The 213,560-nt window shown below is 38.4% G+C and overlaps 1 protein-coding gene, 3 non-coding genes and 2 pseudogenes across 7 annotated transcripts; 3 read left to right on the forward strand and 3 right to left on the reverse strand.

Moving 5' to 3' along the window:
• Window positions 1–9,895: 9,895 nt before the first annotated feature.
• LOC123633728 lies at window positions 9,896–9,956 on the reverse strand. The gene has a single exon (XR_006733742.1). It is a non-coding gene; the product is annotated as a U7 small nuclear RNA (small nuclear RNA).
• Window positions 9,957–18,553: 8,597 nt separating this feature from the next.
• LOC123633611 lies at window positions 18,554–18,694 on the forward strand. Its single transcript, XR_006733643.1, has one exon. It is a non-coding gene; the product is annotated as a U4 spliceosomal RNA (small nuclear RNA).
• Window positions 18,695–20,305: 1,611 nt separating this feature from the next.
• On the forward strand, window positions 20,306–186,828 carry AFG1L (AFG1 like ATPase). Of its 4 annotated transcripts, XM_045544129.1 has the most exons (14): window positions 20,306–20,614; window positions 42,073–42,296; window positions 65,356–65,407; window positions 70,762–70,863; window positions 71,801–71,931; window positions 81,259–81,358; window positions 97,271–97,329; window positions 127,490–127,572; window positions 149,656–149,726; window positions 149,983–150,083; window positions 179,029–179,169; window positions 182,625–182,738; window positions 184,952–185,076; window positions 185,642–186,828. In XM_045544129.1, exons 1-14 carry the CDS (start codon window positions 20,476–20,478, stop codon window positions 185,703–185,705), a joined length of 1,506 nt encoding a protein of 501 aa, XP_045400085.1. In that variant the 5' UTR covers window positions 20,306–20,475; the 3' UTR covers window positions 185,706–186,828. The 4 variants fall into 4 exon arrangements, with proteins under 4 accessions (XP_045400085.1, XP_045400086.1, XP_045400087.1 ...); XM_045544130.1 differs by lacking the exon at window positions 185,642–186,828 and having other exon boundaries at window positions 184,952–185,121; XM_045544131.1 differs by lacking the exon at window positions 179,029–179,169 and having other exon boundaries at window positions 20,355–20,614.
• LOC123633739 lies at window positions 31,724–31,786 on the reverse strand. The gene has a single exon (XR_006733748.1). It is a non-coding gene; the product is annotated as a U7 small nuclear RNA (small nuclear RNA).
• Window positions 34,694–35,005, forward strand: LOC123633135 (annotated as a pseudogene).
• LOC123633136 lies at window positions 94,712–95,491 on the reverse strand (annotated as a pseudogene).
• Window positions 186,829–213,560: the final 26,732 nt, after the last annotated feature.

The raw sequence follows: 213,560 nt of genomic DNA on the forward strand, positions 1-213,560 counted from the left end.
CTGATCATCTGTGAGGAAAACAATAATGAAACCAAGTACCTGGACCTCTGAAGAATCAGGCTCTGGAATTGTGGCAAACACAGTAAGACCTGTTAACTTCTCAAGTGCCAGCCTGGCTTCTTGATTATTTTTCCAATTCAAAGCATTTCAATTCTCACATGCTGACCTACTGCCAAACTTCTGTTCCCAGGCTACTGAGCAATCCTGAAGAAAGTCCCAGACCAAATGACACCTTTGCAAGTGTATGGTTTCCAACATCAGTTGACCGTTCAACATATTTCAGGAATTCCTTGTTTTATCCTCTGCTCTCTCTTTCTCTCCTTTTTTCCTTTTTATTTTTTTAAGAGGTGAGGTCTTACTCTGTCACCTAGGCCAGAGTACAGTGGCACAATCATAGGTCACTGTTTTGAACTCCTGGGTTCAAGTGATCATTCCTCTCCAGCCATCTAGTTCCCTTTTCTATTTACAGCTACTGTTACCAGTTTTTTATTTATCTTTGTATCCTTCCAGAAATATTCTAGCACATACAACATATATGTGTGTGAACATATATATATTAAACAGAAATAGTACCATAGGATACACGCACTTTTGTACCTTACCTCACATAATGATGTATCCACAGATAGTTCTGATGCAGGGGATGTCCCAATGAAGGGAGGACAGCCCCCTGAACTCTCCAGGTGGGTTCTTGGCTTCTCGAGGGAGTGAATTCCAGAGTGATCCAACTAGCAACAGAAAGTTTATTGAGAGAGACAGACTACAGATCCTACTCCACAGACAGAGTAGGGGTCCTTGCCCCCAGCAGGAAGGGACCCTTTATGGAACAATGGTAACACTTTTAAATGTTCAGAAACTCCTTTAGGGAACAGCTGTACCTGACGAGCATTGTCTTATGGTCAGGCCATAAAGATTAATCATAAACTGTTGTCACAGAAAGGTAAGTGCATACAGTTTGTAAGGCATCTAGCTTAGTAATTTATCCATCCTTGAGTGGTCCCAGGCCAGGGACTTGCTTGTGACTTCTTTGTTCAGGGTGGTTAGGGTCTGCTATCAGCCAAAATGGCTGTACTCAGGCTCTTTCAACCTTTCTTTTCTGCCTTATCCCTACATTAGTTACACATCTGTACATGCCGTATTTATTTAACTTGTCCTCTGCTGACAAATATATATGTTGATCCAAGACTTTCATTGTTATAATGCCACAAGGAATAACCTTGAGTATGCCAATCATTACAATTTATCCTCTTTGTAGGATGCAGTTTATCCTATTTGTAAGATAAATTGCTGTGAATGAAATTACTGAATCAAAGGATGTATTCATTTATAATTTTGAGGGAGAGTACAAAAATTTCCTTCTGTATAAGTGAGCAAAGAAAAATAGCTCAGAGAGGTCTGATCTATCTGAGGTATGCAAAACTTATCAGGCCCAGAGAGACAGAACAGTATGGGATGTCAGTCATTCCCCTTGCATCCATGCCTGGGGCAATTGTTTAAAGGCATTTTGTTCATGACTAGCTACTTTACCCCTTATCTTCACGTTCCTGAAATTTCTTTCTTTTTTTAGCCAAAGAAATTTCTTTTTTCTTTTTTCCTTTAACACAACACTAATTTTCTTATAGTTTTGGAGGTCAGAAGTCTGAAATGGGTCTTCTGGGGTTAAAATCGAAGTGTCTGCAGGGCTGTGTTCCTTCTGGAGGCTCTCAGGAAGAATTCACTCCTTGTCTTTTCCAGCTTCCAGATAAAGCCCACATTCCATTGCTCATGGCCCCTTCACCTTCAAGCCAGCCACTGCCTCACTCTGACCTCTGCTTCCATCATCACATCTCTTCTCCTGACTCTCAGGAATTTCTTATACAAAGAACGGTGTATAGGCAATCAATAGCTTATACTATTTTAATGTAAATTCATGGTAAACAACTTAGGAACTGCCTCTTCATGTTTCCTTTAAAAACACATTGTGTTAAAAGAAAAACCTTAAATAAGTTAAATTTAATAGAGTTTAATTGACCAAAGAATGACTCAGGGATCAGGCTACCCAAAACTGGAATAGGTTCAGAGACACTCCTGTGCTACCACATGGTTGAAGATTTATGGACAGAAAAAAGGAAAGTGACATACAGAAAATGGAAATGAGATACAGAAACAGCTGAATTGGTTACAGCTCAGTGTTTGCCTTATTTGAACACAGTTTGGACAATTGGCTGCCTTTGGCGAAAACTCAGTGATTGGCACAAGAGTAGGTTACAGTTCTCTATGTACAGAGAAACCTTTGGGCCAAGCTGAAAATACGGAGGGAGGCAACTTTAGGCTAAGCTTAACACTTATAATTGCTCCTAATTGAAGTGTATGTTGATGACAACTTGAATTTGTCTATCCTCCTGGGTGGCCATCTTCAAGCTTTGGGCTAGAATAAACTCTATACTTACATTTTCTAAATTTTGTTTTTTTAAAGTTGACATAGGTTTTAATGAATTTATTCCCCGTTCAACAATGTATGCAAGTGCCTGTTTGTCCACAGCCTCACCAATACTGTGTGTTATCAAACATTTAAATCTTTACTAGTCTGAGTGGTATCCTTTTTTTTTTTTTTTTTTTGAGGCAGAGTCTCGCTAGAGACTAGAGTCCCCGGGCTAGAGTGCTAGAGTGCCATGGCGTCAGCCTAGCTCACAAGCAACCTCAAACTCCTGGGCTCAAGCGATCCTCCTGCCTCAGCCTCCCGAGTAGCTGAGACTACACGCATGTGCCACCATGCCTGGCTAATTTTTTTTTTCTATATATTTTTAGCTGTCCAAATCATTTCTTTCTATTTTTAGTAGAGACAGGGTCTCACTCTTGCTCAGGCTGGTCTCGAACTCCTGATCTCAAGTGATCCTCCTGCCTCGGCCTCCCAGAGTGCTAGGATTACAGGCATGAGCCACCATGCCCGGCCTGAGTGGTATCCTTATTTGAATTTTCCTTATTATGAGTGCAGTTGAGCATCTTTTCAAATGTTTGAGAACCATTCATATTTTCTTTTTTTTACCTTTTTTTCAAATCCTTTGTCCACTGATTATTGCTCTTTTTCTTGATATATTAGAGCTTATTAAATATAAAGGATAAGCCTTTTGTGTGATATAAATTGCAAACAATTTCCCCAGTTTAACTTTTGACTTTGCTAATGGTTTTTACCAAGTATATTGTAATTCAGTTTATGTAGTTGAAATTATCAATCTTTTGTGGCTTCTGAGTTTTGAATTGTTAAAGAAAAAGTTATTCTGATACTTGTTAAAATGATAACGAAGATTTTAGTTACTATTATCACAATATGGGTCATGACTGTTGCCATAGGGGAGAGATATTAGGATCAAATGCTAATACAGCAAAGACAAGTAGGGATTTATAGTCAAGGAGCAGGGTGAGGGGGTCAGTGGATGGAAAATTACTGAGAGGAGAAGACAGCAAGTGTATGGGGATTCTGGCTAAAGGCAGGCCAAGGACTTAGCCATCAAAGGTGGGGGGTAAAAAACTTGATTAGATATAAAGGGTCCAAGAGTCAGAGAGGGAATTCTCCCTAAACTAATTCTGGGGGTATATAGCTTCAGTATAGGGGTTGGTCATCAGAAAATCCAAACTCTTTTGAATAGAGGGTGGAAACTTTCAATTGTAACCCCTTACCTCCCCGGAGAGGAAGAGGGATGGAGACTGAGTTATAAGAACTCTTGAACAAGGAGATTCAGAAAGCTTCCAGATTTGTAAACACACCGATGTGCAAGGAAGGTGTCATTCCTGGGGAGTTGGCCTGAAAGCTCTGTGCCACCCCCTACCTCATACCTTGCCCTATGAACTATGAATCTCTTCCATTTGGCTGTTGCTGAGTTGTATTCTTTATAATAAACTGGTAGACATGAGTAAAGTGTTTTCTTGAGTTCTATGAGTTGAATTATCAAATCAGGGAAGGTTTATGAGAATCCCCAGATTTGTAGTGGGCCAGCCAGAAGTATGGGTAGCCTGGATATCCCATTTGCAACTTGCGTCTGATGTCGATGTGGAGGCAGTCTTGTGGGACTGGGCCTTAACCTGTGGGATCTGCACTGACTTGGGATAGTTAAGTGTCAGAATTAAATTGAATCATTGGATACCCGGTATTAACAGAAAAAACCCAAACTCTGTAAAATAATTTAAAGAGATTTATTCTGAGCTGAATGTGTATGACTGGCCTGGTGTACATGGCCTCAAGAGATCATGGGAAAATGTGCCTGTGGTAACTGGGTTATAGTTTGGTTTTCTATATTCATGGAGGCAGGAAATACACATAAGTTCCTAAGTCAGTACGAGGAGGGTCGACATTGGTTTGGCCCCAAAAAGCAGGACATCTGGGGGGGGGGGGGTGACTTACAGGGTTTAAAGATTCTTTGATTTATAATTGGTTAAAGAAAAGAAGCTTTGTCTAAAGGCTTGGAATGCTTTAACTTAAGGATGTTGGTCTGTAGGTACAGTTTAAGCTTTGTCTTGCATAGCCTTAGGCTTATTAATGATTTAGTATCTTATTATTACAAAGAATATCTCCAAAAGGGAAGGGGCATGATAAGGCATGTCTGACCTCCCTTCTCATGGCTGGCAACTCAGCCTTAAGGGTTTTCTGGGGTCCCCTTGACCAACAGGGAGTCCATTCAGTCTGCTGGGGGGCTTAAGATTTTATTTTAGTTGACACCAGTTGGTGTCACGAGAATCAGAGATTACATATGTTAATATAACAATGGAGATGATGTTAAGGTTGCTTGAGATCCTTTTGTGACTGGACCTTTGTGACCTGGACCTTTGTGATGTTACTGAAAGCTTCGCCACTTACCCTCTTATCCTCGAGGCCACATCAGAAGAATGAGAATAAGTGGTCTGAGGGGCAGGAAAGAAAAGTTCTATTACTTTGCCAGCAAAGCTGGAAAAATGGTAGACCTTCTTGTCTGAAAATTCAGATTTCCCTGCACATAAGCAGAAATGCAGAGGTTTTAAAGTTCTAAGCTATTATGGTTAACTATTCTAATGGTCCCATCTCTGCCAAAGACAAAGCCTGTGAACTCCACCATCCACCCACCTGGGGGGCTGGCGCAGCTTGGGATGGCTGAGTTATCTCTTTTAACAAAGGACTTAACCTGCCTCAGGGATGCAGGCCAGACTGCAGTTCCCAAAAAGAGTGGGGAAAGTTTGAAAGAGACAGAAAATATATATATATTTTTTCTTCAGACACTTCCCTCTGTTACAGTGATGGTCCTCCCGGAAAGTCCCTACTGACCCCATGAAGGGGCCTTATCATCTCCATCTGCTCTAGTAGTGTATCAAATAGTCTCTCTTCTCTCAAAGACTACCTCTACTTCCACAGTCAGGGAGAGATCACCACATAAGTTGCTCCCTGAACAGTCTAAGAGTTAGGTGTTTGTGGGAGACTCTGGGAGTTGAATGTAGCTTCACACTAACTTTCTTGAATCATTGTTCAGTTTTATTTAAAGAAGAGGCTAGGGGGAAGAGCTGGAAAGAACCAGGCCTCTGCTTACATGTCTTGCTCAGTAACATAAGCCTGCTAGTAACTTGACCCTTACTGTTAGTAGTTAGGGAGATTAGTGACCATCTATTGTGTTTTGGGCATGCCCTTTGAGAGGTCTTACACCCCCTCGTTGGAGAGTCTTTACAAAGTATCTCTTTCAAAACACCCACAATTCTCTATTTTTGTTGTATTTTTTGTGATTTAGCACCTCTTACATGTTGGTAAATCTGGCAGGACCCAGCTGGTTGCATCAATATCAGAACCATCCTTTCTTGCTTTTTCCAAGTTCTTCTCTATTAATTATCCTTTTTTTCTCTGTCTTCCTCTTACCCTCTGTGGTAGCTATGAGACTATGCTTCTCAGATCTCCAACTGCAGGAAGCATAATTAACCTATGGCCTCAGCTGCTGTGCTCTGAAATTCATTACTGCATTTGCTCAGAGGCCACACTTCCTGCGGGCTGCTCCCAACAGGTGGCTGAGCACATCAGGAATAGTATAAGGCAGGCCCATTCCTGGGAGAGGAAGAATTCTGCTGATAGATAACATTGGATCCAATGTCTGAAAGAGTCAAAGGCAGCCATGACAATGTGCAATTCCTTGTCCCCAGTCAAATGGTTAGTGTCTGTTGGGTCAGCTTTTGAAAAAAATAGGCACATTACTCCTGTTGAGAGATAGGAGAGCCCTTAACATCATGCAGAGTGAATGATTTCAACCATATAAGGCCAGACAAGTTTAATGTAAATATGAGTCAAGATGGAAATAAAAAGATCCTTAGCTGCAGTTATACTGGGAACCAAGCATTTTGTTCCTTCTCTTAAGAAGAGGAATTACCAACTTTCTGAGTAAAGAACCACCAGGATTACGTAGAGCAGTGTTTTTCAAACACTAATATGCATACAAATGACTGGGGACCTTGTAAAAATATAGATTCTGATTCAGGAGTTCTGGGATGAGGCCTGAGATTTCTAACAAATTCCAGCTAATGCTAATGCTGGTCCCCAGATAACACTGAGTAGCAAGGATGTAGAGAATCTCACGAATACCAGATATATTTGATTAATTGATGGAGTGTTGGGAGGGTCCCATTCCAGAACCAATGGCATATATGATTTCTTTGTCTGAACAGATATAGCTCCCTCAGGACTCTTGGGCCCTTCTGGCGATTCATGTAACAAAGATGTGCTGAGCACCTGCAATAAACCAGGCACTGTGCTAGGTGCTGAGGTAGGGGTTGGGGAATATAGGGAGGAGGGAAGGTAGTAAACAAGATACAGTTTTTGCTTCCAGGATCTTTCAGTCTGGTCATAGGGACATAAAAACAAGCAAGCCATATCAGTAAAGTATTCCCTTCCCTTCCCCGGTCTTGGGGGAGGTTAGTAGAGGAGGGATTCCAGAAGGAAGCAACAACAAAACTGAGACATGAAGGTGGTGTCTGACAAGCAAATTGTATGTGATTTGGGTGTGCCTGTGTATGGGAGGTGCATTCCGGAGACAGGGATAAATACATGAAGAGGCCCAGAGAAAAAAAAAAGAACAGGGTACAGCTAGGGAACTAACATAGTTCAGGACTACTGGAATGAAAAGGAAATGCAATGAGGACTCAGGCCAGAGAGACAAGGCCATGAAGAGCATTACATTCAATGTTTATGGTTTTGGACAGTATCAATATGTCAGGTTTTAGTCTGAAATGTCATGGTGAAAGAATGACCAGACATGCCAAAGTTAGGCAAGCACGGAAATGAGGTTTATTGAGGAGAGAAAGATAGGATTATAGGGCAAGAGCAAGATACAGGTTTACAGAGCATGATACATACACCACGGATGACAACTGGACCCACTGTCGCAGCAGAGGGAGAGCAAAAGGAAGGGCACAAAAAGGAAAAGGGACTTAGTTATGGCCTGCGTCTTGTTTTATGGTGCCTGGATTGGGACCTCCCTTGTGGTTCAGAGGTCACCATGGAACCACTTTTTTTTTTTTTTTTGAGACAAAGTCTCACTCTCTTGCCTGGGCTAGAGTGCCATGGTGTCAGCCTAGCTAACAGCAACCTAAAACTCGTAGGCTCAAGCGATCCTCCTGCCTCAGCCTCCTGGGTAGCTGGGACTACAGGCACGTGCCAACATGCCCGGCTAATTTTTTCTATTTTTAGTTGTTTGGCTAATTTCTTTCTATTTTTAGTAGAGATGGAGTCTCGCTCTTGCTCAGGCTGATCTCGAACTCCTGACCCCAAGCAATCCTCCTACCTTGGCCTCCCAGAGTGCTAGGATTACGTGAGCCACCGTGCCCGGCCCATGGAACCACTTTCATTGGACAGTTGGGAGCTGCATGACCTGAGTCTTACTGTGCATGTGGGTTCAAGGTCACTTCCGGAGTTTATGGTACCTATGCTGCTTGGCCCATAGGCTGAAGAGTCCTCTGCATTCTTTTGCAGCTGGTGCGCCAGGTTCTGATTGGCAGATTTGTAGGATATTCCCTCCCCGCCCCAGGTATGGACAGAATTAGGGTAGGCCAATTACACCAAGGCAAAGCACCCACTTTCGTCTCTAGGAGACCTGGAATCCCTTGCTAACCTACCTAACATAAAAATATTCTAAAGGAAACCATTGAATGGGAGTGACTTGATTTTTATTGTTTTTTTTTTTTTGAGACAGAGTCTCGCTGTGTTGCCCGGGCTAGAGTGAGTGCCGTGGCGTCAGCCTAGCTCACAGCAACCTCAAACTCCTGGGCTTCAGCAATCCTCCTGCCTCAGCCTCCCCAGTAGCTGGGACTACAGGCATGTGCCACCATGCCCGGCTAATTTTTTCTATATATATATGTTTTAGTTGGCCAAATAATTTCTTTCTATTTTTTTTAGTAGAGATGGGGTCTCACTCTTGCTGAGGCTGGTCTCGAACTCCTGATCTCGAGCGATCCACCTGCTTCGGCCTCCCAGAGTGCTAGGATTACAGGCGTGAGCCACCGCGCCCGGCCATGACTTGATTTTTAGCTTAGATCATTCTGGCAGAACTAAAATAGTAGCAGTGTTAATGTAGAAAAGTGAATGGACTTGAGAAATATTTTTCTGTTTTGACCCAAAGAAGTTACAACTGAGGACCACTCAGACCAGAAATCTGTGAGATGAAAGGTCAGAGGAAGATGTGGTGGGACTTAGAAACTGATACCCCAAAATGTGCTTTGATATCCTAAACTGAGGAAGCAGCCTCAAGGTCTCTCTGACTGCCCCTTTCCCCCACCAACTGTCCCCAAACCAGGATGAAGTTGTTTTCTGAAGTTCGTTTATCTGCCTAAAGGTCTAGACTCACCAAAAAGAGTAACTGTTTCTGTTCTTCCCCTCCCTGTAAGACCATGAATGTAATCACACCATAACAGACCCTTTCACAAGATAATATCTGTCTCTCAGGATAATTCAAATTCCAGAGAGAACTATTTACAAATGAATCTCTATTCCTTAACCCATTCATTCTCCCTAGTAATTTCCTCAACAGAATTCCTCTTCTCCCCCTTCCCCAGGATGGTATATAAACTTATAAATTCCATTGAGGGGTGGGCAATCACTCTGTGGTTTTCCTGTGTACATGTTAATAAAATTTGTATGTCTTTTCTCCAGTTAATATGCCTTTTGTGAGTTGATTTTTCAGGAAACCTTCAGAGGGCAAAGAGAAGTTTTCCCATGGCCCATCCAGATGTCAGGATGCAAAGAGTACCATAACTCCTACTGGGAGGTAGAAGGCCTAGCAAATCTCTGGATTGTTGTCACTGTTCTAGTGAAGGGCCTCAGCCATAGGGACATGTACTCCCAGACATCCCAGATTTGATTCTCAGTTGTTAGTTCTTCTAACTTTTCGTTTGGGAACATACCCTCATAAGGGGTGTATTTGTTCATAACCTATGGTTTGGTCTTTGTAGAGAGCCTGACCAGGCCTGCTAAACAAGATTTGGTCCACTAAGCTGTCCGATGCTCCCAAACCTATAATTACCTCAACCTGGAGTATATCACTACGAAGTATGCCACCCATCTCACCACACACTCACACAGGCACCCATAAGCTATTTCTCTTTGTTGTCTTACTGACTAAAACTCAGCTTATCTAAAATCAGTCTCATCTCATTTACCCCCAAGCAATTCCCAATATTTACATCCTTTTTTGCTGCAAATATTATATCATTATTTTTCTAATTACAACTCTGAGTCAGCTTTTTACCTTCTCTCTCATCTACCTTTCACCCCCCTGCCATACTTAGGTTAATGTTAGACTACAGAGCCCACCATGCTTCTTTGCTGTATCTAATCTCTCCAGTCCATTGTGAATAACACTAGCATGATATTATTCTAGTATATGTTGTTTTTTTTAAAAAAGTTATTTTTATTGGGGGTGGGGATCTTCCGGTGAGAACCAGAAAACCTGCTAGACAATTCTAAAAGAGCTGTAACACTTGTTGCTTTTATATTATAAATATTTCTTAGTTAGAATTTTATATTTTATATAAATCTGGCTTGAAGATAATACTGTGAGCAAATCAATTCTATTTAATCAGGGCTTGGTAGAGGAGATAGACAAAATCCTTAGTAGCTGTATAATCTTATACAAATTATTTCACATGTCTGTGCTTCCATTTCTTCATGTATAAAATGGGGACAAGAATAGTACCTAATTCATGGGGTGGTTATAAGGATTGGAAGAGTTAATATTTGTAAACCATTTGAACAGTGCCAGACACATGGTAATCCCTGAAACACTTGGAATCTGTGCAGAAGTCAATAAGGAAATGGGCTTACCAAGGAAGAAAGAATATGATTGGAAGATGAGGCCTTGGATGCCATGATAAGGAGTAACTCTGATGATGTTTAGCCTGAGGATAATGAATGCATGTTATATCTAGGTGCATCTAATAATGGAGGTGATGATCCTCTCAGCCAAAAACCTGAGCTTAAATCTATTGATAGAATGTTTGAATGTCTTGATTTATTTACTGTTGTTTTAGATTCAAAACATTGGTTTTCATAGGCATTTGTCTAATGCAATGTCAATTAATCAGGTCTGAAGTGTAACAGTTGCCAGGAGAGGTTTATATTACCTTATCTTGCATATGAGAAAGTCAAAAATTTCAAAATATGGTTAGTTCCAAAGTATATTTTTTGATAAATCAGCTTGAATACTGCATTGTAGATAACAAGGTTAAATAAAGGTTCTAATACGACAAACAGTGACAATTTAAATAAATCAGATGTTTTTGTCGAAGATTACTCTGTGATTTTCTCCAATTATTCATGACATTTCACCCATTCATATTGTGATCTGCTTTAATAGTGGAAGAAAAAAAAACCCTTGTCTCCTTGTTTATTCTTTGTTCTCAAGGAGATAAGCTGTTTATAAAGATACGTTATTTGTTATTTAAATCACTTTTACTGAAGTTGTTTATTTCCTTGTTTCAGTTTCTAAAAATATTGCAACAATTGTAATGCTTCTTAGAGATGTCTATTCAATTCAGAATGATTTGTACTGAAAGTCTTTGCTAAATGGGCACAGGTGCTGATGTGTGTAACATGCTAGAGTGAGTCAAAACTAATAAATGCTAAAAAAAACCAAAATAATAGGGATATGCTTGTGTCAACTTTTAAAATCTGTGATTAAAAACATTGTAGACCTAAAGTCTTAGATATCTGTAAAGGTCTACCTCTATACATGCTATTTCATAAGTATTTAATAATAGTAATAATAATAATGATATTAATAAATTAGGTATAATACCAAGGCCATAAGCAGAAAAATTACATAATTTAAATCCAGAAATCTATTTCTTAGAAAATGCCCTCTAATCACTTTGCAGACTTTCAAGATCATAATTATTATATAAAAGTAATTACATTAAAAGATAATTTACTTGGTAGTAAAGTATCAAATTAGAGCTCAGAAACAGTACTTGTAAACAGAATTATATATTTAAAAATTGTTGAACAGCAAACATGTGAAATTATATCTCCTGCTTCTCTCTTTGCTAAACATAAAATTACTTCCAGAATAAATTTGGGTGATTTGATACTATAAAGCTACATGGTAGTAAAGTATATAGCTACATTAGATGTCTTTTATATCAATCTACAAACCTACACTGTGGCTCATTCTAGGTAATCAACAGGATTGACATATGAAATAAAGCCAAGTGGATTTAATATTTTAAGGGACAGCTGATTATTTCCAAGAACTAAATAAAGGTTCAAAATCCAGCTGGGTTGATTTGGCTAAAAAAAAATGAAGCTTGGTACCATAATTCATAGTATGTATTCCTGCTGAGAAAGGCCTGGATACAGCAAACTCATGTCTGTGGATGCACATCTCTCCCTTTGAAGTTGATGAGAATTGCTTGGGCTAAGTGAGATACATGCTGAGAAAATTGGCCCCTTACAATTGGTGTGTGTAGACATTAGAGGTCTTATGACACTTTCCTCATCTGGTCCCTCAGTTTTCTCCAGTTCTGGTTTTGGCAGAAGAAACTCAGCTTTGGAAGGAACACTCCTTGAATTAGATATGTCCCTGACTAAAAGGTATTTGGGTTTTATCATCTAGAGAGCCTTGAAAACTTCTCCACTATTAGTAAAGTTGGGTAAACAAAACTTACCTTGATTTAAATCTTATCCAAGTAATCTCCCCAAGAAGTCCATTTGAAAAACAAAACAAAAACAGCTGATTTCTTTGAAGTCTAGGCCAAATCATGGCTAATTCTGAGTGTAGTCACTTGGAGAAAGTAAATAAACAAATGAGTTCATGTAATTCTATTATGGCATCTTTGAGTTTTAAAGATTGGCTGCATTTTAGACCAACTGTAGTTTCTCTGAATAAGTGATCTATAAAACTGAAAAACACTCAGTCCTTTTGATTGCCTGGTTGCATAGCATCAAATCCAACTAACAAATCAACAAACTATTAATAGATTAGTCATGACTATCAATGAGCAGCAAAGTCTTTTTTTTTTGAGACAGAGCCTCACTCTGTTGCCCTGGCTAGAATGCTGTGGCATCAGCCTAGCTCACAGCAACCTCAAACTCCTGGGCTCAAGCAATCCTTCTGCCTCAGCCTCCCAAGTAGCTAGGATTACAGGTGTGCGCCACCATGTCCAGCTAATTTTTTCTATATATTTTTAGTTGTCCAGCTAATTTCTTTCTATTTTTTTTTTTAGTAGAGACAGGGTGCGGGGGGTCTCACTCTTGCTCAGGCTGGTCTTGAACTCCTGACCTTGAGCGATCCTCCCGCCTTGGCCTCCTAGAGTGCTAGGATTACAGGCTGAGCCACCGTGCCTAGCTGACTTTATTTCTTATAAAGAGTTGCAGCCTAGGATCTGTTCAATTTTGTGTGACCAGTGTGCCTTTTAGTTCTTGGCCAGGTAAGAGCCAATTATAATATTTTATTTAAAAGAAGTGTGTTCTATTTTTAAGCATTGAGATATCACATCTTCCAGTGTAATAACAGTATACTGTGTAGTAAATAGTAAGAATGAGGTAATTTCAAAATGCTGATATGGAAAGATTTCCAAAGTATTATTAGGAAATGCAAAAACCACTCTTTACCTGAATCCCAAACACAAAGCAATTTGTTCATATTCATGTCAAGTGACTATAGGTATATAGTTAGGGTGTGGAAGGAATAATCATATTAACTGTATTAAAATTAATTTATAAAATCAGTTCATTGTTACCCAAAATAGAATTGTTTTCCTCTATTAAAAAAAAAAAAAAAGGATTGCAGCCTGCAAGCTAGGAAATGTGGCCTCCAGCAGAAACTAAAGGAGGCAATACAAAGGAGGAAGGGTGAGAAAGGAATTTATGCCGACAGGTTGGCTAAGCAAACACGTTTGTCAGGTTATAGGAAGAGCTATGAATATTCACAAAGGCGGGATACTTGAGTACATCATAAGCAAGCATGTGTGTTACATATGTCCAGTGTTCATTTTGGGGTGGAGACTTAATGTTTAAATACATTAAAATTAGGCTTTATGTGTCAAAAAGTGAAATGGAGGGCACAGAGGCATCCTGTGTGCAGCCTATGTAAACTGGCCAGAACCAGGCCATATTCAGTGGTCTCTTATCAAGAGGAATGCTGGTCAGTTGTTATGTGGAAAATACAGAGAGGCAAGCTGCAGCATCAGGCAGTTGGTTGAAATCAGCAGTGGAGCACATCTTTCTAAAGGGCTGGTTTCTGTTTAATTTTTAGGAAAGAAAGTCTAATGGATGTGAGTTGGGGGTGGGAGGGAATATAATGAGGCTTGCCAGACCTCCTATCCAGTCATGGCTGGGAACTCAGTTTTTAAGATTTATTTGGGTCCCCTTGGCCAAGAAAGGGTCCATTCAGTCAGTAGGGGAGCTTAGGATTTTATTTTTATTTCTGACTTCAAATGAACCATTTTTGTTTTTGTAGGTCTAAAGTGTTTCTTTGTTGAATTAGGAGAATCTGCATGTATGAAGAACCATGTGTTATGGCAAATAAATAAATGGAAAACAAAGTCTCTTGGGTTGTGTTTTAACTACTTTTGTGATATTAAATTTGGCAGTATTTTAAAAATTAATCTTTACAATAGGCTGAACAGTATGGAAGTTCCTAACAAAGTTAAAAACAGAACTACCACATGACCCAGCAATCTCTCTTCTGGATATATAACCAAAAGAGATGAAATCACCATTTCGTAAAGATATCTGCACTCTCATGTTCATTGCAGCATTTTCACAATATCCAAGATACAGAAACAACCTGTGTCCATAGACAGATGAATGGATAAAGAAAATGTGCCATATATATATCACAATGAATTATTATTCAGCTTTAAAAAAGGAGAAGCTTTGCACAGTGGTATCATGGTTGATGGAGTTTATCCAAGGCACAAGTATCACTACGTGAAAACTTTTCTCAGTACCCCACTGTGATGACTTGCAATATAATTGGTGTTGGCAATTTTTTTTTTTTTTTGAGACAAAGTCTTGCTCTATTGCCCGGACTAGAGTGCCGTGGCATCAGCCTAGCTCACAGCAACCTCAGACTCCTGGGCTTAAGCAATCCTGCCTCAGCCTCCCGAGTAGCTGGGACTACAGGCATGTGCCACCATGCCTGGCTAATTTTTTCTGTATATATTTTTAGTTGTCCATATAATTTCTTTCAGTAGAGACGGGGTCTTGCTCTTGCTCAGGCTGGTCTCAAACTCCTGAGCTCAAAGGATCCACCCGCCTCGGCCTCCCAGAGTGCTAGGATAACAGGCGTGAGCCACCGCGCCCGGCCGGCATTGGCAATTTTTGGTAGTCTCTATGGAGACTGAATTAAAAAAAAAAAAAGGAGATCCTGCTATTTGCCACAACATGGATGGATCTGGACAACATTATGTTAAGTGAAATAAACCAGATACAGAAAGAAAAATATTGCATGATCTCACTTATATATGGAATCTTTTTTTTTAAAAGTCAAATATACAGGCATAGAGATTAAAACAGTGGGTACTGTAAGGAGGGGTGCAGAGTGGGGGAGGGAAATGGGGAGATCTAGATCCAAGGATACAAAGTAGCAGATATGTAGGATGAACAAGTCTAGAGATCTAATGTACAACATGAGGACTTTAGTTGATAAAATTGATATTTGGGATTTTTGTTAAATAAGTAGATTTTAGTTGCTCTTGTCACAAAAAAAGGTAACTGCAGTGAGTGATATGTTAATTCCATTCACTATAGTAACCATTTACTATCTATGTGTATTACATAACACTATGTTGTAAACCTCAAATATACACAATAAATTTTATTTTTAAAAATTAGCTCAAAATATTAGAAGCATCACTGATTCCATTAAGAAGGTAGTCTGCTTTTTTTCAGAAAGGCAATGATAAACTTTGTATTTTTACTAAGACTACTTATTCATTCATTTGATAAATATTTATTGAGTCCCTTATAACCTAGGCACTATTCTAGGTCCTGGGATACAGCAGTGAACAAAACAGACATAAATTCCTGCCCACATGGAACTAAAATTCTAGGAAAAGTAATAAGAACAGATAATAATCTAATAAATTATTAAAGTATGTATTATGCCAGATAATGTTAACTGTTGTGGAGAAAATAAAACTGGGAAGTAAGAAAAGGAGCACTGGGTAAGACTGTATTTTATATAGGTAGTAGTTAGGGATAGACTTAGCTGAAAAGGTGTTATAAGAAGGTAAGGACATGAGGAAGTGAACTGAGTATGTACCTTGGAGGAGACTATTCCAAGCAGAAAGAAAAGACATGCAAAAGCTTTGAGTGTAAATAGGGGTTTGTGAGTTCTAGGAACATGAAGAAAGCCAATGCAGGCCGGACGCGATGGCTCATGCCTGTAATCCTAGCACTCTGGGAGGCCGAGGTGGGTGGATTGTTTAACTCAGGAGTTCGAGACCAGCCTGAGCAAAAGCGAGACCCCGTCTCTACTAAAAATAGAAAGAAATGATTTGGACAGCTAAAAATATATATATAGAAAAAAATTAGCTGAGCATGGTGGCACATGCCTGCAGTCCCAGCTACTGGGGAGGCTGAGGCAGGAGGATTGCTTAAGCCCAGGAGTTTGAGGTTGCTGTGAGCTAGGCTGACGCCACGGCACTCTAGCCAGGGCAAAAGATTGAGACTCTGTCTCAAAAAAAAAAAAAAGAAAGCCAATGTAGATGGCCAGGAAGGGGAAGGCAGAATGGTCTGAGATGAAATCAGAAAGCTGGTTGAGTCTCAGATCATGAGGCCTTCTAGGCTGTTTTGTTAAATGAGTGACAGGGGAAGGCACTAGTGGGTGTTAAACACAGGAATGGCCTGATTCATTTTGGAATTTCAGAAAACATATCTGGTTGCTGTGTGGATAATAGACTGTAGGGGTCAAGAGTGGAAGTCAGGAGACTGGTTAGAAGGCAATTGCACAAATCCAGCAGGGAGGTGATGGTGACTTGGACCAGGGTTAGTGGCAGCAACATACTGGTGGTGAAAAGTGATTGGATTCTGGATAATCTTAAGGTGGAGCCAACAAAATTCACTGAAGGACTGGATGTGCAGTGTGAGAGAAAGAGGAAAGCAGAGGATGGTTCCTGTGATAAGTGGCCTCAGCGACTGGAAGGCTGCAGTTGCCATTCACTGTGATGGAGGAGGCTACAGATGGGGTAGTGGAAGTGGGAATCAGGTATTAGGGCACCCTTTCCTCCTTAAGGTAATGTTTTAAGAAGAGGAACAAAAACAACAGTATGAGGAAATGGTATTTAGACTGGTTTATGCCAATGGCATATTCCATCTACCATCTGTCTCTGTCAGTGGCCCTAAAAGGACCCTCTAAAATGGTAATCTCAGCTGGACGTGGTGGCTCACGCCTGTAACCCTAGCACTCTGGGAGGCCGAGGCGGGCGGATCGTTTGAGCTCGGGAGTTCGACACCAGCCTGAGCAAGAGTGAGACCCCCGTTTCTACTAAAAATAGAAATAAATTATATGGACAGCTAAAAAATATATATAGAAAAATGAGCCGGGCATGGTGGCGCATGCCTGTAGTCCCAGCTACTCGGGAGGCTGAGGCAGGAGGATTGCTTGAGCCCAGGAGTTTGAGGTTGCTGTGAGCTAGGCTGACGCCAGGGCACTCTAGCCTGGGCAACAGAGTGAGACTCTATCTCAAAAAACAAACAAACAAACAAAAAAACAAAAAAACAAAATAAAAATATCTCCTCACAACTTCTTGCAGGCTGCCCAGTAAAAAAAATAACTAAAAAAAAAAAAAATAAAATCTCTCCCTACTTTTTTCAAGCTTTAGAGTGCATTCCTTATTTCTACAATTCTTGGATATCATGAGTTCATGTTGTCCTAGGCATACCCTTCCTTGTTAGACTTTGACCTTATCCTCTCTGAATTTCTATTTACAATCATATCTGATTAACTCTTTGTGTTTACTATATATATTATCCCCTTCGATTCTTATATAACTTCTTTGAAGTAGCTAGGACATACACTACCCTAATTTTTTTTTTAACTTGCTCTCCAGGAAAGTAAAACACAGATTTTTTTTTTTTTTGGAGAGAGGGTCTTTCTGGGTTGCCTGGGGCTAGAGTACAGTGGTGTCATCATAGCTCTCACTACAACCCCAGACCCCTGGGCTCAACTGATTCTCTTGCCTCAGCCTCCAGAGTAGCTGGGACTATAAGTGTGTGCAAAATTTTCTTTGTAGAGGTGGGGTCTGGCCATGTTGCCTAGCCAGGATTAACATTTTAATAAAAGTTTCAATGGCTACTTAGTCTTATGGTCATAATGAATTCTCTTGAATACAACAAATGTAATTTATTTCCCTCTAAATTACCTTAAACTTGTACACAGTTTATTTGCTACGTTTCTGTCTACTTGCACAGCAATGTGAAAATTTCACGTAGCTCTTCCTGCCAATTTGGCATTCAACTATCTAGGAGAGCTTATTTCACTTCCACAATTTTTAAGCTGTTGGAATCTCTCATAAATGATAATTTCATTGACGAAGGCAAGCAATTGTTTTTTCAGAGCAAACATAATGATATCTAAATACTCTTTGGGCTGGATGTGGTGGCTTATGCCTGTAATCCTAGCAGTTTGGGAGGCTGAGGAGGGAGGATTGCTTGAACTCAGGAGTTTGAGATGCGCCTGAGCAAGAGTGAGACCCTGTCTCTACCAAGAAAATAGAAAAATTAGCCAGGCATGGTCGTGCATGCTTGTAGTCTCAGCTACTTGGGAGGCTGAGGCAAGAGGATCCTTTGAGCCCAGGATTTGAAGGTTGTAGTGAGCTATGATGATGCCTCTTCACACTAGCCTGGGTGACAGAGTGAGACTTTGTCTCAAAACAAAACCAAACCAAAAATACTCTCTGACAGTCTTTTGAGCGTGATAAATAAATATGTAAGTCAAAGGAGAAACAATCTGATTTTCAAAAGGCCTTTCAGAAAGTGTCACACCCAAATGTTTGTAATATGAAAAGAAAAAAAAATTTGCCATAATATGGAGGAACAGTTTATGTTAGACAACAGAATTAAAGATAGAAAATAAGCTTTTCCCAGTGGCAGTATAATAGCCAATGAGGTTTATCTGAGGTACGATTATTGCTAATTGAAAACTTTTCCCAATACCCTGCTATGATGACTTGAAATATAGTTGGCATTGGCAATTTTTTTTTTTTTTTGAGACAGAGTCTCACTCTGTTGCCCAGGCTAGAGTGCCGTGGCGTCAGCCTCGCTCACAGCAACCTCAAACTCCTGGGCTCAAGCAATCCTACTGTCTCAGCCTCCCAAGTAGCTGGGACTACAGGCATTCGCCACCATGCCTGGCTAATTTTTTCTATCTATATTTTTAGTTGTCCAGATCATTTCTTTCTGTTTTTAGTAGAGACGAGGTCTCGCTCTTGCTCAGGCTGGTCTTGAACTCCTGACCTTGAGTGATCCTCCCACCTCGGCCTCCCAGAGTGCTAGGATTATAGGTGTGAGCCACTGTGCCGGCTGGCATTGGCAATTTTTTGACAGTCTCTACAGAGACTCAATAAAAAAAAAGAAAAAAAAGAAAACAAATAGTGTACATTGGCTCATTTTTAAAATTAACTTATTTTGACAGATACAGTCTAAATAGTTTTTCCCATAGATGACTTGATGAAGTTGGTAGAAACATCTCCAAATTATTACGCCATGCTATACTTTTCCTGTTTCTTTGGAATCCCTCTTGGAGTGGGGACCAGCTACTTGACTTTCTGGAACTCTTCCTTGTGTAGTCTTTTCATTTGTTTTCACACAACTGAAACTTGGTTCTCCTTCCTATACTCCTGGCTTTCTTGTTTGCCTAAGTTGCCTCTATTCCCTGTTCTTGGAAGGTCTTCACCTGTTACTAAAAGTTAAGCTTCTAGAAAGCCTTCCTGATTTACCAGCCCAAATGCTCTCTCATTGATTCTACAGCACTGTGTATTATCTTTTCTCACATTCTTGATCTCCCCTACTGGATTGCCAGCTTCTTGTGGACAGCAGTTTGTGTTCTCAATACACTTAATCATAGTGCCTCAAAACATTTTTTGTTTAATTACATTAGGGAAGATCAATTAGAAGTTACCCTTCTGATACACTGTCCCATGACTAACTCCCTCGAACAATCGTCTATCTTGGGCCATTGCCTTTCCCATGCTACTTATAAATTCTTTCAAAACATTTGAGTGTGTGAGATATTAAAAGTGATTTATGTTATTCAAACACGGAAGGGAAAAGTACTAGGAACACATTTCAGGTATTCTGCTAAAGATGAGTCGGACGCTGGAGGCAAAAAAAAACTGGGACTACGATTTCGGGAGGTGTGTTGAGGTCACATCAATATTTCGTTAAAACATGATGGCCTATTGGGCCACCTACATTTTATTTACATATAGGTTTCGGAATGTTGGTCATGTGAACTAAAAAGGCTGAGGAGTAGTGACGTTGACTACTCGTTATAGTCACCTCCTAATTCTTTTTTTCAGCCTCCGAGTAGCTAGGGGTATAAGGTGCGCGCCACCAGGCCTAGCTAATTTTTAAAACAAGTTTTTGTAGACACGAGGGTCGTGTCATGCTGTCCAGGCTGGCCTCAGGCCATCCTCCGGCCTCAGCCGCCCAAATCGGGGGGATCAGAGGCGTGAGCCACCGCGCCGGCCCCGCTTCCCAATTCATGGAAGAGTTCGGGTTCCTGGGCAGCAGGCGCCGGGTGGAGAATTGCCTCCCTCCGGCCCCAGACGGCAGTTGCCCGCCCCGCCCCCGGCGGCGCACTGAATGCTGGGAGTCGTAGTCCCAGCTGGGGACTCAAGCCCGCCCCGCTGGCTCCTGGAGGTCACATTCTCTAACTGCTCCCTTTCGTTTTCTCGGGTGGAGCCTTCAGCGAGCACGGCTGGATTTGACTTTGCCACCGTCTCTCATCTAGGTTTCAATAGTTCTCCTCTTCCTACCCTTGTACGGAGCTCAAGATGGCGGCCTCCTGGTCGCTCGTGGTTACCCTGCGTTCTTTAGCTCAGAGCCCGCTGAGAGGGAGATGTGTTGGGTGCGGGGCCTGGGCTGCCGCTCTCGCTCCTCTGGCCACCGCGCCTGGGAAGCCCCTATGGAAAGGTCAGTGACTGTGCCATTAGCCGGCCAAGCCGACTGCGCATTTGACTGCAGGAGCTTCTGGGGTCACCTTCCCTCTGTGATCTCCTCCAGGTGCTTCCTGGTTTCACGGTTTTTCGGAGCTAAGGGCCGCTCAAAAGGAGTGTTAGTTTTTCTTGCCTTGTATACTGCCTGTTCACGAGGGAACACTGAGGGAACTGGCCCAAAGTGACTTTCATTTTGAGGGTCAAAGGTTGACCCAGCGTTTGTTACCTCCCGGACGTTAAGAGAGCTGAGACCTGGTGAGCCCAGGTGTAGGAGTGCCCGGCTTGAAGGGAGGCAAATGTGGGGTTTGAGTCCAGGGGACCCTTACATTCTTCCCTTCCCAAGCTCTCGGGTCGGAGGAAGGAGCGGAGGATGAAGAGCCACGCCTCAGACCCCTGCAGGCTCCTCTGGCTCTTGGGATTCTGGGAACGCAGGTCCACAGCATTGTCAGATTCAGGGATCAGTTCTTGGTGTTCTTTCCAAGTTACTAGAGGCTTCGGGGGTGTGTGTTTTGTCACCAGGCTTGCTTTCTTCCTGCCTTCATTCATTTAATTGTTGTGTGTTCATTATTGAATGAATGTATATTTTGAGTAACCCAGCCCACAAGAGCGCCAGTTTTACTGCTCTATTTGTATATTCCCACTAAATTGCAAGTTACTTATGTCATTGTTTCCTCAGCATTTAGCACAATGATTGGTACCATATGAGCAGATATGATTTTTGAATGAATGAATGAAGTTATTCTCATTGTGTGCCCCATCCACATACTTATGTTTTTCCTTTTTCTCATCTCTAGGCATCCCCTCTTATATACGTTAATAAATTGATATGCCTTAATAAAGTATATGCCTTAACAGATTGATTCTTATTGGCTAATTTAGCTAAAAATGTAACAACCTTTGGCCATTATCATCAATGCAGTTGAAATTGTTAATAATACTAGAACTATGATTAGGTCACCTTAGGTTTTTCTGCAAAGATCAGCATAATGCATTTAATACATAATGAAATACTTAGGTAGTATAAGCTGTGGATTATAATATAAAGTTTATTTTCTTTTTTCTTTTTAGAATGATCGGCAAAAGCAAATGATAAAAATTTCATACTATATACCAGTTTTAAGGAAAAAAAAATCAAAAGGTACAAGAGGCCGGGCATGGTGGCTCATGCCTGTAATCCCAGCACTTTAGGTGGGGAGGATCACTTGATGCCTGGGCATCACAGCAAGACCCTGGTCTCTACAAAATATTAAAAAATTAGCCTGGCGGGGTGGCACTTGCCTGTAGTCCTAGCTGTTTGGGAGGCCAAGACAGGAGGATTGCTTGAGTCCAGGAGTTCGAGGTTACAATGAGCTATGGTAAGGCCACTGCACTCCAGCTTGGGCAACAGAGTGAGACCTTATCTCTTTTTCTAGAAAAAAAAAAGGTACAAGAAAGAACATGGCAAAATGTGAGACTTTTCTATCCCTATCTCTTAGCTGCTTAGTTTTCCTCCTCAGAGGCAACCTCTAATACTAGTTTATGTATTCTTTTTTTTTTTTTGACAGCATCTCTTGTCGTTCCAGGTAGAGTGCAGTGGTGTCATCATAGCTCACTGCAACCTCAAACTCTTGAGCTCAAGCAATCCTCCTGTCTCAGCCTCCTGAGTAGCTGGGACTACAGGCAGGGGCCACTGTACCTGGCTAATTTTTCTATTTTTAGTAGAGATGGGGGTCTCACTCTTGCTCAGGCTGGTTTTGAACTCCTGACCTCAGCAGTCCTCCCACCTAGGCTTCCCAGAGTGCTAGGATTACAGGCATGAGCCACAAGCCTATTTTTTTGTTGTTGTTGAGACAGGGTCTCGGCTTGTTGCCACAGCTAGAGTGCTATGACATCATCATAGCCTACTGCAACCTCAGATTCCTGGGCTCAAGTGGTCCTCCTGCATTGACCTCCCAAGTAGCTAGAGTTACAGGCATGAGCCACCACATCCAACTCTTATATATTCTTCATGAGACATTCTGTATATGTATGTACAAGCACATATGTATATAAATATCTGTATTAAAAAAAGAGAAGTGGGGATGGGTGTAGGGTACACCTGTGGTTCCAGCCACTTGGGAGACCAAGGAGGGGAGGATCATTTGAGCCCGAGTTTGAGGTTGCAGTGAGCTATGATGACCCCACTGCACTCTAGCCCAGGCAACAGAGCAAGACTCTGCCTCAAAAAAATAACCAAAAAAACCCCCCCAAAACACACCAAAAAAACAAAAACCCTGCCTCATTTTAAATTTTTAAAATAGTATTCCATTTTATGCATGTACCATAATTTATGAAAATTAAGATTAAAGGAGCATGATTACAATATCATAGAGATTTAGTGAATACTTATTCTGTGTCATGCAATATATTAAGTCCTTTCTGCATACATTATCTTATTTAATCTTTATCTTCTTTTTGGTGATCATGAATCCAAGGTTGTACAAGTTATATGGCTAGTGAGTGGCAGAACTTGTGAGTTCAAGTAAAGGCTATACCTGGACTTATATCTGACCCTAAAGCCTATGCTATTAATCTATACTCATACTTCCTCCTATATGCTAAATTTAGCCAGTTCTGGGTGTGGAGATTTGACGAAAATGCAGTTAAGAGTAGAGGTCACTTTAATTGTAACTAAAGATGGTCTTTCCTCTTCTTTAAATAAAAGGAAAATTTAAGTTGAAATTTTCTTCAGTATTTACAGTCTTATTTACAAATTTGTTTTCTGTCTCTTTCTGGATTTTGGGGGATTATTTACTGTTTACATTTCTTTTCTTTTTCTTTTTTTTTTTTTTTGAGACAGAGTCTCACTCTGTTGCCCGGGCTAGAATGCCATGGCGTCAGCCTAGCTCACAGCAACCTCAAACTCCTGGGCTCAAGCGATCCTCCTGCCTCAGCCTCCCAAGTAGCTAGGACTACAGGCATGTGCCACCATGCCCGGCTAATTTTTTATATATATTTTTTCAGTTGTCCATATAATTTCTTTCTATTTTTAGTAGAGATGGAGTCTTGCTCTTGCTCAGGCTGGTCTCGAACTCCTGAGCTCAAACAATCCTCCTGCCTCGGCCTCCCAGAGTGCTAGGATTACAGGCGTGAGCCACCGTGCCAGGCCTTACTGTTTACATTTCTATTTTATCTTCATTTTTTCTTCTTTTCAAGTCTATTTAGTACAGTGTAATGTGAGTGAAATATTGGCTTAAAGTTAAAAGAATGAAACAGATAAAGGAAAGGAATGAATAAGAAAGGAAGAGCATGTTCTTACCTTTATTTTTATACCCCATCTTAGCTTTAATGCCTAAGTTCTAAGACACTTTAGAAACTATCAAAACTTTAGGAGACCTAAAGTGCTGTTCATCCAAATCACCTATGTGATTACCTAACTTTAAGCATCTTAGGAAGTACAACGTTACAAATTCCATTTTGGGGTTGGGCGTGGTGGTTCACGCCTGTAATCCCAGCACTTTGGGAGGCCAAGGCGGAAGATCACTTGAGCCAAGAGTTAGAGACCAGTCTGGACAACATAATGAGACCTGGTCTCTAAAAAAAAAGAAAAAAAAATTAGGTGGGCATGGTGGGGCATGCCTGTAGTCCCAGTTACTCAGGAGGCTGAGGTAGGGGGATCCCTTGAATCCAGGAATTCAAGGTTACACTGAGCACTCCAGCCTGGGTGACAGAGTGAGACCTTGTCTTTTGTTTTTCCTGAGACAAAGCTAGACTCTGTCACCTGTGCTAGAGTGCTGTCAGCGTAGCTCACAGGAACCTCAAACTCCTGGGCTCAAGTGATTCTCCTGCCTCAGCCTCCTGAGTAGCTGGGACTACAACACGTGCCACCACGCCTGGCTAATTTTTCCTATTTTTAGTAGAGATGAGGTTTCATTCTTGCTCAGGCTGGTCTCGAACTCTTGACTTCAAGTGATCCTCCTGCTTTGGCCTCACCAGAGTGCTAGGATTACAGGCCTGAGCCACCGTGCTTTGCCCTGAGACCTTGTCTTAAAAAAAAAAAAAACAGAATTCCATTTTGAGATACATTTATTTCCATTGAATAAGATTATTAAACAATTGAAAATGAAATTTTATATTTTATGCAATTTAAGTATACATGATCTCTTTTGATTTCACTGATTGTTTTCTTTTGGGTCTAACTGTATCTCCATTTAATGTAACAATTATTCAACCTCCTGATAGTTAAGGGGAAGGGTTTTATTACAAATCAGAGTGGCCATGGTGTGGGTGGAAAATGCCTCAAAATTGCTAATTCAGTTGCGGTCTTGTACTAAGTGTGATGGGGGAAAAGTGAGTGAAACTGTGTTCCAGCTCACAGTTTTGGAAGGGAGATGGAATTATGATAAACATTTGATAAGCCCCTTTTATGTTCTAGGCAGTCTGCTAGCAGTTTCTGTGTCTCATTAATTTTCTTTTTTTTTGAGACAGAGTCTCACTCGGTCACCTAGGCTGGAGTGTAGTGGCGTGATCATAGCTCACTGTAGCCTCAAACTCCTCAAACTCCCTGCCCCAGCCTCCTGAGTAGCTGGGAATACAGGTGCGGGCCACTCAGCCCGGCTAATTTTTTCTATGTTTTTGGTAGAGATGGGTCTCGCTCTTGCTTAGGCTGGTCTCAAACTGCTGACCTCAAGTGATCCTCGCACCTTGGCCTCCCAGAGTGCTAGGATTACAGGCGTGAGCCACTGTGCTTAGCCTGTCTCATTAATTTAATCTTCATTAAAACGCTATACATTTGTTTTTCTTTATTTTATAGATGAATAAACAGGTGTGGCCACCCAATTGGGATTTGAACCCAGGCATTTTTGCTTCATGGCCACAAAGGTAGCCATTATGTTATACTAGCTCCTTAAAGTGATAATGCTTATTAATAGCATACTACAATATTACTGTGATCTGGGCCCATCTGAAATGTGGGACTACAGAGGGGAAGCAGCTCTGCTTGGAGAGAGGAAGGTTTTGTATTTTTAGCAAAAATGTGGAAGTGAGCATACACGCCCTTGTTGGTTTATTGTCCCTGAGGGAGAGCAGCTAGAGATGAAGGTGGCAAGGTGGGCTGTGATCTGGTTGAGAAGAGTCCTTATACTATGTGAAGAAGTAGGACACTGGTGGAGGTTTGTTAGCAAGAGAAGTGATCAGATCTGTTTTGGCATAATTATTGTTTTGGTCGCCTGAAAAAGAGATCAGAAATGCCTGGATGGGGAATATTGGGAGCTGGGTGATTCTTTTTTTTTTTTTTGAGACCGAGTCTCACTCTGTTGCCAGGGCTAGAGTGCCGTGGCATCAGCCTAGCTCACAGTAACCTCAAACTCCTGGGCACAAGCAATCCCACTGCCTTAGCCTCCCAAGTAGCTGAGACTACAGGCATGCGCCACCATGCCCGGCTAATTTTTTCTATATATTTTTAGTTGTCTAGCTAATTTCTTTCTATTTTTAGTAGAGACGGAGGTCTCACTCTTGCTCAGGCTGGTCTTGAACTCCTGAGCTCAAACTATCCACCCGCCTCAGCCTCCCAGAGTACTAGGATTACAGGCGTGAGTGGGTGATTCTTTAGGAGGAAGTTGAAGTAGTGGTTTAGAGCCTGAAGTACTGCTGTAGTGGAGAGCAGGGCGGTGGAGGGAGGGAATTCAGAGACATGTCTTTGGTATTCCAGAATTGATTGACTTGGGAGAAACAGGGAAAGGGAGGAGTTAAGATCAGTTTAGGTCTCCTAGTTTGGGTAATTTAATCAAGGAAAACAAAAAGATAGAGCCGGAGGTATTTTACAGGGAGTTTCAATTTTGGGCTTGTTAAATTTGAGGTTTTTATGATAGTTCCAAGTAAATAAGTCTAGTTGGTTGTAGGACACATGGGGATCTGATACTAAGAAAGGAAATATGCAGTATTGAGAGCCATGAGACTGGAAGAATGAGCCTGGGAACATTTGAAGAGTAAAAAACAAACAGCTGAGTGAGTCCTTGAGTAAAACTGACATTGTTTGAGCAGAAGGGAACCTCGTAGGAGAGCAGTTAGAGAGGTCATAGGAGAAATAGGCGAGAAGCCAAGGAGGGGAATGTTTTTAGGTTTTCTAAAACCTAAAAAATTAGCATTTCTGAAATTCTATTTTATTTAAGCTAGCCTTAGAAATTAAGTTTATTTCTTGAAAGCAAGGTAGTGTGAGGGTCACTTATTGTGATTTCTTTTTATTATAGTGTCCTTCTGTATCTCAGTGTTATATTTTTAGGTGTCTCTATTAAATGATGACTTATATTTACCTTTAACTCCACAATCTTTTCTTTAGCACATGTACATAGGAGATTATTCCCGATTAGATATTAATGTGAGTAGAACTAACCCCCCTCAGCTATATGATTTGGTATAGTTTATTAGTAGTACAGATTTGTGGTTAAGAAAATAATCTTTAGACTTACTTACTTTTTATTACCTAATTAGATGAATACCCTTATGTGAAACTTCATGTTTCTTGGATTTCCATTAATATTTATTATATTAGAAAAGAATGTTCATGCCTATTCCTGAGATTGATTAACGTTATGATGATAGAGGATATTTTTTAAAAGTAATTTTTTTAAAAGCAAAGCATAGCTTATTGGTATAGCTAGTACCCTAAATGTAGTTCTGAGGTGGAGGGAAGGATGGGTGTAGTAGAGTGGTTAAGTTTATTGGGTCACTTCCATTTATGGCACTCACTCTGCCGTAAAGAGCATCTGTGATGAGGTATTACCTAGCATCCTCTAAACTTCTTTTTGTGCTTTTGAATTAATTTTCCTGGCTGCCAAGTCAAGGTCTTATTTTCTTAGCAAGGTTGAAATAAGGCAAACTTCACTTACTGTAAGTCAAAATTTACAAAAGTAATTTCTCAGCTGGGCATGGTAGCTCATGCCTATAATCCCAGCACTTTGGGAGGCCGAGGCTGGAGGATCGCTTGAGGCCAAGAGTTCAAGACCAGCCTGGGTGACATAGTGAGACCCTCTCTCTACAAAAAAAAAGGCCAGTGTCATGGCTTATGCCTATAGTCCTAGCTACTCAGGAGGCTGATACAGTAGGATTGCTTGAGTCTAGGAGTTTGAGGTTGCAGTGAGCTATGATTGTGCCTATGAATAACCACTGTACTCTAGCCTGGGTGACAGAGAAAGATGCTGTCCCTAAACAAACCACAAAAAAAGTATTTTGGATGCTATTCTTTCTGCAGTGTTTTATCTCCCCAAGGTGCTTTAGTTATGCCCCATTTCTGCTCTTACGCTACTAGAGGTACCTGATACTTAAATCTCCAGAATCTCTTTAGTAACATCCTTTCACTGTCCTGTACCCTTCCTTTTTATTTCTTCTCTTTATTTCTCCCATCCCAGAAGCTACTGTATCAACATATTATCTATCCATACTCTTGACCAGATGGCAGTTTTCAACAATCTTTAAAGCTTGAACATGTAATTTTTGTTGTGGTTCCTTCACAGTTTCATAATGTAATTTATATCTTAAATGTAGCTCCTGTGGATTCCATTTAAAAATTCTCATTTATATATGTGTGTGAGTGTATAAAATTTAAAATAAACTAACATAACAAATAGATCAGTTATTTTTCTTCATCTTTTGAAAGAAAATAGATCCCCTAGATCTTGTTATTAAATAGTGTGTGAACAGGGTGAATATTAAGGAGTTACTCAGTATGCTGGGCCATGCCTATAATTACTTCAGAATAGCTTTATTCAGAATTTTAGGCAGTATTTTACTGATTTGTTATCATGAAATTTAAAGTACTATTTTTTTCCTTTTGTAAAGTTATACACGTTGGCACATTTAAGATTAGCTTCTAAAGGAAAAGAATGATAACCAGCAAGCATTTAGTTTTAATTTTCATAATTTTTCTATTTAAATCAAAAACACTCTCTTAAAGCCCCTAAATCAGCCTTTTATAAATAAAGTAAATCATCTTGTGATGCATTCCTTGATGATGGCTTATGTTGTTTTTCTAAAGAAAGAGTTTAATTAAGATTTGATTTTCTTCTGTTCTGCACTTTGTTTATTCATCACTGTATCAAACATAGGTCTTTAATGTCACTGATAAAGTCTAACTTTTTGGGTCATTGATGACCATTGCAGTTTTCAGAAAAGCAGCTGAATATTTATCATTTGGGCATGATTAGAACATAATAGAGCATAAATGGGCTGCCTATGACCTTAGCATGGACTTCTGTCATGGCAGGAGAACATTTCTGGTCAGTGGCCACTGTTTACAGTGTGTTAAAATCAACACAAATGTACAAATAACTCATGAATAATTGTGAACACAGTATTTGAATGGATGTTTAATAAATATGCATTAAAAATCTAATTACAGTAATGAAGTTTAGAGCTGAAATTTTAATCCAGCCCTTTAGAAATATTAAACGTGCTTTTCCTGATTGTGCATTTTTCTCACAGCAGTTGGGTAAACATTTTAAACTGGAAATCTAAAATTCCTTATATAGTTTTGATTTCATTTAACTAAGCATGTGTTCTTTTTGGCAACAATCTTCTTTCTCTTTGTGAAGAAGTGAAGCTTTATTCCATAACTGTTACTTTGAAGAATTTTGATCAGTTCTGTTTTAGAACTGGTGAACATAACATGTGGGATACCAGATGACTAATAAAACCTGACCTGGAAAGACTAGATTGTGGTTTTGGTTTCATTCTATAGTACTGGATCAATCATTTAATTTGGTATTTCCATTCCTTATGTGTAAAATGGGATTAGTTATCCTAACTCTACCTTCCTCGCAGATCATTTATGAGGCTCAAATAAGTTACTATAGGAGAAGGTCCTTTGAAAACTGTAAGAAATGTTACATATGTGGCTATGCTAGGAATAATTGAAATATTAGTGCTGACATGCCAGAGGTGGTGGAATCCAGTCAGTGAATAGAAATGGAATGAACTCAACTGTATACAGAATTACTAAAGTCATTTTAATTCTGGAGAGACTTACTTATATTAACAATGGCTCTCATATTATCCTGGATGGAGCTGGAGCCCATTTCACTTAAGTGAAGTATCACAAGAATGGAAAAACAAGCACCACATGGACTCACCATCAAATCAGTGCTAATTGATCAACACTTATGTGCACATATGGTAGTAACATTCATCAGGTGTTGGGCAGGTGGGAGGGAGGAGAAGGGAATGGGAATATTCATACCTATTGGGTGTGCTGCGAAATGTCAGGGGATGGCCACGCTTGTAACTCTGACTTGGATGGGGCAAAAGCAATATATGTGACCTAAACATTTGTACCCCTGTAATATTCTGAGATTTAAAAAAATCCAATTAAAAAAAAAAACAATGGCAAAGGGCCTGATCTGATTTCAGTGCTTTGAATTCTAGAAAATGCACTTTCAGTTTTTCTAAGATTGTGCAAAGGGCTTCTGTAGATAACCAGGGGTGGTTTTGTTCTCCTGGACTTAACCATCTTTTCTCTGGATACTCTGAACACCTATAGGTTCTTAGAAATTATGAATTATTTCTTTCGTTCTGATATTTGAAAGAAAGCTGCTGAATTTGATTTATAGGATGCAGGTAAATCACTAAGGTAAATTGTCTTCATTTAGTAAGAAGTGGATACTGTTTTCAAAAGGAACTGGAGTAGTGAATTACTTGCTATGCAACAAGATATAAAAATAGCATTTCATAGAATCATAGAATATTAGAGCTGAAGAGGACCTCTGGGTTATGTAGTCAGACAATGTTAGATAAGTATGTAGTTTCTGCCTTAACTGTTTCTCTTTGAGGCATCCTATTAATTTTTGTATAGCCCTAATTGTGAGAAAACTTTAAGTAGGCCGAAATTCGAGCTTTTCTCTAACTTCTCTCCATTCATCTTGCATCTTTCCCCAGGAGCAACATATATAACTCTATTCCTGATTCCACATATGGCAGCTCTTTTAACATATTAAGACTGATAGTGGGCCGGGCGCGGTGGCTCATGCCTGTCATCCTAGCACTCAGAGGCTGAGGAAGGAGGATTGGTTGAGCTCAGGATATCGAGACCAGCCTAAACAAGAGTGAGATCCCCCTGCTTTCCGGCCCCATCTCTACTAAAAATAGAAAAAAAAATTAGCTGGGCAGCTAAAAATAGAAAAAGTTAGCCGGGTGTGGTGGTACATGCCTGTAGTCCCAGCTACTCGGGAGGCTGAGGCAGGAGGATTGCCTGAGCTCAGGAGTTTGAGGTTGCTGTGAGCTAGGCTGACGCCACCGCACTCTAGCCCGGGCAACAGAGTGAGACTCTGTCTCAAAAAAAAAAAAAAAAATTTTGTGTATGATGTTAGGTTGGGGTTAATATTCCTTTCCTCTCCTCTCCTCTCCTCTCCTCTCCTCTCCTCTCCTCTCCTCTCCTCTCCTCTCCTCTCCTCTCCTCTCTTTTCTTTTCTAAGATAGGGTCTTCCTCTGTTGCCCAGGCTAGCAATGGCATCCTCATACTGCACTACAACCTCACACTCCCAAACTCCTGGGCTCAAGTGATCCCCCTGCCTCAGCCTACCACGTAGCTAGGACTAATGGCTCATGCCTAAATTTTCTGTTTTTTTTGTTTTTTGTTTTTTCTGTAGAGAGGGGGGTCTTGCTGTATTGCTCAGGCTGGTCTCAAACTCCTGGGCTCAAGCGATCCTCCCCCTTCAGCCTGGCAAGAGCTAGGGTTACAGGTGTGCACTACGGCTCCATGTTTCATTTTTTTCTTTACCTCACATTGATATCCAGGTGAGTCCAGAACATTTTTTGAATAGAGTATCTCTTTTTTTTTCTGGGCTACTGCAGTGCCACTTTTGACATAAATCAAGTGACCATATATATGTGGGCTTCTATTTTGTTACATTTGTCCATTCTTTTACCAGTATCACACTGTCCTAATTCTGTAGCTTTAAAATACATCTTAATATCTGGCTATGTAAGTCCTCCAACTTTGTTCTTTTTCAAGATTGACTAGACCTGAGCTGTCTGATACCATAGCCATTTATCACATGTGGACACTGAGTACTTGAAATGTGTAATATGACTGGGGAACTAAATTTTTAATTTAAGTTTAGTTAACTTAAATATTAAATTTTTTCTACCAGTGAAAACCAAAAAACCTGCTAGATAAATTCTAAAAGAGCTGTAACTATTAAATATAAATTTTTAAAAGTTGGTTGGGTTCAATGGGTCACACCTGTAATCCCAGCACTCTGGGAGGTGGAGGCGGGAAGGTGGCTTGAGGCCAGGAGTTTGAAGACCAGCCTGACCAAGAATGACCTTGTCCCTACAAAAAAACCAGAAAAATTAGCTCGGCATGGTGGCACACACCTGTTGTCCCAGCTACTTGAGAGGCTGAGGCAGGAGGATTGCTTGAGGCCAGGAGCCTGAGGCTGCAGTGAGCTATGATGATGGCACTGCACTCTAGCCCAGGCAACAGAGCGAGACCCTGTCTCAAAAAAAAAAACAAACCAAAAAACGGTTATCTATAGAGATACTGAATCCAGTCCAACCTAACACAGCAAAGAACACACTGCCCCCAATTTCCTCTTGCTATTATCACTCTGGCTGTATGGAAACAGTGTCAATACAATTAAGTGTTATGACATAAGTCAAGATTATGATTGTCTTCCTGTGTCAACAATATTTCCCCTCATGTTCTAAAGATGCCTGCAGCAGTCCAGGTATCCTGACTTCACAGGTAAAAGTATGAAAGCAGGCAAGAGTGAACCCCTGTCCTGGTCTTCTTTTGAAGAGCATGGGGTAGATTTTGCTATAGGCTGGCTTCTTCCCCTTAGGCATCATTGGCCAGAGTGGTGATCACATGCTCAGTCTGCCGTGGAGAACAACATTAGCACGATTGAGAAATGGTGGTCAGGAGGGGAACCCAGAGGGTGTTACTCCAGAGCCCATGTTCCTTCCACTGTAACATCCTGCATCCCTGCTATACTTGTGGGGACAAATGCTGACTCTGCTACTTCCTGGCTATGGAAACAGGTAAAGGTTACTTAGTTAGCCTCTTTGTGCTTTGTTTCATGATCTTTAAAGTAGAGATAATATTAATACTTATAGAGTAATCCTGAAGATCAAATGAGTTAATATATGTAAAGTACTTAGAAAAAGTATTAGTGTCAGATACTTGTAAGTACTCAGTAATGGTTAGCAGTTGTAGCTATGTGATCTTCGTCAATTAATTTCACCTGCAATGCTAACTCTTTGGTCCAAATCATAGACATCTCTTAACTATTTGAATAATCTCCTAACCTCTGCTTCCACTTTTTAAAAAAATATAATAGCTTTATTGAGATATAATTCACAGACTGTAAAATTCACCCATTCTGTTTCCACTTTGCATTCCTATACTCTTATTTTCTATAAACAGAGTAATCTTTGTGGTCCCAGGTACTCAGGAGTTTGAAGCGGGAGGATCGCTTGAACCCTGGAGTTTGAGTCCAGCCTGGGCAACATAACGAGACCCTGTATCTAAGTAAAAAAAAAAAAAAAAAAAATTATGTCATACCCTGAGCAAAACCTTCTACTTGTTCTCAATTGTACTTAAAAATCTTCATTATGTACCATGGCTTTCAAGGCCCTGTAGGATCTGGTCCTTATCTCCTTTCCAACCTCATCTTGTAGCACACTCCACATTGTTTATTTGCATCAGCCATATATACTTTATTTCTCTTCCTTAAAAATGCAAAGATTATTTCCACTTCCCATTTGCCCCAGCTGTTCTCTCAGCCGGGATATTCTCTGCGGTCTTCCTCAGGGCTTCTTTGTTGGCATTCAGGTGAAAGGCTTTTCCTGATAATCTATAGGAGTTTCTAGTCATTCCCTTGCACAGTGCTTCTTAAACTTTGTATATATGAAACACCTAGGTATTTTGTTAAAAAGGCAAATTTTGATTCAGAGGCCTGGGTTAGGGCCTCAGATCTGTATTTCCATTCAGCTCCCTGGGAATGCCTGTGCTGCGGGTCAGAGTTTCATCAATGTGCTATCACAACCTGATACTTTCTTGGTCATTTCTTGTTTAATTTTCTGTCTTCCCTCTGACTAGAATAAAGGCTCCACAAGGAAAGGAATTTGTTTTGTTTGGTGCTTTTTCACCCATGTCAAGAATAGTACCTTGACATACTGTTGGTTCTCAACAAATGAGAGTGAATGAACAAAATTGTCCATGGCTTTTTAAGTTATTTGTGTAATAGGATTATTGTGAGTATTAATAAAAAGAATGATGTCAAGTTACTTAACCTAGTCTCTCGCATACATTCCCATCTGTATTCTCATGCTCAGTAAAGGTGTTCCATAAATGTGAATTGCTATTAATAGACTTTCCTTCCAAAACTCTTAAATTTTGACAATTCCTTTTTAAAAAGTGTTACTTAACCTGTTTTTTTCCCACAGGCTTGTTTGAAAATCTGAAGGCCATATATATTTAAAGGTCTTGCCTCAGAAAAAACACACACACACAATTTTCTTTCTTTTAAAAAATTAATTAATGAATTAACAAATAATAATTGTATATATTTATGGGGTACACTCTGATGTTTTGATGAATGTATACATTCTAGAAAGAGTAAATCAAGCTAATTAACATATCCATCACTTCACTTCCTTATGTTTTTGTGGTGAGAATGTTTAAAATCTTTTAGTAATTAAAAAATATATAATACATAATTTTCTTTTAATTTCAGGAGCTTCCCAGATACCTCTCTTCCCTTATGTCTGTCATGGACCCTAAACTCCAGACCTTCTTCAAAGAAACCCCTGTGCTTATTCTATAACAATTCTTGTTAGGGCTATTAGTGACAATTTGGATTGCCTCTTCTTTTTACATTGTAGGCTACCATGTGCCATTAGAGCATAGTTATGATTTATTATATTATTTGTTAATGTAGTAAGGTTAGTTAAGTGGAGCATAGTAGCATAGACTTCGGGACTCCAGAACTTCAGGAGAATTTTATTCGTTCCAAACTTACATTTTAAGATGAAAACTTAAAAATTGGGGAAAATTGCTTCTTTCCCTGCAAATGGCACTCCTGCAGAAATGGGTAAAAAAGAAATGGTGAGAATTCTTAAAATCTGGTAGACTTTCCATAAGAAGTGTGGCAAGCACCAACCTTACAATACATTCTCTGTATGCCCCAGGAAAGAGGAATTACAGCAGCAGGCAGAGAGGCTATCATGGGCAGAATAAGCTGATTTTCCAGAAAAAAAGCTAAAAATACAAAGAAGATTGTGCTGAGGCATGAATGCCTTGAGCCCAACTGCAGATCTAAGAGAATGCTGGTCAGTAAGAGATGCAAGCATTTTGAACTGGGAGGATATAAGAAGAGAAAGGGCCATGTGATACAGTTCTAAGCTTCATCTTTTGTTTTATTATGAAGACAAAATCATGAGGTTACATTTACTTTAAAAAAATTGGGGGAAATAAAAGCAATTACAACTATACTCAAAGCCTGAAGAAAGTCATTTTTTTCCCCTAGGGAAGGAAAACTAAATAGAAGTAATTGTTAAAATATCTAGAAAGTTATAAGAGATTTTTCAGATCTAGGACACCAAGATATTTAATAAATCTTATAGCAAGTGGGCTATGGAGTATAGTAGGATCTTCCTGAAACTTAATTTAGGAGAAAGTAGTAAAATAAGGTACAAAATTGAAGTATTAGAATAGTATAGACTTTTTAGGCCTCTAAAATCTTCCATTTGTGTTTGTAGATCAGTGTGTGGAACTTCAGAATGGCATTTTCCCACTGTCCATTTGGAGTACAATAAGGCAAATTAATACAAATCAAAATAATATGGCAGCAGCATCACATAATTTGTGTACACTGATGTAGTAATAGATTTAATTTAGTGCAGCTTTTGAGAAGTCTTTTGTATTTCAATTTATACAGCTGCTATCCAGGGCTAAGCTGGCCAGTCTCTCAGTCTTGAGTGTCTTGCCTGACTGATTCTCATTTTGTCTCTGCCGACTAGCTGAATTTATGCCTCATCTTCAGTGCACCTTGGTTTTATTTTTTGAAAAATGGGAATGAAGTATACACTACTACGTAAAGATGTTAGGCTAGTAAAAATAAAAGAAGTGAAGGACTTTAAACCTCTTCAAAGGCAGATGCCAAGAGAAACATGCTTTGCCCACGATCCTAATATTTCCTATGAATAATTTTTAAAAGTTAGATATCTTACAGTTGTAAACAGGAAGAATATGACAACTGAGGAATAACTGGACTTGGCAACAATGGGCCATAGGTCACTTTGGAGAAGCCATCTAAGGTAGAAATCTGAGCACAGTGTGTTGGGAAGTGAGCTGGATGTGGGGAAGTGGCCACAAAAAGCAATGGTGACTCTTTTAAGTGGTTTGGCTGTGAAGGGAAGGAGGGAGGGCAGATATCCCATGACTGTGGGGCCAAGGAGGTTTTGTTGTTGTTTTTAAAGATGTGCAAGCGTTGGGACAATGGGAAGCGACCAATAGAGAGGGGAAGTTGCTGACATTGTACGGGGTGGTTAATGAGGAGAAGGAGATCTTTGAAAACCTTGGAAGGGAGGAGATTAAGAAATATTTAATAAGCGCCTACCATGTACCAGGCACTGTTTGCTGGGGAATACAGCATTGAACAGAGCAGACAAAAATCCCTGCCCTAAAGAGCATACATTTTAGTCTAGAAACAGAAAACAAAAAGGTAAGTTATATGACATTTAGCATAACTAAATCTAGTAGGTTTTTGTCTAGCATTTAAAAATATATGTGTGTATATATATTTTAAAGACTGTATCATGTGTGGAGAGATTATTTTTTCTTACTATTTCATACTTTTACTAAATCTCTTATTTCATGAAAGTTTTTTTCAGTTATATTTATGTACGTGTATATTAGGTCATAATATTAAAAAAGGGTCTAAAAAGCTCGAAAGCCACTGATTAGAGGAAAAGTAAAGGTATTAATAGTCTTTGATGGAAGGAGAAATAGCTCCTAAACTGTAAAGTAAGGGAAAGAGAAAAGGATGGGGGTAGATACAGTTGAGTTTGGAAGTTTGGCAGTGGGAAGCTGAGGGACCTTGAAGGATGAGTGGGAGTTTATGGAGCAGAAATTGGGCTGGCAGAGGGTTGGAGAATGACTAGGCAGGGCGATCTATTAATATATGAACAAAGGTGTGACTAAGAAATGAAAGAATGGAAAATGTTTGAGACATGGTAGGTAATCCAGTTTGGCCAGAAGGCAACCCACATTATTGAATCTATCTTTGCATTTTTAATCTTACCCAGCTCCCTAACATTTCTGTTATTGTCCATCCTAATTTGGGCCTGTGTCATTTCCCACTTAGAATAGTTTCATAACCAGTGTCTGTGCTAAAATTTATTATACCTGCCACTGCCAGATAATCTTTATCTATTAACAAACACTTCAATTTTTTGTCCCTCTACCCCCACTTAAAAAACAAAAAACAAAAAAACTTTGATATTCCCCATTATTCCATTACATGTGGCAGGTACTCAATCATTTCTTTTTTTTTTTTTTTTTTTTTTTGAGACAGAGTCTCACTTTGTTGCCCTGGCTAGGGTGAGTGCCGTGGCATCAGCCTAGCTCACAGCAACCTCAAACTCCTGGGTTTAAGGGATCCTACTGCGTCAGCCTCCTGAGTAGCTGGGACTACAGGCATGCGCCACCACGCCCGGCTAATTTTTTCTATATATATTTTTAGTTGTCCAGATAATTTTTATTTCTATTTTTAGTAGAGACGGGGTCTTGCTCAGGCTGGTCTCAAACTCCTGACCTCGAGTGATCCACCCGCCTTGGCCTCCCAGAGGGCTAGGATTACAGGCGTGAGCCACTGTGCCCGGCCACAATCATTTCTTGTATCAATGGAGAATAGAGGGAAAGTAGTCTGGAAAATGCAATCTGGGGCTGTTCCGTGGATTTCTTGAACCCCAGAATGAGGATACTATTGTGGTGTCAAGGGTGCCGAAGACTACCCTGACTACCCCCAGGTTTTGTAATTCTCTAGGAGGACTCACAAGACATAGTCATACCCACAGCTATGATTTATTGCAGTGAAAGGATACAGAGCACAGTCAGCAAAGTGAAAAGGTACATGTACATGGGACTCACGAAGTCCAGAGGAATCCAGGCACAATCTTCCAAGAGTTCTCTCTTGGTGGAGTCACACAGAATATGCTTAATTCCCCAGCAACTAATTAGACAACAGATATGAAATGTTGTGTACCAGGGAAGCTCATTAGAAATTCAGTGCCTAGGGGTCTTATCAGGGGGTAGTCACATAGGTACCCTCTGTCTAGCATGTACCAAAATTCCAGACTTACAGAAGGAAACTAGGTGTTCAGCATAAACCACATTGTTTGTACATTATACAAACAGTTTAGGCACAATGAGTCACTCGTATCACTTCTGGGAATGGTGGGAGCACTCTTGAAATTCAAGTTCCCAGACACCAGCTAGGGCCAATCTTGCAAACAGGCCTTTCTATCTATGGACAGCAGTCCCAGACCTGCTGTGATAACCCTTTCTGCACACTATTTGTACTTAGTGTGATCTTACAGGGTGGGGAAGTGGCCTCAGGGGCTGTTGGGAAATGGAAAGATGTGAGTGTAGGAATGAGTAGGATATGAAGAGGGTGGGATTTTCTGTCCCCCGCTTCTTTTTTTTTTTTTTTTTTTGAGACAGAGTCTCTGTTACCCTGGGCTAGAGTGCCGTGGCATCAGCCTAGCTCACAGCAACCTCAAACTCTTGGGCTCAAGCAATCCTACTGCCTCAGCCTCCCCAGTAGTTGGTGGGAGATATTTTAGAGATGGTGGTAGTGGTAAATTTGGGGCAGTGGAGGTGATGGGAGGCAGGGAGTCTACTGTGATAGTCCAAGGCAGGGATAATGAGAACCCGAACTGGGGTGGTAGGATAAGGAAGGAAAATAGGAAATGGATTAGAGGGTGTTTAGGATGTAAAACTGAGTAGCATTGATGATTGATTGGCTTGAGAACCTGTTGAGGAGTGGGGAACGGGGTTGTGGGATGAAGGGGAAGAAGTTAGTATTACTCTAAGGTTTCTACCTTGTTTGACTCCAGAAATAAAGGAGGGGGTGGAAAGAAGCATTTTTCTCTGGTTGTAAAAGTCTCAAATCCTCTGATACTATCTGGGTATCCAACAATTCTTCAGTTCTGACACCATCTATCTGAAGTGAGCATCCCCAGATATTCTTCTGGGAAGAGGCTTCTAACAAACAAACAAAAGAGATCCCCCAACTAAAGGGCTCAGTCCCACAAAATGCCTTCACTTTAGATGCCAGCTGCAAATGGAGTGCCCAGGCTACCCCCACATCTACCTGGCTAACTGCAAATTTGGGGATTCCCACATCCTCCCTCCCCTTCATCTTTGATAATTTGCTAGAATGGGCCACAGCACCTAGGAAAACACTTATGTTTACTGGTTTATTATAAATTACAAAACTCAGGAACAACTAAATGGAGAGTTGCATAGGGCAAGGTATGCCACCCTCCCAGGACCTAGATGTGTTCGCCAACCCAGAAGCTCTCCAGATTTTCTTCTTTATGAGCGTTTAGGCCGGGCTTGGTGGCTCATGCCTGTAATCCTAGCACTCTGGGAGGCCAGGGTGGGAGGATCGCTTGAGGTCAGGAGTTCGAGACCAGCCTGAGCAAGAGCGAGGCTAAAAATAGAAATACCCGTCTCTACTAAAAATAGAAATAAATGATCTGGACAGCTAAAAATATACATAGAAAAAAATTAGCCAGGCATGGTGGCACATGGCTGTAGTCCCAGCTACTCGGGAGGCTGAGGCAGAAGGATCGCTTGAGCCCAGGAGTTTGAGGTTGCTGTGAGCTAGGCTGATGCCATGGCACTCTAGCCCGGGCAACAGAGTGAGACTCTGTCTCAAAAAAAAAAAGAGTGTTTAAAGCCAGGTGCAGTTGCTTATGCTTGTAACCCCAGCAACTGGGGAGGCTAAGGCAGGAGGATCACTTGAGCCTAGGAGTTCTAGGCTGGTAAGCTATGATTGTGCCACTGCGCTCAGACTGGGTGACAGAGCAAGACCCTGTCCCCGCACCCCCCCCAAAAAAGAAAAAAAGATTGTTTATAGAGCCTAGTCTCCAGTCCCACCTTCCTTCCCGAGAAGTTGTTGGGTGGGGCTGAAAGTTCCAACCCTCTACTCACTTGGTCTTTCTGGCTACGGGCCCTGTCCGGAGGCTATCTAGGGGCTCCACCCTAGAGTCACCCATTAGCATGAACTCGGGAGAGATGGAAAGGGACTCATTGTGAATTACAAAGGATAGTCCTGTTACCCAAAATATCAAGATTGGAGTTTTTTCACTTGGCCAGTAGCAAACAACTCTCCATAAGGACTGGGTCTTGATCAGTAGGAGTTTTAATTGCAGTAAGTGAAGAGAGCACTGGGGACATTCTCCAAAGAAGTGTCTCCCCAGGGGAAAGTGGCATAGGGTTTTTATAGGGTAGTAGAGAAGGAAAAAGATGTGTCATCACAGGTAGGAGTGTAGTTCCCATTACGTATGCGTGGATCGTTTGTCATGCTAGACACAGGTCACATGTTATGTGATCAAGCTACAGCTCCTCCTGGGGTGGAGACTTCAGCCTGGTAATGAGGAAAGTTCACTTGAATTCATCTACAGGCTGCCTGGGTCTGTCATGAGCTAGTTTTAGCCAGCTGAGTAGCCTCATAAACAAAAGCTGCAGAACAGGTTGATCGCTCAAGTTGGTTGAATTCCTATAGTCCCTGGAGACCCTCCCTTCCTACTTACACCTCGGTTATTTTGGAATTAGGACCTCTATGCCAAGAACCAGGGACGAAGATCAAATATATTTTTTAGTATGCCACACTGGCAAATATCTCAAATTGCTGGGAACCTTTAGAGAACTCTAAAGCTATGTCTCCAGCTTCAACATTGAACCCAAGTCTTCTCCCTGATCCTATGAGGCCCAGTGTTCCAGGAAACCCTTAGATTCTCTTTTGTAGGCCTTAAGCACCCTGTATTAGTTAGGGTATGACTAAGGCTTGTGTAACAAGAGACCCCAAGATACACTGTTTTAAAAGCAATACAGAAGTTTATTATTGTTTTATATAAAAATCCAGGTAGGTGGTCCAGAGCTGGTTTGGCAGCTCAGCATTATTGGAGAACCAGGCTCCGTGTACCTTGATGCTCGCCTTTACTCAACATTCTGTGTGCATCCCGTTAGCTCTTCCAGCTGCAGTCATCACACTTTCATTCCAGGTAGAGGGAGAGTAGGAAAAAGGAAGCTGGAAAGATATGCCCCTTTTCTTTAATGGTGTATATGAGAACCACGTGTTTCCGCTCACATCCCATTGGTTAGAACCTGGTCACATGGGCAGGAAATATACTATGTACCTGGGCACCCCTGCCATCAGCTAAAACTTCTATTCCTATAGGGGGAACAGATAATAGACGACAGCCCTGCCTTATCCCCAACATTCATGGTATATTTAAGGCCTTTGCCCCCCCTCCTTTGGGAAAAATGTCGAATTAACATTGTGACTGTTAATTCATTTTGCTAAAGGAAGTAATTTTCATGTCATTGTAACAAAGAAAACATGATATTCAATGAAACTAATGAAATGCTGGCAAAGTACCTTTGAGAAATCTTGTTCTAAAAAATGTACCAGGTTGCTGCTGTTCATTGTTTATTGCTTCTAAAAAACAGGGAGTTACGTGCTCATTAAACTTAATCTTAGCCAAAAGGCCAAGAAGCGATTACCTGCTCATTAAACCTGCCCCAGATAATGAATGGAATTATGATTGCACCTCACCATGGCCAATCGTTTCTATTCCAGGACAGGCTAAAGAAAAGATCAGAACACCACTCTGCTTTGAAGCAGACACTCGTCTTCTGTCTCAGCTCTGTGTTCAACCCCCTAAAGGTTATGGAAACAGGGAAAAAAATTTATAAGCAGAGGGCTGAAATCAATGTAGTATTATCTGGCTGTTGTATTGTTTTGGGGTAGAGAATAAAGGTGCAGTAGAAAACCCTTGGGACTAAGCTCTAATTCTCTGCCTTGGTGCTTAAGAACCAGAATTGGGGCTAACTCAAAGAAAAGCAGCCCTCTTGCTTTTGGGAAGCAGTGATGAACCCAAGTGGCTTCTTTAGTGGATTGGTGGCAAAGTAGAGGCTCTGTGGCAGATTAGGCCTTCTAGAACAGAGGTTACAATTACAGTTTATTGTTTTGGGGTTTATGTCCTTTTATTAAAATAAAAATATTATAAATATATTTATTGTACAATCTGTTTTATATTATTTTTTAAAATCAAAATGACATTTACAAAAGCTGCTCAAATAGAAACACTTGTAACTAAAGTTTGAATGTGACCCTTAAGGAACATATGTAGAACACTATGAAATATCTTTAAGAAAGTCTAAAATTTTTTATATGTTTTTATTTATAGCCTATACAATTCAGACACCTGAGAGTGTGACCCCAACTGCTGCTTCAGAGACTTATTTGAAAGCTGTGGCTGTTTGCCACGGACCTCTGGACCACTATGACTTCCTGATCAAAGCTGACGAGCTAAAGGATGATGAACATCAAAGAAGAGTCATACAGTGTCTGCAGAAATTACATGAGGACCTTAAAGGATATAGTATAGAGGCAGAAGGCCTTTTTTCAAAGGTGAGGTTTGTGTGATATTAAAGATTGAACAGTTAAAGGTATAAGTGTTTTATGAAATGGACTCAATACAGTGGGGTACAATTGTGAGATAGCTTGAAAGTTTCCCACCAGTTTCTCTAAACAAATTCTGTTGGATTCTCACTCTTGGCCTCTTGATGTTCCATAGCTTTCTTTTACCTCTGGGGATTTGAACAGCTTCATATTTAGGTAATAAAAAATATAGTCCAATCTAAATGAAAACTTAGAAGTAATTCAGAGCTTTCACCTTACTTTAGCTCAGGCCTCACCCAGGGATCACTAGAGGCAAAGGAGGGGTGACCTGTTCTTCCCCTTCCTCTCCTCCTCCTTTCTCTGCTTACCTGGCTTCTTTAGGGTTAGAATGAGAAGAATAAGAGAGTCGAGCGAAACAGCAAGTTTTAAGTGACCAGTTACTTGTTGGGGCCTTTGTGTGGTGGATGCTGGCATACACGTGCTGTGCTGAGGGGCACATTGATGGGTTCTTCAAGACTCCCATGGGGACCTCCACACTGTTCCATTCTTTGACCTCTTATGACTCTGGGGAAGCATCTCACACCCCTGCATTCTCCTGGGACCCCCTTGCCCTTGTACTTAGCTTTCTTGGGTGGGGTTCTTTCAGGAAAGCTCTTGCTGGGTCACCTTTTATGGTGTCTGCTTAGGCCACAGGCAGCATAATATCTCCTTTCTCTAACCCCTGCTGCATGGGCATCTTCAGTTGGCATCCTGTCCTCAGACTTCTGCAGCAAGAAACAGGCACTAGTCTCTATCTTCATCCTGTACACCCCCCTTATCCTGGGGACACATGTCAAATTCTTCCATGAACTGTTCCACACTGTGCTTTGGTAGCTGCCTGTGCATTTCCATACCCAAGCAAACATCCAGCTGGGAGTGGGATGTTCATCTCTTCCTACACTCAACCCTAATCTCTTTGCATGCTTCTCTTGCAAACCTGTCGTACTTGGCATGAAGTATCTAGGGGAAATGCAGCAGCACTCCTTACCCAGCTAACAGCTCTCTACCTTGATCACTCTTTTCAGTTTCTGTTTGGCTTTAGGGTTGTTTTTGCCTTTTTTTTTTTTTTTAAAGTAATTCCTGCATGGATGTAACTAATACCTCTCTTCAGAGTGTGGAAGGAACTTGTCTTCCTGTGTCCTCAGCCTTGAGCTTTTACTGAAATTTTGTGACAACAGGAAAACTTCTATTCTTTATCCATTATAGAAGTCAGTGGGCTTATCTTTAAATTATGAGGAATATTAATAGTAATAAAAGTTAAAATGTGGTTCAACCTAAGGAACTAGTTTTCCTTTAATTGACTGCTCCCTCATCCTGCCAAATATTCTTTTTGTTTGTTTTTTTTTCTATTATTTTTTTTTTGAGACAGAGTCTCGCTCTGTCACCCAGGCTGGAGTGCAGTGGTGTCATCATAGATCATTGCAGCCTCAAACTCCTGGGCTCACACAATCCTCCTGCCTCAGCCTCCCATAGTAGTTGGGACCACTGGTGTACACCACCACGTCTAGCTATTTTTTTCTATTTTTATTAGAGACGGGGTCTCACTCTTGCTCAGGCTGATCTTGAACTCCTGACCTGAAGTGATGCTCCCGCCTCGGCCTCCCAGAGTGCTAGGATTACAGGTGTGAGCCACTGTGCCTGCCCCCAAATATTCTTTTATTGTAAGGTCTTTAGAAGAGAGGCACTGTATGGCCGGGTGCGGTGGCTCATGCCTGTAATCCTACCACTCTGGGAGGCCGAGGCGGGCGGATCGTTTGAGCTCAGGAGTTCGAGACCAGCCTGAGCAAGAGCGAGACCCCATCTCTACTAAAAATAGAAAGAAATTATCTGGCCAACTAAAATATATATAGAAAAAATTAGCCGGGCATGGTGGCACATGCCTGTAGTCCCAAGCTACCCGGGAGGCTGAGGGAGGCTGAGGCAGTAGGATCGCTTGAGCCCAGGAGTTTGAGGTTGCTGTGAGCTAGGTGGATGCCACGGCACTCACTCTAGCCCAGGCAACAAAGCGAGACTCTGTCTCAAAAAAAAAAAAGAAGAAAGACACTGTATAACATACATTAGTAGTACTTTATTTAAAAACTAATGAAAGTATTTTTACTTTTTAAAAAGCATCGAGATCTCTAGAGTAAGCTGGCTAAGAAAAGGAGGATAAAAAATAAAAATAAATAAATAAATAAAAAGCACTGAGAGAATAATTAAATAGTTTTGTTTTTTTTTTTTATAAAGAAAAAGGCTTCCGGACTGGGTGTGGTGGCTCACGCCTATAATCCTAGCACTCTGGGAGGCCAAGATGGGTGGATTGTTTGAGCTCAGCAGTTCGAGACCAGCCTGAGCAAGAGCGAGACTCCATGTCTACTAAAAATAGAAAGAAATTATCTGGCCAACTAAAAAATATATATAGAAAAAATTAGCCGGGCATGGTGGCACATGCCTGTAGTCCCAGCTACTCGGGAGGCTGAGGCAGAAGGATTGCTTAAGCCCAGGAGTTTGAGGTTGCTGTGAGCTAGGCTGACGCCACGGCACTCACTCTAGCCCGGGCAACAAAGCGAGACTGTGTCTCAAAAAAAAAAAAAAAAGAAAGAAAGAAATTATATGGACAACTAAAAACATATATAGAAAAAATTAGCCGGGCATGGTGGCACATGCCTGTAGTGCCAGCTACTTGGGAGGCTGAGGCAGGAGGATCTCTTGAGGTTGTTTAAGGTTGCTCAGTAGTTTGAGGTTGCTGTGAGCTAGGCTGACGCCACGGCACTCCAGCCTGGGCAACAGAGTGAGACTCTGTCTCAAAAAAAAAAAAAAAGAAAAAGAAAAAGGCTTCCATTGTGTTAACACATTTGGTTGAAAGGAACAGAGATTCATTTAGGTTACAGAAAGCAATGGAGATTTAGAATAAGATTCCACATGAACATTGCAATGAAGTGCATCTCCATTGCACAGCTAGGCCTCACGGTGGTCTTCCATGCATGTAATCCACTGTCCACTAGGTCCACTTGGTCCACTTAAGCTGCTATAACAAAATACCATAAACTGGGTAGCTTATAAACAACAAAAAATGGTTTCTCACAGTTCTGGAGGCTGGGAAACCCAAGATCAAGGTGCTGTTCCTGGCAAATTCAGTGTCTGGTGAGGGCCTGCTTAGCTGTTCATGGACAACTGTGTTTTCCCTGTGTCTTCATGTGGCTGAAGGACAAACGGTCTCCCTCAGGCCTCTTTTATGAAGGCACTAAACCCATTCATGAGGGCTCTGCTCTCATGACCTAATCACTGCCCCAAAGTCCTACCTTCTAATACCATCATCTTGGGGGTTAGAATTTGAATATATGAATTTTGGGGGGACTGGATGCAAACATTGAGACCATAGCATCCACTTACTCTGTTGTTCCTTTTCTCCTGTGTCTGTTTCTACTTTTGTTCATTCTACCAGCTTAATTCTTTCCTGTATCTGTGGTTTAAATTCCTGAGTGAACCTAACAGGCCAAGCAATCACTTCATCCCTGTGTGGGCAGAGCTTTCATACCATATTTCTCAGGGGCCACGAGCCACCATAACGATCAGATCTCTGCCCATGACACCACCCAGGGCTGCTCCCATAAGCATGGCAGTTTCCCTCAGAAAAGAACTGACTGTGTGTGGCCGGCACCACGATCGATCCGTCCAGCACACTGGTTAAAGGAAATATTGATGAACTATCATTTTTGATGACTAACATCTTTTCCACATATTTCCAAAAGTTTATAGGTGCCTAAAGGACTAAAAAGTTTAGCTGAGCTCAGTGGTGCACACCTATAGTCCCAACTACTTGGGAGGCTGAGGTAGGAGGATCGCTTGAGCCTGGGAGTTCTTGGCTTCAGGGCCTATGGTTGTGCCTGTGAATAGCCACTGTACTCTAGCCTGGGCAACATAGTGAGGCCACATCTCTAAAAAAAAAAATATATATATATATATATATTAAAAAAAAACAACCCAAAGAACTAAAAAGTTTGAATAAAACATAGACTGGTTATGTATTGCATATCTAATTATAGTTTGCAATAAAGGTGGGCTTTTAAATAAAATAACACCTTGGTTATGTGGCATAGCCAGGAAACAACATATTTTACTTAACTGGGTTTTTTGTTTATCTAAGAGTTAAATTGCCTTCGTGAATTTTATATCTTACTTCCTTCTTGGTCCTCTCCTTTTGGAAATACATTCCTTTTATCTCTCCTTACTCTGTGCCATCTCTAGGGCTCATCTTACTGAGGTTGGTGAACTTCCATCCAATCACAGGTATCATTTAATTATTAAGTTATCTGGTGGCCAATTCAATAACAGTGGTTTTTAAAAAATTGTTGGTGCTTCTTAGGGGTATTCTCCCGCACTCCACCTTTGAAATACGAGTTGTCTATGATGGGCCAGCCCAATGAATAACATTAGTTTCATTGTGTGGTTTACATCTAATGTAAATGGAAGGTTTGATACATTAGGTAGAGTTTCAGATGTGTCTAATGAAAGGCCGTATTTTTTAAATCCTAATGTATATGTAAATAAATGTTCAGTAGATAGCACAACCTCTCTTTGTAATAGTATTTGTCCTATAGTTCCTTAAGCCCACCTGATCTTTAAAACATTTAAAAAGATCCCAGAATTTAACATACTTTGAGACAAACACATATAAAACTTTAGTTTTTGAAAATTATAAAGATGACACAGATCTATTTCTTCTAAAAACAAACACTGATCTGCCAATTATCAGAGAAGGAAAATTTGGGCTATTAAGTTTTCCTGTGATAGAAGAACTTTATTTGTAGAGTTCTTCATCATGGTGCTATGGTTGGAATATTTGTTCCTCCAAAACTCATGTTGAAATTTACTTCCCTGTGTGGCAGTATTGAATAGGTGGGGCCTTTAAGAGGTGTTAGTCCATTCATAGGTTATCATGAGAGTACCACTGGTGGCTTTATAAGAAAAAGAAGAGAGACCTGAGCTAGCACATTCAGTCCCCTGGTCATGTCTGCAGTGTTCCCACCAGCAAGAAGGCCCTCACCTGGTACAGCCCCTCCACTGGGACTTCTCAGCCTCCATAATTATAAGAAATAAATTCCTTTTCTTTATAAATTATTCAGTTTCAGGTATTCTGTTATAGGCAACAGAAAATGGACTAAGACATCTAGTAAATAGGATAAATGATTTTATGGACTTTTGATTTTGTTTTCAATGCAGATGTTTAAACATTCATTATGATGAATTTATTTTTTTTCTCATTGTACTCCTAAGAAACTTCTTATAAGCTTATTCTATAATGTTAAAATAAAATGTACCTTCTAGGCTGGGCACAGTGGCTCATGGCTGTAATCCTAGCACTCTGGGAGGCTGAGGCGGGTGGATCATTTGAGCTCAGGAGTTCGAGACCAGCCTGAGCAAGAGCGAGACCCCCGTCTCTACTAAAAATACAAAGAAATTATATGGACAACTAAAAATAGATATAGAAAAAATTAGCTGGGCATGGTGGTGCATGCCTGTAGTCCCAGCTACTCGGGAGGCTGAGGCAGGAGGATTGCTTGTACCCAGGAGTTTGAGGTTGCTGTGAGCGAGGCTCATGCCACAGCACTGTAGCCTGGGCAACAGCATGAGACTCTGTTTCAAAAAAAAATGTACCTTCTTCACAAAATGCCAGATTTATTAATCAATATGAAAAAAATTGGTGGCAGACTATTAGACTATTTGACTATTTTTACCTACTTATGTAACAGTGTTTTCTGTAATAAACATTTGAAGAAGTTATGAGCAGATGACCATGCCATATGAGCAACAAACTATGAAGAATGAACACTTTACTTTTGTTATCCAATAAAACTTACAACCAGGTTAATCTGACACATTTAATGTATGCATAATTGTTATTGTGCTGTGAGGTAATTAGGCATAAATGGTAAGTAGTTCATGTAAATCACTATAATTAGAATTACTTTTACACAGCCAAATCAAGCATTTCTAGAGTCAGGGAGGGAAAGAATTAAATAGAGTATGGAGCTACTCTGAAAATCTCTGTTTCCATTAATCAGGGGTTTGCAGGCAGCCAGATTTTTTCCTCTCTTGCGAGGAGACAGCATAGCCCAAGAGACCTGGGAATTGGGAGCCATGAAACTCCTTTCTTTTTCCTCCTGCCTTCCCACCAGCTAATTTTCAGTTTTTCCCTTATGTGAAATTATTATTTCCCACTTCCTCTTATATTCTACGATCTTTTATTTGAACACCCCTCTCCCTACCCTCCCAAGAACAATGCACAGATGAAAAAGAGCTATTCAGTTCTACCATTGCAGTCAAAGCAGCCATAGGCAATACATATGTAAATGTATTCCAATAAGTCTTTACAAAAACAGGTGTCAGTCCAGATTTGGCCCATAGGCCATAATTTGCTGGCCCTACCTCTAGCTGATTGCTACCTGACTAGATTTGAGGGCTGGTAGGAGATTATTAATTATATTCAAAGTTCTACTTGAACTGTACCTGATCTAGCTTTCCAGTTTAATATTCCATTACTGCCTTGTATCCCTGCCTCTAGTCAACAGAGCTATTCATTCTTTCCATTATATAGACAAACAGACAAATAGAACAAAATACAAAGTCCAGAACATACATGGAAACTTGACATGTGATTGTATATCAGTGGAAAAAGGATGATCTATTCAATAAATGAGGGTGGGACCATCAGTTATATATATGAAGAGTGAAATATTAATGTAATTAGGTACCTACCTCTCCAGACACAAAAAATAAATTCCATGGAATTAATGTCCTAAACTTAAAGTGAAACTTTAGAACTTCTTAAAGGAAATACAGGGGAATAACTTTTAAGAACTTGGGAAAAGGAAGAATTTCTTATATAAGATGTGAAAGTCTAAATTATAAAGGTAAAGAGTGATATATTTGACTATATTAAAATTTAAAACCTTTAGTCAACAACAGGAACCATAGAAGGAGTGAAAAGGCAGACCATAGATCGGGAGAAAATATTTGCATAAAAATAATTAACTATGGATTGTTATCTAGAATATATAAAGAACTCCTACCAAATACTAGAAAAAAATTAAACAACCCAGTAGAAAAATGGAAAAAGTAGAGTCTGTTTTGTAGGAATAACAATCAGATGCCACAATGAATAAATAAATCAGGATGTGTTTATTATAAAATGGAATGTTACTTAGCATGGGGATGATAAACTTCAAATTCAGGTTGTTAATACTGAGGAGGGAGGGCACAAAAGGGGGCTTTAATTATATCTAATGCTTTATACTTAACTTTTGAAATAAGTATATGAAAATATAAAGATTTGATAAAGCTGGGTAATGAGTAACCAGGTGTTCCAAATATTCCATTATTTTTCCTGTTTATAATATTCCATTATAAAATATGTATTTATTTGAGATGGGGGTCTTACTATGTTGCCCAGGCTGGTCTCCTGGGCTTAAGTGGTCTTCCCGTCAGCCTCCCAGGTAGCTGGGATTACAGACGTATACCACTGTGCACAGCCATTTTTTAAGTGCAGTTGTGAGATATTATAACAGGTTAGTTGCCTTTATCATTTTGAGAAAATTACAACTTTTCTTGATAATGTAATTATAGAGTCTACTAGTCCAGCATTTTCTTCTTACAAGTAGACCAAGGAAGGGGAATTATTAGCACAGTGCTCAGAAAGCCATGTGAAATATCTTAGCAAGAGGTTTTTAGCAATGGGATTTTTTTCCTCTTTCTGAAATTCCATAAGCTGAATACATATAAATCTGATCACACTATTCTGCTGTTTAAGGCTTGCAGTGCCCTCAGGATAAAGTACAAAGCTGTTAACATGTTCTACGAGGTCCTGGAGAGCCTGATCCCTGCCCCTTGCAGCCTCATCTGCCATTGTTCTCTGCTGGCAATAAAAGCACCAGCTATGATGAGCTACTTGGACAAGACTGGGACCTTATTTTGTCTCTGGGTCTTTACTGTAGCTGCCCCCAATCCTTTGTTATGGCCCATCTCATATTGCCCACTTGGTGACCACAAACTTCTTTGGTAGATACTCTCTTTCTTTTCTTGGTCTTCCGGGCCTGAAGAACTCAGCTCCTTGCTTGGCACAGAGTAGGTGCTCAATGCTCAATTCATGTTTGTGGAATGAATGGAATATGAGTAAATAACAAAGCCATCACTGAAGACACAAAATAATTCTTTGCTGACTCTGAAGGCAGTTGTTCTGATGGCTGTGAGCCTATCCATGTGTCTATGTGTGAGTGTAGGTGTCTCTGTGAGTTCCTACATCCATGTGTCTCTCTGTGAATGTGTCTGTGTTCTCATTGCTCCTTAGCGTTAGTTCTTAGCAATTCCAGAAGATGCTTGGAAGTCTAGTTTAATTTATCAAATTCAGAACCTCAGTAGAGTTCAGAATGAGGGATATTTTCCACATCTTTTTTTTGATGAACTCCAGATTGGTTTGAGAATTATGCTTGTGTCCTGGACATCCTCCTGAAATAGTACTGGACTGGAGTAGACCAGGCCTAGCAGAGCTTCACCTAAGCTAGGCCAGGATCAGAATATTCAGGTAGGAGCCAGTAAACGTGGAAAGATTTGCTGGAGAAATTGCCTCCTGTCATTTGTCTTCCAGTGGCACATATAGGAAGTTATAAATGTCTGTTGCTTGAATGCCCAAGGCATGAGAAAATCATTTGCATTTTAAAATTCTATTATAATCAGAAATTGAGCCATTTCTTATGCTAGATGTTTTAGTTTTAAGCGCCCCCTCCAACACTAGTTATTTAGATACTTAAGTAGGCTTAATTATACTAGTAAACTGAACAAGTTGATATACATTAGGTTACTGGGGTTCTTTTGCAAATCAGGAAAGGCATTTAAAAAACATTTTCATTTAAAGAGAATTTATGGGTGCTAACATATAGTTCAGCTTTTTAGTTTTTAAAGATCTTCATTGAAACCTGAAATGATCTACTTTTATCAAAAAGGGGTCCATGTTGAGAATGATATAATGCCAGTTTTTAAAAGATGTAATTATGCTCAGCATTCCAGCTGGAATCATTGTTTCTGATTCTATCATTTTGGGAGATAATAATGCAATGGTGGGGGCAGTGGGGAGAAACAGGAAAAGTAGTATTCCTGCATTTTAAACAAATTGAAAACAACACTTTTAATTTTAACAGCACTACCCCTATTATCTTAATTGTCCTAATGGAAATTATTCCAGTGTAGCAGGTGGATAGTAATCCAGAAAGGCAGAGGACATGCTATTTTAATTTATAACTTTGGCGAGAATCACATTGGATTATTTTTTAATGCTAGAATTTTAATATTGTAGAGAACAATGGATAAAGTTAAAATCACTAAATCAAAATATTTATAATGATGGATGACAAATTTTTTTCTTTTTTAGTTTGCAGCAGTTAGAATAAAGGAGTAGTTTTGATAATAGTTTTGAAAGCAAATGTCTAGAATGCAAATATTTTTGATTAATTTTAGATTTAGTTCAAAAGTAAAAGTAATACAGTAATTAGTTACCTTACCAAATACTTTTTTTGCCAACTTTTTATTTTGAAAAATGCCAACAATGTATTTAGATTCACTAATGGTTAACATTTTGCCACATTTGTTTTATTTTCTCTCTAAATATCTCATTTTCTGGAATCATCTACAAGTCAGTTGCAACATCATAACACTTGACCCCTAAATATATCACATATATCTCCTAAGAAGGACATTTTCCTGTATAACTATATTACCATAATCACATTCAAAGAAATTTAACACTCATTTAATAATATTATCTAAAATATAGTTGTCAGATATAGCAAAAATACAGGATGCTCAGATAAATATGAGTTTTAAATAAATAACAGATAATTTTTTTAGTATATATATGTGCCATGCAGTATTTGAGACATATACTAAAAAAATTATTTGATGTTAATCTGAAATTCCAAGTATCTGAGCATCCTGTATTTTATCTAGCAATCCTAGATGTAAAGCCCACATTCAGATTTCTTCAACTGTCCCAAAAATGTCCTTGTGTATATGTGTGTATGTATGTGAGAACCAGGATCCGTACTTTGTATTTAATTTTGTCTCATACAATTTTGATAGAATAATTATTGGATATTTACTTGAAAAAATATAAACCTCACGTTCTAAAGATTCTTTGTGTGGTGAATGGGCTTTTACATATATAAGATTCAAAACATAAATTTTTACTAAATTTAGTGATTTGGAGAGCAGTCTGAGTGGCTTATTTCCAAGATCATAAATGCATAATAGCCAGAACCCCAAACACTCATAATGACATCAGTGCTTTTCCTTATTGGACATTTGGTGGTACAGTCATAATGCTTTTAAAATTTTTAATGCGTTTCTTTTGACACTTGCTTTTCTTAGCATCCTCGCTTTTGAGTCAGGTTATTATAAAAAGTCTGCTAAATTTGAGGACATTCTCTGACTAGATATTCGGTTGTAGTAAGATGGGAATTTCATATCCATCCTAAGTATACATTAAAAAAAAAAAGATGGGAATTTCAAAACCAATCAAAGCATTTAACATCCCTATCAAATTAGTGCTAAACTATATTCAGATATTTTCCGTATTGTTTCAGCCCTTTACTTTCATGGACTATGGTCACAATATGCTCTAATTTATAAGTTATTTTAAATTACATATATAACTGTATAAAGCATATATATATATATATATATATATTTTCTTTTACTCTTTATTCTCTGTCTCCTATCATTAGCCTCCTGTAAACTCCATGAAAGCAGGAACTATTTGTTCACTGATGTATACTCATCACTCTATACAATGTCATATACACATACACATACTTACTACATTAGAGATGAAGGTCAATATTTCTTTCCCTGATGTAAAATTAATTTGTTTGTTCATTCATGCCAGACAGAAATGCCCATGGATATGTGGCTTCAGCCTATCTTTTGAGCTTTAACTAGCTGTTTCTGCCCATGCTAAGAACATCATTACTTAGCTCATCCTCCTAATTAGAATGTCTTTGCTTTTTCTCCAGACTAGAATGACTTTTTCTATCATATATCTGGCAAATGTCTATTCAACCTGCAAATCACTGGGCTAACTCCCTTCTGTAATTTTTCCTTAATTGCCTGCATGCAAAGTTTATTGCTTCCCTTTTGGTTTCTCCAAGCCCTTATTCATGCTTCTCTAGCAGGGGTTTCTAACTTTTTTTAGCCTTTAGTGTCTTTTTCACAGTGCCCCTGGGCCAAAAGAAATACCTAACAGTTTTGTTTATTAAATAGGAACAAACCTAACTTATTAAGTATGAATAAGTATTAAATAATTTTTACATATTTTAAGTCCTGACAACTTAATAATTGTTAAAAAATTCACATACTATGAAAGAAAAATATTTGTTTCTTTTTTTTTTTTTTTTGAGATAAGGTCTCATTCTGTCACTCAGGTTAGAGTGCAGTGGCATCATCATAGCTCACTGCAACCTCAAACTCCTGGGCTCAAGCGATCCTCCTGCTTTAGCCTCTTGAGTAGCTGGGACTGTAGGCACACCTGGTCTCAAACTCCTGAGCTCAAGCAATCCGCCCACCTCAGCCTCCCAGAGTGCTAGAATGAACAGGCATGAACCACCTTGCCTGGCCTCAGTTTCATTCTTAAGTAACTACAATGGGATGTGTGCACCAGTGGGGCAGTACAGTTTTTCAAACCTTACAGTCAGATTAGACCCTGCCATCCTTGTTTTCTGTTGTACGGTGATTTTCACACAGTGTTTGCTTTTTTTTTTTTTGAGACAGAGTCTCACTCTGTTGCCCAGGCTAGAGTGCTGTGGCATCAGCCTAGCTCACAGCAACCTCAAACTCCTGGGCTCAAGCGATCCTCCTGCCTCAGCCTCCCAGAATGCTAGGATTATAGGCATGCACCACCATGCCCGGCTAATTTTTTTCTATATATATTTTTAGCTGTCCAGCTAATTTCTTTCTATTTTTAGTGGAGACGGGGTCTCACTCTTGCTCAGGCTGGTGTCGAACTCCTGAGCTCAAGCGATCCTCCCACCTCGGCCTCCCAGAGTGGTAGGATTACAGGCGTGAGCCACCGTGCCCGGCCAGTGCTTGCTTTTTAATAATGGTAACCATTGAAAACCTACCTTCACAAAGATATGACATTTTTGAAAGGACTGTAGTATGATCTAACATTGAAAATGTGAACCACTTTGAACTAAGAGTTTTCCTGGTACAAGAGCTGTTGCTGTGTTTCTTTCAGACATTTAAACTAGCCCTCAGTGCTCCTGCAAATTTGCAGCAGTGCCTTGGGTACCTCAGTTTGAGAACTTCCGTTCTTTACGTTATGTTGTATCGAACATTTAGTATGTGTCAGCATGTATGTTCACTATACATGCAGTATATATTATGTTATATGCTTTGTGTACTGTATTATTTATGTTTTGGCCTCCTTTCTATTCTGTGAGTTTCTTGAGAGCAGGGACTATTTTCAGCTCATCATTGTGCGCAGGGACTGTTTCAGCTCATCATAGAGTACATGCCCAATAGATGTTGGTTGAATTTTACAGGATTGAATCATCTAGGTTAATCTCCTAATTTTAGTAATGAGAAACAGAAGCCCAAGGTTAGCAACAATATCTCATGTTCTAAAATATTTGTTAGTGATAAGAAATCCTAGTTCTCAAATACAATCCTGACTTGAACCTCTGCGTTTCATTTAAGTAGAAACATAAATTGGACATGTGTCATATATTTTGCATAGTAGCAGTGAAATATATTGAAATAAGTAATAAAAAAATTCCAAAGCTAGAGATTATATCGTTCTTCAGGTTTGTGCCTGGTGGTGTTATATGAACGGGCTCTTTTACTAAAGCTTTTCTGATGTTTCCAGTAATAAGTCCTCAGGCAGATGGTGTAATGAAAACATTTTGGACTTTGGAGACATATTTGGAGCGCATTTCCATGTTGCCAAGAAGACAAGAACTTCTCTTTCTCCAATCATTGAGTAAGAGAACTTTGATTGAACTTGGGTCATAAGCCGAGCACTTTATCCTGTTGGGGGGATGAAGTTAGGAGTGGGATCATTCCCACTTAAAGTGCATGGCTGCTGCACAGCTGTGGAAAATGGAATGGAATGGATGCTAGGGAGGGAAAACAGTTACATTTAAAGATAATTTCCGTAAAGAAGACATGCATTTCAGATAATTTTTTAGTAGTATAGTATTTGTACTGAACCCTCCATATTTCACCAATCTCCTTATGATATATTTGAAAGACCTCTGACCAAAGTCAATATGGCCATGGAAAGATCTATTCTAATGCACTTAGAATTCTATGGTCCCCAAACTAAGTGACCATTATTAGTGTCACTGTCACCTCAGCCTTTATCAAGCCCCAGTTTGTGCATGGCTGTGGCTAAATTCATAATATAAAATGGCTCATTTATTTTAGAACTAATGGCTGTTTGAAAGTGTCTAAATTAATGCCTGAGTTAATTAACATATGGTACAACAAAATTTTCTAGTTGCCAACTTTGAACTTTATTTTTTCTATTTTTTTTGCTTTTAATTAATAAAAGGGGTTAAAACAATTTAAATAACTAGTGTTGATAGTAGAGAAGAACAGTCAATTAGCAAATGAATTATAAATCTGTTCAAATATTTGTTAAAGTAAGACCTTTTGATTTCAGAGTTTTGGACCCAAAAGTGGTAAAATGTTTGATGTGAAATTCAATCCTGATTGTCTGAATTAATTTTTCCATCTCATAGAAGAAACTACAATTCTTATCTCTAAATTTGGATATGTAAATGATTGTACAAGTGACTATTTTAGAATTTTTCTTTTTTGGATTATCGTGGGCTGATTTTTTTTTAACATTCAGGGATGGATCTCTATGGTCTCATTCCTATAAAATTATGTGATATATTAAATTAAATTTGTTCATAGGAGTGAAGCTAATTTCCATTTCCCAGTAATCTATAATCACAAGACAGAGGGGATGGCTTGGGGTTGTATATAAAAGTACTGACCCAGCATGCTGCTGATAGTCTCAGGAGACCCACTGTAGCTCCTATTGTATAAATAAACTAGAGGTTTACCCACCCACATTGCCTCAGCCGTTCTACCTGGTGGCCATTGCTACGTGCTGGGAAACAACAGTGCTTATTCTCCAGGAGTGAATTGGCTTTGGAAACTGGTGGTAGGGGCAATTTACTGTCTCCTTTGCTTTCGCTGGTTCTTCATGTTACTGGAAAGTTTAGGCTAAGGAGGCAGGAAACTAAACAGAAACCAATAGCAGGACTGAGGGAAGGAGATATTTATGACAACAGGGCAGCTCTCCAATTTCATTATTTCCTTTCATGAGTTTGTCCTAGAAAGTTGTGTATTTCTTCCCATCACTTGGAATTCTTTAAGGCATTGATTCAACACTCATTTTCGAGTATTGTAAGGGAGGCAAAACTTTACCTCTTTACCCTCTTAGGATCTCCAATTGGGCCTTAGAATTAAATTGACGTAAGACAGATTAACAGGAGAAAAGCATACAGATTTTTACATGCATGTGGGAGTCCCCAAAAAGCAGATAGACCCAAGTGCTTATATTGAACAAAGAGTAGCAACTGTGGAAAAATAACTAAAATATATGGGGGGACTAAAGGAAGATAAAAGTTATTTTAACAAGGTCTGTTTGTACAGATTTTCTTGCCCTTGACTGACTCCCTGTCTCTGGTGATAGGAATGTTTTTTTTCCTCCTGGTATGAGGAAGGCATCTTTTACTTGGGAGTTTTATCTCCTACTTTTCAGGAAGAAAAGGGGAGATGAGGGTGCCCTTCTTACACCGGCTGTTTTTCAAATATCTTTAGTTCAAAATAATCCTTATGCTGAAGTGGCGTATTTTGGGGTGGCCACCATTCAGTGTCTCCTGTGTGTGTTGTTTTATGTGTGCTAAGGTGATTGAGTCTCTATCCCTGCCTTGAGGTCCTGTTCTAGTGTAGAGTTCAAACTTTAATAGGAAATTTAAAAATATTTGGAAACTTTGAGGGCTGTGTTTTGTGTGGTCTATTGGCTCCATCAGGTAGGCCAGAAAGACACCTTGGTGGAATGGAACTCACATGCTTGGTGTTGGTCTGAGAAGAGGCTTCTGATATTTTGCCTGGGGGGTTAGAAGCCTGTGTTCCAGGGGTGCTGCGGGGGAGGTGTAGGAGGATGGGAGTGGCTGGATGTGACTATTCTACATCAGAATGTTCACTTCATCCTTCCCCTTCCCCCCATGCTCTCCACAGGACCCCTTGTTTCTAAGACCTTCAGCCTCTCTAATATCCATCCTTAGGGCACCTTTCTCCAGGGCCACTCTGTGCTCTGCCTTTCCCACTTGGTTTCTTTCATTAACCCTCCTTTGTCAGTGTTCCCTTCTTCCAAAAGTTTGTTAAAATCTCTTTTTTCCCCGCCACCCACTCTTGTGTTAAAAATCTCTGGTCAGCTGATGTCTCCTCTCCAGTCCTGTCGTCTTTTTATCAAATACTCTTGCCCTCTTCCCTAAATCGTCCTTTTTAATGAAAAGAAAAAAACAGGTATACTTGGTAACAAATTAAAACAGTATAAAGGAATGTACAATTAAGACCCTTTTATCACCACTCTTTCCTTTCCAGCTGTTCATTGTTGACAATTTCTTGTGGAGCCCTGCAGAAGTGTTCTAAGCCTTCACAAGTGTGTGTGTGGCCATATATCCTTACATCTTTCCTACATGGTGGGACCACAGCATACACAATGTTCTGTACTTTTTTTAAACAAAACTTTAACACTATATCTAAAAGAACATTCCCCATTGGACTTTCTACTTCTTATAATAGATCTCTCCTTCTTTTTAATTTCTTTATTTGAATGTTCCATAATCCAATAGCTTTTAACAGTGGCATACTATTCCATCATATGAATATATCAACATGTCTTGTTAATGGACTGTACATGCATCTTTGTGAACATATGTGGGTATTTCTGTAGGATAAATTTCTAGAAATGATTGTTTAGTTGAAGGGGATATGTACTTTATATTCTGATGGACAATGCCAAATTGCCTCAAAAGAGATCACAACAACTGGTATTCTTACCAGTTTATGAGCCTGTCCTTCTCCCTACATCTTTGATAATCCTGTGTCCTCTTTGACTTTTGGATTTTTTTCACGATGGCATTTCATTGTTATTTTAAATCATACCTCTTGGGGCTGGGGCACACTGGCTCACGCCTGTAATCCTAGCCCTCTGGGAGGCCGAGGTGGGAGGATTGGTTGAGCTCAGGAGTTCGAGACCAGCCTGAGCAAGAGCGAGACCCCTGTCTCTACTAAAAAAATAGAAATTGTCCGGACAACTAAAAAAAAAATATATAAAAAAATTAGCTGGGCATGGTGGCACATGCCCGTAGTCTCAGCTACTTGGGAGGTTGAGGCAGAAGGATTGCTTGAGCCCAGGAGTTTGAGGTTGCTGTGAGCTAGGCTGACGCCATGGCACTCAAGCCGGGGCAACAGAGTGAGACTCTGTCTCAAAAAAAAAAAAAACAAAAAAAAATTTGCTTGAGCTTACTAATTGTATTGTTGAGATCTTTGACAGATGTGTGTCAAAGAGTATGCTGTTTCTCTTTTCATGGACCACAGGTCTGGGCGTAAACAGGTATCAATCAGTAAGCACATGAGGTTTGCAGTGTTTAGCATCAGTGGTTCTTGTGATTAGGCAAGCTGATATGGGCTGTGGATGGGAACTCCCTTGTGCTGTGTTTTGCACCTAACAGATAAGGAAACAGCAGGTTGGAGAAATGATAGGACTTACCCAGGGTCACATAGCTAATAAATAGCAGAACTAGGATTTTTACCCAGATCTTTTGGATTCAACTCTAATGCTCTTCCGCCATACCTTTTATGCTTAGTGGAATAGGTGATAGGTTATTGCTATCTTCCAACATCACCCTTAAGCTTTCCATCTGCACAATCTAAAAGGCAGTGCCATTGATTCCTCATCAAAAACCCAATAGAGAAGGTCTCATCATCCTACTTTACAAATTCCCTAAGATACAGGTAACTTACGACAAATCTTACAATTGGTCTCTAGAGAAACATATTTATTTCAGATTTTTAAGTCTGAGTCTAGTGTTAAGTGTGTGTATTTTGGGAATTGGGGATGTATCAGAGTCCTGGCAGGAAATAATTCACAGCAGATGTTTCAAATAAAACCTAAATCTAGAGACCACTTAGAGAGGTGTGGGCAGGCTTAAGGCAGCACAGCAAACAAGGGATGGAGGAGTGAAGGAGGAGGCTGGTGAGAGCTGGAGCTGTGGTGTGAGGGGCCATCCACCTGATGGTCCAGGAGCGATGCAGCTCTGCTGAGACACAGCTCTGAAGAAGGGAGGCAGGAGACAGGAGAGAAAGACAGGATCCCTCTCTAGCCCCTTCCTCGTGTCTCCTGCAAGTAGTGCCTCCCCAGCCAGGCAAGGTCAATCTCCTGGGGTATGGAAGAGCAGGAGTGAGAAGAGCAGGAGTGAGAATGCATCGGGGAGGTGAGCACACAGAAAATAACCAGCACTGAGGAGCAATGGCAGGGTGGAGTTCGTGATCTGTGTTCTACTACCTGTGATTTCTGAGACACAAGAACAAATTATAGGAAATTAAATAGTTAAGAGTAAGTTGTGAGAAAATATAGGAGTATGAAAATGATATGGGTGTCTGAGTAAGTGACAGTCATTTTGAAGAAAACTGTGAATTTAACTCTCCCTGAAATCACTGCTATTAATAAAGAATTTAAAAAGTTCTTTAGGACCCATTTTACAGCCCAGTCTAAATAGTCTTACTGTTCTTCATTTGATCATCTGATTTTTCCCTTGAGATAGAGATTTTTAAATCTCTTAATCTCAATAATTATTAGAAAATAAATTTTATTAGAAGAAAATTAGCTTGCCTCCCCAAGTGAAAATATTGGGAGTATATAATACTGTTTAGATAAACTATGTCTAATGTTTATGGTTAGAAGGGTATCCATTTTGTTTATCAATTTGTTTAGATTAAAATCTGTCTCTTAAACAGTATTCATGTCACATTAGGTATTTGTGATCTCGGATGTTTGAGGATCTTCTCCTTTGGCACTTTATCATCTTCTAAATATTACTATAAAATATAATACAATGTAACAAATTATATATATAATATATTTGCCAAAGTGCCCTTTCTAAAATATATTGAGTTGAATGGGGAAAACAGGAGATAGGACCGACCCTGAGTGCTACTTTTTTTTTTTTTGAGACAGTCTCACTCTGTTGCTCAGGCTAGAGTGCCATGGCGTCAGCCTGGCTCATAGCAACCTCAAACTCCTGGGCTCAAGCAATCCTACTGCCTCAGCCTCCTGAGTAGCTGGGACTACAGGTGTGTGCCACCATGCCCAGCTAATTTTTTCTATATATATTTAGTTGTTTGGCTAATTTCTTTCGATTTTTTTTTTTAGTAGAGACGGGGTCTCGCTCTTGCTCAGGCTGATTGAGTGCTACTTTTTAAGAGCAGCATTGAGTTCTGTCCATGCCGTCTTTTTTCCACATCTTGATTCTTTTTTTTTTTTTGCCTAAACTTTATTTATTCAACATATATTGATTGTATCATATGAAAAGTATCAGAGTAGGCCTTAAACTATTCCTGCAAAATGTGTTGCAAAGAATTATGAATTGCTATGACATTCCCAGTTACCTAATACAGAATATTGCTTTTCAAAAGGTTTCTAATACATAGAATGTATTTGGAGATTACTAGGTTTTATGGAAGTTTTCCAATTTGAAGCTGTTCTAAAATTGTTTAAGGACATAATGCTTTTTCTGGCAAGTTGAAAATAGAATAACCAGTGAACGATAATGGTTCATAAAAAAAAAAAGAAAAATTAAGAGGTTTTGGCAGGAGTGGAAATCTGTTTTCAGTTGAGATTTAAGACTAGATGGAGAGTTAACATGCAGAGACACACAGGGAAGCCATCCAGATGGCACAGTCAAAGCAAAGAAGATCCTTTTGCCTGGCCTAAAGGTCTAGAAGGCACATGCTGGAATCAGGAGCTGAATTTAGTGGAGAAAGAAAGCCAAGAGGAATAGGAAAGCAAGGGAGGTTTCTGAAGCAGATTGGAATGAATCCATAGATTATAAAACAAAAAGCATTATAGACTAGATGCTGAAATCTAGCTTTTGAGAATGTTCTCTGCCAAATTATTTACTACTCTAATTGGTGCTAAGTGGCATGACCTTCCATCATTGTTTTCTACTTTTTACCCTCTTTGAATTCAACCTACCCTGGCTTACTTTTGTTTTTTTTTTGTTTGAGTGTAGGGGCGTCATCATAGTTCACTGCAAGCTCAAACTCCTTGGTTTAAGCCATCCGCCGGCCATAGTTGGGATTACAGGCACGCACTATCACGCCCGGCTAATTTTTTCTATTTTTAGTAGAGAGAGGGTCTCACTCTTGCTCAGCCTGGTCTTGAACTGAGCTCAAGTGATCCTCCCACCTTAGCCTCCCAGAGTGCTAGGATTATAGGCATGAGCCACCATGCTTGGCCAAGACCCTGTATGTATGAAAAGTCAATTTTCCATTTTCACACTTGATGGATAGATTGGATAGGAAATCATTTTCCCTCAAATTTCATTTAAGTCTTCACCTGTTGTTTGTGACCTGGTCCCTCCTTCCATCGCCACCTCAGAAGTTTGTAAGATCTTAATGTTCTCGGCGTTCTGAAATTTCCTTATTGTGATTTGGTGTGGGTATTATCTCCTTCATTGGGAGGGCACTTGGCCCTCCCAATCTAGAAATCAGGTCCTTCTCTTCTGAGAAAAATCTTTGCATTATTTCTGAGGTAACTGCCTCCTCTCTTTTTTCTCTATTCTCTCTTTCTGGAGTTCCTTTTTGTCAGATATTGGACCTCCTAAATTAATCCTCTAATTTCCTTGTATTTTTCATCTTTGATTGTTATTTATTTGTTGTATTTTCTGTAATGTTTTCTCAAACTTATCCTCTAATCCTTTTTCTGGAATTTTATTTCTGCTATCATATTCTGAACTTCTAAGTGCTCTTTTTATTCTTAATGTTTCTTTTTAAAAAAATTAGCGTTTCATTTTTGCTTTATAGTTTTATTTGCACAACTACAATTTTGTACCCTTTCCTCCACCCCCAACCATTCTTTTACTGTTTCTATGTATTTGATTTAAATTTTTTTAAAGATTTTACATATAAGGGAGATCATGCAGTATTTTTCTTTCTGTGTTGTTGAAAATGGCAGGATCTCATTTTTTTAGTAGGCTAAATAATATTCAATTGTATATATAGCATATACCACAGTTTCTTTAACCATTCATCCATCAATGGACATGTTGGTTGTTTCTTTATCTTGGCTGTCGTGAATAATGTTGCAATGAACATGAGAATGCAGATATCTTTACAAGGTGATGATTTCATTTCCTTTGAGTGTATTTCCAGAAGAAGGATTGCTGGGTCATATGGTAGTTCTCATTTCTTTAGGAATCTCCATACTGTTTTCCACAGTGGCTGCACTAACCTACATTCCCACCAACAGCATGCAAGTGTTCCTTTTTCTCTACATCCTCACCAACACTTATCACTTGTCTTTTTGACAAAAGCCTTCCTAACAGGTATGAAGTGATATCCCATGGTTGTTTTGATCTGCATTTCCCTGATGATTAGTGATGTTGGGTACCTTTTCATATACCTGTTGGCCATTCTTTTTTCCTTTCTGATATTCTGTTACAGCACATTTCTATGAATGTCTTCTTTGGAGAAATGTCTGTTCGGGTCCTTTGCTCATTTTTAAATCAAAGTTACTCTTTTTTTGCTGTTGAGTTGTGCAAGTTCCTTATACATTTTTGGATATTAACCTCTTATCAGATACATAGTTCATACATATTTTCTCCCAACCTGTAAGCTGCCTTTTCATTTTGTTGATTATTTCCTTTGCTGTGTAGAAGCTTTTTAGTTTGATGTAGTCCTAATTATTTACTTTTACTTTTTTAAAATTCCAAAATATTAAGGGGGTACAAATGTTTTTGTTATGTGGATAGCTTTTATAATGCTTGAGTCAGGGCTGTTAGTGTGCCCATCACCCGAATAGTCTTCATTGTACCTGTTAGGTTTTTGCTCCTCTTCTCCTCCCCCCTTCCTATTTTTACTTTTTTTGCCTGTGCTTTTGGTGTCTTATCCAAAAAATCATTCTAAGGCCAATGTCAGGGAGCTTTGCTTCTGTGTTTTCTTAGGAGTTTTATGGTTTCAGGTTTTATATTCAGGTTTTTAATCCATTTTGAGTTGATTTGCTCTTGGTATATGGTATAAGATCACGGTCCAATTTTATTCTTTTGCATGCAGATAATCGATTTCCCAACACCATTTATTGAAGACACTTTCCCCACTGTGCTTATATAGTTTTAATAGCTCCTCTTATTTTTATCAGTATATTAATTATGTTGATTTTATTTTTACTTTCGCAGTTTCCTTTTGCTCTCTGCATAGTCCTCTGTTTCCTCTGATTTTTTTCCCCCTCTGTATGTTTGCTCTGGTCTCCAACTTTCATCTTAGAATTTTTTTCAAATTTCTATTGATTCTTGACTGCCAACTCATTTTAGTTTTTTCAGGTACTAACAAGCTGATTGAAAGCTCCATCTTAGGAGGTTTGTTGACTAGTGTGCTTTACCAGAAGGTGATTTGGTCGGGATCCAGGTCTTTCCTTGGAGAAGCCCAGACATAAGTGCCTTTTGGGCTTTTGTTCTGGAAATCATTCAGCTTCTCCAGAAAAATTCCATTTAAAAAAAATTTTTTTTAGAGACAGGGTCTTGCTATGTTGCCCAGGCTGGCCTCAAACTGTTGGGCTCAAGCAATGCTCCTGTGTCTTAGCCTCCTGAGTAGCTGGGAGGCTATCCAGAAAAATTATTCTATTCTCGTACTTGCTGAGAATGAGTCTAGCTGTCATTGTTTGGGGAGCCCATCTGGGAACAAAGGGGAAGTTTACATGGTAGAGGGGATGTAAATTCAAGTTGTGTGACTTTGGAGCCCTTGCTCTGTGCTGCTACACTTATCGCCTCCTGTGTTAACCCTAAGTGGGGCTTCACAGCCTTTTATTTTTCCCAGTTTTTTACAGTAGTAAAATATACATTAAGATTTACCACCTTAACTATTTTAAGTGTACAGTTCAGTGGTATTAAATACGTTCATAATGTGCAACCATCACCACTATTTATCTCCAGAACTCTTTTCATCTTGAAAAACTGAAATGCTATAACCATTAAACAGTAACTCTCCATTCTTCCCGCCCCCAGCCCCTGGCAACCAGTTTTTCTACATTCTGTCTCTATAATTTTTGACTACTCTAAGTACCTTATATAAGTGGAATCATACAGTATTTGTATTTTTATGACCAGCTTATTTCACCTACCATAATGTCCTCAAGGTTAATTTATATTTTAGCATATGTCAGAATTTCGTTTTTAGGGCTACGTAATATTCTAGCTTTATAGTCTTTTACATCAAGTTTTTCCTTACTTTTTTTTTTTTTGAGACAGAGTCTCGCTTTGTTGCCTGGGCTAGAGTGAGTGCCGTGGCATCAGCCTAGCTCACAGCAACCTCAAACTCCTGGGCTTGAATGATCCTACTGCCTCAGCCTCCCGAGTAGCTGGGACTACAGGTATGCGCCACCATGCCCGGCTAATTTTTTCCATATATATATATTTTAGCTGGCCAGATAATTTCTTTCTATTTTTAGTAGAGACGGGGTCTCGCTCTTGCTCAGGCTGGTCTCGAACTCCTGAGCTCGAGCAATCCACCCGCCTCGGCCTCCCAGAGTGCTAGGATTACAGGCGTGAGCCACTGCATCCGGCCCAAGTTTTTCCTTACTTTTTATGTGTCATATGTATAATGTCCCCTTTTAGTCCTGTCTGCAGCACAGTTAGGAACACTCTGTATATGATTATATTTAAATTATTTGTATGGTAGAGATTTATAATTTGTTCTTAATTTGCAGCTTTTTTCAAGGAGCAAACCTCCAAGGGGCCTGTATGTTTACGGAGATGTTGGTAAGTGTGTTAAAATAAGTTTTGGGTGGGCCAAACATTAAGTTTCCCAGCTTTTGCTCAGGGATAACTTCCATTCCCATCCTCAGTCCACTGCCAGCCAGGGAATAGGACGAGGCTAGGTAAAGTATGGCAGAGGAAAGGAGGATGGAGGGCAGTTATCTCAGCCTTCACTTTTACTTCTAGAGTGTGGTTGTAGTTCAAGCGCAATTAATTACCATGTTAGGGTGCAAACATTATCCAATGCGTAAAGTGAGTTGATCTCAGGGAAGGACATAAGCTATAGACAGGTTGTTAGATACATCAGGATCTCATTACTCATTACTATTTGACTCAACTTAGTACTCTGAAAAATAAGCTGTTCATTTTAACTTTTAATTTCCACTAATATTTCTACTCATAATCTAAGCCCTTAGATTAATAACTTAGTTATTATTAGCTTTACTTAGTTGATAGTAGATATTCTTAATGCATGAGTGGTAGCATTTCCTTCGTCTCCCAGTTCTATGCATTCAACACAGAGACTCACATTTTGTTGGAAACCTTCTGAGCAGTCACTTACTTTCTAGATTTTCGTAATCATTTACTGTCTTGCTCATGAAGTCTTCTCTGACCTCATTCTTGGTGAAATCATCTGTTTTCTGATTTCTGTTTCCTTCCAACAAATCTTTTTCTCTTAGTCCTAAAACTCTCCCTGGTTACTCATATTCACTGGTGTTATGAAGGTGGCTTCCACTTCACTTGGCTTTATTATTGCCTTCTTGCTTGTCAATTATTTATTTTATTGGCACAAAGCTCACATTTGCACATAACGAGATCAGTTTTGAACCTAGACTAATATACATACTTTAGGCTTCCCTACAGCCATAACACATTTTTGTTATGAGAGAGTGGGAGCAGGGGATATTTTCTTAGTAAAATTCTTAGGACAAGAAAAAAGAAGAGGAGTTTTAAAGGTAACACTGTTCTTTTCTCCTTCTCCTTTTTCTGATTTGTTTACTAATGCCTTTAAACATCTGTTTTACATTTATAGATTTAAATAATCTAATAAAAAGCGAACAATAGAGATTGCCCCTTAAAATTCCTTAAGTTCTTGAAAATATGTTAAAGAAGCTCAAACTATTCTTTTCCTTAGTTCATTGACTGTTATTTTTCAGACCAATGTATACTTACTTTCTTCTTCTTTAAAATGTAATTTATACCAGATGCTTGTTCAATTTATTGTGCCTGCACCTTTGGACACCGCTAGCGGATCTCATCCCATTAGCTTTTATTCTTTGTCTCCTGAGAACACTTACTTGCAGTACCTTCACTTTTGTATTCAGTCATTGCTAAAATCAATGTCTTTGTTCCTCCTGTTATCTTAACCACTTAACCATAAATGAAGAAGGTTAATAAAGCACAACTACTTCTACTTCTGCAAAAGGACTTAAAAAAACCCAAACCTATGAAAGTTGTTGGATTTTAGTTTGGAAAATAACAGCTATATTCTAACTAATTAAAGGGAGGTACAATACAAGTTATTCATCTGAATGCTTGATAGAATTAGAAAAGATGTGATAATATGGGATGTTCATATAGGCTGGGTGTGTGGCAACCTTTGGTTGGAAAAATCTTTGTAATATAGAGAGGGGAAGAGAAAAGAATTCTGAAATGGGAAGTGAAACGAATGTTTTGATGGCTGTAATCAGTTTAGAATACTTACAAAACAGGTAAGAAAGATCAAGTTCTCATTTTGGGGGGCTCTCTGGGAGAATAGCCTCAAAATGCCATCATAAGCTCTTATTGATTACCATTTTCCCTTTTTTGGACTTGGAAAACATTAAATTTTAAGGAGACTTGATGGGAAAGAATATATAGTTTCACAGCACCCCCTTCCCACTCCTCATTCCTGCACACAGTTTGGGCTCTGCTGCACCCACTTCATCTCTTTCTTGATAAAGGTGTTGAGATGATTGACTCAGATGGACCCTAAATCCAGGGAACCCCCGCAGAGTTGCTATGTAAAATTGGAGGGATTATCATCATGGTTCAATCTTGAAGTGAAATGTTTTCATTAATAAAATGTTTAGCACATCTCATGCAGAAGCCAAAAGCTGTGGAAGTAGGATTTTGTGGCTTCATTCTTACCATACAGCTGACTTTTTTACAGCGTGGCTTCAGCTCTTTAGCGGCAGGTACAGCAGTAATTGCAGGGCTGATGATTTTTCTGATACATTAGAAGATAATAAAAGTACATTTTGTTTGTTTGTTTGTAAATTTTTCTGCTGCCTCCTGGTTTAATCTCACCTGTTTCACATTGACACTGGGCTCTCATTTTACCAGTGGAAAGGTAGGCTGGTTTTAAGGTTAGGAGTAGGGAAACATAGTTCTGCCAGCCTTGGATGCAGGGACAGAGGACACCACTTCCATCTTCTTCTGCAGGGAGAGAGCTGTGTAAAGGGACCGCTAGGGGGTTCTCTTGAGTAGTCATTTTTGGCTTCCTAATTAGAGACTTGAATGTGAGAACTTAAGGAGTTTTAGGTTTTACAAATTAATCCCCTGATAAGAATCCTCTCTTGAGAAAAATAAAATGTTTTATTTATTATTCTGGAGAGACCAAAGCAAAATTGTGAAGTAGGTAAAATTTAGTATTGATTTCTTCCTCACTTTTTTTCAATATGTCTTCTCCTGTTCTTCAATTCATTTGAGAAGTTTATTGAGCATATGCCTGGTACCAGGTAGTATGGTGTTTTTGGAGATGTGATGTTGAAAAAAAAAAAAAAACAGACACAGCCCTTGCTCACGCAAAGCTTACAAACTGGTTCAATGGCTTTGAAACATTTTTGAACATGACGCACGGTACAAAACTCACACCTGTGCTCCTAGCACTCTGGGAGGCTGAGGCAGAAGGGTTGTTTGAGGTCAGGAGTTCGAGACCAGCCTGAGCAAGAGCGAGACCCCATCTCTACTAAAAATAGAAAAATTAGCTGGGTTCCATGGTGTACACCTGTAGTCCCAGCTACTCAGGAGGCAGAGGCAGGAGGATCGCTTGAGCCCAGGAGTTTGAGGTTGCAGTGAGTTGTGATGATGCCACTGCACTCTAGCTGGGGCAACAGAGTGAGACTTTGCCTCAAAAAAAAAAAATTTGAATTTTAGAATTCCTGAATTTCCTGCTTTTTCTTATTTTTGGTTGTCTACTGGTTATTGTGAATATTAACTTGTTGAGGGTCTATATTCAGTTGTCTTCTTTAAACTATGTTGAATTGTATTTTGCCAAGGGTTACTTGCATGCCAGCTTGTTTCATTCCAATCCCTTCCCCTGCTCCATCATCTTTTAGTTCTGTTTTCTTTATCGTTGGCTTCATTCTTGGTCAGAATCTTAATGTTATAGGAAAGATGGCTCCTGGTGTCTTCTAGGTTGCTCTCTTAAAAGGAAAAGGAACTATTTTTATTCTCAGAATCCATATTAATCCCCCGTAGAGAATGCTGACCTAATGGAGTCACATGCTCACAACTGCTCCAACCACGGTGTCTAGGTTGATGGGGTATTTTGATGGACCCACTCTGTGATTGATACCCTCGTAGAATCACACTACCTAGAGAAGAGGCAGTTTTCAGAAGGAAGAGATTTAGGACAGGCAAAAAGGAAAAAGAAAAAGGAAATACAAATATATCCATTGTAGTTTCTAAGAGCTCTTTATATCTTAAAGATATGCAAGGTTAAGCTCTCAAGTTCCATGAGAGCAGGGATTTTTTTTTGTTCACAAGCCCACAGCTAACATCATAAAGACAGGGATTTTTGTCAGTTTTGTTTACCACCATATTCTAAGCACCTAGAACAGTGCTTCATATGTTGTAGGCATTTGGTAAAAATATATTGATTAAATGAATAAGGATATTGATGTTATTTATGATGATTTTGATATTCAGAAGGTTAAATTTCTTGTAGCCTAATCTATCAATCTGTTCCTTTATGAATTTTTTCCTTTTGCTTTTATCTCCAGAAACTTTTTTTTTTCCTAACTGCTAAACTATCAGGGACAGAGACTTTTTACATTATGGTTTTGTCATATTTTAAGCCCTTAAGAGAGTTAGCACAAAGATTAAATTCAAATATATATTATAACATATTATTAACATTTTTGGTAGGATAGTTCATGACTTTTTCCTGGGTCTATAAGTATACTATGCTGCATGCAACAGAATTTTAAACTTATTAATTTACTTTTCTGGGTAAATGTAATGATTTAAAATCTGCTGCTACTCTATCAAAGAGATACCATACTGAATATTTTTGCAGTGAATTATTTTTCATTCTAAATGGCCTCTTCTTTTTTTTTTTTTTTTGAGACAGAGGCTCGCTCTGTTGACTGGGCTAGAGTGCTATGGTGTCAGCCTAGCTCACAGTAACCTCAAACTCCTGGGTTCAAGTGATCCTTCTGCCTTAGACTCCTGAATAGCTGGGACTACAGACACACACCACCATGCCTGGATAATTTTTTCTATTTTTAGTAGAGATAGGATCTCACTCTTGCTTAGGCTGGTCTCGAACTCCTGAGCTCAAGTGATCCTCCGCCTTGGCCTCCCAGAGTGCTAGGTTTACAGGCATGAGCCACCGCGCCCGGCCCATTTAATATTTTTGGACTGTGGTTGACCATGAACCTTAGGTAACTGAAACCTTGGCTACTGAGGCGGGGGGGCGGTGATGGACACTACTGTACTAATGCAATTGTAGTGATGAAAAGTTTCAGTGTTGAAATTTAGATAATTTAATTATAGGGATTGGCTGTATCAGAATTTCATCAGGTAGGCCTCATTTTGAAAGACTTGCATTCTCAGCTTTTAAAAAAATGGAAGTGTTATAATCGGCAATTCTCCAGCTCTAATATGCATATATGATTCATTTTCAGTATTTGTGTTAGATACTAATCCTTATTTTTCACCGTTCTTCTCTTAATTTTTTTATTTATTATTTTTGAATTTTCCCATAGTGCCTAAGACAGTTCCTCATGCATAGTAATGACCCAGTACATATTTATTAATTATTTTATTTATGCTAGAGCCTTTTGGAAGACTAAAGAATAAATAATCTTGTAAATCTTACCAGTTTATGAACATAGTTCTCTGGGGGAAAATAGCCTCTGTAATGTTAACTAAATGTTGTATTTCCTAAAAAACAAGATTTTAACAAAAAAGAGTACTATCAACATTTTATTTTTAGCTAGTTTAACATATAAACACCCCTTTCTAAAAAAGTAACATAGTCTTCAGCTTTCCAGTGGGAGAGTGTGGTTTCATTATCTCAAAGCTAATGAACAATCATTACAGCAATCAGTACATACTATTTAATAGTATTCTTTTTTTTTACTTTTAAGGTACAGGAAAAACAATGGTGATGGACATGTTTTATGCTTATGTGGAAGTGAAGAGGAAAAAAAGGGTTCATTTTCATGGTTTCATGTTAGATGTGCACAAAAGTAAGTGAATGATCTGAAAGAAGTGATTTTTCAGTGGGCAAACACTATAAAATAGTTTTCTTCATTGAATGAATGTATAATTTTTTTATTCTTTTTCTTCAGTCGAGTTTAGGAGCAATATAATCTTTTTTAAAAATTAGATTTTTGCTTGACATAAAATTTTATTTGGTTTCATTTGTTTTGTGCTATAATGAAATAGTTAATAATGTATCCAGAGTTGGTCCTTAACAATTCAGTACTTCCAAATCTGAGAACAGAGATTACTATATGAAGGTCAGACATTTTCTGTTTCTACTAAGGGTTGATAAACAATGTTAAAAATGTACCTGTTTCGAGCAGTTATTCTTGATTAGGTCCTTTACTCTGTGTTATCTTAGCATGTAGGCATTCCGTTTGTATTTGTATGTAAGCTTTATTGCTTTGCTAGTGTTCTGTAATTTTACTTTTGCATGATTTGTCTACCAGCTATACTGAAACCTCCCTAGGGCAGGAACCTTGTGTTTTTCCTCTAATACTTGGAGCATTTAGTACACACATAATGAATGAAGTGGACTGACTTTAGTGTATTAGGCTAGAGACAAGGGAACATTATGATTGGATATGCTAGATATAACATGCACTACTTGGCCAGGATCTTATCTAGTTACCTGTCTAGTAGCTTGTTGTCTCTGAAGTGATTAAAGAGTGGAGATGGAATAACCTTGAAGGTTCCTTACAACTATAAGAATATAGTAATATTTGAACAACTTATTTTATGGTAGAAAAAATACAACCAATTTCAATAATCAAATTTCATTATACATGGAATTTAAACTTAATTTTTATAGCCACACTGAAGTTTTATTTAGAGATTTAAAAATATATTATAGTTGTGTAAAATATAATATAATATAATATAATATAATATTTGGTCTGTGTTCAATTTCATTCGTTTAAGGAATACATCGCCTTAAACAGAGTTTGCCAAAAAGGAAACCAGGATTAATGGCTAAATCATATGACCCGATAGCTCCCATAGCTGAAGAAATCAGCGAAGAAGCATGTCTCTTGTGTTTCGATGAATTTCAGGTGAAGTACAGATTTTTCATAAATGTAGAATGATATATTGAATGAAGTGTGAAGATTTAAATTTTGCTGATGGTTTTATCATTGTTTTATGAATTCATTTGACACATTGTCTCTTACTACTTCAATTTTACTATCTAGTTCAGGAGTTGGCAAACCATGACCTGCACAGGGCAAACCTGACTCATCTGCTTTTGTATGGTTAATAAGAAAAGAAGAGTTTTTATATTTTTAAAGGCAGCTGAAAGGAGAAGAAGAAGAAAAAAGTACAACAGAGACCCAATGTGGCTTGCAAAGCCTAATATGTTTACTATTCAGTCCTTTACAAGAAAAATTTATCCACCTCTAAATTCTGTTGATGACTCTACATTTCCCCTATACCACAGAGATAATGTAATCATTATAAAATGTCTTCAGAGATGTTTGAATATTTTTAAAAGTGTTATATAAAGAGCAAGTGAGTCATACATCTCATTTAAACTTCATAACATACATGTCTGTGATAAAGGGAGGGAATTGCCTTAGTTGAACTTTTAAAGTTTCTTCTAGTTTTAGGATTCTCTGAAATTAAGTATTTAAATTGGTAGTGAGTTATTTCTCGCTCTTATATGTTTTAAAACCTGGATTAGTAGGAAGATGATGTGGTCAGGATGCCTTTATCCCAAAACATGCATAATGAGTCTCCTTTAGCAACTGATACATAGAGCTAATGACAGTCTCGATTTATGATAGAGGGTAAAGAAGAATTTTCACCAGGAGTGCTGTTGTGTTAAACCATCTGGGGTGGAGGAGTCTTTGCTTCTTTCTCTCTTCAGTCGTATTAAAACAGCCTGACGTTCACCCTTTGTATTGTAGAGCTACAAAGGTCTTCCAAAGAAAGGGTTATGGAAAAGAACAGATGCTCTCCTGCCTCTGAAGGGGCATACTAAGTACACCAATGTATTGCCAAATGAGAAGGGCCTTATTTAGTTGTTCTGAAAATAGCACCAAGTTAACAGTTATGCTGCTGTCAAGAACAAAAGTCAGCAATGAATCAATAAGGCCCATTTCTCTTGATTTTTCCATTACTAGCCTTTTAACTAAAATATCTCTAAATAAAATTGAATTGGCATAGTTAAGTTTTTGATTAAGGAACTAAAATTACATTTTTAAAAAGGAATATTAATACCCAGGCTTTGTAAAATGATCCATGCTTTACAACATGTTTTTACATCCTTACTTCATTTAATTCTGTAAAACAGTTATTATCACCACATAGAGATGAGAAATCTAAGGGCATCAGAATTTCCTAGGTATTGTGTAAAAATCATTACCCTTAACTTTAAACATGTAAATTTCAAGATATTCAGAGAAATGATTGGCATGTTTTTATGGCGTGAAGGCCATTGAAAGGGCAGCCTAGGAAGGTTAGGAAGCTCTGAAAATCTGGCTGTGTAAAGCATGCGATCCTGAAGAAGATATCGAACAAGCAGGGCCAGCTTACCCATTAGGCACAGCAGGCACAGTGCCTAGGACTCGTGACACTTTTAGGGGCTCACAAAAATATTTAAAAAATTAAATGAATATATCATTAATGAATCCAGCCTGTATTTGTCTATTCTGCATTATACTTATCTTTGTACCAATGTAGTCATTAATTTTTTTTTTTAATTTAGGAAGAGGCTCATCAAAATAAAAATGCCTAGGGCTCACCAAAGTCATAATGCCACCTTGATAATGAAGTCCTAACAAAAACCTGTCTTGTTGTATTGAGCATACTCTACTGGGTTCAGGTTTCAAAAGGTTGATATATGAATGGGAAGGAGGAAATGAAAACAACTATCAAGATACTGATAGTCCAAATGGGCTGAGTCTCGCAAAAGAAACATAGGTTACAAAAAGGGCTTTTCAAGTTACATATTGAGGATGGGCGCAGTGGCTCATGCCTGTAATCCTAGCACTTTGGGAAGCTGAGGCGAGAGGATCACTTGAGGCCAGGAGTTCAAGACTAGCCTGTGCAACATAGCGAGACCCTGTCTTGACAAAAAATTAAAAAAAAAATTATATTGATCATAAGAGAGATCAAGTGTTTCTAGCTTGTAGCTACAAGGAAAAAGAAAAAAAAAAAGGAGAGAGATCAAGGGGAGATAGGCCCTTATAAAACGTCTCTTGCTAACAGAGAGAACACAGATGTGGTGGAGATATCTGTTATCACCTGCTCCATCCAGACTTGGTTTGATGTTTATTCATATATGTGCTCATTCATCCCTCTTGCCTTTAAGAGCTTTATTCCATATCATAGGACCCTGTCTGTCCCACAACTAAATACCCTATGCCTGGACATCTGATCTATGAGTAACTGGTCCATGAGTTTGTCAGTAACCTTGGATTTGTGTGGTGTGGCTTGGCGAATGGGCCAATCACATCCTCTGTCTCATGAATTTGAACTAAATGGCACAGAGGGAAGTTCCTGCTTAGTAATGAGACAGGAACAAAGAGACATAGAAAGTAACTGAATCCCTTTAAGGGGAGGAGTACTAGGGTGCTTCCTAGACAGCTGCTGAGTTCTCCAGAGCTACCTCCAATCCCTGGCTCCAGCTCCCATGAGGTGCCATCGTGCTGACCTCATGCTGGAGTCTCAAGTAAATCTCTTTTTTTGTAGCTGGATCTCCTGTGCTTATTTCTTGCCAACAGTCTTGACAAGAATGAAAGTATTCAACTTGTGTTTTGCTCCTATCTTCTTCATCAGGAGAGATTTCCCCATGACCTGTAAAAGATAGCATAAACATTGGTAAGAAGTACTGTGAGGGAATGACACCTTCCTTCATATAAAATCTGTTACCTCCAATGGAAGAAGAATTGATGAACTTAAGCCAAGAAGAGCAAAGATGAGGTATCTACTAGGAATGCTTTTGGCTTCGGGTAACAGGAAACCCAACTTAAAAGGGCTTGTGCTCTAAGGGGGAAATATAACAGTATGTAAGATAGTGTCATTTCCCTTGCTCAAACCCTTCTGCTTCCTCTCTGACCTCTACACATTCAGTCTTGCTCTTTGTTCCCTACCGTTCCTAATCCCATTTTCTTCATAGATTAGGGAACCACAGTTGGATGTTATACACATAATTCTTTCCCAGCAGGTCTCTGAAGAAAATATGTGCAGAGATGACAAAACAAGGACTGAATACCAAATTGATTGTTTTTATTTGATCCCAAATTTTAGTGTAGCATTCTTGTTTGTTAACATTGACAACATGGGCTGGGCACAGCAGCTCACACCTGTAATCCCAGCACTTTGGGAGGCTCAGGTGGGAGGATTGCTTGAGGCCAGAAGTTCGAGACCAGCCTAGGCCACATGGTGAGACCCCATCTCTACAAAAAACAAAAAGAAATACTAGCCAGGTATGGTGGCGTATAACTGTAGTTCAAGCTACTTGGGAGGCTGAGGTGGGAGGATCAATTGAGCCTAGGATTTCGAGGTTACAGTGAGCTGTGATCATGCCACTGCACTCCAGCTTCTGAAAAAACAAACAAACAAAAAAAAGAATTGACAACATGGGAGGCCCTATTCCCTTGAGCAGGGTTGGCCTGAATGTCCTAGAATGAAAAATGTTAATAATCTTGCTTTTTAAATTTCTTTACAAATTCCAAACTTGAATCTTGGAGCATACCACTGCGTGCAAGAAAAGGCCAATATCTGCATATATCCGGTGCTGAGAAGAGCCAGGAAAGTGGGAATTTATATTCACAAGAGTGTGTTCCCTAGGAAGGGGTGATCTTTGAGCAGAGCCTGGATTTCCTTGTTTCAGTGTCCTAACTGTCTCCTACTGGTCTTAGAGAAGCTCCTCCAGTACCCCTAAACTGGATTATCGTTAGTCCAAATCTCTATCCCCCTTCTCTAAAATTCAGTGGTATAAAAGGGTACCCTAAAATGTTACTATACCAGAACTCTGATCCCTAATATCCACACAATTTGGAACAAACAGGCAAAGCCTTTGCACTGGGCATACCTTCTGCACAGATCAGTCTCCTCTTGTTCTGAGAGCCCCCAGCTAAATTAGGATTTCATTATCATAGCAGCTACGACCCTGCCCTAACAGAAAATACTTGGGAGATGGACATGGGTGTTTACAGTGTGCTTTTCACGGGATACTTCTTTTACCTGGCTGATGACCTATTGCCTAGTTGTTGCCCCATGACCAGGGGGTCCCTTGCAGGGAACTTACTATACTGGCAGATGCCCTTGTGGCTCTTGTCTGACCCATGTCCAGTTTATGCCTCCCAGAACATCACTCTGGTACTGGGAACCCAGCCTAGGGCAGCCCCTGGTTCTTCAGATGGAAGGCGCAAATACACCACAACAATAGAAAATAAGTTCAGGCCCCACGTAGTGGCTCACGCCTGTAATCCTAGCACTCTGAGAAGCTGAGGTGGGATGATTGTTTGAGCTCAGGAGTTCCAGACCAGCCAGAGCAAGAGCGAGACCCCATCTCTAGTAGAAATGGAAAAATTAGCCAGGCGTGGTGGTGCACACCTGCACTTCCAGCTACTTGGAAGGCTTAGGCAGGAGAATCACTTGAGTCCTGGAGTTTGAGGTTGCAGTGAGCTATGACGATGCCACTGCACTCTACCTGGGGAGACAGAGTGAGACTCTGTCTTAAAAAAAAGAAAAAAGAATTTCAAAGATTTATTATTTACAGATGCTGGGCAAGCAGGGAGCAATGAATCACGAGGGCAGTCTCTCATCTCTGAGTCATGTGAGGCCAGAACGAAGAGTCAGGCAGAGAGAGAGCCTGGCAACTAGCAGTGTATATATATATTAATAAATATGTATAGGGGAGTAGGGTGTGGGTCACTTTAAGATGGTGGGCAAATGCCTGAATGTTCCCTTTCAGTGAAAGTGGGATGCCCAGTGTCCTAGGTGGGAGAGAGGCCTTTAAGTTCTTGTCTCTGGTCACAGGCTTGAGCCATTTGGGTGTGGTGTTCTGTTAATACTTCCAATACATAGGTAGCAACCTTTGCGGTGTCATTCCCACTGCGCCCGCATATGTCCATAAGAGTAACTCCCTCACGTCTTCAGATCTTTGCTCAATTATCTCCTTAACAAGGGCTATCCTAACACTTGATTTAAAATTGCAGTTTGCCATGGACCCCCCAACACTTACGATGCCCACACCCTCGTTTTTTCCATAACATATGCCACCTTCTAACACATTACATAATTTACTTATTTGTTATGTTTATTGTTTATTTATGTTCCTCCACAGAATGTAGACGAAGGCATGAATGTTTGTTAATTGATGTATCTCAAGTCTCCTAAACAGTGCCTGAGAATGAGTGAGTGAACGAATGAATGAATCCTAGTACCAAATGATAATTACTGAAGTAATTCCACTCTTAAGTCGCACTCCTTTTACATATAAAAGCATTTCTCAAGCAAAATCAGCATTTACAGAACCCAAGGTATATTATACCCACATCTTTTCCTGTTAACATTCTGAATTATCTAAATTTTTTGGTCTCATTTAATAGATGAAAAATGGTATTTTGTTTTAATTTGTTTTCCTTTGGGAAATAACATAGTTGATTTTTTCCTGTGTTTGTTTACTTACTAGTTAAATCCATCTTTTATGAACAGTCTGAGGTGCCTGTTTATCAGAATGTTTACATTCCATCTATTATGCATATTCTATAATATTAGCTACTGTTTATTGAGTACTCTTTTATGTACCTATGTTCTTAATTACTGTACAATGTTATATATCATTCCAGCTACAGCTTATATTCTATACACCTATACATTAATAATATGGAATTATCCTAGCATGCATACCATATGTAGGAAATAGTCATAGTTAACATTTCTTGTGAGTTTACTACATGTCTCATAACAATTCTTCAAGGTAGATATTATTACTGCTTTCATTATCCTGATGAAGAAATTGATAGTCAGTGAGCTTAAGTAACTTGACCAAGGTCACACAGCTGGTAACTTAACAGTTTAAATCCAGGATCAATTCTCTTATTTACTAGTCACAGCTATGTTATACTTTTTCCTTGGTGTACAAAGTCTTGTATTATGTGTTTAAATTTACAGCTCTAGAGCTGGATGGGATTTTGGTAGATGTTTTAATGATAGAACTTAAAAACTGTCCTTAGCCTATTAATTAATCCTAGTACAATACTTGCTGATTTATTGTAAAAGAATCTTTTAGGCACTTTATTCTTAACAACAGTATGTCTACAATCACCACTTCACTTTTAAAATTGAATTATGTTAGTAGCCTTGATTTTTAGCTAGTTATTATTGGCCTTTAGGTGGTGTTAATTAATATAATATTTATTTTACTAGGGAGATAAATGGAAATTATTGCTGCTTAAAAACAAGGATATGCTCTTTCTTTTTTGTGCTCTTGAATTTAAGGAATGTTTAAGATTATGTTTTAGTAATGTTCAGATTACACTTGCAGAATGTATTCTTCATTAGCTTGGTCATCTTTACTCAGTGTGGCATTTCAGCTTTACCTTAGGTATTAGGTACATTAGTCTTATTTTGGGTTGAGGAATTGGGTCTAGATAGGTTGCTTTTATGTGTTATAGTTGGTGAAATAAGAGAATAGCTTATCTTCAAAGTTTTCTTTAGGGCCTTCATTAGGTCCTCTTTGAATATTTATGTTACTTGTTAAGCTGTTTATGATTCTGAAGACATCAGAATACTGAGGAAAATGGATTTTTTTTTAAAATAGTAAATAGTATTTCTTCATGTCTCTTTTTAGGGACACTGAATAGATGTTTTACTAATATGATCCAAAAAAAAAAAAGAGAGAGAATTCTGACGAACAGAATATCATGTGAAATTCTCCTCCATAAGCTATTTAAAAAATAGTTTTAACCATTTTTATAAAGCAAGAAGGCTATTAAAAACTGCTAATAAAAAATAGATGCTTATTTTTGTGCTAATACTAATTACTCATAATGCATGCTTATGTTTGTCACTCATTATATGGCACTGTACCAATCAGTGGATGACTGAGACCCAAGCACTTACACATGTAAATTAACCATTAGATTTTTTTTTTCTTTTTTACTTAAGTGAGTCATAATGGAAAGCAACTCTAGGTCATAAAAAAATCTTTTCTCTTTAATGCTAATGAAATGTCTCCACTCTCTGTATTAGCAGACTACCCTTATTGGTAATCTGTACCCTTCTCTTTTGTTCCTGGTGGTAATGAAATGCTGGGTGCTGAAAAAGCCGCTCTCCAAGAATGTGTGGCCAATTGTCTTCTGTTCACTTATACTGTAAAATTACTGTTCCCCGGCAAAGCCGGACAAGTATGGGGACAAGATCAAAAGAGTATATGTTGGCACCCGGCTACACCAAGTGACTCCTGCTTTATTAATTAGTCATAGCTTCTCCAAGTTAATTTACTCTGATAGGGCAAAAACATTCTGCAATATAAAAACAACAAATTATAACTCAACCACAAGCCTTTACTGTTTGCTTTCTTCAACTTTCAGTTTAAACCTTTGCACTGTGTTGTAAGCTAAAGGTCCCCTCATTTTTCTAAACCTTAGGGCACAAAGCTGTTTTAAATTTTTTAAAACCCTTGGTGATATAGTCAAATGGCCATTTTTATTTTCTAAAATTGGGCAACTATTAATTGATATCCTTCTTTTAAAAAGTCAGTGTATTGGGAATCCAATTTAAAAGTGTAGTTGCTATTAAAATTTGCAAGCTTGTTCTGTCCTCTCATCAGAAATGCCACTGGTGTTTAAGCCTTTGAAAAGGACCTTCTCTGTGAGCGTTTTTGTGGAAGCAAAATTTGACAGTGATCCTAAGCTCCAAATTAAATAATATCAGCCTACTTTCCTTTTCATTTTAATCTCCATTTTTAATTTCCTGAGCCTTTTTAATTTAAGGAATCTTTAGTTGTTTTTTTAGTTAATATATTTTCAAGTTATAGCCTGAGATAACAACAAAAATCTGTACATCGCCATTTCGTGGTTGTGTTTTGCTTTGTTCAGGTGGGAAAGAAAGAATTAAACTTTTGAATGAGATAATCAGCTATAAAGAGAAAAGTAATTTAGACCTGTACAACCCAAGTGGTGGTTGTGCTATAACCATTTAGTTGGTAACTTTTAGTATTTTGATCTAATTAAAGAATTCCACTAGTTTCTGTGTCCTCTAGCATGGTTTAAAAATAACAATATGATGTATTTTGTGAATGTATATAAAGCAAAATTTATTGAGATTTGAAATGGGCTGTTAAGAAAGATCAAAACATTTTTACACTGTAAGTATCTAAAACCCTGTTATATACTTGAGGAAGTTACAATGATTAATATCAGTCTTCGCTATATATTTGTTTTTGAAGTCAAATTTCTTCCCTCCTTAATTGCTGTATTTCTTTGTGAATTGTAAAAGCTTTTTGAAAAAAGGTATCATTAAGCTTATTTTTAAATTGTGAATTTATAAAATAATTTTAGAAAAGATCAGTAGTTCTATTTCTCTGTAACCTAACTTAGATGGAATAGTTTTATCTGCATTATGCATTTCTAGTATTGTAAGAAGTTATTTTTTAAAGCATTGTATTAACCATTCTTGAAAGTTTTTTTTTTTTTTTTTGTGGAAGGAATATTTGTGTTTGCGAAGGTTAGCAGAGGCTGGCTGTGCTGGAAGTGACTGCAGTGCCTTTTGATTATTCATGGACAGTAATAGAAGGCACTTAAAAAGAACAATGAAATTGCTTATTTTTGTGATGGGCCATCTGTTGAATTGTTTTGTGCAACAATTGCACAATAGTATCTATGTCATATCGTTCTATTTTCAACAGCAGCTGATTATGTCTCACTGGCTACTTGTCCTTATTTCTAAAGGCCCATGACCATTTAAAGTCACCTTTCCAGGAACCTTTGCCAGAGAGGTATTAGAAATCTCGAACAGCCTGTGTATTTTATTATTATTTCTCTTTTTTTCTCTTTCTTTTTTTTTTGGGTGGGAGGAGTGGGTAGGAATAGGAGGAGGGAGTTGGTCATGTTAGTTCTAATTAATTAGACTTCCTAAATGTTTAGGACAATTATCTATGCTTTCCACCTGTAGTTCTATAAAAGAAGTTAACATAGAATCATTTGATAATTTGTGTAGAAATGATAGGCTTGCAAAAAAAAAAAAAGTCAAGTTTAAAAGACTGCTATACAGTGTTTCATGCTTTTAATTATCTACTCTTTTCTTCATGACGATAATTAGAATTTTTCTCTTCGAATTTACTTCCATCTTAAAAAAAGATGATTCATTAGCAAATTTGTTAGAGCAGAAGTGAAATTAAAATAAAACAAATGTGTTGTTGTCAATAGGTCACTGACATTGCTGATGCCATGATTCTGAAACAGCTTTTTGAAAATCTGTTCAAAAACGGGGTCGTCGTTGTGGCAACATCCAACAGGCCACCAGAAGGTAAAAACAAACATTGTGCTAGTCTCACCCAATTAGGTGGAAACTGACAGGCTTTTAAAAATCCATCATTTTGTACTAATTTTATTGTGTTAATAAATCTGATGACTTTGCTTATCATTAAGTTTGTAACTAACTTAGTCTGAAAAATCAGTTGGTATTTGTATTTGAAAAGTGTTTATGTTCTTAGCATGCTAAATCCTGTTGGTTCCCACGTTTGGTGCACTTGCTGTTTTTTCTTTTCTCCTGAATATTACATATGTCATGGGTGCATATCAAAAAATGCAGGCCTTTCTAACTTCTTTTTATGGGCCATAAAAGAAATTCAGGCTGGGCACAGTGGCTCACACCTGTAATCCTAGCACTCTGGGAGGCCGAGGTGGGAGGATCACTTGTACTCAGGAGTTCAAGACCAGCCTGAACAAGAGAGAGATCCTGTCTCTACAAAAAATAGAAAAAAAATATTAGCTGGGTGTGGCGGTACACACTGTAGTCCCAGCTACTCTGGAGGCTGAGGCAGGAGGATCACTTGAGCCTAGGAGTTTGAGGTTGCAGTGAGCTATCATGATGCCAGTGTACTCTAGCCTGGGCAACAGAGCAAGACTCTGTTTCAAAAAAAAGAAAGAAAGAAATTAATTCAATGAAGTGAAAGACAAATTCATTTAATAAAGACAGGAAACTCTAGAGATAAGAAGATAATGCCTGGTGGAGAACACATATATATTTTTTCCTCTCCAGTAATCCTTTAGCCTCTCTGTTTAATTTCTTCTGCTTTATTCATCTCATTCTCTCCAAATCTAGTTTTTTTTTTTTTTTTGAGACAGAGTCTCACTTTGTTGCCCGGGCTACAGTGAGTGCCGTGGCATCAGCCTAGCTCACAGCAACCTCAAACTCCTGGGCTTAAGCGATCCTACTGCCTCAGCCTCCCGAGTAGCTGGGACTACAGGCATGTGCCACCATGCCCGGCTAATTTTTTCTATATATATTTTTAGTTGTCCAGATAATTTATTTCTATTTTTAGTAGAGACGGGGTCTGGCTCAGGCTGGCCTCAAACTCCTGACCTCGAGCGATCCACCTGCCTCGGCCTCCCAGAGGGCTAGGATTACAGGCGTGAGCCACCGCGCCCGGCCAAAATCTAGTTTTAATATATCAATTTCCTGGGCAAGAATGGGGGTTGTTGGTGATGGTGGGGTTACAATCATATCCTAATTTTTTTACTGGCTAATAACTTAATTGTTAATTTATAGACACAGTATTAATTTTAACATAAAATGATAAAGAACATTTAATAAATATTTAATTAATTAATTGATTAATTAATTTTGAGACAGAGTCTTGCTCTGTTGCCCTAGGTAGAGTGCATTGGTGTCATCATAGCTTGCTGAAAGCTCAAACTCCTGGGCTCAAGCGATCCTCCTGCCTCAGCCTCCTGAGGGACTACAAATGTGCGCCATGATGCCTGGCTAATTTCTCTATTTTTTTAGTAGAGACGGGGTCTCGCTCTTGCTCAGGCTGGTTTCAAACTCCTGAGTTCGAGCAGTCCTCCCACCTGGCTCTCCCAGAGTGCTAGGATTACAAGTGTGAGCCACCACACCCAGCCTAATTATTAATTTTAATAGAAAATAATTAGTCAAGTAAAAGCAACACCAGAATTTTAGGAACCTAGGAGAGTAAATATCTGTGGAGTGATGTGGTCTGGGAAAGTCTTGTAGAAGAAAAGAAAGGGGAGCAATACTTAAGAGGGGTGGAGGGAATAAGTTACCAAAGACATTACCTGTATATCAATATCTTTTTGTAGTTCTAACTTCCAATTCCTACCTTGCTTGAGTCCAAGGCCTCATCCTCTGTATACCATGCAGCTGTTAAAACCCCAAACCAGTGTCAGCTTATGATTACTACTTTAGTTTTTAGCTTCTTGTTTGTTGCTGATCTCTAGGGATTTTCCTTTCTTGCAAGCTCAAAATATGTTTAGTATACTTTAGGCTGGGCATGGTGGCTCACGCCTGTAATCCTAGCACTCTGGGAGGCCAAGGTGGGGGCATTGTTTGAGCTCAGGAGTTTGAGACTAGCCTGAGCAAGAGCAAGACTCCACCTCTACTAAAAATAGAAAGAAATTATCTGGCCAACTAAAAATTTATATAGAAAAAATTAGCTGGGCATGGTGGTGCATGCCTGTAGTCCCAGCTACTTGGGAGGCTGAAGCAGAAGGATTGTTTAAGCCCAGGAGTTTGAGGTTGCTGTGAGCTAGGCTGATGCCACGGCACTCTAGCCCGGGCAACAGAGGGAGACTGTCTCAAAAAAAAAAAAAAAAAAAAGTGTTTTGTATACTTTAAACAACATTTCTAGTATCTTGTCATGGTACTGTTTTATATTTTACTAGTTAAGGCTCTTGAACCTGAGGTGGATTTTGGATCAGATATATAGGAATGAGAAATTAGAAAAGTTTCAGGTAAAATATATACAGAAAGAGTTTGTATTCAATTCTTATTTTTATAAAACCTCAAGTAAATTGTACACTCAGCAATTATGTCATTTAGGTAAATACTTTAATGCTCATATAAAAGTAGACATATTTTTACTTTTCAAAGATTATAGTGTCAGGTCATCAGAATAGCCAGAAACAAAAATCTACAATTTAAAATTTCACATTCATGATTCTCACTTTTTTGGTACTGAAATAAAATTTTGTTAATTTTATGGTACTCTAGTAGGGAAAAATAATAGGATTTAAGTACATGGAGACTCTGACAACAAATTAATAACAGACTAGTAGGTTAAATTAGTAAAACAGTTGAAATTAAATTAATAATTAAACTTGAGAAATCTATTCAATCAAAAATAGGAATAAATTTTTATGGGGAAATAGTCCACGTGAATTGAAATGACTGTGCTTCATTGACAGATTAACAAAAAGAACTAAAAAGGGCCCTTGTTGCCTGACCCTAGAACAGTGAACTCTGGAGTTTCTGGTTTTTATTTACTGTTTGTTATCATGAAAATACATTAGATAGGATGAGAATGTTAGGAACAATCCTGTTTTCCTTAGATTATCAGGTGACAACATTATGTGATTCCTACTCAGGCCACCATATTCATAGTAAATAGACTGGATATCACTGGAGAGTTGCCTAACAGTTATGCAAGTACACATGCGCACATCCACACACATTAATGTAATTTATCATTTTAATACTTCTAGGGAGAAAAAATATCCAATAGTCATCACCATAAAAGCTGAAAAAGAATTTGGCAAAGTTCAACATCCTTTCTTTATAGAATTCCTTTATAAAATATAAGTAGATGTATAGTTTCTTAATATAAATACCAAATATATGTATAAATTATTCTTAGCAAGGAAACTGTGGAGACATTTCCACTACAATTATGAACAAGTCAAAGATGACAACTCTTCCTTTTTAATATTGAACTACAGCTCAGACGGAAAGATTATGACAACAACTAGTGAGGGAAACCAAGTAAAAACTGCATATTTTTATTGCAGAGATTCACCAAAATTAGACATACCACTCCTTGTTCAAGATTATATGAACAGAAAATACCCTAATATGGGAACAATAAAGGATATTAAAGCACTAAATATAATTCTTAAAAGGCAGAAGGATGACATCCTTTTACAGATGATCTACTAGAGTAAAGAGAAGTATATTTTAGAAAAATTTTGTTTTTTATTCTTTAAAAATCAGGAAAACATCCGGGTACAATGGCATGCACCTATAGTCCCAACTACTTGGGAGCCTGGGGTGGGAAGATCACTTGAATCCAGGAGTTTGAGTTCAGCCTGGGCAGCATAGTGAGACCCTGTGTCTATTAAAAAAAACAGGAAAACATAGACTCTGTGATACAGAGAATCCAAGCTGAGAGAAGACAAAAGATTGAACTGAAAACCTGCTTACTGAGAGATCAGCTGATATAAAAGAAAGCTGAAAGAAATTAGAAGAGTCTAAATTAATTAAAATTAAATCAATTAAAATCAGCATTAGAAGTGCTAAACTATAGGATTGAAACCACAGAAAGTGAAATCAGCAATGTAGGAAACTAATTTAAGAAGCTCTGCCAGAATGCAGAACAGAATAAAGAATGATGAAAAAAGTGAGTAAGTCCCTTGGAGGAAAGAGGACTTACTGGGAACTTATTGAAGAGAAATGTTTGAAATAAGGAAAAAATGATCAAAACAATGATAATTTTGTTCCCTTTTGAGGGAGAGTTTACAGGGTAACAGTGTCATCATTTGTAGACTGATAATTAGGGACATATACAGTCAAGTATTTTAGAATTTAAAATATGCCTTCTACTTTTCAAATTACTAGAAAAGACAAAAGATCAAAGAAAAAATAGTTCTTAGAGCAAAAGCTAGAAAATAGCAAAAAAAGTATCAACAAAAAGCATGAAACAAGATCAGGCATTTCAATGACAGGAAATATAAGTGGGTTAAGTTCCTTTATTTAAAAACCAAAATCTCCTCTGGTATGTCTGAGTAAGGTACTAGCAAAATGATCTTTCTACAGATAACAATAATAAATTCTGAGCAAAATATACAACTATTTGAAGACTCTAGAAAGTGAAAAAAGGTTGGCAGATTCTAGAGGAGCTATTAACATTTTAAGGCTTTTGTTGAATACTGTAAAATACTTTCCAAAAAGTTTAAATCAAATGTTACTGTTATGAGGAGCATATGAGAATGCCTTTCACATTTTATCTTCATCACTGAAGTTTATTATTTTTAATTATTGAGAGAGACTCAGCTTTTCCTGAAGTTAATGTAATCTGACATTAATAAATGCATGTCAGCCTTTGCATCAGACTGTATGGTATATCTTTTTGCATCCAATTACTCTCAGTCTAGCTGTGCCTTTATGTTTAAAGTAAATCTTTTGGAATTTTTTCTATCCATTCTGGTAATCTCTACCTTTTAATTGGAATGTTTAGTTCATTAGCATTTAATATTTAGGTCTATGATTTTATTCTTTGTTTTATTTTTGTCCCTTCTGTTCCTTTTTTCCTGCCCCCCCCTTTTTGATTATTTGAATATATTCATAGTGAAGATGGATTCGAGGTAGATGGGGAGGTTAGGTGTCCAGGCTGGCTTCCCAAGGTGGTAGAAGCTGAGGCAAGCCCTGTGTGGCTGCCAGTGGGCAGGCCCTGGTGAGTGGAGATAAATAGGCAGCTGTCCCCTCTGCATATCCTGTACCTAGACCTGGGCCCTGGGCCCCAGCAGAGGATGCTTCTGCAGGGCTCAGCCTTTCCTTCCTCAGTTTATGGCAGCAGTAGGCTTGTGTCCCTGAGTCCTGGGCCATGGTGCTGAAGTTTGTCTGATAGGGATTATATTATAGGTAAATCAAGTATTTTATGGTGGTTTATGGAAGATAGTTTTGATCCTAATATCAGTTCAACAGGGCATCTTTTATCTAGTACCAAAATAAGCTACATAAGTTCCTAATCTGGACTACACCTGGACAAGAGTGATTTTTCTGCCTTACCACCAGTGTACTACTATAGTTAGTTTCATCTCTAATCATTTATGATATCAAAAAGAAGAAGTATTTTCAACATTAAGGAATTCATTAAAAGATCTTTGACAGCAAGCTTTACCTAATTTTGTTGTTGACAAGGCAGGAAAAGACTGTGCCATTATTGCAAAAGAGAAGTCACAAAGAAAGATGCTAAGGACTGCGCCAACTCATCCATACAATTTTTCTACAGATTGGGGCAAAACCCACAATGAATTTAAATGAACTATTTAAAGAAATTAGTTGAAGAATTCCAGCCATGCACACTAACACCCCATCTGGTTGTAAGGACTTTAGATTCCAAAGCAACCGTTGGAGTCAAAAGCTGTTGATGACTGAGCCTTAGCCACTCACACTTGGTAATGAAATAGATGGTTCTTAACATTAACGGGAGTGTTGTGGTCACTGCCATTAGTTTTTGCATGGCTGAGTTTGGGTCTTCTTCATGCATAAAGTATTCCCAGAAATGCATAAGTTCTATTCTCTGATTGAAGACTGAAGTCATGTGTTTTAAGTCCATTGACTTCCATTATATAATCTCTGGTGTGAAAAACTACATCATTGGTGTTTGACCTTACTGAAAATAAATATATAAGTATATAGATGGTAGTATTTTTGCAATCAAATTTTATGTAGGATTTATAAAGAGAAAATTAGCATTTTCATGATTCTTAAAAAAAAAGATCTTCTGGAGCCTATAATTTCCTTGGATTCCTATTACCACTGTTTATAGGGCATTGGACCCTTTAAAATGTGATAGGATATCTAAAGTGGAGAGTAGACAATTATTATTTGAATAAAAAAGGAATTCAATTTACAGGACTATTTGTAAGATTGATGGAAAGGATTTCATCTCTAAAGCAGTTTTCGTTGGAAACATTAGCCTTGCAATAAGTTAACAATAATAGATGGGTAGATCACTTTGACTTTTCTTTCTGCCTTTTGAATTTATATGTCAACAAACACATTATAGGTTGAGTATCTCTAATCTGAAAATCTTAAATCTAAAGTACTCCAAATTGGAAACTTTCTAAGTACTGACATGACACCACAAGTGAAAAATTCCACACCTGACCTCGTGTTTTGACAAGTTGCAGTCAAAACATGTGTGATGGGCTTATTGAAGGACCAGAGCAGTATGCATTCACAACAGAACAAAAAATCATGTCAGTTTATAAAATCAAAGAGAGACTTCTAAGACAAAGCTGTTGTTAATGAGGCAGATGACTCTGGGGGAAACATTTAGAAAATCTGTCCAGCAGAATGCCTGCTCATCCCTAGAGGACTCACTTCCTGGTCCCTCAACTACTTCTGATGTTACTTCTCACCTAAAAACATAAAATACAGTGTACAGCTTTTAATCAAAACCTGCCATGGTAGGTGGGGACTGAAAGTCTCCCACCATTTGTTGTTACTGTTATTTAACTGCTGTTACAGGTATTCTGGTGATGCTACTGTGCTGCTTACTTACCCTGAACATATTATTTTTTCACTCTATTAATGATATGTCATTTTTTTTTTTTTTTGAGACAGAGTCTCGCTCTGTTGCCCGGGCTAGAATACAGTGTCATCATTATAGCCCAGTGCAACCTCAAACTCCTGGGCTCAAGCGATCCTCCTGCCTCAGCCTCCCAAGTAGCTGGGACTACAGGCATGCACCACCACGCCTGGCTAATTTTGTATTTTTTGTAGAGATGGGGTTTTGCTCTTGCTCAGGCTAGTCTCGAACTCCTGGCCTCAAGCAATCCTGCCTCAGCCTCCCAGAGTGCCGGGATTAGAGGTATGAGCCACCGCTCTCAGCTGATATGTCATATTTTTTACTGTTAAGTACTTACATGTGAATAAGTATAAGAAAGTGATTGCTGTGTTGGTAGTATAGTGGTGAGCATAGCTGCCTTCCAAGGAAGTGATTGCTTATCAGTAGCATATAAATTCAGAGTCAGGAATGATTATGATGCCAAACCACTATAGATTGTCCACATGGGTAGCTGAGTTAGTGACACTTTTGCTTTCTGATTATTCAATATATACAAACTTTGTTTCATGTACAGAATTATTAAAAATGTTGTATATTGCTTGTCCTTAGGATTCTTCAGCAAAAAAATATTGTGTATAAGGTATATATGAAACAAATTAATTTAATGAATTTCTTTTTATACTTGGGTCCCATCCCCAAGATATCTCATTATGTATATGAAAATAATACAAAATCTGGAAAAATCCAAAATCCAAAATTACTTATGGTCCCAACCATTTTGGATGAGAGACACTCAACCTGTATTGGTATCTTTTAAAATAAGCCCCTATGCTCAAGACAGTGATGGTCGAGAACTTCTGTGGAATAAATTGAATTTCATTTATTGTTCTAAACTGACTGGAAGTTTAGGAGTTAGGGAGGAGAGAAGTATGGAAGGAAAGAAAGAACCAAGAAAATAAGAAAGAGAAAGGAAAGTGATGTAAATGCTGTTAATTTTCTATTTAACCCAAATATTTTTGGAGAAGAGACAGACATTGTCAAGCATATGTAAAGTCTATGTGAGATCTGTATTATGGTTTTATCAATTATGTAAATACATTAATAAATTCTGTTTCGGCTGGGCACAATGGCTCATGCCTGTAATCCTAGCACTCTGGGAGGCCGAGGCGGGTGGATCATTTGAGCTTAGGAGTTTGAGACCAGCCTGAGCAAGAGCCAGACCTCGTCTCTACTAAAAATAGAAAGAAATTATATGGACAACTAAAAATAGATATAGAAAAATTAGCTGGGCATGGTGGCGTATGCCTGTAGTCCCAGCTACTTGGGAGGCTGAGGCAGGAGGATTGCTTGAGCCCAGGAGTTTGAGGTTGCTGTGAGCTAGGCTGATGCCATGGCACTCTACCTGGGCAACAGAGTGAGACTCTGTCTCAAAAAAAAAAAAAAAATTCTGTTTCATTTGAAATTCCAAACATATAGACTTGAGACAAATATTACCAGAAATGGAGAACATTTCTTAATGATAATAGTGTCTATCAGAAAGCCATAACAATCATAAACATGTATGTAACTAATAACATCTTCAAATGACATAAAACAAACATAGACAGTTTTAATGAGAGAAGTATATAATTGACAATCATAGTTGGATCTTTGAACATCCCTCTTGAAATAGTTGATTGAACAAAAATTTGTGAAGATATAGACAATCCCATCTAGCTTGACCTAATTAGTAATTATTAAACATGAAACCTAATAGCTGTAGAATATAGTCCTTTCAAGTGCAAATTATATGTTCACCAAGATTGAACATATGCTCGCTATAAAATAAGTCTCAGTCAATTTACAGAGTTTAAAATCATACAGAAATGTTTTCTGACCACACTGGAATTAAATTAAATGTCAATAGCAATAAAATATCCAGGAAATTCCCAAATATTTACAAATTAAACAATACATTTAAATAACCAATGGATTAAATAAGAAATCACAAGGAAAATTAGAAAATATTTTGAAGCAAAATATAATGGAAATATAACATCAAAAATTGGGTGGTGCTTCTACATAGTTCTTAGAAGGAAATTTACAGTGTAAATGCCTTCTTAGAGAAAAAAATATCTAAAATCAGTGACCTAAGATTCAATCTTAAGAAGCTAGGAAAAGAAAGGTGAATTAAAACAAAACTAAGTTATTACAGAAGGAAGGAAGAAAAATATAAGCTAAGAGGAGAAACCAGTGAATTAGAAAACAAACAGTAGTAAAATTAACAAACCCCAAACTGAGTTTTTTTGAAATGAATAAAATTGCAAAATCCCTTAACTAGACTGATCAAGAAAAATGTAATATCAAATTATGAATACTTAAAATGAAAGAAAGGCTATCACAAATTCTACAGATATTAAAAGGATAAGGAGATTATTATCAACAACTTTATGACAACAAATATGGCAACTGAGATGAAATGGGCAAATGTATTGAAAATTACAATTTGCCAAAACTGGCACAAAATGAAACAGGTAATCTGAATACCTCTATAATTATTAAAGAAATTGAATTCATTATCAAAAACTTTTTCACCAAAAAGTCCAGGCCCAGATGATTTCACTGATGAGTTCTATCAAATATTTAAGGAAGAAATAACAGCAATCTTACATAAACTCTTCTAGAAAATAGAGTGGGGAATACTTCCCCACTCATGTTATGTGACCAGCATACCTTAACTCGAAAACTTGACTAAGGCATTCCAAATAAAGAAAATTACAGGAATAATATCTTTCAAAAATATAGACATAAAAATAATTAACAAGGCTGGGTGTGGTGATTCGTGTCTGTAATCCCAGCACTTTGGGAGGTTGAGGCAGGAGGATAGTTTGAGGTCAGGAGTTTGAGACCAGCCTGGGTCATATGGGGAGACCATGTCTCTATTAAAAAAAAAAAAAATTAAAGCTGGATGTCATGACACACTCCTATAGTCCCACCTACTTGGAAGGCTGAGGCAGAAGGATTGCTTGAGCCCAGGACTTTGAAGTTGCAGTGAGCTATGACAGAGTGAGTCTGACTCAAAAAAAAAAAAAAAAAAAAGAGATAGGGTCTCACTCTTGCTCAGGCTGGTCTCAAACTCCTGAGCTCAAGTGATCCTCCTGCCTGGGCTTCCCAGAGTGCTAGGATTACAGGCACTGTGCCCAGCTGTTTTTTTAAAAATGTATATTTTTCTTGTTGCTATTTAACATGTCAGTTTCTCCTCTAGCTGTTTGAACACATGGGATACAGCAATAACTGTTTTAATGTTCTTTGTCATTTCTAGATCTGTTTCTATTGATAAGGAATCATCATAGGTCATATTTTCTTGTTTCTTTACATGCCTGGTAATTTTTTACTGGATGTTAGACATGTAAATTTTACCTTGTTGGATGTTGGATATTTTTGTATTCCTATATATATCCTTGAGCTTTGTTCTCTTTCTTAAAAACAGTTTGATTTGTTGGGGGGTGGTAATGGCTTTTAAGCTTTGTGTGGCAAGATCAGAGCAGCATGTAATCTAAGACTAATTTTTCTCACTGCTGAGGCAAATCCTGTCTCTACCTAATGTCTCATGAATTATGAGGTTTTCCAGTCTGACTAGTGGGAACAGGTATTATTCCCAGCCATGTGTGAGCCTCTGTGACGGTTTCCTCCAATGCTTTGAGATGATACTTTCCCCAGCTTCAGGCAGTTTCCTCACATGTGTGCTGGTCAGTACTCAGCTGAGGACTCCACTGGGCCCCTCAGCTGGTCTCCAGGGTGCTCTCACCAGGCAGCTCTCTTCTCTCTGGGACTCTGTCCTGTGGACTCTAGCAGCCTTTTCCTCCATGGACTCCAGTGCCTCTCCTCACGTTAGGGAGACTGCCAGGCTCTGCCTGGATTCCCTCTTCTTGTGCAGCAGCCTATACACTTTTCCCAGGCACTAAGCTGGGGCAGTTGTAGCTCTTACTACATTTCTTTCCTATTTTGAGGGGTAATGGTCCTTTGTTCTTGGTGTCCAATGTTTACACAAAGGTATGAACACCAGCTGTGGGGATCATGGAAGGCCACTCTAAAAGTTTGTCTGCTATAGTGGATTTAAGGATGGCTTGATACAGAATGTGGCATTTGAGCAATACATTGTGTATTATTATAAAAGAAGGTACAGGAAGAGTCCCAAGCTCATTTTGATGCTTCACTGAAAATACCCTTCTATCTTCTCTGCTTGGTGGCACCTTGCTCATTTTCCAATGTAGTCCTGTTGTTGCCTCTACAAAGCTGCCCTGAACTCCTAGATAAAATGACTAGCTTCCTTCTCTGAGTATTGTTTATACATTGTGTCCTTTTAAACCTCCTATTATGATTATGGTCTGGTTGTGTCTGTCAGCTGTCATAAACCCACTGGTCACAGCATGGTTCTGAAAAGGTCTGTAAGTTTTTGTGTCATTAAAGTCCTTGGTTCTAATCCTAGGTCTACCAATTACTGCCTGGGAATTGAGCAAATTATTTTTAAAACCCTAAATGTCAGTTTCTTTATCTGTAAAATGGAGGTAAAAATATCAACTTTATAGGGTTACAATGATTTGTGTACAGTAGCTGGCAAATTGCCTGGCTCCTAAGAGGTATTCTGTAAGTTTGAGTTTCTCCTTTTATTTATGTTTTGTCTTTGGCACTGATTTCAGTGAAGATATAGTAGGAATTCATAAATGTAAGTTAAATTGAATATCCAACTATAATATACTATTATAGCTAGTAAAATATTGTTTGAACTTTAGTTTTTTTTTTAAAAGAAGCTAAATAGTTGTTGTTGCTTAAATAGTCTAAAGGTCTTCTTTTCTTTCAGTCTATAATACAATAGGAATCTGCTGGAAGAATAAATTGGTTCCGTAAAATCATATAATTATTTTGTCTTAATTTATTGGAAGACTTCTTTTAATGACTTGTCTTAAAAGTTTTTATTTTACTCTAAACCAGTATGTGTAGATGTAAGTAAGCATTATTCACCCGCTTGGATTTGATACTTAGATTTTTAAGGAAAAGATCAGCATATCCATGTATATCTTCAAAGTATTTATGTAGTTACTTGTAATTACTTTAAAAACCCTCTTTGCATGTATTTAATCTGTAAGTATTATTATAGCTATTCACTGTGAAGAATTTAGAGGTACTTACACCATTTTCTACAAAATAATGTCCCATAATTCCAGTATTCTATCTTATATGACCAAGTACTCATTTAGGTCTGTACAGAGATCACTGAGAAATCATAGGCAAAAACTGCTGAATTTTTAAATAGTTTTTAGTAAATAATGACAAATGTTGATATAAATGTATTATAAAATCTTTATGTCTAAGAAAAATAATATTAAACAACTAATATTAAAATTTTGGTGGCTAAAAAACATTTCAGAAGATGGATCTATTGCATTGATAATTAACATAATATTTGAATTGCAAAAAACTCTTCAATTTAATGAGTACGGTCCTTTTTTACTTAAGTATCCTATAAAAACCTAAAGGTTTTCAAGCTAAATGATTTCTGTTTAGAATTCTGTTTAGAAAATACTTGGAGCATAAAGTTTTGAATTATATATCCTTGTAACGTCTGTTTTTCAAAAAAGTTAACCCTTTAAAAAATTAAGTCTCCAAGACTTAAAGTCATTGTTATTCTACTTAACTTTGCTGATGAGTGGAAATCTTTTAATCAAGAGTATTACAAGTGGGCCTTTACATCTCTCATCGTCATTAACATACTAAGAGGTACTTGCTTGTTAAACTCTTCTCAGAGCCTTGTATGTCCATTAAAAAAAAGATGTGATTCTATAAGAAAGACCAAAAGGTTACCTTAGCATACACACACTTTCATTAGTGTAATATCTTAGTTTTAATTCTATAATATTGTGCTCTTTGATATTCACTAATATTATACATGGGATTTTTTCCATTAATTTCTTTTCTTCTTTTAAAAATTACTTTTTTTCCCTTTTTCCTTTTTTCTTTGTTCTACAGAAGTCTTCTCAGAACCAATAAATTTTTAAAAGACCTTATTGAGGTATAATTGACATATAATAAACAGCACATATTTAAAGGACACAATTTAAAAAATACTGGCATACGTATACATCTGTGAAACTATCACCCCAACCAATATAATGAACATTTCCATCACCCCTAAAAGTTTTAATGGGCCCCTTTTTCATCTTTCACTGCCAAACCTGCTCTTCCTTTCACCGGCAACCACTGATTTGCTTTCTGTTGTTATTATATGTTAGTTGGCATGTTCTAGAGTTGTTTCTTTTTTTTTAACCATCACAGATAGGACTTTGTATTTGTCATTATTCAAAGTCTGAATTTTAAACAGATTCTTGGACTGGTGGTTCACATCCATCAGCTCGTTCAACTTTAGCACCCATCTCATCCCCAGTAGCTTTTCCAGAACTACTACCACTATCGTGAAGCTCCATGAGTTTTCTCAGTTCAGACTTGGGCTTCTTCAGGATTTTTACTTTTCTCACGAAGACATCATGGAGAGGATAAATAGGTTGGCAAGCCTTTTCTATGTCTTTTCCAATGCTGTCTGGAATCAATTTCCTGACCACTTCTTCCAAGTCATTCATTCCTCTGTACCTCTTGGGTCATGATTTCCATCATCTTCTTCCGGATTTGGTGGACCTGTTGGTGATGAGTGTAAGAGGTCTTCTGTATCTGATTGTTGCATTTGTTAGTAAAACCAACACAGAACAGATAAAGCAAATAACCATTGGTAGTCTTGGCATCAACATGCACTTCAGTCACGGTCTGCAATTTTTTGACCATGAAACACATTTTGTCACAGGTAAGATCCATGCCATGAAGTTAGTAAGGCAGGCAGTTTTTGCCCTGAACATCTTCAGTAATCAGCTTGAGTTTTCTAAATGCAACTTCATCATTCTGCAAATTTGCAAGACTCACTTCAAATACACGAACTTGAGGCCATCAGATGTAATTTTGGTTCCTTGAGTCCTGGTGACTAGTGTTTTTCCAGTGCTTTTTATATGGAACATAGCTGGTGATTTCATGCCATACCAATCTTTCTTAGAAAATGGATCAGCCATTTTCTTCTTGGCTCCCTTTTTGCTGCCCTTTGTAAGGTGCTTGTCAACCACCATGGTGTTGCTCAGAGAGTCAGAAAGGCTCTAGAGTTTTATATAAATGGAAGCATGCAGTATATACACATTTTATTGGTGTGGGTTCTTTTACTCTACATAATTATTTTAAGATTCATCTATTTTTATGTGTGTGTATGAATAGTTTATCTTTTTTATTGCTGAGTAGTATTTCATTGTACAGATAAACCACAACTTATTTATCCATTCACATAATGATGGACATTATTAGGTGACATTATTGGATTGCTTCCAGTTTTCAGCTATTACGAATAATGCTGAAGTTTTTAGCTATTATGAATAAAGCTGCTGTAAACATTGAATGTGTTTTAAAAATTATCTTATTTTCAATTTTTACCACTTTCTGGCAATCAAGGCTGTCAACTCTTAATCATACAGCACTGTTTTTATGCACCTTCCCTAACAGCTTGGTAATTAGGAAGGCTATGAAAATACTTACTTTTAAACCCATTTCCTACATTTTAACCATCTTACTCAATAGAGGTATTCAGTATAGGAAAGAAAAGTTCTCATTTTGAATTTGAAATCCAAACAGCCTGGCCAGTGTTATCTTATCTTTTGTGATATCGTTAAATAAAAATTTTAAATGTAACTGAATTGAAACCTTTAGTCCTTAATTAACCAAAGTGCTTATGCAAATACTTTCCTTACTGTAATGATGTTGTGATGAATATTTTTCTAAAGAGAATAAATGTTTCCTAATGACCATATTTTATTTCCATAAGTAAATGTGGCATTTGAAGTCTTATCTTAGTCACCAAATTTTCTCTAAACAAGAAAACATAGAAAAGATACCATAATGCCATACTTAAAAAAAAAATAATCAAGACACATAATCTAATTTGCATCTTTTATTATTGAAAAACCTTTTTACTGTTCCTATTTTTATAATTAAAAAAAATCTCATGGCTTTATGGAGTGACTTTTAAAAGGAATGTTTTATATGTAATAAAATTTCAACCTTTTGAAAACATTTTCTAAGCAGTCTCCATTTTTAAAGGAAAATATGTGAAGCTTAAAATATGTTGCGCTGTTCCACTTGTGTGTTCTTGACAATAGGCATGTTTATGTATATGTATATGTGTGTGAACATACATATACTGTGACACATACATATATTTAAAACATCTTTCTATGGTGATAAATACTACCAGTTTATGATATAATAATATTACATTTATAGTTTATTAAGAATGGAATTTTAATTTTTAGACACTTTCATTTAAAGTATCATTTCTTTACCTTGATATCAAATATATAACCTTGATATATATACATGAACAATTCTATTGATGTGTTTTCTAAAAGGTTAATCTTATCACATAACTTTGAATTCTTTACTGAGAACTTTTATTATGGACTGAGAAAAGGTTTCCTTTCCTAGTAGAATCTTATATATTCAAGTATTAAGTACTTTAAAATATGTAATCTTCTTATGTTTGGTTATTGATTTATGATTTTGGAAGTGATATCTTCAAACTTCTATTATTGCTTCTTATTACAGTTTAAAGCTAATTTGATTGAATGCCTTTGATCTTTCTGTGACTGTTATTTTTTTTCTCTTATTAAAATTATAATGAATTTTGGTAGTATTTGAATAAAAACACTTTTGATGTTTTTTTGGTGGTGGTTCCTATATCTTTTTTTTTTTTTAAATCAGTAGAAAGCTTTATTTGCCAGGCTGAATCATAAACTAACATTATGATGTAGGCTAAGTAAAAAGCTAACACCAACTTTTTCTTTCAGATCTCTATAAAAATGGACTCCAAAGAGCTAACTTTGTACCATTCATAGCTGTCCTGAAGGTAAAAAAAAATCACTTACTTCTGTTCGCTAAGATCATATTGATTGATAATCAAGGGCTTCAAGCATAATTAATTTTGATTTTTAGATAGTAATAGTCAAATACACCAAAGGAGAAAAGAATCTTTTTTATATAATTCATCCATATGTACATTGGAAAAATTATAAAATATAGTCTAAATTATTCTTTAACTGAAACATTTGATAGTTTGCATTTTATAAATTGCTCATAAATATTATAGTGGAATGTTTAAACTTATACATTTATTTCTGAAAAAAATGTTTAATGTTCCCTGTTTCCTTCAGGTTAATGGCCATTATTAACATGTTTTCCCAGCTATTAAAGTTGCTATTCTAGAATAGCATTATTACAAAAATATTCTAATATATTTAAATGTGATTGCCATCAAGTTATCATGAAATTATGTCAAGTTGAGGCACATAAATAGTTTAAATATTTGTGTGTATCATCACTGCATAGAGTTTAAAATAGTCTTCATTACAATATGATTAAGAATAAAATAGTCTCCTTTTTTACTGTTAATTGTAAGTAATTTTTTGTGTGATTATTTAATAATTCCACATTCTACCAATATTTATTGAGAACCTACTATGTGTAAAGTGCCACATTAGGTGTAATGGATAATGTAATTATGAAATAACCTGTTTCTTGCTCACAAGTCATTTATAATCTAGTTGAGGATGTAAAATGTATACAAACACTTATAACAGAAAGCAAAATATATAGTAAGTACCAAAAAGAAGCATAATTATGTGCCAAAATATAATTTCCATATTTTCGGTACATAATTTATCCTAGTCCCTATCAACATATCTGAAGAAAGGATAAAGTTTTTTTTCTTTAAAACAGAACTTCAAAAATTCTTACCAAGAGGGAGGAATTAAAATATTTTATCTTCAGATATCCTAAAGACATAGTCAGACAATGTTTTAGACATGTATAATACTTTAGTTGGAATTATTGTTAGTGCCAAACTTTATTCCCTGTGCTATACTTAGGAGAATTCAAACATCTGTTTCCTTGACCAATTTTAGGTTCCCAAAGGATCTTAATTTCTCTGAGCTATTTATAGATGTAGGAAAATGTACTTTTGGAAGATTTATGCTGCTAGTAATTTTCTTCCCTTTATATTTATGTCTTGTATTTGGGGAGAAGGTAGGCTTGCAGTGTTTTCTCCATGCTAGGAATCCAAAGTAATATGGTATACATAGATACCAAAATATAAACAAGGAAGCTAAGAAAAATAGATGCTAAAAATGGTGACTTCATATAGCATAAATTCACAAAACATGAAAAGAGAAGGCTCACAGAATGAAACAAGGTAAGAAGTTCTTAGGGAACTTTGAGCTGTACTTCTTCCCCCCCCAACTTTTTTTATTTTTTGGCGAGTAATTTATCATATTTCAATATATAATATTAATAGCACTACTAATAGGCAACTAAATTGCCCAGACTGAATTTAATTTCCTTTTCCTTTTGCACTCTTAATTTTTTTTGAAGAGGAGGAAAAACCAGAGATAGTATAGAATTTGAAATTGAACATGAACTGAAAGAATAATATACAATTTGAAATTGAACAAAAACTGAAATTCCCGGGAAACTGAAAACCAGATTAGATGAGAAAAGATCTAAAATGTCTAACTTATTCAAGAGACTTTTCACATACAATAAAACATCAACTCAATGAAATGAAAACTAGAGTTGGTTTCCCTGGAGCTTTTCTGTTGGGCATATGAAATTTCCCTTGTAAAGAAAGGTTGTTTCTTTTTTTTCTTTTCTTTTTGAGAGTCTTGCTCTGTTGCCCAGGCTGGAGTACAGTGGCCCAATCATAGCTCATTGCAGCCTTGAACTCCTGGGCTCAAGCAACCCTCCTACCTTAGCCTCCCAAGTAGCTAAGACTATAGGTGTGTGCCACCATACACCTGGCTAATTTTGTTTTTTTATATTTTGTATTTTCAAAAATTGTTTTATAGAGACAAGGTCTCACTATGTTGCCCAGGCTGGTCTCAGACTCCTGGCCTCAAGAGATCCTTTTGCCTCAGCCTCGCAAAGCACTGGATTACAGGCGTGAACCAATGTGCCTGGCCCAGGTTGTTTCCTATTAACTTAAATGACATTTTGCCTATACACAGATGCTAGTGTTTTCTTTATTTTGGCCCAACTGAGAGAAATGTATAGGAGAAGTTTATCTTAAGACAAATAGAGAATCTCTAAATCTCTCTAAAAAGAGATTATTATGAACAAGATAGAAATTTATTGAGAAAAAAGTACATTGTAAAAACCCATTTTTTCCTTTATGTTACTCTCTATAAACCAAATGATAACAAATTTGTAATTCACCACAGAAGGTTGTGATTTGTTGCTTGGGGTATTTAAAGATAACAAAACTTATATAATCTCTTAATAAACAATGATATTTTCATAAGATAGCAGGAATGATGTGGAGTGCTAATATGCTATTCAAAGCCACAAGTCTATCAACACATGAATAAATAAAATGTTGGATATCCTTACAACAGAATATTATACTGCCTTAAAACAGAATGAAATTCTAACACATGCTGTAATGTGGATGAACCTTGAAAACATTATACTAAGTGAAATAAGCCGGGCACAAAAGGACAAATACTATATGATCCACTTACATGAGGTACCTAGAAAAGGTAAGTTCATAGAGTCAGACAGTAGAATCGGGGTTACAAGGGTTGAGAGGAAGGAGGAATGGGGAGTTATTGTTTAATGAGTACAGAGTTTCTGTTCTAGATGATATAGAAGTTCTGGAAATTGATAGTGGTGATGGTCGTACAACATCATGAATTAGCATAATGTCTTCAAGTTTTATCCATGTTGTAACGTGTCAGAATTCCATTCCTTTTTATGGCATAACAATATTCCATTGTATGTATATGCCACGTTTTGTTTCTCCATCCATCAATGGACTTTTGGGTTGTTTCCACCTTTCTGCTATTATGAATATTGCTGCTATGAACATGTATTTTCAAATATATTTTTGAGTCCCTGCTTTCAATCCTTGTGGGTATATACCCAGAATTGGAATTGCTGGTTCCAATAGTAATTGTATATTTAATTTTTTGAGGAACTGCCATGGTGTTTCCCATAGCTGCTGTACCATTTTACATTCCCATCAGCCATAAACAAGGGTTCTAATTTCTCCACATCCTTACCAATGCTTATTCCTCCCCCCCCCTTTTTTTGATAATAGCCATCCTAATGGGTGTGAAGTGGTGTCTCATTGTGGTTTTGATTTGCATTTCCCAAATGATTAGTGATGTTGAGCGTCTTTTCATGTGCTTATTTGCAATCTGTTTATCTTCTTTGTGGATCTTATTTAAGCTTTCTGTTTTAAGTAGATTTTTTTGGACATTATTCTGGAAGGAGAAGGGGAAGCACTGCTTCCCTTTACTACTAGATATAGGTGCCAATCCAGGTTACCTATTTGGCCTTTATTGACACCTGAGGTGGGACGTGGGGGGTGCTCCTTGTGACCTGTAACTGCTGACAAGGGTGTTCCAACTTCTCTTGTGATCTCCACTGATGTCATATGGGGAGGGGGATGCTCATTACCGTCAGGCTGGCTGGGATGAAAGTTCCAGCTCCTGCCTAGCCTTTCGACATCACCCTGGCAGTGGTGTTGGGATTCCTCATTACAGCCTTGTAAGGGTGGACTTCTAGGCTTCCCTCAGCCTTTGCTAGCATGGGTGATAGGTGGAGCCACGGTTTTTCTCTGTGGTGTTTGCTTCAGCAGAACAGTTATTGTCTAAAAGTTTTCTCTTTTGTTAGGTTGCCTTTTTCCTGGTCCTTTGGCTAAAGAGAGCAGACTTCTGTTGGGGCCTCATTTGTCTGTGTCCATTGGCATTTTTGGGTTGCTAGACTCCTCAGCTACAAGTTTGGGATACATGAGTCAAAACGAGCCCCCTTGGCTGGGCACAGTGGCTCATGCCTCTAATCCCAGCACTTTGGGATATAGGAGGATTGCTTAAGGCCAGGAGTTTGAGACTAGCCTGGGCAACGTAGTGAGACCACATCTCTACAAAAAGTTAAAAAATTAGCTGGGCATGGAGGCATGTGCCCTTGGCCCCAGCTATTCAGGAGGCTGAGCCAGGAGGAGGATCGTTTGAGCCCAGGAATTTGAGGTTACAGTGAGCTGTGATCACGCCACTGTATTCTAGCTCTAGTGACAGAGTGTGACTCTGTCTCTTAAAAAAAAAAAAAGTTGAGAAATCAGGAAAAAACAAAATGGATTGAAGATGTGTCCTATCTGTAGAGGCCCTTATAAAAAGAAACGAAATGGCAGGCATAGGAAGGAAGCAGCAGGAACAGGTAGGAGAGGCAGAGATGAACTAACAAGTAAAAGCATATGATGAATATACTTTGGAAGAACTACCTGAGGAAATGGGAGAATTTTTCAGATAAAACTTTTAGGAACTTTAAGAAAAATTAAAGAAGTCATAGTACTGATGAAATAATAGATCAGAGATGAAATAACTATAAGATTAGATGAAAAGTAAGCTGGCAGAACCAAGAAAATAGATTGAGGGTGGACACATTAAAAAAATAAAAAGCTTCTTAGAAAAAGCAAATTATAGAATCAACACTGCTGAAAATAAAATCAGTGATAAAGAGACCAGATTTATGAAATATCACACAAAAATGAGGCTGGAATAATGAGATGAAAATTATTACAGGCCAGGTGCAGTGGCTCACACTTGTAATCCTAGCACCCTGGGAGGCCAAGGTGGGAGAATCACTTGAGCTCAGGAGTTCAAGACCAGCCTAAGCAAGAGCAAGACATTGTCTCTACAAAAAAATAGAAAAATTAGCTGGGTGTGGTGGTGTGCACCTGTAGTCCCAGCTATTCAGGAGGCTGAGGCAGGAGGGTCTCTTGAGCCCAGGAGTTTGAGGTTGCATTGAGCTAGGATGATGCCACTGTACTCTAGCCAGGTGACAGAGCAAGACTCCATCTCAAAAAACTAAACCAAACCAAACAAACAACAAAAAAAAACTATTACAGAGAAGATGCTAGAAAGCAGACAGTAGAGATCTTATATTCACATAATTCATGTATCTAAAAAAGAGAACACAAAGGTGAAACAGAAGAAAACTTTCATGAAATAACATTGGATTGAAAGTCTAGATTAAAAATGCTCATTGTATATTTCCCAAACCTCATCAACAATAATACATTTTTTCTGAAGCATAACTGAACTAACTTCAAGGATAAAGAATCTTACAATCACATAGAAAAAAATCAATGTGGAAAGAAATCAAGTTGGTCTAAGATTTTTCTTCTACAGGTAGATACTATGGTAGAATTGAATAAAATAGTTTTTACTATATTCAATTTTTTAAAAAAAAATGTGACATCTGGTCAGCTAGGCTATCACGTACATCTAAGTCCACAGTTACATATTTTTGGATATATGATAATTTAGGAATTATAGTCCTCATGAAGCTTCCTGAACAAACTCCTTTAAGAGTTTATGCCACCAGTCAAAATGAATAACCTATAAATGGAGATATTGTGGTAAGAAAAGATTGGTGGTCATTGAATTTGATTAAACATTGTCTTATTCTGGTCTATTAAGTCAGACAATAAAATTTTTACCATATCACGTGAGAATGTCTATAATTGAGTTAACTACAGGATGCTAAAAAGTATAGAAAAGGGGCCCCAACCCACACTAGCAGTTTCCATGGAGGAGGTGGCACGTGTCGGGAGGAGTATTTCCAAAGAGCAGATGGTGCTCAGACTGAGACTTAAAAGACAAATAAGTTGTCAGCCCAAGTGGGAAAGGGCATTTGTCATGGAGGAACAAGCCCATGGAAAAGACATAGAAGCATGAGAATTGTAAATTAAAAATTGTGTGATTAGTAATCAGTTTATTGAGATTTCTATAAAATACTGTCACTATTCTGTTTACTTGAAGCTTGGAGATTTATTTAAAACTCAGCTTCTCATTTGTTTATGTATTGTCTATGGCTGTCCACAGTGTAGTGGCAGAATAGCTGCAGCACATACAGTCTTCAAAGCCTAAAATATTCATGCTCTGACCCTTTACAGAAAAAGTTTGCTGACCCTTTATCTGTACAATATACAAAGGACAAACAACTGTTTAAAATGACTTATGTAAATAGCACATGTTTTCCTATAAATTATGACTTGTTTTATGTGGTGGAAATCATGTGTCAGCATAGATTCATTAGCAGGTTTTGGAGAAATGGCATTTCAAGAGCTTGCTGGATAAATGGTTGATCGAAGGGAGAAAGCTTGGGTGAACCAAAAGCCAAAAGGGTGGTCCAGTATCAATTTCAAATAATTTAGTAACTTGAGAAAAAAATATCAGCTTTCTAAGATATGTCTTCAATTTTATACATTTAAAAAGAATAACCTGCCTTAAATGTACATTCATTGAATAATATTTATTAAGTATGATCTCATTGCATTGTAAACATTTAAAATTATTGTGGTTAAAAGGAAAAGAGTACTAGTTGATATTTTGATCAGAATGTTTCTTGGGTTAATTTCAATTAGACTATTATTATTGACCTTCTTGAAGATTAGATTGGCTGGCAAGCATTGCTATTCTCATCTGATCAAGTGCCAGCAATTCATAATATTTTATACAGGTGTTTTATATTTGGGTAAAAATCTGTTCACTTGCATCAGTGACACTTCCATAAACCATTTTGTTTGGTTCATCCCATAATGAACCCTAAAAGATAAATGCTATTCATAAGTTTTAAAGTTAAAAAAAGTTTCAATGTGAATTTCATTAACTTTCTTTTTATGATTTTCTTTTTTTTTTTTTTTGAGACAGAGTCTCACTCTGTTGCCCGGGCTAGGGTAAGTGCCGTGGCGTCAGCCTAGCTCACAGCAACCTCAAACTCCTGGGCTCGAGCAATCCTCCTGCCTCAGCCTCCCGAGTAGCTGGGACTACAAGCATGTACCACCATGCCCGGCTAATTTTTTCTCTATATATATGTTTTTAGCTGTCCGTATAATTTCTTTTTCTATTTTTAGTAGAGACGGGGTCTCGCTCTTGCTCAGGCTGGTCTCGAACTCCTGAGCTCAAACAATCCGCCCGCCTCGGCCTCCCAGAGTGCTAGGATTACAGGCGTGAGCCACCGCGCCTGGCCTTTTTATGATTTTCTTAATCCATTTAACAGTGTGAACAAATCTAAAATAATCCCCCCATTGGAAATATCCCTGTGCAAGATTTTGTGTAGTGTTTTTGCCACATGGTGATAGATTCTAATATCAGTAATTAAGCACTTTGATTCTCATTCACAATGACAGTTTTGCAAGCTTCTTTCTTTTTCATGTCTTCTTAAAATTAAATGTTAGGTGATTAGTATATTACTAAAATAATAACTGTAGGCTGGTAAAAAATAACTAACAAGGCATTCTACAATATAATTTTCTCTTTGATGAATTTCAGTTAGATAATGAAATTAGAGACAAATAAGATGATAGTATTAACTATTATAAATATGAATTTTCCTTTTCCTGATAAAGAATTGTCCATTTGGAAAGCATCTTAATCTGATTTAACATTTGTTTTGGATTTAAATATGCAACACATAAAGATACTTTATAATCTAAGATAGTGACAGTTTTGTTATTATTATTTCAATTTTTGTAATATTTGTTTAATGTTCAGGTAATGACTTCGTGTCTTCTACTTGATTGTTAATGTTTCTTGACTGTTGTGCATCCTTTAAAACTTTGAAAAAAAAATTAGCTATATACTAGCCCTTATGTTCTTGTTTTATTTTTTCCAAGGATTCTTATCGTGATAGTGAACTCCTTGAGAATATTTCCATGGTGTGATCTTTAGTTATAAACTTTAGAAAAATTGTTTATAACCCTTAGACGAAATGCTTCATTGTTCAGCCTTTGTCTAGCCACCTGAATTAGGATTTATAGACTTGCTAAATAAATGTATATTTGCCATTTTTTCCTGCCACAATTTTCATTTTATTGGTGAAATTGATTTGTCAGTTTGTTCTTTATAACTTTCAATACTAGAGCTTTCAGAGTGCTAAATAATCAGAATCAGCCTTTGAGGTCAGTGTCAGCCTCACTGACCTCCCCTGTGTTGTTACCTGAGTCAGGCTTGCAGGGATTAACCCTTTGTTAGTGTGATAATGTCTTTACTTATGAGTTGGCTTTTTAATACTTAAGATTGAAAAAAAACAAAAGACAGAACAAAAGTAGCGGACTGAACTCCTGAATTAAAGAGTTGTGACTTTCCCCCACAAACTATTAAAGTGTGAATTTGAAGTCTAGTATTTAATATTTTACAATACAAAATGACCATTTGATTATAAAATATTTCTATAAATACCAAATTTTAGGCTAAAAAATTTAAGGAAATCTACTGAAGATATTTGCATAAATTAACCTATTTCATATGTGTTTGAGAAAATATATTTAAGAAAATTGGTTAGAGTAACAGGCCCTAAACTTTATTTGTAATGAGATTTTTGTGCTGTGTCCTTGAAATTAATAAATATCTAGGATAAAAATTATTGTGATGTGAATTTAAAGTGTAATTCTTGTCCATCTTCCTAATAGAATATAGACCTTGTGTTAGTCAGAGCCTACCTATGGAAAAGTAATTTTGGGTGTATGCCTTTTAAAATATTTTCTCTAATTATCTTATATAAAATAAAAATAAGGATTTCTCATAAAATATATAAATTATATATTTATATTTAACTGGACTACAACAAGCTATTGCTTGCATATAAAATATATATACTGTTTAGGACTTGAATTCTCTTCTATCAGAATAAGTAGTTATTTTTGGTTAAATTATAAGATATCAATTCTTTGATAACAAAAATGGTTTAAAGGAAATGTGTCTTAAATATGAATTAGTTCTTTGAATCATGAGATAAATTAGTTTAATTACACGTGGCAATTTTCCTGGCTAGTGATGTAATGTGAAATAAAATTCTCCCTTTCCCCTCCCTGAAAACTCAAGCCAATTAATAGAACTTTTAAGCTCTTTGTCATAGGCCACCATGGAGGTCTGCAGAGAAGAACTTTAATCCAATAAACATTTCATTTAGATCATGAAAAGAAAGCATGAGGAGAAGCTCCTATAAGAGAGGGTGTTACTATGATTCCAACCATGAAGAGATGTGAGGAATTTGCCAAATTAACCAAGAGGTCCTCATATTGAACGCATAAATGTGTCAAAACTAACAGAATCATTATTTAATTTGCTTGAACTCTATATTGAGGAAACTCTAAAAAGCCACAACTGTTTTCTTCAAAGCCTTCACTGTTGGGCTGGATGGACAGGGCAAAGGGAGGTTGTGAGAAATCCAGATAGCAAATAACACTGGCCGAAGCTGGTCAGAAAAGGGAATAGATAATTAGGCGTAATTAGCGTGTATGAATCGTTGTCTCTCTGCCCTTAGCTTGAATAAATTTTGAAGAAAAAACCCTAGTGGTGCAAATCCTTTGATGTAGGAAGAGTCATTGTGGCTTGGCAGCATAAAGGCAGTGTTTTATACTTTTTACATAATGGTTGTGATACAGAAAGAGTGAATGGACCCTGCACCCCCCTGTCTGCTTTATACCAAGGACTTTTGGATTCTCTTGAAACAAAATGCATCACAAGTTTTCAGTTGTTCGTAATGAGGTAGCGGACCTCATCAGGGCTCAGAGGAAGCCATCTTTAGCTTTTGTTTAAATCTTAATCACAGTTTTTTTCTTTCTGGGAAATCTGTTTTCTTAAATCAACACTTCTTTTCCCTTCTTTGCTTGCACCTCCAATAGGAGAAAGGAATAATGCTCAGGAAAGCTAAATAGAAAAGTTAAACAAAAATTATCACATAAAAGACCTATGCATTTTTTGTGTTTTTAATCCCATAAGAAAAAGATGCTTGCTGTATTCCTTTTTGCCTTCAAATCAGTAAGATCCTAGTAAAGTTGTTTTATAATAAAATGTGTAAAAAAACAAATAGGGAATAATTTTAGATTGGTTTTTGGAAAGAACTTATTTTCAAATTGAAATTACAAAAAGTAAAATGTACGTATGTCAGTATTTCACAGTATTTAAGTTTTCAGTGAAAATCGGTTTGGTTAAAAATATTACACAGTAGATTTATTGTAAGCTTTATTTATTTGAGAGGCATAGTTGGAAATATAGGTTTGGGAACCTAACTCTTGTGTCCAAAATTGTCTATTTACCCCATGTCCACTATTGGAAAGTCAAGAAATTATTCTTGAGAAAACAATGCATTTATTTTGAAATTTTCTGAGAGAACTGAAACAATAAATCACCTAAAATGCAGTATCAGTTTATTCTGATAGTCAAATTATGTTCGCTTTGTCTATCTAAAATATTTTAAATAATTAGTTCTCAGCAAAAAGAGAAATTAGCTATTTCAAAACTCTAAAGTAAATCAGGTATTTTGCTGGGGGAGGAGGGCACTAAAACAATTTTCACTTTATCCTTAACATCAAAATAGTACCTCTAAGTGAGTTTTATTTTTCTGATAAATTTTCAACCTCTCCCATCAGCTATTTTGGAATTACATTTAAAAAAAATCTATCCTTCAGATACTGAAGTGCTCAGATTTCCTTCTAATTAATATTCTTCTTTTAACATATTTTAATTATAAGACTCTGCAGTAGTCATCAGTGATCCATTCCTCAATGTGTAATCTATGAATCTATTTTTATAAGTGTTGCTCTGCTTTAGAGTAGTTTTATTATGACGTTTTGATTCTGGATAGACTTCTTTCAAGCCACAATGCTCTGAGATGCTTTTGGCTACTTAACCCATTTTGCATATTGTGCCATTTGTAGAATAAAGTAGCCTTTTATACTCGAAGTTGATTTGAACTCTGAAAGGCAACACCTGAACATCTCACAAAACTGGATAATTATGGCTGATTGTGTTTTTCAGGTATAGGTCACAGGAAATTCATTTGGGGTAAAGTATGTACAAAGCTAAGAAATATGCAGATTTTCTGTTGTAGGATTGTGTAAAAATTATTTACAGTTAATACTTGCATAAAGGTTAGAAAGGTTGATGAAGTGATATTTAGTTTTGCTTTACTATTCACTGCATGTCAGAATGTAATTATGACTGATTCATGAAACTGTCTTAGAAACGAACCATCTTTATTAAAATGCTGATCAAGATAAGAGCTGACAGTAATAAAGAATAGAACATTTTAGTCTTGTTGCTTTTGAATGATTGCTAATTACCCCAGAGGTCATGTATAGTGCTTGGTAGGATTCATTGACATTATTTCTTTTAAGTCTGCTGTTTCAACAACATCTGAGAATGAAGACACAAACTGTGTGCACATTGAACAATAGTTTGGCCAAGTTTTTAAGGCTTCAAAATATCTAAGAAATCTTTTTTTACTATTAAAAATTTAGCTGTTCTCTATCAAAATTGTAGTATATTAGGGGTACATGGTCCAAAATACTTTGTACATTCATTTACTATTGACTGTATCTACACTTCCCATTTTTAAGTTGGTATTAAATAGGTTATTGAGACAGAATCATCTCTAAATATATACACTAGCATATAAAATCAGTAAGAACAAAATGTATTTTAGCACTAAAGTTAAAATACATATGAAGGACCCTTTAATGTATAATCATACTATACTTTTACTATCAGTAGAATTCAGATTGTTTTTGTTTTTATTAAATCTGAACTTTATAATTTGTCTCTAAAGATATGTGCAAGTCTTTATAGTATATTCCTGAGCCAGTAATGATTGATAGGATTAACATATTATAAAATATAGTTGAAGTTGATTAACTGGATAAGCTGTGACATGATATCCAAAATAACTGAAATCTTTAAAGTTCTTAACTGAAAGTAGAAGAATGTGGAACATATATATATATGTATATGTGCATGTATATATGTATGTGGATAAATGTATGTATACACAAACAAGACAATCATATCTCACTTTTTTTTGTGGTTTCTATGATTTAGCAGAAAAAAACAATGGGTTAAGAAGACAATCTTTGTGAGTCTGGCTCTGTCACTGACTTTGGGCAAGCCTCTTAAACCTGTTTGAGCTTAAATTTGTTTTCATCTGTAAATGATGGGATTGGACTACAAGATTGCTGAGGCCCTTATGATGATATGAATTTTCAAGAAGATTAAGTTTCAGAATTTTACTTGTAAAGTATTTCTTTAGAACTATGATGATTTTCCCCCAAACAGTATTCCAAATGTGGTGTTAGAGTCTTAGGCTAGCTAGCCTACAAAAGCCTAATTGCTCAAATATTATACCATTGTAAAATAAAGTACAAGAAAGCAACATTTAGATTTCAACATGTCTTTATGAAGTGCTTAGTCACTGAGAATACAATGATGAGTATGTTACTGAGTTGAATCTGCCATCAAGGAAATTAGTATGTTTTAGTAGGGGCAATAGATAAATAATTATAATATAGGAAAATATTACACTATAATATTAGAGATATACAATTGTTATATATATAATATAGAGTGAGGAGAAGGGATTAACTGTGTGTTGGGAGGTTATAATCCCAGTAATTACATAAAATAGCAATATATTAAATTAAAACCACACAGTTTAAATAAGTTTTCCACACTTTCTATGATGCTGGCAATTGTGGAGAGTGAATGAATGAATGGAAATTTATGTGAATTCTGAATGGATTCCTGTATGTGTTTACAAATTTCAGAGGTTGATGAAACTGGAGCTTTGTCATGTCTTTTGTTATCTTTATATGGATGTATCACTGTCATCACTCTTGGTTTAATAGTCATGTTTATGATTTTGTTTTTACTCCAGTTAGAATGAAGTGGAGATTTTCTTAAGAAAACTGGACAAGGCTCAGAAGGGAAAAGGGAGGGCAGAGGAAGAAAGCTAAAAATGGTTTCAGTGTATGTAGAAGTTACCTGACATGGAATTAAATAAGGTATAAATAGTGAGAACCAAGGAATATAGAACAAGGCACAAAAGAAATTCTTTTTGAGAGGGGCAGTAGGAAAGGGACAGTACTCCAGGTTGTAACCTGGAGAGCCTGTTTAACTTCTGGAGTGTCCTCATTGTGTGTGGAAAGCAAAATGCAAACAGAGGGTCACACATGGAAGGCATTTTATAATTGCCTTGCAAATTCTAGTTTTTCAACATCAAGTAAATTTACCCACAAGATTGGGTAAATTTGGGTAAATAAGGAGAGTGCCTATAAATAGCACAACCAACCATTCACACTTTTTAACAACTGGTGAAGCATTGACAGACTAATCATAACAAATGTTGGATTGTGATCAGTTGCACCATACTGGTGTATGCTAGCGAGTACCAGACTTGCCTGTCAATAAAAGTGTGTGTGTGTGTGTGTGTATACTCACACGGTGTCAGTGTTTGAAAGGATCTTAGAAACACTTATCCTACCATCTTATTATATAGTAGAGACAACTGAAGCTCATGTCTGAGATTATCTTACCTAAGATTGCCCAGCAAGTGGCAGACTGAGGTCTAGAACCCAGATATCTTGCTTTTTATTGAGAGTTCTTCCCACCAAACCATGTTGTACAACATGTGTGTGTGCATATATGTATGTACATGTATATACACGTGTACATACATACACATGTATTCATATTTACGTATTTCCGATCTTATGTCTTTGGTGTAGAATTAATATTCTCAGTTGCTTTTTATCAATAAGGAACTCTTTATTTTCTTTTATAAAATATAATCTTATTAATCTAGCTTTAGTTATACACAATGATAAATATAGTGATATCCAAGTCTTGTTTTTAGCTAATAACTTAAAATTTACTCTTTAGATCTTTTACCAGAGATAAGAATAAGTTGTAAAATTGACTAAATTTGTCTCCTTTTCATCTTCAGATAAAAGTGCTAATGAACAGTGAAATGACAAAAAGTTGAGCAAATACAATGAACAAAGAGCAGAATCAGAGTTTAGAATATTCATAAATGCTATCCTCAGTGCTGAAACTCTTAATAATGAAGTCTCTGAAATAGACAAGGGTCATTTTTTAAACTAAATATTTTATTGGGATTTAGCTTTTCTTCATTATTCCAGAGTTGTGATTATAGTGTAAATGAATCCTATGCATTATAGGCTTTGTGTATTTATAGCAGTTTTTTTATATATATATAAAAATATTTTCCAGCTATGATTATTTGTACAAAATAAGGAAAAATCTTGTGGGTAAATTTACTTGATGTTGAAAAACTAGATTTTGCAAGGCTGTATATAAAGTGAGAATTTCCTATGGCCTGAAGATGTATTGCACAGTTCCTTTCTGTGGGAGAAAATGAAAGCTTATAGGAGCTGTCATTGTGTGTTTGATAGCATGGTTATAAAAAAGATTCTCAAAATGTGTATGTATCCAACGACTTCTTTCCAGCATTTGGTATGTTACTCTTACATTTTTCTTCTTTTCTCTCAGGAATGAGGACTCTAGTTTTCTTGGCTAAAGTAAACAGGAGAAGAATGGAATATTAATTAAAATTCTGTTTGTTATGACAGAGCTGGAAATGTATAATGGTTGTGATTTCAATAAGGCAGCTATCAGCTTTTTCCAAGCACCACTCTTTTGGGACAATACATGGAGTTCTCTGAGATCTTTCCTTTTGTAAAATTTCATGAGATAAATGAATGCAAGTTGGGCTAAAAACTCCAAACATCGCATAAGTACAGATACACTAAATATTGAAAGCTCCCCCTTCACCACTCTTCCCTCTCCCTGTTTCTCTCCACCTTCTATCCTGTCTCATTCCTACTTCCCTCCCCGGGAGTAGCCACTGTTAAAAATTTTGTTTGTGTCTTTTCAAGCATTTTTCTGTACATTTGTATGTATACATATTTGTATATATGCCCAAAGGTATAGTTTTGTTTTGCTGTAAATTAATGGAGTAAGAGATATGTCTTAATCTGAGTTATGCTTTTATCCCTTGGAGATATCCTGGAGATCTTTTGATATTATATATAACTCCATCTCATTTTTAAAAATGGCTGTACTATTATTTTAACTGTCACGTGAGTTGTATTTAACTCATGCTGTTTTGAGCCCAGGGCCTCATGAGGCATATGTAACTCACATCTCTTCACCTTGGGAGCCACAAGAATTGTTTTGCAAGTTGCATACAACTCAAACACAGAAAGCAATAAAAAATAACAAACTTTCCATTAAATTAGAAAGGACTGTTTCAAAGTTTTTATTCTATTTTTGTAATAAAACACGTGGCCCCAAGGAAGAAAATTTTTTTCTAGCATGGCAGTCAGTGTGTTAAAACTAATCTGCTATTTTTGTATACTTAGGTTTATTCTATTTTAGTTTATACTACTTCTCAAGTAATGCTTTAAAAAACATGCTTACAAATGTATTTTTAGTGCCTATGAATCAATATTTCTGTAAGTTAGATTCCTAAAAATGGAATTTCTACTAGATCAAAGATTCTGTGCAATTAAAGTTTTGTTAGGTTTTTATCAAATTGCTCCTTGCTTGTGTATTAGCTAATATTAAAGATTAAATTGTGAAATTAAATTTGCAGATAGTTAAGAAGTTATTTTTTAAGAAGCCACATTAACCCTTCTAGAACATAGGGTATATAAATAAATGACAAGATACTATCTGGAATTGAGGTATGATGCTCTGGGAATTTTATTAGATGTTACTTGTACTTATTGAGTCAGTAACAGGCTACTGCAAAACTCTAATTACCAAATATTTAAGGGTGATGGAATTTTTGAACTTTTATTCCACGCTTTATTCTGAACATGGGAGATATGCATAGTGGTTCAGAGCACATAGACTGTAGACCTGAGTTCAGCTGCTGCTTTGAGATCAAAATATTTGATCTTTTTGAACCTCAGATACTATATTGGTAAATTGAGGCCAGTGATCATATCTTTAAAGTTGTAGAGTTAACTGTACAATAAATGATTATTCATGTTATTTTTATTCTTCTGTGACAGTGTTATAAAAATAACTATGACTAAATGTTTATCTTTTGGTTTAAATGACAGCGGGACATTTGTTGTGTAACAAATAAAAACACATAGGCTCTATGTAGTGTCCCTTAGCTCAAATTTTATCACTTTATGGATTGTTTTTGATGAACTGAAACAACTCTTCATACTCACATTAGGATTCTTTTTTTTTGTTTTTGCTTTCCACCCCTATGCCAAAATATTAATAATTTGAATAGTATTAGGACAAGACTTCATTAGTTCTTACTTGCTCACCATCCTGACACATAGCTATTTAAGATGCAGACTACCATCTTTTGAGATCATCCAAATTAACTAAGTCTCATCAGGAAACTGATATGCTAATGGCACCCAAGGTCTTGACCAAATTGACAAAGTTGGTATAGATTCTTATTCTCTACGATTTCTTACTGATATTCTAAAGATGATAAATATACTTTATAAGAGTCTGAATATTTTGTAGAAATCAGTATGTCTAAGATAGAGAATAAGGAAGAGGATGTAAGTCACTGGCATTCTGAACAAGGTCTCTGGGTTGCCATAGTCAGATTCTTCACCTTTCTTTTCATAGATGGTGAGAGTGCTGGTGCCTTTGGAGCACTGTGGTTCCCCTTAGAGTTCCAAACACTGACAGAGAGACCCTACAGCTGTTTGTGTTGGGCTTCAGTGCTACACTTGTAGTTTGATCAGGTATGCCATCAGATGCTGGCACTTGGCCTTATTTTATTTATTTATTTTTTGGATCCAGTTACTTTGAAAATATTTTTAGTGACATATCCAGAAATAATTTTTTTTTAAAGATTGGGATGTTCCAAATCACAGTGGTGCTCAAAAAAGATAAGGATGTAACCTCATTTACAATATTAGATGTGAATTGAGAACCTAACTCTATAAACTTAGGGTCATTCAGTTTAAGATGTGGAAATTTCTTACTGGACAATCTGTAGTATCTCATCACCCAGGTCTTCTTCTACCCGTTTTGTGCATTCTTATAGTTCTCTTTTTTTTTTTCAAGGGCCTCTTAATCTAGTCAAATGACAACAGTTTTAGAACATTTCTCCAGCTTTATCTGTCTTTTGTTTTCACAGTACTCTACCTTTCTCCTTTGTTTATTCAGATAGTTCTCGACAACTCATACACTCTTATGTCCTTTACTCCCATTGCAGAGTAATGGTGGTTTTCTTTTCATTTTATTTTATTTTATCCAAACATAGACCAGAGGGAAGTCAATGCCACCAATTCTTGCCTCGGTGATTCTATCATAAACATCAACCCTGGATAGTCCTAGGGCTTTAGTTGTCACCCATAGTGGACATTGTGGTTATTTCTCCAAAATCCATTCTACCTCTCTGCTATTGTGTAGTAGCCATTTGATTTTGAAGGAACTGATAAGAGGTAGGCCCTTATTAGGCTTAATAAGGGCCTAATGAGCCAGTCGTTCTCAATCCTGGCCCATTAGAATCACCTATGGAGCTTAAAACAGAAAAAAAAAAAAATCAGCTAACCAAACCCTCCTCTGCAAAGTGTCTGGGAGTGGGACCTGGGCATTGGTATTTTCTAAATATGTACCAAGTGAAGTGAATGTGCAGCCAGTGTTGGGAACCACTGTCCACCATCTTCCCTGCTACTTGCATTGGTTCAGGAAACTCAAACCTAAACCTGTTAGCTTGTGCCATTCCCCAGGCTACAGATGTCGGTTCTGGTGGTTACAATCGACATAATCAGGGTAGCTTAAGACTTTTGTTTCATGGATGTGGAAATGTTCTTAGTCTCATCTCTTGGTCATGAGGAAACCCTCTGGGGATGAAACTCTTACTTGAAGGAGGGTAGAACTGACAGATTTGAAGAGAAAAGAACTGGGACCCTGTTAAACTGTTCTTTACCCTTGGACTTTTCAGCCAATAAATCCACTTTATTATTTAATTGGTCTTCAATACATGTGACTAAAACACTAATACACTCTATTCTGGTGGCTCCTAACTCAGAATCTTTGTCTTGGCTCCATCTCCTAGAGCTCCAAGCCTAATATCTACACTGACACCTGCACTTGGAGAAGCCCAAGATCCTCAATTTCAGCATGCCACCAAACCGAACGATCCTCCTGCCCACTTGCTCTTCCTCAAGCTCGTTGAGGATGGCATGTTATAACCACGTGGTTGCCTAAGCCAGAAACCTGGCAGTTCTTGTGACTTCTTTCCCCTCATTCTTTTTTTTGAAACAAAATCTTGCTCTGTTGCCCAGGCTAGAGTGCCGTGGCGTCAGCCTAGCTCACAGCAACCTCAAACTCCTGGGCTTAAGCAATCCTCCTGCCTCAGCCTTCTGAGTAGCTGGGACTACAGGCATGTACCACCATGCCTGGCTAATTTTTCTCTATATATATTTTTAGCTGTCCATATAATTTCTTCCTATTTTTAGTAGAGGCGGGGTCTCACTCTTGCTCAGGTTGGTCTCAAACTCCTGACCTCAAGCGATCCTCCCTCCTCGGCCTCCCAGAATGCTAGGATTACAGGCGTGAGCCACCGCGCCCGGCCTCAGTCTTTACTTTTAAAGCAATCAAACTCTGTTGACTCCTCCTCTGAAATATCTCTTGGATCTACTCACTTCTGCCTACCCTTACTCTATTGCTTTTCTAGGCCACTTTCAGATCTTTCCTGGATTTTTCCAACACCTGCTAACTAGTCAACATTTATTCAGTTTTTTCCTCCTCCAGCCTCTTCCCCACACCGGATCAGTGATGTTTTAAAAAATTCAAATGTGTGCTTGTCACTCTCCTGCCTAAATCTTTAAATTATTTCCATTTTATGGATTTAGGGTATAACCCATACTACTTAAAGTAGCTTACAAAGCCCTTTACGACATGAGCTCTTGCCGGCTTCTATGTCCCCATTTTTTTTCTTTTTTGAGATGGGGGTTTCACTATGTTGCCCAGGCTGGACTTGAACTCCTTTGCTCAAGTGATCCTCTTGCCTCAGCCTCCTGAATAGCTAGGACTATAGGGGTATACCACTGCACCTGGCCCATGGCCCCATTTTTGTCTACTCTTGGAGTACATGCAGCTGAAAGCATCCTAACTCTTGTACTCTGCATTTTTGCTATAGTGAAATAATTTTAGATCCAAGTGAACCAAGCTTTTTCTTGCATCTATATATTCATAGGTGTTGTTTCCTGAGTTTAAAACATTCTTCCCTACCTCTTCTCCCTCACCTAGCTAACTCAGGTTAATTGCTACTTCCTTTGGGTTAATTGTTGCTGTTCAGTGTTCCATACCACACTGTTCTGATTCTTTTTTTTTTTTTTTTTTTTTTTGAGACAGAGTCTCGCTTTGTTGCCTGGGCTAGAGTGAGTGCCGTGGCGTCAGCCTTGCTAACAGCAACCTCAAACTCCTGGGCTTAAGGGATCCTACTGCCTCAGCCTCCCGAGTAGCTGGGACTACAGGCATGTGCCACCATGCCCGGCTAATTTTTTTTTTTCTGTATATATTTTAGTTGGCCAGATAATTTCTTTCTGTTTTTAGTAGAGATGGGGTCTCACTCTTGCTGGTCTCAAACTCCTGACCTCAAGCGATCCACCCGCCTCGGCCTCCCAGAGTGCTAGGATTACAGGCGTGAGCCACCGCACCCGGCCTGTTCTGATTCTTAATTATCTGTCTTCCTTCCTAGACAGATGTTCTTATCACATCCTGTTTACCCTGCTGTGAAGGAGGGATTCCACCCCTAAATAGTATGAAATGGCCAAGCACAAGATGCCCAACACTGGGCAGAGATTGGCAGTAGTATATTAGTCACATGTACTCACCACCTGGGGGAGGAGGACATAGTACACATAAGGGTTGTGTCCCAGAAGGAACCGTGGGAGGCAGGCTTTGTAGTTACAGGAGGGTGGAGTACAGCTGGTCTGGCTGGCAGGGATATTAGCCACATAGGGAGCCTTTACCTCTGGGCGTGGGAGCCACTGGGCATATCTGGCAAGAGCAGGGGATGGCTCTATGAGGCTTTAAAATGTCAAGATAGCACTTGAAAGTTTAGGTCTCACAATCCAACAGGAAACCATGAAAGAATTGACCAAAACTGTCTTATCTACCATTATATCCCTAGTCCTTTATACAGGGCCATGCTCATAGTAGGCATGCAACAAACAGTTGTTGAATGTCTCAGTAAATAAACAAGCAAAGAATCAATGATGTCTGAGGAGATTGGTTCAAAATAAGAACACCGCTCAAGAGATTGAATAGGAAGCAATGCCTCTTTGCAGTCATGAAGGTGCTCGCAGCTACTTAGTTAAGAGAGATTTCTCAATGATCTTTCAGTTTTAGAATAAAGGAGACAGATATTCTTAAGGATCTATACATTACAGTGTGGTAGCCCACCCTAATCTTTCTTCAGTAAGGGGCTAAATTTGCCTTGGTAGGTGTTAACAGAAATATTCTGTCCTCTGAGTGGGGAATCTCTCCTTGAGCAGTATGCAAGGAACATTCTTAATTTTCTGCCTTTCATTTTTCTAGATTCCATGTTGATCCAATCACCTTTTACATTTTCCATCTTCATTTTGACACATTCTATTGTATGCTATAATTTGTAAGTTAACAGATGATTTTGGTGAATTACATTGTTACAGAAATTGTTAGATGAATCGTCTTATTAGTAAGTAGTCTTCAGAGCACAATGTTGTGGGGTTACTTCCTACAAGCTGCTGATCTCATGCATCCTTTTCCTTAAAGAGATTTTACTGAGCACTTGCTGTGGTACAAAGGAAGGCATTTCCTGATCTTACCCTTAGATGTTGGGGTTTGGACCTATAGGCTACAACAGAGCATATGTTATAGGTACATCTTGCAAATAGTCATTGTTTACTTGTATATTTTCAAATGAATTTTAAAAAATATTTAAAATTTTTTCTCTTCTTATAGCCAGGGTCTTGTTCGGTCACCCAGGCTGGAGTGCAGTGGTGTCATCATAGCTCACTGCAGACTCAAACTCCTGGGCTCAAATGATCCTCCTGCCTCAGCCTCCCGAGCAGCTAGGACTACAGGAATGCACCACCATGCCCAGTTATTTTTTTTCTATTTTTAGCGATCATCAAAAGGGATCCATTTTTCATCATAGGGAACAATACAGTGTAGAAATGGTTTGCCTTTATGCTGTGTCAGCAAAGAAAGAGAAGCTTCGAAACAATTTCTCTTCTGATGCTTGTTTAATTCATGTGGTACCCACCTATCTAGCTTCTTTACCTTGCCCATTTGTTTCCAACAGTCCAGTATTGTTTGAATAGTAACACCAAACCTTGCTGCTAATTCACATGTAGGTAGAGCTGGATTCACTTCCACTACAGCTTTCAGTTCATCATTATACCCCTTGGTCTCAGGTCGTCCACATGGCTCATTTTCAAGATTAAAATAACCAGAACGAAACTTCTCAAACCATCGATGTACTGTACGTTTATTAGCCACATCCTTCCCAAACACTTCATTGATATTTTGAGCTGTCTGCACTGCATTGGTTCCACGATGGAACTCACATTTGAAAATAACATGAATTTTTTACTTATCCAGGGTTTCACAAAAATTGCTCTAAAAAAAAATTTGAAAGATAATCACAAGCCAAACACATGTTTTGAAGACTGAGGATGTACCCTCACAATAAAAATAAAATAAGTGGTATCAAAGTGAAATGTCAGAGATATCAACTGCCAAACTTAGTACTTAAGGAAATCGGACATTTCATACTTAATAATGTAAATGCATTAATAAGAATTTCCAAGGATACAAAGTCAGAATTTAAAAACCAACTGTATTTCTAGATAACACTTAGGAATGTTTACATACTGCTGTTGGGAGTGTAGATTGATAGAACCACCTTGAAAAACATGCAGTATCCACTAAAGCTGAGCATATTCTTACTCTATGGTCAGACGGTTCCTCTTCTAGGTATATATCCAACAAGAGCACATGCATGTGTGCACCAAAAATCATGTGCATGAGTTTTTGTGGCTGAATTGTTTGTAAGAGCAAATAACTAGAAACAACCCAGCTGTCCATCAACAGTGGGATGAATCCATAAACTGGGGCATATTCACACAGAGAACATGATACAGCAATCAATAAACTACAGCTATTCACAACATGTGGGTGGAGGAATCTCACCAACATGAAAGAACCGCATCACAAAATAATGCATACTGTAGGATTTCACTTATATAAAGCTCTAAAAACAGGCAAAATTCTCTGGTACTAGAATCAGGATAGTGAGTACTTTGGGGGAGGTAGAATGTGATATTAGGGGGGCTTCAGAGGTGCTGGCGATGTTCTATTTCTTGACTGAACTGAACACTTAAGATTTATATACTTATCTGTATTTATGTTACACTTAAATTATAAAAAGGTTAAAATAGGTAGAAGTTTATGTATTAAATGTTATATATCACTCCTTAGACTTGGAAGTAGTAACACATGATTATTTTAAATGACACTCAGTCAGCTTAGAATGCAGAGCTGCCTCAAAAAAAAAAAAATATAAAAAGACACCCTCCACTCAGTCTCCCACCTTTTTTGGGGGTGATTCAATATAGTTTTTATACTCTTACTTGTCATTTACTTATGGAATTGTATTCTTAACAAAGTAGTACAGTATGCAATATAGCTTTCCTGTATATAAATGTATAGTTATTTTCTCTCATAGAACTTTTAAGATACTGAAAAGAATTAAGCTTAGAACTTTGTATATAACATGATATCTGTCTGTCTCTATCATCTCTATATGCATAGGAAAAACTTGAAACATATAAGCTATATGCAAACTTTTTTCTGAAAAGAGGACTTTCATTTCTACTTTTATATGTTTAATATTGTTTGAAATTTTTACAATGAGTATGCATCACATTTTTAGCTCCAAAAGATACATTTAAAAAAACTAAATTAAAAGAAATAGCTTAGTTATTTAAAATTTTATTTCCTGGAACAAGAAAAAGTCTCAACCATTTTTTCTTTTTATTGCTTACTTACAGAAAATGTATAAAACCAATCAGTTGAATATTATCAAGAAAAACTCCAATAATTTTGATCTTTTAAATTTCTACTTAATATAGTCACTTAGGTAAGGCATAGAAGTTTGATTTATGTGGTTGGGTTTTTTTCTCTTGTTCCCAATTTTCTATATTAAGCAACATTACTTTTACAATGCAAAGTATTAAGGTAGGCAAGTCTTTATTATTTCAATCTTTGCTTAAGAGATTAATATGTTGTGGTTTTAAAGGATTTTCTCCACAATACTATTATTCTTTTGTTCCAACTGGGAATGGAATAGAGGCTACATAAAGTGTTTTTGTGAGATGACTAGTTTTCTAATAATATTATTCAGGATTGCTAAAAATACACACAGTAGATCTTAAGGACAATGTAAACTGCTGTAATACAGTTCTTTTAGTCATACATTTTTCTTTGCAAAGTCAGAGGCCTCTGACTCAGGAGTATACTCGCAAGGGTATGTTAACCTCCCTCCTTTTTCTCCCCCAATTTTCTTTCTTTCCTTTTTTTTTTTTTTTTGAGACAGAATCTCGCTCTGTTGCTTGGGCTAGAGTGCTGTAGCCTCAGCCCAGCTCACAGCAACCTCAAACTCCTGGGCTTAAGCGATCCTCCTGCCTCAGCCTCCCGAGTAGCTGGGACTACAGGCATGCGCCACCATGTCTGGCTAATTTTTTCTATATATTTTTAGTTGTCCATATAATTTCTTTCTATTTTTAGTAGAGACAGGGTCTTGCTCTTGCTCAGGCTGGTCTCGAACTCCTGACCTCGAGCTATCCTCTCGCCTTGGCCTCCCAGAGTGCTAGGATTACAAGCATGAGCCACCGAGCCTAGCCTCCCCCAATTTTCTAATTGCATTTTTTGATTGTGTAATTGTATTTGTCCTTTGTATACATAAATATACACAATATTTTAAAATAAATTTTGTTTGGTGGCTGATTAGTGTTATACATTAGCATTGGTAGTGATAAGAGGTCACAGGTCTTGTAAATATCACTGGAAATTAGGAAATTGCTTAAAGATCATGCCCGTTTGACTAGATTGACTGTCATCTTCAGCTTAGGTTTTGTCCTTCTCCACCCAGTGCTTTGAAGAATCTAGTGTAAATGAATGAAATCTGAATATTTGAGGGTTTGTTTTTTAAAATATATAAACGGAATGTTAGTATTTTTCAGACAATTAAGAGCTAACATCCACGGGCTTTGGTTATAGTTCTTTTGCTGCTGATTAGGTATTCCTCAGTGGTGATTAGTGAATGTACAAATGCAATCATTTGGTAGGGCTTAATCACTCATATGATAGAGAAGTTAGTTATCCAGAAAGAGAAATTGAAGCTTGTATAACTTTCATTAATCTTTTTTTTTGCTTGTTTTATTTTTATATATTTTTTGAGACAGTCTCGCTCTATTGCCTAGGCTCGAGTGCAGTGGCATCATCATAGCTCACTGCAAACACAAACTCCTGGGCTCAAGTGATCCTCCTGCCTCAGCCTTCCAAGTAGCTGGGACTACAGGTGCGTTCCACGATGCCCAGCTGATTTTTCTATTTTTAATAGAGATGGGATCTTGCTCTTGCTCAGGCTGGTCTCGAACTCCTGAGCTCAAGCGATCCTCCTGCCTCGGTCTCCCAGAATGCTAGGATTACAGGTATGAGCCACCACGCCTGGCCTTAATCTTATTTTTTTAACAGCGAAAAAATAAGGAAAATTTTTGACTAAATTAGGAATATTGAACAATACAAGATAAATTATAGTTTAAAAGAAACAGAGAAAGTGGAAAAATATATTTATATAACTATATTGCTGCATTGTGTATTATATGTCTGCAGTATAGGTAGTTTGTGAATAATTGGCCCCTGCTGACCATACCAGGGCAGGTTTTTCTCAGAGAGACAAAGACATGCTAAACAAGTACATTTCCTGCTCTTTTTTTTTTTTTTTGCACTCTTGTGTACCAGTCACAGAGGACATTTCCTTCTTTCTTTGTACTGGGTGGCTAAACTCCCACAATTATAGCAGGGGCAAGGGAGAGGAATATTTCTTTTTCCAGGTTTACTACATTACTCAAAAGTTAAGAGAATTATATGGCTATGCTCTTTTAAAACTCAGGTCACCTGACGCAAGGAGAGAGTAGAATGCATGTATTTGGCAATGCGGTATTTCCTTCTGGTAGGATAGGTTACAGGGCCCAGGTCCTGAAAGAGAGGCCTGGGAAGTGGGTTTGAGTGACTTGGAATGATGATCTAGGGATGTCTGTCTGGAGATGCCAACTGGCTGCTTAGGGCAAGCATCACAGGGAGCCCTGACTTTGGTTTAGGCGTTGTTCTTCAAATGTATAGTTTGAAAGCTTAGCTTTGTAGGCCTCCCCAGAGGTCCAGGTTCTTGGGTGTTATTTTATGCTAATCGAATTCACGATTGCTAATATATAAATCAAAATGCTGTACCTACACCAGCCTTCCAACCCAGTTGTCTGGGTCTTCACTCTCAGGGTGACCAACCATCCCAGATTGTCCAGGACTGTCTTAGTGTTACTGCTGAAAGTTATGTATCCAGAAAAACCCATCAGACTTAGGGAAACCCCTCAGTCCCAGGGAGATGGTTAGTCACCCTATTTCACTTCTCTGAGCCCCTTAGCGGCTGCAGCACAGGATGAGGGAGAAATGCATTCTCACTGCGGCTGTGTGCTGTCTCTGCCCTGAGTGTAGACGATGAACAGCCTTCAGCCCTTGTATAGTAGTGCAATAGCCCTCGCATAACAGTATGCAATTTCAGGGAGGAGGAATGTTCCTGCTTCTCAAGTCTGCCCAGATATTGCTGTTCTGATTATCTATTGCCTCATAACAAATGCCTGCAAAATTTAGAGGCTTAAAACAATATCACTTTATTATCTCTTCTGGTTTCTGTGGGCCAGAGGTTTAGGAAAGGCTCAGCTGGCAGTTCTGGCTCCCTCAGTAAGATAGTGGCTACAGCTGGAACATCTGGAGACAGGTCAATACCTTTGTCTTCATGTCATCCTGGGGCCTCTCTCTGTAAGGGCTAGTTTAAGCTTTTCTCACCACACAGCGGCCTCCAGGCTGTTTATGTTAACCTAGCACTTTAGGGTTCCAGAGCAAGCATTCCAGCCAACAGGTAAGAGCTGCCTCAAATGTCACATAAGATATATTACTGCATAGCAGTGTTTCCATCATAGTCTCAAGATTCAAGGAGCAAGACTAGACTCCACTTTTTGATGTTTGGAATATCAACATCGCATTGTAAGAAGATACGTTGGGATGGAGAGATTATTTCAACTATCTTAGGAAAATACATCTGCCACAATTACCTTGGACCCAAAGGTTTGAAAAATATAGTTTTCATTAATAAAATAATGACATTAAAATGCAATTTTTTTCATGAATTTTCTTAAAGCCATTTTCATTTTGAATGCAAACAAAAAGGTCAGTGTGTAAATGTTTCTCGACTTGTCCTGAAAACTCTTGGTCACCATTGTTCTAGTGGAATGAGTATCTATTTGTCTGCCTATCTAGATATCTATCCATCTATATCTACATAGGCATACTTTGGAGATACTGTAGGTTTGGTTCTAGGCCACCGCAATAGAGCAAATATCACAATAAAGCAAGTCACACAAATTTTTTGGTTTCCCAGTACATATAAAAGTTATTTTTACACTATATTGTAGTCTATTATGTGTGCATTATGTTTGAAAAAAGTACATATCTTAATTAAAAATGCTTTATTCTTGAAAAATGCTAACAATCATCTGAGCCTTCAGTGAGTCATAATCTTTTGGTTGGTGGAGGGTCTTGTCTTGATGGTTGCCGACTGATCAAGGTTGCTGAAAATTGGGGTGTCTGTGGCAATTTCTCAAAATAAGACAACACTGAAGTTTGCTGCATCAATGGACTCTTCCTTTCACAAAAGATTTCTTCGTAGCCTGCGTTGCTGTTTGATAGTATTTTACACACAGTAGAACTTCTTTCAAAATTAGACTCAGTCCTCTTAAACCCTGCTGCTGCTTTATCTACTCAGTTTATGTAATATTCTAAATACTTTCTTGAGTCATTTCAACACTGTTCACAGCATCCTCTCCAGGAGTAGATTCCACATCAAGAAACCACTCTCTTTGCTCATCCATAAGAGGCAACTCCTCAGCTGTTCAAGTTTTATCATGAATTTATAGCTATTCAGTCACATCACCAGGCTCACTTCCATTTTGCTATTTCTACCACATCTGCAGTTACTTCCTGCACTGATGTCTTGAACCCTTCAACGTCATCCAGGAGGGTTGGAATCAACTTCTTCCAAGCTCCTGTTATGGTTGATATTTTGACTTCCTCCCATGAATCACAAATGTTCATAATGGTATCTGGAATGGTGAATCCTTTCCAGAAGGTTTTTATTTACTTTGCTCAGATACATCAAAGGAATCATCATCTTTGGCAGCTATAGTCTTACTAGTAGTTTTTAAATAATGAAACTTGAAAATTGAAATTATTCCTTGATCCATGGGATGCAGAATGGATGTGTGCTATTGACATGAAAACAACATTCATCTCCTTCTACATCTCCATCAGAGCTCTTGAGAGACCAGGTGCATTGTCAATGAGCAGGAATCTTTTGAAAGGAATCTTTCTTTCTGAGCAGTAGGTCTCAACAATGGGCTTAAAATATTCAGTAAACTATCCTATAAACAGACGTGCTGTCATCGAGGCTTTGTTGTTTCATTTACAGAGCACAGGCAGAGTAGATTCAGCATAATTTTTAAGGGCCCTAGAATTTTCAGATTGATAAATGAGCATTGGCTTCAGCTTCAAGTCAACAGTTGCACTTAGCCCCTAAGAAGAGAGTCAGCCTGTCCTTTAAGCATTGAAGCCAGATTTTAACTTCTCTCTAGCTATGAAAGTCCTAGATGGTATCTTCTTTCAATAGAAGGCTGCTTTGTCTATATTGAAAATTTGTTTAGTGTAGCCACCTTCATCAGTGATCTTAGCTAGATGTTCTGGATAGCTTGCTGTAGCTTCTCCATCTGCACTTGCTGTTTCACCTTGCACTTTTATGTTATGGAAATGGCTTCTTTCCTTAAACCTTGTGAACCAACTTCTGCTGGCTTCAAACTTTTCTTTTGCAACTTCTTCACCTCTCTCAGCCTTCATAGACTTGAAGAGAATTAGAGCTTTGCTTTGGGTTAGGATTTGGCTTAAGGTAATGCTGTGGCTGGTTTGATCTATCCAGACCACTCAAACTTTCTCCACATCAGCAATAAGGCCAATTTGCTTTCTTATCATTCATGTGTTCACTAGAGTAGCACTTCTAATTTGCTTCAAGAACTTTTCCTTTGCATTCATAGCTTGGCTAAGTGTCTGGCACAAGAGGCCTAACTTCCTGGCTATTTTAGCTTTTGACTTACCTTCCTCACTAAGCTTAATCTTTTCTAGATATTTATTGAACGTGAGAGATGTGTGACTTTTTCACTTGAACACTTAGAGGCCATTGTGGGATTATTAGTTGGTCTTATTTCAATATTGTTGTATCTTAGGGAGTAGGAAGGCCTAAAGAGAAGGAGAGAGATGGGGGAATGGCTGATAGGTGGAACAGTCAGAACACACGCAACATGTTTTGATTAAATTCTTCATCTTACATGGGTGTGGTCCGTGGCACTCCAAAACATTTACAATAGTAACATCAAAGATCATTGATTACAGATCACCATAACAGATACAATAATAATGACAAAGTTTGAAATATTGTGGGAATTACCAAAATGTGACACAGGGACATGCTATGAGCAAATGCTGTTGGAAAAATGGCACCAATAGACTGGCTGAACACAGGATTGCAAAAACCTTCAATTTGTAAAAAACAAAAAACTGCAGTATCAGCCGGGCGTGGTGGCTCACGCCTGTAATCCTAGCACTCTGGAAGGCTGAGGCGGGTGGATTGCTTGAGGTCAGGAGTTCAAGACCAGCCTGAGCAAGAGCGAGACCCCATCTCTACTAAAAATAGAAAGAAATTATCTGGCCAACTAAAAATATATATAGAAAAAATTAGCCGGGCATGGTGGCGCATGCCTGCAGTCCCAGCTAGCTACTCAGGAGGCTGAGGCAGTAGGATCGCTTAAGCCCAGGAGTTTGAGGTTGCTGTGAGCTAGGCTGATGCCATGGCACTCACTCTAGCCGGGCAACAGAGCGAGACTCTGTCTCAAAAAACAAAACAAAACAAAACAAAAACAAACAAACAAACAAAAAACCCTGCAGTATCTGCAAAATGCAATAAAGTGAAGTGTAATAAAATGAGGTATGCCTGCATCTATGTAGGTATATATATACATCTTCATATAGATATATATTCCTTCTTCCTCCCCATTCAACTGGCCGAGATAGATACAGCAAACGTTCATTTGCTCTCATAGTAAGAGGTTTTTTTTTTGGGGGGGGGGGTTGTTTGTATGCACATATACACCCTGAGGAGATGGAAAGAAAGGAGTAATTGGGAGAAGAAAAAGACTTTAGTGTCACAGAATGACTTAGGCTGAAAGGAGGCATCCACAGGAAGAAAGGACACTGAAGACTTCGATGGCTAGAGGGAAATTAAGGGAGAAGGGCAGTGGCAGCCATTTAGAAGTGAAGGGCAGGTATACCTACAGCATCATTTTAGTCTGATCATTTGGTTTAAAACGTGAATACTAGTGTTCTGGCCCAGTTCGTATACTGCCTCTCTCCCATTGTATCGCTTAAGACCCGTAAGTTATTCTTCCTGGTAGCCTCCACCTTCTCATTCCAGGGTAGTAGAAACTGGGCTACTTAAAACACAAACAAACAAAAAATTAATGCTCTATTTGAGGAATTTGCTGATAGAACTATTTCGGAAAGTTTTAGGAAAGCATGATGTAAATCTTAATTTTTAAGCTGATATTTTATTGGCTTGATATATGTTTATTATTGCAAGTTCAGTTTTATGAATCTTACATGAGTTCTTTCTTTTCCCCTAATTTCATTTTGTTCCATTGAGGAAAAATTTCAAAAATTAAGAAACCATAGTATAACAGAAAGATTATAATTATGAGCCACTACTTGTTTAAAAAGATATTTTATATGTTTGGATTGTAGGAATATTGTAATACGGTCCAGCTAGATTCTGGGATAGATTACCGGAAAAGGGAACTCCCTGCTGCAGGAAAACTCTACTACCTGTAAGTTTTTGTTTGTTTTTATTTTAATTTTTAAAGTTTAATATCTAATAATTAGGAAAACAGAAAAATAATCAGTTTAATTATTAGAATGTGAAAGGCTAGTTCTGAAGATTGTGATTTTTAAACTATAAAGTGTTATAATGTCAACTTCTTTAAACTGTGTTTTTATCATTCATATTTGTATCATTTGTAATATGTGAGTGGATGAAACCCTAATTAGTTTTTTGAGGAGGAATGATGACAGATGGTTAGGATGTAATGAGTATCTTCTTATAAGAGCCTCTACTGTTAAGAGAATATCTTTAATGTGCTAAAGTAATTAATTATTTGTGGACATCTTCTGACAAGTGTTCCATTTTCATTCTCCAAAAACCGTTGTTTTATTCTGTCTGACAATCTGTTTGTATTTATCACTGTTGATTGACTTCCATACCTAACTGATGTTAAATATATATACACAAATACAACTGGATATATTTTTGTATTTTAAAAGCTAAGGTTCTCCTGAGTAGGAGCAATTTATAATAATAGATATGTTACGCACGTGCAGTTAATTCTGAAAAACAAATATAGTTTGCTTTAAAATGTCCTTTATGAGAACCTGAAAAGGGAAAAGTGCTTTACAAAAGCAAACTGTTGTTTAGTAAATGCCAACACTGTTTGGCACATAGTGGGTTCTCAGTAAATAGATCTGTCTAAGGGCTAATTGTAATTTAACTAAAAGGCATGTTTCTGGTAATTTAAATTTTGATGACAACGTGCATATGAGAGGTTGAGAAAAGTTCTTGTCTCTGCCACCTTGTAAGCAGAAGTACTTTACTGTTTTTGAAGCAGAAATTAGCTAGAAAAATCACATAATTAAAATTGCATACTTTACAGTGTACCAAGGGGACCATTTTAGTTTATTATTCATATTCTGATGATTATTATAGGAGGTTCTTCATCTATCTTTGAGTACTTTGTCTTTAAAGTACTTTCTAATTTAAAAACATTCTTATAGTACATTTTTCTGCCTTAACTTGGACTTTTTCTTCCTAGTTTCTTTTAGGTTTGTGTATATTGGTTATTTTATTTTTCTGATATTTGCAACGTTTCTCTGATTTTTTTGGTATCTATTTCTTGATATTCCAGATGTGTGATACCAATAAATCAATTTATTATTCTCTTTGTTCTTTTTTAAAGGAGGTAATTCTTGTTCCCTGTTTTTTCACAAGGTATATCTGGATGTGGAAGAATTAAAACAGTTTCCTAATGGGAGGTTCCTTAAATAAAGATGGTAGTCTGATTCTAAATCATGAAATTTGTTTCATAGTGCCAAAAAGGTTCTCAAATTTACTGCAGGTGAAAAGGCTGCTTTTGCTTGGAACATAGCCATTTTCTGTCTCTGACTTACCCTCTGTTACTCCTTCCTCTCCCTGATAAAAGTAATATAATTCTAACCCGATGAAATTCAGTTTTCATCTTGAAACATGTATAGGATACAAAACAGACTCTAACAATGTGCCAGAGGCCAGGAAACAGGAATCTACAAAGGATATCATGAAACTTTTTTGTTTTTCTGACACAAGTCTCGCTCTGTTGCCCTGGGCTAGAGTGCTGTGGCGTCAGCCTAGCTCACAGCAACCTCAAACTCCTGGGCTCAAGCGATCCTCCTACCTCAGCCTCCTGAGTAGCTGGGACTACAGGCATGCACTACCACACCCAGCTAATTTTTTTTTTCTATTTTTAGTCGCCCAGCTAATTTTCTTCTATTTTTAGTAGAGACAGAGTTTCGCTCTTACTCAGGCTGGTCTCAAACTCCTGACCTCAAGCCATCCTCCTGCCTCGGCCTCCCAGAGTGCTAGGATTACAGGCGTGAGCCACTGTGTCTGGCCAAAACTCTTAAAAATATATATACATTTATTTAATTCTCAAGGACGATAAATTTGTTCATGAATTTAACATCAAAAGAGCTTGGCCACAGTCCAAGAATAGAGTTATCCTAGAAGAGAGAGCCTGAGGGCACACCTCAGTCAGAGGATAAGGCAGATATATATGTATCCCTGAGGAGAATTAGGAACTAAAATCACCTCAGAAGTGTGAAAATAATATTGGATACCAAGACAAGATGCTAGGGGTGTATATTATATTGTTTCACATGAGCACTTAGGTAGAACTTCTTTCATGACAGAGTGAAAAAATGTCCCAAGGTCATGTTAATATTTGATTTTATTAGGATTCTTTTTATGTCACTCTTGTACAAAAACATTAAATTTCTCCCATAACAGACTTTAATGTGCTATGTTATATATATTGCCTTATTAAAACCTGTTCCTCTTTGTTACCCTCTGGTCAGACATCTGGAATTGCTTCCTGAATATACAAGTCCAGACTGCCCTCTTGTCAATTTCACTGAGGCCTGAAAAGAAAAACAAAATTCTAGCTTACCTTTGGGGGAATACCAAGCCCTATCTCAGAATTTCATATAAGTAGAATCCCACATATGATATTTAACTAAATAGAAATATTCATTAACTTAGTATTTTATTAGTCTAACTTTCCAAAACTAACTTAAAATGTCCAAAGAATATAATCTAAATAATATTAGGAATTACCAGAGATTTTAAAAACTACCCAAAAGGTTGACATGGAGCAATTTCTATAATTCCTAATATTGTACGGATTCCACAAGAACTGATTCATACAAGGCATTGCATGTTTGTATGTAATCTATTTCAGTTGTGGTTTTATATCACATTAAATATAGAAATCCTAAAGTACCTTTATAAGTAAGTTCCACATATTTTCAGCTCATCCCCAAAGTTTTTAATCTCACATACAACAAGCTCAGAGAATTTAAATTTAGCAAGTTACAAACAGAAAGCTTGAGTACAAATACCCAAACTTTTGCATAGATTAAAACACCCCAGGGTTGTCCAATTTTTCATTCTGGGCTAAATGTATGATCACACCAGAGATGAGCGCAGTCAGTTTCTTCCTGGTTGCTTGGTAGATAGGGCTCAATATATCCCATGTGTGGAATATGGTTTGCCAAAATCCAAACAGATCAATCAAGCACTGGGCATCTTATTTGCATCTGGATGGGATCTTGGACTGGTTATTTATTTTGAACCACCTAGTGTTTGTCGATGTGGCCCCATTTTATGCTTACCGAGAATTTAACTGCTTCAGATTAGCTCTCTGCTTGGGGGCTGATGATACCAGAGGTTATCATTTTATATGTGGAATAATCATGTCTTTTCAAACAGGAAACACTGCTGCTGAGGGGTCCACGTATGCTGCTCCGGAACACTTTACTGTCACTTTTGTGAAGGGGGTTACTGGTTTCCTGGGGAGAGGAGTTACTTTAGACTCACTCACCTTTGCTCTCTCTTTTTCATCCCAGAGCTGAGTAGTATAGGTTCTTTTTTCTGCTAAGTCTGATGAAGGATGTGGAGGAGGGAGGGTTTCCTATTCAAACACCAAATCTCTGCCATAGTCACACACAGACAATGCCACCAGCCCCCAGCACAGATGCCATGGCCTCAAGGGAAGGTTTTAAACTGGGGTAGGAGCAGGCATTGGGCCTAGGATTTTATTTTACCCTACTTACGAGCTAATAGGTCTCTTATTATTAATATTTCATGGATGCTGACAGAAGACATAAGAGATCTGGGTCAGAGACAAAGGGTCTTATTAGTCTTGGTGCAGATAGCAGCATGAGCATTAGCATGTTGTGTCATTTCCCTTCTTGCTCCTTAGCCCCATGGGGTGGATGGGAGGGAGTTTTGCTGAGGGCCTAGATGATTCCTGCATAGGCAGCTAGTTGTGTTACAGCAGAGGAGCTCTGAGCTTGCAGAATCTATCATTTTATAGCCAGAAGTCAGCAAGCCTGTTTTTTCTCTCGAGAGACATTGTCTCATCTCTCAAGGTTGCTCACTACAAACACAACCTTGAGAAATGGTCCAGGCGTTGCATTCTTGGCATATTCAGCAAGATGTGTAGGAGAAGGAAAGACCCATGGAGGAGTGTCTCTCCCAACCTGGGGTGTTTGCCAGACTTCAGACATTAAAGAAACTCGCCTTCCTCCCTTTGTTTGAGTTGGCTCCTGTCCACTGAAGCCATCCACCACTTCAACAAAATTACCTCTGAAAGCACGTTGTTTAGTTATTTCGTACTTCAATTACATTGTCTCAAGACCATTTTAATTTCATATATATGGGGATTATGAATCATCCTGAAAATGGTGAGAAATATAATTCACAACTTTTTAGACACAGGCCAAATATTCACATATTTTTACTTGGCTGATGCAATACATATACTAATCCATCTTTTGAACAGATTTCAAGAAAAAGTTTCTTGTCTCAAATACTCTTAGTTTTCCACTTGGGAAACATCTATTCAAAATAGAAAATCATTTTGGAGAATATGTCTTTGAACACCATTTAAAAAAAAAATACAACAGCTGACAAAAAAAAAAACACGAAAAACCACAGAGCTTCAAGGTGATAGATCTTAGAAGAAAGATCTGTAAAAACCGAGACTACAGCTTCTACACATTAAAACATACTTCCCTACAATTAAAAAATTCATGTGTCTTGCCTGTGATATGACTAGCAAATGCTCTTCTGCCTTCAACTGAGAGAACCAGATCAATGAAAATTAAAAACATTTCTTAGCTTAATTGTCCCACCTTCCCATACCTAAAACTTTGGCAGAGATCTAGCTTCTGCCTGGAAGGTTGCCACCTTCTGGTTCAGCAGGGTGTCCAGGACATCTTGGGACCTCCTCTCCATTCCTCATCATTACCATCCCAGGTGTTTCTATCCTAGACATTGGAATTTGCAGTTTCAGTCTCAGTTTTTCTCACCAGTTAAACAACCAGCCCAGGCATTTCCCTATTCAATTCCCACTGAAGAACTATTGAAACATCCACCAATAGAAGCAACTCGAAAATTGTTAAGTCAGGCCGTCTTCCTTTTAGACTGTAATTTGTTTCAGTACCTTGTATTAGACTGCCCAGAGTCCCTATAGCAGGCAGTGTGCATACTCCATTGGAACAATTTATCTCTCATCATCTACAACAAAGTTTTTATGGTCATATCCAAATATGGGCCAGCTATACTCCTCCCCTTCAGTTCCCTTAATTCTCTCAGTGTCCTTTAGAGTCTGTCATATTAATATCATTCCTACTTCTGATACTAGTTTGCATGCTGTCACAATGGAATAGTGATGATATTGATAGAGAAATACCGCACAGTTTAAGAATATAAAATGTATTTTGCAGTAAAATGTAAAGAAATGTATCCATATGGAGACAGTTGTACAAAACAGAAGATAATATAGCATATTCCCAGTTGAAGTTGATTTTAAACCTTTCTGCTCTCATATGAGCATTTTAAAGCTAAACATTTTCCTCTAAGTACTACTTTAACTGCACCTCACACATTTTAATATGGCATGTTTTCCCTTGTGATATATTTGTTGACCCATGGGTTATTCATAAGTGTGATGGTTAGATTCCAAACATTTGGTGATTTTAATATACATCTTTATGTTACTGATTCCCAAATTTAACTCACATGGTTAGAGAACCTATGCTGTGTGATTTGAATTCTTCTAAATTTCTTGAGGCTTATTTAATGGCCCAGAATATAATGTTTCCTGGAACAAGTTTCTTGTGCACTTGAGAATCTAGTCTGCTATTGTTGGTAGAGTGTATTTTAAATGCCATTTGGGTCAAGTTGGTTGACAATGTTGTTTAAGTCTCCTATATACTTACTGATTTTTTGTCTACTTCTGCTATCAATTATTGAGAGAGAGAGGTGTTGAAATTTCCAACAATAATTATAGACTTGTCCATTTCTTCTTACAGTTCTGTTTTGTTTCATATATTTTTGAAGCTCTATTACTAGCTACATACATATTTAAGATTGATATGATGAATTGACCTCTTCATCATTATGAAGTGAACTTCATTATTCCTGGTTATATTCCTTGCTCTGAAATCTATGCTTAATATTAATTTATCCACTTCAGCTTTTTTCAAATTACCATTTGCATGATATATCTTTTCTCATCCTTTTATTATATTTTCAACCTATCTTTGTCTTTATATTTAAAATGAGTTTCTTGTCTACACCATGTGTTTGGGGTTTTTTTAATGCAATCTGACAATTTCTTTTAACGGGGGCTATTTAAACCATTTACACTTTTTTTTTTTTTTTTTTGAGACAGAGTCTCACTCTGTTGCCCAGGCTAGAGTGAGTACCTTGGCATCAGCCTAGCTCACAGCAACCTCAAACACCTGGGCTTAAGTGATCCTCCTGCCTCAGCCTCCTGAGTAGCTGGGACTACAGGCATTCGCCACCATGCCCAGCTAATTTTTTCTATATATATTTTTAGTTGGCCAGATAATTTCTTTCTATTTTTAGTAGAGATGGGGACTCGCTCTTGCTCAGGCTGGTCTCGAACTCCTGACCTCGAGCGATCCACCCGCCCTGGCCTCCCAGAGTGCTAGGATTACAGGTGTGAGCCATCCTGTGCAGCCTAAACCATTTATACTTAATGTGATTATTGATATGGTTGGGTTTAAATATATCATCTTCTTGTTTTCTTTTTGAGAAAAAAATTTACTGAGATATAATTCACATATCACAAAATTTACTTTTAAAGTGTATAACTCAGTGGTTTTCTAGTCTATTCAGAGTTGTGCAATCATCACCCCTATCTAATTTGAGAACATTTTCATCATTCCAGAAAGAAACACATACCCATTAGCAGTCACCCCCCCATTCCCCCCACCCCCAACCCCTGACAATCTACCTTCTGGTTCTGTGGATTTTGCCTACTTTTTACATTTCGTATAAATGGAATCATGTAAGATATAATATAGTCATGTGCTGTATAATGACATTTTGGCCAGTGATGGACCACATATATGACAGTGGTCTCATAAGATTATAATACTGTATTTTTACTATACCTTTTCTATATTTAGATATGTTTAGATACACAAATACTTACCATTGTGTTACACTTACCTATAGTATTCAGTACAATAATATGCTGTACAGGTTTGTTGCCTAAGAACAATAGGCTGTACCATATAGCCTAGGTGTGCGGGAGGCCATACCATCTAGGTTTGTGTAAGTACACTCTATGATGTTCGCACAGTGACAAAATCACCTAATGACACATCTCTCAGAAAGTGTCCCTATTGTTAAACGATATATGACTGTATATAAATATATAAGATGTGGTCTTTCGTGCCTGGCTTCTTTGATTTAGCATAATGTTTTCAAAGTTAATCCATGTTCTTTGCTATTTGTTTTCTGTTGTCCCATCTGTTCTTCATTCCCATTTTTCTCTTTTTCTGACTTTGTATTAATTATTTTTTAAGGTTCTATTTTACCTCTTATTAGCTATACCTCCTTGATTTTTTTCTTTTAGTAGTTATTATACTTTAGGGTTTAGAGTAACTTATCATAGTCTGTCTTCAAGTAATATTACACCACTTGACATATAATATAAAAATCGTTTATTTCCATTTATCTTAATACTATCCTGGCCTTTGTGCTATTGTTGTCATTTTTCATATATCATTTTATTATGTAACTGTTTTTTATTGTGTAATATTTTATATGTATTACTTTATTATTTTGTTATAAGCCCCATAATACATTGCCATTACTTTTGTCTAAACAGTCAGTAATCCTTTAAAGAGATTTTTAAAATAAGAAAAAGGTCTTATATTTACCTACATGTTTACTATTTCTAGTACTCGGCATTCTGTTGTATAGAATGAAATTTCCATCTGGTATCATTTTCCTTTTTCCTGAAGGACTTTGTTTAACATTTCTTGCAGTGGTAGTCTTCTAGTGATGAATTTTCTCATATTTTATGTCGCAAAAAGTATTTGTTTTGCTTTTATTTCTGAAAGAGTTCTTCTGGCTAGAGAATTCTAGGCTGACAGGTCTTCCTTCCTTCCTTCCTTCCTTCCTTCCTTCCTTCCTTCCTTCCTTCCTTCCTCTATTCCTCCCTCCCTCCCTCTCTCCCTTCCCTCCCTCCCTCCTTCTGTCCCTTCCCTTCCTCCCTTCGCCTCCTTCTTTCCTTCCTTCTAATGATGTTTCTTGATTATCTTCTGACTTGTATTGTTTCTGATGAAAAATCTACTGTCATTCTTTGTCCTTCTTTACGTGAGGACATGAGTCGTTTGGGGGAGGAGGGTGGAAAGGCTGTCGCCCATGCTGGACTGCAGTGGTGCAATGATAGCTCACTGTAGGCTCTAACTCCTGGCCTCAAATTATCCTCCCACCTCGGCCTCCCAAAGCCCTGGGATTATAGGCAAGGGACACAAATTTTATCACTGGCTGCTTCTGAAATTTTCTTTTTGTCATTGGTTTTAAGTAATTTGATTATGATGTTCCTTGGTGTGGTTTTCTTCATGTTTTCTTATTTGCAGTTAGTTGTGCTTCTTGGATCTGAAGGTGTATTGTTTTCATCTAATTTGGAGATTTTTTTCCACCTATTTTTTCACACTTTTCCCCATCTCCCCCTCCTCTCTAATTTCTGGGATTACAGTTGCACCTACCTATGTTAGACCTTTTTATGTTGCCCCACAGCTCACTGATGCTCTGTTCAATTTTGCAGTCTTTTTTTCTTCATGTGTTTCATTTTGGACAGTTTCTTTTGCAGTGTCTAATCTGTTATTAATAATAATGCAGTATATTGTTTACCTTAGATGTGGAGTTTTCCTTTCTAGAAGCTGATCTTCGGTTTCTTTCTTTGCTTTTTTGGGGGAAGTGGGCGGGCAGAGTCTTGCTCTGTCACCCAGGCTAGAGTACAGTGGCGCAGCCATAGCTCACTGCAGCCTCAAACTCCTGGGCTTAAGAGATCCTCCCACCTCAGTCTCCCCCATAGCTAGGAATACAGGTGTGCACCACCATGCCTGGCTATTTTTTTAAATTTATTGTAGAAATGGAGTCTCATTGTGTTGCCCAGGCTGGTCTTGAACTCCTGGGCTCAAGCAATCCTTCTGTGTTGGCCTCCCAAAGTGCTGGGATTACAGGAAATCGTGTTTTTATTTTATTTTATTATTTTTTTTTATTTTTTTCATTTTTTATTTTTTGAGACAGAGTCTCGCTCTGTTGCCTGGGCTAGAGTGCCATGGCGTCAGCCTAGCTCACAGCAACCTCAAACTCCTTGGCTCAAGCGATTCTCCTGCCTCAGCCTTCCAAGTAGCTGGGACTACAGGCTTGCACCACCATGCCCGGCTAATTTTTTATATATATTTTTTTAGTTGTCCAGCTAATTTCTTTCTATTTTTTAGTAGAGACGGGGTCTCACTCTTGCTCAGGCTGGTCTCGAACTCCTGACCTCGAGCGATCCACCCACCTCAACCTCCCAGAGTGCTAGGATTACAGGCGTGAGCCATCACGCCCGGCTGAAATTGTGCTTTTATATGCAGTCTGACAATCTTTGCCTTGTGATTGAATTGTTTAATCCATTCACAAATTATGTTATTATTGATATAGTTGGATTTACATCTGCTTTTTTACTTTTTCTTTTCTTTATGTTTCATATCTTTTTTATTCCTCTATTCTTCCTTTATGTTTTCTTTTACATTAAGTAATTTTTTAAAGTAACATTTTAATTTTTCAGTGACTTTTAAAATTGTATTTTTTTGGTTTTTTCTTGGTGAAGAACTATTTATCTCTATGAGAAATATAAAGTATCATTCAAACTGAAATGTCTCAAATTCAAAATGAAGCATTCTCCAGTGCTTGGAAAAGGAAAAAAAATTAAAAGGAAGCATTATATGTTGCTGTATGTTTTGATAAGTGAAGGGTCAATAATGGTAATGAATCTGTACTCAAAAGACACCTGGGAAAGGAAAAGGCTCTATGGTGAGGAAATATAGTTGGTTCTCAGTAGTAGATACACTGTAGTATCTTTGTCATAAGAACTCCTATTGATACTTTATGAATGAGTGAGGTCCTGTTGCAGATTTATAGCTGTATATTTTAAACAACTACAACAAAACCACGACTTTCTGCTTTATAGCCCATACAGCATAATCAGGTAGGCTACTTTTTACATTTTTATGTCTATTAAAACCACAAAATTATCCTATTTGACATAATTTAAATGTATATCTAAATATTTATTAATTTTGCATTAACTCACAGACTACTGAATTAAAAATTAATTTTACTATCTAGTTGAAACACCACCTAGAAAGTGAGACAGCAACAGCAGAAGTTCATCTTGTATTGACTTTGCTGTCGGGTTGCATCAGTCAGTTTAGTACCCCTTTTATCTTCTGTTCCTTTATTGAGCTGTAATTTGACAATACCATATCACAGTGTTTGTTTTCCAGCAGGCTAGATGAGACCAGAATAGATCTGGCCAATCATATCCAGCTAAACGCAGTGACAAAGTACCCAACTGTATGGCTGTACTCATTTAGTAAAGTATAAATAAATGTAACTAATACAGGCAGTCCCCAGGCTATGCATGAGGTATGTTTCTGAAAATGACTTTAGGTCGGATTTGTATGTAACTCATATCCCTGATGAATAGTGCACATACGGTAATAATAATAATACTATGATGGCTTCTGTGTGGTAATAATATAGTATAATTATAATAATACCCCTGTACTGTAGTAAGTTTCAGAAACTATCGTGATCTTTCTTTTAATTGAAACAAACAGAATATAAAAACAAACTCATACAAAAAGTTTAGATAGGACATAGGAGAAATTTCAAAAAAGAATATTAAAGATTAACACTCACCTAACGTTGCATCAGTGTCTGGCTTACTGAAAGGGGACTTTTGAGGCCAGAAGGCAGGCTGACGTTAATCACACGGTGATGATGGTGGAGGTGGTGCTGGAGAAACAGAATTTGATTCTGTTGCTGGAGGAGGGGAGCTCACCACTGAAGTCGGTTTCTTGAACAAAGTATCTAGGGTTGTTCGCACAGCCTTTTTCTTTTTTTCATCACAAATGACCCTGTAACAGCTGATGTTCTCGCTAACTGCACGGTAAACCTTTGCAAATCGCTCCATGTTAGGATCTTTCTTCTCAAGCTTAGCAAATCCTGCTTTAATGAGATGAAAGCCTTCAGCTAATTCTTTTGTCGTAAACTTTCTTGGCTTCGGATCTTCTGATTCTTCGTGTTCTTAACGTTTCTACCAGCTGCTTCTCCATCTATGTCTGAGACTAGCTGCTGGTGTAAAGATGCTGCACCAAGGAACTACTTACACCATGTGGATTTGTTTACATACGTGGGAGAAACTAGTTCCCAAATTGTTAATTTAATTATTTAATTATAAATTATCCTTATGGGGAGCCTTGGGAGCCAGTTCATAAGTACAGAATGCTGTAAGTCAGGTTGTCCATAACCCAGGGACTGCCTGTGTTGTGTATGTACACAATATGTATGTGAGTAGATAATATGCATATTTATACATGTAAAAATACAGAAGAAAAGTTTTTAGATTTCCTTAGAATTCTCATCTCCTTGTTATTTCATCTTCAAATAAATCACAGTTATAACTCAAGGTCAATCTCCAGCATCAGAAAAGCATCTTTAATTATTTGCTATGAACCTTTTTTAGCTATTAAAACTCTCTGGCCTCTCTTTCCCAGGTGAATGTGACCATCTTTTTCACCTGAAGAGGGATTAAAACTTTTTACTCTCCAACTTCTTCATCTTTGTTGTTCATTTTTTAATCTTCTATCATTGCCTTTCTGAAATTTCATAAAAAAGGATATTTTTGGATCTATTAAGTTGCAGTTCTACATGTTGTGCCACTGATTCATTTTGGGGAAAATACAATATATAGATTTGATAGAAATTTTATATGGAGTTTGTGGCTGAGAAGAGGGGGTGAAGGTCTGGAATTTGAGAGCTAAAGGTGCTAGATCCCACTTTCTGCATTATACACAGGTCAAGATTAATGGAACCAGGTAAGTTACTCTCCAGGTGAGTGAGAAGGGTGGGAAATTTAGAGACTGAAATGGATCTCTGAACAGTCAATTAAGCCTTTGAGTGATTGAGAAGATAAATACTAGGGCAAAATCCATTCTAACAAGTGATTCCGTTATGTAAAACAAACCTACAGGGTTTGAAATGCAACCAAGTCTGTTTTATATTAAGGCAAGTATAAACCAACTTAATTTTAGACCTGCCTCCAGCCCCAGATTATGTTTGGTATGAGGACAAAGAGCCGTACAGCATGAATGCACAAGCAATCAGTAGAATGAGAAGGCTCACTGCCAGGGGAGTTTGGCAAAGAACTCTAAGAGGAAGGGGAAATTTCTCCGTCAAATCAACTTTGGCTCTCTGGAATAGAGAACATGGAGAGAGAGGGACTAAGGAAAGCCAACCCTATTCTACTTGTTGATACCTTAACAAGCTGTTGATTTTTGAAAGGGGATAAAGGAGCAAAGTGTGGGTAGCATTCTGTTCCCTTGAGTCAATCCTAATGAAGTGGGAGGTTCTTGAAGAAATTAATTTCCATTTAAATTCATGCGTGACCCTCTTCCAGAAACCTCCAAGTGTTTTGGAATTTTTGTTGAGAATTTCAAATGATCCAGCAATAATAAGGTCTTTTTTGACATGTTCTATTTCTTTGAATCTAAGTTTTATGTTGAATGCCTGATTTTAGCTATAGAATTTTTTTCAAAATGGGAATGACTGATTACTTTCTTCTCTGTTTACTAATTTAATATGGAAAAATAAATCATGATTCTCATACTCTCAAAGCACTCAGCCTTTTAATCTAGGGTACTGTACTCACAGGATTCCTGTAGGAGTTGATGCCAGATTTCCTGGCAACTAAACAGTGGTTGATTCCAGGGCTTTTCTGACTTAAAGACACAGTGGTACTACTCAAAAGAAAATATCAAACAATCCTATCAAAAAATGGGCAAAGGACATGAATAGAAATTTTTCAAAAGAAGACATAAGAATGGCCAAAAAACATATCAAAAAATGCTCAACATCCCTAATCATCAGGGAAATGCAAATCAAAACCACAATGAGATACCACTTAACTCCGGTGAGAATGGCCTTTATCAAAAAATCCCAAAACAACACGTGTTGGCGTGGATGCGGAGAGACAGGAACACTCATACACTGCTGGTGGGAATGCAAACTAGTGCAACCCCTATGGAAAGCAATATGGAGATACCTTAAACAGATTCAAGTAGACCTACCATTTGATCCAGCAATTCCATTATTGGGCATATACCCAGAAGAACAAAAGTCATTTTTTAACAAAGACACCTGTACCCGAATGTTTATAGCAGCACAATTCACAATCGCAAAGATGTGGAAACAACCCAAGTGCCCATTGATCCACGAATGGATTAGTAAACTGTGGTATATGTATACCATGGAGTACTACTCAGCTATAAGAAATAACGATGATACGACATCTCTTTGGTTCTCCTGGAGAGAGCTGGAACCCATTATACTAAGTGAAGTATCCAAAGAATGGAAAAACAAGCATCACATGTACTCACCAGAAAACTGGTTTCCCTGATCATCACCTAAATGTACATCAGGGAAGGATACCAATTGGATATCAGACTGGGATGGGGGGGTGGGGGGAGGGGATGGGTGTATGCCTACATGACGAGTGCATTGCGCACCCTCTGGGGAATGGTCATGCTTGAGGGTGCAGACCCGGGGAGGTGGGGGGGGAGGGGATCGAGGTATGAATACATGGCGAGTGCCAGGCGCACTGTCTGGAGAGTGGGAGCGGACGCGCTTGGGACTCTGACTCGGGGGGATGGGCGGGACAGGGACAATGCATATGATCTGAACTTATGTACCCCCATGATGAGCTGAAATAAAAAAAAAAAAAAAAAAAAAAAAAAAGAATGTGATATTTTGTCCTAAGTAAATAATAATAAAATAATAAAAATAAAAAAAAAAAAAAAAAGAAAATAGAAACCTGCCCCTCCACTGCAGTTTCTGAGCTGAACAAAAGGTGAGAGAAGCAGTGAAATGGGTAGGTTTTATCAAGGGATTGCAGAACAAAAGAAAAGGAGTCCATGGTCTACTCTGGCTTGCTCTGTTCCTGCCCTGTCCCCCCATCACCCTGAAAAAAAGCATTTGAAAAGAGTGACTCTTCTTCCCCGTCAGAAATGACTTTAATTCTCTTACCGTGTTTGATTATCTCTGGGCAGACTTTCTTTTTTGCATCTTATCTGCACAAAGGCTTACTTTAATAGTGGCTTCCCACTGATGGGGCAATTTCTCAGAGTCCAGCTGTTTCAGAGGAATTAAAGAAAGTCACTTAAATTATTTATCCCTACTCAGTTTCTCTCTGTCCTCAGGAGAGGAAAAGGGGACATGATTCATAGCATCTGAGCTTAATTCCTTTATTCTCTCCTGGTCACTTTGTGATGCTACTCAAGTCACCCTTCCTTAAGATATTCCTCTTTTTGGTTCAAATGGAACTGCACAAAGCGGAACAGGATATTTTCTTCTATGCTACGTGACATTATATTCTTGTAGCTACAAAAGAAAACTCTGAATTTAGCTCCTCTTTTACACTGAAAAACATCATGTTAAATTTAGTGCCGTCTTCATGCTGTGGCCTTTCCATACAGTTACTGTTGGCTACCAGGTGTCTCCACTTCCTCAAATTTTACTGGTTAAGCTGGTGTATCTTTCAATTATGTTTGTAATTTGAGCTTAATTTAAATCACTCTTTGTATTTTTATGTAATCTCTATCCTTGTGTATTTTTTGTTCATTTGTTTTCTGAATAGGCCTATTGCCCACCTTAGGTCTTGTGTCCCACACACTTGACCTTTTAAAAACTAGCTGATCCTTGTCCTTTAGAGCTTTACAGGCATGGCTATATTTCTAAATATAGATTTTTTTTTAGTGTCGGGTAATGTTGGTATCTTTTTAAATGGTTTTGCTACAAAACTAACAAGAGAGCCCCGGAGTCATAGACTCACTGCTGCTGTTACTCCAGCTTTTCTCCATTATAAATTCCATCCTCCCTTTCCCCTCTGTTTTGAAGTTAAAGGCATTCTGTATGAAGTGTTTATAATAAAGTCGTATTCTTCAAATTTCCTGCTTAGAAAAGTCAAGAGATCTTAGGTGTTTTGAAGCATGGATTTTAAAACTGTGTACATATCTTAATGACATTTTATTAAGAAAATGTTTCTGGATTAACTATTTTGTTGATTAAATTATATTTGTGTGTTTTTTTTATGTGTCACCCATGTCCAAAAATAATTTGAGACAACTTACATTGACGTCATTTATAATATGTTCACCATAATCACTAAAATGGAAAAGATGGAAAATGCCAAATGTTGGCAAGGAGGTGGAGCAAGTGGAGCTTTTTGTATATCACTGGTGGGAATATAAATCGATAGAACCACTTTGGCAAAACTGTTTGGCAGCATCTACTAAGCCGAACATAGGTATACCCCATGAGCAGCAATTCTACTCCTAGCTGTATACCCAGCAGACACGTATCTAGAAGTTTACCAAAAGACATAAACTGGAATATTCACAGTAGCACTATTCATAGTATCCCGAAACATATAACTACATAAATGCTCAATGTTATGAACTGAATTATGTCCCCCCCAAATTCACAGGTTGAAGCCCTAAGCCTCAATATAACTATATTTGGAGATAGGGCCTTTAAGGAGCTAATTAAGGTTAAATGAAGTCATAAAGGTAGGGCTGTAATCCAATAGGACTGGTGTCCTTATGAAAGGGGAAAGGACATGTGAGGATGCTGTGGGAAGGCAGCTGTCTGCAAGCCAGGAAGAGAGCCCTGACTAAGATCCACCCCCAACAGCACCTTGATCTTGGACTTCCAGCCTCCAGAACTGTGAGAAAAAAATTTCTGCTATTTAAGCCACACAGTCTGTGGTATTTTGTTATGGCAGCCCAAGCAGATGAATACACTCGTCAACAGTAAAATGATAATAAATTGTGGTATTTTCATGCAATAGAATACAGTACAGCAATAAAAATAAACAACTTCTATACACATCGATATACATGAATCTCACAAACATAATATTGAGTGAAAGAAGCCAGACACATGTTAACAAGGAAATGAGCTTATATGAAGCAACATGTACCTTATACCCAACTTGAAATCAATTTAGGACACACTTTTAATAATTTGACCCAATATCAATGTAAAATGAAAGACATTTTCCTACATCTGGAATATTTGTCAACCAGCAAAGATCAGGACTCTCAGGGTAATTAATGCTTTGTGTTTTAGAAATTTCTAATTTTAAAAATAATAACCTTCACGTATTAAATATTTGAGGTACTTAAGTTTTAAAATAATTGTATTTAGCATTTATTTTGTGTTAATGTTGCTTATGTTTTTTACTTTGATGTCTATATCAGGTGTCCATCACTTTTACATGTTTTTGAAATAATCTTATCACAGCATATCAATTTATAATAGTGACAAGCCATGTGTTTATTATTATTTTGTGGCTACACAGAAAACGGTTGAAACTTTTAGTATAACCCTATGGTAGAAAAATGATTCACTGTTTATTATTATGGCATTATTTTTTGAAAACACATAAAACATTATAATACAGAATAATTTATTCTGTATTTATGCACACAGAGCTTTTCAAGAATTTTCAAAATTATGACATATTGGGAATTTGGGAACACTCTTTCTGAGATTCCCCTGCCTTTTCAGCTCTCCTCTGGTTCTTCATGTAAGAAGGGTTTTCAATTGGAGTTTTCGTTGACCTGAGCAGTACTGACTGCACTGTCCTCAGTCTGAAAGCTGCCAAAGTGGGTAACTAACCCCATATTTTCCCCTTCTCCCAGGTATTAGCTCCCCTCCAGCATCTGCTCACTTCTGTTCACTGTCCAATGCCTTCAGGGACCTGTTTTTGTATTTCATCCAGAGCCTACAGTTGTTGTGAGCAGCAGGGTTGGCTGAAGAAACCCTTCCTTGCTCTTACTAGATACAGAGCTCTTCTCCCTTGTTCTGGGAGAGCACACCCTCGAATATCGTCTTAAGAAGGGTACCTGGGAAATATATTTTTTTGAGGGCTTAGATGTCTGAAAATGTCTTTATTTTACTTGAGTCATTGTTTGACTGGCCCTGGATAGTCTGACAATAATATTCCCTTGGATTGTTTTAGACACTGTACCATTATCTTCAAGCTTCTGTTATTGCTGTTACAAAGTTTTATATGATTCAGTTTCTTGACCTTTTATATTTGACCTGTTTTTTCCTCTTGAAGTTTTTGGAATATTCTCCCTTTGTTCCTGGTTTCCTGAAATAGCATGATGATGTGCCTTGGAATAGAGCTTTTTTCCCATTCTTTGTGCTGGGTATTTATTGAACCCTGTCAACTTAGAAAGTCATGTCCTGCAGTTCTAGGAAATTTTATTTTATTTTTTCTTTGATTCTTTTCTTCTTTTTTTCCCCTCATATTCTTTGGAACAGCTCCTGGTTAGATTTTGAACCTTGTGGATTGATCTTTTAATTTTCTATTTTCCATCTTTTTGCTCTATTTTCTGAAATGTTACCTCAACATTTTCTTCCAATTATTTCCCCAGATTTTTGACTTAGCAGTCATATTTAGAGCTCTTTCTTATACCTTTGTTGTTTGTTTGATGTTTGCAGCATCCTTCTTTGTTTTATGGATGCAATATTGTCTTTTCTCTAAGTATATTAGAGTGTGTTCTTCCCCTGCTCTCTGTATTTTTTCTTTGCTTCCTCCAAGATCTTTTTTCTATTTCTGTATTTTGGTTTTTGTCTTTTATCCTAGAGGCTTTCCTTAAATCCCCGAAAGTACTAGGTTGTCCATTTACACTTAAGAATGAGGCATTAAAAAGCTGATTAGAAGCTCTGTGTGCATAAACAGGCTTTTATTGATTGGTGGGCTTCACTGGAGGATGGTAAGGTGGCTGGTCAGGTTTTTCATTGGAGAACCCCAAATGTCAATATCTGCAATTCTTTCTTTTGGCTGCTCAGTTTCCTCCAGAGGTAAATCTTTCTGTCTACTTCCTGAGATAGAAGCTTTGCTGGTAGGCTTCTGAATGCTGAAAAAGGTAGGGGCTGTTCGTTTCACTGTTTAATACGTAGGATTTCAGTATGGTATCTCCTCCCCCTTTCTTCATTGTTAAAACTGCCCGAGCTGGTAAACGTACCAGTTTCTGCTGGAGTGGAGGAGGGGCAGGAATCTAGCAGTCCAAGTAGAGGGAGGGAATCTAAGGAACTGCTTTTGTCTTATTTTCAAGCAATGTGCCTGTTTCCAGCCTGACCCCTCACCTGAACATTCGAACGTATCTGGTAGTGCCAAGCCTTTGCATGGGTCTTTGGTGAGGACTGGCTTGCTTCCTTTTAGCTCAGCACCCCACCTGTCACTTTCCACCTTCTCACTCTGTTAAGGTCTTGCTCATCCAAGTAAGGGAAGCAATGCCAGTTTTTCCTTCTTTGAGGCTTGCCTAATCTTTCCAGGTGATTCTTGTAGAAAACCCTTCCCCTCATCACTTGTCTTTGGGGAGGATAAATCATCCTCCCCTCTCCCAAGGGGGAGGGAGGGAAAAGACTCTATCACAAATACTGGACCCAAAGGCCAGTGACTCCTGGTCCATGTCCCCCTCCTTCTAGAGACACTATGGTGTAGGGAAGAGGGGATGGTGGAGGAGGGGTGGAGATCCAAGTGAAGCTGGTCCTCCTGCTTGTAGCCGTGAGGGTAGGGTCTGGGCCAGTTATTGGTGGCTCACTGGTAGTTCTCTTAAGAAAGTTAGAGATACTTAGCACTCTAGCCATCAACTTTGTGTCCTAATTTCAATTCTAGGATGAGGGAAAAATTGCTCTCAAAAACTGCATACTATTCCATTGTATGGGAGTGTATCAGAATGTACTTAACCAAGTTCCTCATCATTAGACATTTAGGTTCTTCTTCACTTTTGTGATGCTAAAAGCATTGTCACAGTGAACATCCTTGTAGTAGTTAATATTATATTTTCATAGGTGAAATTCCTATGAGTGGACTAGCTGGGTGTTATGAAACGCATGTTTTTAGTGCTTTTCTTACATATTATTTGGTTGCCTGGAAATCTTGTATCAGTTCTATACTCTTCCCAGCAGTATATAAGAGTGTCCTTTTTCCTCATATCTAGGCTTGCTTGGGATATTTTATCTTTTTTCTTATCCCTGCCACTTTGGATCGAAGAAAGGCATGTTATGATTTTACTTTGTATTTGTTATTACTAGCAAGAAAAAATGATGTTACATTTGCTTCTTGCCCATTGAGGTATCTTTTTATGTAATTTACCTGTTTGAGTTTTTTGACAGTTTTCCTATTGGGGTATTTTCTACTGTTGGAATTTTTTGGGGGGACAGAGTCTCACTCTGTCACCCCGGGCTAGAGTGCGGTGGCACTCCCTGAGGTCAAGTGCAAGTTGGCTTAGATGGATGACAGTTGCAAGTTACATAAACTGCTTGCTTTTGTGAACTACTTTTATTTTTTATTTTTAAGCCACTTAGCACCAATAAAGTTTTTTATTTTGCATTTGTAACTTCTGAGTAACTTCATAATAATATAATAGAATTCTTATAAGATACTGTTATAATAAAAATAATTTTGTGATTTCATATAATTTCACTATAACGTCACATGTAATTTCACAGGTGACTCAGAAGATATGGACTGATTGAAGTCTAATGAGTCACATTTTAATAATATGGTATACTAGAGCACAGAGCAAAACAGAAATCACCACTGAGGAAGTTTGTTAGCATTTGTTTATTTACTAATATGTTTTTGGAGACCTGTCTTTTGACTTAGTTATTTTTCATAATTCATTTCTACCCCTATGTTGAGTGACGTGCCTATCCTAAGGAGAGGTTAACTTTCTAAAAGCCAGCAAACATCCTGGATGGCTAGTGTTGCTTTCTTCTTTCTAGACCCTTTGAAAATAAATCACTTCTCCAACAGTTTTGCTTGTGCACACCGAAGGTGGCGTTTGGTTCCAAATGAATTGTCAAGAATGATGTCTAAACATACATGTCCTTGGCATTTACACTGGTTTGTGTGATTTCTTTATACCTTTAAAATTGTTTTTTATCTCTATAATCCCTCTTTCTATAGTGTCATTTTATTATTTTAATATGGCTCTATTCAAATGTCATACAAGGCTTTATGAAAGTCAAATAGCATTTCTCCCACAAAGCTAGCTTTTGCAAATGATATTTTTTTTGGTTTTTTTTGGGTTTTTTTGAGACAGAGTTTCACTCTTGTTTCCAGGGCTAGAGTGCCGTGGCGTCAGCCTAGCTCACAGCAACCTCAGACTCCTGGGCTCAAGCAATCCTACTGCCTCAGCCTCCCTAGTAGCTGGGACTACAGGCATGCACCACCATGCCTGGCTAATTTTTCCTATATATATTTAGTTGTCCAGCTAATTTCTTTTTATTTTTTTTTTTTAGTAGAGATGGGGTCTCGCTCTTGCTCAGGCTGGTCTTGAACTTCTGAGCTCAAATGATCCGCCCACCTTGTCCTCCCAGAGTGCTAGGACAAATGATATTTTTAAGATCCTTTGGGGTGCAGTGGTTATTACTTGGAATATGGCAATTCCAAACCCTTCATAAAGATTATATGCTTTGTTGCATTTTAAAGGCATTTGTGGATGGTTCAGTGGTTCATACCTGTACCTTGGGAGGCTGAGGTGGGAGGAGTGCTTGAGGCCAGGAGTTCAAGACCAGCCTGGGCAACATAGCAAGATCCTGTCTCTACAAAAAATAGAAAAATAAGCTAGGTATGGTGGCATACACCTGTAGTTTGAACTACTTGGGAGGCTGAGGCAGGAGGATCATTTGAATCCAGGAGTCTGAGGTTGCAATGATGACACCACTGCACTCTAGCATGGGCAAATAGAGCAAGACCTTTTGTCAAAAAAAAAAAAAAGGCATTTGTTCTGGAACAGTTGATGAATTAAGTGCTTGTGCATTAAATGCGTACCACCTGATAATTACCTCAAGGGAGAACTTGTTTAAGCTTAAAGAAAAGATTATCTGTCATATCAATTTCCTTTTTTTTTCCTGCTGGCTTTTCAACATGGATGTATCAGTTTTCAATGAAGCTTTATTAAGATGAATGTCCAGAATTTAATTTAATTGCTTCCACAACTAGATAAGAGTGATTCATGTGTCAAAATTAAGCATATTGGAAGGTCATCCTGTAAAAGTTTGTATGTAGAGTTGAAGTAAACTCACATTTTTATCTGAAGCTCTTTTTAACAGTGTTTATTTCTTCTGCCAGTTATTTTATTTTATTGACTGTTAATTTATCAACCCCTCTTTAAAAAAAAAGTGAGAGGAAAAAAGGCCATAGCATTATCACATTTATATATGTGAGTTCCCTAAACCATATGGTGATTTCTAATTAGAATACAAAAGACTCTGTGATGAGGCTAACTTCATAATAGCTGTAATGGTGGGCATTACAGAAGGAGAGAGTTTTCTTGAATTTCCAACAGGGACACTTCTGAGAGCAACTGTGTGGTCTATAACTGTCTTTATACTAGAAGTCTGATAAAGTTATTGATGTGCAGATCAAGTTGGTATTTCGAAGGTAGTAATTTAATTCTGGATGTTTGATCCTCTCAGTCAGTGGCTTGACTTGATTTTTTTAAAAGCAGCTTCAATATTTAATTTCACATGTACCCTCTCAGTAGAGATTTCAAAGGATACTTTGCTGGATGCTTGACTGCCTTGTCTATTTGCTCTTGTTTTGCATGCAAGAGAGAGCCAGAAGCTTTCTTCTCATTGTGTACACATAGTATTAATGGATTTACTCTGCCTGTATCATCTCATTACTGGAAACAGCTAGAAGCACAGAAGTCTTTCAGTGTATGCAAATAAGGCAGAATCATCTACCTGAGAGTTAATATTCTCTGCTTTTAAGTGTATTCTAAATCTAATGTTTGTATTTAGAGCATAACATCCTGTTCTTTTTTTTATGGGCAAAAAGCTAAGCAGGCTCAGGCAGCTGTTTGATGTTGGCTTCAAGTGTTATTAATTTCATATTCTATTATTCTTTTCACTGTAGCACAAGTGAAGCTGATGTGGAGGCTGTCATGGATAAGTTGTTTGATGAGCTGGCTCAGAAACAAAATGATTGTACGTAAGTTAATTTCTCTTGAAAGAGAATACATTTAGAACACAATGCCCAATCTCCACTGACCAATTAATAAGTTCCATTGCTGTATATGGGTTGATGCCACGCTCAAGTGGCAGTCATTGTATCAGCATTTTGTCTAATTTATGTGTTGAATCATGTGCTATTATTCATCAAGCTATGCATTTCCTATCTGTAAGAGATGAATTTTATAGTAATTATCCAGACAAGATTGAGTCTTTGTTCATGTTCCCATAGTAACTAGACCAAGGATTCTAAAAGTGCAAGGCAGAGAGCTGTGGCTGAATAAAGCCTGTGGAACCGTTGCCGACTGCACATTTGAAGAGCTGTGTGAGAGAGTGAGTATCCAGGCACGTCCAGACTCATTGGCCTTTTCACATGTTAAAATACTTCATGTTTTCCTCTCTGCCTATTTCAGATTTTAAAATACTATTCACAGAGTCAGAACTGATTTAAAAGTCTCATTAAGGGAAATACTCATCTATATTTGCCATGTGCTTTTTATAGATATTAGCACAAAATTTGCACTTAGAGGGGCTCTGAAGCAAAATTAGGAATTCAGAGAGAACTGTCAACTGTTGCTAGAAGCAAAAATAAAATCAGTTTTAGGGCTGTTTTGTAAAAGTCAAACAAAAGACATTTTTAGAAAAATTTTAAGGTGAGGTTAGTATGTGGGAAGAAGGAAGATGCAGTAATGCTACCATGATCTGAGGAAGCATGAAATAAAAGGATTTCCATTCTTTGTACTCATTGCCCATCTGTTAATGCCATAATATCTAACCTGTTTGGGCCAGGGTCAAAGAAAGTGAATTTCTATACCTGTGATATCTGTATTGTAAATAATATATTCAACAGAGGAAAAAAATATATACCTATATACACACACATTCATGTAAGTGAGAAAGACCTTGACTGCAGATTCATTATAGATAGGAATTCTGTCTTTTAAAAGCTCTAAAATTCTCAGTACTCAATGGATAGTCAATATATTTATTGATTGTAAATCTTCAGGAAAACAAATCCAAATCAGACATAACTTTAAAGATAATTCCTCCCTCAATTGACGTGTATAAATAATCACTGCAGGTGGTCTCCAGTTTATCTTGACTTTTTAAGTAACTAAAGAAGAGTTGTTTCCAGTAAGAGAAAAGAGAAAGTCCTGATGTATACATGCAGCCATTTTATGAGTGCTTTTCTTAAAAGCTAGTGTCTTAATTACTTCTAACCAGGGTCAATTTGTAATTTTTAAGCCAGAGAGCTGAATCCAATTTGTAATTATTTAGTGCTTCAGAGCCACTAGAGTTTAGGATAATCTAATATCTCCAGACAAAATTCTATTAAGGCATCCATTTAAGTTTTACTTATTTTGCCAGAGAAATAAACTTGAGAAGAATATATTATATATCCAAAAGATGAAGCTCCTCCACCTTCTGCAGAAGAGAAACCAGGGGGCAAGGGGAGAAGACAGGACTGTTGAATCTTGAGGGAGGAAGGCAAAGATGGTCTTTTGCAGCAGATACTGAGTATTTATCTATATTCTTTTACATGCTCATTATTTTCAGAGCAAGTGACCAGGAAAAGGCCACTTATCTGGGACCAATGTCTTCAGTCTTTTTACTGTATGAGGATGATGGGGAAGAAGGTTAATTGGGACTTCATATTGAAAAATGAAAACAACACTTATAAAAATAAATCATTTTTATCTTATTTGACAAAAATATGGATTGTAGTAGCAACTATAAGCTAAACTCTTAGAATAAATAATGAACAAATTTCTATTTTTGGGTTAACTTTTTTTTATAAACTTCTTATTTAATCATATAGGAAATCATTTTTACAAAAATATTTAAGAATTTGTCAGTTTTTTCAAAATCTTTTTAAATTCATGAAAATGTCAGTTATTTTCTTTTGAAGTTTTTGTGTTGTCATTATCCTTGTTGATTTTTTCTTCTTCAAATTGGCCACATCCTCACTTCTTAGTGCCTTTGCTCGAATAGATTTGCCCTTTTTCTACACTGTAACTGTGGGATGTTCATCACATTGTACAGGCACTGAATGATGGACAAAAGACATTAACATGATAGGTAGGGTTAGGTCCTGGTATTAAGCTATAAGGGATATTTGAGGAAGGGCTAACTTTTTAAGTGTGGGTTCCTTTGTGACTATTTTCTTGTTATGATGATTTTGCATTTCTTTGCAACTTTATAACTGTGGCAATCCAGATATTGAATACTTGCGTGAAGAGAGCCATTGAAATCATTCAACTTCAGATGTAGCTTAAGACTCTTAATTAGGTTATAACGATCTTATGAGCCAGGCTAAGTAGTTGCCAAAAGCTGTTCAGTAAAGAAAAAACACATCCAACTCAAGGTAAAGAAGCAGGCATCTGGTATGTCTCGAATGGTCCCAGTTTTGGATCGCATATACAAGTTTTCTGGGAGGCTCTCGAAGCCCAGGACCCACTCAACCTCCATGAGCAACACCATCCTGAAAAAAACCTTTGACAAGGAGTAGTGGATGGATTGACAGTCTGTAATAATTATTTGTGAACCATGGCCCCTTTCAAGGAAAAAAATAATTTAGAAACTAATCTACTGTAGTGTTTTGATAAGGTAAAAGAAGGTTTTGACTGGAAGCCTTTGACATATGCCTTAAGTAAAATGAAAAAGGCCCAGGCATTCTGCCCTTTGCACACGTCTTCCCTCTCTGTTCCAAGCACAGATCCTTAGCTCTGGAATTCTGCAGGATAACATCTAGCCCATTGGTATCTCTGGGATTCTCTTTCTTTGTAAATCTATAATTCAACACTGCCATGCTCAGAGAAGCAGTCTCAATTAGGATAGCCTATAGCACATGCATAATAATAATAATAACTAATATAGCCATGTGGCAGGCATCATTCTAAGAAATTTATATTAACTCATTTGATACTTACAATATTATTGTCCCCATTTTATAGGTGCAGATACTGAGACACTGAGATGTTAAGTTACTTTCCCGAGGTCACACAGCTAGTAAGTGGCATAGCCAGGGCTTGAACTCCTTGGTAGTTTGGGAGCCAGATTCTGTGCTTTTAATCACTATGGTATATCTGAAAATGCTCTGGATAAGTTCTGCCTCAAATCTTTTTTTTTCTTTTTCTTTTTGAGACAGAATCTTGCTCTGTCATCTGGACTAGAATGCAGTGGCATCATCACAGCTCACTGCAATCTCTAATTCTTGGGCTCAAACAATCCTCCTGCCTCAGCCTCCCGAGTAGCTGGGATTACAGGGGCACACCAATATGCCTGGCTAATTTTTCTATTTTTTGTAGAGATGGGGTCTCACTCTTGGTCAGGCTGTTCTCGAACTCCTGGCCTCCAGCAATCTTCCCAGAGTGCTAGGATTACAGGTGTGAGCCACCACATCTGGCCTTTGCCTCAAATCTTTAACATAATTCAGATGTTACCATGAAGAACAATCAAATAAGTTGTGTATTCCCACATCTGAGCTAAGCTTTGAGACGCTTATGGAGCATGAAACTGGCTGGGGAGCAGACATCCTCCAGTCCTGAGAGCCTCCCACTGTGTTAAAAACCTTAGTGCACAACTGTCCAACTATGTGCCTTGGCAGATCCACTGGGAATGGGTACAGCTACTGACCCTTCCATCCTCCTGAAGGCTGAATCGGTCCTTTACCTCCATGCCAGCGGCCTCAAGCCTTAGGCAGCCTCATCCCTTTACTCCTTAGTAAAATTATTATTGTTTTCTTTCCCCGTCATGATATGAAAAAGGTTGGGATGTGCTGCCTTAGAGAACTGTGGGAAGGCAAAGGATAATATGTGTGGTCTTAGTTCCTTGCCATTCCCTCCATATCAGAGCAGTGGCAAAGAAAAATGAAGATTCATTTCTGTGGACATGACATAAGCTTACCTTGGTACGGTTATTACGTGGCTTAATCAGAGAGTCATGGAGATGTCAGAAATATGGTTACTTAAGTCAGTGGTTCTCAAAGTGTGGTATATAGACCTCTAGGGTTCCCTGAGACTATTTCCGGGGTCCTGGTGTTTAAACTCTCTATAATAATACTTGGATATTTTTGCCTTTTACTCTGGTTGTATTTACAGTAATAGTACAAAAGCAATGATGGGTGAAACTGCTGGCACCTTGGCATGAATCAATGCAGTTGCACCAAACTATATTGTATACTTCACTGACCACGCACTCACAGTAAAAAACAAACAAACAAAAAACCTGGTTCCATTTAAGAATATCCTTGAAGAAGCAGTAAAAATTATTTTGTGGAATCTCAAAAACTTTGAGAGCGTGTCTTTTGAATATTCTATGCAATGAAATGGGAAGTACACATCATAAAATACTTCTACTATATAGCAAATCTTATGGTTGTCCTGAGGAAAAGCACTTGTGCAGTTGTTTGAGTTTCAAGCTGAACTAGCCACTTTTTTCATGAATACCATTTTTACTTGGAAAACTGAGTGACAGACAAACTATAGTTATTCAGATTTGGCAGACATTTTCTCACAATGTTTGACAGACATTTTCTTGAAAATAAACGAAGTAAGACTGTCATTTCAAGAAAAACAACTGACAATATTTGGTGCCAATGATAAAATTTGAGCAAACAAGGGTAAATTAGAATTTTGGAAAACTTGTTTCCACCATCATGAGCTTGACAGCTTCCCAATGCTTAAATATTTTTTGTAATGAGATTGATGGTGATATTAACAAATGTAATGTTTTAATTATTGTATAATTAAATGTGTCAACATTTTCATAACTAATTGAATCAGTATTTTCCAATAACTAATGCGTGCTCTTACAAAATCATACATGACAAAAGATCCATTTAAAGTGTAAGAGAGACTAATGGATTTCAATATAACAGAATTCAAAAAGTATACTGATACCATTTCATATTCTACATTGCAACTAACTTTTTAAAAACTACCTCTTGTCAAGTTAAAAAAATTGTTTTAACAGGCTCTATTTTTAAGAACAGTTTTGGGTTTAGAAAAATTGAGAAGATGGTACAGAGAGTTTCCATATACTCCCTAACTTAGTTTCCCCTACTATTAATGTCTCACATTAGGAGGGTACATTTGTTACATTTAATGAACCCATATTGATACACTACTATTAACTAAAGTCCACACTTTATTCAGATTTCCTTCATTTTGATGTAATTCCTTTTTTCTGCCCCAGAATCCCATCTAGGATCCATTACCTTCAGTTATCACGCCTCCTTGGGCTCCTCTTGGCTGTGACAGTTTCTCAGACTTTTCTTGTTTTTGATGACCTTGACAGTCTTGAGGAGTCCTAGTCAGGTATTTCATAGACTGTCTCTCAATTAGGATTTGCCTGATATTTTTCTCATGATTAGACTGAAATTATAGGCTTTTGGGAGCAGGCCACAGAGGTCAAGCAGCATTTTCATCACATCGTATCAAGGGTCCGTAATGTCAACATGGCTCATCACCATTGATGTTAACCTTCATCACTCTTGTCTGAGATGGTGTTTGTCACGTTTTTCCACCCTAAAGTTACTCTTTTCCTCCCTTCCGTAGTGTACTCTTTGGAGTAACTTCTTGTTGAGTTTTCATGTAGCATCAAAAAAGAATATCCATAATATTATCTGATAAGGGTATTAAAATATTAATACTTTTCTTTTTCCAACTATATAACTGTAAGGCCAGATATTCTTATATACTTCAACCAAAACAACTTAACTGTAATAGATTGAATATAGAAGCAGATATGAGAATCCGGCTATTTCCTATTAAGCCAGACATTAAAGAGATTTCCAAAAATGTAAAACAATGCCACCCTCTTGCTAAATTATTTTCACTTTGGAAAATATAATTATTTTTCATAAAAATATTGTTTATGGTAATTTGATAGGTTTAATGTCATGGCTTTACCATTGTTACTTTAAATGAATTAATGAATTCATTTTAATAAATATAAAGAAAATGTAATTATTAAATTTAATTAATACATTTTAAATTTTTCTCAGTTTTAGTTTCTGATACAGTAAACATTAGGAGAAATAACCCACATGAGCAAAAGCTTCTTGGGTTCGTCAAAAATTTTTAAGAGTGTAAAGGGGTCCTGAAACCAAAAAGTTTGAGAACTACTTGCTTCAGAGTTAAAGTTTCATGGACTAAAAATGAAAGAATCCTCTTCAAAGAAAGTAAGCCAAAGCTGAATTCTAAAGGCTTAATGAGTAAACTGACTATATCTGAATTTTCCTTATTGAGAAATATAATTTTTACACCTGCAGAAAATTGTTTCCTCAACTGATAACTGTGCTCACAAGTAACTGTTTGCAAGAGCAGTTTGTTATTTGTGTTTTAAAAATAATGACAGGTGGCCAGGTGTGTTTGCAAAAAATCTGGGCAGAAAAATATATCAGTTGATGCATATGCATGGGTGTACACATTATTCACCATCAACTTCTTATTTGTTAGCTTTCTTCTTTGGTTTTTAGTACTCAAGAAATGGAGGTCCATCAGATATGTATATTGGCCTTCGTCTGTCTATTAATCTTGATTATGTCATATTTATATATCATTAATTAGACTTATAACTGCATTAAATAGTATCTGTTGGAGAGTTGTTAAGTGACATTTTCCTTCTCTTTCTTTTTTTTTTTTAATGCTTTATTTGGTTTTATTCCAAATGAAACTGCTGGTTGGAAACTACTTCTGGTTCATGTCCTGTGCTTGGTACACTCTCAGTAAATACTAAAGGATGAATAGCTTTTATCTCTACTATTTGGCCAAGAGTCAAGGCTGACGGTATTTGGATGCCAACAGCGGTGATTAGCATCAGGGAATCAGGGCATTAATCACCAGAGCTGAGGCAGCCCAGGAATCTCCTTGGCCTTCTACCTTCCCAGCAGCAATACCATTTTTGTAGCATTGTTAACCTGTATGTGCTTATTTCCCACATTTGCTTATCTCTGGCAATACCATGTCCAAATAGGGCAGCCAGCCAGCCAAACCCAAGCACAGGTGACAGATAGGGCAGAAATGAGATTGCAAAGAGCTTAATCGAGAATGGATCAGATTTTTGTAGGGAGGAATATGAATCCAGTGTCACAAACGAGCCCTAAGTCTTTTGTCTATTGTCTCCTGCCCACATTCCTAGTCAATCCTTAAGCTAAAGGGTCATACATAGTCTTGATGTTAGAAGACACCCTGAGAGTCATGTAATCATGCAGCCAATATTGAATCCCACCAGACCCTGGTCCTCCACTTGCCTTGCAGTGCCAAATTGGAAGCTGCAGTTAAATGTGTGAGAAGGAATATAGGACATATTCAGTTAGGTGTAAAATTCACCATACATAGCTTATTGCATATAGGTCCTGAGAATCATAAAGAAGGGTTTTGGTATAAAATCCCATAACTGACCTCTACCATAATTTGATTTAAAAAGGTAAGAAGTATACAGGTAACTTCTTACCTGAGTTTATTGTGCTCTGAAATGTTGTACATAAAAAAAAAACAGAATTCTCTGTAAGGTTGGAGGTTGGACTGAAGGACGCATTTTTACTAATTGTTGGTTGATTTGTATCTTCCAAGGAAATTGGGTTAAGAGTTGTCGACATATTTTTTGTGCTTTACTATTTTAAAGGAAAAAAGAAATGCCCATAAAAGAGGGGCTGGATTAGAAATTTGAAAACTGCAGCTGCTCACAGAGTTGTGATCATTCTCATGGTGAAAGTGGGTAGAGAGGGACCAGAGGGAATAAAGCAAAGCCGGGTCAAGAGGACAACTTCCTACTTCCTTCACATGGCAAGTTTTCTATTATAAGACAAATAGTGAGTGCGGACAGTTTCGCCCAGCTTCTCTTCCCAAACTGGGCAAGAGCAGCTTCTTAGATGGTGCCGCTTATGGTTGCAAACTTTATACTGTGCAAGCCATGGACTTCTCAGGCCCAGCTTCCTGAAGCTTCTCTGAGGGAGAAAAGTGCCTTCATTTTCTGTGTATATATTTATGTCATGCTGTTAACTGAAAGGGTTTAAAAACATGTGCAGGACCTATAATGGGGAGAAGGTACCCAGGGATACCCAGAGGGTCTCAAAGGAAGAGTAAGTGTGCCAAGAACTGTATACTTTCAATATGTTCCCAGGCTTAGGAATAAAGTTATTTTGACAGTCAGATCTATTAGTAGACACAAAACCTCATATTCTTTTCAAGCTCACGTCTAGTCTAGGAAAGTATGAGAAGCTAATATTTAATATTTACATCAGTCTTTGAGAAGAATACATCATTTACTTGCTCAGACATTGATTAAGAATGAATTAAAAATTAAAAAGTTAGTGATATTTTTAAAAAATAGAATTTGTTTTAATTTTGAAGCAAATTATCTCATTTGCCTTTTAATAATAAATGTATCAGAGCCCTAAAAAATGATTAAGAGGCTGGGCGCCGTGGCTCACACCTGTAATCCTAGCACTCTGGGAGGCCCAGGCGGGTGGATCACTCGAGGTCAGGAGTTCGATACCAGCCTGAGCAAGAGCGAGACCCCGTCCCTACTAAAAATAGAAAGAAATTAGTGGGCCAACTAAAAACATATAGGAAAAATTAGCCGGGCATAGTGGTGCATGCCTGTAGTCCCAGCTACACGGGAGGCTGAGGCAGAAGGATTGCTTGAGCCCAGGAGTTTAAGGTTGCTGTGAGTGAGCCTGACGCCACGGCACTCTAGTGCTGGCAACAGAGTGAGACTCTGTCTCAAAAAAAATAAAATAAAATAATTAAGAATGGTGCTCTACATATATCCCACGAATTTGTACAAGTAAAAAACAAGAATAGTTCTCTAAGCAGAAGACCTGTATGACAAAATGATAGGTAAAGTACTGAGAGAAGAAAAATCTAGGTTTAAACAGTTAACATGACTATAAAACACTTTAAAAGTACTTATTAGATTTTTTAAAAATAGCTTTAACACTGATGGCTTTTTTTATTGCTCACCTACCAACTGGCTTGGTTTTTCTTAAAAAGAAAATTTTTTCAATCAAATAATTCTCGAGTATTTGCTTTCTACCACGGAGTATAATTTGATAGAGTCCATAGTATCTTCTCCCTAAATTAGATCAGTTGACTCAAAGTAATTACTTAGTACATTGCCAATTAGAATATTCAGTAAGGTATGTCCTATTTTATCACTTTGAGGTATATTTTATAGAAAAAGTTTGGTAATTGTTAGAATATACTATTTTTGTTTCCTAAAATAGCTTGGTGAAGATGTTATTGATTCAGGCAAAAGATTTTGAGAAAAAAAACTATGAGCTATGATATCACAGGAATTATAAGATTTCCACATATTATAGGGTCAAATATTGCTTACCTCTTTTATTGTTAATCAAGAAATTTATGTGATATAAGATTCCACTCCCCAAGATATTACATTGATTCAGTGGTTAGCAACTATTTCTTAAGTACTTTCATATCTATATGCCTATGTTATGAGGAATATAAAAGAAGTATAAGAACTTTCTTTCAAAGATTTTACAATTTAGTAAAGGAAATAACATTAACCAAATACCCAACGGTGTAGTAGAGTCGAAAGAAGCCCAACTGAGTGAAGACATCGATTCCAGCCCTTACTCAGATACTAAAGCTGGGTGCAGTGGTGCACATCTGTAGTCCTAGCTACTCGAAAGGCTGAGGCAGGAGGATCACTTGAGACCAGGAGTTTGAGGATGTAGTGTGCTGAGATCACAGTTGAGAATAACCACTGCACTCCAGCCTGGGCAACATAACAAGACCCTATGTCTTTAAAAAAAAAAAAGTACGATTTAGCTGAGGTGCCTTAGGCAGATCATTTAACCACTCTGGGTCCAAGTTCCTCACCTATGAAATGCATGGTGTGATCAGCTCATTTCTGTCATTCCTTTTAGCTTTAATAGTCTACTTTAAGAGTTGTGCTCACTAGTTAAGTACATATTATGAGTATATCAAGAGTTAAAAGTAAGGATGCTAAGAGTTGGGAAGGCTCCAAGGAGACATGAGATTTAAAGAGGAAATTGATCTTGACCTTGAAAAGTAGCATTTAGATGCGCAGAGTAAAGATATTTCAACTATAATCTGAAGCCAAGCCACACATGTTTTGGGGGGTGGTGGTGGGCAGGAGATACTTGCCTAATGAGTGCAAAGTGCATGTTGGAGAGAAAAGGGAAATAAAAATGAAAATCTCAGATAGATCCACCATAAAAACCAGGCAGAGAAATATAGTGTTCTTACCATAATCCACAGAGAGATATTTTAGGTTCTAAACAAGAACATGGTACCTAAGGTAATGTTTGGTCCCTGGCTTGTTAGGAACCAGGCCACAGAGTTCCACTGCACCCCTCTACCCCAAGTCCATGAAAAAAATGTCTTCCACAAAACCAGTCCTTGGTGCCAAAAAGGTTGGACTGCTACTATAGGGGATACCAAGATGAGTAAGAGTCAGTCTTCACTTTTATGCAGTCTTAATTTAGAAGAGAAAATGAGATCAGTACATAGATCTCTAGAACATGAGGCAGATTATACCTAGTACTACAGGATCAGTATGACTGGAATGCTTTGGATGATCAAGGAGGAACTGGGCTATGACAGCTGGAAAGCTGAAGATCCTGTTGGTACAGAGGGTGGAGGAAGCATGAGGTGGTAGCTGTTTGGTTCTTACTAAGCAAAGGGGATCATGAGGGCAACCTTTGTGATCTCTTCCTCATCTGAAGCTTTATGTTTCTATGGAAAGTACAGAGTTGGAAATTACAGCATATATTCAGAGAACTGCAGACTCAGGAAGGTTCTACTTCCATTAATGACCTATTTGACCAACCCACCTATTGATCACATCTGTAAACTCTGGAAAAAGTCTGAAAAATAACTATCTAGAAGGCAATGATGATCCAAAGTAGGGAGAAAGTAGAGTGTAGTCAACATTTAGAAGAAAGGATTAATACTGCTGAATTTCTCATTTTTAAAGTCTTTTCCTGAGGGGAGATCCCAGTTGGCCTCATATGGATGTCTAAAACTCAGTAGAAACCTGCAGTGTTCCTGGCTTGAGGAACCAGAAGAGAGAAAGTAAGTGACCATAGCAGCTGGAAAGTATAAAGAGAAATATGGGAAAGCATAGAGCCATGGAGAAATAGCCTGAAATTCTTTGTATAAACTCTGCCCAAATCAGGCTGACCTGTGAAGTATATATGCACAGCTAAGGCTAAAAAAACTAAACAGAAATTTTAGTTACTATGCATCACAGAGGAGACAGAGTTTAGAGTTTGAGATAAGCCAAGTTAATCTGCTAACACAGCAAACACAAAAAAATCAATATACTTAGAATCCCAAGTCTTGGCAACATTGCATATGCAGTGTCCAGAATACAATCCAAAATTACTCAATGTATGCAGACATAAGAAAATATGACCCTTTTTCAAGAGAAAAGATAATCAACAGAAACTGATCCTAAGATGACACAGATGTTGGAATTAGAAACAAGGATTTTAAAGTAGTTTTTGTTCTATACTCAAGGATGTAAAGGAAAATATACTATGAATGAATGGACAAATAGGAAATCTTAGAGAAATTGAAACTATAAAAAAGAACCAAGTGGAAATTCTAAAATTAAAAATTCTAGACTTAAAATTTAAAAATTCATTGTATATGCTTAATAGTAGATTTTAGATTACAGGAGAGTTGAAGTGAACTTAAGATAGACCAATAGATATTATACAATCTGAAAAACAGAGAGAACAAGATTAGAAAATAAGATGAACAAAGCCTCATGACATAAGAAACTACATCAAAAGGTTTAACACATCACTGGAATCCTAGAAGGGAAGGATCTCCCAGAAGGAAAGAATGGGGCAGAAAAATATTTTTGAAGAAAATATTTTGAAGAAAAATGGCTGAAATTTTTCCAAAGTTAGTAAAAGATATAACTGTTTAGATTCCAGAAGTTCAATAACCCCCTGTCAGAGACAAAGTCACTCCTAGACATATCATAGTCAAACTGCTGAAAACCAGAGATAAAAATATCATAGCAGCCAAGGGGAACAACAATATGATTAAGGACTGCTCTTCAGAAACTGTGGAGTCTGAAAGCAGTGCAACAACATCTTTCAAGGGCTAAAAGAAAAAAAAAAAAAACACAACATCTGACAATCCAGGATTCTCCATTCAGAGAATTTAAGAGTCATAGTTGGAACTTAGGTTATATATGGGAGAGTAGTATGCACTCAGGCAAGATAGATGAGTTGAAGTCAATATAAAACGGCCTAGGTTGTAGAGTTTGGATTAGAACTTTCATCAGGTAGAAATAATGAATCATAAAACAGGTCAGTCTTTATCTTTTAACAGGTCTGTACTGGATAATCGGGCAAAGAACTACAAGATTGGCACTGCTGATACCATGTATGGAGCCTTTGTGTGCATTAGATAAAGCTACCCCTCTAGATGGGCAAGAACTAACTGAGCAAATCATGCCTTTCTGTGGAAAAAAGATGCCCCTTCCTCTGGGGGAAGCTGCCCCTCATCAGGGTGCATGGCCTGGCAAACAGAGCCTGGGCTGGATTTCAGCTCCTAATTGCCCCTTGATCAGGGGCATAAATTGGTATATATAATAGATGTTACAGAACAAGATGAATATAGGAGAAATCTATAGTATTGGATGTGGAAGGAGTGAGGCTGAGGGCAAGCTTCCTGGGGCTCTGAGGTTTTGTGTTTGGATGACCAGAGGAATGGCAGGACCCTTAACAGAAATATTGGAGGTAGGAGGAGGGGGTCTTACAAACAAGTGGAAATTTAAAACTGAAGATAAAAATCTGAAAGCCATTTATTGGTATGTGTTAGTTTGGAGCCTAAAGGAGTCAATGGAATCATCTGAACTGATATAGAAAAAAGGAAGAGATGAGGGGATGGCTGGGGTTGAAAAATGTGTTGTTAAATATCTCGAGAGTCAGTGGAAAGAAACAGCCAAGATACTAGTGTAGTTGAATTAAAGGCACAGTAGAAACAAGAACAATTTCCCACTATTTTATTGAACAATTTAAAAAAAAGAAGTAATGTACTAGATTGGTAACATCTTGGAATTTGGATGTTACTTTGTAGAAGGTCTTAATATAACAAGCTACTGCTTTTAAGGTTATTAACAGCCTAATCTTACTGCTTTTCAGCCACAGCATATGTGAAAAACTCTGTAAATTGTAAATTATTATACACATTTACATGGAGATAAAAAATCATCTTACATATCTTTCGGTATTGTCAATTTCTTTCCTGAACTTTCTGTATCATCTCTCTATCATGTCCTAATATAAATCCAAATTGTGAAATATTCACATCATTCCAAACTGTTGCAGCCTTTGCAATACGTTTCTTAATCCCCCCGTTCACTGCTTTGCCAAGACCAATGACAGCTGGGCATGGTGGCATACACCTGTAGTCTCAGCTGCTCTGGAGGCTGAGGCAGAAGGATCCCTTGTGCCCAGGAGTTCAAGGCTGCAGTGAGCTATGGTCATGCCACTGCACTCTAGCCTGGGTGACAGAGTGAGACCCCATCTCTTTAAAAAAAAAAAGCCAATGATGCTTTGTTTTTCTTAGGTTGCTTCTTCCTTTATACTAAATTCCATTCAATTCCATGTTCATAAAATAGATTTCTACTGCACTACACTGGGCTATTTCCCTGTGCAACTGATGGATGCTTAGTACATCCTTGTTAACTAACAAAATTAGAAGAGGCGCTGCTGCTTATTATCTGAAATCCTTACTAATGTCTTATTTCCTTGATTCTCTTTTGCCTCCTATTTAACTAAAAGCAAACTAAATAACTAAGCTTTAAAGGGAAATAGAAAAAGAATAATTTTAGCATGTATTTATCTTTATCTGATTCCAAAAGTATTTTATATGTGTGTACATATACATACACAAATAGAATTTTAAAAATTAGGGCAAAGGGAGAAATAGCAAATAGTTAAGCTGAAACACATAAAAAGTTAGTATACACAAATCCACATCATAAACTTCTACATAGTTCTTAAAAGCAAACGCTTAAATCAACTCTTAACCTCCTGTCAGCCAAAGAGAGAAAAAGATTTTCAGTAAGTTAGAAGGTAGAAGCAAATCAGCTACTCAGAAGAAATGAAGATTTTTTTTTTTTTTTGACACTTGGACCTTTCATGCTAGTGGACAATTTCCTCAGCATCGTTCCTACTGCCAACCCAAGTTTGTATTGTGCAGATTCTTATATCCAAGCTGGAGGCATGATGACAAAGTAAAGTTCAAACTAGTGCTGTAAGGTTCAAAAAGTGCTTTACAGCCAAGCTTTTCTCTTTATTATTTGGCTTGATCCAGAAAAGTAGTTTTAAATGTTTAGAGATTGGATAGATTTATGAATGTTTTACTTTTAATAAAATTTGGGCAGCAGATAATTCACGGTTGTCTTTTCGGCAAGAAGATGAAGTGAATAATTCTATTGGTCTTTATTCCTAGTTTGAAGGGTTTGGCCCTTTTTGTATCCAGGAGCACAGAGAGGCATTCAGCCTCGCTCTGATTCACTTTTTAATATCTTTAGAATATGAATTTGAATTTTTTACTGAGTATTTCCATGATTTGGAAAGCAGAAGAGTGAGAGAAAGAATAATAACTCTTTGATCTCCGCTGCTTTTCCAACTCTGATTAGGCTTTTCAAATATTCAAGCCTAAGAGATTCTGTTTTCTTTCCAATGGACTCTCACAAGGAGAACAAAACAAATAAAAACAACAACAGCAAAAACCAAAACAAAACCTCTGCATTTACAAGACTTTAACATGTTCAGAAGTTATAATTCTCAAATTAAAAAAAAGTTCTTAGTCATTCTAAAGCCCTTTCTCTTTTCATTTTAGAATCCTGAATGTCACTTTTTGTGCTACATAGCTCTGATTTCCAAAGGAAACAGTTACCACTGGTTCACCTTTCATTTCACACGCACATGCAAGACCAGTGTCAGAGGGTCTAGAACCTGATCTTACACCATGTGGGTAATCTTTCAGATTTCTTCTGGATAGATATCAAAGCCAGACAAATTTACTACTCTTTCCTTCCACAGAGATGTAGCAAATACTGCCCTCTACTGAGGGGATCCTCAGAATGGCTCTGTTATATGAATGATCAAGTGTTAATCTTCAGGTACTGATTTCAGTGATTTGGGTAGAATAATACTGTTACTAATTATTTCATTATTGCATACATTTCATATTAAAATCACTATATTAAAAAATATAACACAAAAAAGGTGAAAACATATTTCAGCCTTGGCCACATATCGTACACTTAGTGCCTTCTGTAGTCTGTACAATCACATAGCATAGAACTGTGTCTGAGGCATTAATAATAATGTCTAAATTTCCATTGTTTTGAATGAGCTAAGAAAATACCTTTTTCATGGAGTACAATGAATACTATTCTGGTGACAGACACACCAAAAGCACTGACTTAAGCATTATACAAGGTGCCCATGTAACAAAAAACATTTATCCCTCCTGAATATTTTGAAATTAAAAAAAAAGGCAATAACTTTTCCGATGGGAAATTAGAAGGGTTATTATAGCATTATTTTTAAAAATGAGTTTGTGAAATAATTCTAGCAATAGCAATAGCAGTGGACTATTTTTCTTGCCCTTGCTGATATTTTTCCTAGTATCTGCTAGATTGCTGATATCCAGATTAGTAATTTCAAAGAAATAAGCTGTTTGCGCAGCTATAATAATTTTTTTCGTTCTTTATGATTTTAAAGGGTGAATTGTACATGTTTAACACTAGAGAATCATATTAAACTACATGCCTTCCAACCAAAAACTCCTTAAAGAAATATTAAACTAACCAATGAATAATTATACACACATACATTTTTATATGGCATATATATATATATTTTTTTTGAGACAGAGTCTCACTCTGTTGCTCTGGCTAGAGTGCTGTGGCATCAGCCTAGCTCACAGCAACCTCAAACTCCTGGGCTCAAGCGATCCTACTGCCTCAGCCTCCCGAGTAGCTGGGACTACAGTCATGTGCCACCATGCCTGGCTAATTTTTTCTATTTTTAGTTGTTTGGCTAATTTCTTTCTATTTATAGTGGAGACAGGGTCTCGCTCTTACTCAGGCTGGTCTTGAACTCCTGAGCTCAAGCAATCCTCCCACCTCGGCCTCCCAGAGTGCTAGGATTACAGGCGTGATACACCACGCCTGGCCTATATGGTATATTTTTGAAAAATGTCTGTGTTCCTGAATATGGAGGATATGGGCTATTTTTTGTTTGTTTGTTTGTTTTGAGACAGAGTCTTGCTCTGTTGCCTGGGCTAGAGTGCCACGGTGTCAGCCTATCTCACAGCAACCTCAAACTCCTGGGCTCAAGCAATCCTCCTGCCTCAGCCTCCCAAGTAGTTCGGACTACAGGCTTTCGCCACCACACCTGGCTAAGTTTTCTCTGTTTTTAGTAGAGACAGGTCATTGCTCTTGCTCAGGGCTCAGGCTGGTCTCAGGCTCCTGAGCTTCAAGAGATCCTCCCACCTTGACTTCCCAGAATGCTAGAATTACAGGTATGAACCATCACATCCAGCTTTGTTGGCATAAGCCACTGTGCCCAGCTTTGTTGTTTGTTTTTTGAGACAGAGTCTTTCTCTGTTGCCCAGGCTAGAGTGCAGTGACATCATCATAGCTCACTGCAACCTCAAACTCCTGGGCTCAAGTGATCCCCCTTGGAGTACCTGGGACTACCGGCACCTGCCACCATGCCTGACTAATTTTTTCTACTTTTTTTTGTAGAGATGAGGTCTCCCTATGTTGCCCAGGCTGGTCTCGAACTCCTGGCCTCAAGTAATCCTCCCACCTTGGCCTCCCAAAGTGCTAGGATTAGAAGCATGAGCCACTGCACCCAGCCAAGAATATGGGTTCTTTAATGAGGCTAAATACTCAGTGTAATGCACTATTGAACTCACTTGTGGTGTTCCCATTTTTCTAGAACCTGGTTTGCTTAGGATTGGCTTTAAGCTAAAAAATTTTAGCAAAGGAGCCATGAGAAACAAAATCTAGTAATCCAAAGTGTTCCCATGGCTTATAATCAAATCTGAAGTTTAAACTTCTTATTACCTTAATTCAGAAACTGTAGATACTGCAAGAGCTAGTAGGGCAGTCTAGCCAGGCTAAACAATCCTGTGAAGATAGCTTCCAGGACGTGAGGAGCCAGTGTTTGTGAAGGCCCATTTCCCCCACCAAGCCTTACAAACCAAAGAAACGGCCCTGTTTTTTGTAGACTCTAGGCTGCCTTCTGACTGTCTCTCACACACAATATCAGAAGAATATGAAAAAGTAGGAAATCATTAGCGTCATCATTATTAATGAGCATCACTAAATGTAAGCATCAATACAACTCCAAGGAAATACATAGAAATGGAAATGGGATGATAAAATGAGATGGTAAAAATTAGTGGAATGCATTATACTAACCACCTGGGATTAAATAAACCAGACTATAACTTGTTAAACAATTAGTTGGCATCTGAATCGGATGGAATATCCAATTGTTTGATAGATACCTAAAATTTACAGGAAGTTGAGAGTTGTTCCTTTTGGAAACAGGATGAACTGGGTTTGGCCATACCCCACACCAACAAAATTAAAAACAGTGAATGAGTTAGTGTAACTCGGAGCCCACCACTCAGAAAGACCCCCCAATTACTTCTAGAGTTAGAAAGTCCTGCCTAGGTACTTTATTCAGGCTAAGTTTTCAGTTTAACTGTATTATGACACCCGCACTGCCCACAAAAGAATACTATATTACCCCTTAAAAGGGCATAGAGAGTTTAGCAGAGATCTGGCAGGTTTAGGTAGAGCTAGCTTCCTGCCACTGGGACTATGTAAGTCAAGTAGTGAAACTTTTCCTCAGCATGCCAAAGAACACCTTTTGAAGTAGAGTGTGTAAGAGTTGGTGGTATTTTCTGGAATGGTGAAATATTTCCCAGCTGGGTGCTATGAACTTCAAATTAATGAGATTTCTCATATCAAGGTGCCATATGAATCTTGGGAAATTATTTTCTCTGCAAATACACCCATGTCAGTGTTCTGTTTTTCTAATTATTATATTTATTAACTTGGAATTTGGCACATATAAAATGTTTTACTACCAATTCATATGGTATTTTCAGTAAGTTTGGAAAAGGACACATTCATCCTAATTCCATTCAAGCATTGTTTTCTATTAAAAGGTACTTCTCTTTAAGATATGAGGTATTGTGATTCTGTGTATAAGATGCCACACATACTTGTTTAATAAGGAGTTATCAGGGTACTTCTGCAAGGAATTTATAAAGAGTCTATACAGATAAAGAGTAACCCTTAGAACAGTATAATGTAGCTAGGGCTTGAAATTATAATCATCCTACTTAAGCTGAAATAATGGTGGCAGAACAGCATTAGCCAGGCAGAGAAAAAAGAACTCAAACTGACAGCTCATTCTTATATGCTGAAGTGGATCCACTGCTCATGGCAGGGCAGAAGGCAGTCTAGTGGCAAAGCTTGTGCATTTCACATTTGTGTGGCATTGATACAATCCCCCTGGCACCAGGGTCAATGCCAAAGAAGACAACTGGGCCATTTCTCATACAAGAGAAAAAAGACAGCAAGCAAGCTCTTCATTACTAAAAGTTCGTGAGAGAAACTGTGCTACATATAATCCAGCTGTATACTCCCGGTAATTAAGGAAAACAAATGCTCTTTGCAAACTCATTATAGATTTAAAGTTCTTTAAGTTTTCATCAGGTTTCCACAGAAACAAAGAGTTTGAAACAATAGTCGAGAATGCACAAACCATCGAATAAGTGGATTTTAATTGTTCCTGTTAAGAAAATTATTCATATAGCCAGCCACATCAAAGACTATTAAACTTTTTAATTGCTCAGGTAGAAAGATGGAGAATGTCATCATTATCTATCATAAGAGAATCTGCATTAGATAATGCTACTTGAATTTTGAGCTAGAATAACATACTCAAGGATGCTACTAACTGAAGTGCCATTTAGTACTCAAAAGTAATCATATGCTTTAATTATTCATAGGGCACAATGCATGAATTCACAATACTAATTATGGTTTTGAAAAGTGTTTTATGCTATGGTTTACTTACATATGAGGATCAACTAATGCAAAACAAAAGTATAAATATTTGCAACTGCCATAGATATAATGTGCATGTAATTTTTGTTTGTTAGTGTGGTCAAGAGTGGAGAAATGTGTTTTCTTTGTGTTTTGCAAAATTCTTGTAGGATTTAGAAGAATACCTCAATTAATAAATATGTTAAGCATTCAGTAGTTATAATTGATTTCAAAGAAGACTTGGTGATAGAGTATTCATTTATTCACTAATGAGGTATCATGCAAGACTCTGTTCCCTGGTCTGGGCTAGGTGCTAGGGACACTGAGGTGAGTAAGAGAGTACTGACCCTTCTGGGATGTCCTGTATTGCACAGTGAAGTAAATGAGGGTGGCAACAGCAAGTTTAAGTAGATTTGTAGCTCCTCAAGCTCTTCAGTATAGTTATTGTGTTGAATGTTTTACACATTCCTGCTGCATTATAGTATTAGAGAAGATGCAGAGAATTAAATAGCTGAAAAATAAAAACACATAAAGATTACACTTTATTTAGAATTAGTAAAGATCTTCGACATTGTTTCTCTATATCACTATTCTGTTTTTACTCTTTTTTGTCATATGTTTTGCTTGTCTCTCCTTTGGAAGATACAGAAAAATCTGAAAAATAAAGGTCATTAAACATATCTCTAAGTCTCAGACCATTTAGAGATAGCAATTAACATTTTAAATATATTCACTTATGCCTTTTTTCTACATATATTTTTTAGCAAAACAGATATCTTAATACAATTATAAATTTGCACTACACTGTTTTCACTTACCTTTTTATCATATGTAAATATTTTTCATGAGCACCATTTTTTGTTGGTAACATTATTTTATTATATCAATAATTGAACAATTTATTGAACAATTATTCTGTTGTTAGATATTAAAGTTGCTTTTTGGTTACATAGTTATAAATGTCCTTATGTATAGCTTTTGGTTGAATTTCTGATCACTTCCTCTGGATTGATTTCTAGAAGTGGAATGACTGGGTCAAGTTTATGACTTTTTTGAGGGCTCTTAATACAACCCAACAAATTGTTTTCTGGATCAACTGAACTAATTTACTCTTCTAGCAGCAATGGGTGCTTCATTATCTGCATGCCAGCACTGAATAGCACAATTTATTTTCTTTGCAAAATTGCTATTTGAAAATGATATAACATTCTCATTTTGTATTTCTTTGGTTACTACTAAGCTTGACTACATTTTTCATTTGTTTATTAGCTCTTCATACATTTTATATTTCTTGTTCTGTGAATTGTCTATTCAAATTCTATATCCATTTCTCTGTTGGAATGCTTTTACGATTTTAGTTTTATTGTAGTCAGTCCTTATCTCACCTAATTCCTTTTTCGTATCAAGTTGCACTCTCCCTGTTGCTCTCTGCTTTTATTTGACTGGGTCCATGTCTTCTTGCATTCTAGAAGGATGCCACATGCTTTTCTCACTTTTTTTATTCTAGTTCTTGTATGTAGTAAATTATAAGTTTTATTTCTGGGAATAAGTTTTATACTATGCCATAAAAATTCTAAAATTGACTATAAACATCAATTAACATAAGATAAATGATGTATATGTATTTACATATACTTATCCATTATGTAAAACTAATCTCTAACTATAAAAGTTAGATTATATTTTTCTACAGGTGCTGGACTTGCTAATGACTTAAAATATGGGCTTTCACTAATAAATCTCTCTGTAGCAAGTATAGTATTAGTTAGCTATTGCTGCATAATAAATCACCCCAAAATTCAATGACATAAAATAATAAGCATTTATTATTGCTCTCTAGTCTACAGGTCAGCTGGTAAGTTCTTTTGATTTCTCTTGGGCTCACTTACCCATCTGCAGTCAGCTTTGCTGATCTGGGCTAGGTTCTCTCACCTGTGTGAGGGCCAGCTGGCTGTATGCTCTCTCAGCTCAGACAATTAGCTCTCCTTATGTTCTCTCCTCCTCCATCAGGCTAGCCTCATTGCAAAAGAGCAGGAGTATGCAAAGCTTCTTGAGATAGACCTAAGCTCAGAACTGGAAAACTGTCACTTTTGCCTCATTCTGTCGGCCATTGTAATTAAAGGCCAACCCAGATTGAAGAGTTGGGGAGACAGCCTCCATGTGTTAATGGAAGAGCTGGAAAGTCACAATTCAAAGGTGTGGACAAGGAGGCAGGAACAATTGGATCCATTACTGTGATCAGACTACCCGCACATGGGCATTCTTCATTTCTCCAATGGATTTTATTTTATTTTATTTTATTTTATTTTATTTTATTTTATTTTATTTTATTTTGAGACAGAGTCTCACTCTGTTGCCCCAGCTACAGTGCCGTGGCGTCAGCCTAGCTCACAGCAACCTCAAACTCCTGGGCTCAAGCAATCCTTCTGCCTCAGCCTCCTGAGTAGCTGGGACTACAGGCATGTGCCACCATGCCTGGCTAATTTTTTCTATATATATTTTTAGTTGTCCAGCTAATTTCTTTCTATTTTTTTTTTTTAGTAGAGACGGGGTCTCACTCTTGCTCAGGCTGGTCTCGAATTCCTGAACTCGAATGATCCACCCCCTTGGCCTCCCAGAGTGCTAGGATTATAGGCGTGAGCCATCACTCTTGGCCCCAATGGATTTTAACTTATCATAATTTTCTAGAGAATTTTACAGTTAATATATTTGAATGCCCCCAAACATCTTTAAATACTGAATACTAGGAAAAGAGGGGGTGAGTGGCAACATTCACATTTAAATTAGTATCAGTAACATTGATCAGGATGTCACACATCAAAAATGGTATCATTTGTGTGGCACATGGGCCTGTATAAGATGATTTGACAGCATCGATCTGTGGCTTGGTGTGAAAACACTTATTACATTTTTACATATTATATAATCATGAGAAGAAAAATAAATCTACAAAGGTATTTTAAAATATATCAGATACTGAATTTGAATAAAATCTTCAAATAAAATCTTTTCAAATTCGTAGTGAGAAACTTGCCTCCATAAACATAACTGCTTATTTATTTATTATTTATTTACATATTTTTTAAGACTAGTCCAGTACAGTCATGAGGAGGAGGAAAGAGTAGAACAGTAAGTTCTATCTGTAACCAACTGTGAATTGAGATAACTCGCCACCTTCAGACCAGCCAAACATAACTTTTAAAAAATCAGTTTTGATGCCTTTCCTGATTAAGACTGTGTGATGATAATCTGAAGAAAATTTGAAGAGAAAATTTCGGTAGTTACCGTCTGTGTGAATGAGAAAACTCACGCACACCAGGAAACTGGGAAGTTTTGTATTAGCAGTAATGGGGGACTCTTGGTCATTGCACCACCCTCCTGGTTAGGACAATGAAGGACGCTGGATGGAATACGCATTAGGATAGGCTAACTGCTGAAACAAATGACCACCAATCAGAGGCTTAACAAATAAACATGTATTTCTTGCTCATATTCCCGTCCATGTAGACTGACAGGGAAATGTAGCTCTGTGCAGTTCTGCCCAGACTCAGGCTTCATTTCGCCTTTAAATCTTTAGAGTCCTCTATTGAGCCATGAGATGAATAAAAGAAGTGTGAATTCTGTGTGGGATGTTTTTATGAGCCAGGCCTAGAAGTGATCCTGTGACTTTCTCTTCCATTCCATTGGTCTGAACCTGGTCACACGGCCACACCTAATCCCAGAGAGGCATATCTCGGAGATGTTGCTGATTCGGTTCCAGACCACAGCAGTAAAGCAAATACCACGATAAAGCAAGTCACAAGGATGTTCTGGTTTCCCAGTATATATAAAAGTTATATTTACACTATAATGTAGTCAATTAAGTGTGCAATAGCAATTATATTAAAAAAAAACAATGTACATACCTTAATTTAAAGAAGCTTTATTGCCAAACAATGCTAACAATCATCTAAGCCTTCAGTGAGTCATAATCTTACTGGGTAGAGAGTCTTGCCTTGATGTTGATGGCTGCTGACTGATCAGGATGGTAGTTGCTGAAGGTTTGAGTAGCGTGACAGTTTCTTAAAATAATGAAGGTTTCCTGATCGGTGAACTCTTCCTTTCACAAAAGATTTCTCGGTAGCATGCAATGCTATTTGATAGCATTTTATGCAAGGTAGAACTTCTTTCAAAATTGGATTCAGTCCTCTCAAACCCTGCTACTGCTTTATCTACTCAGTTTATGTAATATTCTAAATACTTTCTTGAGTCATTTCAACACTGTTCACAGCATCCTCTCCAGGAGTAGATTCCACATCAAGAAACCACTCTCTTTGCTCATCCATAAGAGGCAACTCCTCAGCTGTTCAAGTTTTATCATGAGATTGCAGCAATTCAGTCACATCACCAGGCTCCACTTCTATTTTGCTATTTCTACCACATCTGCAGTTACTTCCTGCACTGATGCCTTGAACCCTTCAATGTCATCCAGGAGGGATGGAATCAACTTCTTCCAAGCTCCTGTTATGGTTGATATTTTGACTTCCTCCCACAAATGTTTTAATGGTATCTAGAATGGTGAATCCTTTCCAGAAGGTTTTTATTTACTTTGCCCAGATACATCAAAGGAATCATCATCTTTGGCAGCTATAGCATTACAAAATGTATTTTTTAAATAATAAAACTTGAAAATTGAAATTACTCCTTGACCCATGGGATGCAGAATGGATGTGTGCTATTGGCATGAAAACAACATTCATCTCTTTGTACATCTCCATCAGAGCTCTTGAGAGACCAGGTGCATTGTCAATGAGCAGGAATCTTTTGAAAGGAATCTTTCTTTCTGAGCAGTAGTCTCAATAGTGGGCCTAAAACCATCCTGTAAACAGACATACTGTCATCCAGGCTTTGTTGTTTCACTTATAGAGCACAGGCAGAGTAGATTTAGCATAATTTTTAAGGACCTTTGGATTTCAGAATGGTAAATGAGCATTGGCTTCAGCTTCAAGTCACCAGCTGCCCCTAACAAGAGGATCAGCCTTTCCTTTGAAGCCTGGAAGCCAGGCATTGACTTCTTTCTAGCTATGAAAGTCTAGATGGCATGTTTTCCCAATAAAAGGCTGTTTTGTCTACATTGAAAATCTGTGTTTTAGTGTGGCCACCTTCATCAATGGTGTTCTGAGTAACTTGCCATAGTTTCTCCAATAGCACTTGTGCTTCACCTTGCACTTTTATATTGTAGAGATGGCTTCTCTCCTTAAACCTTGTGAACCAACCTCTGCTAGCTTCAAACTTTTCTTCTCTTCTCAAACTTCACTTCTCTCAGCCCTCATAGAATTGAAGAAAGTTAGGGCCTTGCTCTGGGTTAGGATTTGGCTTAAGGGAATATTATGGCTGGTTTGATCGTTTGTCCAGACCACTCAAACTTCCTCTATATCAGCAATAAGACTGTTTCATTTTCTTATCATTCATGTCTTCACTGGAGTAGCACTTTTAATTTCCTTCAAGAACTTCTCCTTTACGTTGACAACTTGGCTGTTTGGTGCAAGAGGCCTACCTTTCAGCCTATCTCAACTTTAGACATTCCTTCTTCATCAAGCTTAATCATTTCTAGCTTTTGATCGAAAGTGAAAGATGTGTGACTCTTCCTTTCTCTTGAACACTTAGAGGACATTGCAGGGTTATTTCTTGGTGTCATTTTAATACTGTTATGTCTCAGAGAATAGGGAGGCCTGAGGAAAGGGAGAGAGAAGGGGGAACTGCTAGTTGGAGGAGCCACAGAACATACACATTTATCAATTAAGTTCACCGTTTATGGGCATGGTTCCTGGTGCCCCCAAACAATTCCAATAGTAACATCAAAGATTCCTGATCACAGATCACTATAACACATATAATAATAATGAAAGAGTTTAAAATATCGTGGGAATTACCAAAATGTAAAGTGAGCACATGCTGTTAGAAAAATGGCACTGATAGCTTTGCTTGATGCAGGGTTGCCACAAACCTTCAATTTGTTAAAACAAAACAAAACAAAGCAGCAATATCTGCAAAGTGCAATCTAGGTGAAGTGCAATGAAATGAAGCATCCTGTAGTCTCTCTGTGTGCCCAGAAAAAGGAAAGCAGGGATAGTGGTGAGCACTAGCAATCTTTTTTTAAAAATAAGGTGACTACAGAGAAAAATGGCTAAATGAAAAAACAAACTAAGGTGAGCTGGGCTAACTTTTGGCAGCCTTACTGGGTTAGTGGGACAGAAGTCAGAGATTAGGTCCAGCCAAGGATGGGGGGCTAGACATCTGACCCCCCTCTGGATGGAGCCCTAAAGGACTGCACCTAGGAATCCGTGTGAACTGGAAGTCAGTCTGTCCTCTCATGGACTTCAGCCAAACTTCATATGGGCTTTAAGAGCAGATAAAACATCGCTGAGGAGAAACATGGTGAGCTAGAATATAGGTCAGAGAAAACTGTCCAAAATAAATCATGGAGAAGGAAGGGAAGGAGGGAGGAAGGAAGGAGGAAAAGAAATGGAGAGTATGAAGTTTAACCTAGGTTCATTTAGAGTACTGACAGCACATTAATCGTCAAGCTCACATGGGGGGAAATTGCTAAAATTAAGACACACTAGAACGGGGGTATATCAACCTGGGCTGTGACGTGGATTTTGACTGGTGTACTTTGAAATACAGTTTTCCCTTGGTATCTACAGGGAATTGGCCCCAGGATCTCCCATGGACACCAAAATCTGTAGATGCTGAAGTCCCTGGTCTAAAATGGTGTAGTAGTATCTGCATGTAACCTACACACATCCTCCCACATACTTTAAATAATCTCTAGATTACTTATAATACCTAATACAATGTAAATGCTGTGTAAATAGTTGTTATACTGTATTAACTTTGTAAGTTGTATTATTTTTTATTATTGTATTTTTTCCAATACTTCTGATCAGCAGTTGATTGACATGGATGTGAAAATGCAGATATAGATGGCCAACTGTATTTAAAAAAACACTTCTTATTTTAAATTAATCTTATTCTTATTGGAGCTTATTTCTTAGGAAAAAGACTTCCATCTTTGATTAATACATTTCATTCTTCTTTCTCATGTTTTTATCTCTTTGTAGCTCAATATGGAAGGGATTTCTTTGGCAACAAATAACCTTTCCTTGTTTTAATGACCATTTTTTAAAATTGTGGTAAGAAAATACATTCTGGAAAATGTACCTTTTAAACCATTTTCAAGTGTACAGTTCAGTGGCATTAAATTCCTTCACATTGTTGTGCTGCCATCACCACTCTCCATCTCTACAACTTTTTCATCCCAAACTGTATACATTAAACAGTAAGTGCACATTCCCCCAATGACTGTTGTCTTTAAAGGGATAACTATATTAAGCTTTGTTTTCTTTATGTGCATATAATTGTTTTAGGCATATGAGGGAAAGGGATAGTTGCTAATAAAATGACAAATTTAGAACTAACTGACAAAGGTATATAATTTGTAAAATAGCTGAGTGAGCAAAATTCTGATTTTCAGTTGCCCTAGGCACTTCAGTGCACTTCTGATAATGATTTTCCTTGGGCATGTAGTTATACTGATAGAAATCACATCCATGCATAAAGAGTGGGCTTAATTATACATAACTACGACCTAATATGAGGTTTTACATTTTTTTTACCTATACTTTCTGGTTTACAAAAGATGAGACACTAAATTTTAACTGATCTGAAAAAAGTACTGTACTCTCAGAGCATGAGAGTCTTTTGTGTGAGTTATCCTTTTTAGAAAACGACACTATATTTTGCCTTCCCTTCTTTCCCTTTTGGGAATTGACTTCATTGTGTGGTGATTCCACAGTCTCATCTGGTCCCTGCTGTGACTCCAAAGACAGGCGAATGCACAAAGGCTGATTTAGGGTTTTGGATGCAGTCGGTGGTGGAGCAAAATTAGCTGATTCCTATTGAGAAGACATTTCTTTTTTCTTTCTTTCCTTTCTTTCTTTTTTTTAAAGATGAAGTCTCACTCTGTTGCCCAGGCTAGAGTGCAGTGGCCCAATCATAGCTCACTGCAGCCTTGAACTCCTGGTCTCAAGCAATCCTCTGGCCTCAGCCTCCCAATTAGCTGGGACTAAAGGCATGAACCACAACACCCAGCTAATTTTTCTATTTTTTGTAGAGACGGGGTCTTGCTCTTGCTCAGGCTGGTCTCAAACTCCTGATCCTTCCACCTCAGCCTCCCAAAGTGCTGGGATTACAGGCATGAACCACCACACCCAGCTGCGAAAACATTTCTTTACATCCTCAGCTTATTTATACTGAGCTCAATCACTTGGACTCCAAATAATAAAAATGAAAGTAGCCAAAAGGGTTTGAATACTAATATATGTCCCAGGCATTATGCTAAGTGCTTTATGTATATTGTTTTGTTTAATCCTCACAATTCTATGAGAAAGGAATCAAATTCCCATTTTACAGATGGAAAAACTAAGGTACAGAAAGATTACATAATTTGCCAAGGGTGCCTCGTTAATAAGTGACAAACTGAGGATTCAAATCCCTTGTTCCTAGCTTCTCTATTAACACATGCTCCTGGGCCATATCAGGCTTGACAGCAGGGTTCCCTTGGATGAGAATCAGGGTTAAACCAAACCAAAGCAAACTTACAACATGCTGGAACGCCCATGTGGCTGAGGGCAGCACTGGGTGGAGGCAGAGCCTCTCCCACCAGGGAAGGAACGTGGAGAAGGCAGAGGCCGTCTCCTCCTGGCTCCTGTTTGTTATCTGGTTGGCGAGAGGAGATGGGAAGAAGGGACACTTTAAGCACATTTCCAAAGGAGTCAGAGCATTCTTTGTGCTCCTTGTTTCTGGTTTTGTGCCACTTTGCCTAGGTCCTGTAACTGTTGCATCCTTCTCAGAACGGCTGTCTCTGGAGGGACTCACTTCTCCAAAACTTAACTCTCTGGACTTGCTCGTACCTCCCCATGCCTCCCTGAGAATTTCTTTTTGCTGAGTGTAACTGATTTCAGCTGGTTGCTAGGCTAGTGGTGGACAGTGAGGTGAGAATGACTCCTCCTCCTCCTCACAGTTCCCTGATTCTCCCAGGAATGTGGCCATACCAACACTTCTGAAAGAAGCTTTTATGCAAAGGACTCCCTAAGTGAGAGAGACATTTTTGGACAAAGAGGAATAGTGATAGATTCTGCCAGAAATTGAGTATGCTTGTCCACCTGTGTCCTAGGGGTCAGTCATGGTGTTCCAGGAGCTTTCTGGGGTACCTCAGAGTAGCTCCTGGGCCACTCAGTCTCTGACCTTCTCCCCACTCCAGCAGGGCCAGAAAGGGCTCCCTGACTTCTGCTCATGGTTTGCTGCTCAGAGGGTACAGTCATTCACACACAGCTTGAAATTAGTAGAGGTAGCATTTCCTGGGAATGTTCCTAACCCCAAAGAATGTGTTTTCAGATAGTCTTCATAATGTTCATGAGTTAAACTCATGTTTCAGAAGCAAGTGCTTTGCACCTGTAGGTGGCACTTGCATGAATAATTTTGTGGACCTTGAGTCTTGTGGCCTCCTCATATAAAGAGGCAGCATGCTGCTCCAAATTATTCTGCAGGTCTCAGCCCACTTCTGCTCATTTAAGCCCTCTTGTATTTCCTACAGAGGTTAGCAGTGTTGTACTTAGATAATTACACCTTAAACTAAAAATAATTTCAGATGATTTTCATACTGAAGCATAGTCTTTATTTCAGAATTGTGACATCATATTCAGCATGCCATTATCAGATAGCTCTGTTATAACAATAGTGACGGTTTGCATTTGAGTCACAAGAAGGATTTATGAGGACATGTTTAAAGTTATGTCATATAGGTAAAAAATGTGGAAGACCAGGTTTAGAACAGGGGCCTAAAAAGTGCCAACTGAGGCTGTGTGGTTAGAGATATTCTTTCCCTCCCCACCGCACTCTTGTCTTCTTTCTTGCCCGCTTTTGTACATCATTGTTAAGGGAACACAGTATACATGGTCTGTGCCCTTAGGCTACTCTGAAAATGCTGCTCCGTTTGGTCAAGTTACCCCAAAGCTACCACCTAAATCACACCATGGCAAGAAAGAGAGGTGTTTTCCAATTAAACTAATCCAAAGACAACCAGAATTTGTTTATTTTCATTTTCTTTATTTTATTTCAATTATAGCCACTTGGAGCCAGTGACTATTTGGAAATATCTAAGAATTTTGATACGATATTTTTACGAAACATTCCACAATTTACACTGGCAAAGAGGACTCAAGCTCGAAGATTCATAACCCTCATTGATAACTTTTATGATTTCAAGGTAAGGATGTGTGGTACATTTTCTCAAAACTAAACAGTTCAGACTGTGGAGCCAGATTGCCTGGACTGGAATCCTGGCTCTACCACTTACTTTGCCTCTGTGTGCCTCAGTTTCCTCATCTGTGAATTAGGGATAATAGCATTTACTTCAGAGGGTTGTTGCAAGGACTAAACAGGGTAGTTCGTGTAAAGCGTTTAAAACAATGTTTGGCGCAAGCTGAATGCTGCATCAGCACTGTTAGCAGTAGCTGCAGTGGTGGTGAAACACCCGTCACAAGACTCCTCATTCTACCAGGCAGATCATGTGCTCTTCTGTGACGGTGCCCAGCGCAGTGCCTTGGCTACACTGAATGCTCAGTAAATATTTGTTGCATGAATAAATGATTGGACTGATAGAAAAATGAATGAACAAATGAATGAATGACTAAAGGACCCTTCTGAATATTGGGGTGCTCTCTCTGTATAACTGAGAAACCCTGGTAACTAGCAATATACCATCTTATTGTTTGCCTTTTTAAAAAAATTTCAGCATATTATGGGGGTACAAAAGTTTAGGTTATGTATATTGCCCTTGCCCCCCTTGTTTGGCTTTTTAATCCAGGTGTTTTAGTGTGAATTGCAGAGCCACTGCCCATCCATCAAAGACAGTACAGCCTGGTGGTTAAAGAGGAGGCCCTAGGGCCGACTGTCTAGTCTGAAGACTGACTTAATTATCTCTGAGCTTCAATTGCCTTCGGTAGAGAAAGGAGATAATAATGGTACTTATAAGATTTTTGTGAGGATTACATGAATATGTAAAGTGCTAAGAATGTCTGGCATATAGTAAGCTCTCAATAAAAGTGAGCCACTATTAATAGTATATATCTGTAAATATATGTTTACAGTAAAAGTATAAGTACAATTTCAAATTAGAGTTCATTTAAATATTATTTTATGGTTAGATATATATTTTTCCCTATTCCTTATATAGAATTAAATAGAGCAGTGATTCTAAAACTGAAGGGACTTCTTGGGGAGGAAGCAAGTAACAGAATCTGCTGGGAGGGAGAGGTGAGATTTTAATGTTTCATTTGCTCATTCATCAAAAAACCTTTATCATGCCAAGCACAGTGTCAAGCACTAGACATTTAATGGCAAACAAAGCCAGACACAGTGCCTGCCTTCCTAGAGCTTACAGCCTAGTGTCAGAGAAACGTGAATCAAATGTCCACAGGGCTAAGTGTAAAGTCACCACTGTGGGATGAACTTTTGGACAGAGAGGGAGGCTTATGGTGCTGTAAGAGTCTGGAGGAGAATGCACTGATCTATGGGGTGGGAAGTCCTGTGAGGACCACCTGCAATGGAACCCATCTGGGCTACTTAAAAATCCAGATTCCAAAGCCCACCCCATCCTCACTCCAACAAATGAGGACCAGGCTTGGAGCCTGGAACCTGCATGTTCTCGTGTTTCTCAGGTGCTTCTTGTAAATACTAAGAGGAGTAAGGCCTGAACTCTAAGCACAGGGTGAAAAGGGGTAACCAGGGTGGGGAGTTTGCAGCAAAGACCCTGGGATGGGCCAAGTGTGAAAGTCAGCAAGTGTGGCTCCGGTGCAGCAGCCGAGGGAAGCCTGGCTTAATAGGTGCCATCAAAATCTGCTGCTCATGCCCAGGGAGTGGGCTGACACATGTGTGATCAGGGAGTCAGGAGAGGCAGAGGCTAAGGACGCACAGCTGGGAGATCAGTTGTGAGGGCTGCCTTCTGCAGAGACTCTGCTCCACTGTAATCCATGGAGCTGGAATGAAGGGCAAAGGCCTGGAGGGGGCACTCTGTTTTTATAGGGCTAAGGTTTCGAGAAGGAAATGGTGGAGGGGCATTGGTAGGCGGTTCTCAGAGTGGAGAATCAAGAAACTCTTATTATTTTTAGAGTTCAGCTAGGAATACCTTAAAGGAAGCTATGGCCCCCATCCCTCAGTCCCACCCACTAATCCTACCTCACTCCCTCTTCTTAATTAAAGGAAAAAAGGATTTATCTATCTGGCAATATGATGGAATACCCAAACCACTCTCCCAACATTTGCTTCAACTAAATCACACATTTAGAGATTATGCTCTTTCTTAAAGTGTAGTCAAAATTATATTATTAGAGAATCTGGGAGCATTAAACTGATATTATTCTAGCATGTATTCATGGAGATTTGTGAAATAGGGTAGTTCCATCTAAATAATGAAAAAAGTGTCATTTGTGATTAAATGAATTTATAAGAGGGAGTAGGAAACCATTTAGATATGGAAAAGCTAGTCTCAAATGTCAACACATTATTTTTAAGTATTTGTGTGTTTATTTAAATAATGATTTTAAAAGGATAGCTACGAATCCTGAAAACAAATTCAGGACTCTTTAAACATCAAGAAGGATATGTTTTGTATTTAAACTAGTTGACATAAAATGTATAAAAGATATAAAAGCAGTTTCCAACATACGATCACATATGCACACTTACTCAAATACTCAAGTAATCAAGAGATATTAATGTAAAGCTTAGTCTTTTTGAAGACTGTCTTGGCAGGATGCTGATATAAATGTAGGTTCTGGAAACTAGGATATAATTAGAGTAGCAGTGCATTGAACTTAGCAGCCAGCTGTGCAGCAAAATGGAAACCTCTTTACAGTGTATCTGGGGAGCACCTTGCATGCACAGAGATGAACTCCAAACAGCCAGGTATAAATGTCAACATCAGAGTGTAATTGTCTCCATCAGTTTGTGGTGCTATAACAAAATACCAGATTGGGTAATTTATAAGTGATAGAAATTGATTTCTCACACTTTTGAAAGCTGGGAAGTCTAAGATCAAGGCTGGGGCAGGTTTGGATGTTTGGTGCGGGCTGCTCTCTGCTTCGAGATGACACCTTGTTGCTGTGTCTTCTGGAAGGGATGAATGCTGTGTCCTCACATGGTCAAAGGAATAGAAGGCAGAAAGGAGTGAACTCCCTCCATCGGGCCTTTTATAAGGGCATGTAATCCCATTCATAGGCAGAACCCTCATGACTCAATCACCTCCTGCACGCCACACCTTAATACTGTTGCATTGGGGATTAAATTTCAACACGAATTTTGGAGAGGTCAAAAACATTCAAACCATAACAATAATGGAAAGAGCATTTGAGTTGGAACCAGAAGATCTGGGCTGGCATCATGAGCTAAGACCTCTCTAGGCCTGAAGTCTCCCAATAAAAAGTCTGCTCTCCACTTCACAGGGTGGTATAAGCAGTGTGGAAATATTTTGAAAAGTACTATGCACTTTTAAAATACCACTTTAAGGAGACAAACTATTAGGAAAAATACGGACATTTTAAAAAGCAAGGATCCAAGCTCCCAAATGTGACAAACAGATTTTTATTTTGTGAGAGATTTTTCTTACCTTCAACTTATAAAATGTAGAGAGTAACACCATTTACTCATTTTCCTCTATTTCAGGTGCGCATAATTTGCTCTGCATCATCTCCTATATCAAGCTTATTTTTATATCAACATCATGACAGTGAGTTGGAGCACAGCAGAATACTGATGGATGATTTGGGGCTGAGCCAGGTAGGCGATATTAACATAATTTCTTTTTATTATAAAACAGCTTAATTGTTTTTGGTTTGATACATGGCTACATTTTGAAGAAGAATGCAATATATAGTTAACCATTGATTTGCTGCCTCTTCTAAAGCCAGCGTGGCAGACTTATTATTCTCAATATCATTAAATATCTTAGAGAATCTTAGAATGGAAGGAACCTTAGTGATCATGTACTCAGATGCTTTGTTTTGCATATGATAAAAACAAAACCCAGAGAATGGACTAATGCGCTCACAGTCACACTGCTGAATAATGCAGGCCAGAGTGGATGCCAGGGCACCTGTGTCTGGTTCTGGGCTCATTCAGCTATACCATGCTGCCTTTTTTGGCTACGCTGCTTCCCAATTGCAGGATTTATAGAGTGCATGATACAGTATCCTAGCACGTGGGCTGCCTAGTACAAGACTAAGGGGTACCTAGTAAGGCCCTGGATTCCATCGCCCAACCTTCATTCTCCAGACATTTATGGAGCACCTGTGAGTGCCAGACTCTGAGGACACTCTGTAGGGAACAAACTGATGCAGGCCCATTTCTCCTGGAGCTTAGAGTCTGGTGATTTACCCCAAGCCAAGCAGACGTGGGACTTTGCATTTTCTTCTTCTGTAAGATATTACATGGTATATTTCTCAAGTATCAACAATTAAAGTATTAGTCAAAAATTTTAAACTGTCAATGCTCACCCCAAGAATGAAGGGACCCCCATTCTTCCAATTAGTGCCAGAGGTGAAAGGGCATTTGGAATGAGGAAATGGTTCCTTGTTGGCCTGAGTAGAAATTATGCCTTCTCAGGAGTTTGGGAAAATGAGGCCCATATTCCTTTAAAAAGTGAGCTTTCAAAATATGATTACTTAAATCTATGTGTATATCTTAGTCTGTTCAGGCTGTTATAACAAAATACCATAAACTGGGTGGCTTATAAACAACAGAAATTTATTTCTCACAGTCTGGAGGCTGGGAAGTCTAAGATCAAGGCCCCAGATTCAGTCTCTGGTGAGGGCCCACTTTCTGGTTCATAGACCACTGGCTTTTCAATATAAACCCCACATAGTGAAAGGGGTGGGGGCTCTCTGTGGGGCCTTTCTTATAAGAGCATTAATCCCATGCATGAGGGCTTCACTCGCAAGACCTAATCATCTCCCAAACTCTCTACCTCCTGATACTGCCACCTTGGAGGTTAAGATTTCGATATCTGAATTTTGGAGCAACACAAACATTCAGACCAGAACAGTATAGGAATAAATAGCTTATAAACCTCTGTGCTGGGACTATCTGAAATGTTGGTTCTCCAAGAGCAATAGTTACATCTTTGACGATTTGAAAAATACACTTGAGGGGCTACATCAAATCAGTTTCTAAAGTCCTTTAAACATTGGCTCTTAAATTTTTTCCCCTAGGATCAGGACAAAGTAAGCTCAGCACATAGGGCCAATAATATATGAAGAAATCAGGGAATATGACCTCGGGGTCATGAAGGTTCACAGTGAATCAGTGGAGAAGATGGACATAGGAGTCCAGAATTTTTCTCTGAAAAACCATAACAGCAAACCCCTAAGGAAAGAGAGGAAAGTTCAAAGCCCACTTAGTGGCCACAATCCCATGTTGGTATCACCAGTCTGGGCTGTTTACTGGCCTCCCAGAGACAGGGCTTCCCAGCTTGTCCCTAGGTAGAGTAGATCAAATGTCCTGGCAGCTGAGGACCAAAAGCAGCTCTGGCCTTTGTAAAGTAAGATCCCAGGCACATTCTCCAGGACCCAGGACCCACTGGGACCGTTTAGTCATCAGTTTGGAAAAGGCTATTCAGGAGTTCATCCTTAGGGCCTCCCCTCAGGCAGTGGCCCCCCCTTGCCTATAAAGCTTCAGAGGCCCACATCAGCCTCTTCCCAACTTATCAGAACTACTGTTTTTTTCTAATACTTATTTCTAGTGCGCACTTTTGGAGAAAGTTTTCCCTTTTAAGTTTTCTCTCTGGTAATTTGTTAATGGCTGTCGGTTTAAATCAGTTGACTCACTAGTCTAATTTAAGAGATTGTATATGAAAAAGAACTTATAGAAAATTTTACATTCTAAATAGGTAAATATAAAAAGTTTTTAAAAACCTGTACTAAGTTCTATAAATTTTCATTTGTGGTGGTTTTAATTGGTGCTGGGTTTTTGTTGTTTGTCTGTTTTGTAACCAGGACTCAGCAGAAGGACTCTCCATATTTACCGGAGAAGAGGAAATCTTCGCATTTCAACGTACGATTTCCCGACTCACAGAAATGCAGACTGAACAGTACTGGAATGAAGGAGACAGGACCAAGAAGTAACTGTCACTTTCATGTGAATAAAACTCTAGACAAATGGTTAATGCAGGCAGAACTATACTGTGGGACTTGAAGGAATCATTTTCTCATCATTAATTAAGCACTTTGTCCTCTGGACCATTTTAATCTAAAATCGCTGTCAAAGATGTAGTGGATTAGTAAGTTAAAGACTTACCATTTTTAGAGTTCTACTGTTCCCTATTTATTTGGCTTTTTTTCTGCACCACAAAATTAAAATCATCACTTCTTAAGATTAATGTAGAACCATACATTTTAGCTTCATAATAAACTACCTGAATGAACTTTGAATACGCAAACACACAGTAAATGCAGGACATCTGGATATCCCCAAGCTTTGGCTGCATGGTGGCAACACATTCGAAACACATCTTTTATAAGAAGGAAAACAAAAAACATCCCACAGTGCAAATCACAACAAATCTTTCCGATCTTATTATAAACTAAAAGGAATAACATTTTAGAACATGGGTTTATACATATGATTTTGGGTTTGTTTGGGGTTTTTTTTGGCTATGAATTACAATAAACTTCCCAATCCTTCAGGTTTCCTCACAACAGAAAGAGTATGTTTTTTACCCCGAGATCAAGCTTGGTAGGCAGTACCTGATCTCAAGTGGTCACAGAGTTGTCTGAAAAAATCAAGGATTATGACACCACCAGGTAAGGAACAAGTGTTAAATTACAACTAACAGGCAGATCCCCCAACTCTGACAGCCAGGAATGGGGACCAGTGAGAGAGTGTTGGGAGGGGCAGAGTCCAGACACACCAGGCAGCAGAGTGGACTCCTGCTCATCTGAGGCCAGCTGGGGCCCTGGTGGGCAGCAGGCTCCTTCTGACTGCTCATGCGCATTTGCTCCAGGTGCAGAAGGCCACTCCCCAGCCTTGCTGCTGATTCTTCAGCAAGATAGACCAATAGGACATGATAGAACACTTGACAAACCTACTTTAAATAAGATCTGATTTGTCCTTCATTGAACTCATTTCTTGATTCATTTAAGTAAAACCTGACTTTGCTAACTTGTCACAAAGGGGATTTTGGTTGAGGCTGTTAAAAGAATCTTCAAAAAGAGTCTTAAAAAAAGAAAAAAGAAATCCCCAAAGTCTTGTGAAAATCAAGCATTTTGGGGGGTAGATATGGATGAGTGAGTTCAAACAATGCTTATAATTATCAACATAAGTAAGCTCGTTGAACCTATTTATTAATATTCTTCCACATTAGTCTATTTTGGACATTAACCTAATGAAGTCAAGCAGATAGATGGATGGGTACCCAAGCGGAGAAAAAAGTTTAAATTGAGTCATCTGAAAATTAAATGTGGTTTAAAAATATTTTTATTCAAGTGAAACACAGTGAGTTCCAAAGAGGCTAAGTAATAGGGAGAAAGGATGGGAAACAACCAATATATGCCAGACTTAATGCTAGATATTTACATTAGCTCAGTTTAAAAAATAGTCCTAGAAAGTGAAAATAATCATCCCTGTTTACGGATAAAGAAACTGAGGCTTAGAAAAATGAAGTAGCTTGACCTGAGATTCACAATTTACAAACTATAAAACTCATGTACTATATTTTATACCGTACGGTCTCCTACTCTCACTATAAAAAAGAGATCATTTTAAATACTGATTCACTTTTTAAAACTCAGTAAAGTTGAAGGTGAATTTACAACAGAACCATTGCTTTGAACTCAATAAATATAAAATGTTTAATTTTATTCTTTAAATATTAGCTTTTTGCTTTTCACATTTCTTTGACAATTATTCTGTGTCTTAATTTAAAAAAACAGTATGAGTGGATAGACAGACGGACAGCATGATTGATAAAGGAACTGTCCCTGAGTGTGTGGGTATATGTAGAACAGTCCCCCACTCCAGTTCTGCTGTAAAAGTTCATTTGAGGTCAGGTATTTGGAATAAAATTTCATTTTTCCACAGAAACAATAATGTAATGTTAGGGCCCTGGTGCAATGCACAGAAGCCTATGTAATTCTCAGTATAGCTGCCCTAAACTGGGATTTTGATACTTAGAAACTTAAACACCTTTGAAAATATTGTTTCTGTAGTGTAAAACTGGAGTTCAGGCTCTTCCTGAGTAACCGGATGGAGCATGTGTTCACTTTTGTATCCCTGGGCCTGGTGGGAGGGGCTGCAGGGGGAGAGGCTCTCTCCTTGGGGGGAGGGTTTACGCAGAGCGTGGGCCGATGTATCTGTATCCAGAGGGAGGAAGGAGTTCCAAGGTGGCTGGAAATCCACAAAGTCTATTTCATAAACCAGCATACAAAAAAAAGAAACAAAAGTCTTCAAGAATAGCCTTGCCTGGAAACAATATGGTAGCTCCATTAAAAGAAAAGTAATGCCAAAATGAAACATGAAAAACAACCCCTAGATTGGAGAGCAACTTTTCTTTCAATTCATGTGTCTTTCTTTGGAGTCCTGCCCCTGTTACATTCTCAGCATTCCAGTCTTTCTCCCTGGGGTTGCATAAATCTGTCAGAGCAAATGCTCTGTTTTGGAATGCTCTATGTATGCTTCAAGATGGAGGTCTGAGCTGAGTAGTGCTGTGGAAGGTTCCCACTCACCTAGAAACTCAGACGAGGACGTCTTTAGAGTCAGGAGAAAACGCATCATACCACAGACTCCCTTCAAAATGATCCCTAGTTCCCAGACTTAACAGAAGTCAAGTGGAGAAAAAGGAAAACATTCCTTAGGAAAAGAAAAAGAAAAATCTGATCACTACATTATTCTTGTATTTCTTTAGGCAGTGTAGGAGGTTATTTGCTCATATCAGTAATCATGAGATGAAAAACATGGGGGACTTAAGTAATTTTTAACCTAGTTCTGAGGCCAAAAAGACTGTAGCATCATTTTAATCAAATTTATTTATTTTCAGTAGGATTTCAAATTTTAATCATAAGGCAATACTTTAATCTTCTTAAACTATATTTCCTGTACTTATAAGTGTGCAAAATAACATCATTTTAAAATTAGTTGGAATTTTTTAAAAAATTGAAATTCCACTTATAAAATATATAAGTGGATGTGCTCATATTCATTTATTTAAGAAGCATATAGTGCTTACTGTGTCCTGCACATGGTTCTAAGTGCTTTATAAATAAACCCTTTGATCCTAAAAGTCCTATCAGATAGTTACTATTATCACCATTTTATAGACAGGGAAGCTGAGGCACAAATATGGCTAAAACAGAGTAATAAATTGCTAAGATATACATTGGAGTCAATAAAATTATCAAAACACTAATTTATTAAACTTTCAGTTTGGGCGCAGTGGCTCACACCTGTAATCTCGCATTTTGGGAGATCAAGGCAGGAGGATCGCTTGAGTCCAAGAGTTTGAGGACAGCCTGGGCAAAATAGTGAGACCCTGCCTCAACAAAAGATAAAAAACATTAGTCAGGCGTGGTGGCACATGCCTGTAGTCCTAGCTACTCAGGAGGCTGAAACAGGAAGATGGCTTGAGCCCAGGAGTTTAAGACTGCAGTGAGCTATGATTGTGCCACTGCACTCCAGCTTGGGCAACAGAGTGAGACCCTGTCTTAAAAAACAAACAAACAAACAAACAAAAAAAACAACTTCCCATTCTATTATTGCCTCTGGCCTGAAAATAGTATTCCTAGTTCATGTAACTTGAACCTACCCTTGGTAGCCCCTTTAATCTGAGATTAAAAAAAGAAAATCCCAAAGGGTTGGGGTCCTGGGTCTCTGACATTTGGATTCCTGTTCAGTGACAGGAATTTGTCTGGCAGCAAGCCTGTAAGTGACTTTGTAAATTATCTTTATTAGAGTCACTAAGCTCACAAGACATCACTTGGCTGTTAGAAAAGGATTTTCTTTGGAGATGAGTCTGTAACTTTTTATTAAGTTAGAATTAAGATTAGTTTTCTCCATTAGCATATAGAAGTTTATTTTTCTGGTACAGAAAATTTTAAATGATAAAATCTGTCCTTGTGTCTAGTTTCTACTGACTCAGTCCAGCATCTCACTGGAAACCTCACATCTGTCACCTCACCGATCACTCAGTTCAGCCAAACATGTCCATCTGCTGACGTTTTGTCTGTGATGGTGTGAGGCTGCAGGACAACATCTGTCTTTTGCTCCTCTCTCAGGGCTGTACTTTCCAGGTTCCCAGCAGTCGACTACTGAGCTCTGTGATGCAGTAGGAAGGAAGGGCTCAGAATTGGGAAAATTTAGTTCTGCCAACATTGCTTTGTGACCTTCAACAAGATAGTGCTCTGAGCCTCAGTTTTATCATCTCTAAATGCATATTTCATAGAGTTATTCTGGGGATAGTTGGTGAAAAGCACTTTGCAAATGGTAAAGGATTAAATGAATATTAGTTGTTATTGATACTAATGATTATCATAAATCCGTAATACACACCTACTTTCTGCTTTGCATTAAAGCCCTTGAGGAATGCAAAACAGAAGACACATCTCAACCCAAAGGTTTCTAGCAGAAGGGAAAAGATACACGCTACATGACTAGACACCAGTGGCACAGGATTCCTGCTTAATGAAATGCTGGAGAAGGTTAAATTCAAGTCCATTTTTAATGGATTGCTTAATACAGAAAATGGATTGTTGCTTGTCTGGCGAACACCAAAGATTTCCAGAAAGAGGGCACCATCTTGTGGTCAGTGTGAGGAACTGACATAAAAAGAGGTCCGAGCATCGCACAGGATTGGAGAAGAGCGGTTCTCAGCGGGGCGCATTCCTAGGCCCAGGTCCCACCTCCAGAAAGTTGGGTGTCGTGAGACGTGGGGCCCCCGCATCAGTGCTTGTAAATGCTCCCCAAGGGATTCTCATGTGCAGCAAGGTTGATCGCCGATCAGGCCGGGCGTGGAGCTCCCGCCCCTGGCTGCACAGCCAGTCCGCACGTGGAGCTGGGCCTGCAGCTGGGGCTCCTGCCTCAGGGCATCGACTCCGCGACCGGGAGCCCGGGTCACCGGCTCACCAGCGCCCTCCCTGGTACCTGCTAGTGCCTGCGCCTCTCCTCCCTGGAGACAGGCTGCCTTTCTTCTCCAGCCCCACTCACACCATCAAAAAAAATATTAGGTTCTTAAGTATGAAATGTCCAATTTCGTTAAGTACTAAGTTTGACAGTTGATATCTCTGACATTTTACTTTGACACTTCTTGTTTTATTTTTATTGTGAAGGTGCATCCTCATTCTTTTAAAAGCACAGTTTGGCTTGTGAAATCTTTCAAATTTTTTTTAAAGCAATTCTGTGAAACCATGGATAGGTCAAAAATCTGTGTTATTTTCAAATATGAATTCTGTTGTGAAACCAATGCTGCACAGACAGCTCAAAATATCAAGAAAGTGTTTGGGAAGGATGTGGCTAATGAACCCACAGTAAGTACCTCAATGGGCTGAGAAGGTCTGTTCTGGTGATTTTAATCTTAAAAATGAGCCACATGAGCAACCTGAGACCAAGGTGGATAATGATGAGCTGAAAGCTGTAGTGGAAGCGAATCCATCTCAACCTCCACATGAATTAGCAGCAAAGTTTGATGTTACTATTCCAACAATATTGGACCATTGGAGACAGATGGGCAAGGTAAAGAAGCTGGATAGATGGGTTCCACATGAATTCAACGAGCATCAGAAGAGAAATCGTCTCCAAGCTTGCCTTTCTTTGCTGTCACGACATAAAGGCGAACCATTTCTACACCATATTGTTGTTACGTGTGGTGAAAAATGGATTCTTTTTGACAATCACAAGCATTTGGCACAATGGTTGGATAAAGATGAAGTGCCAAAACAGTCCAAAACTGAACATTCATTGAAAAAAACTAATGGTGTCTGTTTGGTGGTCCAGCGCTGGGATTATCCACTACAGCTTCATGAAACCTGGTCAATCTATTACAGCAGATGTCTACTGCAACCAATTGGATGAAATGATGAGGATGCTTGTGATTAAGCAGCTGAGATTTGTCAATAGAGACAGGCTAATGCTCTTGCAAGACTACATATCGCAAAAAACAATGCTGCTCAAACTACAGAAGCTGGACTGGGAAACTCTCTGTGATCCACTGTATTCACCAGACCTTGCACCAACTGACTACCACCTCTTCAGTCTTTGGACCACTTCTTGCAAGGAAAAATATTCAGTTCTCAACAAGCTGTGGAAAACACCTTTTGTGATTTCATCGCCACTCACTCTCCAGGGTTCTTCGCTGCTGGCATAAACAAGCTACCATTAAGATGGTGAAACTGTGTCAATAGTTTAGACAGATACTTTGATTAATTGTACTGCTTCTTGTTTGAGATATAATAAACTACACTTTTGATTTGAAATTGGACATTTCATATTTAATGACACAATGGCTAACCAGGCAGCACTTTCTAGTTTACAGAGCACTTGCTCCTGCCCTATCGCTCATCCACAGCAGTTCTCTGAGGGAGCTGTGATCATTCCTACTGCCTGTGCGGAAACAGAGGCTCGAGGAGGTTCCGTGGTTTGCCCCAGGTAACACAGCTGGGACACACGCATGTCTTCTCGACCAGATCCTGTGCTCTCTGGCCTTCCCTGCATAGTAGTAATAATAATGGCCCCCATTTTGGAATCACTGTTTGACTTGAAGGCTGAAATATGAAAGATGTGTGTGTAGGGGCCTGTACAAGGATGTTGTTTTTCACAGCACCGTATATGATGGCAAAGAACTGGAATCACAGTGGTTGGCAAACTTTGAAATCCTAATCTTCACAATAGTTCTGGAAAAGGAGATATTATTACTACTAGATTTTTTTGTTTAATGAGAAAACTGAACATCAAAGAGACAGACTAACTGGAGGCCACCTGGGGGTCCATCCTGGGGGAATGGCTAGGCAGGTGGGCTCTGCCTGCAATGGAACCTTCTGCAGCAGTCAGAAGCCATGAGCTAAACGTACATGTGGCAACATGGACAAGGCTCAAAGACCACGTTGAGAGCAAATTAGACCCAATAACATTAATATAAATTTAGAAACTCACACATAAAATATAAAAGATTTTTTTTCTAGGGCACACAAAATCTAAATGTGTTTATGGAAGATGGCTCAGAGAAAAACAACATAAATACACTAGAGTGGATCCTTCTAGGAGGAAGGAAATGAGATGAGGCATGGTAGATGGGAGAGGAAAAATAAAAGAGGAGACTTGTACGGGCTAATGACATCAGTGTGTCATAAACCAAGTACAGTCAGCACAGCTTGATGCACCAGAGGTCCCTAAAAAGAGAGGAGAGGAAAACATTTGGAACAAGCACTTGAAGGAAAGGGATAAGGGGTGAGGAGTTCTGCCAGGGATGATTGAAGTAGCTTGCCAGGCCCCAGGAGTACTAAGCAGTTAGTAGGCGGAGTCCCCAGACCCTCCCACGCTCGTGGGACCCCCAGGGAGGTGCAAAACAATGAGCATTTCAGGATTGGCAATGAGGGGTTGCAGAAAGTTCAGGCAGGCACAGGAAACTAGGGTGCTGGTGAGAGACTGGGTGTCAGAGCACAGCAGAAGAGCTGGGGCAGGGAAAGGAAGAGGGGTCAGAGAAAGGCGTAGAGCTGGAAGCAGGTAAGGAACCCAACCATGGCTACCAAACGTTTTACTCTCAGGGTCACTTTCCACTCTTAAAATTATTGCAGACCCCAAAGAGCTTTTATGTGTGTGGGATATATAATACAATACAGTATATTACATAAATAGCATTATGAAAAATAATTATTTTCCAAAAGAAAAACAACAAAAACGTGAGAAGAGTGGCATTGTTTTGAATTTTTGCCAATGTCTGGCTTAGTAGAATCCAGCTAGATTCTCATATCTGCCTGTGCATTCAATCTGTTGTGAGGTCACATGTCAGTCACATAGCTTTTCGAAAAGTCAACTGTATACTTAAGAGAATGAGAATGAGAAAGGTAAATAATGTCTTAATGGTTTTATGAAAAATGGCCTTGAACTCATGGACTCACTGAAGGAGTCACAGGTCCCTCAGGGTCACTGGCCCACAGCTGGACAAGGCTGAGTCTCCTGCTAGGGGGATACCGGGTTCCCATGAGCTCCCTGGCGTGCAGTGCCGAGAGCTGGTGTGGGCAGCTGCAGTGCAGGGAGGGTGCTAAGCAGGGGCAGGGTGGGGCTACGCTGGGTGGGAATTTGAGTGTAGGAGAAAATGGTAGCCAGTCTTCCTAGTGCCACCTGTCTGCCTGTCTCTGGCCAACCTGAGCACTAATTGCTGCCTGCAGAGGCCTTGCCTATCCTTTTATCTCCTGCTGCAGTTAGCACTTGGCCACCCAGCCCCACCCTTGCAGCTCTCTGCTCTAGGTTCTCCTATCTTTCAACTCCTTCTCTGAAAGCTTCTGGCTCCGTTTCCTTTTTTCACCCCCTAAGTTCTTTCTTGGATACATTTAAAAATGGTAATTATAAAAACAGCCACCCAATATTATACAAAGTGCTTTCATATGTAGCATCATCTTCACACTCTTTTCTTGATGTCCATAGCAACAAATATCAGTTGATGCTGATGATTCTCAAATGTGTATTCCCATCTCTGACTCCCCCAGTCCCCTATTTTGGACTTCCAACTGCCTACTGGATCTCTCCTCATGAATGTTCCTTAAACTCAGTGTGTCTAAAATGGCACTGATCTCAACCCAGGCCTCTGACCTTGAAATATCTTCTTGCCATGATGCTGACCCAGGCACTCCCACGGCTGCAATAGACAAGGGCCAGTGATGTCGGGAACGTAAAAGAAGGGACAGGTATTAGAATCATGTTGATACATGATTGAGAAATGGTTCAAGGTAAGTATCAGTGCAGGACAGGCCTCGGTGGATGGTTAGTTATTGGAATGAATGACAGACCTGACAATCTGAAGACAGGAGCAGTTGGAGCAAATATGATCCCAGCACTCTTGGCCTGAGTGTGTCTATAGTAACCGGATCAGTTCTAGGGTCTCCCAGTCCTTAATACCCACCCTGGGACTGAGGATGACTCCAGAGGGTCTTATAGGATGATCTGGCCTTTGGGAATGCAGTAGATAGTTGATAGTTCTCATTCCTCTGGTTCATTCTTTAATTTATAGAATAAACATGCTAAGTGCTTCTTAGGGTGAGGAACTCTGCTAGATGCTATGTGGGATATAATGAGAGCTTTTTAAAAAGTGGTTATTTTCATAGGAGAATCTGTATGTTGATCATATTGTTCCTTAAGGAAGGTCAACAATCTACATCAGAATTAGAAATAGACTCTCTAAGACTGGCCAACCTTGTCTGGAGCATATGGCTTTCCCCTGCCCTTAAAGTCACCCTCTCCCAGAGTCTGCCGCCAGCTAGGATGAACCACACTAGTTGAGTTTCCCAAATCTCAGCTAAGACAAAGACTTCATTAATGTTTGGGGGAAATACAGATGATAAACTCAGAAAGTACTTGGAACCTAGGTGATATAGCTAATAAAGTTTAATTTGATCGTCTTCGGCACGAATCTCCCGGTTGTTCCAGCCTCACCTCTAGATTCCAGACACCTCCTCTGTCCCCTACCACATGGGGATGGTCTCATAGACACGAAAATACCTCCAAGTGCTTCCCTAGGAGGTGCAGGGTCCAAAAAGAAGCCCTTTCTCCAGCTATGCAGACAGCTTGTCCATAGCCAGTTTTCTTTGTCCAAGCACACAGGAGGGTCGCATTTCTTGGCCCCTTGACAGTTAGGCAAGGCCATGTGACTAGTTCTGAGCAATTGGTTGAGAGCAGAAGTGATGTGACACATGTCACTTCCGAGGGGAAGCACTTATTAGCTGGTTTGAAAGCTTCTAGATCTCTCTTCTTTTGCATGGAAAACCTGGAAATACCATGTTAATACAGACATGCTGAAGATAAAATATCCTGGAACGGAGATCCAGCCATGGCAAATGTTGCATTAGCAAGAAATAAAATGACATCCTGAGACAGGATGCGGGTTTCTGGTGGTGTCTGTTACTGCTGCATAATCTGGCCGATCTTGACCACACGCCGGCCAACCCTCAGGGCAGCCCTTTTCACTTCTGTTCTTGTCTGAAGCCCTGACTCTTCCCTGAGAATTCACACTAAGAATGGCTTCTCTCTGCAGCTGTACCTCCGGACACAGGAGGTGTGTCCCTGGGGGGCTTAGCGATCCCAGCTCATCACATCCCCCAGACCTCAACATTCTTACCTGCGCTGTAACTGCCCCCACAGCTCCCTGGACTGTAAATACTTTTTAACTCTGTTTTCATATTCTTGGTCACAGTGAAAATATTAGGCAGACAGGTTTAAATTTATCATGTGACTTTAAACCTATCCTCACTGGTACTCAGGTGGCTAAGGAAACTGCTTCAAATTACTAATGTTTGGACATCAGCCATCAGTTGTTTAAAACTTTAAGCAGATGCACGTTATAAAAAACATTTTCTCAAGTATAAAGTCTGCACCCAGAGAAAACCATTTTCAGAGATGAAATCAATCCAACCAAAGAAGAAAAGGTAAGGTATAAAACTAAACAGCACTAGAGCACATGCTTATCCTGACCCGTAAGGAATCTAGCTGCTTCACTCCTCCAGTGGGGCAGAGATCCCGGGGCCCCCTGAGCACAGGGGCAGGGGGGAGGAACAGAGCACTGCTCGGGAGCCAGGGGTGCGTTTTAGACCCTGTACTGCTACTAACAGTAAATAACCTGATGCCTGTGACCTTGGGTAAGTCACTTAACATTATTCTTTGGGCCTCATCTGAGCTCTTTTTTCTGTGATGCTCTGATATTTTATAATTTGATGAGATAGTATAAGAAACCAATAAGCACATGAAAAAATGTTCAGTATCATAAGTCATTAGGGAAATGCAAATTAAAATCACCATGAGATACCACTCTACCCTACTAGGATGGCTACAATCAAAGAGACAGATAATTTAAACTGTTGGCAAGGGTCAGGCACAGAGTCTCATGCCTATAATCCCAACACTTAGTGAGGCCAAGGTAGAATGATTGCTTAAGGCCAGGAGTTCAAGACTAGCTTGGGCAATGTGGTGAGATCCCACCTCTTCTACAAAAAAATTTTTTTAAAAATGAACCAGGCATGGTGGCATGTACCTGTAGTCCTAGCTACTTGGGAAACTGAGGTGGGAAGATTGCTTGAGTGCCGGGGTCCAAGGTTATAAGTGAGCTGTGATCACACCACTGCACCCCAGGCTGGGTGACAGAGCAAGACCCTGTCTCTTAAAAACAAAAATGTTGGCAAGGATGTGGAGAAATTGGAACCCTCATACTGGTGAAAATGTAAAACAGTGCAGCTTCAGAAAACAATTTGACAGTTCCTTAGAATATTACATTAAGCATAAAGTTACTGTATATCCCATATGTCCACACAAAAACTTATACAGGAATGTTTGTAGACAGCATTATTGATATTAGCCAAAAAGTGGAAACAATGCAAATGTCCACCAGCTGATGAATGGATGAACATAATTGCTGTATCCATACAAAGGAATATTATTCAGCAATAAGAAATGAAGTATTGATACATGCTACCACATGGATGAACCTTGGAGACATTATGCTAAGTGAAAGAAGCCAGTCATGAAGGGCACATACTGTGTGACTCTCTCTATACAATATGTCCAGAATACCCAAATCTATAGAGATAGAAAGTAGAGCGGGGGGTGGAGGGGGGGGGGTGGAGGCAGGAAAGAGGAATAATTACTAATGGGTCCAGGGTTTCTTTTAGGGATAATGAAAACCTCTGAAATTAGGTTGTGGGAATGATTGTATAACTCCGCGAATATACCAAAAACCACTGAACTGTGTGTTTTTAATGGTTGAATTTTATGGTACATGGATTGTATCTAAATAAAGCTGTTGAAAATAGTGTATAGCTATTCACTAATCATTCATCCATTCATTCATCATTTACCTGCTATCTACTCTGTGCCAGGAGCCAGGCACACTGAGGTGACTGAGACAAACTCCCTAACCATGATGGGTTTATGACCTTTTAGGGAAAACACATGGCTATAATGTGGTAAGTGCCAAGAGGGAACCTGCCCAGGTATCCTGGGAAGACTAAGGGAGCTAAAGTCTGGCAGGACGCGTAGGAAAAGGCAGAGAGCGTGCAGAGGGACAGACACTGTGCTGGGGCAGACAAGGCGCATGACATCGCTAGTCTCCAGGCGATTAGAGGAGCGCAGAGCGCATCAGTACAGGGCAGGGCGTGGAAAACCACGAGGAAGTACAGAGTGTTCTGGACATCCAGAAGAGGGAGCTGTAATGACTTGAATATTCTTCTGTTTGGAGAGAAATGAGATATAATTTGGTCCTCCCAGACTTAACAATTCCTCTTTAGGACCCCAAATTCAGGGTGCTTAGTGTAAAAACTACTGCTATCATCAAAATGTGTCCCTCATTTTGCGCTAATCACCTATCATATTTTTAACCAAACTCTGTAACATGTGTAATATAAAATTCAATTGCTAAAGAAGTATCAGTTGATTTTTGTTGATTAGAGTAACATAGTTTGTAGAATTAAAAATAATTGCTTATACTTTTGTGGTACCGACATAATCAGATTTATCAGTAACAGTACAAAAATAATGCTCGGACCACGGTAAAGCAATGTTAAGTTTGGGCCAGAATAAACACCTGATGTGTGGGTGAGCTAAATGCCCACCTTAGACCTCCACTTTGTAGTCCCCAGTCGTACTTGGAGAAGAAGGGCGAGAAGGATCTGTGGTTGGGAGGGGACTCCTCCAGGGGACAGAGAAGGAGAGGGCAGGATATTGATACCCAAAGCTGTTGTTGTACCTTAAGTTAGAGGGCCCCAGGGTGACCGATGCTGGCTGAGGGTGGGTCTTTCTTCCCACTGTGACCAGCTCCTAGAGAGGCCCAGGGCATGGCTCCTTATTCGGACTGAACTGGGTCTGCAGCCTGTGTGTCTCTCTAAACCCACCGTGACGCTTGACCCAGGAAGACCTTTCTCCTTCCAGGCTCTGGTCTGTCCCCAGTTTGTGCCACTGAGTTTCAGTCCCCTTCAAGTTTGCCTCAAGGCTAGAGATTGTGCCCCAGGGGTGCAGGGGTGGGGGCAGGGTGTCCTCAACCTGTTCTCTACCTCACAGCCTGCACTTGCGACTCCGAAGTCCTCCCAGAGCCTGGCTGCTGTATTCTGCTTTCACTCCCCCTCTTTCCAAGCTGCACATGTGGCAGAAAGGGTCTGGGCTGGGACAAAGAGAGGCCGGCGAGGGTCTCAGCTCCATGATGAGGCAAAGCCCAGTCCTGTGGAGCTTGGCTGTCTCGTTTACCCAGCTCCGGCTGTTGCCACTTGAAGTCAGAAATCTGGGTTAAATGCCTGCTCTGCTGTGTGACTTGGCATGTCATCTAACCTTGCTCAACCTCCATTCCCTATTTGCAAAAGGGGGGAAGAATACCCAGCTTGCTGGGTGTCATGGGCATGAGAGATAATTACCCAAAGCACTCGGCACAGAGGAGGCATTCACCAGCTATAATTGTCATCCACCAGTATCCTCAGATTCCTTTCCAGTTCTGAGATGCTGGGTCACAGGGATGCCCATTCTTACCCATTCTTCAGGCTAGCACTTCCATTCATTCCATCTGGAAAATGAGTAGAGGTGGCCCTGAGGAACATGCCCATGATCTCAGAGACACAGATGATGGCTGGATGTCACCTCTCCACTCCTGTTCCTAAACCTTGGTCTGGGGTAGCTTGGCTTTCACCTTCAGGCATCCCCCACCTCACCCCTGCAAGACTCGGTGCCTTTGTGTTTGCATTTGTGCTTTTTGCTCCATCTGCACAAGTGAAGCTGAGTGGAAAGTGTTCCTTGGGTCCTCCCCTAGCACAAGCCTTCCCCTGGGAGAAGGGACTACAGAGGAGTCAGGCCAATCTGCACTTGATTCGAATCCTCATTCTCTTTCTCCAAGCTGAGGCCTTAACCTCTCATGGCCGTAGGTTACACCAAGAAGCTGAGGATGAAGGCTGGGAAACCTCTGCTCTAAGCCATGGAAACAGCCAAGTTCTGCACAAAGATTCTTCCAAGTTTTGCATAGATTCTTGAGGGGCCCATGACCACAGCTTAAGAACCCCTGAGTTACCAGCCTTTTCCAGGGGCTCAGAGTGCCTGCCTGCTCTCTGGAAGGTAACAAATTCAGGATGTTTCCAGCCGAGGCGCTGCTGTTGGAAATTCTGAGGGTGAACTGCAGGACTCTCTTTTCAGTGAGATCTGGGGGCTCTCAGCGACCCAAGAAGCTCCTGAAGAGGGCACCCCAAGGTCTTTGGCATGCTGAGGACATGATCATTCATTGGGAGAATCTGGCCAAATATGTCAACATCATAGCAAATTTTAAGCAAAGTCTTTCACTTCTTTAACACTGTTTTCCTCAGAGTGATGAGCTTTCAAGCAGTAAAATTAGCCATTGGCATTGTTTGCTGGAGGATTAGTTAAGGATAATTTATTATATTGTTCCCCAAATCTAGCGAACCATCAGAATCACCTAGGAAGCTAACACAGATTATTTGAACCCATGCAAAACTTACTGAATTTGAATCTTCACGGAGAGGCCTAAAATTTGTATTTTAAATAAGTGCCATCAGTAAACCTGCTAACTAAGATTGGGAAACAAAGACCTAACATAGAGTAACATTTAACCTTCCTTAAGAAGTTTGTGGAGAAATCAAATAATAGAAGTTATATCTCCAGAGCAGTTTTAATGTATTAGTTCTATCACCTTTTCCCCTACAACTTAAGGCAGCTTTGAGAGGTACGTAAAACATAGTACTTTTTTTTTTTTTAACTGAAGTAAGAGGAATGAGACAAACTAGATTTAAATACTAGTTAAACTGAGACTGCCTGGTAACCTCATACATCAGATTTCTTACTCTTTTGTATTTCTCTCTGCCTTTGTCTCTCTCTCTCTCTCTCTCTCTCTCTCTCTCTCTCTCTCTCTCTCCTTCTGTTAAATGGATTTGGGGTCATCTCAAGTGAGGCCATTTCATCAAACTAACTTTATAACAAAGTACTTTAAATCCACAGTGGTCGTGGGGAGTGCAGGCAAGGCCAGCACACTGAAAGTGTGAGTAGGGGGCCGTGGTCACCAAACTGGGGGGTGGGCATGCCACAGGAGCACTCGATGGTCACTGGGATATAGCAAGAAAGCACTAGAAATTCTATTTTGTTATATTATTTATTTAAAAATTAGAAATAAAAGTTGTTTTGCTTACTTTTGCCATGTGGGTGGTCCTTAGCACCTCCCTGCGTCCACTCTCAGGCAGCTGTGGTCTAACACCTTCCACCGCAGGGCAGGCGCTCTCACAGTGCTCAGGCGCCCTCCCTCGTCCACTCGCCAGCAGGGAGTCACTTCACACTACAGTTTAGTGTTACAGGATGTCATTGACATGTGTAATTTTATAAAGACAAGACCTTTCAATAACAGAATCTTTACAGTAGTTTATAAATGAAACATTGGGGAGATAGGGTGGGAGTGATCTGAAGTGAGGCCATTTCATCAAGCTGGCCTTATCACAGAGTACAGTGGTAGGACCAGGGTGAAGCCACTCACTCAGTATTTATGGTCAGTGATCACAGCAGCCCTGAAAAAAGATGATGACCATCTTTTGTGCTTACATAAAAGTTGGATTGCTCACTGCAAAGTGTGTAAAAGAATTGTTGGACTTAAAGATGAGCTATGCACTTTCTCTGACAAGCAATTTTCAAAAATCTTGATTGTCCTAAGTTTGCTGAGCTTTCCTATAGAAGTGGTTCAGTAGTATACTACTAACAAGTATTTTAAAAATCAGTAATTTCAAGGAATGGGTGAAGTGTTTTTTTTTAAAAAAACAAGAGTGTGAAAGAAGCAGCCGTACAACATCAGAAACTGCTTCTATAAAGAGAAATTTTGAATGTGTTTGGAAATGTTGCATCGTGATATGATTTATGACCACAAATTATGTTAAGTGTCATTTATAAAAACTCCCACATTTGCACACAAAAGAATAATAAGGGAATACTATGAAAAACTCTACACATGTAAATTTAACAACTTAGATGAAATGGATAAATTCCTTGAAGAGCACAAACTACCACAACTCACCCAATATGAAACAGATAATGTGAATAGCCCTATAACTATGAAGGACATTAAATTAGTACCTAAAAACCTCCCCAAAAAAGAGGCCTGCAGGCCCACTTTTATTTCACGGGAGAATTCTACCAAATAGTTGAAAAGGAATTAACATCAGTCTTATTCAATCTATTTCAGAAACTAGAAGAAGAGGGAACACTTCCCAGTTCATTTTATGAAGCCAGAATCACTCTGAAACCAAAACCAGATGAAGACAGTACAAAAAAATAAAACCAAAGATCAATATATTTTATCTATATGGACACAAAAATTATTTTAAAAGTAGCAAATATAATTCAACAATATATAAGAAGAATTATACACCATACTCAAGAACAGTGTATTTCAGATGCAAGACTGGTTCAATCTAAGGTCCAGAACAAGGTAAGGATGTCCATTTTCATAACTCTTATTCAACATAGTACTGGAAGTTCTAGCTGATGAAATAAGGCAAGAGATGTAAATAATAGGCAAATAGATCAGAAAGGAAGAAGTAAAAAAAAAAAAAAAAACCTGTCCTTATTTGCAAATGCCATGATTGTCTGTGTAGAAAATTTCAAGGACTCTACAAATAAAAAGTTCCTGAAACTAATAAACAAGTTCAGCAAGGCTGCAGGATACACGATAAACATACAAAAGTCAATTGTGTTTCTGTATATTAAGCAACGAACACATAGACACTAAAATTAAAAATAAAATGCCATTTACAATTGCAAGAATACCATTTACAATTGAAAAGAAAAAGAAATACTTTGGCCCAAATCTAACAAAACATACACAATTTGTATTCTGAAAACTACAAAATACTGATGATCAAAGAAATTCTATATAAATGGAGAGACATATAGTGTTCATGGATTAGAAGAGTCAACATAGCAGAGATGACAATTCTCCCAAAATTGATATACAGGTTTAATGCGATTCCCACCAAAATCCCAGCAAGATTTTTTATAGATCTAGAAAAGATTATTGTATTAAATCCAATTTATATGGAAAGGCAAACAAAAAGCTAGAAAAGGTAAAGCAATTTCAAAAAATGAGAATAAAGTAGAAGGAATCATTTTACCCAATTTAGAGATTTGTATTAATAGTATAACTTCAGTAATCAAGATTGTGGGGTTAGGTGGAGGGATGTCAGAGAGATTAATGAAACAGAATAGAGAACTGAGAAATAGACCCACACAAATGTGCCCAAATGATTTTCCAGAAAGGTGTAACAGCAATTCCATGGAGGAAGAGTAGGCTTTTCAACAAGTGGTGCTGCAGTAACTGGATATCCAAAGATATAAACAAATAAACAAAACAAATCTCTACCTAGGGCTTATACCTCATACAAAATTTGTCTCAAAATCAATCACAGACTTAAATGGAAAACATAAAACTGTAAAACATTTAGAAAAAAATAGAAAAATATCTTCAGGATCTAGGACTTGGCAAAGAGTTCTTAGACTTAACGTCTAAAACACAATCCATAAAAATAAAATTGATAAATTGGACTTCATCAACTTGAAAACTTGTTCCATGAAAGACTGTTAAGAAGATGAAAAGACAAGCTGCAGACTGGGAGAAAATATCTGCAAACCATACATCCCATAATTCTAGATATCTACATATCCACATATTCTAGATACTAGAATATATTTTTTAAAAACTTTCAAAACTCATCAGTAAAAATAAACAAGTAATCTAATTAGAAAATGGGCAAAAGACAAGCAGAAACTTCACTGAAGAGGACATGCAGATGACAAGCACATGAAAAGATGCTCAATATCATGAGCCATTAGGGAAACTGCAAATTAAAATCACAGTGAGGTAGCACTACCCGCTAGCAGAATGGCTAAAATAAAAAATAGTGACAACACTGAATGTTGATGAGGATCCATAGAAACTGATCATTCAAACATTGCTAGTGGGAATGCAAAATGATAGAGTCACTCTGGAACACAGAGTGTTTGGCAGATTCTTTAAAAACTAAACACACAACTACCATGTGACCCAGCAATTGTAGTCCTGCACATTTATGCCAGAGGAGATAACTTATTTTTATATAAAAACCTGTATACTAATGTTCATAGAAGCTTTATATGTAATAACCCAAACTTGCAAACAACCAAAGTGTCTTTCAATAGGTGAATGGTTAAACAAATTGTGGCACTTCCATACCATGGAATAGTAGTCAGCAATAAAAAGGAACAAACTATTGATTCACACCACAACTTGGCTGAATCTCTGGAGAATTATCATAGTGAAAAAAAAACACTCCCCCCAAATTATAGACTGTATGATTCCATTTATGTAACACTCGTGAAATGACAAAATTATAGAAATGGAGAACAGATTAGTTGTTGCCAGGGGTTAGGAACATGGTAGGTGTGGTGGGAGGGACGTAGGTGCAGTTATACAAGAGCAACAGGCGGGATGCCTGTGGGGATGGAAATGTTCTGGACTTTAACTGTATCAATGGCAATATCACAGTTGTGATAGTGGACTACAGTTTTGCAAAGTATTATCATTGGAGGAAACTGGGTTACGCTTACATGGGATTTCTCTGTATTATTTCTTACAACTCTGTGAGAGTTTATACTTATCTCAAAACAACAGTTTAATTTTAAAAAATGGCATTTGAAACAGAAATGATATTTGATCCAAGAACCTTTTGTAGGTGACTTCATTTCATCATGTGCATAAATAAAAGTGATCAAATCATGGGACCCAGCCAGAGACAGAAGGGGAAGGATGTGTGTGAAAACAGCACCTAGTTTTGGGGGGAAAATAAAATACATTCTAAAGTGAATACTGATAAACTTCCATAGGGCAGTGGGCGGTGGATCTTTTGAGCACGTGTTTTGCAGACCAGCCCTTAGCACAGTGCCCAACACCTTGTAGCCATGCACAAAACGTCGATGGACCTGCACTGCTATGTCTCTGCCACACGTCTGTGTAGTTGAGCCAGGGGTGCAGCGACCTGAGGAAGAACACACCATAAAAGCCATACCCACAGATGTTTTACATTTTCTCTCCACTGCCCCTCCTCCTCCTCCTCCCTCTTCCTCTCTCTCTTTTCCACTTTCCCCTCCTTCCCCCATCAAACCTTGGAAGATGAAGTGTGGGCGATGAAGATTGAAATGTGCATGTGTGCTCAGCTCACAGCCACAAGATGGCAGAAGGAGAACAGCGAATTCAGGCAAAGACCTTCCCTTCCGGGCTCCGCAGAGGACCCGCCCTGGGAAAACGCTCTGCCTTAAAGAAACCACAACCTGCCAGCACGTGGCCAGCTTGCTCTTCTCGGTATGTTATGTAGAGAAATATTTTTCTTTTTTTCTAGAGTTCCCTGTAAAACAATAAGAGGTGCTGGCCAAAGCGAGAGGAAGCTGTGAAGTTTGATAGTGAAGGAAACCAGTAGGAAGGGATACTGTTTCTGCCGCTTCCTCTCTTCCCCTGCCTCTGCTCCACCTGCAAGACAGGGGTTCTGGTTGTGACCTACCCCACTGTGATGAGGCAGCTAAGAGATAGGATGAGTAAAGTGCCCTGTGTGCTGCTGATGAAAGCTGCTTTTCTAGAAAGATTGGTGTCAGTGCACCCCATGAGACCCCCCTACCCAGGCACATGTGAAGTGCCCTAGTACTCCAGTGTCTGTGGGGTGATCCCTAAGCATGCTTCCAGTTCTGATGTCGTTCTCTAGTCAAGTAAGACAGTGACACCAATGAGTTACAAACACTTGCCAGGAAAAGTTGCCCCATGACAGGTGCCAAAGGCAGTGGAAAAAGACATTTTCTTGGTAAGGGAGGATCCTGGGAGGGATGCTTTGGAGCCAGGAGCTGTGGCTGAGATGTCAGCCTTGTTCTGCCCAAGCCTGACCCTCCGGCCTTGCTCTCCCACCTGGAAATGAGGGCGATCCCTGTCCCACAGCCCTCAGGCGGGGTCAGCAGAGATGATGGGGAAGTGTTTGTTCTGACCTGAATAGACCTAATCACGTGTGGAAGTTAGAGATGTCCCTTCCTGGTCCTTTGTGTTGAATTTCACCCTGTTCTGAGGATGTCTGAGTGTCCCCACCAGGGAAAGCTGGAGTCCACATGCTTAGAGGTACCTCATCGCACTAGAAATGTGCTGGCCGGCACTATCTCTTGCCAGCTGCCCAGCCAGTTTTGGTGTGTCTTTCTCCTAGTCAGTAACTTTATCCTATTTCACAAATGTCACGGTTATTTCTTGGCATCTTAAGAGGTGGGGTGAGCAATATAACTGGGGTCACTGTAAGTTTTCACTTTAATCAGGAAATAATTCTTGAGACTTCACCGAAGGTCTTTCTGTTCCCATCCTGTCCCCCCAAATGTCTTACACATGGAGGCTGGGAGGTACAAATACAAACAAACTGCAGGAGATGCTAGAGTTACAAGGATAAAAGCCCTCGGGACGACAGCAGAGTGCTCAGGCCTCCATTAGGAGTCCAGGGATGCCATTCTCCAGGTGCAGCCACGGAGCAGCCTCAGCCTGGCTCTCAGGAACACCAGAAAACCTGGCCTTCACGTACACTCTTCTTCAGGGGGAGTGTTTTCTGGAATGAGCACTGGGAGAAAGTCTGGTGTTCAAATTAAAGGAACTTGAGAAAGAGAATGAAAGTGAAGACATGGCGTTGGTACAAAACAACTTTAGAAAAAGAGGGACATTGGTGGAGGCACATTCTAGAAGCCTGAAGAAGGCTGCAATCAAAGGCATAGCCCACTGCTGGCTCACAGTGCAGCCTGCTGGCCCCCGCTGTGTGGCTGAATGCCCACAGGGGTGCCGTGACACTGGCAATTTGCAAGGATCCAGGGGACAATGGCAGTTGGCAGCAGCAGGAGTAGGGAGCACACAGCAAGGGGGTTAATCGTGATCCACAGTGACCCCCACAGAGAGAAGGCTGTCAAACAGCATCCACGGATGCTTCCAGCAAGATTGGCAGTGGCTGGGGGTATTAGGAGCATTAGGATAGCGTTTGGCTCAGGTTGCAAAGGAGACCCGTCCACCCCAGTTAATTACAGGGTTCACACAGGCAAAACAATGGTGGCAAATACCAGCTGAGGACTCCATTGGCAAGACCCAGTGTCACCTTCCAAGGCTCTTCTGAAACGTTATCCTTTCAGAAGAAAGCTCCAAACTTGGGTCTCATCGCTGAGGTGATTCACTTTTCAGCAACTGTTCAGTTTTTTAAAGTTATACAAGATTAGAACGAGGGTGATGATGGAGGTTATAAAATCCAGAATAAATGTTAAGGGCTTTACTATGTTGCTCATCTTTTTTTCAAAGGGATATTGTTTTTTTCCCCGAGCTGAATCTTGCTTGTGACAATTGCAGGTCAACAAAGGCAGAAGTGCAAAAACATCAAGCCCACTATCCACTGAGGCAGAATTCCCTTGCTGCTGAAAGGTGGTGGCATTTTTCCTTAGCCTCGTCCCCAAAGAAAAGGAAGCCAGGGATTTGGAATGGGGATAACCAGCAGTCAGATATCTCTGATACCTTTGCCCAGCTTTTCTGCACGAGGGTCTCTTTAATGTCAGAAGGTGTCAAGGCCTCTCCTATGATTGTGGTTCTCCTTTATTACCCCTTGATTGAGAAAAATTCATAATGATATTAATAAATATTTGTAACAGCCTCTAAGTACCATTCAAAAATAGGAACACATGGATGTGTGAGAGATTGTTTTTCAATCTCAGGCAATGTTTGGCGGACATTGGCAGCGCTGTTGTAACAGCTCCAGTAAACCCAGGAGGGAAAAAAGCTAAGACATATCCCTGCCTGTGAGAAGTCTATCATCTGGTTTTTAAAAAATAGGCTGCACAGGGCTTAACCTCACAGCTTTGACATTAGCACAGCACTGGGCGACTGAGAGCCTGAAGGCAGGGAATGACTTGGCAGTTGATACATAGCCTCCCGCAGGGTCCCTCTGGAAGTTGCTGAAAGACAGGGCTACTGAGGGAAGGGGAGGGAAAGGGTCGCCACAGTCAGCTCTGCAGCCCTGCTGCAGTGACCTCTGGGGATCTAGACTGGATGGACCTTTCTCCTACCTTGGGAACTCAACTCCTCTTTGACATTAGCACTGCCTGGTGGAAAGCCGAGGACAGTTCTCCCCTCTGCACTTCCCCACTAAAACAGGGCAAAGGCTAGAGTGGCTGTGGTCAGATGCTGTCCCAGGACCCCCGAGTCTGGCAGAGGAGAAGCGCAGCTGGCTGTACGCGGTTCAGTGCCTGCCGCCTTCCTTCAGAACCTCTCCAAGGCCCGGCTTGCTTGAGAAATGCAAAGCCTTTTAGACAGAAATTCAACCTGAAGAAGTCCATCTGGCTTTATTACAGGGTCATTCCAACACTTAGAAAAATAGATTTCACTTCTCCACCTAGAAATTAGTCCTCTTCCCTTGGATACCTTAAAGGGAAGTGGTAAAGGAAAAATAAATCCGCAGCCTGATCCTCCAAGCCCAGCCAGTGATCTGACTTTGTTTAGCAGCGGGCAGAGGAGGGGACATGTGTAGTCTGTTTCCCATCCCCTGCCACACAGGAAGAGGTCTGGAAGTCCACGGCTCCTTTTTGGGAGGGCAACGAGTTGCCATATGAGTGCAAGACGGCACGCTGTCTAAGCACAGAAGAACACAGTTGAGCAAAGAAAACTTCTGTATTTGATACCTGAGTGAGGGGTGTGGTAATATCTGTGGGAAGGAAGTCTATTAGGGCATATTCATAATAAATCACAGGTCACCAGGAAGTTTAGCAGAATTCAGAGTTGGACCCAGGCACAGAAAATGAGATCTTCCTCAAGAGCATATCTAAAACACTCTAACAAAAACTAACAGAAACAGGTTGCCTTACAGCAATGCCAATTCAACAGAAATGAGGATCTCCCAGAACAGTAGATTTTCTATGATTCGAAGCCAAATAAGTCTGGTAACTTAATTATAATATTTTTCTCTCCTTTGCACTCAGGAGCACTTGGCATCCTTTATCAGGGCCATAATTATATTAGGTACCTGCAAAAGGCTTCAATAAAAACAATGTAATTTTTTACAGCTCTGGTGATTTGCTGATTCAGTAAAAGGTTAGAGCCTGCTACCAATGGCACCCTCTGTGAACAAGGACTGTGGCTTAACTGTTGACTGTTTCTGTGCCCAGAGATATCACAGATATGGGAAGATTCCAAGGGTCAGTCCTCCCTCCCTTACTTCCTTGTACCTTTGCTGAGTGCCTGCTATGGTGAAGATACAACGACCAACCAATTAGACACAATCCCTGTCCTCACTGAGCTTCTAGTCTAGTGGGAAAACACAAAGATGGCCCTTGCTAAAAAAAAGAATTAAATGTAATGGTTAGAAATAGCTACACCATGAAGAAATGATGAACATCCACAAGCATGTAAACAAGGGGAAACAAAACAACTTTGTGGCATTTTACCTATCAATGACATGGCCAGAAGTTTTGTTTGTAAATGGGTACACACAGGTGTTTGATAAATGCTTGTTGAAGAAATTAATTAACACAGTTACAGATGTTAACACTAGACGGTGCCTCTGAGATTTTCTAGTCCAGCACTTTCCTTTGATTGAGAGTGAGGAAAGTCAAACAGGCTGAGTGAGCTGGGGAGGGAGCAGAGTTCAGCAGCCATGTGCCCTGGTTCCTGTGCTCTTTCTCCCGCATTGATTCCCCTACCTGAGCATTCAACATACACTTTCTAAGAAAGGAACCAAGTAGCTCAGAGTAAGAGAGGAAAGATCCCACTGCAAAAGGACTTAGAGAAGCCCTACGGCTGAGGCTATAACAGAAGGAAGTGGGTTTCTGGGTATTAAACAAAACAGAAGAAACTAGTTAAGGAGTATTTAAGAGAAATCTTTTATAACAAGACAAATGTGGTTCTGCTGAGTTAGTGCAGTGTGACCCTCCTGTAATGTTCCCTTGGGTAGTAAACTCTGTTAGCTAATGCAGGGTGTGTGTGTGAGGCCAACGCCAGGGCCTGGTCCCCAGCGGGTCGCTAGTGGGCCATGTGGGCAACATGGCTCCAACCCAGCCAGCTGCCTTACAGAGGATGGGGAGGGGAAGAAGAGTGCGGATGGAGACTGCACAGCACAGTGGGGAGCGTGAGGTCTTTGCAGTCAGCCGGACCTGGGTTCAAGTTCCAGCTCTGTCACAACCACCACTGGGAAACCTCAGGCCTGTGGCCAAGCTTCAACTTGATCATTTATGAAATGGGGAGAACATCATCTCATTTATAGGGATATAGGGAGTTCATGAGGATTGAATATGTACAGAAGCTTCTCGTACAGACACTACTTCTTAGTAGGTACTCAATAAATCTTAGTTAAATGTGAATTGTTTAAATCCATCATCACTAAAAGGAGAAAATACAAAAATTAAGCAGTTCAACAATTCCAAGTGCTGTGAGACTATGGACAAGTAGAATGCCCATATGGTGCCGGGGAGAGTGCAAACTGTACAACCACTTTGCAGAACAATCTGGCATTGAGTGAAGTGGAAGATGCACTTGGCCAGTACCCAGAAAGTCCTCTATTAAATATATACTAAACTCAGGTACTCATGCCCAGGAATGTTCAGAACAACAATGTTTTCAATTGCCCTAAATTGGAAACAGCCCAATTAGCCATCAACATTAGGACAGATAAACAAAGTAACTATATGTAGATAGATAACAATTCATACAATGGAATATTATATGGTAATTAAAATGAATGAACTGCAGCAACACACGGCAACACAGGCGAATCTCACAAACATACTATTGAGAGAAAGAAGCAAGACACAAAAGAACATACACAATGTGATCCCACCATTCATATCAAGATCACAAACAGGCAAAATTAAATTACAGTGTTTACGGATGCAAACAGGCAGAAAGCTATAAAGAAAAGCAAAGAAATGATTACCACAGAAGTTAGGAAAGTGATTAATTTTTGGGAGAGAGAGGAGGGTTTTGATGGGGAAGGGCGCCCAAAGGGATTTGTAGTGTGCTGGTAAGGTTTTATTTCTTTACCTGGGTGGTAGTTATACTCAGGTGTTCTCTTTATAATAATTCATTAAAGGCCGGGCATAGTGGCTCACGCCTGTAATCCTGGCATTTAGGGAGGCCTAGGCAGGAAGATCACTTGAGACCAGGAGTTCGAAACCAGTCTGGGCAACACAGAGAGACCCTGGTCTCTACAAAAAATAAGAAAAAAAATTAGCCAGATGTGGTGGTGCTCGCCTATAGTCCCAGCTACTCAGGAGGTTGAGGCAGGAGGATGGCTTTGGGCCCAAGAATTTGAGGTTGCAGTGAGCTATGATGATGCCACTGCACTCTAGCCCAGGCAACAGAGCAAGACCCTGTCTCCAAAAAAAAAAAAATCATCAAACTGCACTGTTAACATAAATTAAACTGTTCTGTGATTTTTCTGTATATATGTTATATTTATCAATAAAGAGTGAAAAAAAGTATATGCTAAAGAAGTAGACAAGAGTACCATCCTCATAGATGTGGGACAAGTAAAAAATATAGGTGTCATAAAATATTTTAAATGCCTTTGTCTCATATTGGATATGTAGAAAGATTCAAGGTTAATAAACTTTTTTTTTATATCTGAGAGAATGAAATAGCATTAGGTAGGATGACATTAAGGACTTCTAGAAGGAGTTTTCCAAGCCATCTAACATTCTCATCTTCTGAATATTTCTTGAATGCAGAAGTTAAGCAACAGTGACATATGAATTTTGACCTGGCCTAATTTCAATATTAATGAACAACAATGGTGGGAAAGCAGAGGGGGACTAACTTAAAACATATATAGGCAAACTAGTTTTTAGACTTTTGAGAAAGGAATGCAATTCTAATTGTTCACTTGGGGATCAATTAATTTGAAAACAAGTTTTTTTTTAATAATGCTGAGTTTATAAGAGGGAAAATGGGTCAAAATGGCTGCCTCTTTCAGACTGGGCCTCATGGGAATCTTTTGCCAGTGGTCTCTTCCAGATCCAGTCTGATTCTCTATTTAGCAGGTAAAGAAACTTGATTTTGCTACTTAACCCAGAGGGTTGTGAGGTGTAGGGGACTGCTGATGGTCATTTCTGAGGCCACCCACTTTCCCTCAGCCTCTCTCTCTGCTGCCCACCCACTGGAGAAAGGCCAGCCTGTGCAGGCCACAGCCTCTCTTGTTCTCCGGCTCCACGGAGGTCACATGGACCCTTCTGGTCATAGTTGTCATGACAACTCACTCCCTCTTCAATAACATATTTTTATGGCACAAGTGAAAAGAAAGGACCCAGCTCAAACCTCATCTTTCTACTGGTTAGCAACATACCCACAAACTCCAAGAGGAGTTTCACTCTCCAGAGAGAACAGGAAGGCCTCACCCAGAGTCACTGGATTTGGTCAGTTCCCTAAACAGGACCAGGACCCCAGGGATTGTGTTTGTCTATGGAATTATTCACTTGGCTTCATTATTTGTTTCCAAAATGCAGATTTGGAAAAGGCCATTTTATATGTAAAAAACAAAAAACCCCTTCAAATTAGACATTTGAGAAACGCAAAAGGACTCTTAAGTGCTACGTGAATGTGTGAGGTTCAGATGTTATGCGTTCATAAAAGAACTCATGTTTGGAGGCCTGGACACTTCCTCCTGACATGTGTCTCACTTAAGTGATTTTGTCACCCATTTTGGTGGCTTCAGCTGTCTCTCCAGGAATGAGCACAAGGAGATCATAAAAGGGCACAGCGATATAATATTAAAGGATTGTGAACTACTCCAGGGAGTGGGAACAGAGCAAAGGTGAGCCCTTTCCACAGTGTGGAGAAGACCTACCTTATGCGGAGAGCAGATCCAACCACCAACCAGAATTGCCTCTCTGAAGAAAATGCTGGTGGTCTCAGGCCAGACACCTTGAACACCACCTCTTAAAGTGGGCAGAAGAGGGCTCAATAACCTTGTCCCACAAACACATTAGGACCCTTACTCTGATAGGCCACCAAGTAAGGTTCAACTAGAACCTGAACTGAGACAAAAGTTCCTCCAACAAAGAAAAAACTTTCTTTTAAGACTTTTGAACCATCACTAATGAGTAGCATTCAAGCTCAAACAGACCATCTTCACAGCAACTGTGGTAGCTTTACTTGGTACTTTTTTATGCCAGGGTTTGCTGTAACATATGCACAGGCCTCATAACTTTGCTAACTTGAGAACTTTAAACTGATATTTACATCAGACTTGCAAAATTTGTTAAACTTTTCATTTTTCCTCTGCTGTCTTCCTATTTCACAGGTTTACTCAATTTTCAGGTGTGGATGTGGGAGGGGACGTAATCAGATTTAATGTCTTTCAAGCCCTAAATCACACCCTTTGGGGGCTTTAGTACCAATTACTCCAGAAAACTTTGCACATTAGTGGACATGCCAAATGGTACTAGGGAAATGCATTATATTCAGAGTAATGAATGGTATCATATGGCCTTGATTTCTTTTCAGTACCACATCAATGTTTTAAAGTAATTTGTATTTAAGGTTCCAATTACTAGGCATTTTAAGTAGATTTTCTAACAAGTGGATATGGACACATGCTCACTTCACAAGTTTTTCCAAGAAGAGAAATGGAGTAGATGACCACTCACAAAGCTCAATGTCATCTGCTGGAGGCCAGTCGGCCGGAAGTATTGCATTAATTCTGACTTTGTGTCTCCCTTTCCCCTAGAAGTGATTTGTTGGTTCTTACAATAGGATTTTTTACATTTACATTTAAAAAATGTAGTCACAACACTCATTCTTACTGCGGGGTTTCAACAGAAGAATTGAATACTTCCTTCCCTCAATTGGCAATCAATGACCTATAAGGTGTTTAGCCTGGGCCCTGTGTCTTCAAGGACCTAGACCAAATAAGTATTTGATTTGATTCCAAATCTACTCAGTTGTTTTTTCCTACTCTCTGGTTCCTTTCCCATACTTCCAAACTTCTTATTTCTTTAAATATCTTAAGCACACTTATATTCTGTCTGCTTATTCTTTTTTTTTTTTTTTTTGTGAGTCAGGGTCTCCCTCTATCGCCCCAGCTAGAGTGTAGTGATGCCATCATAGCTCACAGCAACCTCAAACTCCTGGGCTCAAGTGATCCTCCTGCCTCAGCCTCCCTAGTAGCTGGGATTACAGGCGCACACCACCACGCCCAGCTAATTTTTCTCCTTTTTGTAGGTACTGGGTCTCACTGTTGCTCAGGCTGGTCTGGAACTCCTGGCCTCAAGCAATCCTCCCACCCCGGCCTCCCAGAGTGCTAGGATTATAGGCCTGAGCCACCACACCCAGCCTTGAAATTTTATCTGTGGAAATTTTTTTGGGCCTACGTTCAAGATATTCCT

Source organism: Lemur catta, chromosome 2 (assembly GCF_020740605.2).
Source record: "Lemur catta isolate mLemCat1 chromosome 2, mLemCat1.pri, whole genome shotgun sequence".
NCBI classification, from domain to species: domain Eukaryota; kingdom Metazoa; phylum Chordata; class Mammalia; order Primates; family Lemuridae; genus Lemur; species Lemur catta.

Coding starts and splice junctions, on each gene's coding strand:
- AFG1L (XM_045544129.1), top strand. CDS start 20,476: ATGGCGGCCTCCTGGTCGCTCGTGGTTACCCTGCGTTCTTTAGCTCAG. Junction 42,297..65,355: donor CAGAAGGCCTTTTTTCAAAG/GTGAGGTTTGTG, acceptor CTTAATTTGCAG/CTTTTTTCAAGGAGCAAACC. Junction 71,932..81,258: donor TGTGTTTCGATGAATTTCAG/GTGAAGTACAGA, acceptor TGTTGTCAATAG/GTCACTGACATTGCTGATGC.